The sequence below is a fragment of the Fringilla coelebs genome, assembly GCF_963513975.1.
Source record: "Fringilla coelebs genome assembly, chromosome: 4".
NCBI classification, from domain to species: Eukaryota; Metazoa; Chordata; class Aves; order Passeriformes; family Fringillidae; genus Fringilla; species Fringilla coelebs.
Window position 1 is genome coordinate 72,286,683 of NC_140032.1, and position 240,133 is coordinate 72,526,815.

General features: G+C 47.1%; 6 protein-coding genes and 1 long non-coding RNA gene across 15 annotated transcripts; 2 read left to right on the forward strand and 5 right to left on the reverse strand.

The window, feature by feature from the left end:
- Positions 1-2,564: 2,564 nt before the first annotated feature.
- COX18 (cytochrome c oxidase assembly factor COX18) lies at positions 2,565-6,806 on the reverse strand (the record flags this gene model as incomplete). The annotated part of the gene is made up of 6 exons (XM_084204786.1): positions 2,565-2,872; positions 3,559-3,669; positions 3,992-4,104; positions 4,940-5,103; positions 5,314-5,414; positions 6,519-6,806. The coding sequence occupies 6 exons, from the start codon at positions 6,804-6,806 to the stop codon at positions 2,690-2,692; spliced, it is 960 nt and encodes a 319-aa protein (XP_084060912.1). The 3' UTR covers positions 2,565-2,689.
- A 2,024-nt stretch (positions 6,807-8,830) lies between these two features.
- ANKRD17 (ankyrin repeat domain 17) lies at positions 8,831-76,186 on the reverse strand. 5 transcript variants are annotated; one of them, XM_084204837.1, is made up of 34 exons: positions 75,152-76,186; positions 42,742-42,895; positions 41,999-42,155; positions 40,558-40,705; positions 40,136-40,283; positions 38,812-39,045; positions 37,873-37,967; positions 34,676-34,913; positions 34,307-34,498; positions 33,838-33,947; positions 33,036-33,123; positions 32,369-32,496; positions 31,802-31,945; positions 31,141-31,243; positions 28,865-29,620; positions 23,533-23,678; positions 22,341-22,452; positions 22,051-22,196; positions 20,939-21,081; positions 20,305-20,518; positions 19,795-19,970; positions 19,385-19,547; positions 18,549-18,644; positions 18,238-18,354; positions 17,589-17,760; positions 16,909-17,356; positions 16,669-16,824; positions 16,314-16,463; positions 14,181-15,829; positions 13,057-13,254; positions 12,217-12,465; positions 10,294-10,469; positions 10,013-10,177; positions 8,831-9,139 (listed from the first exon to the last, which is right to left on the reverse strand). In XM_084204837.1, the coding sequence occupies exons 1-34, from the start codon at positions 75,524-75,526 to the stop codon at positions 9,080-9,082; spliced, it is 7,806 nt and encodes a 2,601-aa protein (XP_084060963.1). In that variant the 5' UTR covers positions 75,527-76,186; the 3' UTR covers positions 8,831-9,079. The 5 variants fall into 5 exon arrangements, with proteins under 5 accessions (XP_084060963.1, XP_084060962.1, XP_084060964.1 ...); XM_084204836.1 differs by having other exon boundaries at positions 23,533-23,681; XM_084204838.1 differs by lacking the exon at positions 75,152-76,186 and adding an exon at positions 60,952-61,012 and having other exon boundaries at positions 23,533-23,681.
- A 4,541-nt stretch (positions 76,187-80,727) lies between these two features.
- On the reverse strand, positions 80,728-101,918 carry LOC311153137. Its single transcript, XR_014616122.1, has 2 exons — positions 101,808-101,918; positions 80,728-80,829 (listed from the first exon to the last, which is right to left on the reverse strand). It is a non-coding gene; the product is annotated as an uncharacterized lncRNA (long non-coding RNA).
- ALB (albumin) lies at positions 91,069-101,194 on the forward strand. The gene is made up of 15 exons (XM_084204596.1): positions 91,069-91,185; positions 91,915-91,975; positions 92,777-92,909; positions 93,746-93,960; positions 94,561-94,693; positions 94,866-94,963; positions 95,734-95,863; positions 96,700-96,914; positions 97,039-97,171; positions 97,986-98,083; positions 98,202-98,340; positions 98,989-99,212; positions 99,693-99,825; positions 100,733-100,789; positions 101,026-101,194. Exons 1-14 carry the CDS (start codon positions 91,101-91,103, stop codon positions 100,781-100,783), a joined length of 1,848 nt encoding a protein of 615 aa, XP_084060722.1. The 5' UTR covers positions 91,069-91,100; the 3' UTR covers positions 100,784-100,789; positions 101,026-101,194.
- Positions 101,919-105,498: 3,580 nt separating the features above from the next.
- Positions 105,499-129,477, reverse strand: G3BP2 (G3BP stress granule assembly factor 2). Of its 3 annotated transcripts, XR_014616116.1 has the most exons (13): positions 129,279-129,477; positions 121,873-121,991; positions 119,645-119,726; positions 118,424-118,597; positions 117,388-117,478; positions 116,437-116,539; positions 114,709-114,889; positions 113,636-113,734; positions 109,728-109,830; positions 109,340-109,468; positions 109,037-109,155; positions 107,706-108,340; positions 105,499-107,612 (listed from the first exon to the last, which is right to left on the reverse strand). XR_014616116.1 is itself a non-coding variant. In XM_084204568.1 (12 exons), exons 2-12 carry the CDS (start codon positions 121,965-121,967, stop codon positions 108,068-108,070), a joined length of 1,449 nt encoding a protein of 482 aa, XP_084060694.1. In that variant the 5' UTR covers positions 121,968-121,991; positions 129,279-129,477; the 3' UTR covers positions 105,499-108,067. The 3 variants fall into 3 exon arrangements, 2 of the variants coding, with proteins under 2 accessions (XP_084060694.1, XP_084060695.1); XM_084204568.1 differs by having other exon boundaries at positions 105,499-108,340; XM_084204569.1 differs by lacking the exon at positions 113,636-113,734 and having other exon boundaries at positions 105,499-108,340.
- Positions 129,478-131,526: 2,049 nt separating this feature from the next.
- USO1 (USO1 vesicle transport factor) lies at positions 131,527-156,173 on the forward strand. Of its 3 annotated transcripts, none has more exons than XM_084205252.1 (25): positions 131,527-131,641; positions 131,904-131,990; positions 132,111-132,175; positions 136,336-136,415; positions 139,518-139,618; positions 140,516-140,618; positions 140,773-140,828; positions 141,059-141,179; positions 142,448-142,626; positions 143,073-143,213; positions 143,984-144,072; positions 144,563-144,717; positions 144,954-145,165; positions 146,265-146,285; positions 147,957-148,067; positions 148,705-148,823; positions 149,025-149,206; positions 150,063-150,184; positions 151,104-151,242; positions 151,990-152,153; positions 152,356-152,445; positions 153,133-153,219; positions 154,577-154,675; positions 155,123-155,338; positions 155,718-156,173. In XM_084205252.1, exons 1-25 carry the CDS (start codon positions 131,576-131,578, stop codon positions 155,823-155,825), a joined length of 2,913 nt encoding a protein of 970 aa, XP_084061378.1. In that variant the 5' UTR covers positions 131,527-131,575; the 3' UTR covers positions 155,826-156,173. The 3 variants fall into 3 exon arrangements, with proteins under 3 accessions (XP_084061378.1, XP_084061379.1, XP_084061380.1); XM_084205253.1 differs by having other exon boundaries at positions 144,960-145,165; XM_084205254.1 differs by lacking the exon at positions 146,265-146,285.
- A 62,502-nt stretch (positions 156,174-218,675) lies between these two features.
- On the reverse strand, positions 218,676-224,275 carry AREG (amphiregulin; the record flags this gene model as incomplete). The annotated part of the gene is made up of 5 exons (XM_084204833.1): positions 218,676-218,778; positions 220,296-220,454; positions 220,906-221,089; positions 223,651-223,827; positions 224,233-224,275. The coding sequence occupies 5 exons, from the start codon at positions 224,273-224,275 to the stop codon at positions 218,691-218,693; spliced, it is 651 nt and encodes a 216-aa protein (XP_084060959.1). The 3' UTR covers positions 218,676-218,690.
- Positions 224,276-240,133: the final 15,858 nt, after the last annotated feature.

Sequence of the window (240,133 nt, forward strand, 5' to 3'; positions counted from 1 at the left end):
TTCAAAGCAATGAAGAACACCTTATTTACCATTAGGAATCAGTCAGATTAATTAAATATAGGTAGGTTAATAATACCAAGTGAAAAAAGGATCCTGCTGGCAGCTGGCCACATGGCTGGGGTACTTCAAAGGGACACGGCAGCGAGGTGGAAAAGCAGTGTACACTGTGAAGGACAGCCTGAACAGGCTCTGGAACAGCACCAAGATGAAAGACAGAGGAGGAGAAATCTTTTAGTCCAGTGCTTGCCTGCCTGCTCTGGATTTCAGAACCCGGCAGCCCTGCAGCTGACAGGAGCTGGAGCACCCCCGTGTGTACAGCAGCGCACTCAACGGGACTTGGATGCTTTTTTACTTTCCAGAAACCATGGAGCTGTGCCAAAAATGACACTCAGTCCGGGAAAAAAATTCTTGCACTTCAAGGAATCCACCCTAGTAACTGAGCTTTGGATAAGGAGTTTGGAATCCCCACTAAAACAACCCCAAAGAACAACCAGGTGGACTGGCAAGGCGTGAAATTCTCTGGCAGACAGCAGCATCCCCTCCACCAGCCTGTAAAATGCGTTGGGTCATACTGATATCTCATTCCTGAATGGGACAGGGGCCAGCTCACCTCACCTACAGTATTTCAGGATAATAATCAGAGGGAAGCTAGGGAGGAAACTGGCCTCTTTTCTAAACCCACAATTATTTTATCACTAGTGGGTTTTGCTCATTTGCTTTGTTTTCAGCAAAGCCAGAAAACGAAGCAAAGAGGAGAGGTGGAGACACAGTTAAGCCAGAGCTATAGGTGACATTACTTAAATAATGAAGTGTCACTCAAAAAGAATACTATACAGGCTTTTTTAAGACACTTCAGTCAGGTTTCTCAACAGGTTTTTTCTGACTTCTTCTCCAGAAACCTCCTTGGCCCTTCCACAGTCAAGGAGAACTCATTCCACCTCACACACATCATTATATGCATCTTTGTCTCATCAACATGGACTGGCAACAAAATAATTGCATTACCATAAAAAGGCCAACAGCAAAGTTCTGATCCTCTTTCCTAGGAACAGCATCAAACACTGAGAAAAGGATTTTAGGCCAGACAAAACATTGGAACAGTCATTACTAGGGCTGGGAACTGAGGTAAGCTTTTGTGTACACCATGTCTTTTTGCAGGGCACAACCACCAAAGATAACAAGCATCACAGCCCTGCTCTCCAAGGTCACACTGCATCTTCAAGGCAGAGGATGGAACACGTGTTATCTATCCAGCCAGGATATTTCAGCACTTCTGAACAGAACCCATTCAGGGAACTTGGACTTGCCTGACTTCAGTTCCTTAGGCTTAGGCTCCCTCCTAAGTCGATGCAGTGTTCCAACAAGCCTCTTCCGGACCTAAAATAATGCTGTGACAAATCCACCACCAAATACACTCACTGGAGAAACCTTATTCTCTTTTAACTGACACTGGCAGGTCTTGGGTGTCATTTTATAGGGTAGAAAGGGTGTAAAATAAAGATAAATGAATGGAGAACTGCAAATCTAACAAAGCCAGTTTCCTGCATTGAACATATGGCATCCAGACAGGGCTGTGAGGCATTTTTTTCAGTGACCAGTTTCACAGCCCTCTTTATGCTTCCCAAGAAATAGAATTTTATTTTTTTACTGCACACAAGACATAGCTGTTGCCAGCCTGCCCTGTTCCCAGGCTGGGAATGTGGCCTCCTCTCAGGTGAGACTGCTGAGGAAGGAGAGCTGACTTCCCCCAGCACTGCATGGAGCACCAGCTCCCCCTACCACCAGCTTCCCAGACAAAGCTTCACTGCCCTTTGCACAGTCTTTCCCCAACACCTTCAGATGAGGCAAGATGACAATATTCATTCAGAGAAACCTCCAAGACCTTTTACAAATCTAGAACATTACATTACCTGTACTGCAGAGCTGGAAAGGGCTTTATCACATATCTTCTCATCTCCTTACCTGTGGGTTTTGAACTGTTAGACACCATTAGATGAGATGCTTTTGGCTGCTTTGCCTGCAGCTTCACACCTGTTTTGGAGAGTTTTTTTTGGTATAAAAACATCCTGGCAGCATCTAGACATAACTATCACTGATGTTCTGAGACTCCTAACAGTGAAAACAGTGGAAGACCTCAGTGAAACATCCCCACAGGTAAAGTGCAGTGTTATTAGTCCAATGACATCTGCACTTTTTCTTCTAAACTGCTGGTTTTAGTCAGCCCTGTCTGTAAAGTTCCACTAGGTTATCACAACAACTCAAATAAATGCTTACAAGTCAGCATTAAAAATTTCTGCTTCTGAATTTTTGTTATTTACATCACAGTAGTAGCTCGGGATCTCTTAAAAAGTTAAAGTAAATAATTAATTCCTGATCATTTTAACAACAAAACCCCAAACCTTTTTACCTTTAGGACTTAAAGAGAGGCATTGTATACTAGTCACAGCTTTATTTAACACTCACCTGCCCAACTTCTTATGATAACTCAGGAGACAAACCTGGATTTCTGGGCTACTGCAACTGCAAAAGGCCCACCCTTGAAACAAAGCCTCCCAGCAAAGACACATTTTTGCTGACCAACCCTTCCTGGCGGCCAGCCAGCGTTTTATTTGGAAAATAAATATACAGCAAAGAAGTACATCTCACTAGAACAGCACGAGGCCACTCCCGAGGCAGCTCCTCCCGGAGCTCAGCGCGGCTGTCCCCCAGAGCCGTACTTGGTGGCCAGGGCAGCCAGCAGGTCCCTGTAGGGCGTGTCCGAGTGGGACGCGGTCCTGGGGATGCGGCACAGGCGGCGGAAGGCGGGAGAGCGCAGCAGGAGGTTGTGGGACAGCCCCGCCAGGCTCGAGGACAGCCAGTACAGCGCCATGCACTGCAACGACAACACAAGCACGGGTCAGCTCACGGGGGGCCAGGAGAGCACCAGCTGCAGGCAGCTCCTCCTGAACCACAGCTGCGGGCTGCTCCCAGGGACTGATAAAAATAACTCACCTAAACCACTGCTCCTGCTCTCATCTGCAATAATGGCTTCCTTGTGAAATGTAACTGTCTCTGAACTCTCCTGGGGAAAAGTGCCATCTACACTGAGGCTTGACAGCTCTTAAATTTATTCATATTACACTTGCTTCAACTTCTGTATGTAAAACTACAATTGAGCCAAACAACCAGACACTTTGTTTTTGCTAAGAACACTGCAGTAAAAAACCTGGTAAAGATGAGAAGTGTTTGAAGAAAAAAGATGTGGAGAATTTCCTAATTAAAGAACCACACTGGTTTCCAGTGAACAAACATTTGCCTGTGTGTGTTTACACAAAGCTTTCCTCTCCTTTTTCAGGCTATGTGAAGGACATTAACACCTTTCAGGTTTGCAAAGTCTTCTTCCTTGAACAAAAACATCCCAAAGGCAACGAGATTTAAAGATACACATAGACAGAACATCTGACTTTTCTTAAGCACACAGCAGTGGAATCATGAAACTCGTGAGGCCTTGGGGCTCTCCTTTAAGCACCAGAACAGACCAGGCACAGGTGGCATCCCAGAGGATCACTGGGTACTTACAGAGGGCACTGTGGCAGCAATAGGGATCATCACCACGGACACCGCGCGGAAGAAGTGGGTGACAAGCTTCTGGATCCGTGAAACTGGCATTTTTGTCTGGGAAGCAAAGATCTGAAAGGGGAGAAACGCACAGGTATAAACAAGCTCTTCTAGAAACGGCCGTACTGAGGATTAACACCCAGAAATCTCATTAGAGCAGCATTCCAAAAGAAACTGCAGTCAAGACTAAATATTACTGAAGCCCAAGCAGATCTGAGACACGTCCCATCTGACCTGGAGGTCTCTGAAAAAAGGACCCTAAAGATGAAAATACACAGAGCAAAGAGACTGTGTTTCACTCCTGCCCAGGCCATTTACAGCAGTGACAATCTGCAGCCACCTTTATGTGCTAGCCCTTTGCAGTCACCGCCGCTGGTTCATCCCACCAACGTACCTCCACCACCAGCAAATTCACCAGCCCCAGGGACACTGGCAAAATCCACGTGGAATCAGGTGCCGTGAGGTCTGTGAACCACAGTGCTCCTCCTGAGGAAAACTCTTCTTGCACTGCAGGAAAAAAATTGAAGAAAATACAGAATTCCGTATCATTTGCTGTCTTGAGTGAGCCAGAACTGTACCAGTGTTAAATCACGGAGTCAAGTTTCTAGGTATGTTTTATCCACATGGTAAGACAATTACAGCACAAATCTTTGGTTTAGCACTCTGCTACCAATATAAGAAAAGTGAGAGATACAAGCTGAGACCTGGCTTAGCTCATGACAGCCACAGACAGGTAAATCTGCAATAAAAAATACTTCCGTCTCAAATATCTTACAAGTCAATGAGGAAAATGGGAATGCAGTAACCTACAGCGTTTACTTCCTGATTTTGAGAAAATGATATTTCTCTTAGTAGCTGTATAGCTAGCTGCATTTTTGCTTAAAAGAACAAACTATAAACTCTTGTCTAAAAAAACAGTATACCATTTTTTTTTTAAATTTAAGAGACCCTCACGCATTCACCTTGTCTACAGTATTTCACATGGAAGGAGAAAAAATACAGATTAACAGTGAGCGTGGCGTGGCATGAGTAATATGACTTGCTAAATAGGAGTGTCTGACTACATTAAGCTTAAAACTGATTTCAAATATTTATTACTTATTATTTGTATTCATTAAGTTTAAGCTAGATTAGGTTTAAAACCTGAGTAGATGACTGGTTTTTTATATGGGCTTGGACACCAAGCTAGGGATATTGTGCCCTTTAACCAAGAAGGTGCCAGTGAAGGCAGGAAGTGGATGAGAGGTGACAGCGAGAGAAGATTTGTGTCCAGGTGCAGCACCTGTTGGTGTGACACCACCTTTTTCTGACCCCAAATCTCTCCCCAGCTGCACTTCCCCACCTGCAGGGCCCTGGGCACCGACGCTGCAGTTGCGCAGAGCCAGGGACACGCACACCCACATGGGGACCTGCACCCACAGCAGCAGGGTGGCCTTGAAGGGGTGGCAGTTGTCCCGGACGTACAGCTCCGCGACAATCCTCCGCATGTTCCGGGCGAAGTGGGACCTGGCGGAGAGGAAAGCACAAGTGTGAGCTTGGAAATGGATGAGGTCTGAAAGGGAACAGAATAAATAAAGAAACCACAGGTGGGGAAAGAAAACCTAAGCTGTGGGCAATGGCAGAACCTTGCTGCAAAAGTGCTGTTTGTAGGATCTTCCTTCCAGACACATCCCGCTCCAGAATGGATCCGGGAGGTGAGGACAATCCCCCTCGTACCTGGCCACCTTTTCAGACCAGCCCAGCTGCTTTCCACGAACTGAAACTTCATAGCGGAGGCGCTGGGCAAGCTCCTTAATCTCAGGCTGCAGGTTTTCCAGCTAGCTAAAGAAAAGGAGAACTGGTTGGGCACAGTGGCTGGTAACACTCAGTCCCTCTCCTCACCTCTGTTATTAGTTATCGCTGGTAACTCAACACCTGAACAAGCATTAGACTTGTCACTGTAAAATTTAATATCTGTACAGGAATTAATACATATTAATAATGTACAGTAATCAATACACAGTGCCACCGTATAATTTAATGTCGCTATGGGTATTACACATAGTAATTACTCTTCTGTGACTTAATACCAGCACAGGCATCAAACATATTAATTACCACTGTGATTTAACACCTGTAGGGATAGGAAACGCCTGTGAGGGACAAGGCATCTTGTTAATGTCTTGTTCAACATCAGTGAACACCTTCCATCTTTAAACAAAATAACCATGTGAAGGCAACAGTGACAAGTAATTACGCTAACAATTAAAGATACTCTCCTACTATTGCGTGAAATGAAGACAGATTTTGAATCTTTTTCGATTTTATACTTTTTTAAGAAGAAAGCGATTTTCATCATAGCTGAAATCAGGGCAATCCTTAGCAAGCATCTTTTTGCCTGCATTCAGGACTTGTAATCAGCTACTCTACTTGCCAAGACCCAGCTTTAATGGCATCTCAATGATAAAAAAAATAAACCGACAATTATAAAAACTAACGATAACATACTAATATAAATATATAATAACAGAAAATGCTTACAAGTTTAAGAAAAATCTTAAGTTAACAAAATAAAACCTACTACAATAAAATAGAATGGATTATTTACAATATACTGTACGTAATAGATAAATATATTGTGTTACACATGATAAAATATATCAACTGTATATATAAAAATAAAATGACGAGTGCAAAACTAAAGGCCACGAGGACACACCTTGGCAGTGAACAAAGTCACCAGCCACCGCATAAGAGACCCCACTACGCGACGGCCCAACAGAGGCTCACTTCGACAGCCACAAAAAGCACAAAACGCAACGAAGTTCTTTAAAAAACCCCAAAGGCCCCCTACCCGCTGCAACAAAGCAATTGCCAAGTTCATCCCGCGGCCCCTCGGCCCCTCGGCCGGCCCGTCCCTCAGAGCCCCTCACGGCGCCCACCTTGGCCAGCAGCCGCCCCTGCTGCGCGGCCAGCGGCAGGGTCACGCCGGTGCGCAGCAAGGCGGCCCCGCCGGCGATGGCGGCCCAGCAGGGCAGCCCGGTGGCCTCCTGCAGCGCCGCCAGCCCATCCTCGGCCCAGTGCACGGGCGGGGACCGCGCCGCCCACTCGTACCAGCCCTCGGTGCCGCCGTGCCCGCCCGCTCCCGCTCCCGCTCCCGCTCCCGCCGCCGCCGCCGCCGCCGCCAGGGCCGGCGGGGCCCGCGCGCCCGCCCGCGCCAGCCGCCACATGCCGACGGGCTCCCGCCGCCGCGCATGCGCGGCCCGCGCGCCGCCGCCGTCGCGCGCCGCCCCGCGGCCGCCATGGCGGCTGAGGGCACGGGGAGGGCGGCGCCTCACGGCTGTACCTGCGGTGGCTCGGAACCGGGCTGGCCCGGGCAGGGACACCGCCTGCCGCACGGCAGAGCGTGCTGACTTGGAAAGGAACCACGGAGTCCAACACTAGGCGTGCACCGGCCATCCCCAGGGACCACGCCGTAGGACTGGGAGTGTTTTCCCAACCGGCTTTGAGCCCTGCCGGGGTTGGGCCACTGTCTCACCCCTCTTACAGTAAATATTTCCTCCCAATAGCTAGGCTAAATTTCCCCCTTTTCCGCTTGTACCCATTACTCGTGGTCATATCACCGCAATTCCTGACAAGGAGTGCCTCTTGGGCGGCTTCTCGTACTGGCAGGCTGCTGTGAGGAGCACACAGCCTTCCCTGCTGCAGGGGGAACAGCCCCAACTCTCTCCGCCCCAGGATGATATTCTGCAGTAATTCATCATCACCGAGCACTTCATCATTCCACATGAGGAGTGTTCTCCTGCACAGCCAGGTTCTGACCCGTCTCCTTCCCCCTTTCTGTGCGAGGAGAGGTCACAACTTCCCTTAGACCATACACTGCACTGTCTTCTCTTCCTCTTCCTAACCCTGGTTCTGCTCCCTTTCCCCAAATAAACAGCACCTGCCTGCTCCCAAAAGAGTGCATGCCTTGGTTTACTGGACGAATAAAAAGCATGACATGGTGGGGGGGAAACCAAAACTATCTGGGAATAGCAATGGTCCAATTCCCCGCACCCAGGATCTCCCGTGCCCAGCCCTCTGCCGCAGTGGTGGCGGCGTCAGGCCTGTTACTGCCCCAGGCATGGATCTAAGTGTCAGGTCAACAAAATACTCTGGACTTGATGGTGCTAATAAATGCTGAGCACTATTTCTCTGCAGGATTCACAGCTAGTAACCCTAACCAGCACTAGAGCCTGCAGCAAACGACTGTAGCAGCAGAGGGGAAGGGCACTCACCCACACCCTGATAAGGTGTGAGATGGGAGCTCCAAACCTTTTTCTGAGCAGTTCCTCGCTCTGTGATCCATTTTGAAACCACCAGATCTTCACAGGATGCATTTCAGGACATCAGACTGCTGGAAAAAGGAACTTGCTTTTATTCAGAGCAGCACCTGAGGACAGGTGTACGGCCTTGGGTACCCAAAAGGTTTGGGGGCATCTCAAATACCACAGTGGTTAAAAGGCAGTAGTTTCTGCGGCTAGCTGAGGTGTTTGCTTGGTTTTCTAAGGAGGAACCATAATAAAACCAAATAATACTTGCTAAATCTGAGTTGTAGATGTCCTTTAAGTGCTCTCTAAGGGAGCTGTACAGGGATCCTGACTGGATCTGTGTCACCGCTCACCCAGCCCGGCCTCACAGGATCCACCCTCCTTCATCTCCTGCTACCTCTGCCCACAGGTGACAGCTCCTGACAATGCACATGGGAATTCCCACTTGGACTCTTCCAAATAAACCTTCATGGGACTGATTTTCGAAGAGACCTGCCTTTGGAGCCTTCAGCAGGGAAGCTCTCCTCAAAAGTGAAATGCAGAATCTATGTCTTCTCAAAAAAATCCAACACACATTTGGACATTTGGAAAAGGCCCTCTGATAATGCCTGGGGTGCTTTTCTTTTTATCACTTAAATTACACAAGTAGAAAAGTTATGCTTATTAATAGTTTAATGTATGAAGGAAACATCCAGATTTCTGAATATGAAGGTACATATCTCACATTAATTTAAGTCTACATAAAGTAGAGCCTCTATAACTGACATATTGAAATTTACTTTCTGCTTAGCCATTTGTTATGTAAACAATTGTACATTTATTTGCCATTCTAAAACTTCAGGATCAAGTTTACATAATTTTGCTAAATTTCTGTGTTTGCTCAGAAGCAGTTTACAGTACTAAAACCAACCAGCCAAAGAACAGCTTCAACAGAAAGTTATGTCAAAAAAAAAAAAAAAAAGAGGAGGAGGAAAGGAAAGAAGAAAGTCTAACTAAGTTGAAACATATGATGGTGGGGAATGGGCGGTCACAATGTTCACAGAAAAAGGTCAGTTAGTAAGTTCTTCTGCAAAAAGCCTACACACTTCAGTCAAGCACATCAGTAGAATGATCTGGGAGCACATAAACTGTTTCTGCCAATTGTGGTTTCCTCTGCAAAAAAAGGAATCTCAAGGCCAGCACGTTGATCCCACTCAGCCCAGTTGGTTCATATGCACACTGTTCATGTGAGGTGTCCAGGTTCCAGTCCACACCTGCAAGAGAAACCCGCGTTAGCACCGCGCTTCGGGCAGCTCCAAGAGGGCACAGCCCCCAGGAGGCTGCAGGGCTCACCCTTCCTTCTCCTGCCAGCACCATCAACTGGGCTCTGGGGGTGCAGCAAACCACTGCCCAGCCCCGCTCCCCAATCCCTCCACGCCCAGAGCAAGGGACATGCTTCTTCTTGGCCTTAAGTTCAGACAAACAAGAACCTGACTCCTGCCACCTTACCTTCCCCTAACACCTTCGGCTCTGGGGAATCCCAGGTCTAACCCAGTAAAGCTTTCTTTGGGGGACAGTTTCCTCATGGAACCAGAAATCAATACCTGAACTGTGGGCAAACCCCTTCTCCCTCACACCTATGGTCTAGCAGAGCTGGGAGTGCTCCCCACAGCTTGGATCATTCCCAAGCCAATTCAGCCCAGAAACATCTTTATTTAGTAAGTAACACTGTAACAGGAACCACTGTCCAATTAAACACAATCACAGGATATAATCTAACCAGAGGTACTGATGTTCCATTATAGTATTAGTTCCCGAGTCCAAACAAGAGGTTTAGGGGAATTAATCCCTCTGCCTAAATTATATTCAGTGGACAAGCCAGGCAAGGTCAGAGCAGCCAAGAGCTACTTACTCCATTCCTCGGGGTGCTCCAAACGCAGTCACAACACCCTCAACTACGGAGCCCAGCAGCAGCCCTACTGCTGTGTTCCCTTCTTTGGAAGGGTAAGCTCAACTAACAGCACATAAGTTGGCTTTTCCTATGAAATTGTGCCCCAAGATTTCTTTTCCCAAACACCTAACTGCACAGACAGGAATCACCATGCATTTTGAGTGAGATACACAGTGCAAAAGAACGGAGCAATTACCGTCTGAGGCCCATTGTTTTCTGTGGAATTTGAAACCATCTTTATCAGCGAGTTCCAAGATGGGTCAGCAGCATGAGGCCCGTTAAAGATGGGGCCTCCAGTACCATCTGTGATGGGGGCTACAGGAGGAATTATGGCGTTCCCATACACAGAAAAAGGCATTCCCTGAGGGGAAGGAAAGGAAGAGTCAGGATGCTTTCAGGAACGCCACGGCCACTGCACGGTCAGCAGGACAAAAGGGGATGATTGCCGCTGCACAGGGGGGCCAGGGAGGGCCTTACCCCGACTTTTGGGAAGTCCATGTATCCTGCAGGGACGGGCTGATGGAATGTACCGGAAGGCGCTACGATTCCCGCGCTGTCTCTCTCCATGGCTTGGTGCGAGAAGACGCCTGGGTCGGACATGGGCCTGTGGATCATGTGGCTGCCCATGCCGCTGTGACACCAGTCCACTTTGTCTGCCAGCAGCACAGAGACACGGCGTTAGCCACGGCACCCCCGGCGCCCCCTGCCAGCCCGCAGCGCTCGGGGCCCACCCGCACCACAGCGCGGGAGCACGCGCCGTGCACGGACGCACGGATGGACGGATGGACAACTGCCGGAGTGCCGCCTGCAGGGCCAGGAGCCCTGAGCCGCTGCCAGGAGTTTGGGACAGTTACCTGCAACCAGAGCGCTGCCCCTGCAACTTTCCTCCATTTCAACAGCAAAGCTGGAATTTGGGCTAACTCTCCCTCCTCCAAAAACCTCAGATCCTCCAAAAACCTCAATTCCTCGTGCCTTTGGTGCTGTGGAGAGGGTATGTACACTATCAAGACCATTTGCTCTACTTCACTACCATTCTTCCATTAATTACTTTGTATTCTAAGGGACACGGAAGTCTCTGTGCAAACCTAAACCAGAAAAGGACCAGCCGCAGATATGGGCTCATGTCCTAATTCTGCGAATTCATCAGAGGCAGCTTGGTATTGGTGCTACAGTTCAATCCCCAGACATCCAAAAATCCAATTTTCAAAACAAAACATTAAGTAAAAAATTATTTGGAGAAGGGGTACAGAAACATTTCTGAGGCGCCCCAATACTCAAGCAGAGTGGAGCCAATCCCACTGTGAACTGAAAATCAAAATGTTGAAGTCATTGACCAAAGCAAAAAGAAAGCAGCATCCCAAAAGCCAAGACAGGCGCAAAGGACAACTTTTACAGCCACACAGTGAAAATAAATAGTGAATTTCTAAAGCTTTATCTGGGAAAAGACCACTGGTGAAGTAAAAAAAGGGTTTGTATTTGGGGAAAAATTCCAGCCCAGTCAGTCAATTAAAACCTTCGGCTGTCTGGACTCAGTCAAGGAGCAGAACAGATTGCTCTGAAGGGTGGAGCAGTTCCGATCCTTGCAGGTTTTCCATAGCAGGTTGGATAAGGCCCTGAGCAATACAGGCAGAATGCATGGCAAAACCCATTTTGTGCAGGAGGCTGACAGGACATCCAGAGGTCCAATCCAACACAGTCTCAATAGTCATACCCCCAGTCCCAAGCAGAAAAACCTGAAGAAATTAAAAATTAAACTCCCCACAAAAAAACCCCAATCAATATGAAAAAAGTTCATCAGTCTCTCAGAAATTGCATCCAAGACTCCTGCCGGGTTCGGTAAGAAAAGGATCACTACCTGAAATTGTTAATACAATCCAAAATACTAGATTGTATGTGACTCCAAGAGAGCCAAGAGCCTTGTGCTAGTAGAAGATGAATGGCTGAAAAGAGTAAAGGAAACCCAAAAGTGGAATTTTATCACTTTATAAAAGCACCATCCTCAGCACAAAAAGTTCTACCTGAGCTACAAATTAAATATTAACTCCTACCGTACAAACAACCTCTTTATCAACAAGAAACTCCTGACAGTTATCTTGTGACACCTCAATTTCCCCTCTTCCTCAATTCAATGATCCTCACTGTGTTCATGCCTGGAGGGCCTGTTTTTGTTTTTCTTGCTCCTACTTGGGAGTAGCCAGGACATTTCAGAACCCCCGAGGGCTTCAGAAACCTTGTTAAAACAATTAAGTGGACAGGAAAGCTAAGAGAAGTCCTCGCTCCACAGCCTTTGGAAAGAACACTTCTGTGTTTTCAGGCACTCACTTCTGCTCCCGTGCTGCAGACAACTTTGGCAAACACAATGGTGTGATCAACTCAGGTGCATCTACAAACACCACATACCTTGACTGCCACCTATACCTTCGAAGGACCAGATCCCACTGTGTCCCACCGGAGCAGCCAAGTTGCTCCCAATTACAGAAGGAGTAGACGTTCCAGTTTGTCTAATGCGTGCAGACCGTTCAGTCCCAATGGGAACAGGAACTTTTCTGTCCTGAGAAACGTTACTGGGCTTTTCTGATCCCAAGGACACTGCTGAAGGGGTGGGAGAGGGTGCTCGTACTCCAGAGGACACGGACTGAGCAGGAGATTCTGCAAGGAGAGCAACAGAAGCACTTAGTGATGGCCACATCCCACAAACCTGTCCCCCAATGTCCAACGGCTGACAAGGGGAGCTGGTTAATGCCACATTCATGCACCTCAGAATCATTTTATTTCCAGATCACAGAGTTATTCACCACCATTCAGCCCCTTATATAAAATGCTTATCATGCCCTGGTAGCTCAGCTGCTGGAAAACACACACCACAAAACCTTAACTAAGCATCACTGCCTATCAGCAACAGAGGATTTGAAGATTATATCCTAAACCAGAGCTGAAATAAGCCCACATAAACCTATGTCTTTGTTGGGTTTGTTTTTACTTCTTCTTTTTGCATTTGTTCCCTAGGGTTTTTTTGTCATTGTTTTTGCCAATAAAACAGATTAACACCTTCCCTAAATAAGCCAGCACTCCACATCCTATTTGTTTTCTGTCCGAAAAACTCCTAACTGCAGGGGCCAAAGGCAGAGGAGGAACCAGAACCTGCCCGAAGGATTTTATCCTGGAATTCCTTACACACTTCTGCCAGACCATTTTATTTATGCAGCACTTCTCAGCAGCTTTCTGCTGACCAGAACTCACCATTTGATGCTGATGAACATGGAGGCAATAAACTAAGAGGGGAAAAATGCTGTCTGTTGAAATTAGCAGCTGCAGGCGCTCCGCCCAGCGGCGTCCCGGGCGCGTAGATCTGCCCTCCCGACAGGTTCGAGGCAAAGGTCCCCAGGTGTGTAGAAGAAGGTGTTACAGAAGCATAGGGAGAATCCATACTGACAATACCTACGAGAGAAAAAGGGCACAAGTGACTGCCACAACGCCAGCACTCCGGGAGCATGGAAATAGAAAAGAAAACTTTTATCCAATCTGTCCTTAGGGGCGTGTGTTACAACTTTCCAAAGGCAACTGGAGCATTGAGCTCCACACTCTGCAAGTCTGTTCAGTATGAGGCAGAGGTGCTGTACGCCTAAATCTAGAATGATATCCCAAATACAAGAATTATTGCTCCCTTCATGTCCTCCTCAATGAGGAAAGGGAAAAATCAAATCTTAGGGATCTAAGACTTATGCATTTGTGTATCTTAGGGGCAACACAGGGCCCTAGTCAAAATGCTGACTAGTATACCAAGATGAAGAAATTCAACACCATCATATTCACAAAACAGGCAAGAAAGTGCTGTTTTATCTCCCAATCTATTAGCACCTCAGTGCTCCTACAAAAACAGGCAGAGATGGTCCAAACCATCTATGTACTTTCTGGAAGCTACATAACAGGTTCTGTGACAACCCCTTGGCCTCCGTTTTGGGCAGAAAGCAGAACATCTCACTAAAAAATGCAGGCAGTCAAGGAAATGACATTTTTTGGATCAAGTTTAGTAGTTGAGAGAACACACCTCCTTTAAGTTACAAGTTCGCATTAAACACCACTTTTTTACCACCCTAGGCCTCGGAAAATGCTGCACATTTTTCTGCAGCCTCAGGACAAGGTATCACAAACCGGAACAGTCACTATCTTGTAGGGAAAGGGGTGAAAATAAGAGTGTTTTATCATCTCAGCTATTTGGAATGGCAAAAACCCTATTTTATCAAGCCCGTCAGCTGCCAAACAGCTACTAGATTTGACAGGGCACTTCACATGAACTCCATTTGGCCTCAACAACACGAGAATGAACTGTATTGCTACGGAATGGACACAAGCCAGAGGCTTACCTGAGGGACTTGGAGCTGGCCTCTGTAACGGTGGCCTAAAACCTGGGGCTTTGGAAGTATCAGACTGATGTAACGGATCTGAATTTGGCAAAAATGAGGACTTAGCTGAGAGCATGGACTCCGGTGTTGTCTGAGAGGACACGACGGACCCACCCCAGAAGGCGTGAGCAGACGTGGGGCTGTTCTCGAACAACGTACTAAAGGGCCCGAAAGGCAGGGTAGCACTGAAGTTGTTCCCCATGGGCTTGTTCGCCGCGTGGGCCGAATTCTGAGAAGCACTTTGTGTACTTAAGGTAGAAGGAAGCTGCACTGAAGAAGGAACGCTGTGGGGCCTTTTGATGTGGTTAACGTTGAGGACTGCGACGGAGGAGTTCTGCACGGGAGCCGGATTCTTGGGGACGCTGCCGGTGCCGTGGACAGGCGGTCTGATGGCTGGGGTTTCCATCTTGGCAGCGGGCTGAGCAGAGCCCATGGCCGGCTGGGACACGGGGTAGGTCATGGGAGCGCTGCCGGCGCCCACCGCCGGAGCGGATGAGCTCGTCGCCGCTAAACTCGGAGGCACAACCATGCGAGGATCTGGTGCGGGAACCTGAGGTTGCTGGAGAGGGGGCCTGGCCTCCGGCAGAGGAGCTCCCGGGGGCTGCTGATGAGCAGGATGCACGGAGGAGCCGCCGGTCCCGGGATTGGGCTGCCTGCTGCCGGTCGAGCCGCCCGCATCCACGGCGGGCGGGCTGCCCGCGTCCGGCTCGGACGGCGGCGCGCCTTTGTTGGGAGAGGCTGCGGCGCAGTCGGGAGGGCTGCTCCTGGAGACGGCCGCCGGCTGCGCGGGAGGAGAGGGGGATGAGGGGGAGGATGCGGGGTAGTGTTCTTTGGCAGTAGGAGTCGGATACGTGGTGTTGGTGGGCGCCGTGCTCGTGTTGCTCGCCGTGGTCGTCACGGTGGTGGTGGTGGCGTTGGACGTCTTCACCACGGTGACGAACAGCTGCCTCCGGACCGAGGGGGAGCTCGGGTTGCCGCTCGCCGAAGATCCAGGCACGGTAGAAGCCACCGAAGTCGTCGTGGCCGTGGGGCTCGTCGTCAAGGAACTCGCCGCGTTGGCCTGAGCTCCGCCGCTGTTCTGGCTGTTGTGGCGAGGCACCATGTGAGGTTTGGGCGAGTTGGTCGCTCGGGCGGGGCTCAGCGGCCTGACGGGAAACGGGCCCCACGTGGACTGGGCCGGCGGGAAGGTGCCTCCGAAGTGCGTCATGGGCAGCCGCGGCGGACGGATCTGCTGGAACGTCTGAGCGGCCAGGAGCGCGTGTGCAAACTGCGGAGGAGGATAGGCCAGCGGGAGGGAAACCTGGAAACCGGGCCGCACGTTGTTCACGGGGTTCTTGATGCTCTTGTGAGTGGATGCTGAGGAGATTGCAGGCACGGTGAGCGCGGAGGCCGTCTGAGACGTCGACGAAGCAGCTACGGTGGTCACTTTGATGCCCACGAGAGAACTGTTAGCAGCTGTAGTGGTGGCAGGTGTCGAGGACCCTATCTTGGAATTTACAGTTGAACTTTTCAAACGGTTCTTTGGAATAAGTTCATCTATTTCCTTGTCCGGATCCTTAATCAGAGCATTGATCAACTGCGTGGCCTGTCTGGTTGATTCTGTGCCGCCCCTACAAAAAGGAAGGACAGGGAAAGTGCATCCAAAGCATTTACACACGTTATAGCCAAAAACCTCCCACACAGGATCCAGCCCCTCTTCTATCACTCTAACACAAACAGGAAAATAACTCTCCATTCAAAAACTGCGCTTAGCACAGTCCTGCTGCAGACAATTACTCAAGAAATTCAAGTTGAATACTCCAAACCCCAAAAAACTCAAATGGATAAAATACTTGCTTCCCTAAATAACTCTTTCATATTTCACCATGTATTAACAAGCCCCAACACAGAATCCCAACATTTATTTTCTCACAAGCCATCTTCTGTACCTCCTGGTGGTTGTACTCTGTCTCCCCACCCCTTTCATCTCCCCTGCTTTGAGGGGATCTTCCAAGGAACAACCAGATCAAGTCCTTAATTTTCCTATGCAGACAAGCATTCTACAAGGAGAAAACACCCCCAGGACAGAGCCAATGCAGGATCCTGCTCACCCACCTTATGGTGATGATTCGGTCTCCAGTTTTATCCTTCTGTTTGTCAATGTCTATGTGTGCTCCCGTGCACTCCCGGATGGCGTTGATGTTACATCCTCCTCTGCCAATAACTCTGGAAATCACAGTTGATGGGACAGAAACCTTCTTGGATCTACACAAAAAAGAAACAATATTAAGTAGGAAACACTTCCATGGCAAGAAGGTGCGGGCAGGCTGGTCAAAAGAATCACTGTATCTTCTGATTCGAGCAGCAGGTCTGTGAGATCTCGAACCCACTAAGAAGGTCATTCGGTAACTCCAAGGAAGGCTACACAAAGGACAGCATCAAAGGGAATTAGGGGAATTATTCTGCTTACCTTCTCACAACTTCCTTCCAACCTTCTTCCCTTTTCTGACCACGTTTAGGACTAGCAATGGTTAGCTTCCCGTTTGGAGAAGAAAGGGGAGAAGGAGCGGATTTTGTGCAAGTAGACAAGGAATTACTCGTCACTTCATTAATAACTTCAGACAACCTGCAGAAGGAATTAAAAGCTGTCATTACGTGGGGGAGAAAAAAGGACGACCTGCACTTGGCATTCACGGTCACAGGAACTCACTTGATGGATGACTTGCCAGGCACTGCTTTCCTCTCATCCTTTGGACAAGTGACGAGCACCGACGGTTGCTTTTTGTTGCTCTGTGTGTTGGTGACAGCTGTGGAGGAATGATTGTCACTCTTGTGGCTGCTGTTGCTATTGCTGCTCTCATCGCTGCAGCTGGAGATCCTCATATTGTCACTGTCACCGCTCTCGCTAGTGCTGCTGCTCTTGGACTCCCCGTTCACCTTCTCAGGCTGGCTATAGGAAATGGGGAGCTGATCATCAAATATAATCTGAACGTTATCAGGGGTTACTTTGCTTTTCCTGTTTTTCCTCTTGGAGCTCGTTGTGGTGATGGTGTTATTCCTCTTCCCGTGAGAGCCTGCTAACGTTGTCCAGGTAGCAGATATACCTATGGTGGTGGTGGTGGTAGCACTGGGAGGCTCCATGGGGACCTCAGGATCATCTGATAGAAGAGGAAACAAAAGGCAGGAGTAACTCAGCTGGTTTGAGGAAACCTGAGTGTTTTGCTTTCCAAATCACACCTGCCCTATCAAAAAACTTTAGGACTAACTGTTTTGCAAAGCTCCAAGAAACACACAAAGCCCTTGACTATGAGACATCCATAATTCTATTGCAGATGTCATACCAGCTCCTAACGAATTTCATTCTTTTCTTGGAATAATTGCAGTAATCACCTTCAGCTTTTAACTTTTCCTTCTCCTGAGCAGCTTGAAGTTCGAAATTCTCTTTATTTTTCGCTTCTATTTCTTCTAGTTTTCGCCTTTGTTCTTCTTTTTTCTTCCTCCTTTTCTCTTTTCTCTTCTCTCTTTTGGCAGCCAGAGCCAGTCTCCTGCTTTCTTCCCTTAACTGCAAGTCAAGCACATGGAACAGCATTACAAGATGTCCCATGCATTTTAAAAAATCCAAATGCTTTTTATTTCCTTGGATTTTTCCATTTTATTTCTACTACAGTATCATGGTTTTTAGTAAATTACTTCATTTTTTTTAATATTTAGGACACAAAACTGGGTTTAGACCTTAAATCCACATAAGTATGACTAGAAAATGCCACACTCGGTTTTTTTGACAAATCACATTCAGAAATCCTTCTTTTGGTACAGAGGAAATAGTTACATTGGCATTTCCTGATCCAATGTCTCTGAATAATAGCAAAGTCCAAAGATTATCTGAACAGCAAGATGCTCAGCTCTGAACACTCCAATTACAGTCATTACACACACTCCTGTACCCCAATAACTACTTTATCAACCTTATCATCTTGAAGGAACGTGACACAGGAATTTTAAGAGAGTAGTATTCCCAGCTGCAACTCTTGGCACTTGCCTTCTCCAAGTCCAGTTCCTCTAGCAGAATGCTTGCGTTTTTGTTGGCTTCTGCAGCCTGTCTATCTTTGGCTTGAACGATTGACTCCATGCACAGGTGGCACTTCTTCAGCATCTCCTGAAACGACAGAGCGCATTGAGAACCAAGTGCCACGTGTTCTCACTTCCTGCTGGTTTTCCTCAACAATTCCAATGGGGCTCAGGCTCAGGCTGAATGCTGGTGGCCAGTGAGCCGAAGAGAGGCCACACGAGTGTCTCTGAGGCTGAGACACAACTCTGCTCCTTGTCAAGTGTTTCCTTGCCCCCCCTTACCTTATCAGTGATGGTTGCAATGTATCTCATGCACTCCGAGTCGGAGGGGAACTGGTTCACCTCTTTCACCAGGTAGCGCACCACTTTCACGTGGCCCTGCAAAACACGTTTCAAGGAGAACACCTGCTATCACACCAGCTGCCTCTGGCTGACTGAGAGACACTTCAGCCCCAGCACTCCTTGCAAAATATTCATTTCCAACTCCTCGCCACATGAAGCTCTCAACACTTTCTTTGAGATCTTTCTCACCTTCTGAACTAGTGAGGCACATTTCTGCCACCAGAGAAGGCAAGTAATTACCTCTCATCACGTTGCCCTTACTCCAGAAGTACTTGAAAAACTTCTGCCTTTTTTGGGGCTGTTTTCAGATGCCCATCACTAACAGCTTAACAGCTACAGGCTTCTACAGTCATCTGCAATGTTTCCAGTACTGCAACACCTCAACTACATTCCCTTACTAACAGAAATCATCTGCAGACTCAAATCAGGCTAAACTGCCCTTCTTTTTGACCCAAGTCCTCACCCTCTCTTGCCTAAGGAACCACTCCTATTTCCCCCCAGTTCTATGACACAGAAACACACTGCAATTTTCACCCCTCACACACACCAGAACCAGACTCACTACATTGCCTATAAAGCAAATTGCAATTAGACTTGAACAGAGATATTACACAGGCAACACATGTATCTGTTTCTGAGGATTCAAGGCCAAGTATTCAAAGTAACTGAAATATTATCAAATATGTAGCTTCTGGCAGTATGTGCTACTCCTAACATCTATATAGGGATGAGCAAAACAATCCCAGCTAAGAGCCAAGCTGAATTCCACCATTTACCTTTCGGAAGGCTGCCATGAGAGGAGTTATTTTCCTGTTATCAGCTGCATCCACATCAGCTCCAGCCTGGACCAGCAGCTGGACCACATCAAGATGCCCCCCATTTGCTGCCAGCCACAGTGGAGTATTGCCCTTCTTGTTCCGCACATCGATGTGAGCTCCCCTACAAAACCCAACACATGCCATCAAACCCCTGCTTTTAGGCAACAGGAAGCACTCTGACCCCAAGGAAAACTTCATTTGAGTCCTTGGCATAAACTGAATTACGTGATAGAACTCAACAGACACACAGAACCTTTCCCATTTCCTGACCCCCTACTGGTCATTTGGAAATGTGATGGTATTTTGGGAAAATGAAGCCTAAACACTGCCACGTTCTCCTTGAGGCCTCTCCCTTGCCAGCACCGTACCTGCTAATGAGGAGCTCACAGAACTTGTAGTGCCCCTTGTCCGCTGCAATGGTTAAAGCTGTGTCTCTGGATGAAGGGACCGGGGGAGCGTTGACATCCGCACCTTTGTCCAGCAGGACCCTGCCCACCTCTGCGTACCCGCCAGAGGCTGCTTCCATTAACGGAGTGAGACCAGTCTGGGACAAGCAGACAGAGGCCATTAGTGGGGGGAGTGGCTTACCTCAGACACAGTGGTTATCTGACTCACAAACACAATGGGTCACTGTCCTTATGCCTGTAAGCACCTCAAGATGAATCAACGCTTTTTTGAAGAAACACGTTTTTCCATGAGCTTTGCAACCACCAAAATCTTAGCCCTTAAATACAGCCATTTTTTTTCTCTATGATATCTGGTTCAGTTCAGTTAACCGGGCTAGAGAACTGAACCAGAGAAGCTGACTTGCACAAAGGCAAGAAAATCAGGTACCAACACAGACACGATGACTTACAAGCACCTCCCTTGCTCTTTACCTTGGCTCTGTGCTCCACGTTAGCTTTTCTATCAAGCAGCAGGCTGACCACCTCAGTTCTTCCTTGGAAACAGGCCAGAGTCAGAGCTGTATTCCTGTTGGTCTCGATCTGGGCATTTATATCAGAGCCCATGTCCAGTAACAGCTTGACAGCAGCAGTGTGCCCATTCATGGCCGCCAGCATCAAGGGAGAAATGCCCAATTTGCTACCAGTTCTGAAAGAGAAGAAACAAAGAACCAAAACTGTTTTAAAAGTCATTTCAGAAATGTGACTACAGTAAACTTTTGGAGGCAGGGTATTCACACACTGAAAAATCAGATGCATACCAACTTCCACTGAACATAGAGAAGGTTCTCCACAGCAGTATGGTTTAGGACAAGTGTTTCTACTTTAGAGACTGCACTGTGAAGTGAAGGGCATCTCTTATGAGGTGTGCTTACAACTCATAGCCTGTGCCTGGCCCTTTGCTTGTATCCGTGCAGCTCACAGCTGAGCTGTTGTCTACCTCCCAACAGGTGCCAAAGCAGGGCATAAACGCACACACACAGAGAAAACCACCCAGGGAAAACACACACACTTTCCTCACACAACTCACAACGGAGCACAAGAGATAAGGGCTGGGAAGGGAACTTGCCTGGAATTGATTTCTGCCCCAGCATTCAGCAGAATCTTGATAATGTTCACGTAGCCACCTGAGGCGGCGAGGCTCAGAGGTGTGTAATCAGACACATTCCTGTGCTCCTTGTTTGCCCCTCGAGCTAGCAGCAACTCCACCACCTGCAGTGTTTCAACACATAACATCTGGTTTGCTCCCAGACTTGCAAATCTAGCCAAGACAAATGCTTTTTAGATACCAATGGTAAGAAAGCGCTTAAATCAGTTGCTTTGCTATACTCCTTGCCCTCATGACTGGATGAGGCCACACCTGTGTCCCCAAAGCCACTAGAAAACTTCCCCTTAAAAAAAAACCAAAATAACTATCATGGCTGCTCAGGAGTGTACCAAATTCAACAGCAGAATAAGAAAAAGCAGATCGCCTCATGATTATTTCAGCCAGACCCAAAAATTCAGTTTCAACATGGTGTACCAAGTACTCCTGCTTTTTGTCCTCTCCTGCAGAGGACTTGACCAGAAACTGAACTGTCTAGCAACTCTAAAATCACAGTGTACACTGAGGTGAAAACCCGTGGTGTCACGTCTAGTGCAATGTTAAATTTGCTTCCCTTTCAGGTTTTAGGCATTCAAAAATTTAGATCAGATCTGTGCAATTCTCAATCAGAATGTTTTCCCGTGAATTCACAGAACAAATACACTGTCAAACCCAAAATTTGGGCAGGAGGGCGGTCTAACATCATCTCTGCTGCCCAAAGCCCAGTTTTTTCCCATTTTTTCCCCCCAAAAACTATGATAGGGAACCCATTTGTGTCTAACTCCTGATTCTCAGCACCAATACTCATGATAGCATTCACTTTCATATCTACATTTAATTATGCTCATTGAAGTCCCATAATGGGGCACTAATGACTGCATTCACAGGACACCTGCAAGCACCAGTCCAGTTACCAAAAGAGAAAAGGCAGTCTAGATGAGACATGTGGTAATGTGCAAATTGGAAAATGTGAAGGTCTTTGCATCTTTTTTAAACACACATCCTGTGGGACTCTATCTTTTCTGGAAGATTCTTGTACTGCACTGACACAATATGTCATTCACACACTGCTTCTCAGGATTTAAGGTTTACTTCACCTCTTGCCTCCCTCCTGAACAAGCCAAAGACAAGGGAGTGTCCTTGGTTCTCTCAGACTGGGCTTCAATATCAGCTCCATTATCCAGTAAGATTTCCACAACCCCCACGTGGCCAGCTGTAGCAGCCAGAATAAGCGGAGTAAACCCTGAAACAGAAAACATGACACGAGTTACAGCACCAGAGGAGCAAGCCTACAGGTGACATAGGAAGTCTAGATTTACTGGGGTTTATTTAGTGGGACACACTGGCACAGCAGACAGGGCTCCTACTGCCATGGTGAGACACTCACCTTTCTTGTCCCTGTGCTCAATGTTAGCTCCTCTCTCCAGCAGGGTTTGTACCAGTTCTTCATGGCCACCAGCACAGGCCAGCGTCAAGGCTGTGTCATGGTTACTCTCAGTCTAAACCAAACAGACAGACACACAGATAAATACTTGCTCTTTCAAGTACAGCCCCTGTTATAGCCAAAACAGAATGGGACCCATGCCAAAGGAAAAAGCTTCTATAAGCTAAGGGCATGTTTATGGATGCCCCCCTTGACAGCTGTGTGCAAGTTTATGACAGGATTCTACCTCTCAAGGCAGCTCTACTGGGAGGTTTAAGAAGAAATCCTGACAACAACTGAGACTCTTGAAGAACTGAGCTCTCATCTGTGCTCTGCTAACCAGATTAACTTCTTGACCACTGCTAGGCTCTGACCTTTAGATGGTCTAATGAAGGTAAGAATTCTGTCTTTAATTCTTAGCACTCCGGTTCTGCCAAAGGCTTCACCAGGGCAGAACCCAAGCCAAGTGCCACAAGCAAATAAGTAGCAAGAGCTGATTTTCCAGAGGTTTCTCTCCTTTTCTCCCCAACGATCTCATGCCTTTGCTCTGCTCCATGCTGCCCAATCTTAGTCATGTCATGCACAGCCCAGAGCTGTGCATAGATATATGCCAGTCAGAATGCTGATGGCCAGCTAGCTTCAAGTAAACATAAAGCTGCCCTTCTAACAATTATTTTCTTACAGAAAAGCCTTTCCCTTAGTAAAAATGAGAGCTTGAATTATTTCCTCTTGCTAAAAAAATCACAGCAATTATTAGTTTCAAGACTTTCATACACCCGTGATCTCTGGCCAACAACTTGGAAGCACAACTGAAAACTCCATGTGCAATGCTTTGAGGCTTATTTTTGTCTTAGGATACGAGGCCAGAAAACATTTAATTTCTGTCAGTAGGCAACTCTGCTGTTTCTCATAATCCCACTGACAACAAAGCAATAAGAAATGCAAGTGTTTAGCCAGTCAGAGACCTTTTTTGCTTCGGTGAGAGCACAGAGGAAAGTGGGTTGCGACTCTCGGGGGCGTTGCTCTGGCTTTCTAAAAGCAGCAAATGCAGTCCCCAGACCCCAATGCGTTATACAGCAGAGCTGTTTGCCACCACTGAATTATTCAGGATGCAGGAAAAAGCAGCTTGGTGCGTCTGTGAGAGCGGCAGGCTCACCTGGGCATCGATGTCTATAGCAGGGTAGATGGGCAGCATGGCTGAAGGAGAAATGATGGGACTCGGAGTCGGCGTCTGAGGTTGGGACACTGAGGTTGCAATGCTGTGGGTAGGAGTGTTTGACATTGCAGATGCTCTTCCACTCACTGCTGTTGGACAGAAGAAGCACACTTAGTCAAAGCAAAACACTTCCCAATGCAATGTGACAATAAAGGGACAGTGGGATGAATTCCCACCGACAGATGGAACTCCTCAAAAACTGTTGTTTTCCACAAATCTGTGTATTCCACACACTGAGCCCAACCTTTGATCCTTTAACTCTTACAATTTGAACTATGAAAAAGGTTTACTGCATTCAATCAAAGAAAGAGTTAAGTATCAGACTGACAAGTTTTCTAAAAGCCCAGCAGAAGTTTTTTGGTTTTTTTTTAAAGACTTTCCTACAACAACTCAGCCATAATTTGGACCTGGAGCTCCATACCTTTGGAAGCAGGGCTGCAGAACAAGTCCAACCAACAGGTACCTATGCAATTTTTCTTAAAACAGTTTAAACGTTTTCACGTAGAAGTCTGTCCAGCCTTCACCCCCACCCCCCATAAAGATAACAAAAAAGCAACAGGGCAGGATGCTCACAGGGCAGAATTTGCTGAAACCAGAGAAGTGGAAGCCTTGTAACAGCAGGTTGCAGAGAGTCTGGTCAAGGTGTTAGGTAAGCAAAGGTAACACCACTGACGGGGTAACAGTGTATGGACACGACACAGATAGCACCGACTGCCACGCTCCCTGAGCTTCATGCTGCGCGTGGGAGGTTCAGGAGTACACAGCAAACCTCAGTCTAAAGCAGCTGCTGGGGAAAACACCCATTTCCCTACTTGTCCTCAGAAGAACTCAATGGCTTTTTCCCTGTCACTTCTCCAGTGTTTCTGCAGCTGTTTCTGAAGTGTAACAGCAAAGGAGAAGGTGAAGCACCACACACTACTGTGTCCAGCTGACAAAAGCACTTTCAACTGCAAAATGGAACACAACACCTGTATCCCAACAGGCCCAGCTGTGTGCTCCCACCTCTGCAAGGCAGCTCTATTTTACACCCATAACTAATTTAATTTCTGGACTTCCTAAATCCCAGCAAAGAAGCCAATAAATGGCACCAGGAGAAGCAAAGAACCCTCAGCTTCTAACACAAAGTATCATTAACGCTATAATTAAGTCAGAATTCAGAATTCCAATCCAGAATTCCAGTGCCTTTTGAAAACTTATCTCACAAATCACACTTGGTGTGGATTAAAATTAACATCCTGAAGATGGGGCAAAATATTTTGACATAAGGTCAAAAATTGCACATGTTCGAAACAGTTTCTAAGAATTCCTGCTCATGTCCCAAAAAGGAGACTGGCAAGCATCTTCTCTCTTACAGAAGACATTAGTAAATTCTCAGGCTAAAAAAAAATTAAGTTAGTTAAGAAGGTCTCAGTTCAGGTAAAGTCTACTTTTTACATTTGTTGTGAGGGGAGAAAAAACAACAAAAAAACCCAATTACTTCCCCCCCCACCCCCAATACGAAACAAACAAACAAACCAAAACCAAAGACGTGCTTCAGCAATAATCCACAAATTTAGTTCATATACGTACAGCACAATTCACTGGGACACAATATCCATTTTTATGGGTAATCACCTTGGTTATACTTATTTCAACATCACCTGCGTGGAGTTCAAATTTCTAATGAACGTGCCAAGGGTGATGAACAGAATTTTTACGGCACCTAAACTAAAATATTCCAAGTTTTCAATAACCCACGATGTTTTCAGACCAGTCTGGAGCACTGAGAGGAGTAAGCAACTTGATTCTACATGCTGAACACACTGACAGTCAAATATTTATCTCTGCACTCGGCTCCTTGCCCCACTCTAATGCCTCACTCTAGTGGCACAAAGTGAACTCAAGTCTGTACTCCACCATGGAAACACCATCATTTCATGCCTGGGATAACCCAGTCTTCCGAGTTAGTTCACTGCTGGCATATTTCAGTATCTAAATGACTTGGTACAGGAGCACCTACACCTTAATCAAGCTTCTTGGTCGGAAGACATCACCAAGCACCGTCTGACTATTCCACTTCCAGTCTTGGACATTTGCTGGGCTCTCAGACAATCACTTTTGTGCTTACTGGTATTTGGAACAGACCTGCTCTTTATCTTGATTTTCTTCTGTCCATACCTCAACTCTCTCTTAGCTTGAATGAAGAGAGGACACCCTCAGAGCAGCTACCTCCTCCCCCATGCCCACTGGCCTCACCAGAGTGACATGCCCTTGCCTTTCTCCCTTCATGTGGCCATCACACGTCCCACAAATGCTGTCTTGCTGTGGGCACAGCTCTGGTCTTATGCACTGATTCCTGTCTCCTGCAACTTCAATGGCAGACAGATAAAAACTGCTCCACATTACACAGCAAAGAGGCAAGATGAGGGACGGAATAAAAAAATACTTTACAAGAAATGTATGAGACATCTCAGCTTTTTCCAGCTGGTTTCAAGCCAGCTCTACGGGCTTGTTCCACATCAGTTCCTCCTCTGCCCCCAGTTTCTCTGTAGTAGCCTCAGTTATTACAAACCATGTTTGTGCCACACAGGATTACAATCACTCCAGAGCACTTGAGATGCAGAACATGCCTCGGACTGGAACAGTGCAAGTTATGCTCTGAATTCCAACACAAACTCTGGGCTGCTGCTGTGCAAGAGGGCTCCACGGGCGCAGTCTGAGAACCGGCGCGCACCTGCGGTCTCGGTGGTTTTTAGTTCACAGTGTGCCAGGCAGCCTAAGCCAGGTCAGCCCCCAGCCCCTGCTCGGTCACAAGTGGGACACAGCCTGATTTTCCTGGGATGCTGGCACTCCACTGTTACTTTTTTCAGTACTGAGTCTCTGTGAAAAGCTTACAGCTTGCTTTCTGATGTTTTAATTTCGACAGCTGCATTTCCAACTGACTCAACCCACAAGGTAGCTTCCAGGAATGCATTTTATCAAGTGCCTCAAGATTCCTGAAGTTCTTTGCGAAGCTCTGTGACTCGACACAATCATTGGAATAGTTCTTACTTTGTAAAAAGCCTGCTATTAAAAACAAGGTGGTTTTCCTCCTTAGATCTTTACCACACCACTTAACAGATGCAATGTTTCCATACAAGCCTTACATAACTAACCCTAAAAAATACTTCTTTTTATGAGGCTCACAGCAAGCAAAAAACTTGCCTGACATCTGAAGCTCAAGAGCAAACCTTTCGCTAGTTCTCAATTCCAGCAGGATCATAAAGGAGCCCAGAGGAAAAAATTAAGTATTATTTACTACTTAGCCATTGTTTTCAATTAATTAAGCACAGAGATGCACATTAAATCAAGCTTGCACAATCAAGGTGAAGCTTTGTTTCTGCAGCTGGTGCTGGAAACACAGCTCTGTGATGGAACTAAACTCAAGGCATCTGTGAAACGAGAATTTACATCTGTAGGAATACTCTAGAAGCTTCTCTTTAAGCAGTACACAGACTTACTGACCAAATACTTAGTGGCTACTTAAATGTTCTGTGTTACACGGAGTCCATTTCAGCTCCACATTAAACTGTGATTTGTAGACTCACTGCAGGCTAGCACTGAAGTTCTACACTCAGGCCTGAGTCTGTTCTTGCATTAAAAAAACACCCTGTAATCAGGCACTTGACAGAAAGTGAATTCAGACTTCCTTCCCAACTGCTTGTGTGCACGCACTACTAACAAGTGGGGCTGAGCAGAACCAAAACATTCCCTGGAATTCCCACTGGTAATAGCTGGCTGCCCAAAAAGGCCCACACAGGCATTCAGCTATGTGGCAGATGACCTGGAATCACACCTTCTCAGGATGTGACATGCAGCTAAACACAGGTCCCAAACATCCTAACTCCAGGTTCAACTTGTATTTAAACACAACTCAAGTGCATTGCACAGATTCTTTCTAAGTTACCAACAACTGCAATCATCCCAGCTTTTAAATTCATCTTGTCCTGCACCCCAGCAGTTCCATGAGAGAAACTGTTACTGTCAGTGCATGCTGTATGTCATTTTATCTACTTTTTCATGCATACATGGTATTTTCATCCACTTCCAATCTTGATGTCTGTGCTTCAATTCTAACACAACATTTCCAGCAAAAAAGTTTGTCACCTTAAATGAAGCTTCGCCTGGACACAAGGGCACTGATCAGGTGTCTCTCTCACCTTCAAATGTGGCATTTCAAGTGCTTTAAAAAATCACCACCCAGTAGTTTAAATCAATTACCACACCTTCCACTGACTGTACTACTACTGTGCTCCAAGCTCTGGCAGTACACACAGGGCCAGCTCTGGGCTAACACCTTCTTGGAGACCTGCCTTCCTCTGGCACACATGCCTCATGCAAACAGCTTCGCAAAGCAGACTTGTTCAGATGGACAGCACTTGTGAAAGTGACATCGGCTTAACCAAGAGCATCTTGGTACTTTTTCATCAAGTGACCTTTCTTCAAGACTGTGTCCTAGCAGTTCGTCTGTGTTCAGCTGAGGGGTATTTCAGTGACTGCTTTAGCACGGAAAGGGTTTGGATGAAGCACAGCTGAGTGAGGTGTAAACCAAAACAACAGTAACAACTCGCATTTCAAACCTGCTTCATTCCCCTGTTTTACTGCTTAAGGCCTTAGGGCATTCGTGTCACTGGGCAGAGAATTCTCCAAAGCCATGACAAGAATTTGGTAAGGCGAAATGTGCTTTCTGCTGGCAGCCATTTTTATGAGGAGATGTTTCAGAAAGTCATAGGATTATCGCCTTTTTTTTTCCCAAGCAGAAACATAAACTTCCAATAAACAGACTACATAAGGCCAAGTGGAGCAGCTCTTATTCTGAAGATAAACCTGCAGGTCCCTCACATTTTACAGGCTAGTTGTGGTGCTACAGCTGCTCAGCCTACTGCAAGTCAGCTCTTAGCTAGTCCAAACCACTACCCAGCACCATCGTGGTGCTACTCCTGAGCTACAATCAGGCCAAAACAGAACTGCCACATCAACTCTAATACATCCCTCCCCACACTATGACAAGTTAGAAATGCCACTCCACCATACCAACCTGACCAAGAAGCACGGCTCAGCTCACCCTGCGAACTGAAAAGTTAAAAGCTAGTTTTCCCAACTCCTCAAGGCAGGGAGCAGAAGACGAGTGGTGCTTGCCGTAGAGCTCGTGGGAATACACAGACACACACACACACACATATATAAAAAGAAGTGGACATACCCTCGACTGGTCAAGCAAATATTATACCTGCTCATAACAATGTAAACCCACCTGCCATGATGTCATCCAGCGTGTCATTGAGCGTCTGAGCAGGGCTGGCTACCATTAACCCTTGCTGTGTTTCTGTCAGTATTCCTTGCCCCAGCCCTGCTAGTTGTGCTTGGCCCAGCACTGGCTGTCCAACTATAACACCTTGCAGTTCTGTAAGATTTGCGATGGACCCTGGAGGTATGGAACCTGCTGCCAGAGGCAAAGCTTGTGGCATGGCCAGAGGCTGAACTGGTGCAAAACCCGTCTGCGCAGCAGCTTGCTGAGGGTCATCTTTGAGCAAGATGGGGTCCACTTGCTGCAATCGTGCATAGTCTCCCTCTGAGAGTTGCTCTCCTACCCCAACGGGAGTCAGTAGTCCCAGATGCTGGCAAGACTGCTGCTGCTGCTGCTGCTGGAGCTGAATTCTTTGCGCTTTGACCTCTAGATATTGCTTTTTTAGCTGCTGCTGAGTTTTCAGCTGTAACTCTCGCTCCACTTTCTGCAGTTCCTCCAAAATCTTTTGTTTCTTCTGGATTTGCTCCTCTCTCGTTTTGTTCAGCTCCTCAATCTTCTCTTTGGTGAGCTGGTCGGCGTGCGCCAATTCCAGGGACTGCAGCTGAGCGTTCTTCTCTATGGCTTCTTTTATCCTCTGCTCCAGCTCTGTCAACTTGCCCTGAGCCTCTTCTACAATGCTCTCTGGAGACTGATTGGTGATGTAACCCTGTACATCCTGGTTGTTTGTTGGCAAATGACTGCTGGACTTTTGTTTAGAAGCAGCTGTGTGAAAAAGAAACCCCCTCAGAACCAATGGAAGTGCATACGAACGGCATCCTCATTACAGAGCTACTGCTGGGCCGCTGCGTGGCCGGCTACGCACGGGGCACGGCGCCCGCGGGAGGCGAGCGTGTCCCGAAGGCCCTCCGAGGACACCTGCCAGCTGGCACCCAGCAGGCAGACTGCCAATTAACAGGCCACACTAGTGCACATGCATCCCACATAGCCCTGTGCTACGGTGACAGGTCTGCTCCAGCAATCGGTACGCTTTTGCCAAAGGAAGCGATTGTCTCGAGCCGCTGCTACCGAGTGCTGCTACACGGAAACTGGGAACAAAAAGCAAGGATATGCTGTCTCTGTGCTTGGTGTTCTGCGTCTGGTATGGTGTTGGGACATGAACGTAGGCTTACAGCCCTGAAAGCGCAGCCCAAGGGACACAAAAACATCTCTAGGACTGGGACTAGGCCGCCGGTTTTGCAACCGACTCGGTACGCTTTAAGAAGTGCTGGGCTTTCTACAACTAGGCATCCTTTCGCTCCAGGTATCCAGCTTTGCTCAGGTGACAAAGAGTGCCAGAACCCAGGACTGCCATTTAGATCTAGCAGGACCTAACAGGGTGTCTTTAGCCACTAGGTTTTATCCATAGCAGACACGATTTGGCCTGTGTCAAAGCTCAGCTCTCTGTCCAGGCAAGGCAAGTATTTCAGCCTTCCTGCAAGAACAAGCGATGGACTAATCCAACTGGTCTTTTATGCAGAAGTCCCCAGTAACACAGCTGACATGCTCTGCCATACCAGGTGGAGAAGCAACAATCGGTTAATTTTGAAGGGCGAAAGGCAAATCAAAACTCAGGATCTGAGGCAGTGGAGGTGCCCAGTTTCTTCCAGCCATCCTCGCTGTATCTCCAGAACAATACAAGTGTACACACAGGATTAATTTTAGGACATGCACGCCTGTATTTGCTACTGCTGATGCTTGATAAAAATTGGTTTTTGACGAGAATTCTTAAGTACAGAAAGCATTAAGTGTCAAAATGGCGAGAGCAAAATAGATGCAAATTTAGTCCTAGGAGGACCTGAGCCACATCAGACTAAAGATTTTACTGCACAAGAAATTCCGCCTTCAATCCAATTAGTCAAACCCACTCCCAGACTACTACCCTAAGCAAACACAAGTTATCAAATCAACTATGATATGGAGATTAACATGGGTTTTGCAACTTCCATTATCCAATTTCTATAGACTTCTGGGTAACATTTTGCATGAGTTCAGTGTGTCAGACTAGAGATTTTAGCATATTTACTTAGGCAGATTTCTTGACGTTTTATGATTACAGGGTTAGATGACTGATACTTGGTGGATAAGCAAATCCTTAAAAAAATAATTAAAAAAAAATCAAGATTGCAGTTTCCTTGACTGAATCCATAAACACTCTTCATAGGAGCTACTCTGCTACAAGTGCAAGCCTCTATCTTCTACCTAGGAAGGATATTTAGACAATAAGCTGCAGAACTAGGACTGACCTTTGTTTCTGATGGGAAGGGTTGTGGCGACATTAGCAGGGGGTTTGTCAGGCTCCTGGGGTGGGACGACCATGGGCAGCGCCTGCACTGGTACTCGAGGAGCCTAAAACGTCGGATACTAACAGATTACTCTTCTCATACTCTGTGCTAGTTACAATTCAACAGAAGGTCAACAAAATCTCTTAGGAAAATAGACTTTAATGGTGACTAAGAACATTCAATACGGTTTTTAATATGCTGAATTCGGTGATTAACACCTGGAGATCATGTGATCTCCACCTACTTGGCATTTTTAACCTAAAAAATTATTTGCTGAACCATACTCAGCGTGGTACAGTGCTGTACTGTAGTACAGCAAATAAAAGCCACAATGGGCTATAAATTCAATTCTGTAGAGTTTCATTTAAGCAGATCTTTGCACTTGCTGGTTTTGTCCACTCTCAGTGGTTTTTTCCAGCAATACTTAGAGAACAGTAAGAATGATGAGAGCACTACATCATAACGTTCAAAAGTGTTGCCCATTTCCATTAGAGCTCCAAGCAATTCTGAGTGTGCTCACCCACAGTTTATGATAGGACATGACTGACTTTTCTCTCACCTTTAAACTCTCGCCTAAGTAAGTGCAAAAAAGCCCTGCAGACCACGAGCCCCGAACTCTTACCCTGTTGAGGTCATGGGATGGTGGGGTCAGCTGAGTGGCATCAGGTGGAGGAGCAGAAAGCAAGTTGTTTGGGTAATCTAGAAGGTAACAAACCACGCTGGTGTGACCGCCTTTGGCTGCCTCGATCAGCATGGTCGATCCATCCTGCCAGGGAAAGAGCACACAGTTAGAAATGAGCATCATGGAAATAACACTGCAACCCTTTGGGAGACACAACACACTACCTATGTGACTGCTTTCTGCTCTAGTGAATACTCCATCTCCACAAGTCCACATCTAAACTTAAAGACTTGATGAAGTACTTTCCAAAACAAATTAAATTAATAGTACTTCAAAATTCTTTCCTCTTCCACAATCAGCGCTTGACAACTGGAAGGCAGCCTTGATACTCATGATGGTCGAGAGACCTGCACTAACTCCAACAACACGTACATGAGCAGAACATCTGCTTGTGCAAAACTCCATTTAAATCATCACAGGCTGGGTGAGTTGTAGAGAACACAGAAGGAGAAACTCCAGCTGGGTATCCTTAGTTTTAGAGGAAAATGAGGCAGCTGAGGGACAAACCTTGAGTCTGTGTGTGGGATCAGCACCGTGAGCGAGCAGTAACTCCACCACTGCCAAGTGACCTCCGGCACAGGCCAGCGACAGCACTGTGTGATCGTTGTTCGCTGTGGTCCTGTTCACATTTGCTCCTGCACAAACACAAGGGCAAACATCAGCTGGTGCACCTCTCTCAAATGTAACACAATTATCTGCTCTGCAATCTACACAGGGAAAACTCCATCCTGCCAGAGGTCCTACTCCATGCAAGGCAGGGACAAGAAAAACTCTTGAGAATCAGCCCAAGAGAGGGAAAATGGAAATTCCCAGTTTGTACTGAAACGTCAAGCAAGCTATAGTCAAAAAGTAGAAACCAATAGGCACTCATAGCTCAGTTGCCAAAGACAGTGCTCCAAAGCTACACCATGGGCCATGGAGACCCCAGGGATCCCTACTACTGCTGCTTCTACTAGGAAGTACAGACTGAAATACACTATTTTTACAACTACATGCAGTTCCACTAATCTCAGCAGAAACCACAGGTAATCATTACACACCTAGTTGGAGAATCAATTGCCAACTTGAGCTAGGATATTTAAAGCAAATCCAAGGAAGTTACACTAGCTCTGACATGTTCTTAACTTGAAGTATTTCTAATGTCAGGAAAACCCAAACCATTCCACACTCTTACCTTTGCTAATCAAGAACTGAACAGTGCAAACATGACCTGCCCTGGCAGCTTTCATGAGAGGGGTTCTTCCACCTTCTGATTCATGCTCCTAGAGCAGATAAAGAAAGGCTTCAAAATCCAAAGTGGCATGTGAAAGAAAGCAAGCCAGCCTCCCGGGTTTTTGAAGGAAAAGGTGCTAGACATGGAACATCCTTCTCTAGTGTTTCACGAGCTTAGCCATAAATACTCAGCTAAAGTTTGAACTAAGGGTATTGTGAATGCAGGTGAACCATTCACCACCTGTCTCTGCACAGGTTTGACTCCTGGACAGAAAGCATTCAAGGCACACAAGGGGGATTTGAGTTAAACAGGACATCTTATGACACATGCTTAACATCACTTTTTTGATAACACACTGGTGGTAAAAGACTACTGAAAAGTAAAAACCATTTCACCTCCATCATCTTAATTCCATTACAGCCCACCAAACAGACTGTCAGCTATCTGATGCATAAGGAATAGAACAGATTTGCAGGTATAAGGACTAACCTACAATCAGCTTAACAATTTGAAGCTGAATACCATGTCAAAATAATGAAATCCCTTTTTTTCCTGTCCAGGAAACCTTGAATGGCTTGGAAATGCTTTAGACATCAATCACCAGAGGACTGTAACTGACCTCTGCACTTTAGGGTAATCTAACAGCCCAAAATACATTAAAGAACATGTAAATTTTCAGCAATGAACACAGAAACAGAAAGAATATCAGATGCTGATTATTTAATATCCTACTTAGATTTTTTAAGGAAGGTAAATGACTTACCAGATCTGCACCCGCCTGAAGTAAGACATCTGCTACATCAGTGTGGCCATTCTCACAGGCGTACGTCAGCGCCGTGTCACCTGTTGCTGTTGTTGCGTGCACATTAGCCCCTGAAACAGAAGGGCAAAACCTTGTAAGCTTTATCATGGGCATTACAGAAAACATCCAAGCCTCCACACTCTTGACAGGATCAAACAGCAAATGAAACTTTCCCCTTCCAATCCAGCATCTATTAAACTGATAACCTGATGGGACTCTACGAGGAATAAAAACAAACTGCAAGTTAGCTCCAAACAAGTTTACATGAACTCAATCTTCAAAAGTTCAATTAGAGACCAACCAGTAAATTATTTTGGGCTTCAAAGACCTTCACTTCAAGAAGCTGCCAAAGAAAATGTAATTAATATCAGACAAAGCATTTTTCTCTTAGATGAAGCCTTTACAAAAGTGTTAACAAAATGATCCATACCTGCAGCTAATAAGTATTTAACCAGCTCCAAATGCCCCTCCTGAGCAGCCTCCATCAAAGGTGTGGAACAGCCGAGTTCGATGTCAGCTCCTGCTTTAATGAGAAAATCGGCCACCTCCAAAAACCCTCCGCAGCAAGCCAGAGTTAATGCGGTTTCTTGCGTCTCCTCTGTCTGAGCGTTGATGTTCGCTCCTTCAAACAACACAAAACACCGGTTACACGAGGCAGGATCAGCACACAAACCACCTCCATATGCACAAGGCATCTTATAACCAAAGGAAACAAAAATCCCAGCGGCTCGGAGCTTCTTCCCCAGCACACGCAGCTGTCAGCCGAGCCGCAGCCCGCGCAAGGCCCCGCAGCAGTTACCTTGCCCAAGCAGCAGTGCCACCATCTCCTCGTGGCCTTCCCGAGCTGCCTCCATCAGTGGCGTGTATCCCTCATCGTTGACCTCTTCCAAGTTAGCCCCACGCTCAATCAGCAGAGCTGCCAGCTCCACGTGCCCGCCACAGGCTGCCAGAGTCAGCGGGGACTCGAAGGAGTCGGCAGGCATGTTCACCTGAGCTCCGCTGTCCAGAAGTAACCTTGCCACTTCCACATGACCATCCTGGAAATCCAAAAAAAAACCAAACCAAGATCAGAAGACTGACCAAATGGAAAAACTGCTTTTCTCCACAGCTTCACAGCTTTGTCACAGACTCAAATTCCCGCAAAATACACAAAATGCAATGAGGGAGTAAAATTAGTTCAAAAATACAATGGAACTTGCTGAACAGTTTTTCTGAATATTTCCCAGAATATATGGATGAAGATCTCCTATATTGAACAGGCACCTGTAGAAACATTGAGCATGTTTTACTAAATATGTGCTGTGAACCTCCTATCAGATCTCTCTGCCAATGGTGTAAGCAACAAGCCAGACAACTTTGTATCAGACTCCAGTTCACATGTTTGGGATCAACTTACTTGGGGCTCGGGGAACTCCAAAATAAAGCCCAGAAAGTCAAGAGGGAGCTCACCACTACTTTAGAAGCTTGTCTCCTCCAGAAGAACAAGAGTGAGATTCTTTTGCTTCCTCCCTTTCTTAAGAAGCAGCCATGCACACTGACCTGGCTTGCCTCACGGCCCCTGCAAAACTATTTCACTGCTCAATTTAACAGCAGTCAAGATTTACTTTCTCCTTCCAAGTGAAAAGCCTAAATGAGACCACTTGTCAGAGGTTCCTTACACATCCCAGGAGCCACCCACCCGAGCAACAGCTTTCCCTTGGCAGGGTTCTGGAAGGATTTTCCAGACACCATGATCATGCTCCACTGTGATCAAACCCCTTCTACCAAAATGCAGCTCCTAAATTTGCTTTCTTCCTCGAAAAATACTTCAGCATAGGATCTCTGTCACATTTTCAGTATTCCATAAAGTCAGGAACTATCTGAAGTGGCTTTTCAGCTCCATGTTTACACTGGAGGCCTGACAGTGACACATCCAATTGCCATTCCATGCTGCTTTGTTCAGACAGAAGCAGAGCCTGCCTGGGTCGCTCCGCTCCAACAACAGCAAGAACTCTCCAAGCTGATTTTCCCCATGAGGAGATGGCCACCATTCCAACTTGGAGGAACCAAAATCTGACAAACACAATGCCAGAGGGCTTCAGCAAATAAGCAGCCACTCACCAGGAACACAAGGCATTCCCAAGGTTGCCACTGAACGAGGTAAGTACACCTTGATCTCAGATTAATTCCTAAGAGGCAACAAATCTCATCCACAGCCATCCTTGCCAAGCTGGAAACCCCAAGTCCAAAAAGCTCTTTTCCAGACAAAATACCAAACTGCATCTGACGTTTTTCCGCTTCATTTTCTCAAGTGTTTCATACCTTATTCTGATATCCAGGGAGCAGAGCACGGCTTCCTCTCGGAAAAATATCTAGGACATTAACTAGGACATATTCACCTTTTACACGAAATGACAGTACTATTTTAGGGAAAAACTCCAAGCCTCCATAAAGAATCTTTCCTCAGGGAAATGCAGAGACAGTGCCTCATCCATCAGGCTCTGGCAAGACAGCTACCTGCTCACCCCTGCTCCACGCTGAGGATGGCACGACGCAGCACCGAGGCTTGCTTCAAAGCTTCCTATGTGGGCCAAGCAGCCTGCAGGAAACTGCTGGAGCTGCACCACACAAGGGAACTGCATCCATGTTTTAATAAACCCTGCAGCGGGGTGGGGCTGCTGAGCTCTCCTACAACAGCCAGGAAAAGCCTTCCAGCTGCTAAGGGATCAGGAAAAGTCACCTGAGCAACCTTCACGAGAGCACCAGCTGCATTTTAAAGCTGAAGCTCTCTGGGCAGCAGTCCTTCAGCGAGAGGAAACACCAACTAGATCACCCTGCTTTTTGCTCCCACAAGCCAAGTGCCACGGTCCAACACCTCATGTGCATCAAGTCAGTATTAACTGCTGTCTTAAAAAACTGTCAGGCACAAGTGTTCCTGAATCCACAAGGCTGCAGAAGGGTTTAAACCTGCACTGGCTATGCCACAGACAGACAATTCTGTGAGGACACGTTCAAGCTCAAAGCTGTTCCAGAGAAGGAAGTTTTCCTGTGCCACTGAAGAGCAGTAACTGTTTCTGCACAAAGAACATGCTGAGATGGAAGTCCTTGCTCTGCTTCACTTCACACTGCAAGGTTTTTAAATACTGCTAGAGAAAGCTGCTCCTCCTCTCATCAACAGAGCTGAAGGTATGAGACTCTCAACTATCTGCCAGCTCTGAGCACCAGCATGGAACTGCCTCCCTAGAACAGCTTCCTGCAGAAATAAGGGAGAAGAATTTTTTCCTACTGCTCAGTAATTTTTAACAAAAAATTAGGTCTTAACATCTCTGTGGGTCTGATGGAATTTTTTTAGTCTATTAGAAGAGTTAAAAGGGCAGAGGAGAATGACAAGGAAAGGAAGGCTTGATCCATAGCTCCACCACAAAAACATCCTGATGAGAAGGCAACTGCAACATCAAACAAGGTCATTTTACCATCGACTCCCAGGAACTGGCTGCAAGGCCATGGCCAAGGATATTCATGTGGCTGCTCTAGTAAGATTTCAGGGTGAGATAAAGGACAGCTAGAGTTCTGTTTACCTACGTGACTTTCGTTGGAACAACTTTCAAGAAGTAGAATGGTTTCTGTTAATCATTCCCCCATCTGAAACCATTAACTTCAACAGACACAACTGGATGATTTTAGAACCATTACACAGTTGTTTCAGGGAAGGGCAGACTAAACAGGGATTTACTACCCTCCTCTACAGCCATGGGTTCACAGTGTGACATTACACAAGGCTAATGCCATGAAAATCCCAACACATGAGGAATCTATTTGGAGAGAAGGATAAAAAGAAAATTTAAGAAATGAATTCTCAGTTTAACAATCAAGTTAACTTCCCATCAAGCAGACAAGAGAACCAAGACATCACAGTTAGATTCTGTGCCAGAAGGACACTCAAAGGAATCACTTTCTCCATCTTCAGAAAGAAGATAGAGCCCATAGACCTCACTGCTCAAGTCTTACATCTCTTACCATGCAAGCCTCCATGAGAGCAGTGTGCATCTCATCTGTCTTGTGCTCCTGGTCTGCACCGGCTTCCAGCAGAAACCTCACCATTTCCAGATGGCCTGTGTGGAGAAAACAGTTCACAGAGGGAAACTGCTTGAGAAAGTGCATTTCAACACTCATAGTGTTCTAAAGTACATTATGAAGGTCATGGATGTCCATGTTGCAACATAAAAAAATCCACTCCGGAACTGTGTGTGTTTGTATCTCTGCTGTCTATGTGCACAGCAGCTTATCAGTGTAGTTGGTCAAAAATACAAATGAACGACTAAGACCAGCTTCTACACAGGTGCCACACAAGTACCTCTGCTACCAACATCAACTGCTTCATGATGGCAAGGGCCTAATAAAACATGTGCTAAGTGACTATAACAGCAGCTGCTGGGCTGTAGGAACATATTTTGCTTCTTAATTAAACATCTTCATCCCTTTCTGGGGTGCTACAATTCTGCTACCTAATGCTCTAAGAGAGGAAACAAAGGCCTGCTGTCCACAGCACTGACACCGAAAAGGCAGTGTCATAAACCTTGCATGATTTGCAAGTGCCAAGTCCTCTAAAATGAAATATTTTCTGTATTTAAGCAGAGGTACCGGGCACAAAACAGCTGTAATAAAGCAAGTTTAGCTTACTTATTCTGTAATATAGCACATAGGTTCCTTGTCTCTTCACTTGTTTAACAGAGCATCTTCTAAATAATCATACCTCAAACCGAAGTTTTGGATCTGGATACTCAGACTGCGCACACAGATGATTTTGCACAGGGCACAGGCATGCTGTGCAGTATCACAGCCAGGAGGAGAGCAGCACAGGGTGTGCTCACAGCTCTCAATGCCCTGGCGGTGGGCAGCACGGCTGAGGGACTCCCCGCTGGCCCTGCCCCCTGTGCACCCGACGCGGTGCGGTACCTTTGTAGCAGGCCAGCGTCAGCGCGCTCTCCTTGAACTCGTTGGAGTGCGTGTTGATGCCCGCCCCGTTCTCCAGCAGCACCCTGGCCACCTCCACGTGCCCGGCGCTGCCTGCCTCCATCAGCGGCGTGTGGCCGTTCTCGTTGTGGTCCTCGATGCTGGCGCCCGACTCCAACAGCACCTTCACCACATCCACGTAGCCCCCGGCGCAGGCGTACGTCAGGGCTGTGTTGCCTGAAGGCAGAGAGAACAAGGCTTGGGAACAGAACCTGATGGCCTTCCTTCACCCAGAGCTTCACCTGATGCTCCAGGCCATCCCTTTTACCTGGATACCTGACGGAACAGGGCTTTTCAGGCTACAGATGAAGAGCTACAGGGAGGGGGAAATCAGTAATGGCACCAAGCAGCTCGGTGCTGACAGACTGAGGACCTCCTTGTGCCTGTACTGGCGCACCTCTCTTGCCATTTCTAGCCCAGCCTCTCTCACAAAGCCCAGTCCATTTTCCTGTTAATCAGCAGGAGCACACGATGCTCTAAGAATGAAAGCTCTAAACCAGGAGCAGAATGAACTGCCGCTTCTAAATCGAGTCTTAAGCACCTGCAAGGGGCTAGATCCAAAATGTTCCTAGTCATTACAAGGAAAGGAAGACAACTTCTGTGGAAAAAAATACAACAACACGGATCTGCACACAACAGTCAAAGAATCTGCCTCTGTGAAGGACATCTTGAAAAAAGTTAAAGGTCAAGGCCATATTGCCACTGAGAAAACTTCACTGAAAAAAAAAAATTAAAAAATAAATAAGGGGGCCTCTGGTATCCCCCTCTCCCCCTCACTCAGGGTCAGCTCAACATTCATCAGTTACTGCTGACTACACACCAGATCTCCACTTGCAGGCTACAAAAACTTAGAAGATTTCCCATTCTGGTCACTTCAACACAAATTGCTAGCAAATGACCATAGAAAGAGTGGAAGGGGAGGCCCTCTTCTCACTTTTCTCCTTGTGTTTCCTGACCTGCCACCAAATAACTTCTCCACCTACATGCAAATTTACCAAACTGTGCTTAAAATGTGACAACAAATCCTAGGTAGTGAAACACCTTCCAGTTACTAACTGACCTTATCCACCTTTCTATGTCTCCATAATACTTGACCCACATCCAACAATATTTCAGAGTTGCACTTAGAAAAGAGAGTTTACATGGCAAAACCACAAGTAAGCATTCTGCCTTGCTGGGCTGAGAGCCGCTGCTCCCCAGTTCCCACACCAAGTTCCCCGCAGAGAGCAAATGGCAGCTCTGCAGTGGTTCCCAAGAGCCCCTTTACCTGTGGATGACTGTGCGTTCACATCAGCACCGTGAGCTAGCAGCAGCTTGACAATTTTGACGTGCCCGCCGTTGGCAGCAGCCATTAGAGGTGTGATGTCTCCCTTGATTCCCCGGTCCTCCACATTGGCATGCATTGCCAGGAGAACCTGCCGAGAGACACTGATCAACAAGGCCGAGTGACAAACCCTGCCCCTGCACTACAAACCCCCACCCTCACCCCGGAGCTGGGTGAGCAATCCTCACAGAAAACAGGCACCCAGAATGCATGAGCAGCATTTAGTGCCTGAGACTCGTCTGCCAGTGAACTGCCATTTCTCACTACCTCAACCACCCCCTTCCAGGTGCACAAAATGCTAATAGATTGATCTAACATCTCTTTATGTACAACACACACATGGTACAAACAGCCAGGAAACCAACCTGTGCAAGCTCATAATATCCTGCTGAGCAGGCCAAGCAAAGGAGGCTTTCCCCTTCCTCTGTGTGCTCGTTGACACTGCGGCCTTCAATGAGCAGCTTCCGCACAGCATTCACGTCTCCTTCGGAACAAGCCTCGGCCAAGCTGCGGCTAACAAGGGGAAAGCATTCAGAGTGGAAAGGGACTCTGCCTCAGCTCCAGTGTGCCATGAGGACACAGTCAGCAAAAAAGGAAACACCAGCTAAAAACGTGCCAACCGCTAATTAAACAAGTGCCACTTTTACACTTGAGATTTCCCAGCTAACTTGGCTGAAAATTAAGTCGTGTCCATATCCACTCCTGCTATTAATTTTTAACAGAAGTTTACAAGAGAAAGAGATGCAGGATATCCCAGGACCAGAGGACATGGAAATCACCTGTCAATCTTGAGAAAACTTTATTTGTTCAGCACTGTAACTATTAATTCAACTAAAACAAATCACCCACATCAGTCTTCTCCTGTAGCAAACTTAACCACTTCCATTCTCTCCTGTGCTGAAAATACCAGGGCCTTGTAACCAGACATAATTTTAGTACATAGAGAATCAATTCTGAAATATGCCTCCTCACTACATGTTGACCTTTTCTTTTGATTTCCAAGAACCCCTGTTTTTAAAACTACTTTGGCAACTACCACCATTCCCAAGAAAAGAGGTGCAGAGGAGAAGAGGGGATGCAGACAGAACCGAAGCAGACATAACCCAAAATTATACTGCTTTTCATGCTGTTCTTACAGCAAGAAATGTTTCTTTGGAGTTATTCCGTATAGAAGGAACAAACTCCTGACTAGCACAGCACCACTTGGTTGTCCCTACTAACACTGCTTCCACTGCACTGAAGCCTTATGGCAGCCTGGAAGGAAACCTCCTTCTTCTTTCCCTCCTGAATACCCCAGTGGACAAAACTGCCCATCTAAAGCAACCAAGTCCAGTCCAAGAGCAGCAACTCCCTGGCTGAGGTAACACTGACCACTACGGAACTCCAGTCACTCAAGGGTGTTCCCCTTCCTCAATTAAAAAGGCACTCTGAAATTCCCTAAAAGATTTTTTTAATCTCAAATCTTGTTTCATGCTATCACTGAATGACCAATGTGAGGATTTGCAACTCTCTGGAACTTTTCTAAGGCCCATACCATTGAAGAGCTTGGAAATGTTTCTACAGACGGTCACGATACACTCCTTGGAGTGTCATTCCGTAATTCTAAGCAGCACGAATTGCTTCACTCTCTACTGCAAGACCTGCCAGTCCACAAATATTTAAGCAGGAGCAGCAAAGGTGATAACTTGGCACCAATTCCACTTGAGTAAGAGTTTCATCATGCCCTCAGCACAAGTGCTAGAACAAGAAAAACCACTTCTAGAAGGAGCAAAGGGCCGAGAGGCTCCAGGACAAAAGCCGCCTTACTTGTCCGTCTGCCCTGCATTGGCCGTGCTCTCCGCTCTCATCCGGGTCAGCGCGGCGGCAGCTTCATCCAAGGCGCAGCTGACCGACGAGGTCAGCCTGCGGAGCACCTCGGGGTCTGCAAAGGCCTTCCCATCCGCCGTCGACAGCTTCCCTATTCCTGCCGTGCCGACCCGCGGCGCACGGGCACGCGCGCCAGCAAAGGAGAGAACACACAGGGTCAAAGTGAGCCCGGGAGGGCTGTCGGCAGGAATGTTCCAAGCACAATCAACTACAGCTTCCAGAACGATGCGTTTAGCTCTTCACAACACTCATCCAGAGCTGCACGTGACCGAAACCCTCCAATCCATAGAAGGAATCAGTTTTCAGCTACCGAATCTACGTAATATAGGCAACTATCAAAGCTTTTCATGCAGCACCTACTACAAAATAAAACCTATTCAGCCATTCAGGGCTTGACATAATGGCACATGCCAAAGTCAGGCATCAATTTTGACTCAGGCTTTCAGAACGCCAGCATTGGAGAAGTCTGATTGGAAACATCCTCACGTGAAATTCTGATTTTCCACACCTTGGAATACTCTAAAATGAACTTGTTTCTCTTCCGTGACACCCCTGCCAAATCCACCCCGCCGTGCATTTTGCAGCTGTATCATGCTCCTATGGATTAGCCTTACGCAAGCGATTCCAGGGTGGACTCCTGTAAGGGCTTCGGGGTTAAACCTGTACGGGACACGAGGACTTACCCGCAGCTTCAAGTAAAGCTTCTAATCTCGCCTGGGTTTCGGGATCTACTGTTCTCAGGTCAGCACCATCAGCAGTACTTGACAGCAGCAATTTAGAAGCTGTTTCCAACATTGGGTTTTCGAGATCATCCTGATCCAAGATGAATGATTCCACCTGAAAAGAAACAGACCTGGTTTAACAATGATATAACTGACCGAAATGGACTTCGATCAGAAAAAACCTGCAGCTGAAGTTATTATTTAAGCATTTTAAGTACTTCGTTGGCTTCTGCCATCTCACTTCAGGTCTGAAGTCTCCTAATCCAACATCCAAAAAAATGACAACATGGATAAGCAACACCTTCCACATAATATCAACGCCACTACAAAACTACTTGATGTCACAGCATCTTTCTCAAGATAACATTTTCTTAAACTTGTTCTATGGAATATGCAACTGTTTATCTGCCTGTTTTAGCAAACAGATGCTGAGCTGTCCGAATTCTTCTTCAGACCTTACTTTTCTGTGCCATCCACCTGTTTTTGCTGTGAAATAGGGAGAAATTAGGAACGAGATGAGTGTTTTAGAGAAGAAAGCCCTAATGCTCATTTGTGTTAACCTGCCTACTAGAGGACAAGTAGTGCAAAGATACTTCTCTCAGAGTTCCATGAGCTCACGCCACAGCCTGTGAAATAGTCACCCAAACAATTATCAAATTTAAAAGACAAGTTAAACATTCCCCTACAAAGCTCAACAGCTTCCAAAATTCCCAGTTTCAAAACCCAAACCCCAATCCAAAATCAGAATCAATTTAAATGCCAGTCTGCCCAACAGAGAAATCACATGTGCCACCCCTACAATTAAACAATTAAGAACTGTAGTCACCTCCGGATAAAAGCAGCCACTGTCTGTATCTGTTTCCTCGTGGAATATACCTCGTTGAAACAGAAAATTATTTTATTCTTAAGCTTCATTTGTGTCTCCAAACTTTCAAAGCAGTCCCATGAGCATCACAAGTTCAGATTCCTGCAGATAAATTCCCCAAGAACCCATCTATGTGGGCAGATAAGGCAGAAGAGCAAGCAGGTCATCTAAGGACTCCTGGAAGGTCCCTCCAGCCTCCTATCCATTCTCTTGTCACAAGCGGGGAGCTCACACAACTTTTGCCCTCTCTCTCCCACTCCACACTTCCAGGACACACTCAGCTTCAACCCAAATCCCTTGTTTGCTAAGGAAGGCAGGCTGAGCACTACTTCCCCATTTTCCTCATTTTATCCCTTCAACACCACCGTTGAGAAACAAAGCCTCTGGTCAGCTCTTGGCAATACACCAACACACATCTCAAGGACACCTCTAAAGTCTCCCTCTGCTCTTTTGCAGCCACTCTGCCCCTCCTCCTCCAAATCTGGGAACACCAAGCTCAAAGGGAGGACTTCCAGCCTCAGACCAATGTGGCTCTGATGCCAAGAGCAGGACAGCCCAGCAACACTGCCTGTCGCTCCTCAGCAGTGTTTTCTGCAGCCATTCTCACACAGGCTGCTCTCTCTGGTTTGGCCAACTGGTGAAGGCAGCTCCAAGTTTCCTCCCCAGTCCTCAGGAAGCCTGCCTTGCCAGGGTCCTCTGCCCACCACCGCTCTCTGCACCTACACTGGTATTTAAGGCCTGTTGTGGTTCATCCGAGGACTTGCCATTTGTCTTCTCGCAGAGGACAGGCGGCCTGCTGCGGCACGACAGAGGAGCCGCCGCGCTGCTCAGGAGCCAAGCGACAGCTTTCACCCCTGGAAAGGCAAACTCCGCAGCCGTGCAAGGATTCTTGGCTCACCCAACTCAGGCAAAATCCCAACTGCTCAGACTAACTGAAAAAAATCTCCTCCAAGTGAAATAATGAACAGCTGGTCGTGGTTCCTTCTAACACTATGAAATATTTGCTGAGAAGAAAGTCAAAATAGGAAAACTACTCTCCCCCACACATCTCCTCTCCCCAAAATTAGGTCTTTCGTGCAGTTGAAGTTTCAAATGGAAAAATCCTCCCATCTTCCTTCCAGCTAAGAATATGTGCATGGTGTGATTAAATAAACAACCGAAGGAGAACAGGGGGAAGCAGAAATCCACCCACAAACAACACAGCACCGAGACTCCCGTGAGGGACCAGGAGAAAACATCCTCACAATAAAGTTTGGGGGATGTTTACCTACGTGCTGTCACTGAAAACATTTCAGAACAGTAACAAGCAATGAACTAATGGGAAAAATACTTGAACACTATTTTTAATATTACATACAGAGTAAAAATCTTTCCTATTGCAAGGTAGAAGAGATCCACCTTCAGCCTGCAGCTTGCAGAACTTCTCATCTCCTCTGCAGTTTCAAAATTGTTATTTACCTACAGGGTTTCATTACAGTCTTGTATTTTCAGTTTTTCTACACAACAGCAAGTACCATACAGGGACAGCCATGAAGACACGGTGTACCAAAGCAGGGAACAAAACCCTATTTTGGTAGAAGGGAAAACGCTACTTCTGCTTCTCAGAAAATCCTGCCTTCTCCACAGAAGCTACAAATGAAGACAAATCATTTCCATGTACCAGGTCAAGTAAACAGATATTTCCTTTAAAGGGCTTCAGACGTATTTTATTTCCCTTGACTAAAAAAAGTGGAGAATAGCATACAAATGCTCCACCTTACATATCAGAATATTTCATCTGCATGCTCCATCAGCATTCCTCCAATCCAACAATACTCTGACACAACCCAATTGTTCAGGGCCCCAGCATCAGCCCTTTTACAAGATTTCTCCTACCCTCTCATCCTGCAGCAAGAACCTCATGTTCTGTCCGGGCCTAGGTTTACTTTGCTCAAAACAATTTTTAATATATTTGACAGTTCTACTCCCAAAAAAGTGCCAGGAGAACAAAATTCCCAAGTTCTAGCTGCTCTCAAACAGGACTCATGTCTGTACACCCTGAAGACAGCCCTGTAAAATGCCAGCAAGTTTGTTCTGACTGACAAACACCAAATTCTGAACATGCATTTGAACAAATGCCAGGTTAGGACAGGAAAACCAAGCACACCCTTGTTGTCCAAACTGGCATGGCTCTGCCACCACATGGCTCTCAATCAGAGACAGAACTCAGCTCTTAAAGCTAACTCTGACTTCACCCATCTCTCTCCGTCAAGCCACCCACAAATAAAACTGCCATCAGCACAGATCCCACGGTGGACCCAAGCCTCCACATCATTTCACACAGATGTAAACTAAGGTCAAAGAATCAACTTCTTCTCAGAGTGTCCCTCACAGTAAGAAGACACAACAAAACCCCAAGTAATCACATACACATAAAAAACCCAAACAAACAAACAACAACTCTCTAGCATTAAGGACTTGAAGAAAAGCTGTGGGGTAGCTATTGATTTCAAATTTGCTGGTTTTAAGGCTAAACATGGATTAGAATCTTCCTAATTTTGCACCAGGCCAGGGAGGAAGGGAAAAGGGAAAATACATCCCACCTACAAACAGCTATCTCTTCATACAATCTCCTCCTAGGAGGAAGAAATGCAGTACCCAATACCAAGCAGCTCCTCTAGAACTACAGCATCAACTAAGGTACCAAGGCAGGCAAAGTACCCCAATGAGGATACAATGCCTAAATTAACATCACAGGTTTAAATGACAGCTCTAACCTTACACCCTGCAGAAGAACATGCCACCAGTTCCATAACCTGAGAGTTTTAAAATGAGCTGAGCTCTATCAGAATAAAACCACCTCTTAAACACTCCCTTTAGGGACAAGGCAGAAAAGACGTGCTTTCCAGCACCACCACCCTCACTGCAAATGCCACAAGCTCCATTTTTTATCCATCTAATCAGTGCATGGCTCTGCTCACTTACAGAGCATCTCTAGCATTTGTTTATCACTGAGTTCTAGTTTTCCTAAATGACATCTTTGCTGTAAGGACAACCCCAAAGCACTGAGAAAAGGCTGTAAAAAGCCATTTTCTCCTTCCCCTCTCAGGTTCCCTGTCTGATTCCAAGAGCCTATTTTGCCGATCCCATTCCCTGCTCCTTCTCTTCAGGCCATCCATGCATCCTGCATGCACCCAGTGCTGATGTGCTCCTGCCTTCCAGGATTTAGCTAGAGCAAGCACTCTGTCTAAACTAGAAAAGCTAAAATCAGGTCTGTAACATGCCATGTGAGGCAGACCAGCAACGAGTGTCCCAAATGGCACATTGGGCCCTCAGTGTGGCCCTCATTAGCAAGCCCAAACCCTTGCCCAGAAGAACCTGAATGGCACCTTGGGACAAACACCCAGTGACAAACCCCCAGTGCCCCTGAAGCTGCCTTCAGCCATCTGTGAGAGAGGAGGGTCTCCTGATGACAGGCTCAGAGCAGCAGTGCATAGCTCCTGAAGCAGCACCAAGGAAGCAGAGCACTGCAGTGAAGGGTCTGGCAGCCAGGCTGCACACAGCAGCTCTGCACGGCTGGCAAACAGCAAGTCGGGCTCATCACCCTAACAGGATTTACTTTTCAAGCTTCAGTGTTTTTAAGCACCGTAATATAAAACAGCAGCACCTCAAACTGCATTTGGATGAACCACACCAGCTCAGGCAAGTATTAAAAGACAAAAAAATCCCACTTCTCTGGAAAAAAACCTTTTTCCTTATTTTTGGGGCTGGCCCCTATCTTCCAGTCGTAAAATCCAACACAACTTCATGTCTCAGCTTTTCTGAGTGAGGACTTTCGCCTTCACAATTTAGAACTTGCTAGATTTTTACCTTGGCATTTGGGCCTTTGCTGTTTGACACCCAGAGGGTACTGAAGATCCTGAGAGGACCAGAGCAAAGCCCTTCAGAAGAACTTTAAGGACAAGGACCAGCCAGTGGGCATTGCCAGGCAGGAAACCGTAACCCCTAAAATAAACCCTACCCGACACTCCTTCTGGATCAGTTCTTTGTGAGGCACTTACTGCCAATTAGCAAGCACTTGAACAGTTGATTTTTCCCAGCTCCAAAACTTTTGGAGAACAGCAGAAGGTTTTAAAGACAACAATAAATTTAGTAAGAATTGTCAACTCTGGTGTTGCAAAGCCACCTTCAGACCAAAACCACAGCTATGACCAGGTCAGTTAATAACCCTTAGTCCCACTCAGCTGACTTCAGCCCCACTTCCCTGCTTGAAGAGCAAGGAAGTTTCAGATTCTTTCCTTACTCAGCTAAAAATGACTCCCTTACAGTGAGCAGTTTTAAACCTGATTTCCAGGAGGAACTCCTCATGCCTGACCTACAGCCACACTGCTTTCCCTGGTGCTCCAGCAACTCCCGTCCAAGATAATCTCAGCTTTCCCTCCAGAACAATTTCAGCTCTCACACCTCCAAGACACTGCACTGAAAACCAATTAATCTATCTATCTACACTTCATACATTACTGTGCATTTCTTGACAGCGTATTTTCCACTGTACACTTCAGGAATACACTTGAAGTCTGTTTCACACAGAAATAGCAATGTTTATACTCTTACCTTGAAAGGGGAACACACAGAGGAAATAAACCCCCACTCCCAGTGCAAGAACAAAGTCCAGCTCTGACTAATAACAGGCTAAGCTCACTTTGCAAGACACTGCTAGGACTTTTTCATGCCTTATATCTAACCATTTGATGCACATTAAGGGATTCATGAGGCAGGAGTGAATCAAAACAAAGCAAGGATCATTTGAAATATGACAAACTGGGCCAAGTATTTCAAGCACCCATTTTTCACTTTGGGATCCAAAACACAACATTTAAATTGACAACCCAAAACTTCTGCAAATTACAACGGTTTTTTTTGTTGTTTGTTTGTTTTTTACAACACCCCACACTACAGCAAGAACTTCATGTTTGCTCTCCCTCACCCTGCTACCTTTTAGCCTTCAGAATATCACCTCTGATGCTTTCAAAATACATGAGCCCATCTCAGTTTCAGGACAGCTTACTGGGAAAAATACTCGGATTTGAAACATCCAGACAGAGCAATTAACTTACATATGTCTTCAAACACAACAGTGAGAATGGATTTTGACTTTCACAAACTAGCTGTTGAGGAAAACTAGAGGGTTCTGCCTTCTCACCTACGTGTTTTCAGGTGAAACTACCACTTAGTAACACAGGTTTCATGGCCCTTTGCAGATCTTCACAGCATTAATAATGCATTATAGTATAAATTCCACCCAAGGCTTTACTGAAGCCAAGGCTCTGGCAGCGCCTGTCATTTCTACGGGTCAAAGCCTCACCACCACCCCATTAGGATAACATATCCCTGAAGTATAAGGGATGGTTTGCTGGCTCCTAACACAAGACACCATTTTCTTTAGATAGAGATCAGCTCCCTGGTCACTGCAAGGGAAAGCAGACATGGAAGCCAAGTGCAGCAGATGATCAAGTGCCCACTCCGTTTCAGCTCTGCAGATTTTGTGTGTTTTCCTCAAATGTATTTCCTTAGAGGAGCAAGCTGTGTGATTCTCACTTGCCCTACCCTGCTACTACAGCAGCACTGTCACCACAGACACCGTCTGACAGCACCACCTCTTCCCCGCACGGTGAGGATTGCTCCCACTGATCTGGGATGCACAATCAGATCCCTTGTCTTCTCAACATGCACTGACCCTCCCCAAACCAAAACGCCTCGTTCAGCACAAATCCCAAGTCTGGCAGATCTGGAACATCTCAACAGTATCTTCTTTCATTTTATTCCTTTGACTGTACACTCCATTTCTCTCAGTGCTGCTACAAAAATGGAAAGGGGGAGAGGAGAGGGAGGTGAGAGGAGCAGCCTGCTGCTGAAATGGCATAACACAGTCCCCAGGACTGGCACCAGCCGAGTCTCTGCTGCAGGGACACCTGCATTAGGACTGCAGTGTGCTTCTGATGACGAGACAGGTGCTGAGGTATTCACAGGAAAATTCCCTCCTCTCCTCCGCACGCTGCATTCCCAGTAGCATACACAGCAATAAAAACAGAGGGGCAGGCGTGCTGAAAGCCGGAGCTATGAGAAGGTTGTGAAACTGCAAGGAATAATATTCTTTTTCCATTTCAAACCCTCATTCCAAGCACTTGGCATACTTCCACAGGAAGCAAATTCATGCATTAACTGGTATTCAGCTGCAACCGTTCATGCGAGCAAAAATTCACGCCAGTGTAAAAATAGCAACACCTCGTCTCACTATCATTTTAACTTCCCTGCCCAAATTTCACATTTATGTGGGGGGAAAAAACACACATTTTAGTCTCTGACATGAATAACAAGATATAAACATCACCACAAAAAAAGCCACTGAAACACATACTCATGCCTCCAAAAGCTGAGCTTCAGACAATACTGTTCCATCAACAATATAAAGCTGCCACATTTTCACTCCAAGCCCTCAACACAAGTTCGCACCTTCACCCTCCTCCCAACCCTCTCTCAACCTGAACTTCTGACAGAAACCCCTTCTTTGGGAGAAGCTCTGAAATAACTGACCTCAGAAGCAAAGCTTTGACAGTGTATGAATAACTCCTATGTATCACTGGAGATGTGGTGGTCTGCATCAGAGCCACAGACAAACAGCAGCACCTGGAATAAAAGTTCTTCCCATGCCCTTGTAGAACCAAAATGGAAACCAACCCCTGCAAAAGACACAACAACTGAGGGATACTAAAGGGACAGCTTGAGCCTATGCAGGCATTTTTTGCCACCCTGAGCAAGTTACCTGTCAAGTCTTCCTTACTGCTATATCTATTTAGCAGAGACAAAACAAAGGGATCGCATAACCACCAAGAAGGAGATGGTACCACCGAGCTTCCCAGAATCACTCTTTTCCCTCATTGCCAAAATCCCCAAATGTCACACCTGAACAACTGCAGCCCCCTAAGACTCTCCCTCAAGTACCTGAGGTAAGCACCACCTAAGCTACTTAACAAATTACTCACAGGGCCACTCAAACCAGAGCTGCCTCACCACAGCCCTGAAAAGCTTAGAGGGGTTACACTCCCTCTGACCCCCCCAGACTGTGCCACAGGCTTGGTAGCAAGAGCTGCAGAAACAGCATTTTGGAGTTTTCCTGAAGGACAGCTCAAGGACTCTAAACTTCCTTGGATAAGCACATCCTGAGGATCATCACCACAGACTCAGAAAGATCCTTAAACATGACACAGCCAGCTCTGATGGATTCAGCAGGGAGAACTAAGGAAGGTAAAGAACTCAAGTAGTACAGGACAATGCAGTTCTGCAATAGTTGTTTCACCTTGGTCAATTCAGTAATTAAAAAGTGGGAAGTACATGAAGCATGACACTGCTCTGAACAGATTTTATCCCTCTACCTGAAACACAGCTCACTGGCAGCAGCACCAGCATCTGCAGACAACGTGTGCACACTGAGAAAGGACTGGAGTCCTGCTGTGCACTGTTACATCCTATTCCTCACTGCCCTACTTTCAAGGGACTAATTATTCTCTTAAGCCTTGTTTAAGGAAGGTGAGCTCCCAAGAAAGAGAAAATCCTTCTCTAACAGTTAATCACGTTCCTTTTCCACCAGACTCACCTTTTGCCTTGACTGTCCAAGGATAGATTTGACTAATTCCCAATACAAGACACTCCCAAGCAGACCATGAAGCACCTTGTTACACTGACAGATCCACAGCGACTGACTCGGATTCCTGAAGCATCTTCCTTTAAAGTGATACCTAAGGAAAAGGTGAAGACCTAAAAGAAACCCCAAAACCCTCAGCTGCTGAAAACACAAATGCATTGTTTGAGTCCTATCTCTGCAAGAGTCAAGGTTGAAATCCCAATGATAATTTATTATCTTTATCACTGAGTAACTTTTCACTAGGGGCTTTTCCACACGTTAGCTGCCTGCAGAGTCTTCAAGGAGAAGTATCTTGAGCTCTCTTCTCACAGCTCAATAAGCAGCCACTTCTATGCCACACTCAGACTTGGCTGCAACAGACCACGATCCTTCACTCATCCTTTGAAAAGGGAGTTTTTGCTTTGCACAACTAAAGGTGGAACAACTTCTCACAAACACTTTTTCTGGACTATTCCCCCATTCCATTTGCCCGGCCTCACGCACTGTGTCCAAGTTCCAGCTCAGAACTGTGCACACCCATCCATTTCCAGCTGAAACAAGTTGTTTTTCTAAGGATTGTAGCTCAGCACAGCTGAACAATGGAAACACGACATCTGAACTACTAAGTGGACAAAGCCAGCAGCAACAAAGCTCTGGGCAGACTGAGCTGTGGGGCCTTGCCTTCACCCACATTTCCAAACAGCACAGCTGAAGTGTGTCCATGCAGAAGCAGCTCTCTCCCATCGAGCACACGATCCTTTCTTGCAGCGCAGCCAGCCCTCTGATCAAAGCAGCTCCTCTAGAGCCCATGCCAAGCAAGTGGCTGAACTTAGCAACTATGCAGATCCAGAGGAAAAAGAGGACAAGCATTTACAGCTCATCGTGTCAGTCAGAGGCAAAACCATGTCCTACCCCCCAATCAGGATCATCTACAGCCATCCAGAATCAATTTCCCAAAAGGAAGCCTCTGCATGGTGAGTTTTCCCTGACAGAGCATGCTGCATTTTTAACGTTAAGAAGAGACAAACCACGCACTTTTCCAGTCTTCAACAATAAATGCTCTAAATTTTTACACTGAAGGTGCCAGAAAGCATTTCTCAGCCAGCACAGACCTTCAGCAACCAGCCTAGTCAGCTTGGCTGCATTCCTCCTGCATCCACAAGTGACTACAGCAGTAGTACAGCAGCTACAATTCCCATAAGGAGCTTACTCCTGGTTCCTAACTGCTGTCAGATGACTTATTTCTGTCTGTTTCCCAATTCTGATCCTAAAGTCAAACTCATAGTCAAAACAGAGGACAGCTCACATGCTCATTTACACCACAGAAGACAGACCTCCATTCCAAACAGAAGACAGACCTCCATTCCATGGAAATCTGACATGCAGACAAGCTACCAAGTCAACAGTATTTTGCCTCAACAGTATCAGAAGGCAAGTAAGTAATCCATGTTTGTCCATGTATCTTCATCCCCACACACAGCTATTGAGATAAACAGATTGGTCAGACCACAGGACAAGAGAAACAGTGGGAGCAGCAATGAAGGATCTGGCATCTTGTATGATCAAGTTATTCTGATCCCTAATGCCCTCTCTTATGGGCTCAAACACTGCATCCTCCCAGCTCTAAGGAACTCCTTGCCCTCCCCACACCTTCCCAGGCAACAGCTCTGTTTTCTCCGGGGATGAGGCCCCCTCTACAGCATTTGCAGAAACCAACCACCAGCACCCAGTAGCACCCACCTGTGCAGGACCAATTTACTACTCAAACTGGATCTGGGGTGCGCACAAACCTGATGCTTCAGGCAATTCCCCTTCCCAACCACAAAGCCATTCAGTTACCAGCAAAACTAAGGAAAAAATACCTTCCCTGCTTCAAAGTAGATTTTACTTTTATAGTAGTTCTTTGAACATTTTCTCATGGCCAAAAACCACAAAGCTTTAACAACTCCTGTACAATATCAGGTTAACATCAAGCAAGAAGCAAACACACACACACACACTTGTTTTTAGTCACTGAAAGGATGATATACCAACCCCAGGACAACGAAATGGTATTCTGCAGTAAGAGCACAGTGGGTTGATGCAGTGTTGGAAATGAACTGTGGCAAAAAATACTGTCACCCAACACACTCACAAGCCCTGTCTGTCCCCTCTGTGGCAGCAGACTGCCTCCTTGCCTGTGCTCAGGCAAACTAAGATCTACTTGGGAGGAAAAGACATGTCAGTGGCAGACATCCCTCTCTCCCGGCACTGCAAGGAAGAAAAGCTGTTCTCCTCCCACTCCAGTCTGCCTGCTTTGCCCACTATGTATAACCCACACTCCCCCTAGAACTGTGCTTCTCCCCCACAAGACAACGCTGTGGATTAAAAACCTTGAAAAACAATACTGAAAGCACACCCAGGCAGCGTTTCTTCCTCCTTGTTCCTGCAAAAAGGAAATCCTCTCAGAGCCTCAATTCTGATCACTCCTGCACACACCCTGCCATGTGCATTTCAGGCACCAGGTCGACAGTCACCCACAGGACACACAAATTTATTCAATCATTCACTGTGGCCACTGAGCATAAAACACAGCAAGCAAGTGGCCTCAAGTGCACAGCACCAGTTGGGTTTCAAACAGAAATAGTTTTTAGCTGCCCACATGTTTTCTTACACAAATTTGGCAGGCAGTCCTTCCCTGCTGTAAGTGGTTTTGGTCGGCTGCTCCTCACAACAGCAAGCAAGCGCTCTGCTCTGAAGGATGAGGCAGCAGAAGGGAAGGAGGACATGTGGAGGAGGGACAGGATGAACACACAAACAGCTACTCTGTTCCAGTCCAGCTCAGAATTCCCTTTGGCATGAATGAAACACTGACGTGTGCATGGGCTTCTTCACAGCAATACAGCATCTACTGCTGAGCAGATAGATTAAAAAAAAAAAAAAAAAAAAGGCAGGAATGCAAGAACAAATTTTTTCATCAAGCAATGCCACGTGTAGCTTGGCTTAGTCAGAGCTTTGCTGTCCCATCATCAAAGCAATTAGGAGCACCAGTTCACTGAAACGACACCCTAGGAGAGGACTCTTATCCCTCTCTTTACCGTTTCAATGCCAAACACAATTCCAAGGTCTGAAAAAGCCAAAGAAAGGCGGTTTCTTTGCCCCACAACTCATCTCTCTTGACACCAGGCTCCCTGTCTCAAACCATGCTACACTAGGTGACTGATGGACAGGAGATGTGGACTCTACTGCACATTAGAAACAAGAAATACAACACAACACGGCAGAAATTACTGTTACCAGAAGGACTGAGTTTTCAAATATCTGTCTAATAATAAAAAAAAAGACGTTGCAGACATGCACATTTTGCTTTCAGCCTCCCCAAAGTTTAAGTGAAACTGTGAGAGCTTTCAGTGTATGAAGGTTTAGCTACCATTTCCCTCACCTTTACTTCCCAAGCCAGGAAACAGCAAAGAACCAGCCAAGCTGCCACTGCCTGAAATTCACCAGCACAGCAGAACCTGGAGATCAAACCCTAGGTAAGATTCAGTTGATGGCAAACTACACAAAGCCCTTTTTTCTTCCTGTGCAGATGTCTTCTATCAGAACTTGCTTTTATCCTGCCTCCACAAGTTCTGCAGCCCACATCCAATTTAACCTATCAGGATCGTGGAGGGGATAGGAGAAACCAGAGGTCCTTAGAGGACATCTACATTTCTTCATGCAATTATCTTGCTGAAATAATTATTGATATTAAAAAGTGCTGATATCCCTCATCGTGCAGCATAACCAAGTTCACATATTAAGTAGAGACATTAATAATGGTAACCAAATATAATTTGGGAAGATGTGACTAGTTAGGTCAAGAGCTTTGAAATTACTTCAAGTTATTCCATTTTAATTCATTTGTATTTATTCCTGTCCTATATAGTTAAATGAAGACATGACTGTGCCACTGTCCCAAACCACCAACCACGCTCACACACACAAAAAATGAACCCAACAAAGGAGTGAAATGAACCAGCTGAATCGTAATGCAGATTTCCTTCCCTTTTTTGGCATTTACAAGGCAAGCATTTTTTTCAATGAAGGAACCAGTATGGCCTACTTCACCAATCTTCTCTTACGATGAGAAGTGAAAGGATGAAGTTACAGCAGTAGACAGTTGGATTCAGTATCTGATTAGAATTCCTATTGTTACTGCCTGGGGAACTGAGCACAGAAGGAATTATTTCTAATAATTTCAACTCATTTGGTTAAAATTCTGACAAGCTTGACAGTCCCTGAATTCTTCCTTCAATACAAACTACTGTTAGGCATATCTAATAAATGAGTTACAAATTTTTTTGCTCTATTTGGCACACCCAACTGAAAGCTGCAGCATATTGAAAGGGTTTGAACAGTTTTTAACATATGGTGAATGAAGAGACTTGTGAAGGTAGTTAAAGCAAGACACAAGTACAATTAAGTCCAAGTATATCAATTTTTCCCGTCTTATCAAAAAGAAGTTCTATTTTAAAAAAAAGTAAGTCAATGCTTAAGGGCAAAGACATCAAGTTTAAGTGGAGTCTTCGTTTTGCAGCGTTTGCTTCCCATGTTAGATATAAACATCACACGCCAATTTCCTTGCAGTCAACACGACAATTTTCATTCTACTCTCTCCTTAATGCTTCTCATCACATCTGTTCCATGAAGATATTTCATCTTATTTATTCCATATTTACATGGCCATTAAGTGACCGAGAACCACTATTTATACCAGCCAGTTCCCTGGATTTCCTTCTCGCAGGATTCTGATGCCAAGGCAGTGCAACAGGTTGTTTGGAGTGTGGGTTTCAGCTCCAGAGCATGTGACTTCCTATCAGTCAACACAGCCAGCAAATTCCAGGGAGGCAAAGATCTGAAGAGATTTCAGGCACACGCAGAAAAAAAGTAACAAGTACCTTGGCTGTGGAAACAACCTCTTTAAACATTTCTATGAGCATTTAAAGACAGGATGTATGAAGGGGTGGGAAAAAACCAGAAAAAAATCTAAATAAATCCATCTGTCTGAAATATCCCTCTCAATTCTCTCACTGGTTTTTGATTAAGGACTTCATTTGAACCAAGAGCTTAAAAGATGAAGAGCCTGGGTCCAAAGAGACCTTTGCTGATCAACTGATCCCACCTGCTGGTCAAGTCCTTGGCTAAGACTTCCCAGCTAGTAACACCCTCACTGGCAGACACAACCACTGAATGACACTGACCTTTTAAACACAGTTACCCAGTATGAAGTCAGTTATTTAGAGGTTTCTCACACAACAACTGAAAGAGACACAGCAATAAAGCATAAACAACAAGAATGGCTTCAATTATACCATCAAGTCTGTTACTGCTCCCTGCAAGTCAAGAAGAAACAGGTTAAGACTCAGAGCAATTCCATCCATGAGATTTTCTGTCCCGATGGGGCTGGGACTAGATGTGGCCCAGACTTAGTAATGGTGCCCCAGTGAAAGGGTTACTACAGCAGGGCTCCAACTTACTTGGAAATAAGGCACAGAGAGGCTGTCCTGACAGCCCATGAAAACTGCAACAACTCAGCTGGATTTCCAACTGGACTTCAGCAGGGAGTGAGACCTCCATGGAACCCTCTGAGTCTCTTCCAACTCAGGAGATTCTATGATTGAAATCACCAGGAAATATTGGAGCACACAGTAGTCAACACCAAGTTCATATGGGCAAACTCTTTTTAAAGACAAGAAAACAGGTAAAAAGTAAGCCAGACAAGATTACTAAGAGAAACCATGAGAAAGAAAACAGGGAAAGGATTAGCCTGTTTAAGAGCTGGAACGTGGGAAAGCTACTAATGCCCCAACACTGCAATATAATGCTGATTTTAATCTTCAGACCAAGAGACTACAATGTTTATAAATATTAAAAGACTTGGCCTGTTAAAGAAAAGAAAAATGGCCTCGCAGAGGCCTCCCTGACCTCTGAACGTGCACTGTAGACACGACTCTGCTACTCAGTGTTTGCTCTCCCCTTCCAGCAGTGTTCCATGGAGCACCTGTGTGCTCACACTGGGCAGTCTCTGCTCTGTGTAAATCCTGTGGTCACCACCTAACTGTGCTCTGCTGTCCTCACTGTGGTGCAGCTACACAATCCAAATGTAGCACCTGATCCTTTCGTATTACCTCACCTCTCACCTGCACCATTGGCAGCCACATACAAAGCAGGATCTTGGGTGTTATTAAATTATCCCCACGACTCCAGTATGAAATCAAATAAAAAAACCCTTCTGCGGTCAGGAAATACTCCCAATACCACAGTAACGAACAAAGTTTTTCTCACAGCGATTGTGAGTTCCAGTTGAAAATAGGTAGAAGATATCCACCTTAAACTAGAAAGCTGAAAGACACAAAAGCACTGAGTAAGGACATAAAGCAAGCCTCACGTGCGGGCCTGTGCTAGAGCCCAGCCTGTCTCCCTAAAGCCAAGCACAAAGGAGCTTTCAGAGAACCTGAAGGTCAGAGCACATGGCTGCTGCTCTTGAAAAGTCTCAAATCAACACAGGGAACATAAATTTACCTCTCCACCGTCATAAGCTTCCTAAGTGGATTTCTGAGCTATGAGCCTGAGTTCAGCTCACAACACAGACCACATCCTCATCTGTCAGCACCAAACTTACCTCCTATTCTCCCACCCAGGTACTGATCTTGACTGATTCAAGCACCAAAACCACAACTACAGGTCTGTACCATACTGAGGTCTCCTGTACTGTCACTACTCCTTCCCTGGTACGCACAAGCCAAAGCCTGAAAGCTTAAACCCGCACAAAAAGCCTCGTGTCAGTGAAGCCCCACATCAACAAACACATATGGCCAGGACACAGGAGCCAAAGAACCAAGTGAACAGCAGCTAACTGCAGGGAAACCCCACAGCGCTGCCATCTGACTCACCTGCATCCCCACACAAAGCTTTCCACGCCAGATTCAAGTGACAGAGCTGAGACAACGCTGTCTTGAGCTGAGAGCAGCAAAGCCAGCTCCACTTCTGCACCACCTGCACCCTCTTCGAAGGTGGCCCGAGCACAGGGCAGCCAGGCCACTGTGTGAAATCCCTTGGGCTGACAGCCACGTCTGCCTGCAGCTGCATTACACTTGCTGAAGGCTTACTTGCGCTTTAGCATTCACAAGTGATTTTGGCCCCAGAAGCAGCCCTTGCCTGAAGGACCTCTAACATCATCTGAACCTCGGTCTCTTGGGCAACTGAAACTAACTAGCACATTTCAGAAAACAACCTTTTTTCTGGTTTGAAATTATAAGCAGCTTGGAGGGAGAACGTTTTTGAAGATTTTATGAAGAGGCGAGGCCTGATGATCACTCCAAACTGAACCCAACATAAGCAGTACCAATTATTATCAGAACAACAGAGATGACAGATCTGCTGCCCAAGCAAGAGCAGCTCTCTCCATCTCCACACTGCAGCCTTAGAATGAGCACCAGAAACTGCTCCAGGGGAGAAAAAAAAAGCCCTGCAATAGGAAAATAAGACACTCACTGTAAACAGGCTGTTGGAAGTTACAACAGAAACAAGTTTGGAGGGAACTACAAATTGTACTTCAGGACATGGCTTCCAGTGATGTGCTAAGAAACCATGAACAGACTGCACTGCTACCAGAGTACCTGGGAGATCTGTGAACTGACTCAGACATACTTCACACACATCTAAAGCCAGGCAAGCCATGCCTGATTCCTGAGGGTGTTTTTTACCTGGATCCAGCTGGTGTTGAGAGCAGGAAGTTTATGTGTGACAAAACTGTCAAAAGCCACCACATCCCATTGAGAAGCAAGATGTAATTACTCATTTCACCCAAGCCCAAATTCTGTTACACTGACAAAACTGTCTTGCCAACTGCCCTTCCAAACTGGACTATTGATAAGCACCACGTACCTTATTCATCTGACATACTATGAAGCTACATATGACAACTGTGGTTAAAATAAAGAACAAAAAAAAAAAAAAAAAAAAAGGAAAAACTTTCAGTATGCAATGAGGCAAGTGAAGTACTGAAATATTTATTTGATGGCACAAAGCCCAGTTCACAACTGCTCTTCCTACCCCTCCACACAAACCCAGGCACACACACAGATATTGGTGAAAATGTCCTGCTCATACACCTGTGCCAGTTTATTCAGCACAAAGTGAACAGCTGAGTTAATATTCTGGATGTAATTATGTTAAGCAGTTCCAAAGTCCACACAGAGGTTAACAGCAAGTATTCCTATCGATCAAAAATTTTAGGGTAACCTAAGCATGGCTACCACAGGAAAAAGCCTACAGGACAAGCACTGGTGGAAGAACTTTTTTGTCAGAATTCTGACAGCAGCTTTTAAGGTTGCAACTTCTCATTACAATAAAGAATGCATGCAAATATTCTGACAAGTCATCCGGCAATGTTTTTGCTTGCAAAACCTGAAAAACCACAGGAACAAGAAAAAGGTATTTCATAAAATGTCCTGTGGGCAGGGACACCTTCCACTATCCCAGGTTGCTCCTGGCCCTGTTCAACCCAGCCTTGGACACCTTCAGGGATGGGGCAGCCACAGCTCCTCTGGGCAACCTGGGCCAAGGAACATTTCCTTGAACTATTACAGCAAATATAACCTGTAATAGAGACCTGCTTCACTCCATGACTTCTTGCTGGCCTCTCCATTTGGCTGAAAGGTTACTTCCAGCCTACCCTCACAGGAAGAGATAATGCCATTTATTTCATAATAAATTACTGCTGCAGAGAGAGATCTACTTCTGTAGAGGAAGCAAGAACAGGCTACATTTAGACAACTGGAAATGCAGTAAGAGCAATTACATACTGCAACAAACGTGCCTCTCTGCTCTGCTGAGACCCCACCTCAAGTTCTGCCTCCAGCTCTGGGGTCCCCAGCACAGGAGGGGCATGAGCTGCTGGAGAGACTCCAGAGGAGGCCACCAAGGTGATCAGAGGGATGGAGCCCCTTGGCTATGAAGAAAGGCTGAGAGAATTGGGATTGTTCAGCTTGGAAGAAAAAAGGCTTCAGGGTGACCCAGTTGCGGCCTTCCAAGCACCTGAAGGGAATGTGCAGGAAAAAGGAGGAGACACGACTTACAAGAGTGTGTAGTGACAGCACAAGGGGGAATGGGTTCGAATTGACTGAGGGTATAGATTTAGGTATCAGGAAGAAATCCTTCCTGTGAGGGTGGTGAGGCCCTGGCACAGACCGCCCAGAGAAGCTGTGGCTGCCTCTGGATCCCTGCAAGTGTCCAAGGCCAGGCTGGAGAGGGCCTGGAGCAACCTGGGATAGTGGGAGGCGTCCCTGTCCATAGCACAAGGCAAGAATAAGGTGATCCTCAGGGTCCCTTCCAGCCCAAGCCATTCTGTGATTCCACGATTCTATGAAACGGAAACATTGGCAACAAAGATTAAAAGAGAGGAGAGTTATGGCAGGCACTGGCTGAAATCCCCGCTAATGTGACCGCAATGTCACCCCAGGGCTGCGCGTCCGACACCCCTCCCGCCGGGGGGGGAGCGCCGGTGCCCGGCCCCGTCCGCCCGGGCCCCACCGAGCGCCGCAGCCCCAACGGCCGGGCCCGGGGGGCCGACCCCGCGGCTCCCGCGATCCCCGGGCCCCCTTTGTTCGCGCCCCGGCCGTACCTCCAGGATGTCCTCCAGCACGTACGCCTCCATCGCGGCCGCCCGCGCCCCGCCTCACCGCGCCGCCGCCATGCCCCGCCGCCCCCTCCCTCACGGCCGGGCCCCCCCCGCCGGCGGCACGGGAACAGGAAATGGACCGTTCCACCCCGTGCGCGCCCGGCGCCTACCACCACGTGCGGAGGGGGGCTGCGCGCCGCTCCCCAACGCCCGCCCGGCGCCCCCCCAGCGCCGCGGGGACGGACAGACGGAGGAACTAAACGGAAAAAGCCCGAGCAGAACCAGCTCGTTTTTACGTGTCCCGTGGATCATTTCACCTCCTTCCCCGCCGCCAACTCGCAGAAGCCCCAGCCCTTGGGTTAGGCAGATCCGTGCCATGCCACATTTGTTTCTGTGCTGTGACCCGTCTTCCCACTAGAGCAGAACCTGCCGAAGCTCTTCCAAGCGCTGCTCCATCAGCTGCCCGCATCCCTCCCTCCTCCGCCCAGCTCCCGGCTGGCAGGAATTCCACAAACGGGCTGTGACAGCAGGACAAAAAGGTGCTGACCGCACGGAGCAAGGGCTCCACACGGCAGCTTTGAGAAACATCATCATCTGCCCACCCGGATGAGCACCACTCTTACTCCTCTGCTTAACCCAAACCCTCAAATGGGCCAAAAGATGCTATCTTACATATTCCATAACCCTAGGGGACAGTGATACCAATTCTGTATGCAGCAGGTCAAAATCACTGAGCAATCATATCTGCAGCTCTCAAAATAACTAATTTTCCAGTTCAAAACATCCAGCATAATAAAACTCATCAACCCCCCAAAAATCTCCTCTCTCATGATGCCATTTCAGCAGAGCACAAAGGAGTCCAACGGCCAAAAGAATTAAATTCACATTTTTACTTGAAGAAACGCTCACAGTAATCACTTCGTTTAACTATCTTTTCCCAAAAAATACTGATTGTTCAAAACACTCGCTTAACAGCAAGAATATTCTTACCTGGATTTAAAAAGCTGGCCAGACTGGCTAGTAACATCACAAAGAGAAATTCCAGTTGATCATTATAAATTTTAGGCATAGCTGCATTCTTCCATTTTGAAATGTTATTTAACAACCAAAAATGGGAATTACATTCTACTCACTTATTACAAAGCCCCTCATTTCACACAAACTCAACACCTGCCCAGGCTGTCCATTTTCCCACTCTTTTTCCACTTTAGAGAACACCCCAGATTTTACAGTTCTACAAGAACGAATTCCAGGAAGACCCATAGAACAAGATTCCACTCTTCCTCTGGAGTCATGAATTTAGGGAGGCATTTCCAACATCCCCAGCAGCCACTTGCAACTGTTCCCGTGTACATGAAATCCAGCAATAATGCACAAACATTAGCCCAAGTACAAAGCTGTCCCTGACAGCTTGAAGGATTTCTTTGTATATATATATAAAAAAGGGAAAAAACCAGCCACCACCTCCCACATAACACTCATGTCTCAAAAGACAAGTTATTCAGTCTTCTGAGCCTCAGAAAGAATTAACAGATACCTTATATCACACCAAAAAAAAAAAAAAAAAGAAAAGAAAAGAAAGAAGCTTAAAGCACACAACTCAGCACTGAGCTAGAGAGACTCCACACATGACACCCCTGAAAACATTTTCAAACACAAAAGGTAGCATTACACAGGAGCAAAAGCAGCTGTCTGCTCCACACAGGGCAAACTGCACAGCATGGGCTCCCCCAGACCCACAAAGCAAGCACCAGATTTTCAGCAGAAGGGACACAATCACCTTCAGAGCTGAACCATTTCCCCTTCTGCTGGGGAAACTGCAGAGCCCTGCCTGCAACAGCATCACTTCATGTACAAACCCTACCCCAAAGAACAATTCTCTTACACCATGAGAGATGTGAAGACTCGGGTCCCATGTGTGAGCCATGTTTAAAACCTTCTGGCACTGAAAGCAAGTCACCCTCAACATTTGTTCGAGGGCAGCAAACAAAACATTCTCAATTTCACACTCAGAACCTCAATACCAATCTGTCCTCCTCTCCCATGGCTCTCCTTAATCTGCAGCTCTCTGGTGCTGGCTTAGAAAGAAGCACTTGCTTGCAAAATGTGATCTCAGAATTTCTTTCATACTTCAAAAATATCTACAGTATGGAATACCAAATTGTAAAAAGCCCATCCCCAGCTCTTGATGTTTTACTGAACATCTCATAGTGGTGTAAAGTAAAGGCTTCAACACATGCTTCCGTTCTGTTTCTGAAAAATAAAGAAAGAAAAAACAAACAAACAAAAAAGCACTTTCTAGGGAAAAACCAAAAAAATACTCAGGCCTTATGATTAATTTCTTATGTATTTCTACTGTGTGATTTTGGGTTTCACACACAGGTCAGGAAATACATCTTCAATTCTGCACAGGTAAACACAAACCCATTTCATCCTCATCCTCAAGTCCAGCTCTAGGAATTACTTGAAGCAGCTCATTAGGAAAGATAAAACACATTATCTCTTCAAAACATCTCAGCTCCTCCTTGAAATCTAGCAATCTTTATTTAGCCTTATGCTGAAGGGCATGATCCACTCCGTGCCCTCATTTGTCACCATCCACTACTAAAAATCAGCCTGTTCTCCTGACCAAGAGGAGCCCTAAACCCACACAGCCACCTGAGCTCTGTCCATCCATCATGTTCCTTACACACAAAACACACAAAACCCTCCTGGTCCCCACGGAAGGTGGCAGAGAAAACATCTGAAGTGCAGCTTGAGGAGACAGATTTAAAAACGGGGACCCAAGTTCTGTTTGCAGCCCCGTGAAGCGTGTTCGGCCGAGGGGAATCCTGAGAGTGTTCTGAGAAAAGCAAAGCCAGGGGTGGGTACCAAGCGAGGCTGGCTTGCCCGGCACTGTGCTCCCCACACAGCACTGGAACTCTGTGCAGATGACCCAGGGGAGACTAAAACCCCGCACAGAACCCAGCTGCTCACGCCGAGCAGAGCTGGGCACGCCCAGGAGCTCACAGGCCGTTTTAAGGAAGATCTTCCATCCCAACCTTCCGGTAGCACACCAGCCACCAGCAATTCTCAACTGGATCACGTCAGCCTGAGGCACAAGCATTTCAACCATTGATCCGAGACAGATTCTGGCACCCAGAAATGTGAGCATTGAACAATTGATCAGACAATTCCCACTCTGCTATCACAAAAGCACATTGTTATCTAGTTACAGCTGATCGAGCAGTACTGGTCACCAACTGTCCCAAAGCATACAAACACACTTTTTTCTGTGTGCTTTCAGAGCACAGTGTCAAGGTTGGGCTGTTTAAACCCTGTCCCATGCAGCTACTAACACCTTATTCAGCAAGATCACGAGGTGCATTAATTACTAAAAAAACCAATTCTTTCTGAGAAGAAAAAAAGGAGACTTGAAGACAGACCCTCAATACAGAAGCAATTATCAGTTACGTCCTTCAGCAGGCATGCCCAAGTACTTCCCTTTCCAGAAGTAGAATACAGTCAGGCAGAATACTAAAGCTCCTGAGACAATTAAGACCAAAAACCAGAGTGGGTTTCCAGCCCAAATTTTGTGACATGCTGATCACCTGCTAGAGTGCCAGGAGGAAAACCTCCACCAGTGTCACCTTGGAACAGAACACCTTGGAACACCTTGGAAACTGAGGTACATATCACACTGAAAAATCCAAACAAGATACACACACAAGATGGGTATTTCACATTAATTAGAAATACCCTTGAAAGCAGAAGACTCAGTTAAATCACCAAGGGAAAAAATCCATCATTAACACCTTCAAATGACCAAGTTTGCTCTTCTAACATGAAACTGAAAACCATGGATACAGGATACAGGAGCAGTTGTTGGTACACAAGAAAAGTACTCAGTGCAAGGAATATCCACACTGATTTTTCAAAGGCTGCTTCAAACTTGCATTGGGCCCAATTCTTCCATTTTTAGAGTGATGATAATCCCACCTACGTTCATTTTGCTGGACTGAACCCAGTTCTTCTCGCTGCTCTCCGAATAAATACAATTTTTCAAACCCCTTTACAACTAAGCCAGAACTGAATCTTTCCCCAAACAGATAGCCCCTTAGGGTACTCAGTGCTCCAGAAAAATGCACTAGGATTTATCAACCTTCATTAGGAACTGTAGCCTACAACTTGCAGCTCTCCATCATATCAGCATAACCACCAAGACACTAAAAACATTATTCTCTGCTACTCCTTTTCTAAACACAAAACCTTGTTATACCCCAAAAGCATCATCTCTGCTTTGGGGCAGTTTGCATCAGTCACCACTTGGTGCAATTTTTAAGGTCTCTTAGTTCTATGTCACTACAAAAATGAGTTTTAAACCCACTGTTTCAGGTTCTCCCTCCAGAGAGATGGATCCAACTCTAGATCCTCAGTGGTTACACAAAAACAAGTCAGGCCAAACCCAAACCTCAGGCACCGCCTGAAGTCATGACCCCCATCTGTTTTTTTCTATTTTCACATTGTATATTGGTTCCTTTTACTTCACTTCTTGAAGCAATCACCGCTCTGCAGTGGTCAGCCTGACTAAATTTCCAGCATCCTTCAGGCAGATGCTTTAGCGAATTCCAAATAAAAGAGAACTACTTTCTTTCTTTCTTTTTCATTATTGTGGTCAGGATGTGCAAGGATGATGGGCTTCAACCAGATAAATACTGAAGACATACCTTTATTCGGATTTTTTTATCCCCTTTTATTCTCCTAATAGTTCAATGCTTCTCCCTGAGCATTTCAGACTTGGCTGCCAAAAGCTGCAGTGGAGCTTTCACATGAGTTTTACAGTCACAAGATGATCCTTGCTGCCCATTGTCATTACCACACCCCCCTCCATTCAGCTCCGTTATCTCCCACAGACAAGCAAACTTTGATAACCAACACACATATTTTTCTTCTCTAACAACCATGTAACAACTTTTTCTTGACCATCCAAGACGGTTTCCCACTCAAAAATGAGCTTTCCTGCCAAGACAGATCTTTCATTTCTCTCCAGCCTATTCTTCCCTTGGCCTAGGGCAGCAGCAAGGCATTCCAGACCCTTCTGACACATTCAGTGTTTGCTGTTCAGTTAGTGCTACTCCTTTGGATCAAGAGACAAAGCTGGAAAGGATGGAATTCTATTCCTTATGCTATCCTTCAATTCTAGGTTTCCCACAGCTGCAGGAAACTATCATCTGGAAAAGGTGACTTAACTACCTTTGAAAGCACCACAATTAGCACATCCCAAAGTTTTTTATGCCCATTTAAAAAGACTGCATACACAGAAAAGGTTTCAAGCCTGTTACTCAGCTGGCATCCTCAAATTCACAGACTAAGGTGGCTGGAAAACCTACTCCATTCACTGACAGCAATATCAAACCTGGAGTTTAACAGACCAAGGTGGATAAGGCTGGAGAAGGAAAAACACATAGACTGAATAAAAAATGAGATAGCGATGTGATCTCTGTTTTTGTTTAATATGGTTGTTCATTTCCTTTCTCATCTGAGGTCACTTGGAAGATCAGGACAGACTGGGGACCTCACAGCACAACTGCCAGCATTCACTACCAGTGTAGCTGGACCAGCTGCCGGACAGAAACACTTCTGGCTGAACACTGGAGCTCAGGACCTCCTGTTCCCCATCTTCTCTTTGCTGGGCCTCCAGAAATAAAACCACAGGTCCAGTTAATCTCACATTACCAGAAGATACCACATTTAACTGCAAACACCTGCCCTTAATTCAAGGGTGCTCACAGCAAGAGCCTGGCTTTAGCCCAAGACTAACCCTAAGGCCATCCAAGAGACCAAACCAAAACTACTTAAACCCTCCTCAAACCCCTCAAGGCTCAACCCCTCACCGGCCTAGCAGGCAAGCTGAGGTCCCCTGTCAACCCAACACTCCCCTCCCACAGAAGAACTTGCTTCCCCTGCACCACATTTAAATTACATCATACACACAGAGCCTGACAGAATTATTTTACTATGACCGAGTTTACTAAATGCTGTTGTAGTTGACAAAAAGTTTTTTCAAAAACTAAATATCTTCTGGACAATAGTTTTGCTATAAAAACAATTGCTTGAGTTATTTCTATTAACAAGTGTGCCAATGCTTTTTGGAAGGGCTGTGTACTCCGTGACAGCCAGTTCTGGATTACAATGAAAGCCACCCTCAAGGACATCTGCCTTTCTTGAGAACACTCTGGCAAGTTGTTTAAATGTAATTAAAAAAAAAAAAAAAAGTTCTTTGAGTTCTATTGGTAACCTTACTTCAATCTAATTTGCTCAATCAATGCTTACTGGGTGTCACTACTTCACCCAGTTCATTATTAAACCAGTAAATTATTATTATTGTAAGGTTTTTCCAGGTCTCACTCAGGTTTTGGGCATATTCTGATGTAACTGAGCAGTGCTGGGCCACAACAGCTCCAAAGCACAGGGCAATCAGCATCCACATCAACTTTGGAAACAGACCAGGCCCCTGCACAGCTGCACCACCAGTGCTCAGCTGCAGCGGGCAGAGGGACGCTCTAAAGGCAGCCCATCACACTGGGCCTCTCTCTAACCCAGGGATTCCTGCAGAACCCAGCTGTGGGGCAGCTACCAGCATGTTTCTAAAACCCACCCCAACTCAAACACACTACTAAATTTTCTCACAAGTGCATTTAAAGAGTGATTCCACACAGAACTGCAGACATTTCCCCCCTCATGCCAGCTCCAGAAAAGGCCTTTTCTGAAGTTCAGCACAGAAAGTTGCCCACTATATTTATCCCCTAGAAGTTCTTCGATCAAGCTGATTCTCCACAAAAATACCAGCATGCTGTTATGCCAGCTTTCACTCCTGCTAGTGACAGGGATGGACAGAAGGCATATGTTCATCCCCGGAGCAGACTGCAACATTCAAAGTGCTTTTTTCTTTCAGCCAGCTTGGTTTTTTGTGTTATGATTATGATCACAATGGTGACTTTTTAGTCAGTCTCCAAAGTGACTCCTTTGCTGCACTGCACTAAGTGACACAAAAGTGATGGTGATAAACCAAAAGGCTGCAGTATGTTAATGAAATCCTGCTTAATTCCTCTCTTTCTCCCAATCCTTAATACACTGCTTTCAAGAACTTGAACAAATACCACAGACAAAAGTCAGGGCTGATTTTATCTGAAGAAGCTCTAAGTTTTGTTTTACAGGCCAAAAAAAAAAAAAATTTTTTAAAAAATTAAAAAAAAGAAATCTGTGTGATTGATCAGAAGATCCAGAGGAAGTGTCAAGAGGACTAACTTGCCCTTGAGGACAAAAACTCTCACTGAGCTGTACCATTCTTACCAATTGGAGTCCTCAGAAACAATGCAAACATTTTCCATGACAGGGATTCCAATTAATTATCCCAGCAAAAGAGGCAGTGCTCACCCTCTCACCCTCCTCCCTGCCTGAGCTGCTGCTCTTCGCTGTGTCAGCACAAGCTCCTGTGCCTGACAAACTGGATCCAGGAACTGATCAACTGGAAATGTGTTTTTTCTCTTACTGAGGTTTTTTTTCAACGACATCATTTCCCAAGTGGCTGGGAGGAGCACTGAATGCCTTTTTTTTTTTGCCTTCCTCCAAGCCCAACTCCCCCAGCTTCAGTGGGATTCGTACCCACGCTGGTGCAGGGGCTGAACAGCACCGAGCACTTGAGGAAAAAAAGTAAGTCACATCATGACTTGAACATTTCAACTTCATTAAAGCATTGTTCCCCATTCTGTGGAGGAGAACAATTCGCACCTGCAGAACAGCATCAAGAGGAAAATTCCACTGGCAAAGCATTTCAGGACAAGACCGAACAAAAGGCAGGAATACCTGAAGTCTGGAGATGGGAAAGCTACAGGACAGGAAAACACGTGAGTCACCTGCCAGACACAGATGCACAAGGGAGCTCCAGCCTCTCCTTCAAGCGTTTGGTTTTTTTCTTGTGTGTGGGAAGGACTGGGAGGTGCAGCCGGGAGGATAAGAGCGACCTTCCTCCTCTTATCTCTGAATCATTCCCTGCCCGAGAGGGGGGGTTCAGATACTCCCCTTCTGCTGGACTGCAGTCCCCAAAACTGCTCCTGCACAGCCGGACAGACGGACAGACTCTGAAAGAAGCATTCCTTGTACATCAGCACCAGGCAAAGCAAACCCTATTCCAAATATGAGGCAGCCCCCTCAGCAGCAGTTTGTATTAATTACTGAGTGCAAAATGTCTTGGGTTTTAACCTAAAACATAAACTATCTAGACACTTTCTGATTGTTTCAGGTTAAACTTGAGAAGGAAGCCAAAACCCCAAAGTGATAGTCTAAATAGCAACATTTCAGCATATTTCTCAATGTTCCAACATCTTTCTAGCTCTGTTCTCTAGCTCTGAGAAGCTGCTTATTTGGACACATTATCCGCTCTTGATGATGAACACCACAGAAGATATTGGGGTGGGGCAGGAAAACATAAAATCAAGGTTTACTTCAGCTCAGTTCCTAAAATATACCATTATGCTCCAGGAATTTGAGGATGCAGGTAAAAGACACAAGAGGAATGACTCCTATACATCAAACACCAGTAATTTGAATTTGTCAAAAACTGCTTTGGGTAACGCCAACAGAATCACCCTAATGACAACATGCAGCCTAAAAGAAAATACTGCAAGCACAAACAAGGATGTATTAAAGACATGCTTGGCTTGGTGGCTGATTTTTAGCCTGGTGTACAACTATTACCTCATGTGAAAACAAGGTGACACAACAGTTAAGTAATACCTCCATGTGGCTTCAGCTCTTTGCACAGTCATGAGCTTAGGACAGCCTAAGGGGGATAACCCAGCTGAAAAACATCTGGAATACTGAGATAACCTCTCCCAGAGCCCACTAACACAAAGCACTGCTCAGTGCAAACACAGAGGAAATGCTGCCCTTCATTGGCCAACAATGGATTTTTTTCCTCCAGAATTCCTGTGGACTCTGCACAATGCCTGGATGGAGGTCACCAGAATTCCCACACTAACACCAAGACACACTGATATTCACTGCCAATTTGACATTAAGGAAGACTTTTCCCCCAAGGACGCAGGTTAGCTCAATGACCTTACCCAAACCATTTGCCAGCATTAGTCCTTCCTCACCAACAGCTTTCTTACTCAACACATCCAAAGTTATGGACATGACAAAGGAAGTCCCACACAGGTGCAGGAGCTCTACACAGCACTTCTTCAGGATGTCATCTCAGCTGAGTCACCTACAAAGCCACACCATCAAGAAACCAGAAGCACAGCATTTCAGGAAAAAAACACACCATGTCTACCCAGGCAGCCATGGATTCTGCTCAGATGGCCCAAACACTAACAGCAAATTCAGGCAATTTTTATTTAACACCAAGTTAGAAGGGCTTGCTCCCTTAACCTCCAAAACAAATGCTTCTTACTTATCCTCAATCTGCAGCATTGATTTTTCAGTTCCTAAACCCAATTGCAAATCAGCTATATCCTAAACAAACACCAACAGTTGTGGCTTTAAAACACAGATAAATGGGGAAAAAAACATACACACGTGATCCCATTTGCCTTCAACCTAGACAGATGAGGAAATTCTCTCAGCTAAACCCCTTCCAGAGAAACCACCCTCTTTACAGAACTGAATGACTGGCTTAAAATGTGAGGTGCTTGGCTCCAGCCTGCACATGGGAATTATGTTTATAAGGACATTTCCTGAACAAACATCTCAGGAAGTAAACAAATTCACATGGTGCCGCCAATATTCAACTCCACCTTCTGCAGTGGTCACTTTCTGCTGGGGGGTTTCTTTTTCAACCCAGATATTCACTGATTACTTGAATGAAATAAAGCACACAAAATTACAGTAATATTTAACAATTCAGAAAAAAAAGCATCAGGGCTAACCAACCTGATTTTGCTGGAAGCTAGTCCAGGAACAGTAAGGAAGGGATGTTAAGCAGTTTTGACTAGTGCTTCCAGCTTTCACTACTGTGAAACCTGGCTGTAGGATTCCCCTACCAACAGCCCCTGGGATAAGCCCTGAGATTTCAGGGATTTTTGAGAACCATCCTACCCAACCTATTTCTTTCCTATTTCCTCTTTTGAGTGGAAGAAACTAAGTGGTACAGGCAAAACACAGCTGAAACAGACAGGAAAATAAACAAGAACTAGAAGATATACAATGCAGCAGAACGTGAGACTGGAGTGCACCTCGGGATGTCACACACTCACAAGGGCAGGGCCCATCAGCGGCATGCTCAGTCACACCCGGCAGGACCCAAGGACACCAAAGCAATGGCAGTGAAGGGAACACATCACACCGTGGTCCAGCCGGGCATGGCGGCCCTGCAGAATCCAAAGGCCTTACTCCAGGACTCTGATGAAGACTGCTAGGGTTAAAAAAAAGGAAACAGATTTCTAAAACAAATTCTGTGCTTCACATCAGCTCATTTGAACACTTCAGCTCTTTAAGTCTTTTCCAATTTAAATATTACAACCATGTGCCTGTGATGCTCTTGAAACCACGCCACGACGCCCAAGTTTTCAGATTAACTTCGCCTTAAATCTGAATCCAAGGAATTCAGAGTAGCTTCTTTTGCATGAAGACATTTTAGAGGACTGGTGGTGTTGTATTGTTCCACTCACTTCATCTTAGTAGCTCAGTACAATTATTATTTCAATAGCAGCTGAAAAAACAAAAATGAGCTTTTACTTCCAGGAGGCCCAAGCAAAGCAAGAACCCTCAAAAAGCAGCCAAAGCGCCTCAAAAAGCATCCTTTGCATAGGGCAGTGCTTCCAGGTATAGCTAAGTGAAGATTATATTAGGGAAGGCTAATTGTACAGCATGTAAGAATCCAGCAACAGAGAAGGTAATAAATACACACAAATCCAAGGTGGATCTACACCTTGGATCATCACAAGATTCATGGACAAGATATAACTTCCAAATTCCTAAGATGGATATAAAGGGCAATTATGAATTTCACTGCTGGCAGCAAACATCCTTCTATTTCAAAGACTTGAAATAAGCTTGTAAACAATTTTTATTACACAACTAAACCTTTCAGGGTCAAATTAGAGAAGCCCTAATGCACTCTGGACATGGAGTTTCTAAGCAGCACCTTGCTACAAGGACCTGCTCATTTTAAACACTATTGCACTATGAATGGGAGTGTTGAATAACATTTGCACATCCAAGAACACTTGGAAGGAACTTCCAAGCTGACATCCCCTGCCATGGAACTCCTACTGTTCTACATGTTCTTGTCATACCTCAAGATCCCCCTTCCTGTATACCACAAAAAGTTGCCATTTTTTAACAACTGTTTTTTAGGCAAAAGGCAATTTACTTTTTACAGACAACACTGGACACCAGTATCTAAAGTTTTGCAGTAATTTGCTGCAATTTAAAAGATCAACCTCAGAGGTTGCCATGAACAGTGTCACAGAAACTCCTCAGGTTGTTGGTATGAAATTCCCATTAAACTTCTCCCAAAGCTCTCCACAGTGCCTGTGTTGCCACACGGAGATCTGATGGAGTTTAGGCATGGACATGAAAACAGCTGATCATAACTCCTGATTCCGTTCCATCAGCTCAGCAACAACTGAGCTGAACAATGTCTTTATGCTCCTGGGCTTTCTGTGGCTCAGGATGCACCAGGTTTCCCTTCAGAACTCCTTGGTCTTCTTGCTACAGTACTCCTGATTTTTAGAGGCAGTCTCATTAGCAGTCCAGTCTAGAAGCACTTTGCTTCGGAGATTAGAGAAGTCTTAATGTATTAAGCATGGGAAGGGCAAAAAATAGCCTAAGACAAACTATCTTAAGTTTACAGAGATAATGAAGGGAACAGTTGGGAGGGAACACCAGCTTCTGCAGCATTCCCACAGTAGTTGCCATTCACAGCAAAACCAGCAACTTGCACTTCTTTGTGTTTTTCACTTTATGTGCCTTCCACGCTGTCCGTGGTCAGAGGACCACAATCCAACCTCAGAGCTGGACACAACTCAAATTTTAACCCCCAAACAAGTAAAAAGCCCTTTGTTCCCACAGTGGGATTTTTTTTAAAGCTTCTAAAAGCCAAAACCAACCATCAGGTTCCTTTCAGACAAGGAAACCTTCCTTTCACTGAGAACACTCAAAACACTTCTCCTCCCCAGGAGCTGCTGGGAACATGGTTCAAATTGGATGCTCTGCTCCACTAATCAGGCCATCCTCATGTTCACATTCCTAAAAAGTGTGACTTCAGCTGTGCATATTCTACAAGCTGCATCCTTTTATCCTGAAGTCACTCGGAGAAAGACTAGAACAGATTTTTGCAAGCAACCTGCATGATCAAGAACAATTATACATGAAGCATGTGGCATATATTTTGTTGTGAATCCTGAACGTCATCACCTCAGTATTATTCACTTGCTCGCTTAGCCCTGCTTAATGTTTAATCCCAGACCACCCAGCCTGGGAAAGCCCTCACTTAGGCTAAGATGAAACCATCAGGGAAGCTTCCAGATGCCCACACATTGCCTACATCAGTATCTATAGCACATGTCACTCTGTCAAAGAAAAGAAGTGAACTATTCTGCTGCCTCATGATACTTAATGATCACTGCCATTTCTTGCTCTCTGCAGGCCCCAAATAATGTGAAATAGGTGCCTATGGCTCTGAAGGCACAGCAAGCAGGCAGAGGCTCACCTCACCCATACCTGTACCCCTCAGCTGTCTCTGCCCTTCCCTGCCCCACACACAATTCCACCTGGAAGAATGGCTGTGGACCACTGAATAAAACCTGCCTGTGATTCACCAGTAGGTCTGGCTTGACACATATTCTGTTGAATGTTTCCACCACACGCAACTGATCTCAGGGCTGGTCAACCGATACATTGAAGTCGCTGCAGAGCCTCCATCCCTTCAGCACACAGTGCCTCAGCCAGTCCCAAAGGCCTGTGCTCAACAGAGCTCTCCAAGCACCTGTAGGACTGCCGGACAACATGGTTCAGCAGCCAAACAGTTATCCTGCAAGTCTTATACCATAAAAACTTCTACCCACACAGTGATATCGACTTTGTTAGAAACCAACGCCACAGAAAGGAGAGTACTGACTCTCTGCGACACGCTCACGGCACGCAATTTATCTCCAACAGCGGGATAAAATGCTTCTTGTATCAACTTCAGCAGGAATGAAATGCAGAGTGCTGCTTAACTGTGGAAAAAGCTATCACCATCCCAGCCCAGCCCTTCCTTGAACCTATCAGACTCTTCCTTCCTGCCCAATTTCTAACAGAACTGTAGATATATCGCTCGAAAGCCAAACCGCTTAAGAACCAAGCTCAAAGAAAAGCTAAAAAGCTTGAAGAGAACTTTTCTGAGGATACTACTCAAAAAAAAAGAAACCAAGCAGAAGCAAAAGCTCAGTTGGGGAGGTTACAAATTAAAACCATTCAACAAAGCAACCCTGTGAGACTACATATGCAAATAAGGGGCTCCCAGCCTTACCAGCGTTTTCCAACGATACCTACCTGAAAATCCTAACACCAGACAAAACCGAGTTATTAATGCTTCCTGTTTCTGCATTGCATGGAACCAGGGCGGTTCTCAGGTTCGGAGAAAACACCACTTAACAGCTCAACACCCCGGGCTCTCCAGCAGCCTTCGCCTGGCTGCACCTCCACCTGCACCTTCACCTGCTTTACCTGCACACTCTCTCCAAGAGGACCTATTCCCACCGCTGGGCGCGCCAACACCTTTCCAGCCGCTCAGCCAGCGCTCCGGCCTGCCTCCGGAGCCTCATGCCGGCCTTGCCGGCCAGCAGCATTCCCACCGCGGGGCTCTCCCGCTCCCGGCCCCCGTGACCATCGCGATACGGCACACGGCACACAGCACCTGCAGCAGCCCCCGGGCCTTTCCCTTCGGGATAAAGCCACACCAGGGATGCAGACGGCCGCGGGCTGCGGCTCGCAGGGAGCCCCCGAGCCCTGGGGAAAGCCGGGGGGCACCGGCCCCGCATCCCGGCGAGCAAGGGTGCCCGGGGCTGCTCCCCGCGGCGGGGCCGACCGGAGGCCGGGATCGGCCGTGCCCCGCCACGAGGTGCTGCCCCTTCCCGGCGCTGCCGCAGGGCCGAGGGCGGGGGGAGCCGGGAGCGAGCTGGAATTATGAAACCGGATCAGCGGGGAAACCCCCGGGACCTCCCCCGCGCCGTACCTCGGAGACCTCCTCTTCCTCCTCCTCCTCCTCCTCCTCGTCTTCCTCCTCCTCCTCCTCCTCCTCTTCCTCGTCGTCGCTGCCGTTGTTGCTGCTCTCGCTGCCGCCGCCGCCGCTCTCGCTGCTGCTGGCCGGCCGGGCCGCCCGCCCGCCGCGCTTCGCCTTGCCCGGCACCGCCTTCTTCTTCAGCAGGAGGTCGCACACCCGCACCAGCCCGGCCGCCCCGGGCCCGCACGGCGACGGGGGCGCGGCGGGGCCGCTCGGCCCCTCCGGGGGACCGGGCCCCGCTGTGGCGCTGCCGGCCTCGCCGCCGCCGCCCTCACCGCCTCCCTCCTCCGCCGTCACCGCTACCGCCGCGCCAACCGCCTTCTCCATGGCCGGAGAGGAAGGAAAAGGAGGAGAAGGAGGAGGAGGAGGAGGAGGAAAAAGAGGAGGAGGCGCCCGCGGCCGCCGCTGCCTCGGTCACCTCTAGCGCCGGCGCCGCCGCCGCGCCAACTCTCGCGATACTTCCTGCGGCCGCCGCTCGCGCCGCTCTCGCTGCCCTCACGCGGCGCGCGCTCGCGCTCTCCCCTCACGCCGCCCGCTCCCGCTCCCCTCGCGGCCCTGCCCCGTTCCCGGCTATGGAACCGCGGCGGCGGCGGCGGCGGCGAGACACCCCTTTCCCCCCCGCCTCCTTCCCTTCCTTCCGCCCGCGCCGCCGCCTCGGTCACCGCCCCGGCGCCGGAACCGCCGCTTGCGTCATCATCCTCAGCCTTCAGCCCGGGGCGCCTCGGTAAGGGCGACGGGTACCTCGGCCTGGCCTCCGTCGGGAAGCTTCCCCGAGAGCCCCCGGTGGGCACGGAGGTGCCGAGTTACCCGCTCCGGGCCCGGCGGGGCCCCGCGGTCTGTGGGGGCAGCGGTGCCCTCAGAGCGTGAGGGAGCGCCCCTAGGGCGGGAACACCCCGTGAGGGAAGGCCCGTGTCGAAACCCCACAACGCTCAGAATTCCGCTGAAAAGTGACGGTCTCTCACAGCGTGCGGACAATATGCATTAAAAAGCAACCTCCAAACGCCTTTGATAATAGAAATTGGGGGGGGGGGGGCGTCGCTAAAAGGGTCAGAAAATAAATTGGTAGAGTTTCACTAAAAGTGGTGGTCAGTGAAGCCGCAGAGCACGGAATTCCAGTTAAAAGCGATGTCCGAGGAACGACCGGACATGGCAGTCAGTGGTGATCTGTCAAAGGCTGAAGTCGGTGGTCTTTTCCAGCCTAAGTGTTTCTGGGAGTCTGTGTTGCACGCAGTCCATTCCCACCAGGCACTCTGCATTCAAGAGTAACCTCCAAATCCCTGTTTTACAACAATTTTCATACAATTTCACTAAAAATGACCAACATGAAGGTGCCCATGTCAATTCGACTGTATTTCTCTAATTAAACCCTTTGAATATGTCATCGTGCCCTGGTTCAGCCCTCAGGCCCCCCAGCCCAGATTTTCATCCCCAGAGCATACTTGGGATATTCATGCCTTTGCCTCCATTAGGGCAGAATAAGTCCTGCAGTAGGCAAAGTTAAACGTATGTTAAATATAAGTTAAATACGTAAAATATTTAAATTGTGGCTTCCTCATTGAAGAAATGGGCTTTTCCCATTTTACTTTTTAGACCTGGTGGAAATAAAAAGGATTTTCACCACAGAAACACACGATTGTAGAGGTCAGTAGTGGCTCTATGCACTGGCACACTGTGGATGTTTTGAAATTGGTGTTTCAAACCAACAGTGCCTGTTCTGATTATACTTTACAGAGAGGAAAAGAGAGCGTTGTTCTTTGAGTACCTAGGTGTTTTATTTGGCTGATGCTGGAGAGCACCGGTCAGGTGTGCAGCTCCTCTGAAATCACACATTCCTTTGTAAATAAATCCTCAACTGGCCCTCATCGTGAAGTCTGCACAGTTCCCCCCAAATCCTCGTGTTGCTGAAATCCCACCTAAATCCCATCCTGATATGTGCCTCTGTATGTTCTTAATAAAAGGACTGCCTTGAGAGCAGAGCCCCACTGTTAAATTACATTATTTCCAAGTCAGCTGGAAATAAATGACACAGACTCTTAACCTCCCAATTGAGAAGATAAACCTCTACTCCTCAGGTACAAGGTCTATATATTATTATATATATATTATTATTTATTCCTTTATAAATAGCTCCGCAGATGACAGTTTGATGTAATCCAGGAGGAATAAACTGAATACTCTAGCCACCTATCTCCAACTTCCTGGTGTGACTGTGCAGAAATCTAAAACCACACCAGCACCAGATGTGTGATGGCAGATCAGTGGCAATAATACTTTTGTCCTCTTATATTTTATTTTTTGTTGCATTAAAATTAGTGCAAATGCTTTGATTTTTACTGGTTTCCATCGGGGCGCAAGCAGAGGTTAAACATTTGTTATTTGTTGCACTTAGATATAACATACATGCTATTTAGCATTTATAACATGTATTCTCTGTTGTCATCACAAGAGGCAGAAAAGAGACCTGTGAGTGAATACAGGTAATGTCAGCCCTACCACGTGAGGTTTGTGGTGCGGTGTGACAAGGACATCCCTTCATTGTTCGATCCGAGAGGCGGGGGGCTTTAAACAAAACACACCTGAGATGGCTCTGGCTGTACGGGCGGCCAGACAGGAGATCCAAATGCACCACATTCACCCCCCTGGCTCCGGGAAGGGTGGCTGCAGGGCTGGGTTTTACCCTTGGAGCTGTTCGCTGCCCTCTCTCTGCCCCTTCCCAGGACGGCGTGAGGTGGGGAATGGCCTCCAGGGAGCGGCTCTGCCGCAGAGCTGGGCTGCTGTTACTCTCGGCTACGTTGTATCACAAATCTGCCTCTGATACTGGCTGCATTTGCACCTTATTCCAAGTATCCATTCGGGTTGTTAGATTTGGAAAGGCTCCAGCTTCTTGCTGGGGAAGGCAGCTATAGTATTTTATCTGTGCGTGGTACTCGCCGGCCCAGGGTCCGGTGGAGCAGTCAGCAGCAGCACTTGTGTTGGCACAGGCAGAGCGGCCCGTCGGAGACTGTTGGGGCCGTTTCTTTTACGGCGGTGACCTCTGTTCTGATCAAAGAGTGGCGCCTCCTCGTTCGGCGCTGCAGAGCAGGTCCATGCCACTGCACCCCGCTTATCCCTGCTCTCCCCGCCACCCTAGCTTGAGCCTTTGGTGCGGGAGCCCTTCCAAAGAAGGGCAGTGGAGCTGGGCAAGGGTCTAGAGAGGAAATAATGAGGAGCGGCTGAGGGAGCTGGGGGGCTCAGCCTGGAGAAAAGAAGGCTCAGGGAACTCTAGACCTCCTCCTAGACAGGAGGGTGCAGCCAGGTAGAGGTCAGGCTCTGCTCCCAGTTAACAAGCAATAGAACAAGAAGACACAAGCCTCAAGTTGAGCCAGGGGAGGTTCAGGTGGGAAATGAGGAAGAATTGATTTGCAGAAAGGGCTGTCAAGCACTGGGACTGCTCAGGGAAGGGGTGGAGTTACCATCCCTGGAGGTGTTGAAGAGACAGCTGGACAGGCCACTCAGTGCTCTGGGCTGGCTGACGGCCTGGAGATTGGTCACAGGTGGGACTCGATGCTCTTGGAGTGTTTTCTAACCTAAATGACTCTGAGATTCTGTGAGTGCAACAGCAAGCAAAGCACTTGAGTTGTTTGGAGACAGTTTTAGAAGCATGGGGCCTATAAGATTTGGTTTTGTCGTGGGCAAAAGTGTCTAACACAAGTCTGCTACTCATCTTGGGATGGTTTGAATGCCTTGGGAAGGTGTGACACTTCTCCAGTACTTTATATTTAGGAAACCCAAACAAAATCATTATTGTAAATACTATGATAATCATCAAGACGTAATGAAAGTGTAAATAATCCACATTTTTTTAAATTAGGTTTTTTTGTGTGTGTGTGTGTGTGTCCCAGCTTCCACAAGGGTGTATGACCCGTAGCTGTGTTTCCTGTTCACCAGGCCGTTAGGGAATGGATTGCATATCACTGAAAGGTCAGTGTAGGCTCTAAATAGGGCAGTAATATCTAAAAAACACATTTCCTTCCCTGGTGAGTCTGTGAAGTTGGTTAACTTTGGACACTTGGGTGTATTTGGTAGCATAGAGCTGCAGGAAGTCATGGAATCATAGAACCACAAACTGGTTTGGGTTGGAAGGGATGTTAAAGATCACCCAGTTCCAGCTTCCTGCCATGGGCAAGGACATTCTTCACTATGCCAGGTTACTCCAAGCCCTCTCCAACCTGGCCTTGGACACTTCCAGGCATGGGGCATCCCCAGCTGCTCTGGGCAACCTGTGCCAGGGCCTCACCACCCTCCTAAATATTGAAAAAAAATACAATCCTTTGCTATCTTGTTCATCTGTGATTTCTCCTTCAGTGTTTATTCAATTTCCTCCAGGTTATTGATCATTCCACTGAGCACTCCAGAGGAGTTTGGGAAAGTCTGGGGTCTGGATTCAGTGAATACTTTCAGGAACCGTCTCCTGTGTGCCAGATTCCTTAGAAAGTTCTACAGGACAAACAATGTGTTGAAACCTCTGCTGTGGTATAATGATCCTCATGGATTGGCTTTCAGTTTCATTTACAGCTGCTGGAAGCAGTGTCATTGTCAAGGTCAGGGAGCAGGCAGTGAGGGAGCATGAGTTCTGTTTGCAATTAATACAGGGACTGGAAAAAGCTCCTGACTTCTTGAATTTTTGGTACAACTTCCACAAGGCTACCAAGGTGACCATCCAAATAAACTTCCATCCAAACCCCAAATCCTGCCATTCTGACTGGTGAATGCTTTTGTTGTCTTTGATATGTACAGTTTTGCCATCGCTGCAGCTTCTATACGTGCTGGAATGTTTTTATGTGTATCATTCGGGGAACTGTGAACCCCGGACTGTATTGTTCGAACACACATACCAAAGGGACTCGCTCCCTGGATTTCCTTGGTGCCTAGCATGGAAGATCCATCTGAAAGGGGAGGTGAGATGAACTACAAATGCACCACTATGACTGATTTTAAATAGAAGGAACAGAACTGAAGTTGTTCAGCAAGCTTGCAATGCCTGCTGTCCAAGGCAAAGGGAGAAAGAAGGAGAAGAACACAAATGTTTGAACATTCAGAGAAATCCAGTTTTCCGTATTATACATTTTTAGCCTTGTCTAAACCACTCAGTTTTAATCCCAGTAATTGCACAAGGAAAAGAATAATTTAGAACAGATTTTACGTAGCCATATAATTTGCTTTAAATCACATTTATTAACTGGCTGCATTTCTTCATTACAGCGAGTTTCCTGTGAGCATCTCAGGTCGTGTGGCCTTGTGAGTAAAGAAAATAAAGACAAGCCAGACAGATGGAGAATTGAAGAGGAGCAGTGCTAGCCCAGGAGAAGTGCATAGAGTTACAGCAGAAGGTAAATTGACATTACTGTTGACACTCAAACCCCTCCAGTGTGAAAGCCCCTGTGGGATCAACCTCTGCCTCTTTGGTGTGCTAAGGCAGGTGATTTGCCCTGGGCTGTCCTTATCCGTGATCGATGTCACTGGAAACACAGACGTGTCCCGCTCGAGTGCCTTGCAATCATTCGTGTTCCGTCCCAGGTACTCATGCTGCGGGTTCTCTGAGTTGCTCTTAGAACATCATGCCAGCTGTGGCCACCTCCTCACAGGGAGAACTGGGAAAGGAAAAACAAGTACAGAAAGCAAAACTTTTCAGCAACTGATTCAACAAAGAAATCTGCAAGTATCTGTTGAAAAACAAAACATTTGTTCTGTAATATATTTAGTACTCGGAGAGCCTTAGGTAAGAAATGGCTTAAGCACCTGAAATCCTAAAATGCGTTAGTACTTAGTGAGCCTTGCATTTTAACATGCATAAATTATTCCAAAGGTGCCTTTTAAGCTCCTAATTTGCTGGATAAGCTTTTAAAATGATTATCCTTTGTGAGTACAAAACTGAAAAACAACATGGCAAAGAGAGGCAAAGGGCATCTGGACAAGGTTCTGGATTCTTTCTCATTCTCTTCAAGTGCGGTCACAAGTAACATATACCAAAGACAAGACAAATTGTAAGAGAAAGTGATTTTTTTTTTTTTGTATTTCATGTATAAGGGATCTCTAATCCAAAACTCTCAATGAGACCTCTCAAGGCAAAGCTGCATCACATATATTTGAATACTAAAATTTACTTGTAAAATGAATGTTTTGCTGGTTGGGTGGTTTTTTTTTTAATTTTTTGATTGTTGACATTTAAGGCAGCATCAGCTGTGGGCTGCACAGGAGTCAGCTAGAAGGTTAAACATTTCTTACACTTTGTGTTTTGCCTGGGTTCGGCCAATCCATAATGATAATTTCTATAGTAACCAGTTTTTTAAGTCAACAATTGATTAGTTCTGAAATTAGTCCTTGAAACAGCTTCTCTGGAGCACTTTGGAAGATCTCAATGCAAGCAGCTTTCTACTGGCATGCAGAACAACATGGCTCAGGCTGTTTTTTCTCTCCTCATATAGAGTGGGCCTTGAAAATATTTATTCTCCCATGGTAGTTTTATCTCTGGATAAGGAAGGGAGTGGGAATCTCTGTGTAAAACTCGGTAAGACCTTGGATTCAGCGAAGGCAGTGTAAGAAATGCCTTTGCTATCTCAGAAAGACACTTAAAGTGGAAGAAGAACATTTTTACAGAGTTCTAATTAGAAGTAGAAAAACTGCCTACACGTCTTTGATGGTGTAAAATTCCCTAACCCCCAAGGTCCCGTGGAGCCTCAGTTTTCAAACAGAATCTGCCCTCACTTGTTCACTGCATGCTGTTTCACTTATGTGCTACATATTGTGGGTTCCTGTTCTGCTTTAGGGGCCCTTGGGACAGGGCTTTTAAAAACAGAGGAGCTCAATCTTTCTGTTATTTCAGTTGGACTCAGCAGGTGGAGCTAAAAGCCGGCAGCACACCTGCAGCTAAAACTAGTCTGATTTCAATTCTTTCCAATGCTCTGGAAATTAATTTTTACTAAAGCATTTGATTCTAAAATATCTATGTCCTGAATTTATTTTTATTCGACAGTAAATATGAAGTGATTTTTTTTGTGTGTAATTTATTTCCAGCAGGGTAAACAAGCATTTCTCTGTGTGTGGCATTTACAACGCCACTGACCGTATTCCTAGCTAGTTACAAAGTTGGGAGCTGCCTGGAATAGCTCTGTATTCCTCAATAAGGGACTTCTTCAATAAAGAGAACAAGCACTGGTGGGGTGAATTCTCTTTCTGTCATTTGCCATTCTCTTACTTTCTTCTTTATGACTCCGAGTTAATTTACATTTTTTTAATGAGAAAATATCTCACATGTCAAACGTATAACTGTCCAGCGAGTGAGCCCAGGAGTATCTTGAAAGGTAAGTCCGGATCTTATATTTTCATTCATGAATTTTGATGCAAACCTTAGCTCAGTTTTCTCAAGTGTGTAATTTTCAATTATAGACAACATACTAATTCCCAGTACTTTACTTTTCAGAACTCAGAACTCATTTTGAATACCAAGTCCCAAGCTTACCTTCAGACATCACTACAGCCTCTCCATTAAGACCAAAGCTCTTAAAATGCTGCTTAATTTCAGTGAGTTTTAAACTTGGATTCAGCAAGGCACTTTACACGTAACATTTACATACCCTAATTCCAAATCCTGCACATCTCTTGGTTAGATAGTGGATGTCACAAGTCAGAAAAGCAGTCCAGAATTTTTGGAGTCCTTTATCAGCAGTACTTCATATCTTAAGGAACTTTTCACATTCTGTATTTCTGATGTGTTTCTTTAATTTAAAAGGACTCCCATAAGGACAATGCAAACACTCTTCAAGCAAATCGCCTCCATAAGCATTCCACAAATAATATGCAATAAGGGCACCAAATAAATAACACATCATTACTAATCAACAAGCTGATGTTCTCTCCATCATTAATCCAACCCCAGTGAGGGCTGATCTCTTTTTTAGACACATAATTGTGGTAGATCTCTACGATTGTCACTTGCTTTGCCCACAGGAACATTAAATTTCTCCGTTTTGAGGTCTACAGCCTCTTTGTGCAAATAGTTTTGTTAACAGTAGGTGGCAGATTTCTCCTGCCTGAGAGCTTGGAAAATGCTTCATTGGGCTAGTTCTTATGGAATGCTAATACCTGTTTATTCAGGACACACCCAGCTTTCCCTGTCAGAGCTCTCGTTTAGGAAAAGTTTAGACTTGAACATCATTTTTAGAGTAATCTCGGTATTACCTGAGCTAGACCTGCTTTTGCAGGTACACGTCCTACTCATCCACTAACCCATCTAAAAACATGTCTGTAATTTGGAGTGAAATAACTTCCTTAAAATATTGTAGGGAGGGTTGAAAATCTGCATGGAAAGATCCAAGATATCAACTCCCTTTTATCTAGCTCGTTTTCCAGAGAAATCAGGCAAATTTTGGCGCTGACTTTGACCTGACCAGAATTAGGTCAATGCTGAATATATTTCAAAATCCTGCACAGAGGACCTGGTCAACTTAGCGAGTTGCCAACAAGCTCCTTAAGCAATATCAGTGCCCCAGAGACAGGAGTCTCTGCATAAAGTGCAGTTATGTACTAAGAGTGGGAAGGGAAAACCTGATTTTCCTTTCAGAAGAGGAAGGAGATAGGTTGCCTAGCTGATGACAAAGAATCAAATAAAATCATCTCACATTTCTTTGAAAACTAACTAACATAACACACACAAGTCCCTTGTCAAGCCTAGTCTCAGTTTCAGTTTCCCCACAGAATTTTCAATTCCAATGTTATGTTGTTCTGGATTGAATTTTATGACCAGCTTGAGTGTGAAGTTTTTTTTCTAATGGGTGGACAGGCAAAATAACCTAAGCCCATGTCAGTGGAATTTCTGTGGGAATGACATGGAACGTTCCAGAGCCACAAGTCTCTGATGGCACACATCCCAAGGTCCTGGGGGACCTGGATAACGCGGTCTCCAAGCCACTCCCCATAATCTTGGAACAGTCACAGCCATCAGCTGAAGTCCCCAGTGACTGGGACAGGGGAAACTTTTTATAAAAGGGGTAAAAAGCAAGACCCATGGAACCACAGACCGGTGAGCCTTACCCCTGTGCCGGGGAGAACCTTGGAGCAGATCTTAATGCAATCAATGCTGAGGCACATGCAAGACAAAGGAGTGATCCAGGACAGCTTCACTAAGGGCAAATTGTGACTGAACCAACTAGTCCCTTCATCATCATCAAATCCAACCGATAACCTAGCACTGGCAAGAGCACCAATAAAGCATGTAAACTCACTGAATCCAAAATGTTCCACTGGAAACATCAGAGTACTGATAAACTTTCATTAAATCCTGTTACATTTCCATATTGGCTCTGACAAACCTGCAGGGCGGGCAGGTTCTGTGCTTGAGAGATTTCTGTCAAGTGATGCAAGAACATTTGTATTCTGGGATGTCAAAGGATCCATCCCAGAACTCCTCCTTGCTGACAGCAAAGAGGCTGCAGTGCCCAGTGGTGCAGCAGGACCTCAGAAACCACGAGACTTGTGTTCATACCAGACCCTCAGCATTTTCAGGCTTCCTGGGCTCACCAGGAACAGTGCCCTCAGTCTTGACTTAGCACTAGGCTGTCGTCTCAGCCAGCAGGAACTGGGAGAAATTAGGTTGAACACAATTTGCCCAGCTTCCAATCTGCCAGTCCAGGGAGTCAGGCATCTGCCTAGATCTGCCCTGACTTTAAGGGGAGCCTTAAGCCTCGTTGCACTGGGAATAGCTCCAGTGCCTAGACACGCACTCTGTTTTGCAGCACTCAGAGTCGAGGAGGAAAATCAGAACCCCAAGTTCTCACTAAACTGAAGGTACCAGAGAAGGGCACTACTACATGAATTGTTATAATTGAATTTCCTGACTTCTTTTTGAGACCAGCGGATAGGCTCTGGATATGCCTGTCTGGCAATACTGAAGGGCTGCTGGTTTGAGCAAAAAAGGCCTTTGGGCAGAAAGCAAATGTCAAGGACTGTCAGCATAGGGTTGGAGAGCACCACAGAGGAATGCCCTTGGGAGTGTAGCCTCTGCCTAATTGATCCAAAAGACAACACCAAAAGCTTCATGTGCAAAGAGTTTGTTAATATTTCTTTGCATGGCTTAAGAAGGACTCAGTTTAGTGTTGAAATTTAAAAAAAAACAAACCAAACATCACAGCTATTTGGGCATTGCACAGCCACAGTTCCGCCTGACGGATTTCTTTAGTTCCTCTGATGTACGGACCAATCTTTTGATAACTTCTTTAAGTGAACCACATGAACTAGACAGATCACTTCTAAGCTCAATCACAGTTTTTGGTATCTGATGAAATTTTTCTGACTCTGGGAACCTTTCTTCTAAAATCAGGTCTTCCTGAAGGCCCTCAAAGTCAGAGAGACTGAATTTCAAACCCCAATTATTCACTCCTTCAAAAATCAGAGTTTATAAGCACTACTCTAAAGAAAAACAAACAAAAAACCCAAGCAATAATGCCTCAGTTTCATATTATTTGCAGTCACTTCCTTAATTCTGGGAATCCCAAGTTTCCAGATTCACATGTCATAGTGCAACAAATCCAGTTAAAGGAGAACACGGGAAGGAAAACAGCAACCTGAAGAACGACCATGTTTTGTTGCTGCTTCTGCAAATCCAGTTGTCTTCTAGGAGATCATTACATCCTGGTAATATCATTGCCAATCTGATTCACATTGAAGGAAGTACTGAACCTGGAACTACAAGCCAGAGCTCACCTAATAAATGTGGTCTAGTTGAATGCTGCTTGAAAAACAATTGATTTTTACAACAGAAAAGTACAGATACTTGAATTTGACCTGAACTTGGCTTCACAGGCTAAGGCAGAATGTGGAAATATTTCACTGTGCCTTTGGATTTCACTTGTGAGATTCACATTTCATTGTGGAGCCTCAGGATTTGTAATTGCAGCCTAATATGCAGAAGTGGACGATCCTTTTATGTCAGCAAGTAAACGGCAGGGCCAAACTTTAAAATGTCTGGTCCTGCCTGCTCCAGTAACAAGGACCGAAAGATGCCTCTACAAACTTTTCTTCTCCTCCTGAGGTGCCACCTGAGGCCCTGACACTCAGCTAAAGAAATTCCAAAGACAGTAGGGGATATTTGAGGTGGAAAATGCTATTCTTGCTCCAGGACTTCATTCAAAATGACTGTATTTTCATTTTTCAAAGGTAAGAAATTGTTTGCTCAGGAATAGAGGAAAGGCTGAGAAAATAATCACTCCCTTTATGTCCTTAATGCTTGAACATTTACAAGTTGTCTTAAAGAGATGAACTAGAATCCTTCCAAGAAAGAAACCAACCAAAAAACCCCAGGGGCCTAAGAGAAGAAACAGCACAAAAGAACAATTATAGCAGTAACACAGATCCTGTTTCTATGGAGATGGACATGAAGGAGAAAATATTTACCAGCTTGGCAGTTTTTTAGGCCAGAATGGCAAAACCCTAAGTTTACAATGAAACTAACAGAAAAATAAGGGAAGCAAGAGGGTCAGCACTGCCAGGTGTTGCAGTAACATTGTGGGGGGACAGCTGCAGAATGGCAGAAATTTTTCACAAGTCCTACAGCCCCTCTAGACATACAGGACTTTTTTCAACTCCCAAAGTGCTTCAAGTTGAGAGCAAACCCAGCGGCTCCCAAAATCATTAATTGATTTTACACATGCTTTGTTTCTGATTTTAGCAAATACACCTACTTACACTTACAAAAACACTTTGTTGCCATATTTTTTATAAAAATTGAAGGGTACGAATCAATGGCTTAAAGAAATTCAAAACAAAAAGATGCTCCAAACATTTCGTGCTGCTCCTCAAAAGTTTTCATTATTTCTGTTATTGCTAAAGCACATCAAACTTAGGAAAGAAATATTACCCAGCTCTTGCCAAACAGAAGCTTTCAGCTTTGGTTCTTGACTGTACCACATTAAATGGCTCCTCTCTCCTGCCAAAGGCCATCAGGTAGCATACCAGAGCAGCACAGAAAGTGGAAATTGAGTGCCAGAAAGTTTCTAGGGCACTGGATTCCAAAGGTCTCTGGGACTTAGGTAAGAGGAAGAAAATAGATCTCCACCGATAGTCCTATCATGAGCCAAACATCAATCATCAATCACAGCACTGCAACGATTTCAGTTCCAGAGACAATGATCAAAGGCATTATAAGAAATACTGAAGAAAAATCTCTCCCTGAGAAGGACTTCCTGAATAGAGCAATGCTGCACCTCGGGTATTTCTTGCCCCCATCTATTTTGTATTTAGATGCACCCATACCAAGATATAGCACTGATTTTTGTTGAGGAACCTTAGAAATGGGTAAGAGATGAAGGCAATATTCACCTATCTTGTGGAATACCTACTTGAACTGGCAGATCAAAATGTCATAGGGACATGGAAAGTAGAGACAAGTCCTGAGAAGTCTCAGAACTGACACCCTCAAAAAACACTGAAGGCTGTATATTTGGATACATTCAGGCAATCGAATGCCTAATAGGCAAAGCTAAGCTGTTCTTGTTCCTGCTGCCAAAGAATGATGTTGGCAAATGGTCATGAATTAGGAAAACAGCTACATCACTACACTGTGGACTTGTGAGAAAAAGGGGTAGGGATGCTCGAGGGGCCTAGGGATCAAGCGCACATGATCAGCAAGAACAGTCATGCCTGTCAATTCAAAAATCCTTATGTGAATGATCAAGGCTCAGCTGGCACTGCAGGTGGGTGGCGGATGGCAGAAGAGGAACAGCTGAGTATCAGAACTCACTGATGATATGCTCACAGATAGACCCGACATGGAATGCTATTAGCTACACCTGAGCAGGTCTCTGCCCGTTCTGCCACAGGGATCAAACCCCTTGTGTCTTTATGTTTGTTTTGTATCCATGAGTCCATCTCTGTTCAAACAAAAGCCATATATCTGAGATGTTTGACTCCCTCTGCACAGCAGTCAGACATCAGTGATAAGAAAGGCAAACATCCTGCAGCAGAGCAGGAAAAAAAACTAACGCCTGATAGCTGTCCATATGTCCAGAGCTACTGACCTATAGAGCTAGAGACAGTTATTTAGAAATACACTCATCATTACCGTTATTAAAAAAGAGCTACTCACTGCAGCTACTGAATGTCTTGAATGTCACGGTAATGTCTGGTCTCTAGGTTTTGTGTGCGCCTCACAGTCCACTCCCACAAACAGAACTACGGCTCTTCAAAAAAGCAACAAACAGCAGTAAATAAAATTGAGGGCCGTAAAACTAAACGGTTTCTTGATGTCCTCCAGGTTCTCAGAGATGACTTTGCAAAGCACTGACTTCCCAAAAGGGCTCTGACAGTTGTTCTCACGATACATCACATTTGTTTCTCAAGAGCCTCATTCCATATCAGTACATCTCAGTCCGCTTTGTTTCTACTCTTCCACTTTGCACAGGCTGGTATGATGAAAGACTTTAAAAGTATGCATCCTTTTCATTTCCAGATCTATTACTCTTGGAATTATTGTCCTTTGGTTCCCTACACCTGGAATAAAAGTAGTTATCGCCTGTAACTTTAAACACAAATGAGTGTGAAAATGGCTCATTGTAAAATGCCATTGATAAATTCCTTTTTCTAATACCAGGACAGCTTTGTTGGAGTGAAATCAATGCCATGTGAAAGCACTGAGTAACAAGAAAGTCAGTATACTATTTAATAGTGTTAAACAAACATGAGCATTGGAGTTCAGCTCTCAGCAGTTATATGAACCATTGGCAAGAAGTAAAGGACAGACAACAGAAGATATCTAGAAATAAACATGGACCCTGTATTCCAAACTTACATATTAACTCCAGGGGACCAGGAGTGTTCTTGCTAACACTGCACAATGCTGCAAGGGAAAATTCCAGAGAGTTTTCAAGATGCAACATTGCAATCATGCTGTTGAATTTCAGCTTTGCCCTCCCAGCCCTTAGCTGTAGTCTTCTGGAGAGTTCTTTGGTACAGCCTGAGAGCATCTCAAGAGCTGTTCCAAGACATCATTCACCAATACCACAGTTTTTTACTGCCTTATAGTTATCCACAAACTAACTGAACATGTGTTTCTGTCCCACTGAATGCTCTCTTAAGATCTGAAAGGAGATGGCTCTTCTCTGACAGAGGAATATGGTCAGTAAAATAATTACAGACTGAATTAACATGCTCTTTCCCCAGATTTTGTTAGGCTAAGGCAGCCCAGGTCCAGATTGCTCATCAATTCTCAGAATTCTCCAGAAATGTGGGATTTTGCTACAACCACCTGAAAACAATCCCAATGTCTAACATTATGACATTTCTAACATTGCTTTTCTGCCAACCTGGCTTTCCTGCACCATCCTTCATAAAATTACCATCAGAGTTATCCAAATAACCTCTTAATTCCCAAAACAGAGCCTTGTTCCGTTAAATCACTACCAGAATGCTGCCTTTCACCTACAAAAATATCAGGAGCAGACTCAGGAAAATGCAGAAATTTTTTGCAACAGCAGCAGACTGTAGAAATTTCACTGTATCAAATCATTGTGTGAACTCATCTGTTTTGTGTGGTTATTCCTGGAAAAAAGAACAGCCTTTCTGGAACACAAGATGCATTGCCTAGGCATTTTCCTGAATGAAAACTGCCTGCAAATATTTTGAGCTCAGACATATCATTTGCTTAATTTCAAATGTCTTTAGAGGCTCACACTCAGAAACAAAAGGAAGTATTATACATGTACTTACTTAGTCAAATCTCCTGAAAACTGATCATGGACTTGTTCTTACTATTCCCATTAGGAATAATACAGAGTCATGGCACAACTGCCTGCCTGAGGAAGAAAAAGAGAGTACAAAAGGGAACCTTAAAGACTAAGGGTTTGGAGACCACAGGCTGGGCTCTACCCCGTGGGTGCTCGCAAAGCAGAGTTGCAAGGCAGCACACAACCTCCAGTTGTGTGGGCTGATATCCCCACACTGGGGACACAAATTCATTAAAATAAATCCTAGTATGCCCTGCTGGGAAGCTACATCACTTTGCACTCAGCAAGGATCCAGCCTTGTACTTGTTTGGGAATTTTTGAAGCATCTCAGTGGGTGTCCTGAAAAGTAATTTTGATTTATTCCATGTCCTGGGGCTCTGTGCAAACTGCACATTCTTCCTGTATCTGATCTCCTAAGTTACTGACCAATCAATGGGAAATTTTTCAGAGATGAGAGCAATGTTTAATTAAGAGATTACTCTTGGGAGGACAGCAGTACAAATGAGAAATGGCAAAAATTCTGAAATGGTAGCCCTTGCACACGTTTACCCCCATGCGTTTGGCTGTTTCCTGGATATCGGTGAACAGCAGCACCCACAGGAAACCAGAGCAGGACCTAACAAACTCAGGAGCTCAAATCAGCCACACATCTGGATTAGCCATGTCATCTCAATGAAGTGATTTACATTTAAAATTCTCTAATTTCAAGTGGACCGAGTCCTCTGTGGGTGAGCTGTTGTTATACAATACCAACATGCTTTGCTTTTGAACAAATAGGAGCAAAAAAAAAAAAAGGCTATAGGATTAGCCCTGATGACTTTTTTGTCTGATGCCTTGAACTCCTTGTTTGTCATTTGATAAGGAAATTTACGCAAAACTTTATCTTTTTTGGGTGCTGGGAGGTTCAACCTCTTCAGGACGAAAAGGCCCAGAGTAACAACACAGAATAAATAACTAATATCAAAATAATTTTTGTCAAGGGCAGCTGAAGTTTTGTAATCCTCCTCAGGCCAAATGGCAAGCCACAAATGCCAGCTAGAGAGTTAATATTTTACAAGCGCAGGTAGTGAAGGGTATATAAGCAAATGCTCTTCCTTCAATCTTCCTAGCATTTTTGAGCAATTTTGCTCACATCATAATCTGAAACCATGAAGTGGTTGACATTAATTTCATTCATTTTTCTCCTGAGTTCTGCCAGATCCAGGAATCTGCAAAGAACCGCACGAGATGCAGGTAAGAAAGGACTAATTAGTTCTCTTGGAACTCTTTTTTTCTATCAATTTAATGTCTTTAATATAATTTCACAAACATTTCATGGGAGCCTGATCCATATTGAACAGAAAAATATGATTGACTTGAAAAGAAACTAAATTAACAGACAGTGGGGAGATGGGTAGGACACTCAGGACAAGTGAACTGAGCAAGTGTGGGGCCATGCCTGTGCAACACCTGTATGGTGCATGAACAGATGCCAATGAGTCAGGATCTGTTCCTTTCCACCACAGAGAAAGCAGCTGCACTGTGCTTTTGGAAGTTCTGTCTTTTGACAAGCTAATAGCTCAGTGTTCAGACGAAGGAGGTTTGCTCTAATCAAACTCCCCTGCTTTATTTGCAGCATTTGGGGGTGGGAGTTAGCCAAAGGACACATTTGCTAAGCCTAAACAGTAAGTCCCAACAGTCATTCAGAGTAGCTGAATTAAGTAGCTAACTACAGAGATAAATATTCTATTGGGATCATGAAATTCACAGGCTTGGGTTCCCTCAGAAAGACAAGCAAACCTAAGAGTTAGGGACCTGTAGACAAATGAATGAGTTCAAGTTGTTAAGTTTTTAGGTATAAAAAGTCAGGTGAATGCTGACCATGGTGAGAATCAGGCCCACGGCGCCCGGAATGTATTTGTCAGGGTCCAGCACAGGCAGCGTGACAGTGAGCATCACTGCTCCCTTTGTTTTCCTCCCTAGAGCACAAGAGCCCGATCGCCCACCGCTTCAATGACTTGAAGGAAGAGACATTTAAGGCAGTGTAAGTGAACCTTCAGCTTCCACCTACTGCTTTTTTGTCTCTCTTGATATTGTACCAAAAAGGGAAAGTGAGACACACTGTATGAGCTCACAGGGAGTGAGTGCGTATGCCTCACTGAAACACTGACTTCGCCCCGTACTGTTACTGCAAAACCTAGAAATATTTTAGGACCCGCCAATGTCACAATGACTGTCTTACTCTCTGAGAAAAGAGCTCCTTGCAAACCTCGTGAAAAAGCCTCTGTTCCTTCTCTGAACATAAAATAGGCATGAGGAATACAGGTTTGATATCCCTAGAAAGAAGAGAAATTACGCTGCATTGGCAACATTGCCAGACAAAAACACAAACTACCAACCTCAAAAAACAAATCTGTGACAGGTTTTCTGAGACAAATCGGTCATCTTCATTTGAAACTGGTTTTGGCAAAGACAGAGCGCCCTGACAGACACGTAAGGGCTGACAGAAGGCAGTGTGAAGATCACAATCTGTAACAGTGGCCAAATCCAGCTTAGGCTGTGGCATTTATGAGTGTGCTGGTAAAAGCAACAAAAAACTCCAATCTCAGTCTTTTCTGGTTTGTTTATAATTTAATGTTGAAAACTTTTTTATTGGGAAGGCTAAAAACATGTTCAGAGAGGAAGAGAGAACAAGACATATGTGGGATCTGCCACTATGCTCTGCATGGTATTCTGGTTAACCTTTGTGCATGTCATTTGAACAAACCAGTTTAATTCAGAGACCTTTGAAAATACTGCCTGATGTTTCTCAATGTCATATTCCTAACTGTGCTTTGTGTTTCAGGACCATGATCACATTCGCCCAGTACCTCCAGAGATGCTCCTACGAGGGACTGTCTAAGCTGGTGAAGGATGTGGTTGATTTGGCACATAAGTGTGTGGCCAACGAGGATGCTCCCGAGTGCTCAAAACCACTGGTAGGCAGTGAATCCTCACTATTGCATTTCTCCTCGCTCTGTGCAGCTGCCAGGATCACCCTCCTTGAGGACTTACACCGGAACCTTTCAGCTGTGGCTGTTGTCACAGGCCAATGCTCAGATTTCAGTGCTTAAACAAAGACCTTGCGTTTTGTCAGGTTCTAAACCTCTGCCCTTAAGAAGTGCCTAAAGGATCTATGGAGCCATAAGTTGGAGACCAAATGGCATGCTTGGGCACATTCAGCTTAGCATTGCCTGAAGATAAATGTTAGCACTTGGTACAAAAACCCTAGTTGTGGAGTACAGGCCTACTTCTAGGTATTAAAGTGACCCGAGTCTGTGGATTTCCACACTGGGGTGACTTGAAAAGGTGCGTGTGCTACTTTAAGGCACTTCATTTATGAGGGTTTAAAAGAATTCCTCTAAAATCAGGAAACAAAAGAAGTCTGCAGGTCTTTAGGATCCCTGGACATCTAACAGTTTCAGTGAGACATTGGTTCTCCCTAAAGGTTTCCATCAAATCCCACTTCAATTCATCTGAAAACTCAGTTTAGTCAGATTATAAGTAAAAGGAGATCCCTGTATTGCAGAGAGTATTTTAAATTATAATGAACTTTTTCCAGTAAAGCATTGGAACCGTTTTGGTATCGGACTACATAAAATAAAACTTGATAAAATTATTGAAAAACGGTAGGTTAATGTGATTTATGGCCTAAATCTTATTCAGTAAAAATGTAGATACTGTTCAGCCTGGCTTTTCTTTTGCAGATAAGCAGACAAGCCATTGCACTGTCTATATTTAACACCAGTTCTGACCCTCACCTCTCCCTGTACAGCCCTCCGTTTTCCTGGATGAAATCTGCCAAGTGGAGAAGCTCCGCGACTCATACGGCAACATGGCTGACTGCTGTGGTAAAGCTGATCCCGAAAGGAACCAGTGCTTCCTGTCCTTCAAAGTGCAGCACCCAGACTTCGTCCCACCCTACCAGAGACCGGCTGCTGATGTCATCTGCAACGAGTACAAGGACCACCGGGTGCAGCTCCTGGGAAAGTAAGGGCAACAGCCACTTGTACTGTCTCACCCTGGTCATGTTCTCTCATCTCCTGTGAGAGCAGGCTTCTGCATCCGAAGCAGGGGTTAAGGATCACCTTTTACACACCTTGGATGACTTTTCTTCCCCAAACCTGCTGAAAACTCACAGTGTTTCCAACATTGATTTAACAACTTATTCGCTCCAGCTTGCCACTACTCTTTGTGTAGTTGGCAAGAAGGAAGAAAGGTAACAGTGAAAAGAATAAAAATTGGCAATAAAATCTCGGTGAAAGGGCCATAGATGAATTTTTTACACTGAAAATCAGAATTTTCAAATATTTGACAAGACATTTTAAAAAGCACATGGACGTCAAACCAGATGGCTGACAACATCAGGAGTTCACCCTTCCCCCAGAGTTACTGAGCCCTGCCTAGGGAACAGAGAGATTTAGCAGAGCATTTCCCATCAGCAGGCAACACGTCTCAAAAGCAGATAACTAAACTAGATTTCTGAGGTAGATTCCTAAACCAGAAAAAAAGGTAGAGAAGCTGCAAGAGGTTTAAGGCCACTTGCTGTTGTCACTGGAACACGGACCTCACGTCTCCTTTTCCTTCTAGTTTCGTCTACACTGTTGCAAGAAGAAACCCCTTCCTGCACGCCCCAGCGATCCTGGGCCTGGCTGCTGAGTATGAAAATGCACTTAAAGCCTGCTGTCCAGAGAGTGATGTTGGTGCTTGCTTGGATGCAAAGGTACAGCTGCTTTGTCTCTGTGGATAAACACTAAGCAACTGGGTGAGAAACAGGCAGAATTTTCCAGTTCATGCAAAGCTTTACATGAAGAACTTGGAGAGGCAGGCCAGGATGAAGCCTATTCATTGGACACAATCAGTTTAATGTGACAATATGTGTCCTGTTACCACAGGCAGCTGACATCAAGGAAAGAGCCAAGAAGATAGATATGAAGCAGCAGCACGGATGTAGAGTCCTCGACAAGTATGGGGAGAGGACTTTCCAAGCAAGGTAAGTTCCAATCACTTTTTTGGATAAAAGGTAGGCTTGTCAGCCTGTGGGAGAGACCTAGGAAAAGCTCAGCTGTGAGAGTTGCAGAGCAATCGAACCATCTCTGGAACCAGTGCAGAGGATGGAGAATTAACTGTTGGAGTGTCCCTCAGAACCAGAGATCACAGCGTGCTTAATCCACACACGTGCCAAAGCTGTACCCCGTTCCAGTGCCTACAGCTTTCAGTGATGGACACACCACTAATCAGCACAGGAAGGGGCCGTTTGAACCTTAGGCCAACCAAAAATCAGACTTGGCAGAATCACAGCTGTTAAAACATTTGATTGTAATAGAAAGAAAAGCTTTTGCAATTTAATAACTGGATCACCTGTCTGGGCACAGAAAGGCGCTCTCCTTCTGTGGCCAGTCTAAGATCGACGAGGATTATCTTATAGACATAAGTCAGCATTCCTTTAAAGGTGTAATTCAGGACTGTACCTACCTGTGCCAAGTAATCTGGAGCACTTTCCAGGTGCTCAAGAGGGATGGGGAATACTAGGGTGTGATTCTTACACTTCAGGCAGAACAGGAAAGCCACAGACTTGTTCCTTTCTGGCTTTACTGGGGCAGATGTCAATGCCAATTTTTTTTAGCCACCAGGAATTAGATGAGAAGAACGAGTATTTTCTTCAAACGCTCCTGACCTACCTTATCATGTGTTAGTGACTTGCAAGGTTTCTGTTCCCTACAGTGCTTTAGAACAAGGGTCTTTTTCTCCTTTTCTACCCAGCAAACTCGTTCGTATGAGCCAGAAATACCCCAAGGCTCCATTTGCAGAACTTGTGAAGATGGTCCACGATGTGAAGGATGTCTACAAAGAGTGCTGCGAGGGGGACATGGTGGAGTGCGTGGATGACTGGGTGAGCTCGCTATTTTAGCACAAAGTTGACATGTTTGTAAGATATTGAGAAAGACAGTGATTTGTGTAGCTACACGTTCACAGTCCAGGGAACTTAAACTGGTACTCAGCACTGCTGGAAGTCTCCTCAAGCACTGAAAAGATTAGGATGAGCACAGCTGACTCTTACTGGAAGTAGGTTTCAGCCCAGCTCTGGATCTAGCCCTGTCTAATCACAGGGACAAGAGGCCATTGCTTACACTTTATCCAGAGCGTTTGGCCAAAATCAGAACATTTATCAGGCAGATTGTTTGATGGTATTTATTGGCTTCAACTCAATCATAAATATAGGGAAAATAAAGCAGAGGCAAAAAGGCTGCAATTTTTTCTCCCGTCCTGTCGAGCATACTGCCACTAATGCAGCTTCCCTGTAGTGCCAATGAATGCTAAAGAACAGATGAGCAGACCCCTGCAACAGAGAGATGATGTCAATATTGCCTGGCTGACTCCAACTTGGACACACCTGTTGACCCAGCTCGTTCCAGTGCTCTGGGGTTTGTCCTCTATCAGAGCCGAGCATCTTGTCAGGACTGCCAAGATCCATCCGGCATCCTTGTGACAGAGCACTCAGTGATGGGCTCTCTAGAGTCTGGGTTCTCAGTGTCTAGGATCAGGGAGGGAACCATTCACCCTGCACATGCCCCAGTTATTTCTCTGCATGAAGACAGCATTTTTTAGCAAAGTGCTAGGTAAAGATGTGACCTGAGTGAAGAGTCTGAAGCTGAGAGAGCAGATTAATTACCCTGTCTTTGAATTATTATTGCATAGCTTGTCTGATACTATGTATTCATTTTACAGTCAGAGCTCGTGTCCTCTTTGTGCTCTAAACAAGATGTTTTCTCAAGTAAACTCAAGCCCTGCTGCGAGCTGCCAGCTGTGGAAAAGACCAAGTGCATCATGGAGTCAGAGTTTGATGACAAACCTGACAACCTTCCTTCACTAGTTGAAAAATACGTTCAGGATAAGGAAGTGTGTAAAAGCTATGAGGCAAACCACGATGCGTTCCTGTCAGAGTAAGTAGTGCCAAGAGCATTGCAAGCTCATCATCCCCCTGAGGAAATGTCCCTGTTATTACTGCACTGTGCTGAGGAAAGCAGCAAGTTATTCAGGAGCTCTGTCTGCTCCTGTGCCTTTCAGGTTTGTTTATGAATATTCACGAAGACACCCTGAGTACTCCACACAGCTGGTTCTGAGGGTTACTAAGGGATATGAATCACTCCTGGATAAGTGCTGCAAGACAGACAACCCTGCTGAGTGCTACGGGAACGCTGTAGGTGCAAAGCCTTCTTTGCAGAGGGCTAGAATGCTTGGCTGGTACCTGTCAACAAAGAATTGTGTTTAGAAGCTCCTACAGCAGAGCAGACAGAAAGCTTTTGGAGAGACTTATTCCAGGGGAGGTTCATGTCCTGGTGGGAGATGAAACAGTCCATGGCCTATGGCAGGGATACAGGGTTATCTCCGATCACAGAGTAATTTCATTGGTCACACCATATTATTTCAGACTAGTCTCACTCAACTAACTGTCTGACACCTCTGTATCTCAGTTGTCATTCTGCTTGTCCTGAGGCTGACAACTATTAGCTCAGTTATTCTCTGAGCTCCACGGCCTACACTGAGTATGGCTGCTCATGGATTGTGATGGGAGTGTGCATGGCCAGCACACAGAGACACCTCAGCTCAGGTCTGATTCACAACTCAGTCACACGCAAGACACAGCATAAGTTGAGTTCCTGAAAGCTTTGGCCAAGACACGTTCCCCTCATAGCTATAATAATTTGAAATATTTACTGGATGTAAACAAATAAACATAAACCCCCACTGCTTAGAAAATAAGTCCAACAGGAAATTAATTTAATTTAGATTTTTAAAATGTGGCTGCCTTTCTCAAGGAAATTTCTGTTAGAGCTTAAGACCCACTAGGGAATCAAATCCTGCCTAGACCATCGTGGCTATAGAGAAGTGATCAATCCTGCAAAAGGAGTGTTTTGTAGATAAGGTTCAGAAGAGGTCAGAAGCTACATTGGTACGACTGTTAGCAGCAAGTCCTGCTCTAATATCACTAATAAATTTGCGCTTGTTGGCAGCAAGAGGAAGTGAACAAGCACGTCAAGGAAACCGAGGATGTGGTGAAGACCAACTGCGAGCTGTTCAATACCCACGGCGAGGCAGACTTCCTGAAAGGGTGAGCAATTCCTGATAAACATTCTGGAGTCTTCACTTCCCTTTTGCCTTCAGCGGGCTGGATGTGCTCATATTTGAAGAATGCTCTACTAACTGTCATTTTGATTTGACTCTGTCAGAATTCTGGTCCGCTACACCAAGAAAATGCCTCAGGTATCAGCTGAGACCTTGCTTGAACTCGGAAAGAAAATGACAGCGGTTGGCAAAAAGTGCTGCAGTCTTCCTGAGGACAGACGCATGTCTTGTTCTGAGCACTACGTGAGTACAGGGAATTATTCTTTTCCCTTCTCCTCTTGGAGATTTTTTCTGTTCACAAAAACACTGAATTCTGGTGAGATAGCAAACACAGTGTTTTTTCATATACACCACGCTAAGCATTTACCTAACAGAATTCCAAGTCTGTTCATTTTTGAATGGATGTGAGAGCCTAAATAGCTAGCTGATGGTATCTTGCGAGAATTTTAGTTAAACTTGGCTTTCTCTCAGCAAGCAAGAGTGAGTTCATAAAACTGGCAATCAGAGAACCATAGAATGGCCTGGGTTGGAGGCAACCCTAAAGATCAACCAGTTCCAACACCCTGCCATGAGCGGAGACACCTTCCACTGGACCAGGTTGCCCAGAGCTCCATACCTGAGACTGTGGCAGGTTGCATTTTGGAAATGTCCTAAAAGAGTGTCCTAAAACCCTCCAACCTACTGATTGTAGCCCAATGCCCTCACTGTTTGCAGATGAAGAAATGCCTTGCTCCTGGAATACCTATATATTTTAAATTTTAAACACGGACCATTTCCCAGCAGCGTTACATTCACTAGTTTCCACTTCCAGCTGTGCTGTTGCGACAGAAACATCACCTAGTTGCTGTGGTTTTGGGGAGATGTAACTAACCTTTGCCCTGACCTTTTCAGCTGAGCATCATCATTGAAGATATGTGCAAGAGACAGGAGAACACCCCTATCAACGAGCAGGTTTCCCAGTGCTGCAACGAGCTCTACTCGTACAGGAGACCGTGTTTCACCGCCATGGGCGTAGACACCAAATACGTGCCGCCACCATTCGACCCCATGATGTTCAACTTCGATGAGAAACTGTGCACTGCTCCTCCGGCCGAGCGCGAAGCAGGGCAGCTGAAGTAAGCCCCGAGAAATACCTTGTAGGGGAGCTCCTGAAGTGCAGCACTTGGGGAGTACGCAAGGAAGCTACACCCTGTTGTGTCATCTGCCTGGGGCTTCACCAGGGACACAGAAAGCCAGATGGAACTCCATCTTTGCACTGAGCTGGTCAGCAAATAACATCACGTAACTTGGAAGAGCCAAAAGAGAATTTTTTCTTCACCTAAAATCCCTCAACTGACCAGTTCCATGTAGGCCCACTGCCAGTGCAACTCCTGAGATGTACTTAATTAACGCAACATACAGATCATTTCCCTAAGTTTTTACCCAGCTGCAACCGAGTTGTGTCAGACTGGGAGTGTGGAGTCACCAACAGGCACAGGCTCATCTAGGCATGACAAAAAAACCCTGAAATGAGCTGTGCCTGGGGGAACGGTGTCTTGTAAAGTGGGAATCCTAAAGCAGGCAAGAGTCATTGTGTCTTGTGGCTTTCTTTTCAGAATGCTCGTCAACCTCGTCAAGCGCAAACCCCAGATGACAGAAGAACAAATGAAGACAATTGGTGAGAGTTTCACTGCCATGATGGACAAGTGCTGCAAGCAGGCAGATATTGAGGGGTGTCTTGGAGAAGAGGTACTTTCTATCTCCTTTCTTTTTAAAAACAACCAAAACACAAAATACACGCACAAAAAAAACCCCACCAAAGCAACAAAAAACCTCAAACAAAAAACAAACAAAAAGACCCCAAACCCCATAAATGGGAATCTGGAAACTGAGCACTGGAAAATTGTTCTGCAAACTTGGCTGCATAGATTACAGTCACTGAACAATTTCACATGGAAAAGTTGGCTACAGGTAATTTAATCAAACCACCTGCTTAAAGCACATCTCACTCCTAGATTAGATTAAGTTCTCTCAGGCCTTGTCAGAAGAGCCAAATATCTACAAGCCACAGTTGAAAAATATCCATGTGTAGAATTTAACTTTATCTCTAGCATACATAAACTTCCTTTTGTGCTACAAATCCTTACAAAACTCTTTGATTACCAGTAAAAAGTACATCTAGATCAATTCTCAGAACTGCCCAGCAAATACAGATCTACTGGGAGTTGGGCTGATCATGTCACAGAAAAGGTTTATGTGGAGCCACGTGGCACTGCCAGCAAGGATAAGTGACAGTTTGCAGTGCTGACCTCATATACTGTAGGGCACAGAACTATTACTAATATCTTAAAGTGCTTATTAATTGAATTGTTTTTTTATTTATATCCAAAACATTACATAGTTAAATACATTGGGAAGACTCAGGAAAGAATTACTTTGTCTCTAGTCAGTTCCAAAAGTTTCTTTCCTACTTTGACAAAACGGAAAGAGACACAACATCCAGGGGCACATGGGTCCTAGGTTCAGGAAGTACCATCAGATTTATCCTCTGAACCATAACTCAGGCATGAGTTTAAATTTCCAACAGTTCCTTCTCAAGCACAACCTGCTTTTGTCCTTGCTTCTCTCTGATAATTGTCTGTATTCCTTTTCCCAGGGTGCTTCCCTAATAGTCCAGAGCAGAGCTGTATTAGGAATTGGTGCCTAACCTAAGGTAGGTAGCAGCATCAATACACAAATACCTTTGTCTGTCAGTCTGTCTCCCCTTCCTGCCCACTCTTCCACCCACTTCGCTTCCTTATCCCCAAAAAGCATCCAGCTTCCCTTGAACCACCACCTGCGCATTCCCTGATTGTTTTACCACCTGCCACTGCACGGGGCTTAAATAACTGAAGTTTTGCCAGTATGCTGCCATTTTACAAAATACTCTCTTTTGTCTCTTCAATCTAGGTTGCCAGTGAGAAAAACATGAAGAAAAAACCTTCTGTGTAACTTCTCCCACCCCTTACCCTTTTTCATTTGGTACTGAATGACTATTTCATGAATCTTTTGCGTGTTGTCACACTATGTGCTTTTAAATTCCTTCACTAAAAAGAAAATAAAAAATAAAGGCTTGATAAAACCACACCTGTCCCTGTCTGCTGGTGACCACCATAAGGCAAAGCTCAGCAGTGCTGCCACCCCAAATGGTGGTTCTAAGTAGAATATATGGACAGTGAGTCTGCATTTCAGAACTTTTTTTCTGCTTCTTGCTCTTAGAAAGTTTTTATGAAAGAATATGAAAACTTAGCTAGGCTTTAATGCCCTGATTCAACTGCATGTCGATTTTAGGCTTTACTTCAGCCATTACAATTACATATTAAAAGGGGTTTCAAAGATACTGTTCGAGCTAAAGAAAACAATCAGAAAGGACATATTCTAAAAAAAAAAAAACCCAATTATTTTTACACCAACCACAAATCAAGCATCTCTTCATTTGCAAAGAGTTACAAACAGCCCTGCTTTTAAGACGCTTTTCATCTCTTAACGCGATTTTTAGGAAGTGTTTAAAATTTTCTCTTGAAAAGCTCGCCACCTAAATCATGCCCTTTACTATAGCAAACTACCCGGAGAGACATTTCCTGCTCCTACGCGAACAAAACCGTGTGATTTGTAACGATTTGTCCACCGGCGCGGGGAGGCTCAGGCCGCGGACTGCCCCCGACCCAACTCCCAACCCCGCCGCCGCTCACCTGCTCATCGCCGCCGCTGCCGCTCTCGGCGCTCATACCGTGGGACCGGAGGAGAGGGGGAGCGGCTGCCGCTGCCGCTCTTGTACCGCGCACAGGCACCGCCTCGTTGCCCGTCCCGCCCCGCGCCCGAAACACCTGTGCGGCTGTCCCGGCTTCGCCGCTGCAGGCCCTGTGCGGGAATCCGAGCCCGGTGCTGCCCCGGGAGAGGCGGGGATCGCGCTCCCGCCGCTCTCTGTCTCGGCGCCCCGGACGCAGAGGCGGCGGCTGCCGTGAGCGGCCCGGCGTGTAACGTGAGGCGGCAGCCGCTTTCCCGTGCAGTGCCCGGGCCAGGCCGGCTCGCTGCGTTCGGCCGAGCTCAGCTAGGTTCGGCCAAGCTCGGAGCCGCTGCCTTCGGCCGTTCTCGGCTCGGTTCGGCCGAACTCCGCGAGAGGCTCCGAGCTCGGCCGAACAGAACCGAACTTGGCCGAAGACAGCGAGCGGCTCCGAGTTCAGTTGAACCGAGCCCTGCTCTACTGAACCTAGCCGAGTTGGGCCGAACAGAGGAGAGTCTTACGATCTGGGCTGAACCGAAGTGAGCTCGGCCGAACGCAGCCTCCTGCTCTCGTGCCCATTAATGAGCGCGTGTGATGGATTTTTAGACCAAAGCATTTTCCCTGTTGCTTTCCCTGTGCTGTCTCAGGCCGCTCAACTTCCTACCCCAAAACTGCCTTGGCTCCTCTTTACCCTCCAGTAAATCCCACCTTCCCTACTTCTCTCATGTCCCTCTCTCTACCGTATTCCTTAACTTAACAAACCATCCCTGCCCCGTAAGCTGTTTTCGGTTCGATTCGGCTCGGCTCGGCCGAACGCGGAGCCGCCGCACCAGCGCCCCCGAGCGCCCCGTGCCGCAGCCGAGCCGGTGCTGCGGCCCCACGGCGGCGCTTCCCGAGCTGCAGCGGGGCCGGCTCGCTCTGGCGCCCGCTGCTCGGCTCACACGCCGGGCACAGCCGGGCCCGCGCCCCGCTGCCGAGCGAGGGCCGCTGCCGCGGCTCCTTCCTGCTCGCTGCCCGCTCCCGGAACGGGGCACCCGTGTCACCCACAGTGGCAGCCAGGTCTGCTCCCTTATCATTCCCGCTGAGAAGCGATCCCAGCTCTTCCCCGTTCCCGAACGGCCGCTGCTGCCAGGGGCCCGGCGTGGAGAGAGGGCAGCCGAACGGCATCTCACATGAGCCCAGTTCCTGCCTGGAACTGCCCGCCGTGGGCCTGCAGGCCAGCAGCAACACACGGGTGTCACACAGTGCAGCCCCCTGGGATGAAGAGGGTCCTTTCTGCAGCATGTTTTATTGCACAGGAACACGAGCCTTGCTCGACTCTTACCTCCAGTCTTTATTCTTTCCAGTAAGCAGTTCGATGGAGTCAGAGGCCTGCTGCAGCACGGAGGGACTGAGCCAGCTTTGCACTGACAGCCCTCCTCTCGCCCCAGCACAGCAATGCCTGTGCGCAGACTGCAGGAGCAGAGCAGCAGAGGCTGATGTGCCCGGCCAAGTCCAAGTGCTCCTTCTCCGGGAAACATCAGCAGCTCCTGCTGCCCCTGTGATGCTCCAGGAGAGGCTCTGGCAGAGCTGCTGTGCTCTGCACCTGCCCTGACAGGCCTGTGGTCCTCTTTGCTGAGGAGGGGACCTGAGCCAGTGAGGGGACTCGGTCCTGATCACACAATGACCCACTCTATCCCAGACAGACACCCCCTCACGTGTGCTCCAGGCAGAGCACACCCACTCCTTACCAGCTTCTGGCAGGGCACAGTGGCCAGGAGGTCACACAACAACCAAATTTGTGTCCTTGGTCCCTCAGGACAAATGTGGTGACCACACATTGCCCAGAGCAGCACTTGCGTAGCTGCACTTTGGGACTTGCTGGCTGAGAGGGCTGCAGGGCAATACCGGCTTCTGTGGACAGGGAACTGCCGCTCCTTGGTGCCCCGTTGTACCAGTTCTGGTTTAACTACTCAATGTGCTCTCAGAGCACTCAGGGACTCCTGAGTTAGGGACAGGCATGCCAGGAAGCCTGCACTGCAACAAGGCAGCCAAGAGGAAAGTTGTGTCATCCACAAGGGCTGCCCTCAGCTTTAATTCCTCTACATAGACACGGCACTTCCCATAGTTCCCACCCTTCTGGGGGAACAGCAAGTGCTGCAGCACTGTTACCAAGATGTCTCCTTTCAGTTCAGGCCCAGGGAACACCAGGCAGAGCACAAGCCAAAGGGATAATGACTTCTTAATCTGCTCCTCTTCCCCTTGCAAAAGCCAAGCTTTAGGCAGACATCAATGGCTTTCCCAAGGATTATCAGGCAGCCTGCTATTTTCCTCTACCATGTCCAAGAACTCACCATTCCAAGCTGGAGTTCTCACATGATATGCAAAAGCCCAGCAATCACTGTACTGCAAAGGTTTCTCTTAGAAGCACCGGGCTTGGTAGAGGTATGGGAGCATGGGCACTGCCAGGGAACAGGTGAGTTCCCTGCGGCACCCAGCAGGTGACCACTGTGTGACATCCCTCAGCTGGCCTGGCGTTTCCTCTCTTACCTGCACTACAGACTGTCACGTCAGCTCCGATGCTGATGGAAGGTGCTCCTGAACAAAGTGAAATACGCAAGACTTGGTGGCACAAGTGAAACCAGGTCCTGGCTGACCCTGTGGAGTTTGAGACACTATTATCTCCTGCCCTTGCCCTCAGCCCCAGATAACATGAACCGGCACAATTTACCTCACAGCTCAAGGCACCAAGGTCTGAATGCCGCAGGCCCTCATCGCTGGCACAGGGGATCCTGTTTCTCTGGAGATCTCTGGAGATCAGCACATCTTGTAGCTGTGGAGGGGGCTCCTCTGAGGAGTTTTTGGCGACTCTGGCTTTGGGACTTCTACAGGATCCAGTTTTTTCATTCCAGTATTCCAGCTCTACAGTAATACAACTGTATTACTTTTCAGTCACTTCCTAACTGCCTTTTATCAGGAAATATTACAGGCAAGACATGCCCTCAACAAGACACAGCCAACAGCAGCTAACAGGAACTTCAGAGATCCCATGATTCGGCCACACCTTATCTATGAGCAGCTCAAGAATAACTCTTTTACCAACCTTTCTGGGTAACTGCCAACAAACACAAGTAAAAAACCAGGAAATTGGGGGCAATCGCTTCTGCACCATCCAAACTCAATGACACTACAGTGGAGAGTAAGCAACTCTAGTCGGTTTTTTTTAAAGACAGCTCAGCTCACATTCCTCCCAGCGCCACTGCAATAACCATTTAAGCTGTATCCTGCAGCTAGAAGCTGCAGCACGGCAGGGTGTGGAGGGACACATCTGAGAGATGTGTCTGAGATGTCCCAGCCGAGACACATCTGAGAGGAGTCCCAGAGGAGCCCACATCCTCCCTGGGCCACACACACACCCCCCAAGGTGAGAAAAGCCACCAAAGTCAAACACTTCAAAGCACATGGTGCTGTGCTGCTGCAGCTCGCCACTGTCACCAGCCAGGTCAGCAACGATGTTCTTACAATCTTTTCTGTGAGCGAGGGCTGCCAGGGCTCTACAGCCACCTGCATGCAAGAGAATTAGGGACATGGATAAATGCTGCAGACATCAGTAGTTTATTGGCATGTTGAATCAAAACACATTCAGAATGGAAACTTAAAAGTAAAAATACTTTCCACCTGCAACAATTAAACTAGAATCTACTAGCATATAATGCTCGACAAGTTACAGCAATAAAGATGGTAATCCACTGTCTCGAATACCTACTAAAGTCAAGATGGTCAGCCAAGTTTGTTGAAGTAGAACCGTAATGACAAAATACTCCCACCATTCACAAATCAGCGACTAACAGTAATGGTCAGTGAATCCCTTCCTTTGCTCTAAGAGGTACACTTACTATTAAGAGGGTCAAGAACACGTAAGAGTCCACAGTACAGCAGGTGAGCTATCACCATGTAAACTTCTCTGGACGATGTTCCAAGGGTTCATGTCATTTAAACAAGAAGCAAGCCAAAAAGCAGAATGGCTCAGGAGCTCTTTTTACTCCTCCGTTTCTGTTGTCAATTATTTCCAGTGCCATTTGCCATACAAACGAATTAGGTGGCAGCAGAACACCACAGCACTACAGAAGGAAAAAAGAACCTCCGGGCTACACAAACCACACTGGTGGCAAACTGCTAACTGATGACAGCAATTTGTCCGAGAGCTTCAAACCTAAGGAGTGGAGTTGTGTGGCGAGCAGTTCAAGTACTACAGATTTCCAGGTAACAGCTGAAATGGCAAGACCTTCAACAAAAAAACTGAAATATGAAAATGCCAATTGCTAGAAATGTGTCCCAGAAAAGAAAGTGTATGAAAATAGTGCAAGACTTACCATGGAACACAGAAGACCTCAAGTCTGGGAGAGAACAGACACAGATGCCACTTCCCCTTGCCTAGCGCATCAGAAAAGATGAGCAAAATCTTCCACATTTCTCGAAACCAGCAAATGATTGCATAATCCAGAGCCAGACTGCCAGGATGCCCTCCCTGCTTTTGCTTGAAATTGCCTTTCTTCTTTAACTTGAAGTCTTCCAGGTTGAGCAGCAGCTGTTGGCGGTCCCACCTGTGCCCGGCCGCACGCACAAACACCCCCTTTGCTCTGAGCCCAGAGGCAGCGCTCGGCACGGGGCCCGCACCGGGCCTGCCCGCGCTGCTGCCTGCAGCGGTGGTTTGTGGCAACATGCTCTGGGACATCGGCCACAAACGCGCCTCTCCACGGAGAACCCACCGCTCAAATGCACAAGAGGATGCCTCCTTTCTATTTGTCGGGCCAGAGCCACGTCAGTGTCAACATCAGCTGAGAGTTATGTGCAAAATGAGTACAAGTTTTTTAAAAAGTGCAACTGGAAAATGCAAGAACTTAAGAGCTGCTGTTTAGTTCTCTGAAAATTGCAGTATCCCCGTTTGATAAGCTCACCCTCAGAAAGGATGCTTGGGTCTACCCGCTGGCCAGAAGCGCCCACCATTCTGGACTGACTTCTGAAATTCAGGTCCAAGAGAGATTAGAATTCCACTTTCTTTAACTCTGACACTGATTAAAGAAAAGAGACAACCTGGAGACTACTTGGATGCCTTCATCCTCCCTTCCCCCCCACTGCAAAAAAACCAGGCAAACTTGTTAATTGAAGAGCAAGGTGGATGATCATTTTAGCAACGTTTACTCATTGAAAGATACTGCAATTTTTTTAATACAATTTTCCAATTATTTAAATGCTTTGCAGCCGCTTGGCTTTGCAGCACAGTACTTCATACACTATACTGTACAAAATCACCAGCAAGACTGGAATGATGTATTCATAGAAGGCACCATCATGCTTATTACATTATCAGAGAACTCAAATACAGTCAAGACAAGTTTCACTGTACAACGCTTCTCGAAGGGGGAAGGGGAAGGAGGTGTGTGTTGAGCAGCCATCCCTGCACTGAAGAGGGGCAGATAGAAAAATCTGACGTGAGCTATCAAACTTGTTGCATACTCAGGGCTACGACTTGGAAACTCTGGGTTCTGGTTACAGCTAACTGGATTCCTTCTGGAACAAAGGTGTAGTCTTATTAAGGTTTGTGTGTGTACAGAGGTTGGTCACAGCAAGCAGAGCAGATGCCCGCATCGTTCCCCAAGCTATTCTGTCTGAGTAAGAGGATGAAGGTTTTCCCTCCGATGCCTCCTGCAGCTGTCAGTATAAATGAGTTCAGAGGACCCATTAGTGCATTTTGATGAGTGCGTAAACACGAGTTTGTTTGGAGCCGAGTGTTCTAAGAAGGAAAAAAAAAAGGCAAGCTTCTCCAATTGCACAAATTGCACTATTTGTGTTTCCAACAGTAGTAGGCAGAAACGGTAACACTTACACAAAATGTGCAGCAGAGGGTTTTTGACTGAAAGGACCTGAATTCTACTGGGCATGTCCTTTAGTCCAACTTCCGTTGCAGATAGTTAACCGGTCTTTTCTTTTGTTTCTTTTTCTTTTTTCTTTATTTTTTAGTCTTCAATTCTCCACGTATACATTTATAAATTAAGAGTGTGACTCCTGTTGTGAAACTGGGGAAAAAATGTCCACCTCAATTTAAACTGGAAACCAAAGGATGTTTTCACATCAAAGAAACAATCAGAAGGGCTGTGTCACATTCCAAAGCTAAAAAAAAAATTAACAAGAATGCAAACACGATGGATAATGTACCACTGCCAAGACTGTCTGCCCACAGTGGAGATTTCAGCGACGCTGTCCCGTGAAACGGCCTTCCATCTGCCCGGTTCCTCGTCCAGAGCCAAGTTTCTGTGCCATGCCACCCCGTGGAGGAGGTCCTCTTCCGTCACGGTCCCGCATCATGCCACCGCCCACTATTCCGCGGGGCCCCCCCGGGCCTCTCTCATTGCGGCGGATATCCCTGCGCTCGTCGCCGCCGCCGCGCGTCTCTCGCTCACGAGCGGCTCTGGTTTTTTTCTCTTCCACGTTCAGGCGCACCTCCCCGCGGAACATTATGGGCTTATGGGGAAAAGCGGTCAAGGCACACGTTGTTAGTGACCCCGGCACAAAGCCCTTTCCATGCAAGGCACACGAACGCTCTGCACCGGCTGCGGGCCCCAGCATTCCTTCACGTGCATGCCCAACACAAACTTGACCTGTTAAGGGACCCCTGCAGCATGCACCCTTAGCCCTGTGGAACGCCATTTTTACATTCACTCGGGCAGGCAAGGAATTAAAGTGTTTGTTTCAAGCAGAAGCAGCGTTGTCTTTAGCCTCTTCACTGCCAGCTTTAGTCTTTTCACTTCAGGGTCCAAGTTCCTGAAGAATTGCTCTACTAGGTCTCACTCTCACACCAAGAAATTACAACTGCTGCTTTCTCCCCTCCAGCTCCTCAAAGCCAAACTGCAAGTAACCCTGCCCCCTTCTCTTGACCCCAGGGTGCAGAATTCAAAGATCCTTGTGATGCTCTTTGAAAGGTTACCTGTTCCACCTTCTGCTAAAGGATGTCTAAAAACAAGTTCTGAGCTCTGTGTGGAGCACTTGTGTAGAGGTAAAAAACCCAAATGGCTATGCCAAAACTGGTCTTTTTTGAGCTGTTTTTTTGAGTGCCGGAGCCAATGGCAATGCAAACTAGGATAGCCCACAATACTCGTGGTCTAGGGCTTTTGGTCCATCTCTGGAAGGGGATACTCAGTACCCACAGCAAATACTTACTTTTGCAACTAAAATTCGCTGGACTGGCTCAGAATCATCAAACACCACGAAACCAAAATTAGGCAGTTTTCCTCCCACTCCCTTAGTATTTATGCGAAGTTCTACCACATTTCCAAAGCCTGGAGAAACACAAGGGAAGAGACACTTCATAAAAACCCGCAGCGCCAGCTCTACCCTCTGCTCGTTCCAGACATCTGTAGTGTGGCACTACGTCAAAGCTTACCCATGTAGTCCAAATCAGCGTTACCTGACTTTTTAACACAGTCTTCCATCTTAGTCCCTGCAGCTGGAATCACTACTTACTCATGAAGAACTCTTTCAGCTCACTCTCATCAATGTCGTGTGGCAAGTTCCCAACAAAGAGCTGGTGGCTGTCTGGATAGCGAATTATCCGACGATTATCCGACTCATTCTGCTCCATGTCTCCCCGGCCTACCACCAACACAAAGAGGAAGGTAGAACCACTGAGATTAAAAGATGCCTGTAAACCTGCATGAACACATCTAGGGGCAGCAACAAGCATATTCCCTCCAGCCAGCCTGGACTCCAAATCATACTCCCTCATTTGGGTTGAAGGCAGCAGGCACAGGCAGTTCATGATCAGCCAAGCACGACAAAGGTACAGACAAGGCCTCAGCAGACACCTCTCATTAACCCTTCCCAAGCAGTCACACAAGCTCATCCACATTACCTGGCCGAGGTCCTCGTGGTGGAAAACCTGGTCTTTCCCTGGGACGCTGCTCACGAACACGAGGAGGTTGAGACTGTGCTTCAGGTTTAGTTTCCACTCTTGGCTAAAAGAGGAGAATGGGCATTATTTAACACTGGCCTGGTAAAAAAAAAAACCAACAAAAAACCAAAAAAAAACACCCCCAAACTCACCAAAACAAAAACCCCCACAACACAAGACATGGGTAAGTGGCATGCACAAAACAAACTCTGGAAGATGGGCATCAGTGTCAATGTGTTTGGGAGTGGTTTTTTCACCTGTCTTAAATTCCTCTGTACCAATCCAGGACTGCAGTGTTCATTTATCACTGTTAAAAGGTGCAAAGCAAACATCTCTCAATCAGAGCATCTCCCCAAAACACAGCTAAGGTGAATTTTCCATGTTTGACCAGGCGTTGAGACCCCAATGTTCCGTTATTCACAAATCCCTCAGCCTGACTTAAATCGTAGAGGGCATAAAGCTTCCTCAAGCCAAGCTCAAACTTCATGGATTAGGAGGCAGTCCAAGATGAACACAACGAGACAGACAAATCAAAGTTTTGTCCAAGTTCCCAGGGAATTATTTTCCTCCAGTGCAGAACAACTGTACGAAAACTAACACGAAGAAAGAGGAGAACAAAAGCCCCCAGAAGTGTAGTAAATATTTCCTGAAATGAGTTCCTACAGACTACCTCTTAGGACATGCTTCAACTAACCTGATGTCAGGACCATGATGCTTAAAGTACACCTTTCAGGTACTAGAACACCCATTCCAATTTTTTGCAAGCTAAAAATTTGCTTTACGAGAAACAGACAGAACAATAAAAACGTTTCTATGCAGACTGCTGGTCACTGAAGCAATTCCCAACATTTTTTAAATTCCATTTTCTGTACAACAGTTAAGCAGCTGCTGGTTTGCTGGGTTCTTATCTTAGAAAAACAAAATTATCCTTAGGAGCACAAAAATACACAAGTAGCCTGCAAGTAAGATTAAACACAAGGTGAACAGCCAGAGGCCCAGACTGCTGGGGAGAAGAAGTTTATATTAAACATCTCCCTTATTTTCCTTGAAGGACTCAGGACAACTGGTGGTTCCAGACAAAGCACTTCCCAGGGAAAAAAACTGGATTTTACATGCAACATGCAAGTGTTACACATCCAACAAATGTCTTAGCCCTCCTGTCACTTGTGCTCCATGCAGCCAGGCATTAATCTGTCCTTACAACACTTCTAGGATCACTTTTTAAGAACAAGCTTGGAAAATCAGTCTTCCTGTAAAATTTAGTTCCCTTCTATTTTGTGAGTCACTGGAGCTCCTCTGCCATCTTTCTCTCACACATCTTGAGCACATCATAAATTACACCTCAAGAGCAAAACTTGATACCTTCAGACCCCCTTTTCTTAGATGGCCATCAGGCTTAAACTCCCTCCTTGTGCCAGCCCCAGCCAAGACCTGCTAAGTCACTGATGTCCTGCTGTTAAATCCCAAGTATGACAGCAACCTTGTACCCGCTTGCTTTGTGTGTCACTGATTTCTCACCCAGCACACAAACAGCTGATCTCTCTGGCTGTTTTCTAAGAAGTACCATCCTTTTCCATAGAAAAAGGCTGCCTCAGTGCCTCAAGAGGAGAGCCCTCGTACAGAACGCTGCCCCCCAAAACACTGCCGCAACTGGCAGCACTACAAGACCTCCAGATCAGGGCTGCCATTTGCAGCCCAAGCAGCAGCTCATTGCAACTCACATCATCCAGCATGTCCCAGCAAGCACAGAGTGGATGGAAGGACACTGAGTAAGGAGTTCAAGAAACCCAAATTACCACAGGAGCCAAGAATGCCACAGCCTGGCAGAGATTTGACAGCCATTAAGGAAAAGGTGGCACTGTCTCTTCTCTTCACGAGTTCAGGCAGGGAGGGAAAGGGACTCGCCCCAAAAAACAAGAATCAAGCCCTGCCTACCTCTGCCCCTCTGCAGCCCTATGACAAACAATGCAGTAATAAAAAAGGGAAATAAAAGCTACTAAAAATGCTATAAGGAGAAGTCCTAGTTTATCAATGTAGGCAGGCTGATTTCTAATCATCTACAATTAGGAAAGGAGCAAGAAGTGCTGACCTGTTTCACTCCAGAGCTGCAAGGAACAGCCCTGAACCAGCCTGTATCCAGAACAGCACGTGTGCAGTCCTTTGAGGAGTTAACACTACAGGGGCTGTATTTTTAACTTGATTGGGGGGGGAAACTGGAGTGATGCAGTGAAAAGAGTGAGCAGGGCAGTTATTTCTCTGTAACATCACTGACACCAGCCAGAACAGCATCTCAAAGGAGACACTCACCCACCCACCAGGGCATCTTCTGTCCCTGTATACATGCACAGTGTCTGGCACTAATGGATCCATGAAAACAGGAAAGAGCTGCTACTGATTTGCAGCTCCTTCTTCAGGTGCCTTTTCTACCTGACTTCTACACACTGTGTCTAAAATACTTGCAAAAAAAAGGAGCTCAGAACTGACTAATTCCAGCTACAGAAGAACTGAGAGTAGAAATTCCTGTCATGTCAGTATTGTTCAGAAACTTCCACACACCATTACTTAAAACACAAAGTCAAAGCAAAAGAAATCAAAAGGCACAAAGCACAACAAGCAACAGAGGCAACACAGAGGAGTTTAAGGGGACATCTATAAGCTATCTGCCCCTCTCTTGGACAGTTCATTTGAAATTATTTTTGCAGCCACATTACACCCATCCACCTTTTCTGTGGCAAAGAAATTAAAACCAATTTTGGCTTTGCATAAGGAAAATCTATGCTGCGCTAGAAAACCCAGTTTTCACAGGTTAAATACTACCTAGGTGTTCAAAGCCCTGTTTAAGGTGATGAAGACAGACAGACTTCCCGACTCAATTCATAGCCTTTATTTGATGTCCATGATAGTCCCAGCAGACCAGAAGCAACACCAGGTAGGGTGTTGGGGTTTGCCTGGTTAGTTTTCTTTCATTTTTCTCTTTTTCTTCCCTGTTTCCTTTGTAACATGCATTTGGCTGAAGGCTAGTCCTAGACAGAGATCTCTCTGTTACCGCAAAATTGAGAAGAAACCAGTGCAAGAACAACAACTGCAGCAATGCAGCTATTCTACTGAAAACTGCAGCCTCACACAAAGGCTGGACAGGAGCAACCCAAGATACAGCGCTCTGGCACACCCTGTCAATGCACGGGCTAAAGGACACATTTTCTGGTTTGAGCACTTTTATGCAGGTGGAGGAAGCTGAATTGAGAGTCTCACACCACCTTGACATGAGCAGGACATGAACTGTCACCGGGTCAAACTTGCTCTCCTCTTTTCCCTTCTCACCCAGTCACCTAGGAATGGGAAGATAGCATTGTCCAGGCAAGGAAATGTGAATCCTTCCATTCCTCACACAGTCATAAGTTGGTACAGGGTTCTGTGATAAGCTGATTATCCACGGATAATGAAATCCAGCATAGTCCTGTGGATGTTAGCCTTACAAGGCAATCTTGCACCTCAGAAATGGTGCACTCTCTTTTTACTGCTGGGCCACTTCCACCAATGCCCTTTTCAAACACACTTCAGAAAAGTAACATTTTGTGGGGAATTGGTGTTTCCCCGTTAAACCAAACCATATGTCATTAAGTTATGTAAAAAAAAACCCCATGAGTGATTTCCTGTTTCCACAAGACCAGATTTTAACATCACCATCACCCGAAGTTTCACCAGTTACACATTCGTGCCTTTACTTGCAACAAGGAGGTGAGCGCATTAACATTTAAGACACAATTCATTTGTGCAATTTAAGTGACACAAGTTGATCTGTTAATTTAAAAAACTGAAGCAGTTTGCAGAAGTAATGAGACAATCCAAGGTGTTCACAGATGGGTTACCTGTGAGACTGGTGCTTTAACATGGGGTGGAATTCCAGAGGAAGAAACAGTACCACTAGGAGGCAGGTTTTTACTGGTCACTGAAGCCCAAGAGAAAGCCTGCAGGAAATGCAACAAACCTAGGCTACTAATCACAGCAAACCACTGACATTCCTACAGGGAAACTCGTCTGCTAAAAATACACTTTTGGTTCATATCTGACTATTAATTAATGGTTGTGCAAGCATTACAATGGAGGTACAGAAGGGTCTGCAGCTCCAGCTGTCTGTGGATTCCAATGGCATGGAACAAGCGTGTACTGTGCCCACTACCGCTACTCAAGTGAGCCCAGCGCCCTCAGCATTCCCAGATAACTGCTTTCCATCATGTAACCAGACCTAGGACTGAAAACCCTGTAGTGTTCAGTGTCTTTTGCATGAAGAAAGGAAGCGGATGCCTGAAGTTACAATCAAAAATGGAGAAGAGAAAAAGGACTGGGAAAAAAATACAGGAGACACACTGGAGCTAGAAAATGACCTCGCTCCAGCTCTCCTGGCTGCTCCCAGCACTTTGCAAGCCTGCAGGTGTAACCACACCAAAGGATGCACTGTGCACACTCTGGTTTCTAAGATTAGGCATCCTGCCTCCAGGAGACACTCAGTGCCCCCACACTGGTTTTGAACCTAAGCTGCAGCAATTCTACAAGCATCAGTGTGTTCCATTTCTTTTCAAGGAAAGAGCAGCGGTTCCCATTGTATGAGATTTTTGGCAGTGGTAGCCACAGGTGTTTTCTTAACATGTTAACTGCACAATTAAAAATGTCTACACATGCATATACCCACACACACACTTTGCAAGAAGAGCTCAAAATCTGCCATAGGTGATGAGCAGCACTTAAAAATATTTTTTTTTTCTATTTTAGCGAAACTTTGCATTTTTACAAGTTCAAAGGTCAAGCCTAGCTGTTCATTCAGCATGACTCTAAAGAGAGGTACCAGTTTAGGCAAAGTTTCCTTTTACCCCAAAAGGCAAAGTTTAAAGGCCAATCCAGTTTCCATCTGCACTTAGTAGCACAGATGTGAATTGTAACTAACCTTTGGTGGTTCTTGCGGTAGCGAAACAGGTTCTACAGGAGGTGGAGATGGAGATTTCTCTTCTAGCTCCTCAAGGGTCTTTTCTTCCACTTCAGCTTTCAGCTCCTCAGCTTTTGTTTCAGATTCCAATTCTGGCTCAGGTTCATGAGAAGATTCTTCCAGTGCCTCCTCTATCCCATTGCTACAATAGTCAAATGCATTTGATGAGCTTATCAATTGCTTTGCATTTTATCACATTTTGTAAGCTGTGCTATGGCAACAGCCCTGCTATGAAAAAGATCGCTGTGTCTCCATTTGCTACAAGGCGATCTGTACGTATACAATACAGCGAGAATGGAAGCTGTACTCCCCTGCTGGGTACAAAACCAGATTTTACTTCTGCTGAAGCAAAGACATTTCTACAGTTCTCTGCAGAGAAACACACAGCCTTTTAATGCTGAGGAAGAGGTGCTCAACTCAAGAACTGCTGCTTCTAAAAGCACACGAACACAGTGAGGACCAACGGACAATTAAACTACACACGTGACCAAAGCCAATTCTGGGATGAAACCTACTGTTCCTCTACCAAAGTGCTACTCAGCTTCCTTACCAAAGCAGCTGTGAGTCCCATTCACAGCAAATTACATACAAGTTCTTCTCTGCTCTGTGTGGTTGAAAGGTAGGGGACGTGAACACCTCCTCTCTCCAGCCACCCCAGAATCCTACCTTACCTCCAGCCACCTCTGTCTATACAGCTCCTGCTGCAGGCCACCACACGCCCCAGAGACTCTATGGTGAACAACGCCTTTACAGCCTCTTTCCAAATGACACAGTAACCCCAAAAACAAGACCTGACTTTGTGCTCTCAGGCATCCAAAACTTACTGCATTATCTCGAGCAAGCCCCTGCCAGAATTCCACCACTTTTCCACCAGATTTCTCATGAGAAGCATTAAGTGACTTGTGTTTAGTATTACCACTGATGCACACAGCAGGTATTGTCTAGCAATGTCATACATGTTTTTTTAACGGGGGAACCAGAAAGTTGGTTATGGCTCTCATTACACTACTCCTATGTTTCAAAAAAAAGCCCAGGGTTTGGTGTTGTTTGTTTCTTTGTATTTGTGGAGGGTTATTTGGTTGTTTTTTGCATTTTTCTTACAAAATCATAAATATATTTTTTTCTTTAATCTTGCTTAGATTTGCAGACACTCAGGACAGAGACCAGTTTTTCCAAGAAAGATGTCCAGCAGGCTCTCAAAAAGTACATCTTTCTCTCAGTTCCAAGTGATACCCAAACTCGAGTAACATATCAAGATGTCCCTGCTCAGCGCAGGGGGTTGGACTAGGTGACCTTTAAAAGGTCCCTTCCAACTCAAACTACTCTGTGATCAACCATCCTCTTGTTAATGTACCTGTGACCTAAGTTACATCATACCAAATGTACTGCTCCAAGTCTGGATGACAAAGATTCCATTAACTATGTACATACACGGGGGTTGCTCCCTTTTCATCTCACTTTTGAGACCAGAAGTAAAAATAACTAACAAACATTAAAAAATGCCCCATTTCTTCTCATCAATAAAAAAGAAATGTCTCAAAATAATGTAATGTTAACACAGATCCCGATCAAGCTAAGTGCATTTTCCTAAACTACCTGTTAGATCACGCACAGAACCTAAAGCCAAAGCAATTCTGTCTGTGGTTTTTATTAAGAAAGCAACTTCATATAATAAAAAGGACTTCTTACGTTACAGGGTGGTTTTCGTAATAAGTACTGCTTGCATTCTCTTGCACAGGTTCAGGTGATGGTTGTCTTTCCTCCTGCTCTTCTTCCACCTCTTCCTCAGATTCTGACAAAAAAACCACCCCTTTGTCATCTCTTATGGCTCTCCACAAGCATACACAAGCCACAGTTAAAATAAAAGCATAATAAGTTAGTAGCAATCAAAATAAAGCTTCGCCAACAAAACATGGTCAAATGAGCTGCAAAAAAAAATGGAAGAGGCTGCCTCTCAGTCAAGAGGCTGGGCTGTTTATGATTTTCACAAAAAGAGGAAGCGAGAGACATATCACTGCTAGGAAGTTCTGGGAGGAGGTTTTGAGGCTCTTTTAAAGCAGCAGGTGCTTTTCATATGGTGGCAGTGAAAGAGAAAGATTGCACTATTAGATCATAAATCTCAGTGCCTCAGACTAAGAAGATGAACCTCAAATACAGGGATGATTGCCTAAAATGCTCTGTTCCACAGAAGTGAGATGAACAAATTCCAGAAACCACCCAGTGAATACATGTACATATGTTCTGGCTACACTGTGACTTGCTCTGCCTCATCGAACAGAGGGGAACAAGCCCAACTGAGGTCCATTTGAGCCCTCGAGTAGCAATGAATTACTGAGTTTGATGATGATGTGAAAATGAACTATGTGTCATATCTGAAAACCAGTAAAGACTTTTCTTCAAATTGCATACAAATTTGACTGATCACAGAACAGTGCCAGTTCAGCCCTTCAGGGAACACAGCACTACTGCAGGACCTTAATTTTCCAGATCATTTTGGACCAGCAAAGCTTCAGTAACAATACATCTGTGCCCCACAGCAGGCAACGCAGTTTGCATTCCAACATCTCCACGAACACTTCTGGCAGCTCTGCACACAGGAGAGAGGAACAAGAATGACCCTGCGCATGCAGTCCTTCTCACCTTCATCAAGTTCTCCTTCTGAATCCCCAAATACTTCATCTTCATATCTGAAGATATCATTATGGACATAGAACTTGTTTGGAACAGATCCCTATAAAAGAGGAATGTGCAGTGTTTAGCATATATGAAGTATCAGCAGACAACCAGAGGATGGACTACAGACCTAAGTTTCAGGGTACGCGCTGACATTTTACAATAGGACTATGTCACTGAAGTTATTTTGTGAGTTATTTTCTTTTTCTCTAAGCAAACAATTGACCAATAGCTTCTGCCCAACAGAAAAAGGAAGCTTCAAGCAGAATAAAATCTGCTAATTTTGCTAAGTCACAGCAATCACAGGTTTTAACTAAGCGTACAGCCCCTGAGTTTCATTGAGGAATTTCAATTTTCTCTACTACAAAAACTTTACAACGAAAACCCTGAACTTCCACGGGGTGGCCATATGCTTACAGCAATGTGCAAGGAAACAATGAAGAAATTCAACATGAATCTAAAACATTTATCTCCAACCACACATTAGTTCGTGATGCAGCGGGGGAAAAAGAGTAGAAGGAACACGAGACACCTTCTACCTGCACACAGCTTTGCTCTCACCAAGAGCTACATTTGAGCACTAACTTGTGCATCGCATACTCCCCTTTGCCATTAGACTTGAAACTACACAACTACAGCAGAGATTTGATCTACAGAGCTGAACCTTGTTTTTCAAAAAAATTATTTGTGCCAATGGCAGCTCCCAAATGCAAGCTTCAATTTTCTTTGTATTACTGCTCTGACACTTCAAGTCCAAGGAAATAAAACAGCTCAGGATGGGTCCAATACAAGAGTTTCTCTGCACTCACACACTGTGACACATTTAATGGTACCCTCCAGACCAAGTTTTAAAGCCAGATCCTATTTTTTTTTAGATCTAGATCCTATTTATTTTTAAAGCCTCTCCTCCTATTTTTGTCCTGGTATGACAAACTGCAGCTACAGGTGAGGTGGGTTTTTTCCATGGTTATTTGAAGTGTGACACGGCCTTACATATACTTACTTCTGGAGCAAGCACAAAAGTCTGCATGAACTTCCTCATTGGCTGCCCGTTGTTGGACAGCTCTCCCATGACCTGCACCACCACCCCATCGCTCAGAGTGGCGTGAGCATCGACGTGACGGATCTTGGTGTGGCACTCGCTGAACTGCAGAGACATCACCTTCTTGTGGATCTCCTACAAAGAGACAGATACTTTTCAGCTGCAGTGAATTCTGCACAGAGCTTTACACCTTTTACCTACCTGAGACTCAACTAACTAACGCCAAAAGGCCACTCCCCTGAGGCTCAAAAGATAAATACAGGAACCAAGAAGTGTCTTTCACTGAGAACGGTCTTCCTTAGCTCACTTAACTTCTAATCTGAACTTTTTCAATAGGATTCAAGTATTTCTCACAGTAGTCAAACAGCACACAACTGCTACCCAAGTTTTCCAGCTGCTTTAAAATCTATGACCTATTTTAAGGCTTTAATTTTTTTAAGGGCTTCTGAAAGGGACAGGATTTAGCTTGTGTTATAAAAATAAAGAAAACCTCCAAAAGTATCCAAAAAACCAAAAAACACCAGCCCCAAGACAAAAAAAAACCCAACCAAAAAACCCAAACCAACCCGTTACAGATTGTCGAAGTACCAAACATGACAGGAGTGGAGAACATCTGCACTGCCAAGATTTGTGTGCTGCAAATGACAATCTGCCAGTGAAGGGAGAAGAAACAAAGCCTGCCCTGGACAAAAAGCCACATCGCTCAAAGATGTGGCTGCCACATGAAGAAATGTCCTAGGTGACAGACAATTCTGATAATGCAGTACAACCAAAGCAATCCTCAATTCATTCATTTCTTCAGATAGCTATGTTCCACTTCAACAGAACTCTGCTCACACAAGAATTTCATCAAAGATCAGTCCTTTCCTGAGGAACTACTTCTAACTGAAGCAAGATACATTTGTAGTCCAAATCTATCAGGACCTCTCCATATTGTTTCCCATCCTAAAGGTATTTTCTGCAGCCCAGATGCAAAGCTGAAGAATGAAACACAACGGCCAATGAAAGCAGAAATAAGCAAACAAAACCCCTCAAGCTAACAAATTCTTATCTGTCTCTGAACAGGAAGTAGTATCACAATCCATTACTTACCAGGTAAGAATGTCAAAGTCACTGGTAAAGAGAAAACCTTGTTTTATTCTGAACATTAACAAGGATTGCAGGACAAATTTTAATACTCACAGCTTGACCATACACTGCTTCTTGTGGTTTCCCACTGGCATCCAGTCCTCCATGAACATAAGAAGAATTCCTGCCATAAAACCTGCAAGCAAAGAGATGTAAAAGTCACAGAAGTGAAAAAATAGAATCAAATCTAAAAAGAATTTTAGCCAAAAGTTGTAGAGATTAGTGCTTCACACAGATTCAAGAGGCTTCCAGAATACCAGAACGAACAATCTTAATATACAGCAGTGCCCGAGGTGCTGTAGCAAACTCCTAAATCAACCTCAACCTTTGGCTTGCTTCCTTTAAGGAAGGTGGCCACTTTGGCTGGAAGGTCTCTCACCCTCAGAATCCCCTGCTTCTGACATAGGCATCAGCCCAGTGAGGTACAACCCTCCTGCCACCCCTCTGAACATTGTTCTCTTCACAGTCTTGGCCAGCACTGAGTGTGTGGTTTTGATATTTAACTACGTACATTCGCTTCCAGTGTTTTTCTTACATTTCAGAAATCCTTTGGCCCTTTGATTCCATTCCCACATTTTGAGCCTAGAATAGTCTGATTTGATTTGGATTGTTACTGTCAGGTTATAAAGCATGTGACAAATGTTTTACAGTTTCAGTACATTTATAATCATAGAAAGAAACATAGTATCACCCTATGTTTTTATTTAGGAGCATGCTTTGCCTTGGGGGTGACAGCCATGAGGTACAGATGCTAATATGTACCTTTCTTATACACCCTTGTCTGGCATATATGAAGTAAAGTTGTCACGAAGTACTTCTGTGAACTCGGTGTCACACAAGAGTGGCAAGAATACTGAATATTTCTCCTTAATTGAACAAGCCAGTGCAGAGGGTCAGCACACAGAATTAAGCCCTAGAACTTCCACATTTGCCATTTCTTGGTTTATTCTACTGAACTTAAAATTCTTTTTAGTTCTACTTTTTTGGAAATGCAAGCCCAAGACTTTTACTCCCTTGATTATGTCCAGAAAAAAGTCTGGGAAATATCAGATTGTTTTCTTTAGTACCAACCACATAATCACGATTTTGAGCATGGTCTAGCACTTCCTAACAGCAAGGAAATACAGAAACTTAGCTGAAGCAGAGCACAAGCAGATAGGAAAACATCTTTACTCTAAAACATTTCCCTCTAAATTCCAAAGCAATCTCTCTCAAAGTCAGCAGTTCTTACCAAGGGCCTTCACAGGGGACCAAGTCTTAACTTGATTTTAAGGAACTGTACACAGTCTATGGGGGGGTAGAGCCCCCCAGTTAAATGGAATTAAAGACTTTTGGTTAAGGGGCCAGAAAAGCCTTACAAATTCAACTGAAATGCAACAGGCACTCAACCACATCGAGTAACACCCATTTTTAGAGGGCAAACTGATCTCTGCTGCTCCTAAGGCCTGGGCAAGCTTTAGATAATGACCAGCAACAGAAGCCTCTGTGCTCTTCTCAAGCTTTTAGAAGGATGAACCAATAACACTTGTTGTCCTAACTCCCTCACTGCTGCAAAGAACACATCAAGCACCAGGAAACAAGGGAAACCCAAATCTTTCTGTGGCAGAGAGCGAGCTGCTGTTGAGACTAACAGCAAGATAAAGAGGAGGCATAAGACGCCCTCCCTGGAGAATATCAGTCAGAAGAAAGGTGCAGCCAAAGAACACAAAGGCAAATGTCCCCCATATCTGAGCCTGACCAGAAGAAAGGGGCAGCGGTGGCAGGGACTGCAAGGGGCTAGAAAACATTTCATGCGAGCAGCTCCAGAATTGGATAAGATTAAACCAAACCAAATCAAAACCTCTTGGACTCTTCTCTGCAGAGGTAGTTAAGAGAAATTCCACAGATGCTGTTGCAGTGACACTTGCACCATCTTTCAAGTGGCCAGAGAATGTTCCTTAGCAGAAAGCAACACCTGCACCAGGGCAGAGGCTCAAGAGTGTCTATCCAGCCTCTCCAGCCTCAGCAGGTATTTCTGCAATCTGTCCACATTACCATTTTATCACCTTAGGAGCAGCACACTTTTCCACAAAAGAAATATCTTGATAACGTGCCACACATCCACATGGTCTGACTTGATTCTAGAGCCTAAGGAGCTAGCAGTAAGATGAAACAGTTTTTCCAACAGCCCAGAAGTTAGCCAGGTCCATTTTCTCCCATACTCAGAAACAAATGTTTGATTTACAACAAACAGGACACACTTTTGTTCCCACACATTATCACTTGGTGAGTGCAAGTGTTACCTGTGCAAGAAGTCAGGAGCTTTGTTTAGCAGGGTGTAGTACTGTCTCACAAACTCCCGCCCTACGAGCAGGGGACTTGGCTTCTCCATCACCATTTCTTTGGTACTCAGTGTCAAACGCTGTAAGTGAAAATACTCATGTTACTTGGAAGGCACCCCTATGAATCACAACTTCCCCATAAAAGGATAAACATTGTGATATTAGGATTGAAACAATTATGCATACAGGGCCTTAATTCACTAGAAAATACCCAACCAATTCAGGACACCCTCTCCCACCTCTTTTGGGTAAATAAGAAAATTTCAGTCTATTCATTTGATGAATTACTTTGATGAAAAGGCAACAATGGATACAAAGTCCCTTACAGAACAGGTGCTTCGAAAAACATAAAAAAACCACCCTGAAATGAACTAACAAAAACCCTGTTAAAAATCTCCTGCGCCATTAACTTATCCCTTTGGCTGATGAATATTTTAAAAGCCCAGTTCAAGAGCCCTGCAAAGCAAACAGGGATATACTTTGTTAAGGCAGCTGGTACCTCTGCCTCAAAAGGTTACTGTCACAACTGTAAGATGAAGAGGAGAGTACCTATATGAAGTAACCATGTGGGCTGGAATGAAAACCTTAGTGCCTCAGAGATGACCAGAGTCTTAGGTACTGGCTGTCCAACCTAACTGCATTTCACTTTTGTCATAGCATCACCTAAGTTGTAAAGGACTTTCAGGGGGTCACCTGCTTCCACCTGCTATGCTCCTACCTATCGGTACTCTCCTGCAGATCATCCATATCACAAAATAATCCACAGTACTCTAAAACGCTTTTTGATGGCTTGCCAGTACCCAACATGCTGCTTTTGCCAGCTCACTTAAGAATACCGCTCTGTGTGATCATGAAATTCCCTCCAGTTCTCACACAGATGCTTCATCTACTTTCTCTCTCCAAATATTAGTGTGTATGCAAGGAAACAGGCAAAGAAGACCAAGTCAAAAATCCAAGTTTCCAACTTGGGAGATAATCCTAGAGTAAGATATTTGGATTTCTACCAAAATAACCTTGACCCATCAATCTAAACCAAGGGCCAAACAAATGACTGTTTGCAACTACAGGCAGACAGCACATAAAGCATATGAAGTGAAACCAGGAGATTAACCTCAGCTTAAGAAGGGCCTCTAATAAATGCAGAACACACACAGGAACAACGCCATGAACATGTCAGATCCTTCATTGTAAATGAACTCCGAAGAAAAAAGCCCACATACTTGGCTCAAATAGTTTACACTTCATGGACAACCAAAATTACCTCAAGCCAGCAATCCAAGCCACAAGACAATATCAAGAAATGCCCCCAAACACAGTTAGTCAGGAATCACACCTGAAACAACAGTCTCAAAAACATGCAGGTAAGGCAGAAGACAAGGTCTGAAACACAAGTCTTGAACATGCAGATAAGAAATCAGCAAACTTATGACAGGGTTCTCCAAAATCCTATCATAATATAGGGGTTTTAAATAAACCCTTTGATATATCTCACCAAGACTCTGGAACACAGTTTTGCCTCACAGGAAGCCCCAGAGGAAGTAATTATGCTAATGAGACACAGAACCAAATGTCAAAATACTACAGGACATCAAAGATTTGAGCCCTATGCATGGATACAAAGTCCCTCACAGAACAGGTGCTTTGAAAAACATAAAAAACCACCCTGACATGAACTAACAAAAACCCTGCAGTTTTTTCAAAGCAGAAGTAAAGGAAAGAAAACAAAATATGAGCAATTCGAGGATCTTCCCAATACAACTCACACTACAGCAATGGCACGCACTAGGAATTCTACTTAGAAACCAGCCTTACAAGAACAAGGACATCTCCATTTCTACAGGTGAGATGATCCTTTTTTTTGTTCCCCTGCCTCACAGGCAGATGATGAACACAAAATTGGTGACAGGACCTACACCATGAGCAACTGGGAGAATACACAAAGATGGAGCCTCATCAAGATATTCTGAGGAACCTGTCAAAAAGTACACGATGGCCACCACACCTTCTTATCAATATAGCAAGAACAAAGCATACTTGTTAACAAATTTCTGGCATTCCTCAATGAAGACTGAAAATGTCTCTGGGTACAAAACATAGTAATGTCTGACAAGTTATTACACTACAGGAGGTCTGTATCCCAGTACATCTTTGCCTCACTGGAAGCTATCCTGTTTCCTCACCGGGCACCTCTTCCGCATTTCACGTGACAGCACCGTGGTGCTTGACACCCATGACACCATCACATAATTTCAGAGGGTGTCTCAGTACAATTCTTCACCTGTCTCAGTATTATTTCCTTTCATTATTCCTCAAAGATCTCAATAGGGATAGCAGAGCCATAATGAACTGTTCAGGTCCCACAGGTCATTAAAAGGCAGTGAAATAAAATCAGATGTACTCCTTGCTAGCAACATGGGTGCCACGAAACCAGGTTTTCAAAATATTAAAATCTCCACGTGTCCCAATTAGTATAGCACCTCCCTAAAGTCAAGGACCCGAGCCTTAGCAGGCCCAAGGGGTTTGGAGGTAACGACAACAGTGAAATTTAAGCCAAAAGTCAGGGCATAAGCATCAGCAATTTAAACAGGCCAGGTTTACAAAGAACAGTATGTCCATGGATTACCAGGCACCAAGGGAAGCCCTATTGATATCAACACTCTACAAAAGCTCTTCTTCCAGTTTCCACCAGCACACACTCAAGAGTCAGTGAACAACAAACTAACAAAGAAGACTCTGAGTGCTCTTGTCAGCTGAATGTAATGAGCCACACTCTTAGACCAGCCTGAGCAGCCACTGAGAAATGAGAGCTTATGGCTCAAGGCACTCAGGTACACACTAGCCACGAACAAAATACTGCTGTTAGTCTGAAATCCCAGCCCTGAGGTGGCAACCACCAAAAATCAAATGTGCTGGCTCCTTTATGGTACTGTCAAAATAATCCCTGCACCATGCACAACGGCCAAACCCCATAAGCCACGTGGACAGGGCACTCCTACCTACATGCAGCTGACAAAACATCTCAGGCACAAGATTTCATTTCCCCCTCATGCACTACTTCTGATTCCTCTATCACCAGGAAGGCACATTGGATTTACAGTGCTTTCCTCAACCAAGGAAAATCAGGAGCCACATGAAATATTTTGCAGTACACTCACAAGCTGAAAGGCACAATGCAACATGGAATCTCTTTCTTCCCAAGATTCAGAGGCGAGGAACCTGATTCCAAAACTAAAGAACACAAACACATGCCAGTGAAATACTCCTTGCAACTTCAACTGGTGTGACTCAAGTTTATAACAATAATTTCAGCCTACAGGCAGGATTTCTTTCAAGAGAACAGAAACAATGAGAGAACTGGCACAGAAAGGAATTATTTGCTATGTGCAGGTAAAAATAAGCAAACAAACAAAAGCAGAAAAGATAATTTCCTCCAAAGAGCAACTGCATTGTACTGAACTTCACCTAACACTTTCCGGTGGCCATGACAAATCAAGCAAGGAATCGGCCTTTGCAACAAGGTGAAACTGCTGAGGGCTAACAGGACGGGGTACAGCCCACACGGAGACAATTGTGTTGAAGTACGTGAGAATCAACTACAATCATTTCTCATGTCCACATTCCAGGAAGAGCATGCAAAATCCTTCAACCTGTAATCATCTTTATACACAAAACTTTATTAAGCTGTGTTTGTCTCTTGTTTAACTGAATGCAAAGAAACCAACGAGAAACCAAACCCAAATCATCATTCATCAGTTTGCACAAGAGGGCAGCAGTAATTTGTCTCTGAACGCAGCAGTGAAGGCTGCTATGTGTGGAGTAGTGAAATGTTCTTTGGCATGCATTCTGTTCAAAAACCAGCTCTGATATTAGCAAAACTTATACTTTCCCCCCCTATAGTTATTATTATTGTTATTATTATTTCCCTTGTCCCGTAGAATCCAAAAATATGACTCATCATCTGTGGCAAAGCACTGTTACTCAGGGCCATGACTGAGCTACAGAATGGTGGCCTACACGCTCAAATTTAGCTATCCAGAGAGTAAACTTTGGTACAAAGTCCGATACTTTTGTGCCCAAAGAAGTATTTCAAAACCACTTTTATCCTGTTTCAAGACAGGCCAACAATAGTGACGCTGCCTGGATGTTGCATCAATTCTACTTGGGAAAAAAGAAACAAAAAACAAACAAACCAGAACAAAGCTGAACTGAATTTTGACAGTAGCTGAAGGAAGCATCACCTCACCTTGAATATATCTCCATCAAGAGAAACTTCTAAGCTTTGCAAGGAAGCTGTGGGCCTCACCAGTTGTTTTAATTAAAAACTATAAGCAAATAAAATTTTATTCTATTGGCAAGCAAATTTCATCCTCTGAACTAGTCATCCGAGAAAAATTTAGCCATAACTATAGGCACACAGACATCAAGCTATCATTTTATATAGATCTGCAACAGTGTGGCTTGTTTGTACATCCAGGAGTTTGCAACTCTTGTCCAAGTCATTAAACAGATTTGAATACACCACTTAAAACAAAAAATAAATCTGAGAAAAATGTTCTTGCAAATCAGGAAGATGTTCCCCACACAGCGGGCACACTAAGCAAAGCCACAAAGGACTCAGTGCCACCTCACACACCTCGGGAGCTGAAGGACAGCAGAAGGGAAGGGGAGAGCAGCTTTCACAATCTTGGACACGTTCATCCTGAACACAAATTATCGGTTTTAATCTGTGTTTCTTACAAGCAAGACAAGGAAAAATCTACTTCTTACAAGTAGACAAGAAAAAAACAATGCCTTGCAGGGTGCGCTTGCTCCTGCAATCCATAAGCACACCTCTGAGAAGCCAAGGGCGCCACACCTGGAATAAAGCTGAAATTCCAAGCCGAGGGCCCAGCAGGCCAAAGGTAGGGCATCCCACACACAGCCCTGCAGAGCCTGGCGGGTACCCATGGACAGGCAAAGCAGCACAAACCGCAAGGAAAAAAACCCTGCAAGGGCAATCCCAAGTCCCAGACAACACCCAGTATTGCCAGTACCATCCCTCTGCCATGCTCTGCAAGGTCAGCACTCAGAGCATCCTCCATCTGCAGCAAGGAGCAGGAACCGCGTGTAACCTACCAGAATGCCTTCACTTCATCATCTCCTTTACCTGTGTGCTACATTCGGAACTGGCTGAGCTGGAAGGCACAGCACGCAGCTCTTTCAAAGCAAGCTCTCCTCAGAGGCTGCTTTAGTTTTGGTTTGTGGTTGGGGTTTTTTGGGAGGAGTTTAACAGCGCCCTGCATCTTAGGCACACAGCTGCCACAGGGGATCATCCTCTGGGCTTGTAGCTGTGCAAAATTGGCCCAAAAGGGCCAACACCCACCGGAGAGCAATAACGACAGTGAGCTGCTCTGGGGGAGCCTTTCCCCCTCTGTGTCATCACCCAAGACCAGTTTCAGTGCCTTTCTCCTAGTGTCCCATCAGAAACATCTATTAATCTGATATATCTATCTTTTCATGGCACTTGATCTGCAACACATTCTTTATTTGTTAAATGCTCTCAAAAGCAGTGGCATCCGGCACCACAACTACTACAGCAGAAGACTCAAATCCAACACTGAGCCTTGAGTTATGGTGGTTCCTCACTGTATTTTCAGTGCTGCGAAATAATCTTAAACCTGAGAATAGATGCTTAATTTGAATCTTCAGTTCCATAAGGGAAAACACTCATACTGACACCAGCAGTTACATGGATGATGGATATTTGGTTTTCTCTTCAGTTAAAGCTAGTTTTCAGAGAAAAGATTTTCCACTCCCAATGAAGAAATGACCAAATACAGATCATAATCTCACACAGCAACCCCACATCTGCCAAGCAGACGATTGTAAGAACACTTCCAATGGCAAACCAAGATGATGTTTCTGACATCCAAGCAAGCAGGGTTCCCAAGAAGAAGGAATCCTTCAGAATGACATGCTTTCCTAGGGGAGGCATGGCCCTGTACCCACACCCACAATCACAGCGGACACTCCTGCACCAGAAGTCAAGGCCGGAAATAAAGCAACACCAGTTTGTCAGCGACCACTTCTCAGCTCAGAATCCAAGCTGACAAATCCTAGACTCCCTCGCAGTGCTACAGTAACAGAGCCATGTTACATTCAGAAACTTGGGTAGGGATTGATGTAACTTCCCCTACTTCTCAACTCTTCCAAATTACCTTGGGCACCTTTACACTTCTTTCTGCCGGAAAGGAGATCATTTGCACGCTGAACTGAAGAACATACAGAGGGCTTCACAGCAGGAAAACCAGCACAGAAGGCCACACTAACAATATCCATATGACTGACTAAGACTTTCTGGTTGAAATTAAACAATAATGCCATATTGTCTTGTTCCCTCCTGTGATAGTGCTTTTATGCAGTGGTACCTGGAACCAAGATCAAGATCCAGGTTCACCCAGCTAGCCAAGGGATTTAAAAGATTTGTGGAGATGCTCCTGGGCACCCACACTGCAACTACAGTGACCCCCGAGGTGAAGGGTGGCAGAAGCCTGAGAACCCAATGAGCTCAACTCAGGTAACAAACGGGAGCAGCTCAGAAAAGATCTACTCAAGGTATCCAGCTCTGCAGAATAAAAGGAACTCAAAACAACTTCTGCAATATCACTCGGCGTGCAAACAGAGCAGCCCAGGTTACAAATGAGGAAAGGGGAAGCGTAGAAAGGTGAGGTCTGCAGAGCTGGAGCAGCCCTTACAGCCAGGTTGCCACGGCTGTATTGACGTGTAGGAGAGCAGAGGGGCCCGCTGAATCGATGGGGAGCTAAAGGAGCTTCAGCAGCACGATCGAGGCCGGCGCAGCAGCACCCTGCCCATGCCAAACCCCGCGTACCTCTAGAGGCCCCTGCACAGGGATCGATCCATGAAGTGAGACAGGAAGCGGCGACCGCAGGGCCCAAAATCACAGGCAACATCGAGTAACGCGGGGCTTGGGGGCGCTTTTCCCCGGCCTCCCCGCGCCGCCCGGGGCGAGGCGGAAGAGCCTCCAAGGTGACGGCGAACAAAAGCCGCCCCCCCACCCCGCTCCGAGCCGAGCCGGGAATCAGCGGCAGGGGCGGGCAGCGAAGGGCAAAGCCGGGCCCCGGGGCGCTGCCCCGCTCAGCGCCTCAGCGCCATCCCCGCCGCTGCCCTCGGCCCCTCACGCGCCGCTGCCCTCAGCCCCGCGCGCGCCGCTCCCGCCGCTGCCCTCAGCCCCGCGCGCGCCGCTGCCCTCAGCCCCGCGCGCGCCGCTCCCGCCGCTGCCCTCAGGGCCGCCGGACGGCCGCCCCCCCAGCACACAAACACAGCCCGCGCCGGGGCCTACCCTGCCCCCCGCCCCCCACGCCGCTCACCTAAGGGACAAAAGTCTCAGTGCGCGGGGCCGGAGCGCGTTTTCGCCCACGCCGCCGGGAGCTGCGCGGAGCCGGGCGCGGCGAGCGTGTCCCTCGGGCGGCACGTCCCGCGGCGCGGGCAGCACAGGGCGAGCGGGGCGCGGCGGCGGCGGCGGTGTCACAGCCGGGCGGGCGGGGGAGGGCGGGCGACCGCGGCTCCCGTGCGTGCCTGCGTGCGCGCGCGCGCCTGCGCAGAGCCGGGGGGCGGGCGGGGCAGCCAAGGGAAGGGCGGGGCGTCCTCCGGCGCTCTCCGCCAATCACCAGCGGGCTGGCGCGATGACGTCAGGGACGAGCGCGTATTTACCGCGGGCCGGGAATGGAGGCCCGGGCTGAAGGTGTCCGAGCGTCGGTGGCCGCGTAGTGGTTAGGGCCGCTTCCGCTCTTTGCCTTTACTTGGCCTGGTCTCCTTTTCATTCCGTGGCCGGTCTTTGTCGTGGCCTCAAGGCAACGGTGTCCATCGTGGAGCTTGGCCCGGCGCGTTTGGTTCTTCCCGGCGCTGCCCACCGGGGCTGTGTCGCTCGGACGTAGGTCGCTGGCCTGGAGAGCCACGGGGCGGTCAGTGTTGGGATACCACAGCCAGGGGTCTGCGGAGGGCTGTGCCCCCGTCCATTGCTCAGTTAGAAGTTTACAGGTTCTCAGTGAAATAGAAACGCTTTTGAGTTGTGCTGAAATAAAAAACTATCTAAGGCTTCAAGTTGAAGACTAGGTAGCTCCCTTACCGGGTGGCCAAATTTGCACCGTGGAATATATTGCTTCCAAGAGGACAGTTGGGGTGTGTGAGACATCGTTTTTGGAAGCAGCTCACTTTGTTTTTTGGGATTGTGTATGTGAGGCTGGAAATACCGAAATAAATTCCCTGGAAGAACCTGGTGTTGTTTGTTTCCCGTTTTCTTGCCAAGGACGGGGATCTCAGTATGCCACCTTGAACATATCAGGTTCTGGTCTGTGTCTGCCCAGAACGGGCCTTGAATTATCACTGTGGGGAATGGGGGGAACCTTTCCTGGCCTTTGAATATCTCAACACCTATGGTTTAGAGAAGGGGTGTTTTCTCTATTTTGCAGCTGGTGGGCAATGAGGTGTAAGAGGATCTGGGCCATTACAAGGACGGCTGTGAGTCAGCTCCAGCTGGGTTTTGTAGCACTGGTGTGCTGCTGGGCAGGCAAGCAGTCAGGGATGCACAGCCTGCGAGTGCATGACTGTGCTCAGCAATGCTGGGGCTGTGCGGTGGCTCCAGGCTGGAGTTGCCCTCCTGTTCATCAGGCAAATGCTGCCATGGCTATGGTTGCTATAATCACCTCGTTGTTTGGTGACCAAACCCTACTGAAGGGCTCTTTGTTGCCCAACAAGGTAAAAGCCCTCCAGGCTGTGTGCTGGGTGGTTAATTTCATTTTGTAGTTGGTAAGGAAAAGAAAACTCTCCAAGCTCTTGAATTAAACTGTCATGTGAGAGGGCTTGACTCCCTGGAAAGAAGTGAACTCATTTTTGGAACTGATGGTGTTGGCCCTTTCTGTGCCCATGTGCTGTGGCTGCAATTAAAATTGTGTTGATTGGATATGTTGAATAAGCCCAAAACTGCCGAACCCTATCAGAAACCTTCAGGAAGGCAGCATCACCTGGGGGCTGATGTGTGGGTGCAGTGCCCGAACGGTTTGAGGTTCTGGCCCTCGCCTGTTGCTCCTCAGCAGGAATCCAGAATGTGCTGCAGTAGCATCCAATGGGGCCATTCAGCATCTGGAAGTAATTGAAGAACTTTGTGGTGCTCTTGGACTGGAACCATCAGTCTTATCGAGGTAAGCTTCTGGTTCTCACTGAGCTGACTCAGTTTCAAAACTGGACGCTTTCTTCTTGTAGTTAAGAGCAGCTATCACTTTGCTGTTTTTCATTAGAAGTGAACGCCGTTTCTGATTCCAAGCCTGAGCGTTTGCCCAGGGGTTGTTGGGGATGCGGAGACCCCGAGACGCGGGGGAAACTGCGTTCAAGTCGTGTGCTTCTGTACTTCTCGGATAGGTTAATGCCCCAGCCCGCGCGTCTCTGCTGCTCACTGCGAGCTGTCCCGCCGTTCGGGCCTGCGGAGGAAGGCGGGCGGTGCGGCTCCCACCGTTGGGCAGAGCGTGGAAGCCGAGCAGCCCGGGGTTGCCGGGCCGCGCTGCCCCGGAGCCGGGCCCCGCCCCGGCCGCGGCCGTGCCACGTGGCAGCGCAGGCGCGGCGGCCGCTTCCTTGCGCGGGGGGAGCGGCAGCGCCGGCCGGCCGAGCCGCCATGAACTTCTTGCGGGGCGTCATGGGCGGCCCCAGCGCCGGCCCGCAGCCCTCGGGAGCGGACACGGTGAGCGGGGGACGCGGTCGGGCTGGGGCAGGGCCGGGCGGCCGGGACGGCCCCGGCCGGGGCCGCCCTGCGGCCGGCGGCTGCGGCGCTGCCGCTGACAGGCCCGGGTGGTGCCCGGTCCGGCTCGGGGCCGCGAGCCGCCGGCCGGAGCGGGGCTGGAGCCGCTCTCCCGTGCGGGCCCGGGCCGCAGGCGTGTGCCGGGAGACTGCCCTGCGGCCGCGCCCGCTTATCCCGTGTGTGCGTGTTGTACGTACCCTTCCAGATCCAGAAGCTCTGTGACCGAGTCGCTTCGTCCACGTTGCTGGATGACCGGAGGGATGCCGTACGTGCTCTCAAGTCGTTATCCAAGGTACGTGGCCAACTTCCTGAGTAGCGGCGCGTATTCGAAGAAGCTTTGTCAAGTACTGCTAAAAAGGCTTTGTTTGGTGTTTGGGCTCGACGATTAACACTTTGTCTGTTCTCCGAACAGAAATACCGGTTGGAGGTGGGCATACAGGCCATGGAACACCTCATCCACGTTCTCCAGACGGACCGGTAAGCATCCTGCACCTGCTCTGGGCTGCTGGCCTGACCCTGCTGTGCTGCTGACACAGCACATGCAGACCTGCTGCCCTGTATTGACGAAGCTGGGAGGGAGCTGGGTTTCTGATAACTCCTCTGCCACCTTGGCTTTTTATGCTGGCAAACGTCCTCAGAGATTGTTTGGAGATAACAAGACCAGAATTCCAGGAACCGGGATGAGGGATGGAAAGACAAGCTCTAGTGAAGGTACTACCAGAGTATGTCTTAATGCTTCTCAGGGCTATCTTTGCACTACTCTAGAGAAGTGAGTCCAAACAGATCCTGTTAACTAAATACACTGCTTGGAATAACCCAGATCAAGCTATTCTTGGGCCAAAGGTGGGCTACTCAGAATTAAGAGAAGAGCCAAGTCAGCAGGGGTATGTTTTTGCTCATGTGTGTTAAAAAACAAGTTGCGTTCAGGCAAACGGGCGAGCCGGCCTCTGAGGCTGCTAAGACAGATGGCATGAGTCTGAGTGCTCTGTGTGGACTGGAATTTAATACTTATGCAATCCAGTGCTTGGAATGTGTTTGTCATCCATCCTTGCAATCACTGCTGTACCTGACAGTGCCTACCTCTTTGCAGTCCTTGGATTCAAGCTTCAAGTACTTATTTACTGCACTTATTTAGGTAGGCAGATGTATGGGGATAGTCATTCAGCGTGGATTTGAACAGCAGGCTGGTCAGTTTGTATGAATCAGTTGTGAGCCTGTGAATACCTGGCTGTGCATCCACTGGGAGGAGGAGCATGTCCTTTGAGGGCAGTGCTGAGCAGAGTTAGCAAGGCTGCAGTTCAGTGTCTGCCAGGAGGCCTCCTGCCCCAGTTACAGATGTAGGATGTGAAACTCTGCTGATGGAGCCTTTCTTGCCTGGCCAGTTATGCCAGCTGGGAAGAAGGTCTGAGGCTGCTGCCTTGGCAAGTCCCTGTTATTCCTATTCTGTGGGCTGGCTAGTTAAAATTGCATGGCTGACCTGGTGCAAACAGTTAAAGGGAAGGTTATAGGAGTAGCTGTCACAGATGTGGAGGGGAAGCCCTTAAAAAAAACAAACTAGGTTAAGGAGCCTACTTTCATCCACTTATCTGCTCTGAGGGCAGATTTGAACTTTGAGAAGGGAGGCGGGGCTCTACTGATCCAGCTGAGAAGGCAACCTGAACTCTTTAGGGCGGGTGCTTGAGGCTTTTCAGAGCTTTTGGGGCTCCAGTTCATCCTTTGCAAAGTGTGTGCTGGGATTTGCACACATATTTTGTGTGACTCAGGCTGCAGTTGAAAGGAAATAAGAAATAGATGGGGATTTTTTTTGAGCTTTCAGCTGAGAAAATGCTAGCTTTGTGTGATGTTGCTGAAGCCATTTGCTATTGCATGTTTGGTGGGGCAGCACATGAGCCAGTTGTTGGGTGCTGTGGCTTCTTAGAGACAGAGTTGTGGTCTGTGTGTGTGATCAGTGCAGGTGCTGCACGTTGGAGTTCCTGTCAGTTTGGTAGAGGTGAGCTTTCCTGGACTCTTTCAATGGGTATCCAGACCAGTTGAACAGATTCAGTGGTTAATAAGTGAGTCACGGGCTCAGCTGTCCCTCAGCTGTCACTTAATGTGCTGGGAGGCGCTGGTGTGACAGAGGCTGCTGTTTTGGTGTGTGCCCACAGGTCTGATCTTTGGACCTTTCCAGTGTCCACCTGAAATGCCCCGTAGGTTTTTTTTTTTGTGGCCTGCAGCTACCTAAGAAGAGAGGTCAGTGACTGACCCAAGTTGTCTTCTCACATCTTGCTTTATTCATGTAAATCATGGGCACATGCTGGCTTGTGGCCAATTGGATGTGTTGCTGTGAAGTTTAAGATGACAGCAGGTTTAATTTTATTAGAAAAATGTAGGTGCTGCCTGTGTCCTGTTCTCAGTTGCTGGGATTCTGGGGTCTTCCTGTGAGTTAGTTACAGCCTTTGCCCTAAAACAGCAGCATACCACTGCTGAAGTGTGGGACATCATTCCCCTTGTTACACAGTTCACTTGTAGGGTGTCTGAAGCTCTGTCTCCTACTCAAGTGCTTAAAACTTGTTCTATAGCAAACTGTTTTCTTTAAGTCTTCCAGTTCTGTGAATTGGGCATCCCAGAGCCTGAGTCAGCTTTTACATATGCCAGATTTACTTGGACTAGAATTATCATGCCATGTGTTTATTTAGTAATATGAAGTGGTGATCTGGGAGAGGACTTCTGCTGACTTGTTGAGATGTTGCTACATCCCACCAGGGATTACTTTGACTAAAACTTGGCCTGTGACTGTAGAATGGGGCAATACCATTGCCCAGCTGTTGGTGTGAGAGAAGGCACTGGAGTGGGGAGTCAGTGTGATCCTTAACTGCTTTGTTTGTACATGTATTAAAAGATTTTTGAGTTTCAGTGTGACAATTAAAGGAGTTGAAGGAATTTGGAGCTTTATATGTGAACCTGAGAGATGGCCTCTATTTCCCTAAGGCACAAGCCTGGGTTCTCCATGTGCAGGACAGTCTGTGCACAGGTGCCCTCACTTCCACATGGTTCTGCTCTGCTGCTCTCGGTGAACCTGGGGTCCTGACACCTCTTTTGGGTGCTGTGGAAAATCACCACTGGCAGAGGCAGGTTGGCTGAGGCACCTTGTGCTGGAATGCTGCCTTGCACAAAGGCTGCCTCTCATGGATGCCTGACAAGTTTTGTTTCTTGAATGGTTTTTACTGTACAGTAAAAGCTGGGCAGTTCAGCATGAACAGAATAATCAATGAGATGTGGGATGTACTGAACAGCAGATGGTGGCAAGGCAGTGAACAGCAGAGGTGGGATGCTGCTGTCCTCGTTTTGTGATGTCTTGTCTTTCAAGCAGAGAAACAAGGCCTACTTTTAGTCATGTGTATGTTAAATGTGCTTATTCTTTTGGAGCTGCTGTCATTTCCATATCCAGGGATGTTAAAAGAACCCACCGAGCTGCAGCCTTGCTTTTAGAGTTTCCAAGGAAGGCCTTCTGGTGTTTTTAGGTGTGGATCTGTTTCATTTCTATGAAAAAGGAAGTGTAGACTTTGTGGTAGTGTGTTGAAGAACCACAATGAGAGTAAAGGGAAAGCATGAGCAGGCTGGGGATGTGGTCATAGCTGCTAGATGAGCCTGCTTCCATGGACTAAAAGGTTAGGTGGTTGCTCAGGCCTCTGCTCTAAACTGGCCTAGCAGCCTCATGAAATGCTCATTTATCTCTGGTGTGGAGGCCTTACTTGGAATGCTTTGCACATCAGTGAGAGTAAGTACTTAGAAGCTGGAGTGAGAGACCTTTTTTGACAGTCTTCTCTTCAGATAGAGTCCTGAAAATGCTGTGAGTCCTTCTGCACTTGGATACACCTTTCACCGTGGTTTTAGGCTTGATTTTCCCTCTTTCTTTAGCCAACTGTTTTCATTCTCTTTTCTTTCAAGAGCAAGGAAGCAAGTAGGAGAAATGATGATGTAGTAATATTTTGTGCTGTCTTGGTTGTAGCATAGGGTTTACAGACGGTTCAACCTTGGTAATGCAGAAGGAACAGGTCTTTCCTGAGACAAGTCTGGGTGTGAGCAGGTGAACTAATGCTTTGGGCTTCCCTGCAGCTTCCTGGGGATGCTGGAGCTCAAACCCCTGTAATAATTAGCTTTAGTGGGTTTGGTGACACAGAGGCCACCTGTTTGTCAGAATCCACAGCTGCTGCTGCATTCCCCTGGAGCTCAGAGGTCTGGCTCTGGTTCTGTCTGGCTGGGTAGCAGGGAGGGTCTCACCTGGGAGATGCTGAAGCTTGTCTGCATCTTCACTGGGCTTTCTTCTGGCAAGTTTGAAGTATTCCTAGGGATTTCTGCTGGAATAGCAGCAGGCTGGAGGGAGTGACTTGGAAAGTTAAAGATGCACCTACAGTGAGGAGTCCTTGGTAATCTGGTTTCACCAGACTTGCTGAGGCTCACCTGAGGGAATGGAACTGGGAGAAGGAGCTTGACCCTGTTCAAGGAGCAGATAGCTCATGGTTATGTGGTGCTGCAATAAATCTGTGCTTCTTACTTGGCCTAGTGCTGCAGGGGGAAGTGTCTGGGCAGAAGAGCAATGTTGTAAGAGCAGATGGAAATAAGTTATTAAAGAGAAGTGGTTCTTTCATTTGCAGTTCAGATTCTGAAATAATTGGCTATGCTTTGGACACACTCTACAATGTTATATCCAATGACCTAGAAGAGGAGGAGCAAGGTAAGCCCTTGTAGTAATAGTTTTATTAACTGTGGCATTGCTTTCCTTGGTGCTGGGTTGAAGTTATCAGCTGTAAAACTGCGATTTCCTAATGCTCAACTAGACCTGCTCTGTTATTGTGTGTAGCTCCTAGGATAATGCTGAAGATCTTATATGCAGCTTGAATTAAAGGAACACTGGATCTCTTGCTTATTAATTAAAAGAAAACTTTGTTCTCTGAACAGGAGCCAGGTTGGAGTGGGTGACTTTTTTCTAGTTTGTAAGTCAAGAATCAAGTCCTTCTTTGCTGTTGGCAAAGAATAGTTCTGGCTGTTACTGCCAAATGAGACATTACCATCTCCTGATTTAACAAGGATTTGGAGATGCGTGATCTCAGGTACCTGCAATAAGGTACTGCCTATCAGTGTGAAAGCCTTTTTCAACCCTGCTGTGGCAGTGGATAACAAGACTTAGGAAGATTCTACATGTGAAAACCCATGCCACTCCCAGCTGTTTGGTTTTTGGAGGCCATTGAACCGGTCTCCCAGGCCAATGAATGTTATTCTAAACCATGTTTGAAGTTGTGCTTGGCTTCTTTGGCTTTCTTTTCCATGTTCCTCCAGTTCCCCATCCTGATTAAAAAGGTTTAGAACAAGATCAGGGTTTCATAGTGCTGGTCAATTAATGTTTGTGCTAGAGGCCTTGATCATGGACTGGACAAAAGTCTTGGCAAGCTTTTCCCAAGAGCCAAGAATTGTCCAGCTGGAGTTGTGTGTGAAAGATGACCAGGGCTGTGAGGGTTATGGGGTGCCTCAGTTTGACCCCCTCCATAAGAACTTGCCACAAGAGTCCAGCTGCTGTAGGAAGCTGGGATGGTGCTTTGCAAACCTGAGCTTATGCTGTAATTAATTGGTTGTGCTGTGTGGAAAGCTGTTCAACTCGTAAACCTGTCTCTTGTTTCTTTTTATTTTATCTGCACTGACAGATGACTCTGAAGGTAAAAGAACCTTTACTTATATAAATGTGGCACTTTGTTTTAGCCCTAGTCACTACTCCTGCTGGTAACACTTGCTGCTGTTTAAAAAGGACACTGTAGGAACTTGCACTGGAGCTCAGGGAAGGCATTTTGCCTTCTGCTCTATCCTTACTCTTTGAAGCTCAAGTGTGTTGCCAATTTCACTTCTCCTGTGATGTGGCATGTTGAATGCCAGCAGATCCCCAGAGACTGCAGTGATGGTAAATTCCCTGGTAAGGTTGTGGAAGGTGTGCAGCCCCAAACTGGTAGGATTCTAAGGGACCAAACTTTGTGAACAGTTTCTGTTTGCCCTGAAGCTGGACACCAGTGCATCAGCTGCATGGGAGCATCCTTCACAGTGTCTCTTTTAAGCAATGCATGTTAAAACATTCACAATATTCACTTCTACGCTAGGTTACCACTAATGCTTTGCACGTTCTCTTTTTGATACTGGTTTTATTTTTTAAACTAAATTCTAGTCTGCTGTGCTGCTTGGTAGTGAATTGATCTGATCTTACTAGATGGAAGCTGCTGGCTTGATTTGAGGTAGTCCTGGGAATATGTGGATTTAAGGAACAATTATGGGTAGAAGGCTGGTTGCAGGATCTCTGGTGTAAGTGGAAAATACTTTCCCTTTGCTGTTTAGTTTTTTATTAAACCTGCTAGAAGAAATATTTGAACAGAAGAAATGTGATTTGGCCCTTTGATAGAGGAATCCTGAGCTAGAGTAAGAGAAACTATCTACAGCCTGAGAGGCTGTGCAAGTTGTGTATGCTGCTCGGGTGTTGCCTTCGCACCTGGAGCTTGTGCAAGGGCAGCAGTTGGCAGCAAGAGTCCAAGCATTTGCTGTTTGCAGCTGAAGGTGGCACAAGGATGTTCAGCTTATGGAAAAGTCAAAGTCAAGTATTTTGACTAAATTTTGGCAGTAAATGTTTACGTTTTCTAGGCTATCTCCTTGGCCTGCAGCCAGCTACAGGATGTGCAATCCTTGTGTGATTGATTCCCAGCTGAGTTGCCTTTTATTCTGCTGCAGCAAGTACAGGAGCTGAACATGTGTGGAGTTGTTCATCTTCATTTCTGTGAATGAATATGTGTCACTTCAGGAATGGCCTAGACTTAAGACCCTCAGCTTCAGAGAGGTCACAATAGGACTTAGGTCCTGTTAGGTGCTGGGTGCCTGGGCTAGAGCTATTTTTGCACACTTCCCTTTAAACGGTTTTTTTGTAATATACTGTAATTTCTACAGCTAGAAATGTAGAGCAGAGTGGTTTTTGGAGGAGAAAATCCCAAGTCAGAAATTAAATTGCTTTACTGTTTTTCTGTTTCTATGAAAACAAACACTTCCCTTTTGAATTGGAATTGCTCCAGCTCAGTTTTTCAGCTGACTTTGCTTAATTATCCCAACCAGTAGTACCTATATGCCCCTGTTTTGTGGAACCGTTATGTAAATTGTCACTCAGCCTAGAAAAATAGCAGTGGGGCAGACATGTTGCTTGCATGGGGTTTGTTGTTTTTGTGGGATGCTTTAGCCTTTGTTTTTTGTTCATGCAAGTGATGCATGAAAGGACTCTATAAGACAACTCAGGTGCTAGCACAGTTCTGTGTAACTGTAGAGTGAAGAATGGGATGGCACTCGGTTCTGGCACATTCGAAATCAATTCAGATTCTAAGACTGAGAGGTTGCGATGCTTACTTGTGTGGCTCTTCTTTTCCCTTCCTGATGTTCAGGTCTTTTTCCATTGCTAAACCCAATAGAATAATTAAGATATTTGGGGCAATTAGCTTTAGATGATTTCTATTCCTTACCTTTCAAGGCTCTTGCTGTGACATGGATTTGCTTTTGCCCATCATTGAAGGCTGCTCTCTTGGCTTAGTGGAGCTATATGGGGATGTAACTGCTGAGATTCAAAAGTTACGTTTAAAATAATGTAGGGGTATTGTTTTGCGAAAAGCTTGTTTTGGTGTTTGTTGAGAATAATTCAATTAACATTTATAACAGTGACTCAAAATTTTATGGTCACCCAGGGCCGCCTTTTAGTAAGAATAAAAATCACAGTAGCTGAAGTTGTTCCAGTTGTGTTGCAATATGTTGTTTTTCGCTGTTACAGAAGAAAACTCAGCAAAACAAGTGGATGATTTGGGGAGTCAGTTCACAGAGATTTTCATTAAACAGCAAGAAAATGTCACTCTGCTGTTGACTCTGGTGGAGGTGAGTAACTGTGTCATGTTGAGGCTGCTAATGGAGAGAGCCATGGTTTTGTCCTGGTGAAGCTGGTGTCAGGGGTGAGGTGTGCCAGCATCCAGTGACGGTGGGGCTGGAGGTGAGTCAGGACTGACCTGCATGAGCACCCCTGGTGCAGCTTTCAAAGCAGGGGAACATGGAGGAGAATCACAGAACCATTTAGGTTGGAAAATGCCTCCAGGATCCTCCATAGATTCCAAATGCTAACCCAGCACCACCATGTTCACTGCTAAGCTATGTCCCAAAGTGTTGCATCCATGGTTCCTGAACACTGCCAGGGCTGACTCCACCTCTGCTCTGGGCAGTCTTTGGAATGCCCAGCTACCTTTTGAGATTTCCCTGAACAGCTAATCTAAACTTCCCTTGGTGAGTCTTGTGGCCATGTTCTCATCCTGTTACTTGAGAAAGGGTTTTAGTTACTTAATTACAAGGAATAAAAGTTGTTGCTCCCCAAACAGCAGTGGATGTCCCTTGCACAAGGATTACTTTTCAGATGGCGATTAAATCCTCAGGACGCAGTTATGTCTCCATGCGGTTCAAGTGGAAAGGATTACTGCTTTCCAGCAGCATGATATTTGACTCATTTTCCAGTGCGTTTGTCCTCATGGACTGCCTTTTGACTTGAAGCTGTTAAAATTTTTATTCCCAAACTAAGAATATGACTGTGCTTGAGAGAGAGAATAATACAATACTCTCTTCTTGTTTTCCTTTGCTTTGTAGTCCAACTTCAGTAAAAAACATGATATTCTACTTTTCCTAAGTGGAACCTATGTCATGCTTTGAGCAGTATTCAGGAACTGCCAGTGGATGTGAATTAAATACTGAGCAGTTGGTTACCTAACGTGCTCCTTTCCATCCTTTCAGGAATTTGATTTCCACGTTCGCTGGCCTGGAGTGAAGCTGCTGACGTCTCTGTTAAAGCAGCAAGGGCCTCAAGTGCAGCAGATCATTCTGGTCAGCCCCATGGGTGAGTGCTGGAGTCCACTGCTGATTCACTTGGAGCTTGATGCTCAGCAGACGTGGCAGGGGCCCGGAGGGGTCTTGAGCAAGATGTCCTTAAGACCTCCGGCATGGAAGAGCTGCACCCTTTGCTCTGTGTATTTAGAAGTGGTTCCTTGCAGGTGTTTCCCGCCTGATGGATTTGCTGGCAGACTCCAGGGAGGTGATCCGCAATGATGTGAGTGCAGGGCTGCTGGGGGGCCCCTGGCATCCTCTGTGGCAGTGCCTGAGGAGCCTGCTGGCCGTGGGGGGTGTGCAGTGCTGAGCTGCGGGCTGGGGGGTGTGCCTGGGATCCTCCCTCAGGATGATGCTGCTGGTTCGGCATCCTCCCAAGAGCTGGGACTTGGGAAAAACCATGGAGTTCTACTAAAACCCAGCTTTGATTTCTTTTCTCCTCCACCTGTCAAGGGAGTCTTGTTGTTACAGCAGTTGACCAAAAGCAATGCGGCCATACAGAAGATTGTTGCCTTTGAAAATGCCTTTGAGAGGCTTCTGGATATCATAACAGAGGAAGGAAACAGTGATGGAGGTACAGTGGAGTCCGAGACTTTGCCTTGTGCTTCTGCAACTGTGAGCTGATATTGCCAAGCTTACCTTAGTGGGTGGTTGGAGCTCAGTCAATGGGTAAAAGGATCGCAATTTACAGACTGGTTCTAACAAAATAAGCAAAACCAGATTGACCAGGTAGCTGTGTTTGTCTTTTGAAAAGTTGGTGTACTTAGTTAAAACATCAGATCACTCCTCTGAGGGTGTGTGCAGGAGTTAGTGGGTTCTTGCTTGACCTAGGCCTGTGCATGTATGTGCCTGCAATGGCAGTGTCAGGTGTGTGTGCTGCAGTTGTCACTTACCCAGTTAGGCATCTGCATTCCTCTCATGAGATCCTTGGATGCTTGGAGTGACTGGAAGTAACAGCCTGCTTAGTTCCTTCAGCTGCACTGACAGCTTCAGTTCTCTGGTCAGCTTCTTGAGGAGTCAGTCACCTGCTAGGAGGAGAAAAGAACTTTAAAAAAGAGCAAAAATCTATTCAGCACTCAAGGGTTTGTTTTTTTTACTAGCAATATGTGATGCATTTACTACAGTATTTCAGTAACATGACAGGTTGCTGTTCCCTGACCTTTCTGTGGGCTGCAGGAGCAGTTGCTGCTTCTCTCCCAGCTGTATTATTCCAGGTATGCTGGCATGGGAGTATTCCGCATGCCTTTGATTTAAAGCTGCTATTTTTAGGCAGCTAATATTTTTAGAAGACTTGTTATGTAAATTCCTACGGGCTAAGACTTCTCTGCTTTCCCCCGTGCTACTTATCTGTTCCTCTGATGGGAGGAGCCTATATCTGAGTGTAATTTGAAAACCAAAAAGTAGATTAGAAATAAGTTGAAGATGGTAGCCAGTAATTGTAGAGAATGAGTATGTGAGCCTGGAGGAGGTGCTGCCTTGGAATCACAATGGAGTTAAGGAGCAACTTTGGGTACATTTCATATAGACAGAGTAGTCTGATTCTGGAGCAGGTGAGCTTTGGGGTACACCGTGATGGTGAGGTTTTGTTGGCAGTTTTTCCCATTTACCCACTGAACTGATAGGAGCTGTATGTGCTTTGGCAATTTGCTTTGGAATTGTGAAAGAGGAACAGCTATGGTTTCACAAGGTTCCTAGTTATTGATCCAAGCCTGTTGTGTGTTAAGAATGAAGAGGTCAGAAATACGTGCTTTGTTCTGTCTAGAACATCCTCAGTGTACGGACAAGCTAATTTGTTTCCATGTGGTGTGTTTTGATTCACCATGTGACACATTGTCTCCTCAGGCATTGTCGTAGAAGACTGTCTCCTGCTGTTGCAAAACTTGTTGAAGAACAATAATTCCAACCAGAATTTCTTCAAGGAAGGTTCCTACATCCAGCGTATGAAGCCTTGGTTTGAGGTCGGAGATGACAACTGTGGGTGGTCTGCACAGAAAGTAACTAATCTTCACCTGATGCTGCAGGTGAGGTGCTGTCACTCCTGTCAGCTCCTAATTACCAGTGTCAGCTCTTGTCCTGTGCCAAGAGTCATGTCACAACTGGGAAATCCAGGTCTTCAGCTCAGAATTAGCTAGCAGTGCTCTGGAGCTGTGCTGCTTTCAGCACAAGCCCTGTCACAGGTGCGTCTGGGTTGGCTGGCACATGACATAACTTGATGTCACCTGAGATGTACCAGAGATGTAAACTAAGAGTATAATTAGGGGTGTTCTGTGTATAAAGAATCCCCCAGTATAAAACTGACAGCCAAGCAGCCATAGGTAGCAATGAGATAGGCATTCTGTTCGTTGTCTCCAGTGTCCATTTTAAGAAGCAATTCTGTTTGCCAGTGAAACCTCAAATGAGTTAGGTTTTAGGGTTAGGAGGTGCCAGGCTCTGTTCACATGGCCCTCACGTGTCTCCTCCTCTGTAGCTGGTGCGGGTGCTGGTGTCCCCCACGAACCCTCCTGGTGCCACCAGCAGCTGTCAGAAGGCCATGTTCCACTGTGGGCTCCTGCAGCAGCTCTGCACCATCCTCATGGCCACCGGCGTTCCGGCTGACATCCTCACGGAAGTAAGGGGGGCAGTGGTGGATGGTGGGAGGGGCCAGGTGGGTGCTACCAGCAGGCTGCAGGCATCAGCAGCTGCTGCAGGGGCTGCTAAGCACCTCTTTCACTTGCCAGAGGTGTCAGCTTCCTCTGTGGGCAGCCTAAATGGAAGAGTCATTTACATTGGTGAATTTCTGGAGTTCTGCAACCAGAAAAGATTTGGATTTGCCTCTTTTTTTCCCTTTAAATTTCAGCAGATTCCAGAGCAGCTGAATTGATTAATGACTTTTTCTGGTTTGGGGGTGGGTTTATTGCTGGTTTTATTTGTTGGGAGGGTCTGCAGATACTCTGATAGGTTTCCAGTGATGAGAGATTTTAACTACTACAAAGCCCTGCCAGCAGTGTAGGATGAGGGATTGTTCCCTTGATCAAACCATGTGCTTGGATTGAGTGTGGATGCTCCAGTTGTTAATTTCTTAAAAGGTTTCACCTCTTTTCATAGATGTGCAGTTTAGCTGTTACTTTGCTGTCATGGAAAAACTGATTTGGCATACAAAATGAAGCTGGAGGCGACTGAGCTTTGTGTCCCTTAAGCTTTGCTCAGCATCTTTTACAGCTGTTAAACACCTTGATTTTGTGCCCACTGGCTTTACTTAAGTCTCTGAGCTCAGACTTTAAATGTGCTTTTCAGTACTGAACTGTCAGGGTAAACTGGAATAGTTTTGAAAGTTCTAGGTGCTAGACCATGGCTCAGATTAAAACATGGATTTAACTTTCTTCTCTGTCCTTTCCCTAGACCATTAATACTGTGTCGGAGGTAATCCGAGGATGCCAGACAAACCAAGACTACTTTGCCTCTGTAAATGCACCTTCTAATCCACCAAGGTAGAGCAAGAAAAGTGTTTTAACTCTGTTAGGTGATAAGTCGTGGTATGGGCAAGCCAAAAGATTTTAATTCCACGCTTGGAATTATCATCTGGAGTAACAACTTGTACGGTGTGTCGGCTACAGCATTAAGGTGTCAGGTGTGTTTGCAGAGAGATGAGGCCTAGAACTGGTGTTGTGTGGCGCCTGAAAACAAATGAACAATGACTGAAAAACTCCTTCATCAGGATGAGCTGCTGCTGCTGTCAGCCAGAGGACAGTCCAGAGAGGGCTTAGAGGCAAGGGAAATGGATAATCAATCTCCTATTTTGTGTATAAGTAACTGAGAAAGTTTTAACACCTCGGGTTTTAATACCCTTGTTTGAAATAGCAATAGGTGCAGTGGTAGGCCACAGTAAGTTTCTTTACCTGTGGAACAGATTGATATTATGTACCTGCAGCTGTTTTCATTCTCAGTGCACTTCTCTGCTTTTTCTTGCTTTCCCAATAGGCCTGCCATCGTAGTGCTGCTGATGTCCATGGTGAACGAGAGGCAGCCCTTCGTGCTGCGCTGTGCTGTTCTCTACTGCTTCCAGTGCTTTCTGTACAAAAATCAAAAAGGACAAGGAGAAATCGTCTCCACACTCCTGCCATCCACGATTGACGGTAGGCCGGGGCACCATCTCTGCACTGGCTTTGGGGCTAGCGCCTGTGCCGTGCACCACCTGGTGTCTCTGAGGGATTATTTACCTGCTGTTCAGTGACTGGGCAGGGCAGGGTGACTTGGCTTGGGTTTGGCTAAAATACCGCTAGTTTGGTTTTTCTGTGTTTTAGCTGTGTTGTCTGAAATACTTTCCGTGGCTTGCGTTAACCCCCCTCGTACCTCTTGGCCGCTCTGGTAGCTACAGGTAACTCTGTCTCGGCGGGCCAGCTGCTCTGTGGGGGCCTCTTCTCCACGGACTCGCTGTCCAACTGGTGCGCTGCCGTGGCGCTGGCCCACGCCCTGCAGGAGAACGGCACGCTCAAGGAGCAGCTGCTGCGCGTGCAGCTGGCCACCAGCATCGGCAACCCGCCCGTGTCGCTGCTGCAGCAGTGCACCAACATCCTCTCGCAGGTACGGCGCCTCCGGGGCAGGGACCGCGGCACTGCTGGGCAGGGCAGGGACACAGCTCCGGGGGTCAGGGACAGTGTGCCTCCTGGGCAGGGCATGGCAGGGACACTGGTGTCCGGGGTCAGGGACAGTGTCCCACCTGGGCAGGGCAGGGACACAGCTCCGGGGGTCAGGGACAGTGTGCCTCCTGGGCAGGGCATGGCAGGGACACTGGTGTCCGGGGTCAGGGACAGTGTCCCACCTGGGCAGGGCAGGGACACAGCTCCGGGGGTCAGGGACAGTGTGCCTCCTGGGCAGGGCATGGCAGGGACACAGCTCTGGGGGTCCGGGACAGTGTCCCTCCTGCTCAAGGCAGGGCATTGTGGGGTCCCTAGTGTTGGCTTGGTAAGGGGGAGGGTTCTCCTTCGCAGGCTGTTTTTTAAGCTTGGTTTAAAGCTCCACTGAGGGGAGGGGAATAGCAGCAAATCTTACTTTTCCATCAGATGGCTCCTTGATGCTGCCTGTTCTCAGGTGGCTCCAAAGCATCCAGGTCTTAGACTTGGTTTAAAGGACAAGGCTAACTGGCAGAATTTCTGCTTACATTGGGTTCTTCTGCTGAACAAGTGCCCGTTTTGTGTTTAACCTGAACTTGCTAATTGGAAACATCACAAAAAAAACAGGCTGTCATGTATTGAGGGTTGGCTTTGCTATGCTAAGATAAAACTTTTCTGAGCTTGTTCAGTATCTTAATACCTGCCTTGGGAAATGTCAAGTGAGTGAAGTTCACCTCCTGGCCCGTGCCTCCTTGCGTCATTAGACTGTGTTAGAACCACTCAGGAAAAAAGCCTGCTAGTTGGTTAACTCTGGTGGCAATTAGACTTTGTTGCAAGTGAAAATAACACTGGAATTTTGGACTTGGCCTGTGACTTCTCTCCTGCTTTAGCTGACAATAGCCAGTATTCATTTTTATCCTGTTCCTGGAATTTCTGTGTAAGGTAAATTTGAGTCAGTAAAAATGCTTGTGATTTTTCAGCACAACATGACAAAAGGGACTCAGATATGGGGGGATGTGTCTGAAATGTTGCACTTGAAGGTTCTCAAGTAATCTGTGTGTAACTTGCAGGGTGATAAGATCGACAGACGGGTATGTATTTTTTGGCACAGCTTGTGCATTTTCCTGCCAAAAGCAGGCCTTTCCCTCTTGTCTGGGGTCTGCTGGGGAGAATTTCTTTAACTGCTTTTTGATGTGTTTCCACTTACAGCTTTGTGTTGCAGTGGTTTGGGTTTACCCTGGCATAACAAACTCTTGGTGCCTCCAGGGGAATCTCTGGGGGTGCTCCCAAAACCATGGGATGTGTAGCTTGGGCAGCAGGGGTGCTTTCTTTCCTGGGGGGCAGGCTAATGGACCATCTGTTCACGTAATAGGTGGGATTCCTTCTAAGGAAAGCTCAAGCTGTTGGAAACAGTGCTTTCTGAAGGGCCTGTAGCAAACACTGGTACCATCACAAGTGGGGATATACTGCTGATGTCCTGACTGCTAGAGGAGAAACCATTTAGCCTGCCTAATTGTCAGTAGCAGGGATCTCTTTATGAGTAGGTGATCCCTGCAGGGTCATTTGGTTTCCAGGCTGTTAATTAAAACACAGTTGGTTATTGATGACACAAAAAGAAGTATTTCTGCTCTGGAATTATTTTAGCCTGTTGATCACAGCTCAGCTTTGTTACCATTTCTGAGCTCTGGAACAGCAGCCATGGAGAGCTGTCATCTGTCAGAGTAGGTGTTACTGTCATGGTATGTCTACAACACAGCTGGTTTTTAGAGCAGGTGTTTTGGGCTGTATGAAAGTCCTTAGCCAGAGCACATCAGTTTGACCTCTGAACAGCAGGCAGTGCTGGAGAATAAATGTGGTTTCCAGCTGCTTCCAGCATATGGGTGTGCTGAGATGTTGGGCTGTGCAAGCAGGAGTAACTCCCTGTTTCTCAGGAGGTAGCAAGGCTGGAGAAGGCTGAGGTACAGCCATGTGCCATAGGGCCACTGCCACTTACAGGGGTTATTCCCAGTGTGCGTGCGCTGGGAAATCCTGCTGGGGCAGCTAGAGCCAGTGTTTGCAAGTGGGGGAGGGAACATTTTGCTTGGTTGCCATCTGAATGTTGACTGCTGGGAGAGATGGGTGCTTGTCCTAGCTCAGCTGGGCCCAAATACCTGTAGCTGAGACCCAATTGGTAACAGCTGATTTGGAGATGAGAACTAATTTTGTCTGTCTAGGATAAATAAAAGGCTGCAGTTAGCAGTTGCTGTGCTGGCTTAATGTCCATACTGTCTGAACCAAAGGCCACTACAGGACTATTGTTCTTGTACTCAGAATAATACTAGGAACACCTGGCAGTTTTAAGTCAGCAGGCTAGGTCTTGATGATGCATCTTTTCCAGGGGATCCTTATGTGACTAAATGTACACCTTGTTCCTTCTTGTAAAGGGGTTTTGTGTGTGTTCTTTCATGTCACCCTTGTATTAAAAATGCAGAACTAACAGGTTACGGTTTTATATTGGTGCTGATTTGCATTGAGTATTATTTCACACCTGTGTGGCTTGCTGGTTTGCTCTGAGAACAGTTCAATATGCCTGGTTTGTTCCTTGTTTTCTCCAAGCATTAGAGCTGTTCAGTATAACTAACAAATGGGTGTTTGGGAAGACATGACTTGCAGTTCATGAAAAAATAAGGTGCGAGTAGGTGAGTTCTGATCCAATCCAGCTTGGGTTTGTATTTTAGTCCTCTCTGTGGAAAGGTAATGATGGGGGTGTTTCTTCTTTGCAGGGCAGCAAAGTACAGACCAGAGTTGGACTGCTGATGTTGCTTTGTACGTGGCTGAGCAACTGCTCCATTGCTGTCACCCACTTCCTTCACAACCCAGCCAATGTGCCTTTTGTATCCTTTGGCCTGCTTGCAGAGTGGAACCCCTGCTTAGCCACAGCTGGGTTATTCATGTTCAGCTTCAAGGTTTGTCTAGATCTCGTTGTGGGGATTCTGCAAAACAGAAAAGGCACTGGGCCAAGAGTCAAATCAGCCTTTAGTTACCAGTGCTCTGTGTACACTGACCTGTGTGTAAGATGCACACACCGAAGTAGTGTGGAAAAATGTCTCAGTCTGCCAGCCAAGTGAGTTCTCAGTGCAACAAGCCTGTTGGTGTTGTTAGTGTGAATTCAACTGAGACTCAAGAGGCAAGGAGAATACTTTGTACTTCCATTAACTTCTCTGCTTGCTTTTCAGGGAAAAACTAGTCAAGTGCATGAGCACGTAAAGCTTAACTGGCACCTTTATCCACACCGCAGGTGTGGTCTGGAACAAGTAAATCTTTCAGGTTAAACAGACAGCTACTGAGAAATGTATGGGAAACCACTGATCACCTGAGTCCTTCAAAACAGGAGTTAACTTTGCAAGGGTTTTGTCAGTTCTTCTCTCTTGCTTCCTTGGGTTGGTGTGTAAATAAAAGGGGATGTGCACAGGGAGAAGTGTTACATGTGTTATTATGAAATATCTCCAGTATCCTTATCAAGAGTTCTAGCTCACAGGGCAGATAGCTGAAAACCTTGGAGAAGAGGAGCAGCTTGTCCAAGGCCTGTGTGCACTTTTGCTTGGCATTTCCATCTACTACAATGACAATTCCCTTGAGAATTACAGGAAGTAAGTATGGTGGAGAAGTAACAGGTCTGCAGGGAAAGGTTCTGTGAAAGGCAGATGGTGGTTCAAGAGGCTTTGAAGGGGGACAGCAGTGGGATCAACGCTTGAGACAGATAATGAGTTCTTTGCAGGACCCAGCTTGATGCCATGATGGGTTCTCTTCTTGTCTCGCTGCACTGGCATTGAGTTGTCTCTTCCTTGTAGAGAGAAGCTGAAGCAGCTGATTGAGAAGAGGATTGGCAGAGAGAACTTCATTGAGAAGCTTGGCTTCATTAGCAAACATGAACTTTATTCCAGAGCTGCTCAGAAACCACAGCCTAGTTTTTCTAGTCCAGACCACATGATGTTTGACCATGAATTTACAAAGCTGGTGAAGGAATTGGAAGGTGAGATGTTATCCTCATTTCTATGGTTTTTGTCATGAACTGACGGATGAACTACCCAATGTGTCGTGTTACTCTTGCAAGTAGTGTGGTAACAGTGAAGGTCATGGTAATAGCTGTAAGTAATTAGATAGCCAAGTTGCAGCTGAAGTGTTCAGTGAAAGTACTCTATCTGGATTCCCTGGTGTTCTTCAGTGAAGTGATGATCAATAGATTTTGTGAGTCAGCACACTGGCCAAGAGGTGCTGACCTGTGCTCACACAGACTCAAGTACTGAGCGCATACAATGGTCACAGAAGCTTCATTTACTGAAGTATGTAATCCAGACAGTTGCTCTTTCTAACTGGTAAGTTAAAAAAGGTGAATGCTGAAATTCTTGGCTTGTTAGAAAATGGACACTTGCTTTAGTGTGTGCTTCATGATTGTCACCAATCTAACATCTGACTGGTGTCCTGTTTATTAAAACTACTCTAAACTGAAATCAGTCTAGAGAAAGAGAAATCCTTAAAGCAGCAAGGGTCAAGATGGATTTGCTCAAGCAGTTTCATCTCATGTTGCTCTTGCAGTCCTAATCTGTAACTTACTTGCTGAATGATTTGGGCTGCAGCTGTAGTGGAGCCATAGTGCAAGTAGAACACAGCTTTTTTCATAGGAATTACTCAAATACCATTTACTTATCTGGGACAGAGAAAAGCAGGAAATTGCACACAGCAATCAAGTCACCATTTCTGTTCAGCCTTTGTGACAATCCTTGTTTTAATGTGCAGGTTGAGTTTGTAATGCAATGAGCTCTAACTGTGAGACTGTTTTGAGGACCAAGATGTGAACTGGGCTCTAGCTGACCAACTGTTTTTGACAGGTGTCATAAGTAAAGCAATTTACAAGTCCAGTGAGGAAGATAAAAAGGAAGAGGAGGTCAAGAAGACATTGGAACAGCATGACAACATTGTGACTCACTACAAAAAAGTCATTAGAGAGCAGGTAAGAGGGAGCACGTACCTGTGCCTCTGAAAGCCGTCAGTTTTGTCTTTTGGAAGCACTGCAGTGCACTTGAATCCCCCTTGTTCTAAAACAAGTAACAGGGGATCTGGCAGTGCAGAAAGGCTTCTAACTACACTGATGTCAAGGTTAAACTGAAATGTCAGTGTTTGGAACACTGGTTCTGATCCTTTTTTTTCCTTTGGCCACATGCTCTTAGCTGTGTTGGAGTGTTTACATTTCACATGAGGAACCGGAGAACTCGCAGCCCTTCAGAGATACAATTCTGACTTTGGGGTTCTCACTTGGACAGATGAAATGGGGCTGAATGAAAAAATGGTTTGTTGATGTTTGACTATACCTGCTGCGATTGGACTCTCAAAACCTTTTTCTAGGGGTAATTAACTTGTATGGTTGCTGCAGCTTAGATGGAGAAGTAGAGGAACAAAGCTAATGAAATTAAACTGCTGATGGGAAACTGAAGCAGGTGCTCTGTGTTCGGAGATCACAGCATGGGGTACATGAGGCATTAGGGATGCTTTGGAGCTACCAGAGGCTTTACTGAACATGTCAGTGTGTAGTTAGCATGATTTCTTTCAAGACTCCTGAAGTAGTAGACAAAACAAATGCAGGCTTTGGTATGCTACATAGATATTACAATCAGCTGACTTCCCACCTTTCCATTTTTCCTCCTGTGATTGGTGTGACAGGCTGCTGCTATCTTTCCCACGTGTTTTTCCTAGCATAGGTTTGCAGGGGGCTTTCGTGCTCACCTGTCCTGGGCAGAGTGGTGGAGCTCAGGTTTTTGTTCTTTCTTTCACCTTCCTGACAGAACTGTGTTCCAGAGTTACTAGTAGAACTATATATATGTATATATGACTACTGGATGTATATAGTATGGTGCTTTTTATTTCCTTCCCAGGACCAGGAGCTTGAAGAACTAAAACAGCGAATCAGCACTTTAACATCTCAAAATGAACAGCTCCAGGCTACAGTCACCCAGCAAGTGTCCCAGATCCAACAGCATAAGGACCAGTACAATCTCCTGAAAGTACAGCTAGGTGGGCTGCATGAGTGACAATACAAAATCATGCTTGTGTAGAGGTGTTGTGGCTTCTGGCGAGCTGCAGCAGAGCTCCAGCAGAGACAGCCTTGCAGGTGTATGAGCTGACCCCTGCTGTGGGAACTGCTGGCTGCCAGGGAGCTGCTGGGAGAGGCTGCCTCTGCCTTGGATGAAATCAATCCAAAGCAGTTACTGCCTGTCTGGGTTCAGAACATGACCAGATGGGGCCTGGAGTGGGCTCAAGTTTGGGTCTGGAATGGTGTGAATTGGGGAAGATGGTCTGGCTGATGTGCAAGATGAAGCCTGTTACTGTCACTAGAGGAATTGCTAACTTAGTGTGTAAGTTAGGGCAGTATGTTCTCCTTATCCCAGGGTCAAAATGCCTGACAAAGGTGTACATGACATGGTTAAAAATACCCAAACTGCCTTCATGATTACTTAGGATGAAAAATATGTTAGTAATCAATTGCCTTCAGAATTGGTCCATGCCCTGAGTTTTGATGAACAGAATGGCTGAAGCAGCAGGCAGCACACACATGTGAAGGAAGGGCAAATGAGAGCTCTTCATTGTTTATTCTGGTTTATATGTAGAGCATTCTTAAGTATTGTGCTTGGCTCCTTTGGTTAGAATGAGAAGGGCTTGTGGGGCATGAGCAGGATGAGTAGCAAGTACTTTGATTGGTCTGCTGGAAACCAAGTTATGAAACTGCTTGTTTGACCTTGGTTGTAACCTCTTGCTGTTTAGGAAAGGACAGCCAACATCATAATTCCCATGGTGACACACTGCAGATGAATGGCATTCAGACAGAAGAAGTGAGCAAGTTGAAAGAAGAACTGGAAGAGTGGAAAAGCAAGCATGAGCTGCTGCAAGGGCAGTTAAAGGAAAAGGATTCTGTGATAGAAAAATTGGTAAGTGCTGCATTTGCACTGATGAGAGGTCCTTCTGCACTCACCTCAGAGAGCACAACCAGCTGCTCTCATTAGAAAGCCTTGATGTGCGTTGCTCAGCCTGCTTGTGGCTTCTCTGCTGGGAATTGGGTAACACAAGGACAGCTATGACTCTTGACAATTCTAGTACTAAAACTGATTTTTTTCCCCATTTTTCTTTCAGAATTCTTTCCAGTTGGAAATGGGAGCTACAGAGCAGTCCTTGCAGGCCAGCAGATTTGGTGGCTTGGAGCACAGTAATGAGCTACAGAAGGTGAACCTGTGGTATTTCAGTGCAGCTGAACAGGGGCAGCTGGGGTTGGGAAGAGAGCTTTAGTCTTCAGGGAGGAGCATTGATTCCTGAATGTGTTGCTATTTTTCATCAGGCATCTTTGTGATGATGGTCCTAATCTTGGAGCATCCAGTTTATGCGTCTAAAAAGGAATTGGTTGTTTTCACTAAGCAGGTTTGAGCCAGCAGAAGGCACTTGCACTGACTGGCAAAATCTGCCTAGTGCAGGATGTATGTTCAAATGTTGCTATGAAAGTTAGCAGGTATTAGATGTACAGCACAGAATAACCAAGTGGAGATTGAGTTCTTTAAGGTAGCTGTTGCTCAAGAAATGCCTGTTGGAGGGGCAATGCAGAGGACACCAGTGGCAGTGCAAGTGGTATGAAGCACCTTATGGAGGGGATTGAGGATCAGACAGGTGCCTTGGCTGGCCGTTCCACCAAGGGGCTGGCCGTTCCACACAAGGGGCTGGAAGAGCAGGGTGGACAGTGGTGTGTGTTGCTGTCCAGCCTTGTTTAAGGAGAGAGGCCTTGTGGTCTCACTGAGGCACCTTTGCTGTTACATTTGCTTGTATGAAGCAGTTAGTCTGGGAGCATTTAGCCTCAGGAAAATTTCATGTGAATGTTGTTTTATCGCATTAACTGAGAAGTTTTGTCTCTGTTTCCCAAAGGAGTTAGAAATGCTCAGGAGTCAGATACAACTACAGGCTGCAGAAATCTCTAAGCTTCAGATGGAGAATCAAAAGCTACAAGTGATGGTACTGGTGAATTAGTTCTTTCTTCTGTCTATGGGAACTAAATCTTCAAGACTTGCCTTCATGCTACTGTCTGTAGCTACTTTGCTAAACCAAGCTCCTTTCAGAGTGCATGCATCAGCAAGTGATTCCAACAAATTTCAAATTAAGCCATGAATTACCCAGACAAATCCTTCATGAGCATAGAGGGGACTTGTAGTCAAGTTACTTCTCTCTGATGGCACTGGTCCTTGGCCTTTTTAAACAATTATAAACTACTGGCTGTTCCAAGCTTAAGCTCTAATTGAAGTTAATAGCCTTTGTGCGACACAACTGTGATGTCATACACATGAGAGAGATCATTATTCTTCTAAGCAGTTGAGGATAGGAATATGACAACTAGTTGAGGTCTAGTTGAAGGGCAAATGATAGGGGCATCTGTCTGTGCAGGCCTCCAAATGCTGCAGAGTTTTTTGGCTGTGTACTGAACTGATGAGGCAGTGAAGCCTTGTGGCTATATAAATGTGGCTGTCTTCAAAACTAATGAACTACTTTAGCAAGGGCATGTTGGGCTGCAGAACCTGAAGAAGTTGTCCAAAAACATTCCAGACACTTTCACAGCAGAGCTACCTGATGAATCCTGCTGCAGGCACAGGGGCTCCCACAAGCCGTGACAAACACGTGTTCAGTGTGCACACGGTCTGGGAGAGGCAGGCTCAGCTGCTCGAGGGAAGATGCCATTGCACACATGCTGGCTATGTGTGCCTGTCATGATGCCTTGGGAGGCAGGGGTGTGTCCTGCTGTCCCTCCAGCTGTCAGGCCACCTCACAGCCATTCAGTATCCTACTGCTCCCTTGCTTGGAGGACTGGCTTAAGTGTGTTCCAACTGGAGAGGCGTTGGTGTCAAATCATGTGCCATGACAGACAGCTGCCACATTTTGGAAATAACTTCGTGTAGGGCTGACTGAGATGAAACTGTTGCTGGTTTCAGTAGCGTTATGCAAAGAATTGGAACTTCAGCCTAATAAGTTGGCTCTTCAGCCTAATAAAGACTTGTGTGGCACTTGAAAACCATCAGAGCTAAGGTGCATTGCCTGTAATAGGATCTGCCTAGGAAAAAAACTCCAAGTCTTTCAAGTGCAGCTGCTATGAAATAAAGGTTTTCCTTTGCCTCCTTGTTGGTGTGTCTGTGTGTGTACGAGTCTGAGACCCAAGGAAGCACAGACCTGTTTGCTGATGCCTTGCAGCATGGGGCCTATGTCATCACCATACCTTGGCTATGCTGTAAAAAGACAATATGCTTCTAAGGAACTGACTCTGTAATGTCCCAGCTTGCTGTCTTAGTATGTGCAACACTGAGGGGGAATTCCTTGTCCACAGAACACAGCTGCAGATCCCATGTTAGGAGACGGTGGTGCCACAGCAGCAAGGAGCTCGGAATTGGAGGCACGACTGGAGCAAGAAATCAAAGAGCTGAAGGTGAGTAGGGGGTGAGCACCAAACCCAGCCACTGGATTCTCAGCCTTCAGTTAGGAAGGCTGTCTGGCCAGGGCTGGGGCAAGTGGTTTGTTTCCTCAGCATCCTCAGTGTTTCAGGCTCTGGAAGGGAAGCTGGGATGTCTCCTTCATTTTTCACCTGGGAAATCCAAATTTGTGTGTCTTTAAGGCCTTGGTAAGGACAGTGTAGAATGTAGCTTTACTGTGACACAGACAGTTCAGCAACCACTGTGAATATTTCTCCCGCTTTATCCACGCGGGAATTGTTTGTGTAAGGATGTGTAAGTGTGCGTGGGGACAGGACGCCAACAGGAACTAATGGTGGGCTGGAGCTGCTCAAGGCTGTGTACAGCACCTGTTGAAGGATTCAGGGCTTCAGCTTTATCTGTGCTTGTGTTGTGATTTGATGTGGGATTTTCCCTGTTGCCAGAGTCAAATCAAGGCCCTTTCTGAGGAGAAGGAATCACTGAAGCAGCAGCTGGACTCATCCGCTAGCACGGTGGCTATATTGCAAGATAAGAACAGTAGGCTGGAGCGAGAAGTTGCAGAATCCAAGAAGGAACAGGATGATCTGCTGGTGCTGTTGGCTGACCAGGATCAGAAAATATCTGCACAGAAGATGAAATTGAAGGACTTTGGCGTAGCGGTAAGCGAGGAACGGATCCAAGGAGTTCTTGGGTCTGAGACAGGCCTGGGCACGGTAATCCTCCATCCACAAAGTCTGCTGAGGCCCCTTTCTATGGAGGGAAGTTCAACCCATCAGTTACTTTTTCAACAACTTCTGGCAGCCATCAGAGAGAGCTGATCACTGCCTGTTGTCCCCAGTGGTCAGCCACTTCTCTCTTCAGAGAAGTAAAGAACTATGGACATGGCAAGATGACAGTTACAGTTGTTAAGCATTAATTCATGTGGCATAGTTGTTTTAATTTATCTTGAAGCTTATTTGCACTCAGCATTTGTCTTGCCTTCAGTAGGTTGGGTCAGAATAAGGGGTACTACTGCTCACAACACATCTTGTATTGCAGGTTGAAGATGAAGATGATACTGAATCTGGAGATCAGGGGGATGAAGATGAGGATGGAGATGAAGAGGAACAAGATGAGAATGCTGCTGTGTGTTACCAAGAAAACTAGATTGCATTGTTTTGGGGGAAGAAGTTATTACTGGTGTACAAAGGAAAACATCTGCTTATGGGAAGGGAAGCAGATGGGGAAATGACAACCACGGGCCTAGTTCTAAGTTACTCAAGTGTTGGAAAGTCCTTTGTACTAGGGAAAGCAAACAAAAATCACAGTTTCAGTTCTACATGAATATCCCAGGTTGTACTTGTTTAGAAGTTGCTTCAGACACTGTTTAAAGCAGGGAATGACAATGCTGCTGCCTTGGTTCATTGTCATTGATGGTTCTGTCCATTTGTCTATGGTTTTAACTTCCTTGAGCTCTTAACATAATTAAATACAAAAGTATTTGGTTTAACATCTCTCCCTGCCTTCAGAGTCATTCCCCCTGCCTTCAGCAAGGAGCTTCAGTGTAGTTTGTGGCTTCCTCTCAAGAGCAGTGGGAGGCAGAAGGGTTGGGTTAGCCCCTGCCAGCCCAGGGTCTGGCTCTGGGTGTGCCTGGACCCTGCCCTGGCTGCACTTGGACCCTCCTGCGGAGCCACAGTGCTCTGCTAACACTGTGGCAGATTTGCATTGGAAGCTGTGCAAGAGGTGTAGCCTGGGGGTGAAGAATTGCTGTGCAAAACCAAGACCAGTACACTCAAAGAGCTAAAGTGCTACTGAGTCAGCATAAATCCAAGTTAAAGTCTTATTGACTACTTCAGTAAGGAAATGAAAACTATGATTTATATAACTTATTGGCTCTTTATGAGTAAATAAAAGATGAGATTTTTAAAGAAAACAATGGTAAATGCATCAAATTCTTGGGGTTTTTTTTTTGGGTAATTAAGAGAATGTGTTGACTTTGTTCTCATTTAATTCTCTTGTCCTAACTTTAAAGCATACATTTTAATATGCATAAGAGCATCTACAGTCAGTCTACTCTGGTGGATGAAGGTAATAATACAGCCCACACTATTTACAAAGCAAAAGGCCTGTGAGTGCTGCGCTGGCCTGACTTGGAGGGCGCTGGTTAATCTTGCAGCCAGACCTGGACTCTGGTGCTCCTCCCAAAAGATGGCACTCTGCAATGAAGCTTTTGTTGCCATCCGCTGTTGTGTTATGCTTAGGAAATGCTTCCTTTTGAATGCAACTTGAAAATGTTTGATAGTTGCAAGAAAGGAAGGAAGAGATAATGAGGGGGGCGGGTAGGGAGTTTAGGAGACAGACAAACTGGTTTGAAACAGGTTGTAAAAAAGGCTGTTCTAAGTGCCTTTCCCAATTAGAAAACCTGCTTTGTGTGTTTTTTTATTGCACCATCCTAGATGTCCATCTTCCTGCTGGTCGTAGACGTGTCTGGTGCTAACTGTATTGCTGTCAAAGGGATTCACTTGTCTGCATTCTTGGCTCTCATGCAAACCAGATTTATTTTTAGTTCTCTGGAGTCTGTTCTTGTCCCGTTGTGACTGGGCTATCACGAGCACAGGCTCTGCACAGCGTTCGGATCCCTCGCACGGGCTCTCTGTCAAAGCAAGCAGCTGCTGCCAGCAGGAAGGGAAATCCATCACAGACTTCTCCTTTGCTTGGTGCATGGGCTCACATACAGAGAAACAGGAGGTGCTGAGCTGCAGAGAGCACCAGGAGAGAAGAGCAGGAGCAAGTAACTGATGAGGATGTGCCAACAGCAGAGCTGGGGCCTTACACAGCATCTCCAGACCAGGCAGTGCAGTCCCTTCACATCCACCCTTTCCACGCTGGGTTTCCAGGAGCAGTCCTGTGCTGCTCGGTCTGAACATGGGAGGGCTTTGTCATTTCTTTAAGACAGGTGCTACACTGTTTTCTGGACCAGTTGTTTGCAAAACCGGGATTTCAGGGAAGCAAAAGCAGCATGACCTGTGTTTACCTGACCTGTGTTATTAGCTTCTGCCAGCTGCTGGTCTCCTGCAAGCTCAAAAACTGCCAAACCCTCTTCATTCGTGTGAAGTTTTTCCTAGAATTTATTTTCAACAAAGGTCTCAGCAGCACATACAAGCCTAAGAGATAGTTCTTTTTGTGAATACTTAACTAGAAGGATTGTCTCCCCTTCTTTAAACTATAGGAATGAGGAGAAGGTTGAATGGGGAGAGACTGGAGACTAATTGAGGGGGGACCTGGTTGCCTTTTGCCATTGTCCCATTGCAGGGTTCCTCCCTTAGCCCCTAAGAGACCTGGAGGAGAATCAGGACCTTTCCTGCTGTTCCTCCTGAGTGCCCATGTGTTCAGCAAACAGCACCTCCTTTAAATAGCATGCTGACTGGGTTACCCCAGCTGTGTGCGTTACTGTGCAGATGGACAGCAGCAGGACAGCTGCCCTCAAACAAGAGCAGAGCCCCTATGAGGGGCCAGGTTTGCACTTTGCTCCTAAAGCCAAACTCTCCTGTGGAAAGAGAAGAGCAATAGATTGCTCATTAGCTGCCTGCCCCTCTCAGCTGCTCCCAAAAGTGTGACTGTCGTGCCACTGGGCCCGTGTGTACCTCACACGCGTGTGACAGCGCTAGAACACACAGCATGGAACAGCCTCAAAGTGTGCCTTTGCAGAAATGGCTGTGGGGAAGTCGTTCCTACAGCTTGAGTCCCTATGCCCACCTGGTATGCTGAGCCAGCTAAAATGACTTTTGGAAACCCACAGACTCTCTCTGTGGAGGCAGGTGGTGAATCTGCCACTAGACATGTAGTTGTGGTATTTCCAAACTGCTCTTTGCTAATTTTACAGCTCTGCTGTGCAGGCTCTGGATTTTACTGTACATATCCAGCTCCTTTTCTCCATGAAGCGAGTGCTAGAACATGATATTTATTTGAAATGACATTTCAGAAACAAGAACTGGGTCTGAACAAGCTTGTGATCATGTCTTATCACTTCTACAAGAAACCAATAACCTTATGACACTGTTCTTGATAAAGGACATCCTACTGGTGATGCAACGGCTTTGCAATGGCATCAGCTGAGGCTGATGTGAAGGTCAGGCCAAGGCTGAAAATACCATTGGTGCACTGCTGTGCCTTGAGGCTCCAAGTGTCACTGCTGGGCAAGGAGGGGCCAGTCAGGGGTCAGTAACGCTGCTGGCAGGCAGCACTGTTGTACCAGACCCCAGGGCAGCCAGCCCTCCTGCCTGCAGGGAAATACTGCGATCAGCAGTGCCAATCAAGAAGGGATGTGGCTCTTTGGGCTGCTGCCTCTACACACAGGAAGGTCCTTGAGAAAAACGTGCTCTGGGGTCAGTGTTACAGAGTGGCCTCCCAGCAACCCTGGGACAGCAGTGACAGATGAGCTCAGCACCAAGAGAAACAAGTGAACCCTGCTCACTGGTGAGAGCTGAGGCACAGCACAGTGGGACCCCAGCCGTGTCAGCAGGTGCAGCCCCTGCAGCCAGATCCTATCTGTGCTACGTGACAGGGCAGAGACAGACGTGCTTCCCAGCGGCCAGGGCTGGCACTGAGCACACAGCCCATAGCAGCAGCCCCACGCTGCAGGAATGAGCCATTGCTCACTCCTCTCTTGCTGTGCCTCCATTTAGACAAGGGCAGGGCAGCCTGGATTGTATGCGAGTCCCTGGCTGTGCCTCGAGATGTCCCCGTGAAAATGAGTGGAGCAGCACAGGTATGTGCCTGGCTCTGCACTCCCTGCAACTCAAGGACGCTTGAGGGCATCCAAGACAACACAAGAGGACTGCACCGAGTGAGAAGGCTCTCATCTGAGTTTCACCACCTAAGAGGGACTCCCAGAGCTTCCCTGACAGCTCCTGAGATGTCAGGTGCAGTAGGGCTATAGGCAAGGCAGGAAATTCTAAACACCCTGTCTTGCACCAGGGAGCCACGTGGTGAGCCCGAGGAAGGCAGGTCAGCATCCACATCAGAAAAGCAGCTTGCTCTTGGGCGCTTCTTGGCTCTGCACTGGAGCCCTGCTGGGGCTAAAGACAGAGCTGATGCTTATGCCCTTCTCAATCATGCTGACCCCAGACTTCCTAAACTGAGACCTGGCCAGCAGGTTTGCCGCAGGCTGCGTTCTTCTCCCAGTGGCTCAGGGACTTGTGTGCAGCTGGGAGGGAGGAAGCTGCCAAGGTAAGTATTTAGCCCCTGTTTATCCCCTGGCACAGTTCTGTATCCATCACCACCTGCCACACTGATCCTGGGAACGGTTTGCTACCAGGGGTCCTAGCTTGCCAAGCTCGAGCATGGCCACCAGATGTCAGGGTTTACTCAGGGATGGACAACACCCAGGCAGCTGCAGGCAGGAATTGAAAGCTTTGGGATGCAGAGGTTACATGAGTGGAATGGTTTCCAAGCGAACTAGATGGCTGCTTTTGTTTTTAAACAGGCCTGTCAGCAAACCGCCATAATACAACTTACTCTCTTGCTATCTAACCCTGGTAATCCTCCCCCAAAAATAGTTCTAGCAGCTGGCTCAGTGTCAGGACACAACTTTATTTAAAACAGCGGAAAAACATTTCCTGAGGTGGCTAAAGCAAAGAAGACCTATTAGGATGGCTGGTGATGAGCAAAAGGGCAAAGGGTTGTGTGGCCTGTCACAGCACAGATGAGCACAGGAATGTGAAGGGTTACCAAGGGTCTGACTTACTGGATCTGCTTGTGGTAGGAGACAGTTTTGGCCCAAAGCAGCGAGCGAAGACAGCAGGCAGGGCATGCCAAGGTGACAGCAGCAAGATGCCCTCCATGGAGATTAGTTCTTCCCTGCTCCCTCCCATTGAGCTGCCCCGGAAAGACTAGGGGCTGCTGCAGCAGAGGCAGGGACAGAGCAGGCTCTAACACAGCACTTTTAAGGGCAACTGCTCCTTTCTCACTAGAAATGAATGAGGTTGTGTCAGCCTGCCAGATGTTCAGGCATATGCCAAAGGTAGAGTGGAAACATGCCAGGCTCACTCATCGCTCCAGGAAATCCGCTTGGATAAGAACAAACTTTCTCTGTTGTTTTCTTTAAAACCTCTTAGACACCTACACTCACCTTGTCATCAGCTGTCTGCAGCTGATGTTATCTCACACGCTATGAGCTCCACTGGGAACCACGGGGGCAACTGTTGGGCAAGTGATGCAAGGCTTCTACTCTGAGCACCCTCAGCTACAGGCACCCCCCCCCATTGCTCCCTGCTCTTGCTGGCAGCACCCAGCAAGATGTTCCCCTTCCTGTGAGAGGGAAACAGGCAGCCACGGGGGCCGCCACTTCCCCTCATTTATCGTGAGTTCTGCAAGTGCACAGCAGTGTCTGGACTTAGTGCAGCTCTGTCAGGTGCCCTTGAGCCAAAGCTGAGTACTGGTTGTGCACTCTGAGGCTGGTTGCATCACCCCAATAATCCTGACCTGGCCACCCAAAGTCGAGTGCCCCTGCCCTGCACGGAGAGCGTGTGAGGGAGGGCCTGAGCTGGGCCTGGCGCTCGGGGTGAAGTGCTCTGATGTCACTGCTGTGGGACTTGAGACAATTTCCCAGCAAAGTTTCACGTACACTTGAGTCACTCTGCCCTTTGCTCCAGAAATCTCCTGCTTTGACCTCAACAGAGGGCAGAAAAGAACAAGGGAGAAATTTCCCCCCCATTTCTGCTTTTACCCTTGCAACGCAGTTTTTATAATGGGGTGGCTACGTGGAAATTTCCTTCAACCTTCAACTCCTGTTTGAATATTCCTGGTGGTGCTCCCAGCTCCTCATCAGAGGAGCAGACTTCTGATTGAGCAGATAACGTGACTGTCATACTCCTTCTTCCCAATGCAACAGGACATTAGCCAAAATATTTGCTTCTCAGGTACATGCTGTTTTACCTGCCGACAAATACTTGTTACTTGCAGATTTTTGTATTTCTTTTGGTTGTATTTCCCTGAACAATGTCCCAAATGAAGTGTCAGGATTAGAGGATGGATGATGTCACTTCTGAGAAGATGACACTTTGACAGCAGCTGTTTCCCAAAGCCCCTCCTAACGTGCAGTCCCCTCTGCCAGCAGTGGAAAGCAGTAGTGCTTCCCTTGGAGGATGCTGGCAAATACGTGCCTCCAGGTGCCTGCTGTGCCCGACTTTCAGCAATGTGTGTGAGCTGGCTGGAGCCCTGCAGCTGTCTCAGCTGTCTGCTCACATCTGGTGCCTGTAACCCGGACCTGTGAGAGGAGCCCACGCTCGGGTTCTCCCTCCATCTCTGTGGTTTTCCAGCCAGATTTCCAGGGGTGCGTGTCTATGTCTTGCACCTATCTAGGCCCCCAAAGAGCCCCCCAGGTCCTAAACTCCTCAGGAAAGAAAGAAAGCTATGAAAATCCCCATTTCAGGTGGCTTCCCTCTCAGAAAGGTGTCAGACTAAGAGACCAAGGGGCAAAGAAAACCCAAGAGGAATGCACGGCTCTGCGTGGCCTGCTGGCAGCTGAACAGAGAAAACTTGGAAGCTCTGCTTCCGTGTTGCTCCCTTTCTTTCTATTTGGTTTCCCTTTCTATATTCTCAAGGTAATTTTTGGCAAAACAAAACTGAGCAAACCCTCTGGCTTCACAGCAGGCAGAGGAAGGCACAGACAGACTCAGCTGCCAGGATAGATTCTGCCAGTTGCAGAAGGCAGGCCTCATTCCCCCGGTCATAAAATTAGAAATGAGTTAAACATGCAGCAGGTGTTAATGGGAGGCATGAACCAGCTGGCAAACCACAGGCCTTGGAAAAGGTACAAACCAAACGCAGACAGGAAATCCCCCACCCAGCCAGGACCTGGAAGTTGTCTACACCTGAAGGAAAAGTAACTGGATGATTTACTTTAGATTGATTATTTGCAAATGACTGCATGTGAATGACGTTCATTCTTAGTTCTACAGTGGCATTATCAAATAAGTGAAGAACCAGCCCTTGCTATCTCCTGCCACCGGTTTCCTCTGAGGAGTAGGTTCTCTGCAGACCTGCTCCTGATCCCCTGAGTCACTTCAGCATGACGCAAGTGTCAAAGGAGCCCTGCTGCCAACCAGTCTCTCTCTACAGCTGGGTCACAGTCTGACACAGGGCACTCAGGGCTGGCTGAGGGATGTGCAAAGGGAATTAAGTCCATGAGCTGCAAGGAAGGCTAAATTTGTTGCTAGAACCAGACTGGGATGCCCCAAGGATTGCTGCTTACAAAAATGATGTTCGCTCCCACCTTTACTATTCCTCCACAGCAATCCAAAAGCTGGAAAGATTACAGGGCAACACCTAGAGGTGGGTATTTTACAGATAAGGCAAATATGGACAAGGCTCACAAGGAGGAAGCTGGCTGGGACAACAGGCCCATACTTTTCTCCCTGGCATGCCATTTCACTAGGCCTGAATCTCTGCTGGAGCAGCACACCTTTTCTGAACCCCCACTCATCGCTCTGAGTAGTCAATTTTTGATTTCCCTATTCCCACCCTCCCCTGCCCCAGCATGCCCCCATTAGGTCACACTGGCTCTAGCCAACTCTACACGTATTTATCTCGCAGAAACAATCCATCTCTTACATTTTGTGGTTTATTGACCTTCTCCCATCTGGCACGTGGCTCCAGTACCGTTTGTGGTGCTACGTGACCTCCGTGTCCTCTGCTATGGCTCCCAGCTCCAGAGCAGCACCTCCTCCCTTGGTTAGGCCCTCCAATACAGCAGGGAAGGACCTTTTCTCCCCACTGGCCAGCAACTCCTTTGGATCCACAGGGATGTTTTGTTGGGAAATGGGAACTCATTTTAACTGTCTGCTGGCAAAGGCAGACTGTGCTGGGTGAACTGTGGAGTTCTTTGACTGGTGCTACAGGTGGGACACTAAACTGGTCAGAGAGACACCCAGCATAGACACTTCCACATGGCATTATTTCAGCTCAGAAACCACCCACTGTGAATGAAGGGAAAAGGATAACCCAAGGCCTCCAAGGGAGGCTCTGGCAGTGACAAACTGCGCTCCTAAAAGAGCTATGAGTTTGTTATCTAATTCTTAGTGTACCAAGGGAGCATATTTACATTGCAAAGTGTTCCTCAATTAGTAAGTATTTTTAAAGCTTTCCAAATAAACTTCAAAGCAGGAGCACTTCCTTTTGGTAGGGAAGGGCTGGCTACGAGTGGGAGCTCTGAATGTCACCATCTAATCACTTCCTTCCCGACATCAGGACTCTCCCCACGGGCAGGCTTCTCTTTCCTTTGTTTCCTACCAGGAAAGCCTCATGAAGCACAAGGAGGCTGCGGGGAGGGGGTTCAGAGTGGGCCGCTTGTCACCTCTCTCGCAATCAGCATGACTCCTTTCAGAAGCAGGACCACTACAAGCTGCAGGGGGCTTGGCAGCCGGAGAAAGCTGTGCTGCTTCCCGGGGCACAGCAGCAACCACATGCAAGGAAAGTCAGGCATTAGGGAGGACACCCAGGGCCTCCTGGCCTGCTGTCCCTGTACCCACCACATTCCCCAGGGTCAGGCTCAGATTGCAGGGCACATCCTGGTTTAACTGGACACACCGTGTAGTCCAGAAACATGTGTCTTTTGGAAATATGATGGACCCTTTGAAACTGAAGTACCATGAAGCTGAACTTAAGAAAAGCAACAATGCACTGGGAATATTTAGGCAATTTCCTCTTGGCACATAATTGCTTGTTTTGTGACCTAAACCCCAGTATTCCTTCCAGTCCTTCACAAGGGGACAGGTGACTTAAACTATTTATAGATGCTTAGATCCTTTCTGCAATCAAGGTGGATCAACCAGACGTGACAGAATTCCTGGTGCTGCCATCTTGAGCCATGCCTCGCGTGACCTACTCCTCCTAGGTGCTGTGGGCACACGTTATCAGCTCCATCTATTGCAGACATTGCAGAGGTCCCTCCCTAGCACAGAGGATGCTTGGGAAATGCAGGATACCAGGCATGCTATGCCATGCCATTGGCTGTTGAGGAGGAGGAGGTGAGGGAAGTCCACCTCGGCAGTACTTTTCCACTTGCATTCCCACCCAGGAGCTGGTAACCAGGCTGATGGGACAGAGGTCAGATGTAGCTTGGAATGCCTCAGTAGTTCAGTGATGCTAACGCTGAGTTATGCTCAGGTATGAGAGCTCTCAGGTGTTTCTTCCTTCCAGAAAGCACCTCCCATTATCTAGGGAATGATTTGTATCAATAGTCATTTGAGCATCTTTTCAATCAGCAGTACTTTGAAGCTTTTTCCATGGCTGGGCAGGAGCAAAACTCCAGAGCTGTCAATTTGCATTAGAACAGGAATCCCAAAGAACATGCTCTCTCAATGCAATTGCTTTGTTGCCATGACATTAGTGTGTTTCAATTTGACAATGGTGACAATATCTTTTTTGTCAAAAGGCAGTAATGATGTATTGCATATGAGATGGCAATAAACATAATTGTGAAAGCAAATTTCAAAGCAAAAAATCAGTGAAAATTACATGTATCCTTTGGAGTTACGATAAGGGAAGGGGAGCAGTCCCTCTGTAAAGGAAACTTGAAGGCAAGAAAGAGGGAGAATGCTCTGCACAAGAGTGTGTGGCTGGGAAGCCAAAAGGCTGGCTGATAAGCAGATGCACCCAGCCTGGGCACCACTGGTGCTCAAGGCTGAGGATGTCAAGGATGTCTGGAGGCCTGGGACAAGCTGCAGGCTTTTTGGACTGTGATCTACTGGAATGGGCCAGTCAGATTTTGGTCCACTGCAAAAGAAACCTGGAAAAGGCTCCTCTTGTTTAAATTCGTATCACCACTGCAACAGCAAAGCTTAACTTGGAACTTCCCACGCTGATCTTCAGCTCCTGAAATCTTAACCTTTCAAAGTGAGCATTCCCATCTGACCCCCTTCTGTGGTACTATTACAAAGAACGTACAGTCACATATACAGGGAAATCACTCCATCCCTTGCCTAAGAAATTATGTGACATATAAGCAAAAGAACCTCCAAGCAGAGCATCTGAGGCAAACCTCACTAAGTGGCTTGTTCCTCAAAAATTCCATTTCCCATAAATATTTTCCCCTGTCATTTCCTGTGTGCTACTTGTTACGTTAATTGTTTAAGTCAAATCACCATGTGGCAATTGCTAAGATAAGGAAGCTGACTGTAAGTGCCCCAGGAGCAAGTGGAACTCTGTGCACGAGAAGGACAAGTAAGTGAAAACGGAAATCACTGATATGGCAAAGCGCAAACTGGTAAAGCAGTAAAACGTCCTGTCCAACCAGCAATGGCTTACTTGGTTCAACTGGCCTTTAAATATGGATGAGAGACCTGCTCTAGGAAGAGTTTTTTAAAGACCAGAGGGCACAAGTTTGGGCTAGTGTGGCTGTCCATGACTCAGGGCCTATGAGATCATTCCTGCTACTGGCATGAAAAGAAAGAAAGGGTAGAAAGCTCATGTAGCACCAAGGCAGCTTCTCACTTAAAATGAGTGGGATGTCACCCTTCGGACTGGAGGAAGACAGTGGCATACCAGTTGCCCCTGCACGTCTTCTACTTCAGGGGAGACACCATCTTTAAAGTCCCTCCTTTCCCTCTTGTCCCCAGGAGGTTAGGGGCTTCTTCTCTTGTCATGCCGGCTCCCAGTGATTTCCCTTCTCCTATTTTCCATGAAGCAGCATTTTGTCCTCAGCATCGACTCATCCTCTGCAGCCTGCACGGGCAGCATCAAAGGAACCTAGGGCAAGCTGCAGCCTGTCCCTGGGAATGCCATACACAGGCAGAGGGAGCAGAGGGAGCAGAGGGAGCAGAGGCAGCAGCAGGAGGCTCACAGGACTGACCTGGCTGCTGGAGGCATGGAACTCCAGGAGATAAAATGCACCTGTTTTATTGAAGGCGTGCTTACACCAAGGATCACATGCTGCCTTACTCTGCTGAAACCGTAAAGTGGAGTGGCTTTTCTGGAACAGCTCCCCAACGGGCTTGTCCAAACAGCAGCCGGGGAACATCAAAAGGTAGAAGCGATCACCCACAGATAAGCACCCCAACTGTCTGATCCTGAGCTACCCCCAGGCACGGCTCAGCATCTTGTCTGCCCGCAACGAGCTCTCTCTACAGCCTGCTCCTGTAGCAGAGCCTCTTCCCATGGTGACTGCTCCGTACACGTGGCAGAGAGCTAACTGACTGCCCGTCAACAGGTTCTGACTGCCAAAGAAAAGAAATCCCTGAGCGTGGAGGCCTTGGAGGAGAGAAGGAACGGGAACACAGGACTGGGTCAGTGCCGGAGCAAGGGAGACCTCGCTGCAGTGACCCAGCCGCAGTGGGAAGTGTGTTTGCATCAACCATCGCTCAGTAATTATAGCAACAGATGACTCAAGATCAAAGTGCTTTTGCGAATGATGTGGTGAAGCAAATCGATGGAAATCTGAGTTTTTTTATCTTTGATCTGTCTTTAATGCTGACTTTCTGTCCGGCTTTACCCTGCCCTGGGATAACATCTCTGCTCCCGGTGCGGCGGCCCCGGCCCAGGCAGAGCCCCGCGCAGCACCCGGCTCCGTGCGGGCTCCTGCCTCCTGCCGGCAGGGACGGGAGCAGGCAGGGGGGCTCTGGGGACAGCCACTGGCCTTGGGGGCCCGATCCCCACAGCGGCTCTCAGTGCAGAAGGGCACGTTTGCTGTCACGGTGAGTCAACAGAGCCAGGTGCCCGGGTGCTTTGTGCTGACATGCCGAGGTGCTGCTGCTGCTGCTGCTGCTGCTTCCAGGGGCTGCCCCTCCCTTTATGAGCACCCCAGCAGGCAGCTGCTCCTCCGCTGGATGCAGCCCAAGTGCTCCAGAGATGGCTTCTGATTCAACTGCTCCTGGCCTTGCCCACCCATAAAGATAGATGCTAAAGAGGGCTGGACAGGAAGGCCTCTTCGTTCAGGATGACACAGCACATGGAAACCAGGGCTGACCGGCACATGGAAAGGGGACCATTTGCCAGCCCCTCTGAGTATATCCCACAATCACCCTTCACCCACGCTCCTTCATCTGTCTCCTCATCTGCTTTCTGTCACATAGGCTCCTATCAGCTTCTATCATGTGTTAATCCTGAATTTTGGAAAGAGTTAATTACTTTGCTAAGATGCTAAGCTCCAGCTGTTGCCACACCAACTGTTCTCTTGGTGCCATGGATCAGCAAGTGCTCCATGGGTTCCACACGCTGTTCTCTTGTGTGGTTGCACACTGGCTCCACACATCTGTCCTGCATGGCTCCTGGCTGAAGGTGTTTGAGTCACAAGGGGCAGAGTGTGGAGAGAAGGCCAAGGTGGCTCTGGGTTAGGTGAAGAGAACAAATCCTGACTTACAAAGTGTTCCTCAGGTGTCTCTGACACAGCCTTGATGTCTCTGGGTGATCTGTGTAGCTTTAATTTGCTGTTTTGATTCCACAGGCAGTGCCTCCTGCACAGTTATCACGTGGCAAGGAGGCCCACGTTGGATAAAGTTTCGAGCTGCCTCCTGGGACTAGGCACCAAGGCCATCTAAACACGGGATTTCCCAAATCACATCAATCATCTGGGTTTTTCCTGGCTTATGCTGAGAGGCTGTGCTGCTCCTACCTGCTTATTTCCCAACAGAGAAGAGAGACTTAATTATTGGGTTGCAAAGTTCCCAAGGGTCTTATGAATATTGAATTGGAAAAGTGAGGTATCATGACATACTAGACCATGATAAACTGTTATCCAAAAATTTGTTGCAATCCAGAGGAAGTCTGCCCCCCAAACCTGCTACCCAAAGTGCATTGTTTTGGTTGCTCTCATCAAAGTCTACAAGATGAGCAGGCAATTCATTATAATTTTGAGTAGTGCTTTGAAAGTTATCATTTGAGCTTCTTAAAAGGTTAATCTTCTGTCCCTGGGATCCCCACGAGGAACAATTAGAGTATCCTGTGGTGAAACACTGGATCATTATTAATGAAACTTGTGCTGCCCTGGAGTTTTAATTGACTCAAGTGTTTAAGCACATGCCTGACTTGCAACATGTGGCCATTCTCATTCCTGCCACAGGAGCTACCAATGGTTAACTGTTAAAACCATGTCTGACCATTTATTAGCCTTAGTTCCTCACATGTCCTATCCAAAATCCCTCAACAGGGAGGGCTGAGCATTTAATGTGCCCTTGAGACAAAACAGGGCTTTGAGTACATTTTTCTTTCTAGTAGGACTTAAAGGAAGAAGTGTCTGGATTCTGTCAGGGCAATAGGTATCCAGAACTTTTGGGTTTCTCTGCGCCACCTTCAGCTGGGGTCTTTAATATCAGGAACTATTTTTGCCAAAATTTTCAAGATGGGAGCTCAGCTTTGACATTTTCACATGAAACTAAACTATCAGGATGTTTGGCAGTGCCCACAGCAGTGACAAGCTGTATGGGGCTTCCATCTTTTGCTCACATGCAGAAGGCAAAGGGAGGTTTGCCGATTATTTAAAGGAAGGCAGGGTTTGGCATCGACCTGTTCCCTCACTGTGCCCTTGCAATTCTCCTTTCCCACTGCAAGCTATAGGATGGAGACAGAGGGGTTTGAGGACCAGGCCTGGTGTGCTGCCTGTGTGTATGACCAGGACACAGCTGCATCTCAGCTCCTGCGTGGAGATTCCCAACCACTCCCTCACTACTGGCTGGATTTCCTGGGCTATGTACTGGAGCAGATGCAAACTTCTTGCACAAGAAGGCACAGACAAGGCTGGATTTGGATTTGGTGGGAGAGGGCCCACAGGGAGCAAAGGCACCGGATGCTGCCAATGGCTCTCAGTGAGGAGCACTTCATGCAAGTCCCATCTGTGTCCCTGTTTAATGTCATGATCTAGGAATGCAGCTACTGCTCAGGCAGTTGCCAGCTGGCCACAGGCACTGCAGGTGTGTATTTCTTTATTTGTTTATATATGTAAATCGAGTCCAAAGTCTCAAATGATTAAGTGGTGCAATGCAAGGCATGTGACAGAGTGGTTAATAGCGAGGGGTAGACAAGGATGACAGGAGGAAAGCATTGCAAAGTGGCAGCTGTGAGGTAAATCATACTGGAATTGGGTAACCTGGTTTTACAGGAGAGGCTGGAGAGGAAGGGCGTAGCACTGGGAGAGCTTTCTTTTTCCCCCTCTGGGAAGGGCGCTGATCCTGGGTCCTGATTTTTATTTCACATCTGCTACTGTAGGGCTGATGTGTGCCCACCAACCTCAGTGGAGAGGGGCCTGACTGACACCAAGAGAAGCCTGAAGTTATTGGGGTTTGTTACAGATTTTGGGACATGCTCACAACACAAGCAGTGGCTCTCCCTCTCTCTCCTTCTCTCCCTCTCCCTCTCCTTCTCCTGGCCTCTCTGTGGCACATGACAAAGGGCAGAGGGGTGAATGAAATGTGCTTGCCTGCAGATGGGAGACTGTCTGCTGGACCCATGCTGGATCCCACAAGGAAGCCTTACGGTGAGTGGAAAATGCCCACTTGAGCAGCAGGTGGATGTGTACCCGTAATTACCTCAGCCAGCACGTGTCTCTGCAGCTGTGTGCACAAACAAATGCCTTGTCCGTGCGCTGCTCCTTCCTCACCAGACTCTCCTTGGTCCTGGTCTTTCAGAAAAGAACAAAACACCTGGCCTGATCCTAGTGGGAGGAGTGGGGACCTCTGCAGGGACTTCCAGGAGAGCTGTACCCTGACTCACAACCAGCCCTGTGGCAGACATCAAATGCTGTTGCTCCCTAGCAGTCTGCTGATGTTATCACCGTTTCTTTGAGGAGTGAGAAACAAGATCCTACAATGACAAACCACAACGTCTCTTGTGGTACATAAAGATGGGTAAAAAAACCACCACCAGCAAAAAACAGCAAAAAGAAACCTTCCCAAATGACTGCCAAAAAAGGAGTTGGTGTTCTCAGTACCAAGCATCTCACTATTAGCTCATCATCTGCCAAACAAAGGGGACAAGGGACCATCATGAAAGACAGACATAAAACAGCTAGAAAATCAGTTTTGGAGAGGAGAACAGGACTGGTCAGGGGAATCATTACCCTTATACTCAAAATTCTAAATAAGAACCGCATTTACTGAGCTTTCAGGCTCACAGTCCCAGGGGACAAGGATAAGCTTATTTTACATTAATATATATGTACTTTGCAAGTTCTTGTTGGTGGCTGCTGTCACCCAGAGACTAAATGGTGGTTATGGCACAGCCTCATGCAAAGCACCACAACAGCCAGAAACTGTTTCACCTTCACCAACTATTGGCTTGGTAGAAATTAAGGATTTTCATTTTTTGCTATCAATCTTTCTTAATTTTTGAAGTATGAGGTTAATACAAAAACAGAATGAAGAAATGGAATGCAATCTCTGATAAGCATGAGTATCAAATTTTACAGGCTGTTGTGGCCTGTATAGATTTGCTTCATTTGTTTAGGTTTTTTTTCTGAAGGGATTTCCAAACTCTTAGGCTCAAATCTTCTGAGGTTCTGAGTCCATAATAAACCAGCAAGGTGATGTGAAATATGTTAAGGACCAAACTTGTGTCCAAACCCAGTCCAACAGAGAGTAAGAGGTGTGCAGGCACACAACAGGGATGCACACTGACATCCTGATGTGATCCTTCATCCAGGGAAGCTGAGGCAGGAAACCAAGTGCTGGAAACTGGAGTGTGATAAATGAATTGACTGGATTACATAAGGTGTTAGTTTGCCATGCCAGTGCCTGGACTTGATGCACTGAATTAATTCCCAATCCTGTATTCCTACACAAAAATACTTATTAAGTCCTCTATGAAAAGTGCTCCCTGATCTCCCTGGATGTTGCATGGATGTGGCACAGAGGGGAAAAATCAAACTGCACGCAAAGTTTACTCATTAGATATTTACACTAACATCACAATTTACTGGACTGCTGTCTATAGATGCTGACCTGCACTTTGAGGTTGGACTGAAGGCATTCACTCCAATTACCCATATTAGCTTGGCCATTTCCTTGCTAGATACCCTTGGCAGGTCTGCCCTAGAAAAGGAGCCACTCCAGATGTAGAAAGATGCCAAGAGGGTTGAGCAATGTGCCCCTGGACTGCTGCGTCCCGTCATCAGGAGGCCATATGATTCCATGCAATCACCAAGGCCTAACACTCTCGTGGCCCTTTGGACTGACAGTCCACTGCCTTTTCCAGAGCTGTTAGACAGAGGGCAAAAGTATTTTTTCCAACTGGTGCTGTTTGTTTTTCCACTGCGAACTCCCCCAGCTCCCTGGTGTCAAAACACCCGGCAGGGCTGCCGTGCGGTACTGCTTGTTTGTCCTGTTACTGCTGCTGTGGCGGGTGGGAATCTGGCCGGCCTGGGGACGCGAGCCACATCAAACAGCTGCGCTCCCAGTCGCACGGGGATTGTGGGGCTGCTCATTCCCTGCTGGCATTCCGGTAGCTCGGGGCATTGGGGGAGATCATCCTCCCAGATGGTGTTGCTGCACCAATGGGAATGGTGGGAAGGATGTCCATAGATGATATGGGGAGCACAGTGATTCTGGATAACAGCACCAGGGTAGGAGACATCCCAGCCCCACGGTACTGGCCCACATGGGGTGGTACAAGTCAGCTGTGAGCTTGAGGGAAGAAATACCACGTAACGTTGGAGGAGCGAAGTGCTACATCCACATCTGCATCACCAGGTTTGGTTGCCCACTTTTCAGAAGGCCCACAAACTGAGCCAGGCCAGCTGCAGCCCTTACTGCTGTACAGCCTCACATAGAGAAGCACCTGCAAATCCAGTTCAGTCCCTAGAAGAACGTGAGCGGAGCAGTGGTACAGACCATGCTTCAGGGTGGAGACTCTTCTCCCCAAACCAGCTGCAATTGTTTGTTGTGTAATGGTGCCAATGAAGTTGTGTAACTCCCTCACACACTGGGAGGACTCATGTGATCAAAAGAGCAATTTCACTTTCTGGCCTCTACCATCCATCAGAAATTCCAGGCCAGAGCTTTAAAGAGCACCTAATGACTTAGGATCTTATGACTGCTAAACATTTCAACTGAGGCACCTCGGCAAGCATGCAGAGTCCTCCTCTCCAAACCTCTTCCTCAAAACAAACATCAAAACTGTGGGTCACCCCAAAAGCCCTACTGAGGCTGTGATATGGAGTTAACAGTTGTTCAAGATGAGGCACAAGAGGTCCTCCTGAACCAAAATGTCAGCTCTAACCCCCAGATGAAGATCCCTACTCAGGATCCCTTCAGGGATGCACCCTTCCCTCAGCTACAGACCACATACAAGCTTTAGGCGGAGCGGTGCCACAGGCACGAGGGGCAGAGCCTAGGAATGCTCAAGGGCTGTGGCAGAGGCTACAAGTCCTGGCAGTGCTGACAGGCTTATGGCATCACCAAAACACAACCACTCTCAATCTCGTGTCAGGCTCTGAAGCTCACACAGCCAGCTGGCAGCAAGTGACGGGGACACGAACACAGGGCAGGGCTGAATAGTGAAGGTCTGATGGAAGCGGTCCTGTTTTGGACATGCTTTGGACAAAACTGGGCTTTCAATGTGGGATCCTGCAGATAGTCCCTGCAGGCACACCCAGCTAAGCAGCCCCAAGACCCTTGCATCCGGCAAGACTGACCCTCTTTGGGAAGTGAGAATCCAGTGGAGCTTGACAACTTTCTACAGTTTAAGTCTTTTGTTAAGCTCTGAAAACAGCAGCTTACCTTGCCAGAACCCATCATGAACTCTGCCCTACACCAATCCCTAACAAAATGGTACCTGCATCTGTTCTACCAAGGCATACAATCAGTGACTCATTGTGACAATCCTTATTCATGCATTTATTGCCCAGATAACTCTCCATTAAGCTAATGAGTCATTCCTTTACGCCCACCAAATGCATACTTTGAATGCTGCTGATTTCTGCTGTTCATAAATCGGAAGGACAAGAACAGACAAGAGCCTTGATCCAGAAAATCTGCCTCTAGTGGCAAGCTCCAGGAATTCAAGGGTTTCCATGTATGTCACCAGGAGCAAGCACGGCTCCAGTACCTTCTCCAGACAAGCACTGGAGAGCTAATGCTGCTTGGTGAAGTACCTCACACCAATCTACTTCTAGAGCTGGAGGATGTTGGCCAGGGCTTTGCAGGCATTGGGTGCCCAGGACTCGATGGCCATGTTTGAAGCAGCTTTGCTGAGATGAGCAGGCAGCTTTATTCCAGGCATCACTAAATTTTAAATGGGGCAGGAGATAAAATATCTGGCATAGCATTAACTGCACGGATGCACAACCCCTGCCAACTTTTCCAAGGCGTTAAACTAAGAACTTCCAGGTGTTGCTAGTTTGACAATATTTTGAGTCATTTATCTTTATACATCCCTGGTGCGGTCCATAACAGAAAGCTGTAGCTAAATGCTCTCTCGACCTCTTGCAGCAGTGCTTTGCAGCTGAGATGAGCTGCCTGAGCCTTGTAAATAAAACAGGTGACCGGAAAAGTTCCAGCGGCTTTGCCTCTGGTTTGTGCAGCCGGCACAGGCCGGCAGTGTGAGACCAGCCCTTGGTTTCACACTGACCTTACCCCTGCCACAGCAGGGGTGCCCTCACACAGGGCACAGGCAGCTGCTCATGGCAATTGCCAACCGGTTCAGCTTCTTGAGCCTTATCACACTGTTTGCATAAACACTGGCATCAGAGCAAGAATGAAGGAAGCATGGGCTGAGCTTTAGAAAGGCTTTATCCTACAGTTTTCCTATCTGCTCTACTGTCTGTCTGTCCCCTCCATGCCTCTTTAAAGGACTTGCTCCCCAGGAACTCATGATCCCAGGTTTCCTCTGGATTGGTGATTAGAGTTGGAGCCTGCAGGCTCTCTGAGGCGAGCTTACAGTGCTCTTGCAGTTCCATCCAATGTAGTTCCCTCTCTGGTCAGTTCAGCTTTGAGTCCAAGGAAACTGTTCTGCAAGGGAGCAGGGAGTAAACCAGTCTATATGCAGTTGTTAGGAAGCAGGTCTCGCGACTCCCCTCTGCCTCTGGAACTCCAGACTCCTCACTGGACTGCTGGAGCTTTTGCAAATATTCCACGTTTCTTTTTCTAAACAACTAGGCACATTTTAAAATTCTGAGCTCTTCGTGCTAGACACTGCTGCTAATACCCTGACCTTGCAGAGGATCCCAGGACTATCATCTCTGCTAAGCAAAACAGTTCTGCCATCTGTTCAAAAGTGGAAGGATGTAACATGGACCAATATTGAGAAATGTCTTCTCCAGGTTTCAGAGGCAGTTATTGGAATGTGCTTGGTATTCAAATGATAACTTACACCTGTAGCAACTTGCTGAGTGATGCCTTGAATCACACAGTGATAAAGGGACGTGTTTGAAGTTTTTGAAGGCAGTACCTCACTATCAGTCCCTTTCAGTGCTGTCCCTCAGAGCTCTGCAGCTTTGCCTGTGTCAGCAGGTAGTCAGACTAAACTTCCCATTCATCTGAATCTCAAACTCATCTGGGCATACTCAATCATTGATTAAAAACAGGCACTGGAGAGAACAAGGAGAACAATCTTTTCCTGAACATGTTATGTTAATACAAAGAGCACTGGTGTGTGTTCCCCCAGCGCACGGGAGCTGCAGACCAAGACCCTCCCAGCCACCCTGCGAGCCCAGCGCAGGCCACGTCATGCAGATTTTGGGATGTTGGCTTCTCTCGTTTCCAGGCCCTCTCCTACAGAAATGGGTTGAATTGCTCCTGCCACCAAGCCTGACAGGGGAGCGCTAACACACCCACTGGCTGTGAGCAGGCCTGTGACTGCACATCAAAGCTGATCCCACCTCACAGCAGCAGCCGGGAGCGCATTCCAGAGCAACAGGAGCCCTGCGAAAGGTAGCCAGAGAACCCTGTGGCCTCGAACCTCCCCACCCACTGCCGACTTCCATTAATTAATTCACTCTGCAGCTTTGTTCCCTTATCGTCATCCTCCCAGCAACAGCACGAGAAATTGTACTTGCAACAGATGCCTAAACGAGATGATCCCAGGTCTTTGCAACTTGAATCAAGGGTGGGAAACTCGCAGCTTTGTGGTGATCTCCAATTCATTCATTATACAATCGGATCTTAATTGCTTTAAGAATGTGATTCTAGTCAATCTGGCCTCTAGTACCACTCCTTCCTATTAGAGACTTCTGTTGCTAAATCTCTGCTGCTAAACACAGTCAGTCCATCCCTTGAAGTCTTTTTTTATTTCAGTGGGCTCTGAAGTATTGAATTATCTGTAAAAATTAACACCATGTTCACCCACCCCATATTTACCCACTGAATGGACAGGTACCAAACCCACTTTAGTTGCTCCCAGCAGCAGTTTTCAATAGCTCCTGGCGGAGCCCCATGCTATGAACAGGTAATATAGAGAAACACCCTTGGGCTGCTTTTGAAGGTGATTCTTCATTAAAAGAAAACACTGCATGGAGTAAACTCATCCCCAAATCCTGCTATCCAAACACAATATGTCTAATCCAAATACAGGCAAAGAGATTGATGATGCTTGTGAAAACTTCAGATCCAAGGGACCCCGACTGAGATCCAGCCCCAGCAGTGTGCCAGCTGGGAAACCTCAAAGGCACAGGCAGATGTCCCCAGAGCCAGCTCTGGGGACTCAGTAGGTGGCAGTCTTCACCTTGGCTTTGCAGAGGTCTGTCACCCTGAGAAAGGTGCTGGGGGATCACTGGGAACAGAGGACACTGACCTCCTGGACAACTGAGAGGTGGGCTGACTGCAGCTGACAGCCCAGGAGGTACCACCTCTCTGACTCCAGTGTGCTCCAAAGGATCTCTATGCACAACCAATGCAATAAAAAAGACAAAATGAATGGGTTTGGCAATTTGGAAGAGGTTTGGATCAGCAGAATCACTGCTCATTCACAGGGTAAGCAAGAAGAGGGAGCAGTGTAGTCTTTAGTCTTTCCCTATTTTTTAGGGGGCAAATTTGGTACAGGGATGAAAATGGAACCCATGAGAGTTGTGTTTTGGGACAGAGACAGGTTGGGCAAAAACCAGAAGCCAGCAGAGTTTTATGTGGGATATAACTCACAAGCCCACAAAGGGGAACACCTTCACCATGCAAGTCAACATTACCTTTCAAGGAAGGGGGAAGGAGAAACTAGGGGAGTGGGATCTGACCCCAGAAGAGGTGAGACAGGCTCCTGACTGTGAAGAAAATGACTGATTTTAGCCTGCCTCCTCCTAGAGCCAAGAACAGGGACCAGCCCCGAGGGAACAGTTTGGTGAGGACCAGCATCCTCCACCTGAGTAGGACAGGGCTGAGTGACGGGGGCAGAAGCCTCTTGATGTGGTACAGCTGGAATGGCCTAGCTGATCCTAGCCTCAGCCTTTGCATCCCTGCCAACCCAAGGTGTTCCTAAGCATTGTAGTTTTGAGCTATGACACTGGACTGCTTTCCCAGAGCTCTTACAGTTTCAGGCACTGTCAAGTTGAAAATGAGAGGAGGAGCCACTACTAATAGGAGAAAGCACCCCGGTTTCCTCAGTGGATACTGACAACACCTGCCTTAGTACTCGGCATTACACCCGCCTGCCTTTTTTCTCCCTCTGAGTGAGTTTGAAAGAAATAGCGAGCATATTTTCCCCTCTCACCCAAAGGCAGATGTATACTCACACTCCTGCCATTCTCTCACAGCATCTTACATAACTTACCATTGTTTTCGGAGAGATGCCAAAACAAGTCTGAAGGAATGTGTACAAGATCTACCCAAACAGGGTTTCCCCGTGTTTCTGACTCTATAATCCCCTTATTCAGAGCTAAACCAATAGGCTCAGACCTCCTAAACTGAAAGCTTTTGCCAACTCCATCCACTGCCTTTAAAAACAAACAAGGAAACCCACAAACTCATGACCAGTTATTACCATGAAAGAGAAAACAAGAGACGCAAAGCAAAAGAATTTGCCACATGCAGCTCTGTAAGTGCTAAGCCCATGAGTGAGGAGACACTTGTCTTTGTTCCGTGTAGTCAAGCATGTCCTAATCTTTAAAACACCTTCACTCCAAAATTGCAGCTGACTGCTTAGTCACAGGGCATTTGCTATTTAACCAAGGGCCTTTGCTCAGGCCCCAGAGTGTTGATACTACCAGACCATACATTCAAGAAATGGGCAAGGTTTAGGGAAGAGACTTCTGTGAAGACCAGCCTGACATTAACAGGGGTGGTAGGACTTACCTGGGATCCCTCTATTGCCACCACAGGTGGAAAAACTCAAAGCTGCAACTCAGAATAGGCTCCTCACAGTGAGTGCCAGGTATGGAAATCGTGGGGTGTCCACTAAATGCTTTGGCAATCAGCTTTGGGGAAGGTGGTGATGAAGGGCAGAGTTCCTTCCATCCTTGCAGTGGTCCAGCCCTGACCCCCCCTAAAGTGGAGCAGTTGGTGACACCAAAAGTGACAGAATGTGGCTAAGGCTGACAACACGTTTTTAGAACAGCAAAATATCTATCTGAAAATACTACTATCACTGTAGGGGTTAAAGCAGGTAATTGGGGAAAGGCAGACCTGGGGGGCCATGCTTACAGAAGGGCTTTTGGAAGGTGTTTCTCCTAACCCAAGGGGAACAGCAAGAAGCCCTGGATAGACTCAGGGAGTCTCCTCTAAGCACCACCTGCTGCAGCATGATGTGGCAGACAGCCCTCCGTGAACCCCCGAGTGCCTAACGTGTTCTGGTGTTTCAAAGACTCCCCTGGCTATTCCTTCTTCCTTAAACCTCTGTAGACATCCCAAAAGAGCCCAGGGTCCTTGGGTGGCGCAGACCAAGTTATGTGTATGCAGCTAAATGTGCTTCTGCTGTCTGGCTATGGAACAGGAATGCTCAGGCTTGCAAAACACCGTGAGAACGCGTGAATGAAGTCTGCAGACTTCTTCCTTGTTCCCAGTTTACTCTGGAATAATAGTTTACCCAAGCTCTTCCTGATCCATATCCACAGATCAGCATTAGGCTCAGCACTGCAGCCTGGCACGCAGACAACGGGGCAATTTTCTCCTCAGCACCTCTTTCTGACAGCTTTGAGGATGTCGTGGCTTTTCAATGCAAGACGGCGAGTCCCAGGCTGGTACCGGCTTCGAGTCACTGCCTCTCAAGCTGGAGCATCTGGCCAGCTGTTGGCCCCAAAAGTGCAGTGCCATTTTCCAGAGCAAGCGTGGCAGTTCTGTGGTTTCTGCTGTCTACATGCCTGAGAACCCCGGCTTCTGTTTCCTGGTCTCGTGTCTGGCCAAGAGCGTCCTGGGAATCTCCAGTGGCATCTGTCTGGTCCCAGCCACGGGGCTGGCCTGGGCTCCTGCCTGTGCCTGTTCCATGTGTGCCCCACGCACAGGCTGCCCCTCAGCCACCAGGCTGCGTGCAAACAAAGGAGTGACCCACCTCTGGGTGCCACCCAGGGGAAGGCTGTGCTCAGACACCCTGTCCTGATGCTAATCACCCGCCTTTGATCTGGCTGCCTTTCAACTGCGCCTACCATCTTCTCCCTGTGTTCCTCCAGGCACCCAAGGAAGGCCTGCACAGCTGCCAGGGAACACCAGAGGAAGTGCCACATCCAAGCAGATCACAAATCTCAAGCCTTGGCCGGGATTTTCCATGGGTAATGGAGGGGGTTTGTGTTTTGCACCAGCAAAGTCAGTGCCAGTTTGTGTGCTAAGTCCATGGCTGCATTTCTGCCTAGTCTGGACATGCACATAGTCCTTGGTGAGAGCAAGCACAGCCTCTGGAGAGACAACACAAACCTGAGACCCAAACCTCATGTCTGTCAGCCCCAGATAACTGGGGTTTACTGTGCTAGCCCAAAAACAATTAGGAAATTCGGTCACCAGAAATCAATGCTAATTTCTTGACTTCAGTGATCCATTAGAGATGGGTAAAGCTGCACTCACAGCCCCTGCAGATCCTTCTGCCTATTTTCGATATACCAGTATCAGAAATGTTAGCCTTTGACAGTAATTTTCATTTTACTCAAAATAAGAATTTAATAAGGATTCCATGGTAGGTTATTTTCATGGTATGGGGATGAATTTTATTTTGATTTTTTAAATGGTTGCTTTTGCCCCCTCGATCCTTATATCAGGCTGGATATCAAACTCACAAGCATCTGGGAGACATTATTCCTAACCAGAACCCAAATTTGACTCCAGAGGCAGCTTTATTTTTTACTTTTGAAATCCAGAGCTGAAGACCAGAACTCTTGTCTGGGTCTGGATCCAGGTGTCCACCAGAGGACCAAAGAACACAGGGCCCCTCTGCTCCATCGAACTCCCCAAACAAACACAAAGGAGTGCATCCCTGGCCAGGCTGTTTCTAGGAACAGTATCAGTATATGAGCCTTGTAACTCATTAATGCTAATAGCAGTTGCATAATGCACAGCTGAAATGTGGTTGTACAGTGAACTAAGAACATATCCCAGCTACACAAGGCACAATTGCCAGACAAAGTTTCTAATGGGCAGCCTTCTTTACTATCCCAGCTGATTTTACCTTTGATTACAAATGCTCTGGAGAGGTCAGATTTCCAGATAGCAAAAAGTTGTGCTGCCAATTCTCTGCTTAAATGCTGCATGAGCAGCCATGGTCTGGAAGGAGGTGTGAGCTCACCTTGTCATTGCCCTCTGTGCAAAACCTCAGGAGATGTCCAGAAGGGCCTTGGTCAGTCACTGCATCTAACTGAAAGGGAGCTCAAGCTTCAAGGATAGCACGATGTCTTCAAACCCTCAGGGGGCCCCAAAGCACAGAGATGCGATGGAAACCTCCATCTTTACAAAAACTGCTCTAGCCTGGTGTGCTGCACACAGGTGCAGGTTGACTTCTTTCATATTCTGCAGCTTTGGTCAGTTCCCATCACTCAGAGCAGCTGTCTCATCCATAGCTGACTTGCTATGAGAATATTAACTATGCCTTCTTAAGGCCCTGTTTCTCCTTTTCTGCCACAGCCTCACTGAAATGCCCTTTAGATAAACGAGCTTTGCACCACAGTTCAAATCCAAGGCCAGCTGTATCCCAGGGCCATCAGGTATGCACCAGCAGGACTTAGCCCTGAGTTTCCAGAACAATCAGCATTCTACTGCCTGCTCCCTGCCAGCAAAGGTGTGGCTGGGACACAGAAGTGTGTCAGGAGACACTTGTCTGCGTCTTGACCCTTGAGCTGACCGTGCCAGCTCAACACCATGCAACAACACAGACTTGGATGCCCCCCACCTTCCCCCTGTCGGGGGGGCTCTGATGCCATTGTGGTGCCCAGAGGGATGTGGGCTTTATCCTGCCCTCCACTCTGGCCAGAGCCTGCCCTCACCGTGGCCCTCGCAGGGGATTCTGCCACAAATGCGCCCCTGAGATCAGGGCTCATCAGGAGGTGGCTACTTAGCTTGCCAAGCCTTCCTGTTCTCACTCTGACCATCCTTTTGCTCTGGAGGCCAGGGTTCTGCCCAGAGCCACAGAAAATGTGAACACAACCTTCCGCTGTGTTGAAGGTTGCTCCCTCCCAGTTTCTGTGCCTGCTGCAATGTCACTTCCATTTGGGAATGTGTCCTGATTGTAACTGAGTGAAATGAATTATGAGGCTGAATTATGAAGAGGTGGGGCTGTGACAGGACGAAGAATGCTGCTACAAATTTAAAACAACAGAAAATATGAAATAAATCTCAATTCCCTGCTGGCACATATAGGCAGTATGAATAAACATTATTAGCTATGTGAATAGCACACAGATCCTGGGAGCTGGATCACCCCCTGGAACAGCAGGCAGAGGAGTCTGCTACTCTGCAATACAGGGATGGTGCTTGGTAAATCATGGAATTCCTTTAAATTCACACTGTACAGTAACATAATTTTTGAAAACCATATTGTTTGGCCCTCCAAAGTGATTCCCAGAAGTTATTCCTGCAAGGAGCACACACCCAAGGCAGTCAGAATTTCTGGAATGACATTCCAGTTGCTCAACACCTGGTTATGCAGATAGAAGAGAAAACAGAGCAACGCCTTAGCCAGTATAATAGATAAGGGTGTGAGAATCCAACTTGCTGGCTAGCACATGAAAGTGTCAATGACCTCGCCCCACGTCCAGGATTACTCAAGCCAGAGATGTCAGTATCAATACACACATCTTCCTTCATAGTCACAGGACTCTCCTCAGTGCTTGCTGCTGCCCTCAGATCTTAACCCCAGAACAGAGGGAAAGCACCATGCCTGTTGAACAAACAGCTTGCAAAATTCTTTGCTTCTCAAACCAAATTCAGAGAGGGATTAAGGAAATTCTCTTGTATTATTCCATCTACTGGAAGAGCTTCCACCTCCTCAGATAAACTCACCTGCAATTAGAGAGAGGTCAAAGTAACGGGTTCTCCATTTTCTTCAAAATGAGACTCGTGGCTTCACTGTTTCCAGTGGTCATAGGCACTGAGCACACCTGTTCTGTCCCACGGAATAACTGGCATACCCTCCCTGTACTAAACAGAAGGCAGCTCCTCTGGCTCAAAACCACTGAGTGTATCCAACTTCCTTTTTTATTAAACACCTAACAGCTTGAAGTAAACACCATTTCCATCTGTGTCCTCAGCATCCATCAGGACTAGGCTGGTATCAGTAGGATAGGATAGGTATCCTAGGACTAGGTATCATACACATATTTATTGGTTTTGATCTCAATGTCAATTATTGACTATTAACAGCCTTGCACAAGAAGGCTGTCACACCAAGCACTCCCAATTCATAATGAACCTTCCTTCTGCCTCCTTGCACACGTGCCCCATGGAAGATCTCACAGTATAGGCTACACCTGGCCATGCCCAGAATTTCCCTTCATCAGTTTGCTTTAATTGAAGCCAGTGGCCAGACTCTTTACCCGTTCAGCAGGTCAACGTCAGTGAAATCCACAAAGGGCTTCATTTGACTTTGTGCACAAAGTCTGTATCGGTGGGTACAACTCGTATTACATAAAAAAGAGAAAAGGAGGCGAGAACAAAACATTTCTGTAACAGACAGATGTGAGACACTGACCAGCTAAGGAAACTCCCTTGGCCAGCACTAGAAAGCCCCACTGAGGTTTTTTTAGTGTTCAGCAGCCAGCTCTCTACTCAGAAAGCAGAGCAGGGGATTAATGATCAAGTGTGTTCCTTTTATCAAACTTCTGCCACTGAGAGGAGATACATAACCAATTCCTTTGATTTAAAATGGAATAAAAGACATGAGGTCAATAAAAGGTCTGGGTTTACCTCAAAGCACTGCTGTGCCTGTCAGCTGAATGAGTGAGCTTCCCTCCAATATCACTTTGGTTCTATATGCTTTCTGGGAATGGCACTGGTTTCCAGGCCTTTCAATATTTGCCTGCATGACCAATGTGTTTTCCCTCCTGCTCACGTGCACTGCTAACGTACTTTCCCCAGGAGATGGAATGTTTGCCATACCAAAATAGCAACTAAATGAATGAAAGTTCAAGCACAGCTATAAATAGAAAGGCACCAGCTTTTCACAGTGTACATATGAGCTACTTCACACCCACTTGCTTTTGTCTGCCATTAACTCCGAGATCTGAGGCAGAACGACCTTTCTGCACTTCAGAAGAATGAACAGCAGAACAAATAAGAGGCCAATCTGCTATGAGGAAGTCACTGAAGTGCTGTGTAGAAAAAATGGACAGATAGATGGATGGACGGATGGATGGATGGATAGATAGATAGATAGATAGATAGATAGATAGATAGATAGATAGATAGATAGTGCTGTGCCCCACAACCAGAATTGCCAGATAGTAAATTTTAGCAAGACTTACAGGGAAATCTGGGGATGGCTGAATGAACTGCTTTGAGTGACATTTCATTGTGCCTGTCCTTCTTTAGCCATCCTTCCCATGCATGATGTGTAGCAGAGCCAGATCTCAGCAAAAGCACAGTGGCCCCTCCTGATGGAAGCCAGCTTCTGAGGCTGCGGGTTGCAAAGGAGAGAGAAAAACATGTGATGAGGTGTAACATAGGGCACAAAAGTTAAAAAACTAAATTACTTTTTATTTCTTAAAGGACAAAACCCATTTGCTTTTCTTACCAAAGGCAGAACACAGTGGCACTATTCCAGTGTTGCTTTTCCATGTAAATACATGACTTCTCATATTGCCACAAGGTTTGTTTAGGACAACTATGGGTGGAAAGGAGGGGGTTACAAAAGCAGAAGAGATGGGGAGGTGCTCCAAGAGGTTGTGTCAGCTCAGGTCTCAAAGTTCAGAGCCCTCAAACTGCACTGCATTTTTCTGTGCTCACGCTGGACCTGGCTAGACGTTGTCTTGTGGAAAGCTGTTAACAGTCAATAATTGACATTGAGATAAAAACCAAACAGACCTGGAAGAAAGTACCTGAGTCACGCAAGGTTAGATTAGGCTGGGCAATTTACTATTTCTAGTTTCAGCTGTTGGACACCAAACACATTCTCACTAAAAAGAAACACCTGCCCTATATGTAAAATGTAACAAGTACCGATGTAACAAGTTCACAGGTTGGATTGTGGTTTCAGTGTGCAATATGAGAAGTGTATGGATAAAAGGAGCCTTTTCTCTGCTTATGGAGGTTCTTTGGAGTTTGCCATGTGGGACACTCGGCCTGTTGGGAGTTTCATGCTGTTTCTAGGTAAAAAAGTAATACTGAGTAATAGAACAAAGTATCAAAACGTATCAATGTGTGTCTCATCTGCTGAGAACTCCAGACCATTTCTGCACAGCGTCTGAAGAGAGCTCCCAGCTGTACCTTATAATTTTGCTCCTTGCAATGGAGGTGGCTGTACTTTTTTTTTTCCACTTTAAAAACGTTGAGGAAATGAGATGGAAATGCTGACAGACCAACTTCCTGCCTTTTCTTCTGAGCAACTGGACGTGCCAGATATTTGCGCAGTGTGCTGAGGCTGGCTGGAGGGGGGCCTGTAGCTCTCCTGTGATCCTCTGCCGTATTGCCACTTGTTATCCCTGGGCCTACATTTACCTAGTCAGATGTACTGCCAGCCTGTTTCTCTTTGGGCCGTTTCAAAACACCCCTAAAGGGAAGGGCCTGCATGAGAAAGGAACTCTAGCTGTGTTTAGAAAAGTGCTGCAGCGCAAAGCTGCTTATGCCAGGAGTTGCACGTCTGTACACAATGTGAGCAAGGAAATAATCTGTCTGGGAAGATGCTGCTTCACATGAAAGCATCTGCCTGCAGCTAGATTCCATCAAAGAGCAGATCTGTGGATTGATTTTCCCAGTATGACATGTTCCATCTGCACAGCACTCAAAAGTTCTTTTATTAGCTCCGCTGTTGTTCGAGATTGAAGCAACAGGACAAAACAGCTCAGGAAAAGGCACTCAGCTCTCTACACAGAAGCACAGAAAGTGCCAGGATGGGATGGTGGCAGAAGCAGAGCCATGGTGCAGGGGCAAGGGAGTACCTCAGGAAATGCCATGAGCACAGACAGCGGGAGTGGTGATGTCCAGCACTGGCAACTACGTTTCCCAGTCTGTGTTTTTGTGGAAGCGCACCTCATCCTCTGGGGACCGAGCCCGAGGGTCACCCTGTGCCAGCGCAGCTCGCCTCAGCGCGGCACCAGGAGCTGCCAGCACTGAAAGCTGGCACGTCCCTTTGCCCTTTCTGTCTCTCCACTTGGGCTCTCCACATGCACGGGCTTGTTTTAATGCATTTTTATTTTATTTGCAATGATGTCAGAGGCAACCTTTTGATGACTTATGACCCACAGAAGGCTAGGTACCACTGGCTTATGAAACAATGAAGGAAGAAGAAAGTCAGGAAGAAAGTTGGAATAACATTAATTAAATAAACTCAGCAACCAAGAGGCCAGAAGTGGCACATAATTTCACAGTGAGCTGCCACAGATGTTTCAGGAGGAGCCAGTGAATAAGGGAGGCTTTCAGAGTACCTAAGAGACTTGGACCCGGCAGAATGTGTTCCCTAGAGCTGAGCCTGTATTGCCACGTCAAACTTTTTTGGGCCACAGCATACAGCACATCAATTTGCCAGGGACTGGGCTCCGCCACAGGATATGTGAAGACTGCATAAGTGGTCTCAATGAATCCTGGGAAGAACCACACAGATTTGTATATCCTTCCTCAGAAATTGATTGTATTAGATGGCCTGAACAATGTATTTGGTACAAACGTGCTTTTATGTCCCCAGCCTACCAGAAAGCCCCTTTAGAACATAATGCTGTTGAAATCCAGTCCCTTACGTGTCAGAGGGAAGCTCCTCCTGCGCCATTCCCTGCACTTTTCATTGACGGGAGAGGAATATGTGGCTCTCCAAAAGCATTTCCTACTGATTCACTTCTCTTTATCATCTGATTTACAGGTCTGATCTTGACTTTTCACCACACCCAGATCTCCCATTGACTTCAAGGAACAGGGCTCTGTGGGGGCAGCGTGAAAGTCACCCAATTAAGGTTTTCAAGAGGAAGCTGCTGAATTCACCAACGCCAGAATTTACAGAGGTCTAAAAGATGCCAGCATCTTCTCTGTGGCAGTGACGAGCTGTGCCAATGGACGGAGCAGCAGGCCCAGGTGTTTGCAGTGACAATCCTTCCCCGTCCTGGCCAGGGTACAGCACATCCACTGTCTGCTCTGCCTGCATCTCCTCTGCTCCCAGGAGCAAAGGAGCTCTCAGAAACACCATTTGTAGCTCATGCAAAGTGTACAACCGCACTGCCCCCCTCCACAATGATACCAGAAGCCATCACCTCTAAGAGAAGCTGGAACACATTACAATGATTTCATTTTCTCCCTGAAGAATTTGCCACAGACACTTAGATAATCCTCAGCTCAGATGAGAGCCTTCTTGTGTGAGATGCTCCATAACCACAGGAAGCATGAGCTCCCTTTAGAGAACAACAAAACACAGCACTTACAAAGGGCCATGATGCAGTACAGACAACCACAGGCAAGGCTGCAGCAAGGGGAAAGTTGACCCAGACTCCCTCTCCAGGCCCTGGTCTTTGAGAGGCACTGGGACACACTGAGGCTTTGCCAGCTGCCCCCTCAGTACATGGCACATTCACAGCAGAGTGGTCTTGTGCCTAGATAAACTTAATACTGCAGTGGTGAATTATAAACACTGCTTCTGTAACATCTGGATGGGAAGAAATCTTTTCCTTCTGCTAGGGAGAAAGAGAAATGACACCTTTGAACATTAGAATTTGTATAAATTACTGGGCTTTTTACCCACAGCTCATCTGCCAAGTTCTCTTCTTTGGGAGGAGCCTGCATGTGTTTTGATGTGCAAAGTAGGATAAAGGATTACCATTATTAAAGGGCTTACAAATTGGGCAGGCAAGCCCCGGGTGAGAGGTCACTCTGACTGTACAAAGGAAAGTTTGAGCTGAGTGAGGAAGCTCGGGTTTGACTGAGAGGACAGGGAGAAGAGTTTTGTTCTGCGAGACTACAGGTCTGTCTGTCTGTCTGCAGAGAAACCAGCCTCAGGCCCTTTGTTTTTTTCCTGAGTTTCTCACTCTGCCCATTTGCAGAGGGTGCTGAGCATGTGTGATAAAAGAACACATCCCACCTCGTGCTCCTCAAAGTCTCTCTGCTACAGGGAACTGGAAACAAACTCCTCAAGCTGTGGGGCTGGGGAGGGGTCAGGAACAGCAGGACAGCTGTCTGAATGACCAGGGAAGCTTCAGCTGTCCTTCCCACAGGATGACATCTCCCTGGGATGCAGGTGGAGCCACAGCTTCAATTGCTCCAGAGAAGGAGACCTGGCCAGACACATGCTTGCCCTGGGTATTGGGCTGAAGGGCTGTATCATAATGACAGGAATGACACTGGGTTAAAGTACATCCATGTGGCGGCCTCAAGGGATGCCCTTAGGAAAGGATCCATCCTCGTGCCAGAGAAGACAGAGCTAGTGAACATGGACTGGGGTGCCTGCTTACTTGCTTGGAGCCTACGGCTGCTCCCCGCATCTCAGGCTGACCCTGTCACCAGCTTCAGGGGTGGGTGGAAAACACAGGCCTCAGACATAAAAGAGAAGCGTCATGAAACAAAATCGGAAAGAGGAATTGTGTTTCCCAGAAGGATGAAGAGGGGCCTAGTCCAGCACTTAGAGAAATCAGTCTGCAGCGTCACTGGCTATGGTGACAGGGTGACAGTGCTCTTAGAGCAATTCTTCCCTCTTACAGCTGCAACTCCAGCAATTATATGAGACTACGGAAGGAAGGAAGGACGGAAGGACGGAAGGACGGAAGGACGGAAGGAAGGAAGGAAGGAAGGAAGGAAGGAGAGAGAAAGAAAGAGAGAAAGAAAGACAGAAAGAGAGAAAGAGAGAGAGAAAAGAAAGAAAGAAAAGAAAGAAAAGAAAGAAAAGAAAGAAAGAAAGAAAGAAAGAAAGAAAGAAAGAAAGAAAGAAAGAAAGAAAGAAAGAAAGAAAGAAAGAAAGAAAGAAAGAAAGAAAGAAAGAAAGAAAGAAAGAAAGAAAGAAAGAAAGAGAGAGAAAGAAAACCTTGGTAGCCCACAGGGTTTCAGAAAGACACTGGCAGCAATAGTCTAGACAGGACAATTTGGGATGGCAGCTTTTACTCAGGGCCTCTCCAGGAGCCTGAGGTACACTTGAGCTTTTGATTCCCATTCAAGCTCTTGTGTTCAGCCCCTACCTTAGCCCAAACCAAAGAGGCTTCATTCAGTTTTTAATTCCTCCCCTTTGTGAATCTCACCCGAATGTCTTGCTAGAAGAGAATTCTCTCTGCCCTTAGACACTGCTGTTCTCCAAGCTGCCAAAGCTTCCTTTACAGTTTCATCAGACTGTGGCCTGATGAAAACCCCGAAGACCTCCCTAGAACTGTGTAGCCTGGGTGCAGCATAAGTCTCCCTCCTCCTCCACAGTGTCCTGCAGAGGCTCAAAAGGCCAGGAAGATAATAGAAGGTATTAAGAAAACCCAGTTGTGCCACAATGTACTTTGATAATGGGGTACTATCTTGAATCCACTTGCAGTCTTACCCATCCCATTGCTCTTTTTTCCCTTCAGAACTATGGAATTCTAAGGGGACACATTTTAAATGGCTGTGGCAGCAGGAGAGATGAGGCCCCTTTCACTTGAAAAGAAGCAACTGAAGGGGAACATGCTGGGGGTCTGCAGTGAAGCAAAGAACGTGAAGAGGGAATGATTTTTCAGTTTCTCCTGTAATACAAGAAGTAGGCAAAAAATAACTGTACTTATGAGACTGCAAGTGTGAAATGGAAGAGCTGTTTCACCCAGTGATGTGTTCTGAGGCTGCTGCCTGAATGAGGTCACTGGAGCCAGCATTTTTGCACCTTTTTGTCCACCACTTTCCTGTGGAACTGATTGCCACAGTCCAAAGTGAAAGTCAAAAGTATAAACTGGTTCCAAAACTACCTGAAAGAATTCAAAGACAGGTCGTCAAAGTCTAGAGGACATACTGATGTGAATGTAATGCTGTTGTTTCTGTTTTCTCTTTTTTCCTAATTATTTTCCTTTCTCAAACCTATACACCATTTTCTGGGCCACAGCAGTTTTCTGTGTTAGTCCCAGGCTTGAGGAGATGGCTCCTTTTCTTTTCTCCTCTTCCTTTCTCCTTTCAGCCATAGGGTACAACTGCATATCACTATAGTTAGGAGTTAACAAAGAGGTTTTAGGAGGTGATGAGATGTTTTTCTCCAGAAAACAGGTTTCCAGGTACCAGAAAGCTTGGCAGGACCTTGGATTGACAACAAATACAGAGAATACATTGTCCCAAAGAGGTGGGCTCAGGCCCAGAAGGGGGTTCCCTAAGGGTTGCAAGTTTTCATTTGTTCATTGGATCCTTCTTTATTTTTCACCTTAGTGCATCACTGTATCTTGGATTTCAAGTACTGCAGATCACTAGAAAGGCATGTGACCATGTCATTGGAATGTGCTTGGTTCTGAATCCATAAACTAATAAACACTTGACCACTGTGTCTGCACTGAAGAGGTCATTACCAGAAATGATCCATGGTACACAAGACACCAAGAACAGCCCAGGGGAGAGCTGCTATCTGCTGTGTGGCAACACGGCTTCCTGTGCAGAAGAGGGCTCTCACAGACCCACCAAAACCAACAAGGATCTTTGTTAAGTTACTCATTTATCTCTGTTTCCAGCACCCCCACAGGGCAGTTTATAGTTTGTGAAATACTAAATAAACACTAAAAGACACTTCGGTTTTACGTCAGTGACATTAACTCTTCTCCATCCCTTGCTCCCCCATCACTGTCCCGAGGGTTCGCAGGGATGGGCCCGGCTTTAGGAAGTGATAAGAGAGGGAGGAAAGGGCACAGGGAGATTGCTTGCCCCAGGGCAAAACTCTAAATCCCCCAGACAGGACAAGGAAGTAGCATGCCCAAAACCAAGAAAACCATCTAAGACCCTCAATGTTTTGTCTGAGGCAGTGCTGGAAAGCAAAGCTGCTCTTTACCACAGCAGAAAGAGAAATGGGAGAGAGGGACACAGGAGCTTTGTGAAGGACGTGCAATGCCTGTCCTGCTTGAACAGCTCGATGCAGCAGAGAAGCCTCATCAGTGAGAGGAGCGGACTCGATGCCGTTTCCCTCAGCTGCTGAAGGACAAAACTATCCGCACATTCACAAGGGGCTTGTGCCGTGGCCACGAGGGCAGCTGTGGGTACTGCAGCCCTGCAGCACGGCTCAGTCACTTTCCTACTGCGGCAAGAAGGTCGCACCGGCGGGAGAGAAAACACGCGCAGAGGCTTTTCCGCGGGGAAGCAGGTCCTGCAGTGCCGAGGACAAGCAAGAAAAGCAGGGCGTGCAGTACCAGGCTGGCTGTGCCGGGGCGCTGCTTCCCAGCACAAATCTAAAAGGTCCTGGCAGAAGGCAGCGATCCCTCGGCGAGAGTCAATGGAGAAGGAGCAAAGGCAGCCGAAGGGCGCAACCTTGCTGTCAGGGTCTCGTGGCTCTCAGGTGAGCATGAGCCTGCTTAGCCAGAAAGGTAGTAGAGAAATAGAGAGTGCTTTTACTTTGCGTTTGTTGAACAAAACAAGCAAACCCTAAAATGATTCATTTATCCACAAAATGTGAGGTGTTCAAACAAAAGAAACTGTTTGTTTTCACTAGAAGGCCAGTAGACACTTCTGCACAAACAAGCATACATGAAGTAATGCCAGATCTCTTTTTCTCTTAATTGCTCTGCCGCAGCCAAGATTATTACGGATATCCAGGAAGCTTCATTGATAACCTGGGTACTGTGCCCCACAAGTTTGATGTCTCATTTATTCTACATATTCTAAATGTTGATCTGACAGGTGGTTTTGGTTGCTATGTATATCAATATATTTTGTTTATCCTCTGCCAGACTTCCCAAATAGTCACAGAGCTGTGTGGATCTGAGATACAATATAGAGAATATGGAAACCACTGGACAGGTCAGAGGTTTCTGACAAAGGTCACTTTGAAGCATCTTGGAGCACTAGGCACTTACTCTACCTCCTTTACCATCCTAAGCTACATCAGAGGGAATAAGAGATGCTGCTAGCAGAAGTCTAAAGCACGACGGGAGATTAAAGTTCATGGTTTTGTGTCCCCTCATGGCTATGCAGAGATCCCAAATCTCTGTTTAATCGTTCCCTGGGTGCACTGTTCAAGGGCCTCTCCCTCCCTGTCAGGATGAAACAGCCGCCCTTGCTGCCCTGAGAGCCCACAGGTGCTGGGAGTTGCAACACGCTGCAGAAGCCAGCACTGAAACCCTCGCCCCTCTGATGGTATCAGTGCACCAACAGAAGAGCTGGAGGTCACGCAGAGGAAGGGCACCACAGCCTGGGAGGTCAGCAACTCCATGACACTGAGAGGTGGCTCTGGGCGAGATTAAACACTTGAGACCCAAAACCAGCAGAACAAGACGTGGAAGCAGTGCTTTATCACAGGCAGGTGCCCAGATCAATGGGCTGTAAACTGGGTCCTTTTCTCTCCCCTCAGACTCTTCCGCTGGAGCTGCCCTTCCCTCTAGGTGCCTAGTGGTCTATTTTACCTCTCTGCCTCCAGAGTCCCACAGAGCTGCCAGGAGCAGGACGGCCAGCACGGTCCCTGCTCACTACAGGACAGGAACAACCCGCTCCTTTCACAAACGTGGTGTTCTCAGGGGACTGTCTCCCAGTGTAACTGTTCCTCTCCACTAATACTGAGCTGAGCTGAGTAACACTTCAGATGCGTGTGGCCCTGGTTTGAGGGACCATGGCACAGCTTGTTTTTACAAGTTACCCTGGGGAGTGACCCTGAACCTCTCTCAAATCTCACAGAGCAGATGACACCAAAGCAGAAGCACTCCAAAGGGAGAGAAGGAGATGTAAAAGTGGCTCCCACTGCCTTAACAGCCTGCAGATAAACATGCTCTCAGCAGGGACAAGAAGCAGCTCAGGCCTCAGTCTGCACCTCACCAAGGACATCTTCTTGAGGGCTGACCGGCAATCCTTGCAGCCACCACCTGTTGCCTAGAACACGCTGTTCCCTATTGGCTGTACCAGCACACTTGGTAGTGCACTGGAGCCCAGTAACTACAGTATGAAAGAGTGGTATTAACTGAGATTAACCCAGAGGAACATCTGCTACAGCTGATATGATCCAGGCACACAGACTAGACTTAAGAACCAGTGGTTTGGAAGAAGTCTTTTCTAGGGCTGACCAAATTGATCCTGATACATCCTTTGACTAGTGTCCAGGCTTTTTCAGTTCTGTCCCCCTGGAACAATTCACAGCTAGACACAGGTGTGACTACTTAAGGAATGGCTCAGCAGTCTGACACAAGCACCCTCACCCACAGTGTTCATTCCCAAGCTGTGCAGACTGACAAGCATATCCTAGACTCACCCCAGAGTGGGGTAGTTCACAAATCTGTCCAAATAGGGCCCTTAAAGAGCAAGTAGAAAGTTTCTTTTATTTGGGTACCCTTTGGAAATAGCATGTCTGTACAGCCCTCATTTGGCTGTCCTGTGTGAATGTATTATGAAACAGACTCATTACACACACAGATAAAACTGTGTTTTTGCCTCCTTTCCTACACAGGACAGGGCCTGCTCCAAGGATGAATCAGAGTAGAACACTATTGTCTGCAGCATCCCAGCTTCAATATCTGTTGAAATGGGACAATAGTGTCTAAGTGAAGCAGGAAACTGTAGGAAGAGGAAGGATTAGGGCAGCCAATTGCTGCCCTGAGGACCTGGCTGCTCTCCTGCCCTGCTGTGCAGAGGAAAGAACCAGAATTGTTGAGGGTTCCTCACTAAAAATGTGTGCACTTACCCCTTTTCTGAATGTCCATCTGCACAGCCTTGCACTGGTCCTGCAGAAATGCAGCAAACTCGGACACTGAAAGGAAAAAATGGGTTTGGTTTTAAGCTTAGTGTGTTACCAGCCTCAGTTTAGTCTGCACTACATGGAGCAGCATCTCTGAGTTTCTCAACAAGACTTGCCAAATACACAGGTACCACAGGGGTGGAGGGCTCAGAAAAGCTCAAGAACCGTCTCATGGGTTTAGTCTGCAGGGTACCATTTGAAGAGTGCATTGCAGCAAGGCCTCAAGACACACTCACATGGAAAATGAGAGAACTCAGAGCAGCCTTCTTCCAGTACAGCTGTGTGTTTCTCACTGGAGAATGAGAATCACTGGAGCATCACAGGCCTACAGACAGCCAGACCCACCTGCAATTTAGGTTGCTACAATAGCTGAGGAAGGGAGTGTTTTGTTTAACCGTAGCCAGGGTTACAGTCACCTCTAACTGCACCCGTTTCCGTTTTGGAGCACTGCTGGGGTGCCTGCTGCCACAGGCCTGTTAAAATGCAGTACAGTTATTTGGTGCATTGGTGACATAGCGCTCTCTGGCACGGCAGGCCCCGTGTGGGCTAGTGTGCGAAGTGAAGTCACCAGAGGTTTATGGGAGCAAGGATTCCTGCTGGGCTCACCTACGCAGGAAGGGCATTGGGTAAGAGGTGCTTGGCTCTCCAGTTGCCTAAGCACAAGGAGACCTACATTCCCCAGGCGTGGAAACGGCCAGCCCTGAGAGCCTCTGCAGAAAAGCCCTGCAAGGCTGAGGGCAAACCACACAGTGCCTACAGCACTAAGCTCAGTTTCTGTTTTAAATGGGGAGTTGAATTTATTTTAGTTTGGCATCTTCAGCTGGAATTTCCTGAAGCCTTAAAAAACACAAGAAGATGACCAGCCTGGTTTGTGGCTTCTTCCTGGACTCTGTCCATGTTGAGGCTTGCTGCGGAGTTAAGGTGAGGTGAACTGCCAACGCAGAGGGGTGAAGGATACACTTAAGTAGAATATAACGACTTTATTACAGCAGCGATCCATCCTGGCAATGAAATTACTGCAAGTGGTTAGTTCTTTTCAGTGTCTTTAAAGGACAACTCCTTGAGCAGGTGCAAGAGAGTGGGCGTAGGCTTTGCCCCACTGATGTCAGTAGGAACGCCCAGTTTCTTTTGAAGCATCTCCTGTGTGTGGAAATGCTCCTCTGCTCCCCTCCTGGGAGCGTGTGAATTCTCAACAATCCAAGCTGCTGTTTAGCTGCAGAGGTGACTGATTTACACAAAACCGGATAGCAAGAACTTCCTGAGATGACCCTGTTTTGTGAGGAGATTCTAATCTCATGACAAGTTTGTCTAGCCAGATAATGACAGTAATTAGCCAGAAGGCAAGAAGGTGGATCTAGGTATTCTGCTTCATGAGTAAGAAGGATGTTTTATGGCAGTGGAATTAGGAGGACGATGGAAACTGCTAATATGCTCCAAAATGGAGTTGGAACAAACAGCACAGTGCAGAGGACTGCACTTGGTACTCCCCAACCTGCTCTCCTCCCAGAGCAGAAAGGCTCACTAAGGGAGAGGTCCTTTTCCAGAATAAGACAGCGCTGAGCCCACGCTGGCATGTGACACCAGCAGCATCACCTGTATCATTCCTCCTGCACAACCCAGATTGTCTGAAACATGGAGAGTGGGACAAAGAGGAGCAGTGCAATAAACAAATGCCAGCATTTCAGATATTCGAATACAATTTGTAGTGGATCAATCAGCAAATAGAAGAGGCAGTCTCTCAGTAAACACCGTACTCATTCTAGGATGCGATAAGCTGAAATGTATCCCTGCAGTTCCTATTCTGCTTGCCAGGCGCTTGCCTGCTGGAGCAAGGGCAGACCTGTCTTATCTCTCGTAATTTCCAGTCAAATATTTGCAAAGTGCTTACATATGGGGTAGATAAAAAGCCACAGGAATGGAGAAAATAGAGTACTGAGTTCACAAGTGAATGCATTTTTTTTCCTAGAAAAAAGGGTCTTTGTAAAGCAAAGGTGAGATGTTCCTTGCAAACAGGTAGCTCTGGTGGTATCAAGTGATGCACTTTTGTCTTTCTGGGGTGCTGCCAGACACCCTGAAATGATAGAGTAGAGAGGAATGTGAGATTTCCCCCTTTCATCATAATGGTTACTTTGAAGCCTAATTACAGCCATTTAAACAGCAGCCTATTAGCCATGCTACTGCTGATGGCTGCACCGAACTGCACGGCCTGACAGGGAGCTCAGACATCCCACTGGAGTTTGGGATGGGCACAAAGCAGCAGCAGGTATCCTGGGCCTGGCAGCCCCCGGCATGCCTGCCCCAGTGCACTGTGGAGGACAGGAGCACTGTGGGACATGCTGCAGTGGGACCCACTGCGAGGAGATACTTGACGTGCCACCAAGGCCAGAGCCTGGCAGGGACCCCAGAGGGCTTGGCCACATCACCTCAGAAGCTCAGGATTGCGTCAATGCATGGCTGCAAGAGAAAATGAAACCAAGAGGCAGCACATCAGTTGTGGTTCCTCCTGAAAGCACTAAGAGCCCCTGCTGATCCTCTGCTGCTGCAGGACATTCTGTACAGAGATTCCCACCGCTTCTGTGGCCTGATCACATTTGGTGCTGCTTTTCTCTGGCCAGGCTGGCCCCCTCCATTCTGTCTCTGGGCACTCCAAAAAACAGGCATCTCAGCTTAGACCTTGAGTGTCCAAGCACTTTGCCCTTACCCAGGAGAACTACAACTGGTAACCCACCTCTAAAATAAAGGCCTAGCACCATGGTGTGCCTTCAACAGCAGAGAAGAAGCAGACAGCTGAGAACACTGACTCTCTTACAATTTCATCTTCCACTATGAGTTACACCAACTAATTTCTGCATAGTTCCTCATGGTAGTTGTCACAGGTGGGCCACCCAGCACCAGGTACTCACCTGGTGTAACTGGAATAGCTGTGTCTACTGGAAGTCTGAGGGGGATATTCATGAGCTGCAGATCTGACACTAATGAAGGTCCTGTGCCTCTGGTCACACTGTAAAGTCGGTGAAACCAGCAGGGTGCTACTTTAACCTGTTTGGCTATAAACTGCGGCAGTTCAGCTGCTCTGTGACCGACAGAGACACCCCTGCAGCAGAGGCGGGATCCTCTGAGGGCTGGAGCTGGGAGCTCGGGCAGAAATAACAACAGCTGTCCCAATACACAGTGCTCCCACTTGTGAATCAAAGCCCTTGCTAAGATCCTGTCATGTCCAGACATGTTTCATTCTTATTCTTGCAGACGTAATATGAAGGCAAGGATCCATCCTTTTTCAAGTGCATCTTTTTTTCTTTCCCCCCCCTCCTCTTGCAATGGGAGAGGAAGACAAACTGAAATGTGCATTTGCTGGAAGACTGGAAACAGGAAGGTCTGTTTCATTTGCACATTCCCTGTTCCTAATGAAAAGGAGGAAATATAGATCACAGTCTTTTATTTCAAATTTGGCATAAAACTTTGCCTTCGAGGCAATGTCAAATAACAGACTTCACACTCCTTAGAAATAGGCTGATGAGAAGTACAAGTCAAAGGCTCACTTCTGGGAGCATTTCATTTAGTTACAGGTCCCCATTCAAATCTCCTCTTTGAGAAGCCCACAAAAATAGCAGCAGTAAGATAATAAATAACAACTATTTTACGTAAATTTTACTTATAAAAACTATTTTACATAATTTTTACCTGTAAAATGCATCTTCCCTCCTTCAGCCTCACATCATGGGGAGCACATTAGTGTTGGGGAAAAGCACTTCATTGAAATATTTTTATGTAAAGAAAATAAGCTTTTTTTTTAAATTATTGTTTTCCCCTCTTTTGCTTTCCTCCCCTTATGTAATTTGGCCTAATTTTTAATCTTTTCTGCTATTTCCATCTAGGAACATTTCTTGTTATACTGGAAATTGAGACAAGGACACTCAGCTATAAAGAAAAAGTGCGAAGTGAGTTTACGTTTTGAATTTGAAAGAACAAAATCAACTTGAACTATTCAGTGCACTGTCATGAGCTTTCTAACAAACCAATTCAGCCCAATGTCAGGTGTGTGCACAAAAGCTTTCTTGAAAGCATTGCTTTTGTTAGAGATGTTACCTTTTTCACTACTCTGCTCAAATCTTCTCAAGAGCAGTTATTCTGCTCACATCTTATTTATCTGACCCATCTACAAACACAGAGATAAAGAATTCCACAGAAGGATTAGAGTCTCCACATCTAGTGGGAGGAAAAGAGGCTACACGGACTTGAGTGAGAAACGAAAGGCCACAAGCTTGCAAGCAGTGACCACGTAGATCCCTCTTCATCCGCAGTGGGATCACAGGAAAAGTTTCACTTCACTCCTGCCTTGAGAGCAGTTGTGCACAAGCAGCATCAGAGCATATCTGCCTCCGCTGCTCCCACAGGAGGATGTGGTGACTCTTTGTCACTTGGTGAGCAGTGCTCTCTCCAGAGGGGATTGCTCCTGCCATGTGAAAGTTAAATCCCTGCCTCATCCCCTGCAGATACACACCTGATATTTGTGCAGTGACCAACACTAACTGGACTTCACATAGAAACTTCATTAAACTATTCCAAATATGTCATGCTGGCATTCAAAAGCAAGTACTTCACATTATTTCTGTTCAGTTTCCACTTCATGAGGGCCACAGTGTTGGCATATTTATTTGGGAATTTATAGAGCTACAGAAAGGCAAAAAGTCTCAAGACCTGATTGCCTGCTGTCACGGTAATGGCCATGGACAACTGCATGGTCCTGAGATGAGAATCTGCTCTGCAATGTGATCTGAACCTCCTCCTTGGGACTGCAAGCTATTGTAAGCCTTGAGCCACAGAAACAAGTCTTTGAATGTACATGAAGTGTTGTATTCTGGCTACTCTACTCACATCCAGAGGCACCTCATGTCCATGCCAAGGTCCCAGCCTTGGGAAGGGCTGCTTCCACGCCTGGGAGGGCAGGCCTGGATGGCACCATCCCGCAGCTCGGCCACAACAGCCCTGCAGGGAGCAGCTCTGCAGCACCACTCTGGGAATACCTGCTCCTTCCAAACCGACCAAGAGGAATACTGCATTTGATCTGGAGGGATGGGGCCTATACAAATTCCGTCTAACTACAAACAGCATTCAGCATCAGCAGTTTCTAAAGACAAAACTGAGTTTGTGTGGCTGTGCTATCCTGCAGGCCAGACCAGAAGTCCTTGCTGATGTTCCTCCTCTAATACCTCGGAGCACAACTCTCATAACTCTCCTCTCTGAAGCAGATCATCAATTTTGATCTGACTTGGCTTCTCAAAATTTAACAAACATGTAAGCGAAAACATGTTTTGCAAGGTAAACACAAACATCCCTGTCCAGCAAGCTGAAACAGAAATATTCCCAGGATTTCAGTCAAATGTTGTGATAATCACCATCTAATTGCAGGAAGGTTTAGGCCCAGTGAAAGAGCATTTCCTGAGGTTATTTCCAAACAAGCTGTTATTTGAGCAGAGGAATTAATGAGTTCTAGCTCACCAAGTACTTCTGTCCTTTGTCCCTTAATCTCCCCACCACAAAAACCTCTGCCCCTGTGTCAAATGTAGATGAAATTAGTCAATGCCTTCAAAAGTTATTAAGAGGAGACTGATAAATGATGAGACAGATAATACACTCGTGCAGGCTCACCTCCTCCAGAATCCAGGCTCAAAATGACCCACACAGCTTCAGCCCAGCCTAGCAATTATCACTGCTCACAGTAAATAACAACACAATATAAACAACACAAATTCATTTGTATGTAAATATGACCCTGGTGTTCCATGCACAAGTATAATTCATGTTGTTGAGGCTATAATAATCCAATTATTGATTTTAATAACTATTCCTCCTAGTGATACAGGATTTAAGTCTGCAGGGAAACCTTCCAGCACCTAAAAGGGCTCCAAGAGAGGAGAAAAGGGACTTTGGATTAGGGCATGGAGTGAAAGGGCAAGAGGGAGTGTCGCTGCCCATGGCAGGGAATTGGAACTGGATGGTCTTCAAGGCTCCTTCCAACCGAAACCATTCTGTGATTTTATGATGTTTGCTACACCTAGTCAAGATTACAAAGAGGAAGCAGTGACCCAAAGTTTAGAATTAAACAACACAAGAGTTCCTGTGCCTGGCCATCTGCAAATAACCCAATGAAACTCCTGTCACAAGCGGCACATGGGTCTTCCCCTTGTACCTGGGCATTGTTTGAGTTAAGTGAGATGGAGTCACCTATAAATTGCTCTCTCAATGAAATTTCAACTAAAAGAAACCCACCCAAAATGAGATATTTTTCTGAACAACTCCCATGCCTGAAACACCTAGATCATCAGCACTAGGATACGAGTATGTGGTTAGAGAGTAACTTCAATGATCTGGCTTGGCAGACCCACAAAAGGCCTCAACAAATCTGAAAATCTATCTCAATAGATCAGAATTTATCTGCTCCTACGCTACTATTATAGCTCCTGGATGTGAAACCACCCTTCTGCGTGTTTGCTCTAGCAGTGGTTGCTCAGAGGGCTTGTTTCACAGGATTTGTTGTAAAAAGCTTGCATGTTCATACCCCTCCCTTTTAATATGAATTTAGGAGCTCTCATTCCTGTAGTGCTATGGAAATGGTTGTCATGACGGGAGAATTGTGACTTCCAGAACAGAATACATAGGAGCACATGTCCATCGGTCTGGCCACTCCTGTAATCATCACACAAGCAAATTTCTAAGATTACACCACAGTTTCAGAGCTCTCAATCAAGTTTTTATAGCTGAAGTTGCTGAATTGTCCATGTATTGAGCGGGTGATTTAAAAGCACATTCCTAGCTCCAAATACCTGAGCTAAGGAAAATGTCCCTGTTTGCAAATAATCCATAGGAAGACCCTGGGGTTTTGTTCTACTTGACCCTGGCCAAAGGCTGGTACCACTAATCACCTCCCTGCTGCTCACGTTAGCAGAAACCTCTGCCCAGGTACAAGTACAAGCAAACCTTGGGCTGTGCAGAGCACAGCTGGCCTTGGCCTTTCCTGCTCTAAGTTCCTGTCACATGCTGCAGTCAGGCCTGAGCCAGAGCCCTTCGATTAAAACAGGGTTTCCTGAGGCTTCCTGAGGCTTGCCTTTGGGGTGCCCCACCTGCCAAGGAGAACGCAAACAACATTTGATTCCCAGTACCAGGTAATGCTGCCCTAACACAGACCAGCCTGTGTGCATTCAGAACTACAGCAAGTGGAGGTATTGGTCTTTCTCTGAGCCTCCTTTTCTGGCTTGGCTACTGCGTTTCCCTTTTCCTGTCACCCATGCAAGTGTTCACTCTGGTGGCTTAAGTAAAGACCAGTGAGAGTCAAGAGCATGAACAGCTCACGGTGCCCAGGTGGAAAGAGCCCCGAGTTCTCAAGAAGAGGAAGGTAAAGAAATTTTAGGGCCCATCTAAAGAAAGATCACACAGTAAGGAATGCTGATATGGGCCATTCTCCCCGTGCAAGCACTTAGGGGGAGAGATGGGGAGAGAGTCTTCCTAGGGCAACAGAGAAAAAAGGGGGGTCCTTAGGGTATGGATATGAAACCAGCACAGGGAATCTACTCCTGTGTCCCAGCACAGTCTCTGGGAGTAACTGCATCCTTGCTGCACACCAGGGGTGGTACTCCAGCACCAACGCCTCTCTGCACTCTCATCCTTTTCCTCTTCCAGGAAAGAGCTTACAGGACAAAGATGATTAATCTCATTTTGCAGGCCAAGAAACTGAGGCAACAAGGAAGCTGAAAGGAGCAATAAAATCCATGCCAGCCAGAGGGCCTGGCAGTTGTGCTTCCCCTCTTCCAGAAGGTTTTTGCGCATGGAAAACCACAAGCAGGAACAAGAAGCACTCCTTCCAAGTCCAAGGGGAGAGGATGCTTGGATTTCTCACTCCCAGATGGTGGAGCAACCCAAAAACACAGAGCCAGAGACCCAGCAGTCTTTAGAAGAGGCCTAAGGAAGTTAATGGAGTCAGCTCTATCTGTGATCCTTATCTGAGTCGCTCTGATCTCCCCACTCAGCCCTGTCTGCGGGGATGCCATGCGCCCCCGCCATGCCCTCTGGAATGAGCCCCCAGCTGCCAGACAGCAGAGGGCAGGAACAGGAAAGGGGACAGGTGTGTGTCTGGCACAGCTGGCCTCGCTCCCTGGCCCGAATCAAACACCAAACCACACTGCACTTGCAGCCATTATGAAAGGACACATCCGAGTTGCCAGGTCAGACTGCAAGGCATGAAGGCTGTAACGTTCGGCTTCTCTCTGTTTCGCTTATTCTCCTTAGTTCAGAAATTCTTAGTGGTTATACACATAAAATCCTTACGTTTTAGCAGCTGTCATTGCAAATGTAGTTTCTGCAGATTCACAAGTCATTCTTCCATAAAAATCACAAACTGATGAGTTTGGGAATAGAAAACAGGTTTTTTCCCTTTCTGAACTTTTACCCAACAGAGCAAACTAAGCCACTGGATTTCCCCGCCGGACTTGGCTTAAATGGAATAACATAGCAAGTCCTCAATCCCCTCTTTGAACTCCATCATCCCTAATACACCTTGGAAGGCAATATTTCTGACTGAGCCCTGCCAACCCCTCTGCAAGGTACAGCGTGGGAACATGTGATTTTGGGGACCTTATGACTGCTGTGGTCAGGTGCCTTGGGTCAGAGAGGGTAGCAAGGAGGCAAGCAATGTACTGCTGTGGGAAAACCTGGCTTAATGTTGACTTGCACTGAAATGTGTCAGATTGGGATAAGTGAGACAGAGCAGTCTCAGCCTAGAGAGATAGTGCAGCTGAGAGAGAATGCCTTGCCTCCAAAAGCTGCATCTGAAGGAGACAAGTGGATCTGTATAAATGGGCCTTCAAGAGATGATCTTAGTAAAAATATGAAATAGCACCTAACAGCTAGAAATACAAACACACAGGCAAGCACTTATGTAGTGATGCAAGAGCTGATGGAAAAAATCAAAATGGAAAAATGTGGTTTCTTCAGGCTGAAGTGAGAGAGGAGCAGCTCTTGTCTTTCCTGTGCTAACAGTGCTGAGCTGTGCCTTACAGCATGTCTCAGCCGAGGATCCACGGAGCAGCTCAGCCAGCGTGCTTAACCAGATTTTCCACCACACCTTTGGGCTGCAGCACACTGTCATTATATCATGCATGCCTGAAATATCTCAGTAAAGACAGGATAAAGGAACCCAGGGACCTGTTCCTGACTTGGTTCACTGGAGCTGGCAACAGCTCTGCCAGGCTCCTGGGGGCTGTTCTGGAGGGGTGAGGCCAGCCAGTCCCCACACAGCTCCCCGCTCATGCTCTGTAAGCAAGGCCAGCATCTTGGCAGACGAGCAGAACTGTGACAGGGCAGGAAAGTGTCCATGCTGTTACGGGACACACAGGGCCTTTCCATCCCCGGGTTCAGCCTGTGACACAGACAAGTCGTGTCCGCAGACACGTGAGGGAGACTGCATGCAGGCATGATACAGAGGTGCTACTGCATGCAAATCCCTTGCAGACAGATTTCAGATTCAGAACGAGAAAATAGCCCAAAACCTGGACAACTGCAGAGTTCTTGGCCAACGCAGAATCTACTGGGCTTGGGAAAGTAAAACAGCAACAAAACCCACAAGTTACTTGCAAGTAACTTCAGCAAAGTGCACCTACCTGCACAGCTCAGGTAGGTCCCAGGGAGCCAAATTCCTGTACACAGACTCACATTAAAACAGAATTCCATGGCCTGCCTGCTCCATCACCCACACTCTGAACAGCCTCTCACTTCACAACATGTTTGAATAACTAAGGAACAGTTTTGGGTTCTTCCCATTCATGTGGAAAGCTGCTGGAGGTTTCACAGCTCATTCTTTGCCTAGCCCCAGCCCCAATTACTAACTCATCTTATTCTTCCAAGCCCCACACAAGCTCTCCAATGGAAAAGCATGAGTCTTGCTATAGGATGGGCCCTGTCATTAATATTAGGAGATCATGGCTTACACTTTCCTCATTCCTTTCGTCTGAGTAAGACCTTCTTTTGCAAATAGAGAAGGGAGGGAGAGAAGAAAAGGAAGTCAAACAACTGCTTCACTGCCTCACAATATGCTAATGCTCCCAGAATATTTGTTTGGGGTTAGTTTGAGCCCAATCAAATGGTTTTGCTTGACCAGGACCAAGGCCTTATTTCAACCTGCAGCTGGGCTGACACAGAGCCTTTGATCTCCTTCTTGCAGGTCATTCAGACCACTCACAGCTGTCTGTTTGCAGCACTGTCAAAAACAGCCTGGCTGCATAGTTTAACCCTTAGAGCAGAGGAAGGTCAGGCAGCACCTCAGCAACATTGACATGTCCAGGTTAGTCCAGCATAAACGGAATGCTTTGGCATAGACAGGTGGAGCTTGCTTGTCCACAATACACCTTCTCCTTCCACTTCCTAAGTTCAAGCCAGCACAAAAGCCCAACTTCTGGGCTGCACGAAAGCAGCCTTGCACTGGCAGGCAGAGGCATCATTCCTAACTCTGCCCATCTCTGCTGTCTCCACCTCTCCATGACCTTACTCCTTTTCTGTGGGCTGGCCCTTCAGTGCTTGTTTTTGCTCCACCTCAGATGGACTTGTCAGGTGGCTTCACCAAGACCATACCAACTCTACTTCTGCTTTCTCTGCTTTTCAGTGGCACCCAGCCCTGGCTCAGAATATTGTTTTATTTCCTCCACACCCAGACTCATGGCAGGTCCTCACTGTCTCCTGCTGAAACCAAGAGCTCATTACAAACTTATTCAGTCCTCCCAGCCAGGCTTGGTCCTCTCACTCATCACATTCCTGGAGTACATCTTAAAAATCCCAGGGATTTGCACACAGACACAACCACAGGGGAAACAAAGAACTAACAAACATCAGGATGCAGCAGGCTGCAAAGCGGCCAGGTAAACCCAAATGTGAGTGCAGTTATCTACCTGTATTTCCTCGCATCCCCAACAGAGAACAAGAACTTCATGAAATGTTGCCAGTACTTGTTAGTAAGAGCACCGGCCCTTTCTGCAGCTATGCTGTACCCTTGTTTCCCAATGGGTATCTGTTAAGCACTTACACTGGAGGTGAGCAGAGCTGCCAGATCTTGCTGTCTCTTACAGTGGTGAGACATGGGTGAATTCACAGGAGGTGATGGCACCAGATCCACAGCTGCAGAGCAGCATTTTCAGAAGTCTTCAGCATGGGCCCAACTCTGCCCTGTGGAGATCGATGGGGAAACACCACGATTAGCGACTTCAGGCTGTGTTGCTGGCTTTGGAAAACCAAGCGTAGATTTCAGTAGGACTCCTGCTGTCGTCCGTGAAACTTGGACCAAACGATGTGGTTACGCTGCACCTGTATTTTGCCTTAAAGGATCCCAAACTATTTACAGTCACTTGCATTTGTACTTTGAGCTGTGTTTGGGTGGGTAAGCAGCAAGGACAAAGACAGGCACCTAAGCCACCTCACTGCAAACAAAGATATCTTCATTACTGTGCAGCACAGAGAGCACGAGCAGGCAGGTACCTGCATACATACGCATACTTGGTGCCCTATCCCCACTGGGCAGCCCGGAGAACTCTCACCTCACAGTAATTATTCTCTTGTGACCTTAGCCAAGTGAAAACACTCCCAGGCACAACTCCAGGTCAAACAAAATGTTATCTTTCGTTCAGAACAAATAACTCTGTGATTTTTTTTTTTTTCATTTTAAAGGAAATGAAAAATAACATTCAAAACCTGATAATTTAAAAAACGATTCCAAACTTTGTATTGAAAAGACTGGAATTAGACCTTACCACAACATTTCTTTCTCCCTGGACTAACTTCACAAATGTGCTAGACAGCCATTGTGATCAGATGAAAGAAAAGCAGCATGCTCCCCAAAAAGCCTCTGACCTGCAATCACAGTCAAACCAGCAGCCACTGGTACTTCACTAAAGCCAGGTACTTTACCAATAACCCTTACTGCTGATCCTAGGGCAGAATTTCCCCTGCAGTCTCCCCATGTGAGATTGTGTGTTAATCGTAATCAAAGACAAGCAACGCAAACATTACGCTCTAAAGCAAACACAGAAGCCTTCAGATCACACCCATTGTTTCACATACCTGAACCTTCTCGCGTGAACTTCGCTGTCTCCCGCAGCCGCGTGTGCTGACAGCAGGGAGGTCACTCGGGGTCCTTGCTGCTAACCCTGAGCAGCCCAGCACACTACACTGGCTCTGCTCCCTACAGGCCTTGTGGCTGCCACTTTAATTTTGTGCCATGTCCCAAAACTAGAAAAGAAGAGAAAACCCAAATGGTACCTCTAATACTGTACAGCAAAGGGAAAACCAAACAAGAAGACCCCAAGCCCTTCCCTCTCCACCAAAAACTTTTTAGAGCAGTACCCAATCACCTCTGAGATCCCTCTGCCTTCAACATCCAAGCAGCTGCTCTTGCAGCAAAGGCCATTCTGAAAGGTGCCTTGGATCTCAGACATGCTTCAATATGACAGTGAAAAGAGATTTTTTTTTTTGTTATTTATGCTAAAGGACTATGAAAAGCGGAGGAGGAAAAGTCACTTCTAGGTAAACTGAAGCAAAGCGAAACAGAGCAGCTAGTGCTAGTAGGTGACATTAATTCCCAGGGTTTCCACAGTTTGTTCCTCCTCTTCTGTTGCAAAATGGTATCCACGCAGATTTTGAGGCCTCTGGATATTTGCCCAGGACTTCTACATGTCCCACAGGTGAGACAGTTCTTCAGAAATCACAGCCATGTCTGTAACACACACACAAACCATCAGCCAAACTATCAGTTTCTGAGTCACTGTGAGAGACAGTACCTGTTTTATTTATGTGGCTCTCATTTGAGGGCTGGAGTCCCTAAGAAGCACCGTACTGAGGCCAAAAGAGAAGCTCAGGACCCCGCCCCCAGTGGGGGTGCCTGAAAGGAAGGGGAATGGCACAGTACCGGTACAGAGCACTGGACCAAAGGGCCCACACCATTGTGTGTGTCAGGGTCATCTGTACTTCGATCTTCACAGTCGGTGCCTTTTTCTGGAGTTCTCCTTTCAATGGCTCTTTGATTTTAAAGCCATGCATATTCCAAGCCAACCCGTACTAAAAATAGGATTCCTTACTAAGAATGGCAGTGGCATTAATCACTTTGTGCTCCGTTCTCATCTCATGCTAGGTTGCCACGCCTCCAGCTGGAGGAGTGCGCTGCAGTAATCATCCACAACTATGTGCTTCTGTGAGCAAGTTTTGAACCTCTGCCATCCTTTGGAAGCTCCCACCGTTTTTTCTTTCATGTGCTAATATAGTTCAGTGGCTTATCTCCTTTTGAATCCTTGGGGCACACCTCTTTCAGACTGTACACTGACAACCCAACCAAGTGGGAAAAACACACAGGAGATAGAGCAGCTCCCTTTCTCCCCCTTGCAGTTCGAGCCAAAATGCAGCTCTCAGCTGAAAAGGATGCTGTTCTTACTTGCATCCAGGAGGAAACAATTTGCTCTACTGAGAAGCTACTGCATCCTTTGGCTTGGACCATCAGCTACACCCCTGCAAGTGCTCATCAGTTACTATCAAGGAGGCTTTCAGGCTTTCCTAGTGGGAGGGACACTTTCCCAGCTCAGTTTCACCAGATGCTAAGCAGATGCAGGGTATCCCTCCTCCTCCTCCTCCTCAGTATGTCTGGAAAGCATTCAGGAGGTGGGACATATCTCTGGCCAGGTATAGTTTCACACTCAGCCTCTCTACATGTGTGTTTGAGGGTTTTTTTCAGCTTTCTTCTGCATTTTGCACATCACTTCCAAGTGCAAGAACAGGTTTCCTCCTGGCCCTCCATGACAGAGGTGCAGCCAGTGCCAGAGCTGACTGTCACTTCCTTGCTCTGATAAGGGGTTAAATACATACAGGTAAACCTGGGCGTATGTTCATAATGCAGGTGGCAGTGATACTTTAAAGGAGGCACCTTTCTTTGTTCCCTTAATGATTCATTCATTGGGAGTGTGGGAATTAACCTATATAAATTTTTGCTACTAAGTAGATACACCTAGATCCTGAAATAGTGGATGGGTGAGAACCAGTTGCAGAGCCTCGACACATTGTCCTGGTAGCACAGAGAGAAACAAACCCACAGCAGCAGGCTAGGAAGAGATGACTGCATGGCATTTCTCAGAGCAAATTCTCTTCACCTCCCATTTTCCAGTGACTCACCGAAAATCCCACAGGGCTGCAGGAGAGCTGACTGACACCTTCACCTGGGCTCTCTCTTCTGGGGGCTAAACTCTGACAGCTGGGCCTTTCTAAAGAATACAGCTCAGACTAGCAGGCAGCCCCACTCTGGTTGCAGCAGCGCTGGGAGGAAGGATTGCATCAGGAAGACAATATGAACAGGGAGGTCGGCTTCCCAAGCCTGGCTCAGTGCCTCCTTTGTACACTGCAGCTCACACCTCATCTGCTGGGAGGTGGAGAAGAAACAGGTCGGTATTGAAGGCATGTCACTAATGGAGAATTTGGTTCTCACCTGGCCAAAGGAAGATAGAAACCTTTCTGGGAGGCTGTGCAGAACAAGGTGAAATCTCCAGACTAACTCATGTAATCCTAGTATTTTCTGATTCTGTTGGAAAAACCTTTAAGGCTCAATAGTTGATCAGCCTAATACTGCTTAGAGGGGTTAGACTAGTGCTGGTTCATGCACTCCAGGAGCACCATGGAGCCATGCTGACTGACAGAAGCACGAGGCAATGGTCATGGCCCTGCTGCTGGTTTCCTACAGCTTTGAAACGAGGTCACAAAGCACTCCTGTTGCAGTTCTTGGTTGCTCAACCTCTTCAAGAAAGGCTCCACAGGGAGAAGTAATGCCTCAGACACTGCAAGACACTGCCTACACCTTGCTGGAACCTCCAGCCAGACATCCCTCACCACAACAGCCAAGAGCACACAGCTTAGGATAAAAAGCCATGAATAGCTTAGAGAGCACTATCCTGAAAGAGATAGTAAAGAGGTCCTGGAGAGGCATCATCATCCCACTGCAGTTGAGCCAGGACATGAGAGCAGCACTGCTACACTAACAGGACTCTCAATGGCCACAAACTAATCACAGCAGTTAAAAATGTGCAAACAGACCTGAGGCTCATGGGATATCCTGCAAGTGTCAGGTCTTTATGCCAGGGGTGAATTCCCCACTCAGCTACGCTGATTCTCTGAGAGAGCATAGCACATTACATAGATCTGACAGGGGTACTGAGAAAAGGCATGATTAAAAGTGTGAAGTATCACCAATCGCAGCTTCTGAGGGAAGGGAAAGCAGAAGGTCAGGGTTCCTTAGGGAAACACAGGGCATGTGTATTGGGGGGCAACAGCTTTTCACACACATAATGCCCACAGAGAGAGACAGCAAGGAAGAGCAAGAGGTACCAGGAGGCTACACTCTAAGCAGGCTGAAACCTTCCCAGCAGAGCAGCAGGGAAAAAACCACCTCCAGTGCATCTTTCATGCCCAGTACTCCAGTGCTCGGTGCCCCCAGTGGCACTGGCCAGGCCTCTGTGCTGCAGTGAGCCATGCGAGCCCGGTGCTGTGGCTGAGGGCTGCCAGGCAGACACGCCACACCAGGTCACACAGAAGGTGTGTGGGCACAGCAAGCCAATGCAAAGCACTCTCTTGTGTGGCATATCCTGTTTCTCCCCAAGACATGTACAAGCCGTGCTCAGCCGCGCTCGTGGGTGATACCATCTGTTTAATCACTGTTCTCTGTGCTACAAAGTCATCCCAGATGCTTTGCATTGGAGAGAGCTTTTCCAGCAGTCATTAGCAAGGTTGGGGGGGTGAACAAGGAATTGTCAGGTTTCTTTTTGCATAGGTCATGGCTTTAGTTAACAGCCTCCCCTCAAGCCCTGCTTCCTGCTCCCCTCTCCCCTGGTAACTGTGAGTCTCCCTGCACTTCACTTTGGGAGCTATTGTACAGGACTATTTCATAAACAGGCCTGAGGGTTTGTCTGCTGCTTGTCCTACTTCCTTCAGAGCACAAGATATCAGCTGGGCTGGAATGTCAGCCCATATCCTGCTCCCGTGCTGCCTGCAAGAGAGATGGAAACTTTGCTGCTGCTGCTGACTTCTCACTCATGATCTCTGGTTCCCAGCTTAAGCCACGCTACAGCTGGCAGACAGACCTCCCAAATCATGACACAGACTCAAAATTATGAGAGGAAAAAAGTTAAGTCTTGCTATTTTCTCAAGTCTTTATAGTAATATTAAGGTCATACACTGAACTCCATTGCCTCCCTCCCTACTGGTCTTAGGGGGCATGAATGCCCTTGCTCCAAAGAAGTACATGAAACTTCAGGTTCCCAGGCCATGCCTCCATGCCAGAAGCCAGTCCTTTGTGTGAATAAGCATCTCTAGGGTCTAGTGCCTGAAGGGAGTGGCTCACAGTACCAGGCAACTATGCACACTCAGACCTGATGTGAACGAGTACAAATAAAAAAACCCCAAAACTTCAAGCTCCCACAAAGCTTCACACCAAAACACTGTACATATAAAAGACCAAAAGCTACAACTGTTTCCTCACTGAGGCACCATGGCTGATAGAAAGGTTCACAGTAAAGTCACGAGCAGAGCACTGATAACCCTGCACAAAGCAGTCAGTCCGAGACAGCCCTTCTGAAAGGCTAGAGTGCTTTCCATAAAATTATCTGCAGCATCAGCTGTTAATCATCACAGACCAATTGATCTAATCTTCTACTAAACAAGGGCCTGGCTCATCCTTGTTTTGATAGATGCTAGTCTGTGATAGTCCTACAGTTAAGGCAGGATGGCTTGACAGCACTTATGTGCTGTTTCACGCTGAAGTGTCCCTCTGTCCTCAACTTGGGAGCCCAGGGAAAGGTTAACCTTCTCTGTTTTTGCCAGGTAACAGCTGCTCTACTTTCATGATGGTCAGATCACCCAGGTTTTGGTGAGGTAAGTGGATGTCCTTGCAGGAGCTCTTGTGGGAGGAGCTTTGGAAAACCAGTTAGGACAGGTCCTGCCAGCCCTGGGAGCATTCCTGCTCCCATGCTGATGCAACTGGATCCAATCTCCTGGCGGACCAGCTGGCTGCTTTCCAAAGAGCTCCGTCCAGACGGGCTTGCACACTGAGCCCAGGGGATGGCTGTGATGAAATTTGAGCAAGGGGACAAGAGGCTTCCCACCTTCATTAAAGGTAGGAACACTTGATGAAGATCATGTTGTTATTAATTGGCTCCTCCCAAGAGAGCACAAGGTGCCTCGTTCTGCTGTGAATTTACCATTCTGTGGAGCATCTCCCCAGCAAGGCCATGGATGCTGAATCATAGTGTTGAACCGTAGTGCAATCACTTGGGATGTCTGAGTGGGATTCATTTGGAGACTCTTGTGCAACACTGGCGTGAGACGGAAAAGCACAGAGCATATTTCAGTGGCAACACTCACCCTACTCCCACTCAGGATTCAGTGTCTAACAGCTTTATGTCACATGCTCTGCACCAGAGCAGGAACTAAAACACATCCTGAAGATCAAACAGCCTAACAGTGAACACTGTTCAAGTACACTCAGAACCAGATAAAACCAGAAACAAGGTTTTAGCAGAGAGAAAGATGCAAATTCAAGCCACGTGTTCAAACAATGTTCTTGAGGCATCAACAAGGTCTCAGTTACCTATGGATGCCTTCTGAATGAAAGGTCCTTCTGGCACAAGCCAAGATCATCTCAACAAAAAGAATTATGAAATGCTTTAGTCATGTCTTAAAGCAGAACTTTTCAGAGCACAGCAAAAAGATGGGATCCTCTGAACACACTGTTTTCCTTGAGTTCCCACTAAATCCATGACAAAACGCAGGCTGATGTTCCTAGGACCCAGGTGAGACAGGGCTGATGGTGACCAAGCACCCCACCATCACTGTTCCACCCCAGTACCAACTTCTCCTGTGACAGTTTTGTTAACAGACATGCATTGTTGAGTCTTGCACTGCTTGCTCATTAGCATTGCAGTAAGTGATTTCTTATGTAAATTGTGTCAGCCCAGAGAAAAACCAGTTCAATTCCACTCTGCATTGCTGAACACTAATGTTCTTTTTTTCCTTTTTTTTTTAACAGAAAACCAAGGACGAAGCATGAAATCAGTCATTGCCTGTCTTCCACTATAAGCAGAAATCCCCTCACATCTGCAGAAAGACCTTCCCAAATACAAAATTCCGCCAGCTATCTTTTTGCAGGTACTGTCAGCAAGCCTGCACCTACAACAGCAGTTTCTATGCACCTAACAAGAGGTTTGAAAAATCAATGAGCATTTTTGTCTGTGGACATCATGTCTTCTTCCAGATCTTAACTTTATCTTTTAAAGGCATGGCTACATAGCTAACAGCACCATATCTTTCCTATGTGATGTCTCCTAACCTTATAAGATTGTAAATGTGACCGAGAAAAATAAGTGTGCAGCTGAGCTAGGGGGACCCTTTTCTTCCTACTGCTGCTAGGGCAACCTTGCCAAAGGTCTGTGAATGATTTCTGGCTTGATCCCTGACACAGCACACAGCACTGTATCAGTTTTCCCTCTAGTCTCTCCCCTGGTGTAGAAAAGGAAGAGAGGCTCCCTGCTGAGCCTGCCAAAGGCCCTGAAACTGCTATGCACTGGCACTATGATATGCACTTAGCACAGGGGTCATTCCTTAATACACATCAATATGCCTTAGTATTCCTTGCTACGCCTATCCTGTGAGAGAAGTGTCCTTATTCCGGCCCACTTTGCTCGACCCTGCTACCCTGTCCTTCCACATCACCCTCCTTCCAGCTGAAATCCCAACTGCTGCTGTCTTTACCAGGCAACATGCTATAGCGCTTCCCTGGAACACCTCACAGGACTGACACACATCACTACTGTGCACGTATTTGAAAAGCTTTCATCATAAATGAGGGGGACCGAGACCTGACAGAACGTTTGTTGCCCTAAGCCCTGGTTTGGTTTTGCTGTGCTCCGCTCCACCCAGGAGGCGTCTGCCTTTCATCCCCAACAGTAATCATCCCCAGGCATGAGGCAGGGAAGTGCCTTTTAACTGCAAGGAGCCAGATACGGTCTGAAAGCAATGCAGACAAGTATCAATGGGAGCCACACTAACTCGGTACCTACCCCAATTACACTTACAAGTTTCGTTTGAAACTCTTCATCTGCATTTGCCGTGCGCACCTCCAATAATTTACGAACATAAATGACATCACCTTGGAACGTGAGGGTACACAATGCAAGGCAAGGGCAGTCTTCTGGGTAAAACCTGGGACAGCTACCAGGGTCAGCCCCTGTTCAAGCACCAACGGTTTACATTCCCATCCCAGCAGGGATGCAAGGAGAGGAAGGGAGACCTAACAAGACATCGCCCTGTCTGAGATTTTGCTGAGATGCAATGACCCTGCACTAACAGGAGCTGTGAATGCTCTAACAGAGATATTTTAAAAGACATTCCTCACTTTAAACTTCTAAAATTAATTTCTGTTTCCACTTTTTTTTTTTAACTGGTTACCTGCAGTGCTGAAAATATTTCCTTTCCTAAGCAAAGACAATGTAACTACTGGCACATCAACAGCAGCAGCACTTTTTTAATCCTTTGGAAGAACAGCAGGTTTCCAGCACCACCCACAAACCAATCCAGCCTCCGACTGCCGTCTGATGCCCAAATACAAATTCACTGCAGCAGTGTAAGGAAAAAGCACACCCAAAGAAGGAAACTATTTGCCAAGGTCTGGAACGAAGCATCAAAAGGCAGGAACCCAAATGCAGCTAGAAGTGATTGTAGTGTTCTCTGACTTCGAGTGCATGATGTTGGAATGAGGGTATCACATCTAGGTTAAGACATATTGGAAATGCTGGATTAGATCAGACTACCAGCTTATTTAGCTTTGCTTCTTGTCCCAGTATGCAAAGAGAACAGACTGCATTATTTCAGTCAAAAAATACTGAGCTAAGAATTGGTTTTCTGAACCATATGCAAAAAGATATATCTTAATGACACAAAAAGCCTATAAATGACAACTGGTTCTTTCTCAAAAAAGATGCACTGACAGTCCTTACCAGCAAAATGCATTTTGAAATAATTTCTCTACTTTGGACTTAGAATGTGCTACATCAGAGGTCTTCTTTGGCTGAAGAAGGCTCAAGTCCTGCTTCCTTGGCTGTGGGCCTCAAGAGAGGCTCTGACACTCACAGGTGTAGCTGCCTCAGCTGAGCTTCTCCCAAGTCACAGACAAAGCCAGACCTGCAGCAAATGAGGATGACTGGCTCAGGAAAGGTGTAACCAACAGAGGAATGATAGGTATGCACATCTTTCCTCATAAAATGAGAGGGAAGCTAGGTTTGCTTACTAAGAACTGTCTGACCCCTCTGTCCACTTATCTGTCCCATGTGAGCAGTCCGACAGTGACAGCAAAAAGCAGCCCTTGCTCCTTGCACACGCTCACTCCCTGCATTCAGCGGTCACCAAGGGCATGCAGCCACGGCTCCCTAGCCAAGAATGCCTCAAGAGCCAGGTGAGTGCAGCATTGTTCTCTGAAGCAGAACACACAGTTAGTGCACCCCTCCAAAGACAGACAAGCATCCGTCCCAGTTCACAGCCTTGCTTTCAGGCATGCTTGCTCAGGGAGTTTACTGAAGTATCAGTAATGCTAGGCAAGTATACTGCTACAAAAACACCCAAAGTCTGTTAAAGGCTCAAACCTTTACACCAGTGTTTGGAAATGGCAAACAACTCAAATGCGGGTGAAGCAAACCACTGCACAGCTACCTGGGATCGCTGACAGTACAAACTGTGGCCTTTACAGATGTCCACGTGCATCTGAATTTACCGAGGAACATTTCTGAAGTTCAGACTAATATCTGCTACTGCTCTGAGGGAAAAGGGGGATAGCGGGAGGTGGGCAGGAGGAGGGAAGCCAAATCCAGAAGCAGACAGGAAGCTCCCCGGTCACAGACAACTGCAAACGCTCAAAAGCTCCATTAAGTGCACAATCGATAATGCCGTGATGAGCTATCGTTCTTTCTACAGCAGTCACAGAGAACAAAACGTTCAGGAGAGACAAAAGAATTGTGCAAGAAGGCATGACCATCACATTATCCCTGGATACTGATCTGGATATCAAAAATACCTTGCCAAATCAGCCCTGTGTGCAGAAAATTGTGCAAGCACATGAGGCTCCTCCCCCAGGTCCTCCCTGAAGCAGCTACAAGTGAGAAGGACACTTGTAGAAGTGAACTCCTCTCCAAGCAGCATAGTCAATGGAAGGCCAAGAAAAATCTGGAGGTATAACTTATTAATAAGATGTGTGACCAGAAATCCAGGCATACTCAGTGAAACGAGGTAACTCCATGGTGAGGAGAGGAGGTCAAAAGCCAGATGATGTATGTCCTGAAGGGCAGACCTGGCTGTGCAGGATCAACAGTAAACATAATCTTTGCCCGTGCCTTGCAGCAAATTAGATTTTCTTGTCACACAAGCACAGCATCCTTGGACAGCAAGAGACTTCCAGACACCCAGCTCCACCCATCTATTGTGGGTTCTTTTAAGCAACCAACCCACTGGACACTGCAGGTCTAGATGGTGCTTGTGCATCACACTTCTGTTCAGAAGCTTGCAGCAGGCTGTTATTAGCCAGGGCCATAGTAGGAAAAACACATAATTGCTCGCCAGAACTGGTAATTGATTAAAGCATAATGAAGGGAATTTTTACTTTCTTACAAACATCAGCTCTGGATTTATAATTACCTATGCCATGCATGGACAGTGAGATTTGCCCTCGGTTCCCTGCATTTAGTTTCCCAAACACAGAAAACAGTCCCGAGTGCTCCAAAAGCCACCACAGGGAACAGTGGCAGCTCCCTGTCCTGCATTAGACAGCATCATCCCTCAGGCACGGCAAAGCTCAGCTAGCAAGAGCTACAGCTGAGCTGGATGTGACTGACCAAGAGCAAAGCACAAACAAGAACTCTGCAGCAGAGTTGCTGGCTGCACAACCTCTCAGAAAACCTGGCTGTAATCTAAATCCTTAGGGAGGACAAAGTCTTCTATGAATCCTGCCCTCCACTGTTGCCTCTCCAGTTCCCAGCTCCTTGTTTTCAGAAAATACTTTGCAGCCCACTCAGTAATGAGGGTATTAAAAGTACACAACAGATGGAATCTACAACTTACACTGATAGCTTCACTCCTGTCAGGCTTAGAAGCTGGGGAGGAAAGAGGGAGAACAGCTCTATTTCCCATGCTAGTGTTGGTTTAGCTTAACAAGTAAAAAACTTGCTACTTTCCCCAAAATGCAGACTAGAGAGAGAAAAGTTTCTGGAGAAGAGTCTAAAGGCTCTTAAAAGGGAGTTATAATCCATCCCCAGTCCCACTAGGCCATGGCTTGGTTACCACTGAGATCAAGCTTGTTTACTCCAAAGCAAAAAAATCTTGGCATGACTGACAGAAACAGCTTTTCTTGCCAGAGCTCTAATAGCAAATGTCTGTGGAAAAGCCACTTGGAGAAATGCTGTTTACTTTGGTAATGAAGCAAGTTCCCTGGAATGAAGTCTTGCAATCTTCCCAAGAGGTGTTGCAATACCTTACCTGTACCTCAGCTACGTACCATACAGGCTGCTCTCAGAGCCTGAGAACTCCCTGGCGAGCTCAGGCCAAGGCATCTCAGCATCTCCAGGCAGGACTGAGCTCTCACCCTACACGGGATACACAACCTGCATCCTAAGTAAAACTGATGGCTGGGGTTTTTCTTCAGCTCTGCTTCCAGTCAAGTCCCAGCCATCAACACCTCTTGAAGATGCTTATGAAAAAGGACCCCAAAAAATCTTCTCTATCCCCTTCTTTTTAACTGTACAAATCCAAACTCTCCTCCTTGAAACTCCTTTTTTTTTTTTTTTAAGGCAACTCTGAATTTAGACCCCAGCTCACCGATACAAGTGCTTAGAGGGAACATGAATACATAGTTGGGCTAATAAATACCAAGGAAGAGAACAAATTCCAAGGGGACAGTCAAGGCCAAGGCTCCCTTTCTGCTTCAGGAGTAACTGGCCTGAGGCTATGCTGCTTTTCCTCATTTATTTAAGACCAGGTGTCAAGCTGCTGTCCAAATTCTCTGACTGCACAGAGATGAAAAGCTCTTGCCATTCAATATTCCAACTCTTGACTCAAGTGCAAAGGGCTACATCTGCTCAAACCTCAGTGCGAAGTTTGGCTGCCAAGGAGATGGCTGACTTAGCCTCGCCCCAATTCAGGAACTAGAAGATCCCTCCTAGCTGAATGAAATGGACTTCTTACCCAAACAGGTACTTGCATTTGTACATTTTGTTTACAAACAGTTTGCACTCTTGTAAGAGCACCAAGCCCATGCCTGACACACGGCTGCAGTTCTTCACAGCAGTACTTTGTGCTCCCAAGTGTTGAAATTCTTGCTTTGAGGAGAAACCAAGCTCTAATTTCAAGTGTTTACATGTACTCCTGAGAGCAAGAAAAAAAATCTTACCATGATTAGGTTATGTAAAAAGTTTAATTATAAAATAAATAAGTTTGTTATGGAAACATTAAATATTAAATACAGTAATAAATATTTACACATTTACAGATACAACTTGACAATTAATGCTGTTTCTCTGCTACCAGAGGAATCCTGCTCTGTTTATACAGAACACAATCACTTTTCCAAGAAGAAACTGAACTCAAATAATATTCTGTGCTCAAGACTGCATGGACAGTTAAGAAACCAAGGACACCTGGGTCAGAAAAGACTGAGGTAAGATTATGTCTTCACACCTGAACGCAGAGCACAAGAGACCACTGCTTGCAAAGCATCAGCACCTGAATTAAATTCTTCAAAGGAACATGTTCCTAGTCAAGTTAAACTGATGAGATCTGATGTGAATTTTTTTATATTTAAGCACAGCTTAAAGCAGCAACAAGTATCTGTTTAACAGAAGTAGCTTTGTGTTTACAAGAGATGGGTCCAGCCTTATCAGTTGGTTGGAGCACGGATCTTAATTCCTTTAGATGCAAAGCTTCAGGTCTTGCATCCGCTGTCTCAGCATCCTGAGGAGACTAACGTTAACTCAGACTAGCACACACGCAAACGGATAGCTCCACTCACACCACGAGTCCCACGGAACTAGGAGGGATTACTTCCACACACACAGTAACAGAGCCCAGGTGGGGCTCACAAAGATCTGTCACCAACGCCCTGCAAGTCACAACTACAGATGAAGCTCTTGGAAGCCAATATGGATAGAGAGCACAGTGACAACAGAATTAGGTCTTTCATCCACTGAGGTCCAGGGAGAGAAGCCATCCCAACCTCTTTCTCTTTCTCACTTGTGCAGAGTGAAGGAAGAGGATTTCCTCCCTTCCATCCAGTCCTGAAAGCAGCAACAGGTTTTCCCCCCTTAGAGCTAGAGCTGCCAAAGGAGACTTGCTAAGAGAACAACGTCAATCCACAAAACAGCCGAGACTGGAGCTCTAGCACAGAGAGAGAAGGCTTGGTAGCAGTAGCCTCCAGCAGGTCTTGACAACAGGTACTGTCCCCCAAGGAGCCCTGGCTCCTTCCACATCGCTGTGCCAAGATGCAGTCATAACTGTTGTCCTCAGCAAGTGCTTCGGTAGCAAGTGGCCCGTTGACATCTCCTTGCAGCAGCCTCTCTCTTGATGAATGAGGGCTTAGTGGCAACAGCTCCAGCCCACAGTGTCCAGGTGGATGCGTCAGGCAGCCAGAGGTACCCTGCAGCTTGGCAATGGCCACTTCAGAATTGCTCTGTAACGGGCAGACCAGGCACATTAATCACCATCCGAGACACAAGCACCCTGTGCTAGCACCACGGCAAGCCACCGAGCAAGGCAGGTAGCTTAAGGATGTGCACACACCTGAGGACACTGACAGAGAGTCTTCAGCTTAAGTAAGCTTCGAGCAAAACCCTCCAACTGACACTGGACAAAGCTAGAAAATACCTATAGCTGACATGTGGCAAAGCAAAACTTGACAGGTCTGCTGGAATTTTGCAGGACTATCTTGTATGGCTTCCTCCTCAGCTTGTCTGACTCCTTTCCAGTAATGGTCCTTGAGTCTACCGTTACTTACACCTGGCCTCAGAAAAGACCAACTTGCCTGCTCAGTAAAATCCACTAGATCACTCCCAGAGGCAATCCACATAAGCCAAGGAGCTTTGGGCCTCAGTTGCTGTGACAGTATGAAACTTGACTTTGAACTTTGTGGTGCTCACAGAACTCACAGCTTCCTTTTAGTCCACAGCTTCTGAGCACCAGAAACTTCCTGAAACTCTCCTTGCAGCAAAGATATGAACAATGCTCAGTATTTTTCTTCTAAGAGGTGATGATGCTGCGGCACCATCTTCCATGACTGAAGTCTACCACTGTTTCCTGCGCTACATCTCCCTCTGTCCAGATATTCAGGACTTCCTCCTCTGAGGAGCTATCTCTACTGAGATAGCTCCACTTATCTCAGTACAGCTTCCCATCCTCACATGGTCTTTAACACAGCCAGAAATTTAATAGAGCTGTTGAACAACTTGTATAACTCAAGGTGGTTTTGAGAAACCAGAAAACCAAGCCAGCTGCTCACATGTAACCTATGTGTTTCAAGACACTTGAAGCACGAAAAGCAAACACTAGCTTTGCAAAACAAGCATGCAATTCCCACACAGCCTGGAAGGACTGAGAGGTGTTTGAAGTCAGCATTCATACCTGTTTTCTCCCCATTTACACACCAACATTGCCATTTCTGTTTTCTTGTCGGAGTTTTTTCCTTTCTTCTTTCTCTTCATACTGAGGACACTTTTTCCTGACCCTGTGGAATTACGGCACGTTAGAGATAATTTTGAACCCTGATGCACATCCGGTTGTCACCAGCTTCCCCATCCTCTGCAGCATTTGGACTCATGTTCTGTGAAACCTCCAGCAGCTCCTTGGCACCAGGGAGTTTCAAGCAAGACAGTTTTTAAGCATTCAGCATCAAGCAATATCTGCTGGTAAAATCAAGGAACCCCTGAACTAGATGTCAACACTTGTGCCTCACAGAGATAGAGCTTCTTAGCTTAAACCAGATTAGGGAGCAAGATTAAGAGAGGTTATTGCTGGGACTGAGCAAAGCTCCAAAAGACTTTCTGGGAGACAGATTTCCTAGCAGCTTGAGTTTATAGCTGCAGAGACAACACTGTCTTCCTCCTCTCCACAGCAGAGCCCTGCAGGCTTCAAATCTAGTCCCTGTCCCTTGAATACATAATAAGGAAGCCCCTTACACATTTCCCCCCACTTTCTCCAGTGCTTTTTAGTGACTACTCCAAGCAGCTTCTCTGGATGAGGGTACAGATTAGCACGCACCCACCTTGTGAGAGTTCAGAACACGAAGCAAACCCACTTCATAAACTACCAAGAATCATTTGCTCTTAGAGCACTACAGAACTGGTTATCTCTCCTAGCAGCAAGGAATGAGGCAGTGTTCAGAGAACAAGTGTTCATCCCAGCATTCCTCCAGTTCAGAGTTAAATATGAAGCAACACTGAAATGACAAAGCGTACCTTGTTTCCTGAATTGCAGGAAAAGGTACAGCACGTACCCAATTCAGATGATGTGCTTCATCAAGATCTAAAATTAGACTGAACCTTGGAGTTGCTATAATATCCCAGGCCCTACAGCGCTGGAGCTGCAGTGACAGAACTGCAGGACTGTTTCAATATTCAGTTTGTTACATGGTTTGAAACAGGTACTCAGAAAAGGTCTTAGAATTTATTCTCACCAGGACTCCAGATTCAGACATCCCACCGCACTGAACTGCAGGAGCTGGTTCAGCTGAAATAGTGTTCCCTTCCTTTTAACAGCAAGCAGAATTTGGGACCACCAGCATTTGCCTCCCCGCTTGCTTCCCCTCCAAGAGCAGGCATTTAAGCCCAGCAACATCCATTTACAAATGGACTCTTAGAGGACCATTTCCTACCCTCCACCTGTGCATGCAGCTGCTGGCTAACAGCCATGCATGAGGCTATCACATTGCTGCTTGCAGGTTTCTCTACCAGGATGAGGGAAGGCAGTCCTGCGTCAGCATTAATGCTCCTCCTGGGCTTCCTGCTGTTGTTCTGCAGCACTCTACCCTGGCTGTAGCAAGCACAGAAAGGCTCTTGGTTTACAACACAAGGGTCACAGACCTTGCTTCTACCCTCCAGACATAGCCAAGCTGGGATAAGAACTCATCCTTTCCAGCTGCTTTTCACAAAGCTAACTCAGATGGGCCATGCACATTCTGGGGTTACTGGGCACAGGCCCCGCTCACACCGCAGGAAGACAGACACCAAAGAGGGTAATACTTACTGCACTATCACAATGATAAGTACAGTAATGAAGCTGACGCTCGAGAGCAGCACAGCCACCACTACCAGCACAGTCTTTGAGTAGTCTGCCACATCATTCTTCCTTTGAGTCTTCATGAACTGTTCACCACAGCGCTCACCAAAAAAATCCTGATGACACCTGCAAGTAAATATTAACACAAGTTCTTATCAGCTCTTGTGCTGTCTGGAGCCAAGGACACCCACACATAGTCAGACCTGACTTAGACATCTTCCGAGTTTCCCATGAACCTCAAGGTGCTCACTTCAGAGCAGGTTCATGAAACGCAGTCACTGCTCTAGCACAAGGTTTGTCAGCATTTCAACAAGTCGAGATTAGTTTGGGTGTGATGTTCCAGAAAGACACGCCTTTTCATTCTTTTGGTTTGAGTTTATGACCAACTGATGAGTTCAGTGGCTTGTTATGCATCTCAGATTCCATCATCACTTAATTTACATGGCAGAAGGATTCTCAGTCAAAATACTGCAGGAGATGGATCTATACCAAGCTGATACCTGATCTTTCCTCTGAGCCCTCATTTGCCACTGGCTCATGGCAATGACACCTAACTCACAAGCTACAAGTAACTTACTTGCAGGTCACCATCTGGAGATGTTCTAGGTATACGCATTCTCCATGGATGCAAAAGTTTTTGTATTCCATTTCACAGGGAGTCCCTTTCTTCTTGTTTTTCCCTCTGTTTTTCTTCCTTCTTGATTTGCCAGCATTCTTCTCTCCCCCCCTCTTCGCTGGCTTGGGTTTAACCACAGGTTCAACTGAAAAAAGAACACGATGACTCGGTATAAAAGTGCTAGAAAGCACAGTTCTGAGAAAATTTAATTGAAGAATTTGATGAGAGCCAGGAGGACCACCACCGCAGGAGAATCTGTGACCAGGAAGCACAGGATGCAAGTGAGAATGCTGCTGGGCATCTCCCACCCAGCACAAAGGCTGCAAGCTCAGCAGCTCTTTGAAGCACAACTCTGGTACGCTTAAGTCCCGTGCCATGCAGACCAGAGGCAGTAGAAGCAGATGAGCCAAGAGCCACCAAAGATGAAGAGCAGCAGAGATGCAGGACTGCAGCGTTTCATAGCATTAGACACTTGAGAGCAATAGCAGTTTTAAGCAAAGGCCTGTAAAGAATAGGGAGTTCATGCTGAGCCAAGCCATCCTCTAGTTTTATATGGGCTCAGGTACAAGGCTAATAGCTCCACGTCTCTAAACTCTCCATTTGCATCAGTGATGAAAGGCACTGTAACTCGCTAGATAGTCCTGGGCACTTGCCGAGGCAAAGCAGCTTGCTATCCCGGTTGGCATACTTGTTCCTCCTAAACAACCTGCAGTGCTGTCTTCAGAAGGAGAGAGTTCCTTTGCAGTTCTCGTGCTCTGTGAGAGATGCTGAGCACAGGGAAGGAGTGAAGGCCAGAGTCCATGACAGTCAGACTATTTACTCTGCCGCTCACTGCTGCCCCTCATTATCTCAATTAAGGCAAACCTCTAGAAGAGGGTGGCTTAAAATCCTGGTGACTTCGTAGCCCTGGGATTTAGGCGAGGGTAATCACGTTCCTTTCGCTGAGGAGAACAAACCAGCCACTGACTGAGGGTCAGAAGCTCCAGAGCTGCCCCATGCAGCAATCCAAGTTCAATAATTTGGACTAACTTGGCACAGCAAAAACCCGCCCCCTGCACTGCTGGCTCTAAACCGGCTGGCAGGGCAACACTGCCGCTCAGGAGTAACAGTTACCCGGGGGATTTAAATAGGCCCTAGGAAACGGCAGAGCTATTTACAACAAGCTCCACTTTTGCTCTTCTGCTCTGAAGACCTAATGAAAATCATTTTCGGGTGATTAATATTTTACCCACAGCTCTATGTGTACAGGCAACCACCACAATAGGGCTCAACTGGATCTAACTACTTCCTAACCCTGTATTTCTGGTGCTGAGAGCCCATTCAAAGAAACAAGGTGTAGCTCACTGTTGTCTAGACAGCTGATCATTTTCACTTCTAGAGGAACAAGCCTGGCTTGAAGTTACTTAAAAGCAGAAATGCCTTCAGCAACCAGAAGTCTGATTAAAACCGTATGAGCTATATTAATATGTAAACGAGGTACACGGCTCCTGCAGCAAGGTTTCCTGTGCCTGGAAGTGCGAGCTGACTCCTGACAAAGGAGCGAGCCCCTGTCCTGTCCTGCCTGACTTGATCTTTAGGTTCGCGCTTTCATAATTGAGGCCGCTTCCCTTCCTCCCTCTCCCAGGCTCAGCTTGTCAGCTCGATCTCTGTGTCCCTGTCTGCAGGCTGCACGGCCAGGAAAGCCATCCGCAGCTGAATCATAACAGCTTCAAGGTTTATCCACAGATAAACCTCACGCCAAGCAGAAGAGCTGGTCTACAAACCAACCACCTTAGGTAACGAGTCTGGTTTCTGGGCACTTAAGACAGCACTTCAGTCACCAAGCCAGTAGTTTGACAGGCTAAACTGCTCGGCAACACTGACAGGCGCGTCTCCCCCAGTGATCTTCACAGGGAATTTAAGCAGAAGTCCACCAGTTCCCTCAAGTGACCATACTGAGCATGGTCCCACTAATTTTAAAAGGTCCTTTAGTCACATTCAAGGCTCAGGGTGCCACTGCAGGAAAATCAGTAGTCAGATCCACCCCGGAGGCAACAGGACCAGCCTACTCACACCTACTGAGGTTCAAATCACTTGTAGATACCTGGCTTGTACTGCAACTACGCTCAGCCCAGAACCAACAAAAGGCTTCCATTCCCACAGTAAGGCGGACTGCTCAGATCTCCTCACAGCTCAGCAAGCAGGCAAATTACAATAAATACACACAGCTATTGACAGTGAAGGATGGGCCTAAAGATGCTTAACTAACTTTCCTGTGGCCACTTAAGGGATTTAAGTGTCTGCTTTCCCATGAAAACTTCAGTTGACTCCAAACCAAATAAGTCACCATCAGAAATTACCCCAAAAAAATCTTGCAGCAAGACAGACAACTTGATGTAAAACAAACCCTTAGGGTCAAACAACACCTATATCTCCGTTGATACTTCTACACTAAGCAGGTGGTCGCCACCTGACCACAGCCCTTCTGTGAGGTTTATCAGGAAATAAAGATACACATAGCAAGCTACTGGCTGGCCCGCAGCTTCCACACACCCTGAGCACATTCACGCTAGGTTTCCACCCCGACAGCTATTTCTAAAGCAGCAGCTTCAAGCACAAGCACGTTTTTGCTCCATACTCCACGAGCTAAGCACAGCAGCATTTACAAGAAAGAAAAGGCGTAAGTTGGGACTCGCAAGCTGCAAGATCCCAGCGCCGCCGACTCACCTCGGATCAAGTCGTCCACGATGTACTGGTGAACGGGCGGCGCCTCCTCGTACTCCTCCTCGTCCTCCTCGTAGTCAGGACCCGGCACGGGCTCGCCCTCACGACTCCCGGCCTCCCGCTCTTCGTGCCGCTGCGGCTCCGTGGCGTTGGGCGAGGAGCCGGCGGCCGCACGGGTCGCTTTGAGGGAGGAGAAAGGGCGCCGTGAGCGGGGCGGGCAGAAGGGTCGCCACCGAGCGCGGAGTCCTCCCTCACTCGCCTCAGGCTCCCTCACTCGCCTCAGGCTCCCTCACTCGCCTCAGGCTCCCTCACTCGCCTCAGGCTCCCTCACTCGCCTCAGGCTCCCTCACTCGCCTCAGGCTCCCTCACTCGCCTCAGGCTCCCTCACTCGCCTCAGGCGCTTTCCCGCCCACGGCCGCGGCGCGCGGGCTGCCCTCAGGCGCGAGCCCCCCTCAGGCGCGAGCCCCCCTCAGGCGCGAGCCCCCCTCAGGCGCGAGCCCCCCTCAGGCGCGAGCGCGGGCTCCGCCGAGTCCCTGTCTCTCCCGATCTCCCGTCCCGTCCTGTCCCGTCCCGTCCCTCACGCACCTGCCAGCACGGCCAGTGCGGCCATCAGCACCACGGCCCGCATCGTCGGTCCCGGGGCGGGTGGCGACAGAGACGCAGAGAGAACGGGGCAAAGGAGTCGCCGTAGCACAACAGGTGCCGGCCGCGCGCAGCTCTCCATGAGGAGCCGCCTCGCCGCCGCCGCCCACTTTATGGGGCGGCTGTAGCAAGGGGGCGAGGACGTGGAGCGGCGTCAGAGGGGCGGGGCGGAGTGTGGCGGCATGGTGGAATCCCAGAATCACTGAGTGACGGAGTTCTAGAGTGGTAGAAACACAGGCTCCCAATGTTTTTTTGTTGCAAGGGACATTAAATGCCACTTCCTCCCACCCCCTGCCATGGACATGGGCACCTTCTAAAAGACCCGCTTGCTCCAAGCCCTGTCCAACCAGCCTGGCCGTGAACGCCTCTAGGGATCGGGCACCCACAGCTTCCCCGGGCAGCCTGGATCCCGAGTCGGAACGCGCCGGGTTATTGCGGGCGCACCTGTGTGCTCCTTGCTCTCCCCTCATGTCCGGATGAGTGTTTCCAGAGATAAACCCGGCCATCAACCCCCCTCCCCCCCGCCTCGCTGGCTGTGTCTCCCTGAGTGATGATGAGTAATGGCTGAGTAAGCGGTGGCACTCACCGAGCAGGGACAAATGTGCTCCTCGGGGGCACTGCGACTCACAGCTGCCCCGGAGAACTCCCCAGAGGGCACCTCGCCACGGCCACCTCTCCGGGCTGTTGTGCGAAGAAGCGGGAAACAGACCTGCTGAAGAATCCCAGAATTACCGCGGTTGGAAGAGAACTGTAAGACCACCAAGTCCAACCATCAATGCAGCACTGCCACTGTAACCCCTAAACCACTGAACCCCGTCGCCCAGCACCACATCCAGATGCTTCTGGAACACCTGCAGGGATGGCGAGTCCACCACATCCCTGGGCAATGCATTCCAGTGCCTGAGCACCCAAACAGCAAAAAACCATTTTTCTAGTACCTAATCCGAGTCTCCCTTGTCTCCTCTGAAGGCCATTTCCTCAGGCAGTTGTAGAGGGAGCTGCTGCTTTGAGAGGAGAACTGGGAAAGCATGAAAACCCAGAGAAGCCCAGAGGGTAGAGGATGAAGGGACTGGTATCCCCCTGCTACGGTCCCACGGCACAGCAGGCTAGGAGGGCAGCTGCTGGCAATGCCCCACTGGGAAAGGAGGATCTGGACCTTTTAACTGAGAGAGGACAGCATGTTACTCACAGCTCAGGAAACTGATGGAGCCTTTGCTCAAGGTGGCAGGGATCCAAGTGGTTCAGTCACTGAACCTTCTCCCTTCTTCCACGGGCACACACGATATGCAGCTCCTGGTGCTTTTGCCAGGTCATGCGAATCCTGAGAGGCAATGCCCAAGAGGTCTGGAAAAGAAGATGCTGATTCAGTCACTCAGGTGTTATGCTGACACAGATAGCTCCAGCAAACCTTCGACAGCCTTTTTGTGCATTTGAAACTGTCTGAAACAGCTGGCATGAGCTGAGAGCTTTACTTCTGGGGGTTTTGTCGTGTCTCCCCTTCGCTGCCTGTCCTCAGAGAGACACAGAGAAAAGGCAAATCCTGCTCATCACTGCAACCCCACATCAGAGAGCTCTGCAAGCCGTCAACAAGCAGCTCCTGGGCTATTTGGGGGACAGCCAGGGGCTTGACAGGGCTCCTCCTTTCCCCCTCGGACTGGAGTTCCCTTCCCGCAAGACCTCCATAAGTCTCGGTGCCTGGAGTTCACAGAGACCATTTGCATGTGAGGGGAGTTTCTCCAGAGGCAAAGACTTTGGGATTTGGGGTGTCTTCTGCTGAAACATGGGGCTGGTGATTTGAGAATGGCCAAAGCAAGGTTTGCCAGCCAGGAATCCTCCCTCTCTTCCTCCCTGCTGCTGTGCTCAAGGCTGGCTTCCTCAGCCAGCCACCACAGCTTCCCCCACAAGCTTTCTTTTCTTCAGCTCTTAAAACAAAATATTTCTCCCATTTTTTAAATCAGAGATTCACTGGAAACATTTACATTTTTTAAAGTCCAGTCTGAGAGATATACCGAGCACCAAACACTCCTGTCCCGTTTGCTGCACTTGGCAAACTGCTGAGCAATTGGAATAGGCTTAGCGGGGGGGGGAAGGTTGCATGTCCCAAGTGCAGTTGCCCGTGTTACCTGCACTGTTTAGAGACCAAACACCACATATCCAGCAGCTGACTCACCGTGTTCCCTCTCTTCTCCAGTCTCCAGCTGATAGCTCCATCTCATTGACTGCCAGCAGCGAGGAATTTGGCTTGCCATGCTTTGAATTGGTCATTTCATCAACTTCCTCCTCCTAGTCCTCCCTGTGGCCTTGATGAAGAAGGAGCGGCCTGGCATCAACCAGCACAACTCCCCAGAGTCCAGAAAGTGCAGCAAGATGGTGATGGGCACCCAGATACTCATGGAGATGTTCTGGCAGGACATCAGGGGAGCTCTTCCCAAATGGCAGCCTCCTGGCCAAGCCTGCTTGGCTATTTCTTGGAGAGAACACCCTCCAGATTCCACACGTTTCAGGACATTCTGGGTGGGATCTGACACAAGCCCCAGCTTTTCGGTGTGCTGTGAGGGAAAAGGCACTAAGCCTGGCCGCTGCTCTCTTCCCGGGCCGGAATGACATTTGGATTCTGTCCCCAGGATGAACTTCCAGAGGGTATCCCCAGGCGTGGTGTAAGGAGGAGAAGCCTGAGGGGGGCTGCCAGGCTCAGCGCCCTGGGCTGCCCCTCTGCAGCAGGGCCTGGGGGCGAGTTGCTGGGGCTGCAAGGGCAGGGCTCCCCTTCGGGAAGGTGCTGGTTCCCTGTGGATGCAGAGTGCCACCTACTGAGCCACCGCTCGCTCCCGGCAGCACCCGGGGTTCTCTGGCAGGACACCCAGGCTGGAGCAGCTGCTCAGAGAGTCCTTGCTCTGGCTGTTCCATGGGGCTGGTCCAAGGGACAGGGGGCTGCCCCAAAGGCTGGTGAGCTCAAAGGGGTGCAGCTTACAGATGAGCCGGGAACCTGTGCAGGGGGCTGCATGCTCGGGCACAGCTCTTGGCACCTGCCCTGAGCCAGACCTGCTTTTCCATAGGCTGGCAGTGAAGGAAGATGAGACGGGCTCAGGAGCCTGGCCAGTCCTTCCTGGGCCTTGACCATCATTTTGAAAACCTTCAGCACAGACTGGGTTCAGACAGCACCTGGCAGCACCCAGTACAGGTGACATTGGTGGGGGTATCTCTTTGTCCCTCGGATCCCTGTCCTTGTTTGTGGAACAGGGGGTGCCAGCACACAGCCATCACTTCCCAGCTGTGCCGTGATGATCCGGGGCATAGGCATGGACTTGTGGAGGAGCAGTGCCACCCATGCTGACAGCTGCCGGGCCTCGTCCTTGGCACGAGGACATCATTGCTTCCAGGAGAGTCTGAGTGCCTGCTGGGATCTTATTCACTCTCTTTACTTTTGATAAAACCCCCGAGAAATGCGTGAGGGGAAAGGGAGTACCTGAAATACCATCCCAATAATGTTCCTCACGGACATCAAATGTTTATTTTGCAGGGGCGTGCAGAGCTGACCTGGTGTTTAAACATGAGTTATCCTTTCTCATCCATCCAGCTGAGAACAGGTGGAAAAGGGTAATGACTCAAACCGGAGTGGTGTCTGTCTGGGCAGCTCACCAGACTTTCACTTCACTTGTGAGCTGCAGACAGCACTATCTGCTGCTATCAGCAGCTCCCTCACAGGCAGGGAGGGAGCTTTGAAGTGAGGCATGTGTGACTCCGGTTCCTGCTGATGTAAATCCAGATTGCTGTAATAAAGAGCATGCAACTGCATAGCCAGGGCGTTGGGGAGGAAGGGAGGGAAAGGCCTGGATATTGCCTTTCTGGATATTGGTGGAGTTTGTTGGCCTCTGAGACATGCAGGTGTTGAGGTGGCTGTGCCTCCCTGCCCTCAGCAAAGAATCATTTTCCTAAGATGGTGACTTCTTCCTGTGCTCCCCTCCTTTCCTGGAGACCTGACTGAAGCAGGGGTCGCCTGGGCAAAACATGCCCAGAAAGGGAGGAATTTATGCACTCTTCTCCCAGCAAAGTCAGCCCAGTGCTCTGTATTTTCCTTCACATTTGAGCATGTCTTTTGGAGCATGTCTAAGGAGAAGAAACAAAAAGAACAGAATCTGCTGGCCCTGTGATGACAAGATTTTGTGGAATTTTCTGTCACTTATATCAATACAAATGGAAAAATTGTTCCTTTTTCAGGTCCCTCCTGAAAATCTAAGGGGTACCTTCTCAGACAACATCAACTCCAGGGACCCAGAGCACCCCTGCTTATGAAACACGCAGCAGCACTAAGGAGTGTGATGCTACCAAATGACGGCAGTGGGCCTTTACATTTGCTTTCCACAGGCTTTCCTGAAAGGCAGGCAGTGGGGAGCACAGCCTGATCATGTGCAAAATGCCCTGTGCCATGCTGCCTCTCACTGGCACTAGGCAGAGTTCAGCAGGACGTGCCCAGCATAGTTCTGCTGCAGGGAGGGGGTAATGTGCTGCAAGCCTGCCCAGGACAGCCATCCCGCCACCTGCTAGGAACGCTTTTGGGAGGTTGTCTGCTGTTAGCACACTGTCCTGGGCTTCAGCTGCTCTGTTTTTCACACAGCGTGCACTGAACAGCTCTCCTTTGACCAAACACATCCTCCGGCACTCACCCACTCGTTTTTGTGCAATGGCTCTGCCTGCAAATGCTCGGGGGCACATCCTGACCCCAGCAGTAATTTTAAGGGCCTGAAGCCAGGACGTGGGTGAAGCAATACTGGATTTACACTAGAATGGGGAGCTGCCCCTCAGCTGACAATCTTCTTCTCTAAAATACCACTTCCTGCCATGCTGCACTGAAAATTGCCACCCTTTCTTCTATTTCCCTGAGGCAATTGGCAGGAAGTTCTCCCAGGACTCTCTGAAGAGGGCAGGCTCGTGGCTATCTCCACGTGCAGCCCAAGCCAGGCTCCCCAGTGGTACCCCGTGCAAAGCCACACTGCTGACACCCCTGGACAGAAGGGGGAAGATGCTTTAGATAGGAATCTCTAAGGACACAAAGGCTCAGCTGCTGTAGCGAGTGCCTGACACTCATTTACCTGGCAACATTACTGTAGCCCTTCACCTTCAGAATGACAGTGCTCCACCTGCAATGCACATTATTTTACATATTCAACTTACCACACCATTGTTAGACGAGCAAAATCATGCAGTCATCTCTCCAACATCTCTATACTGCAGCCCAGAACAGTGCCTGGCAGAGGAGAGCACTCAGCTCATCACCTCCTGAAGGTGCATGGAGCCACTGCGCCATTCTGGAAGGGCTCAAGAGGTCCTCATTCTAAAGAGAAGAGGAAAAAATGTTAAAATGTGAAGTGTGCTCAAGGTAGCAGAAGCTGTGTGATGACTGTTCATTGAGTTTGGAGATCTCCCAGCTCAATCCCCAGATGCACTGACTTGGAGACCAAGTGTAGTTATGTGGGCAGGGTGGCTGCTGGAAAAATGATGCCTCTACTTGGGGAAATAGAGCTGGTTTTGCCCCAGTGTCTGAGAGACTGAGCTGAAAAAGAGTCTGAGCAGAAACCTTCAAGTTAAGAGAAGCCTCCCCAGAGCAAGCTGCCACTGTATGATGGCATAGATGGAGTGGCAACAATCTGGGCCTATCTTTAAGGGTCTGGCCATGGAAGTCTGGCTGACCTGAAGCGTGTTGGTGCTGATGGGAGCTGCAGCAGGGATTCTGACTGAGTTTGTTATGTCCCTTTCCTCGCCTTGGGGTATGAAGTCACCTGGGAGATGTCCATCACAGCTCATTTGAGAGCACAGATCCTGTGAGCAAATTATAGAGTACTGCCTGTTTTGGTGAATGCAACCTCACGTAAGGACTGGGAGCATGTGACTGTGATGTTTTCCCCCCTGTCTTGCACATTATTTCCAACTGTGTCCAGAGCAGCAGAGAAATGAAGGACATGTGAGGATTGTTTGGGAATTTTCTCCTGGAAGTGCAGCTTCAGTCTTAGCTTTTTTTCTTTGAGATTTTCCTAGTGCCTTCCCACCGGGTGCATCAGGTGGTGAATTGTCTTCACCTATTTGAAGTCATTTGGTATGTGGAGAAAGAATGAATCACAGGAGAAGCCTACAGCAATTAGCAACTCCTTTCCTCTCACCTTTGCCATAGCTAAGTTTTTTCCCTAGCACAAAGCCCAGGCAAGGCTTCCTACGCACAACAAGGATTACGTAGATCACCCTGGATTTTGATGTTTTCACAGGCCATGAGCAAGCAAAGAAGCTCAGGAGAACACTCCATTTCACAGGCATGTTAGTTATGCTCCCTTGGAAATCCCATTGTTTGCTGCTGGTGCCTGCCTTTGACTGCCAGTGCTGTGCCCTCGTGACTCCAGCTGCTTGGTGCCAGCAGAGGGGCCTGAAACTTGGCCAACGAGGAAGGTGCTGCTGGAATCTGCCAGTCCTGGCAGCTGGAGCGTTCCTGTCAGTGTGCTGAACACGGGCCCAGCGAGGGCTTTGGAAGCTGCTTCCATCTGGCAGCGGAACCTGAGCAGGCAGAGCACCTGGTGTCCTCCTTCTCCACACGTCACCCGGTGTCCCCCCTTCCCCGTGTCTCACCTGGTGGCCCCCTCGCCCGTGTGTCACGTGTGTCCCGGCAGCGTGGGGCCAGTGTGTTCCCAGGACGGGGCTGCTGAGACACCGCGTGGGGAAGGGCTCATTTGCATAAAGATTGCACACTCCTGCCGCCAAGGAGGTTTCCTAGGCACAGGGTCATTTCCTCCTATAGGTGGGTTTGCCTTCATGTAGGAAAAACCCTGTTCTTGAAGGCCTTGGACAGGGCCCAGGTTACATTGGCACGCCACGCTGCCATCCTGGCATGTTTGGGTCCGCCCAAGACTGCAGGGAGGCGCATCCTGCCCCTCTGGAGCAGAGCCCAGTCTCTGCTTTCAGGTGCACTCACATATCCCACTCTCAGAGCTGTGCTTTGCTGACACGGGCTCCCACCACTCCTAAAATGCCTCTCAACATCACCACCGTACCCGTGTCTGCGCGGCTCTTCTCCTTGTAGGCTTCACCCAGGACGTTTCAGCAGGAGCAGAGGTCTGCTTCAACAGGAAGGGAGAAACCTGGAGGTGGCAAGTGCAGGGCTGAGAGCTCAGGTTGCCTGGGGCTAACATGTTTCTGTGTAAAAAGAGGAAGAAAATTCAATGTTTTTTGACTACAGTTAAATTATTGTAGGATTTAAAGACATTTTATCTTAACATGCACAAAATAAGCCATTTTCCCCTCCCATTAGCAGAGTGATGGCAAATAAAATAAGAAATACTTAAAAGGAGCTGGACTGAAAAAAATGCATAAGACTGTATGAAAATTCAGAAGTGGTCCTACAGTGACAACATAAGAATCACATTTTAATTATCCTGACCCCTGCGAATACCAAATTCTTAATTTCACAGGTGTTAGGCACTACACATGAAGCCACGGAGGAAGTAAATAAACACTCTGGTTTGGAAGAAACTGAGAGGAGGAGAGCTGAGGCTGCTGGGGGCCCTCTTGGCCTGCAAAAACCGGCCTCGCGCTCAGCCTTAAAATGCCACCCCAAAAAGGATTTTCATGCTGGCTCTGTCCCAGCCCCGCTGCTGAGCACAGGGTCCTTATCCTCCCAGCGTGCCTGTTCCCATAGCCCTGGGGGTATCCCTGCAGCCCTTCCCAGAGGCCAGTGCTGGCTCTGGGAAGTTTTTCAGCCCAAAGGACTGTGCCTGTGGGCTGCTCCAACCTCACTGGTGCTGTGCTCTGCAGCACTGCCAGACCTCTGGTGCGGCAAGCGGGGCACAAAGGCAGCCCCTCCCCAGCCCCTGACCGCTGCTGCTCGAAGCGTTGACTCCATGCTGCGCCGGGGCAGAAAGTGCAAAGGAGACAGACAGGCAAAGCATCAGAGAGGGGAAGCCCGGGCCAGCCTTCTCTGAGCCGGGTCTGAAGCCCGTGGCAGGAGAGACACAAGCTGCATTGCCTCGCCACCGCGACGGCCAGCTGAGCGCCGTGGCTGTCAGAGATGCCGGGTGTCCATCGGTGGGCTCGGTGAGTCAGGGCTGGCTGAGCTCACTGCCCAAAGCCCGGCAGGGCACGGTGGTGACTCTCGCATTCTCAGACCGTGAGCCCGAGCAGCTCGTTTGGAAGGTGATGAATTTGCAGGAAGGGCGGCTGTGGGGTGAATAAAATCCGTCACAGAGCTTGGCACGGCTTCCAGCCTCTGCCAAAGGCAGGCTGAGGTCAGGGCTCCTGCAGAAGTGAGGGATGAGGCTGACAAATGCTCTCGGTGGCTGCACAGCTCTGAGACAGCTGATGCTCACCTTTGGCTTGCAAAGATAGGAAAACTTTGCCATAAATGCCAGGAAACTGAGTCTTGCATTAGTGATTAATCACTCCAAGGACAGGTGAGAACCTTTCAGAGAAACTCTGCATTTTAAGATCAGGACAGACCAAGGCCATGCATCTGCCCCTTTGGGAAGTGTGCTTTTCCAGCTTCCATTTCAAATCCGAAACAGAGCATTATGCTAAGAAAATGATTTTATCCATTTTGGGGGTGGTGGTGTTCCAAATTTTGCATTAAGAAAATGCTGAGAGCCATAATTTCCACCCTTTTTTGGATGGACAGAGAAATATCAGTATTCCTAAGCTCAGAACATTCTCTGCCTCTTTTAGGACGAGCATAAACCACGGCTTTTCTCCAGGAAATTTCCCAGCTTACTCCCCATGGCTTGCCATAAACAAGGCAGGGAGGCTGTGCTCCCACCCTCCCTCCCGATGCCGGAGCCCCACGGCTGCCAGCACGGGATGATGCTCCCGCCAAGACCTGGGGATTCGGGAGTGTAATCTTCCAGGTGGCCACTAGATGGGAACGAAAGCAGCGCTAGAAATGTCACGGGACGCCGAACCTGCCAGGAATACCAGCTGATGGACAGACTTTTTTTCTCGTCTGTTTGATATGAATTCACTGGAACAAAACAACCTGTGTGAGTTGGAAAAAATCCAACAAACTTTGACCAGTGATGAAGCAGCTGGAATGAAATACCCGAGCTCAGTTATCACAGCAGAAAGGAAATCTAAATAAATAGGTGAATGTGCTGGGAGAAGAAACAACCCTGAGTCTGACTACCAGTCTGATTTCTGATATTTGCCCTTCCCTCTTGAAGTGCTCCTCTCCTCATGGTGGGTGTTCCCAGGGGCTGGGCTGACCCTCAGTGAGCTCCATGTGTTTGGGAAGTCACAGGTGCTCCAATTTTGTGAGGTACTGAGTCCTGTTTCCTCCAGACTTGGCTTCTGTATCCTTTTTGCTGTCAAAACCCTCACCATCCTTTCTTGCTCTCACTGAAACTCTATTCTGTGATTTTCCGTCCTCTTATTACAACTCCTCAGTCCCCCTCTCAGCAGTGACCTGAAGGCTTATTCCCCTGTTGTTGTGGGTATCCAGATGGATATCCCCTCCCACCAGCCAGTTTTCTCTCCTGAAATTAACCTCCATTTCCCTGTACCACACAAATGCCAGCAGCTCTGGGAGAGGCAGATGAACTGACTTCTCTTCCTCTTCCTGTGGCTTTTCCAACTTCCCCAGCTTCCCATTATAATGAAGGGCATCAATAACCAGCCCAACAAACCAGACCAGAAAGAGCCACTGTCACAGGACCATTGGGAACAAATGCCCATGGACAAACGGTGGTTCCAAATTGTGCCTGGTGCCTGTTCACTACTGTATCTCATCTCCTAAATTCCAGCTGGATTTTCTTATCGAGAGGCTGAAGGCCTCCCGTGACTGGGTCAGAAGGATCAGACTGGCATCCATCAGGGCAGGGCACAGAGATTTCTCAATAATTTTTGATCAGTTTTCTTAATCTCTAAGTTTGCTGGGAAATCTTTTAATCATATAGGATGGGATTATATCATGGGAGTGTTGGGGTAATTTAGGTTTGGCACTGGCTTTATTAAAATAATGATGTCTATTTGTGCAAGACTAAAGTTCTACATTTACTGATGAAACACCTTCCATCCATCCTTACGTCCGTCCTTTCTTCCCTGCTTCCATCCGTTCATTGGTCTATCCACCCATCCTTTCTTCAGCGCAGACACAAAGGATGACTGCCAGTGACCCGGGTCAGATGTGCAATGACTACGTGACCCGTGAGTCTTCCCATCCCACTTAAGCTCCTCTCTCCTCCCTGAGCTCCATGCCTGCCCTTCTCACGAGCAGCCCCGGGATGAGGTGCCAGAAGCGCTGTGCAATCCGGGGCTTGCCTCAGCGGGGACAAGGAGCAGTTGTCCAAGCGCCCTCCGCCTGCGTGATGTAAGCGGGACAGTCAGCGAGGCTTCCTGAGCCCCGCGGCTGACGCACTCCCAGGAAAGCCGCTGCGGGGATTGCCCAAGCCGGCCAGGCACGACAGGGCAGCAGCCTTTGGAGACAGCAGGCTCGGCTCTGGAGCCGAGCACAGCTCTGCCCCGTGGGCTGCAGCTGCACAGTGCCCTGCAGGGGGGGGCTTTGGAACACTCGGGCAGCCAGAGACACCGTGCAAACGGCAGTTCCACCTCTGGTGCCCGGGCACGGCGCAGGCACCGCAAGCGTTTGTCCCTCAAGAAGCGACGAGGTGGTGGGTGGCTTACGTTGCTGTGAGGACTCACACTCTGATCCCTTTGCAGTTCTGTGGTCAGTGGCTGCTTTTCAAAAGGTCTTTCTTCTAGTGCCCTCTTAAAACAAGTCAGCCAGGCGGTGACCAGGGGAAGCAACACCAGTGACGTCTGCACAAAGCCAGAGCATTTTGGAGGGTTTACAGTGAGCCTTCACACGAGCACAATCCTTCCACAGGACACCAGGAAGGAGTTGTTGCTGTTGCTTTCTAGGTCAGACAGCCCCAGGCCTGAAAACAAGCATCAGCTGGCCTTTGCCTGAATCCCAAGAGGCTGGAATGAGTTTCAGATAAAACATACAGACCTGTGGGCAGGAATCCCAGGGCAGGGTTACCAAGAGGGCAAATCTGGGATGAGACAGGTTTGAAAAAGACGGGAGATGTCAAACGGAGTGCCCCTGCAGCTATGGGAGCTGTGGCTGCTCGGTCCTCCAGAGAGCTGCCAGCACAAATGTCTCGGGCAGAAACCGTGCACAGTGACTTGCTGGTGGCCCTGAGGACAGGCTGATGGCCACCTGTCACCCACATGTATGATGACAGGTCATCAGGTGGGTTTCTCCAGCACTAGCCTCTAGTCCTTTTCCCCTCTCCCACACCCCCTCAGCAGTGAAGCAGTTTGTCACAGGCAGGGAAAAACTGGCCTGGCCTGTAATACTCATGCAGCAGGCGAAGCCATTGTGTCAGGAAGGCTTTGGCAGGGCCACCCGGGAGACACACCACGGGCGCTCTCACCGCAGGAAAGAGGCAGCCAAAGGTGACTCTGACAGTGGGTGGTGCAGCTGAGGAAGAGCTGCACCAGAGGGACAGAGGTGGTGCCAGCAGAAACCATGGAAAGAATGAGGGAGGTTCATGCTCTGAGGCAAATTATTTGGGGTGTGTCCCCAGGACCCGGCTGTGCGGTTGCTGGACTGGCAATCTCCATCCAGCCAGCACAAGCTGTTGAGGTGGCAGGCTGGTATGTGGCCCTAAGTTCTGCAGTTTCTCAATCATGTGCAGGAGTGAGAAAAACACAGGTGCTGGAAGGGCTGCTGTGGGCTGGGAGTCAGATGAGCAACAGGATAGGTGGAGAAAGCCCAAGCCAGATCAGGACAGTCAGCTAAAAGTCAAGACAGATAAAAAACTCCAAACAAATCCTGCACAGGCCTGGAAGTGGACTGCTCCTGTTAGATGTGTGTGACCCAAAGTGTAAGGCACGATAAACGCCAGGCTGCTGCTGTTAGTGCAGTTGTAACCTTCTGCAAGGGCAGCAGGGGGTGTGTGGGTTTGAGAAAGATTCATCTGCAGCTCCAGGGGCTGCTCAGGTCCCCTTCTGGGATTCTCCTGCCAAGCAGAGCAGAGGAGCGAAAAGGTCAGTGTTTGGGGGCCTGGCCTCTGGGCTGAGCCTCTCCAGGAGCCCAGGAAAAGTTTCTGGCAGATAAACAGGGACAGGCCAGAGTAGTTCACTGGCAGGCAGGGAAGCCTGAGGGGGAAAAAAAGATGCGTCACCACACATCCTAACTGGGTCACAGCGAGAATGGAAGGAGGCTCCAAGAATCGATTTTTACCGCATCTCCCCACTGGGAAAGGCTGTGTAACAAGGAGGCTGCGGTTGGAATTGCCATTAGCTGTCACCAGTTAGCCAGCAGAACAGGTTCCTGTGTCACAACCGGATTACAGGAGAAGGAGAGAGGAAGTGAAAAGCTGGAGAGCAGCTAATGAGAGCCCTGTGAGTTAACCCAGTTAACTGGGAATGACCAGCAATCCTCTTCCAGTTCAATGCTGAGGGTCCAGAAGGAGAAGGGAAAACTTTGCACGGACCAAACTCATCTCAACCAGTGACTGACCTGGACTGAGGGCTGGGCCAAGCCAGGCCTCTAGACCGCCAACAGTGAGCACTTAGGTCACTTCAGGAGGTGGCAGAAGGTAGCCACAGGCTACCTGCACAGACCCAGCATGGCAAGCATAATCCCTACAGGATAACCCGCTGTTGCACAAGCCAGGGGATCACCCATCTCACACCCACCTATGCAGCCTGCCCGGGTGTCTGGGAGTGACCGGGAATGACGTAAAGGTTGGGCTTTTTCTCACATCTTCTGAAAGTGTGAGAAGGGATGGGATTAGCAGGGATGATTCAGGTGCTGCAGGAATCCTTCCTGTTCACAGGAAGCCAACACCTGGGGTTCAGCTAAACCTCAGCAGGCTACTTTATCACTATTTCAGGCCAAGAAGGTTGTTTATGGCCAAACTCAAAAATTTTCCTTGCCTGCTCCAAGCTGTACAACGGATGCTGTGGCAGCAGCTCCGTGGGGAGGACTTGTGCTGGTTTCAAAGCAGGTGTCCTGCTGCAGCTACACTCACACCCTGAGCTGCCACGTGTTCGTGTGCTCAGCTGCAGAGGCTCATCAGCCTGTGCTGCTGCCTCCCTGCTGCAATCCAAAATAGAGCCAGCACAACCTTCCTGAGGGTATGGATAAGATCCCTGCTGCTGTCATGCAGTCCATGTTGGATATGCTGCACTAGGAGCTGTCCTCTGAGACTTCTCCAGTTGTGCCAGTTAAAACTATCCATTGGAACTAAGGTGCATCGATACACTTATTAATAGTACTGTGCTTTCTCTCTCCAAGAACAACTGCTGAGGCTCCAAGACACTGCTCAGTCAAGCCATGCTGAGTTTCACTCTGAGATCACAGGGTCCAAGCATTAATCCAGCACTGCCAAACCCACCACTAACCCATCTCCTCAAGTGCCACATCAATATGTCTGTTAAACCTCTCCGGGGATGGGGCCTCCACCACTGCCCTGCGCAGCCTCTGCCAGGGCTAGACAGCTCTTAGAGTGAAGAAATTTTCCCCAATATCCCATCTAAACCTCCCCAGGCACAGCTTGAGGCTGTTTTCTTTTGTCCTGTCCCTGTTCCCTGGAAGCATATCCCCTGACCCACCCTGGCTGTCAGGGAGTTGTGGAGAGACAGAAGGTTCCCTCCGGAGCCTCCTTATCTCCAGGCTGTGCTCCCCCAGCTCCTTCAGCTGCTCTTCACCAGATGTGTGCTCCAGACCCTTCCCCAGACCCTTCTCTGGATAGGCTCCAGGCTCTCAGTGAATTTCCTTTCATGAGGATTTGCTGATGAAGATACAGAACAGGACTGGTCCCAGGACTGAGCCCTGGGGAACATCCTCGGTGACAGGCAGCCAGCTGGAGATAAACTCCATCCACATTTTGACTTTGTCTATAAGTTTTATTTCAAGGAATACAATTGCTTTGAGTATATTCACAAGAATAAATATAAAATTCTTCTCTCCAGAGCAAGAAGACGAGTTTTTATAAAAATATATCTCTATCCCAAAGAACCACCCTTGTGGGATTCCCTTTAGGAAATATTATTTAATAAAAAAATAAAACACTGAAAATAAAATGCTTGACCTATGCTTATTGAATCATCAAACAATTGAAATTTTTTAAAGGTTATAAATATTGTAAATATTATTAATAACATTTAAATAGACGTGTAGCCGCTGAGTCCATCCAGATGAACTGAACACTGCAGGAAGCCACAGCTTCTCCTATAGGGCACCAACTTCCTTGTATTCACTGGCGTTTGTTTGTCTCCTCTTGCTGCGGTACCTGGAGGGGAAGAGAGAAATGTCAGTTCTGGAAAGCCAGCTGCTTTTGGGGAGTGATGGGGAGTGGGGGGCAAAGGAAAAAAGGAAAAAAAAAAGCTGTACAAGCTCCTCACATTTGTTTTAAATCTCTAGCAGCTGGGCTCTCTCTGTCTGTGCTCATTTCCAGGTCTGACACGACTTGAATGCTGTCTCCTTTCTCGACTCTTCACTGACAATTCCACATCTGCATTAAAGTCTTCCTGATGGTACTAGGCTTGTCTTTGAGAAATCCTGCTGGTTACCATCTAGCTGCCTACCAGATCTGGGAGGCTGAGCTCTTCCTCTGGAGTTGTTCCACCTCCTCAGCTCTTTGACAAATGCTTACCATTGGTTTTTAGGCTGGAGAGTGATTCCTGCTCCTTTGGATCTGTTCATGGAGAGGAGTACTGTCCCCCATGGTAAAGCTGATAAGGCAGTGCTCATGATATCACACTCACCACAGTAACCTACCAGATCAGCAAACCAGCTGATAGAAATCCAGCTGCCCTCCAGCCCCTTATGCCTGAGGGAATGGCATTACTAACGAAAGAACTAGAATTTTCCTATTCCCTGTCTGCTCTCTCCTTGATCTCAACAGACCCTCTAGGCCAGACAGGAACCAGCCCACAGAGCCCTAGAGTGAGGGTGAACAGGCCCTGGGAGTGCTGCTGCCTGGCCTGCAGCCCGGGCCGTGCCTCGCTGCCTGTCCTGAGCGCTTCAGGCGCAGCTGAGGGAGCTGTGTACGGAACTGCCCGGAGAGTGAGCCGCTCCAGGCCGCCCGGGAGCACGAGTCTCACCTTCTGCAGATGTAGTAGCCGGCGAGGGAGAGGGCAGCGAGGAAGAGCAGCACCACGATGACGGTCAGCGCCACGTACTCCTTGCTGAGCGGCTGCCGCACCAGCTCCGAGTGCACGCAGCGCACCCCGGAGAAGCCCACGTCACACCTGAGGGGGACAGAGGCACAGTCAGACACGGGGCACCGGGGTTACACCTCAGCAGCTCACAGAGCATCCCATGCTGCTGGCCTGCTGTTTCCTCAGGGACCAGACACTTAAACTGATGGAACTCGAGCCCACGTGGCCCTAGAGACGGCTGCAAATTGTTCAGGTAAACGAGCAATATCCTTAAAAACGCCTGAAGTGTCTCTATTTTGTAGGCTGGATCAAAGGAGAGACCTTGGTGCTGCGCCTGAGCTCTGGATCTCATACTAGTGTAACTACAGATGGACAGGGAAGCACATTAGAAAGAATGTCTCAAGTCTAGGCTGGGTTGGTCGCTAATTTCACCGTCTGAGACTCTCACAGAGATCACTGCACATGTGCTCAACACTTCCTTAAATGCAGCTGAGCATTACAGACATGGTGCTCCTCTTCACTTTCTTGTGAGCATTTAATACGTGGCTGGATCAGCTAAGTGTCAATAGCAGCCAGAGCAAAGTTCACCTCAAAGCCCACCCCAGGGAGACCTGCAGGATGAGTGGGGCCTGTCCATACCTGCAGTAGTGCTCATCCAAGTCCACGATGTACACACACTGCCCATGGAAGCAGTAGTCCTTCATTT

Excerpts from the sequence above, each read along its gene's own strand:
- USO1 (XM_084205252.1), top strand. The coding sequence starts at position 131,576 with ATGAACTTCTTGCGGGGCGTCATGGGCGGCCCCAGCGCCGGCCCGCAG. Across the intron at positions 139,619-140,515 it reads TGCTGTTGACTCTGGTGGAG|GAATTTGATTTCCACGTTCG; the intron begins GTGAGTAACTGT and ends CCATCCTTTCAG. Across the intron at positions 142,627-143,072 it reads ATCTTCACCTGATGCTGCAG|CTGGTGCGGGTGCTGGTGTC; the intron begins GTGAGGTGCTGT and ends CCTCCTCTGTAG.
- G3BP2 (XM_084204568.1), bottom strand. The coding sequence starts at position 121,967 with ATGGTGATGGAGAAGCCAAGTCCCCTGCTCGTAGGGCGGGAGTTTGTG. Across the intron at positions 117,479-118,423 it reads CTTTTGTGCTTGCTCCAGAA|GGATCTGTTCCAAACAAGTT; the intron begins GTAAGTATATGT and ends CCTCTTTTATAG. Across the intron at positions 109,831-113,635 it reads TTAAAGCACCAGTCTCACAG|CCAAGAGTGGAAACTAAACC; the intron begins GTAACCCATCTG and ends CTCCTCTTTTAG.
- ANKRD17 (XM_084204836.1), bottom strand. The coding sequence starts at position 75,526 with ATGGAGAAGGCGGTTGGCGCGGCGGTAGCGGTGACGGCGGAGGAGGGA. Across the intron at positions 33,948-34,306 it reads TAAATACTTATTAGCTGCAG|GGGCTAATGTGCACGCAACA; the intron begins GTATGGATCATT and ends CTTCTGTTTCAG. Across the intron at positions 33,124-33,837 it reads TTCAGGCGGGTGCAGATCTG|GAGCATGAATCAGAAGGTGG; the intron begins GTAAGTCATTTA and ends TATCTGCTCTAG.
- ALB (XM_084204596.1), top strand. The coding sequence starts at position 91,101 with ATGAAGTGGTTGACATTAATTTCATTCATTTTTCTCCTGAGTTCTGCC. Across the intron at positions 91,186-91,914 it reads AAGAACCGCACGAGATGCAG|AGCACAAGAGCCCGATCGCC; the intron begins GTAAGAAAGGAC and ends TTTCCTCCCTAG. Across the intron at positions 96,915-97,038 it reads CACGATGCGTTCCTGTCAGA|GTTTGTTTATGAATATTCAC; the intron begins GTAAGTAGTGCC and ends TGTGCCTTTCAG.